We start from the raw sequence: 243,793 nt of genomic DNA on the forward strand, positions 1-243,793 counted from the left end.
GGAGGCTATCCTTGTCCCGCAGGACTTTTTTATTAAGGCTATAGAGAGCTTGACTATATGACTTATATAAAAGATTAGTTCCAAAGATCAACAGATTACTCAAAGAAATACATGATGTTGTAGCTATCCAAGGAGCAATCCTATTTGCTCCAAACTGTGAATGTCATAAATATGACAGGATGCACAAGCAAAAATCACTAAAAGCATCTTACGATGGTTTAAAAAAAACAAAATCACCTTATTGGGAAGTTGCAAAGGACAGTTCTTTTGACAGATGTTGATTAAATGCACAAATGTAAATCGGAGAACTCTGTGGAGGATTCTTGGATGGTAGAAGCTCAACGCTTTCTTCAAATCAGGCCCTGCCAATGTGTCAAGTTGAGCATCCAAAAATTTAGGCAGCGAAATCACTAGCCTCTTTTGAAAATCCTGGTTTCAGTCTAGACACTTCTTCCCTTCATTCGTTTGTCATGAGTGAACTCAACTACACAGAATAATCAAAACCCCAGGCGTTGAACCCTCTTGTTCTCTGGATTCAACATAGAGCTGCATATCACTGTGCGGCTAAGTTGAATTTCTAGTTTAATCCTTTGGTTAAGAGTTACTGAATTTAATACAAAGCCTGTAATCTGGGATGGGAGGGAAACTATAAATCTGTTCAAACCAGCCCTCTTCAAACAAGTTCATAGAATGAAATCTGAACATTGCAACATCATGTTGGGATGTCACCTCAGAAAATCTGATCTTTGACAGAGATGGGTAAGAGAATCCACCCCCAGATTGAAAGGAACAAGTGATCAGTCATTGTCCTTGACACCAGCCCTCTCATCATTTATACAACATCTCAAAAAAAGGAAGATTTCATTAATATTCATCCTTCATTTTCCTTTATTAAAATTCATCCCCCTAGTCGTCTTTATAACCCCTCAGGCCACCCTAAATCAAATCTTCTCTCTCTCTCCTTAGTGTTTAAATCCTTCAAATACTTTACTTAATTTGCTTTGTATGCATCTGAAAGTGAGAATTTACTGGTATTAGCACTAATTCGGAAGAAGAAAATGTATGAGTAGCAACCCTAGTAGCATATTTGACAACCAAGCATTTATCTAATTATTCAGTCACCTTCATTTTGGTATAAACTGGCAAATTCTCTTTCTGGGTTAGTAACTTCATTTAATCATCATGCTATGACAATTCATAGTTCAACCCTTCTTCTAACCCATGAATAAATGTGCTGTTGCAAAGTCAAGTTTGCAAATTGGTGACTAAGCTTCTGAGGTCTCTTTATAGCATGTACTAGATCAGTATAGCAAGCAAGTATACTACAACAAAATATATTTTTCTGAAAACATTTAGTATAGATGCTACCACATTGATTTTACATTTCACATCATTTGATCTTAACAGTTTTCAAGCGCAAAATTTTGACAGATATAAGAGGTCATTCTTTACTGGTACATAATTTTTAATTCTAATTGAAGAGAATTAGAAAGCATCATGTTTATTGCTTTTTTAATTTTATGGGCCATATAAAGATGAACAGTAAAAGCCTTTGAATATATATATATAAAATCCTTAAATGCACAACTTCCAGTGTGGTCCCTGAGGTCCCTCAATCCATATTCCTGATATGTTTGGGAGCCTGATTCTGCACTGAATTGCAACTCCATTTACTTCAGAGTGGTTGCAGGGTTGTAAATTAGGGCATAAGGCCCTCAAGCTGTATTTAACTCAGCACAGCCCCTACAACACAAATAGTTGATAATAGGACTCTTCACATGAGTGTAAAAAGCTGCAATGTTGTACCCACTGTCAGGAATGAGCTACTTCAGCTGAGCCTGAGGACTAGCCAGCCCAGCCTCCAGGCACATTAATGAGCTCAGCTGGGTTGCAATATGCAGGCAATTATAGCAGGTTCATCACCATAATAAGCGAGTGCTTTATGAGGTCTATATGTAAGTATATTAATAGGATCTCTGCTTTTTTTTAATCTATTTTAATAGTGCGGGAAAGTGCACATTGCATTTTGTTCTGAAGATTCATGGGCATTCTGAGCTCTTGAAGTGAGTTTCGTAGTCATGAGACAGCTGCTGGCAAAACTCTGTTGCACACACTCATGAGTCTCACTCTTGTGGTTGGTAGATAGCTCCATTGCTCAAGTTGTTGTGGGAGGTTGCTGATGATTTCTCAAGTAGTATAGTTGAAGCCACTGGATGGCTTTGAAGAGTAGGACTGAGAACTTTGAAGATTAGACTCAAAACCTTAAAGCTGACACCAGAGAGACAGTTCAGTGAGCAGAACACTGGGGTAAATATGTCCTCTTTGAACTATGTTGCTAATGAGGCAAACATCTGTTTTCTGAATCAATTGAAGCTCTTTCAAGTTGGCATATACTTTCTTTCCTGGGTTTGAAGAGCTGCCCTATAGTTTCAGGAAAATAGTCCACTTCCAAAACTGGCTTTTTATGAGAGTATTCAATCAATAGTGTGGCATGCTTATTTAGTTCAATACACATACTGGTAGCACCAACCCCCAAAAGTATCTTCTCCCTTTTTAATTCAGTGGATCTAGAAAAAACACTTTGCAAGTAATCTGAAATTTGGAGCATCTCACGGCTTTTAATTTTGGCTGAGATTTTGTTTCCTATGTTTCTCTTCTGCACTGAGATCCAGAATATGTGTAATTACCAATACCACACACTCAGTCATTCCACTAAGCAGAAGGATGCAACAGTGCTGGGGGTTATTGTGAATCACAAATTGAATAAGTCAGAACTGCACCACATTGTTAAAAAAGGCGAATATAATTTGGGGATGTATTAACAGGAGTGTTGTATGTAAGACAGGGGAGGTAATTGTTCCACTCTACTTGGCACCCGATAAGCTGCAGCTGGAGTGCTTTGTCCATTTCTGGGTGCCCCACACTCAGAAAGATGTGGACAAATTGGAGAAAGTGCAGAGGAGAGGAAAAAAATAATAGTTATTTAGAAAAATCTGACCTATGAGGAAAGGTTACAAAAACTGGGTATGTTTCTTCTTGAGAAAAGACAACTGAGGGGGGACCTGAAAGTCTTCAGATATGTTTAATGCTGTTGTAAAGAGGATGGTGGTCAATTCTTTTCCCTGTCCACTGAAGGTAAAACAAAGTATTCTGCTTGATCTGCAGCAAGTGAGATTTTGGTTAGCTGTTAGGAAAAACTTTCTAACTAATAAAGATAGTTAAGTACTAGAATAGTCTTCCAAGGGAGGTTGTGGAATCCCCATCACTGGAGGTCTTTACAAAAAGGTTGGACAAACAACTGTCAGGGATGGTCTGGGTTTACTTGGTCCTGACTCAGAGCAGGGGCTTGGACTAGATATCTAGGTCTCTTCCAGCCCATTTCTATGATTAACTTCAAAGTTAAGGCTGGCTTACACTAGGAACTTACATCAGTATAGCTATGTCTCTTGGATGTGAAAAATCCACACTGCTGAGAGACACAGCTATACCGACCTAACCCCTGGTGTAGACATCACTAGGTCACTAGAAGACTTCTTCCATAGACCTAGCTACTGCCTCTCAGGGAGGTGGATTACTTACAATGACAGGAAAACCTCTCCCAATGGTGTAGGTAACATCTACACTGAAGTGTTCCAGCAGCACAGCTGCAGTACTGCACCTGTGATGCTGTAGCATTTCAAATGTAGAAAAGCCCTAAGTAATTCCATTCTCTCCAGCAGTCAACTAACATTAACCCTATCATACTACGTTATGGGTTTATTCTGTTTTTGAAAAAGGTGAGGGGGAGATTGAATACAATGATGCACCTAAACTTTGTTATAATAATGGCCATGATTATTCTTACACTGTACACTACAGTGTTTATGCAAATCTGTAAAAATGGAAATATTGTAGTAATTCTGTCTTCAAGACAATTGCTATAATAAAGTAGGATTTTTTTCATTGTTTTGAAGAAGCCCTGGCACTGCTGTAGACTTTGTTATGCATATCCTGTTTATAAGATAATCTCTTTTGGGGATGTCATAGAATTCTTTTGGGAAATGTTGGGTGGATGTAGATCCTTGTTTGCTAAATTAAATTATTAATTGACAATGGCTAAAGATTCTCTTGATGCAGGCACTTTGACACTTCTGTCATTTTCTAGTTCTAGCTTTGGGAAAGTGAGTGCACTCACTTATACAGATGTGTTGCTTTGGCCTATGCTAAATTCCAGTTTTGTGTTTTTGTTGTTTTGCATTGCTTTTAATTTACTTATATGAGACCAATGTTTTTGTGTGTGTGTGTCAGGCTCATTGTTCTTAATGCTATTGAGGCAGGATGGTCCAATGGGTAGGGTGCTAACCTAGCACATGGGAGGCTTTGGTCCTATTCCCTCCTTTACCACAGTTTCCTCTGTGACCTTGGGCATGTCACTTAGGCTATTAACTCCAATTGATTACATGGTGGATCTGGGCCTTAGTGTCTCTGGCCTGGCTTTTTAAATTCGGAGGGATAGCTCAGTGGTTTGAGCATTGGCCTGCTAAACCCAGGGTTAGTGAGTTCAATCCTTAAGGGGGGCAATTTGGAGATTTAGTTGGGGATTGGTCCTGCTATGAGGTGGGGGTTGGACTAGATGACCTCCTGGTCCCTTCCAACCCTGATATTCTATTCTACAATTCAACAAAACTGAATCTTATCAGGCATGGAAAAAAAACAAACTATGGAGTCTACTGTGTCATAATCTGTCCATGGTCATGTTTATTTAAAAATTCTCAGACCACCTCTAACTCAGACCAGTGGATCACATGTGATTGGTATCCTATCTCCTTTTGTCTTTTTATGAAAAAGACTATAAGCATCTGAGCTGGATCTTTGTCTAATTTGTTTATAAAGCACCAACAGTACTGTTGATGCTCAAATTATTAAGGGCACTGTAGCAATGCAGCACTGTTGGACTTTCCATTATAAACTGGAGTTCTCAGACAAGGAGGGAATTTTATTTGTAAAGTTCAGTCATATTTAATAAAAATATAATAGCGAAATACTCATATAAATGTCAGCAAGTTAGCACGCTTATGCTCCAACTCAAAAGCCTTTAAAGAAAAAATAAAGTATGCAGAGACAAATGTTCAGTCTAGTTGGGTTTGAATTTACAGCCAGGATTTTTATAGATGAAATACCATTTGAACAGAACAGTACAAAAAAGTTATTTTAAGGATTTTTCTATTTGAACTAAATAAAATATGTATGCAGGCAAGTTTCTGTGGAACAGAGGCAAGCATTCATTGAGGGCTGCTGCCTGTTTCCCTAAGCTCAGTAATACAGTAAGTAAAACTGCATGACTCACAGACCAAGATCTCTATTCATCAACATACTTAGTTACGTGGGTGTATCTTCACATTTATGGTGGCTCACCAAGGCCAACTGTCTGTATAATCCATACAGCAATCATCAGCAAGGAGTCAAGAAAACTGTATCCTTTACATAAATACCTGGTTAGAGATTTCACATTATCTTGTCAAATACAGCAGAGGGAATTCCCTTATTAATGCCGTAGAAGGTAACTGCATACTAGAAATTTCCATCAGTGCAAAAGAACTAGAAACAAATAGGATTTAAGGCATAGCATGAAAGAACAGACCAATCACAGTCATGTTCATTCACACACTGCTGTTCCCTAAAGACTAGTGCCTGTATATCCAATGATAGCTGTGCATGCCACTGAAGACTTTCTGGTGGTGGGTTAACATTCACCCCTCCCCACCCAAGTTCGTCATAGGCTTATAAGATTTAAATCTACTATTTCTAAAACCTAATTATGCTGGTTCAGGAAGTCACGTAGCATTACCAGTTGCTATCTAACATACTGTAGGACATTGATGAAGTACAGATGGGTTTATGGGACGATTCTGTAGTTCATCACAGTTCGGGTAGACTTCAAGAGAACCATAAGAATAAAGATATAAATAAAAAGCAAGATTTTGTTTGCTTATATACAGTACTTAGAAAAACAGAAATGAAAAAATGGACTCTGCCTGGTTGCTGTTGCCTGAATGCAAGTTGATGCTTAATCTAATAGAGAAATTGCTAATAACATTTCAACTTTGTGACAATGTTATCCCAATAGTGTGAAGCCTTCTTTACTAGCCAAGAAGTGGCATCTACATAAATTAGGCTTGGCCTTTTAAGGACTTATGCCCACCTGCCCAACTTTAATTATTTTATTTTTATTACAGTAGCAACTGGAGGCCACAACCATATTGGGGCTCCATTGCACCAGGCACTGTACAAACAATAAGCCAAGGGGTTTACAATCATAGTGTAAGACAAGACATAACAGGTGGGTGGAGCAAATGGAAGTGTGGGGGACAGGAAGGAGAACAGGGAAACTTTTCCACAGATAACTGTGCAAAATTTAGAGGTAAAGAAGAGGTTTGTTAATGGAGGGAAATAAACAGTGGGCTGTCACTTCTCATTAAGGCCTCAATCCTGTGAAGTGCTTTGAGTCTTCAACTCTCATTGAAGTCACTGGGGCAGTTAAGGGCAATAAGCACAGTGCAGGAGTGTTCAACACTTAACGTAGTTGTCCTAAACTGCTAGTGCGCATATTCAAAGTACTGCTGCAACAGATTGTCCAGTGAAAGCAAATTCTCAAGCCTGTCGGAGAGCAAGTCATATGAATAGCATGTTATGTCTTATGATCCATGTGTAAAAGTCTGTACTGTATCCATCATCCTGGTATCTGAATGCCATGTAACCATGGACAGTAGGGACCAAGTTCAAACTTGGAAGTGATTGTAGCTGCATTGCTTTCAGTAGAAATGTAACACCTTACATAAGCTTTGAATTTGATCCCAAGTTTCTAGCTAGTATTAATGTTTCAGATACATTTATTTCCTATTATCAGAACTTGGTAGGTGACATCTCTTGCCCAATAAAACCAAAAACATTTAGCTCAGCCTGCTGACCAGGTTCCTATGATATATCAATGAATGAATTCCAGATCATACTTAACTCAGCCCCCCATCAGCTCAGCTTCACAGTAGCACATGTAGTGATGTAGAGGTGGCCCAAGGTTTTGCAGGAATCTCTGCCAACTAAGATATTTGGAACCTTGTGAACTCATCCATCCATGGACACACCATCCAGGAGCAAGAAGTGGAGCATACTGCAGATTTTTCTTTCTCTTTTTTATTTCCTAACATCTTATTTTCTCTTTTTCTGTTTGGTTCACCTTTTCCCAGCCTTCATTGTCTGGGTTTTCTCTCAGACAAACATTTTAATTAAATTTTAAAAATTATTATTAAACACTCTCCTCTTTTCAACAAACTATTTCTCTTCCTCCCATCTGCTTTGCCTTCAGTTCTCCTTTCACTTGATTGCCTCCTCTTCCTCCACCAGTTTTGTCCATCTCCCTCAATTTTCTCCTACCCACCACTCCTACATCTCTCCTCCATTTCCCTTCTTTCTCCCTTTTCCCCTCCCCCACTCTTGTTTTAGCCTTTCATTTTTCCACTCTTTGTTTCTCTTTGCAGCATTTTTCTCTCTCCAGATCTCTTTGCCCAATATTTTCCCACATCCCATTCATACCCACTCTAACCTTTGTGTAGTATGGGCGGCTGTCACTCACTCTGCAGAGCACAGGAATAGAGGAGCTGGAAGATGGCTGTAGGGATGGAAACAGAAAGCTATTGTCACTTTTGACACCTTACTAAACATGTGGTCATGGTTAAGAGTAACTCCCGTAAAGGCACATGTTTAAAAAAAAGTAGGTGACGAATAGCTGAATTCCTGGAGGGTCTGCTCCTGAGCTGCTGCAAATTGGCGTAGCTCCATTTAAGTTAATGGATCCAGGTTAACATTGGCTTGGTATCTGGCCCTTGGTCTGTTTTGTTGAGATTTTGCTTACTGGCGGACCATAAACAGTGGTTTCACAGATGGGTGCTGCCTGTGTTGTGTCTGTCCAAAACATGGTGCCTTGCTTTGACTCACATTCTTCTCTTTTACACTGGTGAAAATTCAGAGCAACTCCAGAGAATACAGTAGCCTGTACTTCAGATTTATACTGGTGTAAGAGCAGAATCTGGCCCTTGGTGTGCAGATAGCACAAGCAAAGGGGCCTAATGTCCCTGCAATTAGTGACAACTTCCATTAACTCCAGTGTGACTTGAAGTCAGTTCAGAGGGTCCAGCATCACCAGTTTTCAGCACTAACATTAGCTCTCACTGCTAATGATCAGTGTCTTGATATTGTGCGCATATCAACTTTTAAATTAGTATACCTTCCTTTAACTACCTTCAGAGCCAAAAAAGAAACATTTTAAAGAGACACTGTCAAGATTTTTGACCCATTCAAATAATTAATTAAAACATTTTTGAGTTGCATGTTTAGCTGTGCTATTCTTTTGACAACCAATCCTTGCAACAGCAGGACAAAATCATAACTGTGACTTCTAGGGCACTCCAGAAATAAACCAAGCTGTGTGTGCATATTCTCTCTAGCACAAGCATGCACGCACAGCTTTGTTTACTATAGGGCATAAGTCATGTTGTTTTTTAAATTCTTTTGACAACTGATCATTGCAAGGTATTTAAACCAGAAAAAAAAAACATCTCTTCCTGTGTCCTAGGGTAAACAAAGTTCTGCATGCAGAAAAAACTATTGTTAAAGCAGCTCCATTTTGTAAGCAAAAACCTTGCAAGCATTCCCTTTAAAGTGGTTATTAAAAGGAGTGGTGAGAGAGCCACATATGTAATGCATTCAAGATCCATGTATTTGACCTCCAGGCTTGATTATTGAAACACATTTTGCCTAGCAATGAAGCCATGTACATTGAGAGAGCTCCATCAGGTACACTATGCAGCATCCTTTCTCTTTAGCAATACAGGTTGCAATGAACTAGGGCTCTCATGATTAAAAAAATTAATCGCGCTGTTAATAATAGAATACCATTTATTTAAATATTTTTGATGTTTTCTACATGTTCAAATATATTGATTTTAATTACAACACAATGCAAAGTGTACAGTGCTCACTTTATATCTATATTTGATTACAAATATTTGCACTGTAAAAAAACAGTATTTTTAAATTCACCTAATACAAGTCCTGTAGTGCAATCTCTTTATCATGAAAGTTGATCTTACAAATGTAGAATTATGTATAAAAAAAACTGTGTTCAAAAATGTAAAACTTTAGAGCCTACAAGTCCACACTCAGTCCTACTTCCTGTTCAGCCAATTGCTCAGACAAACAAGTTTGCTTACATTTGCAGACAATAATGCTGCCTGCTTCTTGTTCACTATGCCACCTGAAAGTGAGAACAGGCATTCTCACGGCACTGCTGTAGCTGGCATCACAAGATATTTACATGCCAAATGCTCTAAAGATCCATATGTCCCTTCATGCTTCAACCACCATTCCAGAGGGGACACATCCATGCTGATGACAGGTTCTGCTTGACAACAATCCAAAGCAGTGCGGACCAACACATGTTCATTTTCATCATTTAAGTCAGATGCCACCAGTAAATGGTTGATTTTCTTTTTTGGTGGTTCAGGTTCTGTAGTTTCTGCATTTGAGAGTTGCTCTTTTAAGACTTCTGACAGCATGCTCCTCACCCCGTTCCTCTCAGATTTTGGAAGGCACTTCAGATTCTTAAACCTTGGGTCAAGTTCTGTAACTATCTTTAGAAATTTCACATTGGTATCTTCTTTGCATTTTGTCAAATTTGCAGTGAAAGTGTTCTTAAAACAAACATGGTTATCTTAAAGTGTTTTTAAAATGGTCGTCATCTGAGACTGCTATAACATGAAATATATGGCAGAATGCAGGTAATACAGAGTAAAAACTCCCCCCAAGGAGTTCAGTCACAAATTTAATTAATGCATTTTTAATTAACATCATCCGCATGGAAGCACGTCCTCATCTCAGTTTCAGGTGAACAGCATTATCTCCTATAAACTTAAATAAACTTGTTTCTATTAGCGATTGGCTGAACAAGTAGTAGCGGACTTGTAGGCTCTAAAGTTTACATTGTTTTGTGTTTTTGAGTGTTGTTATGTAACTAACTGCATTTGTAAGTTGCACTATGATAAAGAGATTGCACTACAGTACTTGTATGAGGTGAATTGAAAAATACTTCTTTTACAGTGCAAATATAAAGTGAGCACTGTACACTTTGTATTCTGTGCTGTAATTGAAATCAATATATTTGAAAATGTAGAAAAACATCCAAAAATATTTAATAAATTGCATTGTTAAACAATAGAATAACAATTGAAATTAATCGTGATTAATTTTTTTAATCACGATTATTTTGTGTTAATCCTGCGAGTTAACTGCAATTAATTGACAGCCCTACAATGAACACATCACCGGAGTACTCTGCTCCTGTCTGTACTGACTTCCATTTGCTACAGAGTTCAGATGAAGATTGCTGTCCTGATAGTCAAAGCCCTATCTATCTCCTCTCCTTCAGTGACCACAGCCTTCCACAACAACTGTGGTCCACTAGAATCGCACAATTTTTGACTAATGGGGGACTTTTTTTAAATTTAGCTTTTTCCTCAGTACATTTTCCACACACCGAAACATAGCATGCAGGCTAACCTACACTAACAAACAGCTATAAAGTAACCAAGCTATTTCTTTTTCTGGCTGGGCAGGAAGAAAGAGAGGTAATTGTTTCTATTATTGAATACTGGATAGCTATTTAGATACTATTGCTATAGGGGCCATAAGTACTTAGCTAGAGAGAGTGCGAGTGTATGTGTCTCTGGGAAAAAGTGGTTTAGATATCAAAATGAAGCCAGTTGCCCTTTGTTTTTCATCTTAAGGGCAAAAAACTCTCAAAACTGCTTGGCAGGTCTCGATTCTGCTACCCTGTCCTCCCAACATGCACTTTAGCAGATGCTAAACAAGTGCAAAAAGGACAAATTATTAATAAAACTTATCTGTATATCAAAAATGCACACAATCCTGCAGCCAGTGAAGTTAATGCACAGGAGGGTTTGGGGGCGAAGGAAGTTGTTTTCAGCCCTGACTGCTGTTGAAGAAGGCTTTGAACCTGTAAACTCACATCTCGCCGGCAGAGTTCCAAACATATCAGAAGAGCTGAGTAGCAGAGTTGAGATGAACAAAGTAACTCAGAGTACATCTATACTGCAGCTGGGAGCACAAGTAGACAGACATGCACTAGTTCTACTCGAGCTAGCATGCTAAAATAGAAGTGTGGACATTGGTGGCATGGGTTGCAGCACGGGCAAGCTGCCTGAGGACAAGCCCTCCCAACCCCCTGGGTCTGTATGTGTTGGCTAGCCAATGCTGCAATGTCCACACTACTCTTTTTAGCATACTACCCAGGCTGGGAGGCATGCTCCAAGCTGCAGAGTGGACCCATAGAGGAGAATTTTGCTATTAAAGTTGCATGAGTTTACTGTAAGCAACATCTGTGTGTCAGTCTTATGTAAAGTAGTGCTGCTTTATTGGTTTTAGTATACTTAAATATTAGTGTTGCAGACTGTCAATTTAGTGTAAGCAGAAATGTTTCATTTTTCATAAACTACTAATATGCTCTGTTAGCTACTGTATATTAAAGTGTGAGAGACACGTCATCTTAAGGATCAAGGCCAAAAACACAATTATTTTTTGTCTCCCACTATCCAGCTTTCACAGGCAATTATTGCTCATGCATATTTTAAAACAAGAATTTGGAGCTATTGCACTGCCCCATAATATAGTCCAAGAATACTTATGGCAGTACATAAGGTTGTAGAGTATTACAATACAAACTGTTCTTTTAAATTTTAATCACTTATTTAAATTTCCATTTTCTGTACAATGACTAGATTATAGTAGTATAATTTAAATCTGTATGTTTTGTCTATTTCAAATTAGCAGAAATGCAAAATATTTTCACCGATCTCTCACTTGGTGAGTTAGCACTTCAACAGAATGTAAAAGTAATAATAATAAAAAATAAACACAGAAATATGCAAATAGACTAATGATCCATCTAGTGCCCAACAGTGCTAATATGTGCCAAGGGCTTGCCAGAGTTTAGCCCTGGCACCTCTAGGCTTAGCAGTTCATAGCCCCGCACCTCTGGGCTTGACACGTCAGTTATGAAAGTAAAAAAATTGCTTGAGCTCCACCACCTAATTGCTTGAGTCCTGCTTCATGTTTTATTACAAATTAAGGACTGCTGCCCAAACATGTTTGCACAAACAATATTGTATGCAAATGAATAAAAATGTATACAAGTGTAGATGCAGCCACTCGCACATACACCTGTGCATATGAAAATGCTACTCCGTTTTTTTAAATTTGACCCTGAGTTTCAGCTACTTCAGGAGAAATTTGCAGTAATATATATCTGCTCATGTGTGTTCTGTAGAAGTTTTCCTATGGAGCATTTCAGGGCTGTTATGCCCATAACTTTCCTATGAGAGTGATTGTTCTAATAACACTGAAATTAACTTCCCTGTCAGCCTAAGCAAAGAACTTCAGCAGCAAAATCCCCTTTATTCCCTTTTAACTCCAGACTCTGGAGAAATCTTCCCATGCATGAGCAACAGCTTAAAAATGTAAGAAGCAGAACATTTGGAAATTGGCTGTCTCCAAGATGGCGCAGCAATTTGCCATCTCTGGCTTTCAGGCAGACATCTCAAAGCATCTACCTAATAAATATCAAATTGTTACTTTGTTTTTAAACCTAGAACTTTTTATTCCTTTCACACTAACTATTGAATCAATATTTGAGAGAGCTGCTGTCCTAGTAGAATTTTTTTGGCACAGATAAGATTCCACAGAACAGAGTTTCTACATCCCCATTATGCTGATATTTTCGTGAAACATCTGATTAATTTCACAATAAGATGATAAATTTGGATTTTAAAAAACTGTATTTGGCATATAGTTACACATTATGATTTATTCAATTTCCCTAAGAAAACAAGCCTTTGGAATCTTGGCATGATTGTAGCACTGTGTGAGTGTAATAGCAGGATTGGCAATTCTGTTTTATGACAACACACAATCAGAAATTCCTTGCGTCTCATTTTTCCAATATGCTTCAGAAACAAGAGTTCTTATGTGAAGTCCACATTATGGTAAACTAAAAAAAAATTCTGTCCAAGGCTCATGCTTGGGAGTGATCTAAATTAAAGCATAGTTTACAGTCTCTTGTGAATAACTAAATAACTTGGTTCAATGTCAGGTCACTGTGAAACAGACTGTAACAGGAATACATAAAAGCTCTGAAGGGAGCAAAGAAACTTTATTCTGGAATGGTGAACAGCACTGCCAGAGTAACATAAACCTTGGTTGTTTTCACAAGGAAATGAGTCACTTGCTTCTGTTGGCCAAAACTTTGTTTTCTTTTAATTTCATATTTTAGCTGTCTAATATATTCTGAAAAAAACCAAGTTTTCCAGTCTTTGGACTAAAATAACTTTTTAATTAAAGCTGAGCTGAAGGGTTGTGTAGTAATTACACAGTACCAAATAAAACTAATAGTAAATAAGACATCGTATATTGCATGAAGGAAAGTAGAACAAATGAACCCTAATTCCTGTTTAGTACAATCCTATGAGGTTTTTTATAAAGTTACAAAGAAAAAATGAGGCTTTGTAGCATCTGTTTCTTCTCATTTATTTAAAAAAAAAGTCATGGTTTTGTGCCCTCCTCCTTTAAAATGACTTGTAAGTTCTCTGATTTCAGTTTTTGTGTTCCCTGGTGTGAGCTGAAGGATAGAGGGCCCAATTCAATCCTGCTGCAGTCAATGGACAGATGCCATTAACTTCAAAGCATGTTGGATTGGGCCCTTGTGTATTAAAGTAACTTGTATTTTTCCTCTTTGGACCAGACTCTCAGACCCACTAAGCTCACTTTCCGCTGCTTAGATAATGCAAAGGGAGCAAAGACAATTCAGAAGGGAATCCTGCCTCTCCAGTGTGGATGTGTCCCCAGCTGGAGTAGAGCCCTATTTCTCCCCTTATTTCCTATTCCCTCCCATATCTCTTGGCAATGATGGTGAGGGGCTGGCAGGACATGTGGCCAGAGTGCAAAGGACTTGAGCAGTTGGGGTACATAGCCAGCTGGTGCAGTTTAGGCTGCTCTAAACTATCCAGGGCTGGGCAGAGAGTCCCTAATAGCCCCCTGCACCTTCTGTGGTTTTTTGTTTTTTTTTAAATGGTGTGACACTAAGCACCCTGTATTCTCACCCTACACACTATTGTAGTAATCTTTGTACAAAATATGCCTTGTGAGGTATCATTTGAAAACTAATGACTCCCGGATCATTAATATTCTTGTGTGATGTATGTACTTGGTATGTATTAAGAGTTCTGGATATATGCTAGAATTATGACTAAAGTGTGTTCAAGCCAGGCATGCAATGGGAGTTGGTAAATATGTCTGCCTTAGACAAAGGAACGTGTATTTGATTCTCTCTGACCAGCCCAGTCTTCAGGCAAAGACAATGAAGGTCCATTTTTAGGTAAACAAAGCTATTAACAGGGGCGGCTCTAGCAATTTCACCGCCCCAAGCATGGCGGCATGCCGCGGGGGGCGCTCTGCTGGTCGCCGGTCCCGCGGCTCCAGTGGACCTCTCGCAGGCGTGCCTGCGGAGGGTCCGCTGGTCCCGCGGCTCCGGTGGACCTCCCGCAGGCACGCCTGCGGATGCTCCACCAAAGCCGCGGGACCAGCGGACCCTCTGCAGGCACGCCTACGAGAGGTCCACCGGAGCTGCCTGCCGCCCTCCCGGCGACCGGCAGAGCGCCCCCCGCGGCATGCCGCCCCAAGCACGTGCTATGCTACCAAGTGGGGAAGAGAGCATGGAGTTTCCATCCCCACCAGACTCCATGTCACCTCCCTCACAGCTTGAATAAACTTTATGTTGAGGGGTAACCCTCAGAAGAATCCATTTCAAAGGCTTACTGGCCTACAAAGTCTGGGAGGGGGGCTCAAGTGACAAGCAATTGAATCGACTATATCCATTATTACAAGAGTGTATGGAGTGATGTCCTTTCTGAAAGCTAATGACACAGTGGTGGTTAATAACCTTATAAAATGTATGTATTCTACATGAGGAAATATGGGTTATTAATGCATTTATGCTTCCAGTCTGTGACCAAAGGAAAAAACCGGCTTTCCCCCAGACAGGAGAGAAGGCAGCTATCTACTTGTTTGCAATGAAATTAAGCACAGTGACCAAAAACAATGGAAGCTCTATTTACATAGAACTCAGTTACCCAGAAATTCATAGAACTTTAGAAGATATCAGCAAGCAGGGGCAGCTCCAGGCACCAGCACGCCAAGTGCGTGCCTGGGGCAGCAAGCCTCAGGGGGGCGCTCTGCCAGTCGCTGCGAGGGCGGCAGGCAGGTTCGGCGACACACCTGCGGAGGGTCCACTGGTCCCGCGGCTTCGGTGGACCTCCCGCAGGCTGCCGCCGAATCCGCGGGACCAGGGACCTCCCGCAGGCAAGACACCAAAGGCAGCCTGCCTGCCGTGCTTGGGGCGGCAAAATACCTAGAGCCGCCCCTGTCAGCGAGGATGGAAGCCATCTTTGGCATCCGTCAGTAGACAGACACATGAGAACAGAGTTCTTACAAGCTAAGAATTATGGTCCTTCAGCCAAGTGAAGGGCTGAAGTGTCTGGGAACTGAATAAGGTGGGATAAGCATCCTGCACAAAGCCTGTACCTTGCTTAAGTTTTAGACTTTTAGATTTGATTTTATTTGCTAGTAACCCTTTCTAAATTTATTCCTTTTACTTTATACAACTTAACCTATGTCCTATTTTTAATACATTTTATTTTTACTATAAACCAACTCAATGCTGTGTTTAAATGAAAGTGTGTATTTACTTAAGTTAATAAACTGTGATGTGCTTTTTGTGCCTTCAGAGGAACTAATGAACCTTATTTCTCTGAACTTGCCAGGAGAGGGCTGGACATTACAGAGCACATGGTTTTGGATAAATTCAGGACTGGGAGTGTGTTGGGGTCACCTTGCTGGTGACCAAGGCTGGTGAAAACCAGAGTGGGGTTGTGGTGATGTAGACAAGCTGTTGGAGACAGAGCTGCTGAACTAGGGCTTTCTAGCAAACTGACACTGCAGGGTGTGACCTGCATGCTTGTAGGCTGGTTCTGAGCATCCTAGGCTGGGAACTGCAGCAGCACAGCACTGTAAGAAACCCAGGATTGCAGGGCAAATGGTGTCACAACCCCACATTGGTCTGAATTGCATCCCAGAAATCACAGGTTGCAGCAGAGAATATGGCCAGTTGTATTTAGCTGAGGACTAAGCTACTAGAATGTCTGTGTGGTACATCATCACCAGAAACAAAAGATTTGGGGGGTTTAGTGACGTTAGAGTAGGTTCATGTCTATCAAGATATCATTGATATGATTTATTTTTATAATTTTGTATTTGTGTATGTGTGTGTGTATATTAGGGTTGTCAACATTTATCACAATTAAAAACATTTATTGCAATTAATCACACTGTTAAAGCACTGTAAAAAACAAAAGAAATAGTATTTTTCAATTCACCTAATACAAGTACTGTAGTGCAATCTCTTTACTGTGAAAGTTGAACTTACAAATGTAGAATTATGTACAAAAATAACTGTTTTCAAAAACAAAACAATGTAAAACCGTAGAGCCTACAAGTCCACTCAGTCCTACTTGTTCAGCCAATCGCTCAGACAAATGAGTGTGTTCAAATTTGTGGGAGATAATGCTACCCACTTCTTGTTTACAGTGTCACCTGAAAGTCAAAAGAGGTGTCCATGTGGCACTGTTGTAGCTGGCATCGCAAGATATTTACATGCCAGGTGTGCTAAAGATTCATATGTCCCTTCATGCTTCAACTCCCATTCCAGAGGATGTGTCCATGCTGATGGCGGGTTCTGTTTGATTATCCAAAGCAGTACCAATGCATTTTCATCTTCAGCATTTGAGTCAGATGCCACCAGCAGACAGTTGGTTTTCTTTTTTGATGGTTCAGGTTCTGTAGTTTCTGCATCAGTGTTGCTCTTTAAGACTTCTGAAACCATGCTCCCCACTTCCCCCCTCAGATTTTGGAAGGCACTTCAGATTCTTAAACCTTGGGTCAAGTGCTGTATCTTTGGAAATTTCACATTAGTAACTTATTTGTGTTTTGTCAAATCTGCAGTGAAAGTGTTCTTAAAACAAACAGCATAGGTGCCTACTTCTCCTGGAGCCAGTAGGTGCTCGTGCCTTCATGCCCCCGCCCTGACTACACCCCTGCCATGCCCCTTCTGCCTGTGCCCCACCCCCATTCCGATCCCTTCACCAAAGTCCCTGCCCCAACTTCACTTCCTCCCTGCCCCATTGGACTTCTTCCCCATATCCCCGCCTCTTCCCCACCTCCTTCCCTGAGTGCACTGCATTCTGCTCCTCCCCCCTCCCTCCCACAGCTTGTTACACTGCGAAACAGCTCTTTCATGGTGGCAAGCCTGGGAATCAGGGACATGGCATGCTCACGGAAGGAGGCGGAGGTGAGTTGGCGAGAGGGGGGCAGAGGGGAGTAGGGAGCTTGGCTTCTGGTGGTTGCAGAGCACCCAGCAATTTTTCCCCTGTGAGTGCTCTGGGGCTGGAGCACCCATGGAGTCAGCGTCTATGACGAACAGCATGTGCTGGGTCATCATCCAAGACTGCTATAACATGAAATATATGGCAGAATGTGGTAAAACAGAGCAGTAGACATACAATTCTCCCTCAAGGAGTTCAGTCACAAATGTAATTAATGCATTCTTTTTTTAAACAAGCGTCATCAGCATGGAAGCATGTCCTCTGGAATGGTGGCCAAAGCATGAAGGGGCCTACGAATATTTAGCATATCTGGCACATAAATACCTTGCAATGCTGGCTACAAAAGTGCCATCTGAACACCCATTCTCACTTTCATGTGATGTAAATAAGAAGTGGGCAGCATTATCTCCCGTAAATGTAAACAAACTTGTTTGTCTTAACGATTGGCTGAACAAGAAGTAGGACTGAGGGGACTTGTAGGCTCTAAAGTTTTGTTTCTGAGTGCAGTTATGTCAACAATTCTACATTGGTAAGTTGCATTTTCATGATAAAGAGAATGCACTATGGTACTTGTAAGAGGTAAATTGAAATACTATTTCTTTTACCATTTTTACAATGCAAACATTTGTAATAAAAAAAGTGAGCACTGTACACTTTGTATTCTGTGTTTTAATTGAAATCAATATATTTGAAAATGTAGAAAAAATCTACAAATATGTAATAAATTTCAATTGGTATTCTATTTAACAGCGTGATTAAAGCTGTGATTAATTGTGATGCAATTAAAAAATTCAATCAATCTTTTTGAGTTAATCACGAGTTAACTGACCGACAGCCCTAATTATATGTATACCTAACTCTGTGTGTGTACATGTCTGTATACACAAATATATATGTACACACACATACAGAGAGAGAGAGAGAGAAAAGTATTTGGCACAGTATGAGAGTCAAATCTTACAAAGTCTGTTCCTCTGAGTAAAGTTTCCTCACAAGAGCAAGGCTCTGTGATCATGCTTTAATAATGTAAAACATTATACAGGCATTTATATATTTACTAATAACAACACTTGCCTGTCTAGTGTACCTTTCATCTAAGACTCTCAAAATGTTTTATGATAATTAAAGCTCTCAACACCCTTGTGGAGTGCAAGAGAACCCAGGAGTTCTGGCTCCACAAGGTACCTTGCACGAACCATTAGAACATGGGTAAGCAGTTAATGCTTTCAGAATCTGATTGCACTCCATTTTCTGAGCGTACTAATGTGATATTCATTTTTGTATGTAAGCATGATTTTAAAGTAAACTACTTCAGAAATAAGTCTAATTCATTTTTAAATGTACTGTACAACTGAGTTTTTAGGGATTGGGTTTAAGAGAGCATGCAGAAAATATCTTCTTGAAAAACAGTCTTAAGAGTACGTTAAACATCTCCCATTCTTTTTTACATTCTCAGTAAGTGATTTATCAATAAAGGGCAATGTTAGCATGGAAATTAAAGAAACACTCCTTGTTCACAAGCATTGTAGTTTGGTAGTTACTAATGAAATGGTATTCACAAATGTACAAGGCTGTTCAAGAGTAACATTAACAAGTCATGTGATTTTTATGTGATTGTTCATTTCATTATACTTCCCATTCCATTACACTAACCTATAGTATCTCTCATCTATTTAACTAGATATTTATCTCTATTATGCACCGTGGTATCGTAATGCCTTATAGAACCATATGGGTGCATCATGAAGTCTTAAAGGAATTGATCCTTTCGGTTCTCCTCTTGGAGGAGAAGGAGGGAAGGGTGTATAGCAAATATTATTGCTTGTTTGTGCATTCTTATAAATGTTGTTGTGAGAGAGCTATGAGATAAGCCTTGCATATTTTACCCTGAAGAAGAGAACTGTCTCCTAATCTTACCAGTCTCAACTATGTAGTCAAATTAACTCCATTGTTTCTGGGGAGCATGGCCATTGTGGGAATATGATGGTCATACAGAGAAAGAAAGAAGGTCTCTGAGATAGCCAGAGCCCAGGCCATTAAAGGTCCATTCCCGAAGATGCTGAGCATCCCAATCTCAGGCAGACCCTGTGGGCTTTGGAGATCAGAATTAGAACCTTGGATTCAATGGAGAACCAGTGCAGTACATGGAACACTGAGCAGATTCATTCATATTGTTTGTTAGTAGATGGGCTGCCAGATTTTTTGTTTTGCAAACACTTTCAGACCCCATTCCCTATATTTGTAGTTAGTAGCAAATGATGTTTGAAATTTGATGTTTCACTGACAAATCCAAAAAGAGGTGGTAGCAGTAGGGATGTAATAAGTCTCCAATGAAGCTTTCTGGCTTCAGTTTGCTATTGTCCCACCCACTATCTGCCATGCTAAATATATATTTCTGCAAGTGATGACTCATGACAAGAGAAATCTGCAGTTTTGGCTGTACTTGTGCAGGCTTTCCCTCCAACCTCTGCTAATTTGTGAGGAGGAAAGAGGACCAGATCTGAGGAATTTCTTCAAGGATGTTTGTTTATAATCTATTATGCAGATTTCTAATCTTATTTTAACACTAAGTGTCATTCTAAGACAGAAGGAGGGTCATTCAAATATATTTATTGCACCGTTTGCATTATTGCACTTTCAGTTTGGTTTGCACTAATCTTTTATTTAAAGATTTGTCTTTTGTTAGTAAGCAAGGAGATTGTGTTGGTAAATGTAGTTTCAAATAAAAAGATATTGTTTATGTATCAGTTCAATAAAAATTTTGGCTTTTTTACTGTTTCATAAAAACCCTTTAAAATCAATTTTGGTTCATTATGACTCATCATTGCATGTAACTCAAAATCCTTTAAATAAAGCTAAAATAATCCACATTGCTTTACAGAAGTATATAGGCAGTGTCCCATTTCCACCACCCATACACAATACAGAGCTGCTCATGGTCTACCCTAACCCTTTCTTCCCCCTCTTCCCCCCCCCCCACAGATTAGCAGTTGGCTGTGTAGCTACACAAGTAGAAGCTTGAAACTCAAAATATGAACAATAGGCATCCCTCAAAATATACTCCTGCTATTAGCATTCTCTATGGAACACCTTGCTGGCTGCTTGAACCGCCCAGCAAGTTGCTGTATCTCAGCCTCCCACCCATCATTAAGGTTTTCCTCCTTGTCTCTCAAATATTGTGCAGAACACAGCTATAATGGTCAGGACATTTTTTTTCCTGCTGCTTCCAAATGATTCTATAAGTAGGTCAATCTACATTTGAAATGGCACACTCAATCACTATTCTGCAGCTTCTCGGCCGCTAGTCAAAATGTTCCTTCCTTTTGTCCAAGTGGTCTGTGAATGGTTTCATTTGCCAGGGCGGCAGAAGATAAGCCAGGTATCCCAGAATAACTAGACCATCCTCCACACAGTGGTTCTGGGGACACACAAACCTTTCTCCATTAATCTAAATGTAGCTGAGTTCCGAAAGTGTGTTTGTGTTCTTTGGTTACCTGGAACTTGCTTGTAAAACTTCAAGCTCAGACTTGGTTTTGCAAGCTGATCCCTGAAAAGTGTTGGCACTTGTGAAATTTTACACAGAATACAATTCTGAGGACTGAATCACTATTACAACTAAACTGACAAACAAAGGTACCAGATATCTAGGAAATATTTTATCCATTTCTATCAGCCCTATTAGGTTACCAAACTTCGTGTTATTTTAAAATGATTAGATTAGGCCTTGTCTGCATTTGGGATTTGCCCAGATTGCAATCAGCAGTGTATCTGCATCAATTCAGAACTCTAGTGCACACAGGCAAAGCCATGATTTGCATTCATTCAATTTACCCTTGCCTGAAACCAGACTAACCGGCCCAGGTGCAAATCATGACTTCATTTGTCCACAGTAGGCATTTGCACCAATGCAGCACAGCGGGCTAGAATCAGGGCATGTCCCCAGTGTAGGCAAGGTCTCAGATTCTGGAGAATTCAAACAACACCCTCCCCCGAGAGTGTCAATCCCCAGAGTAGGGGTTTTCTGCTTTCAGATTTATGCTTTTCCAGCACATGAGTAACCAATGGCATATGCTGTTTCCAGAAGTGACAAGAAGCGGACCCGCTGCCAGAAGCAGTAAGAAAAAGCTTTATTAGAATTTTCATTTTGATTTTATATTTGATAATATTTGACACCAGAGGCATCTACCCCCTATTTTGGTCTTTTGAACGAAAATGTATTATAGGTTTCAGAGTAAGGAAATAGATTTTCCAGTTTGCCTAAATTGGGGGGAAAAAAACTGGTTCTGGGTATGTGAAATGGTAATTACAAAAATGTTATGAAGATCCACATTGCATTCCATGTAATCAGTTCTCTGCCTATGTGTCACTCAAGTGTATAGCAAACCAATTACTGTAAATCATCCTACATGTCGGTATGTGTCTGCAGAATATTTTTTTATGTTGATTGGTCTTTTATGAGAATGAATGATAACTTTGAAGAAATCAAAGTTGTATTAAATTAGCTTGACTTTCCTTTCTGGTTTGAGTCATGGGGATTTATTTTAGTGTCTACAACTGTGTAGTTTGGCACACATCGTATTTGTATGTACGGAGTCTGCAGTTTGATGGTCAAATGGCAATGCCTGTAAATAATCACATCATTTTTTTTTAAATGAGAACTAAATCTAAGTCTGTCACATGTAACTAAGAATCAGCTATTGACTAGTATTTTAATATTAAACCAATGTAAAATATTTGATTTAAATTTCCATCCAATGTAAGCTTTATTGGCTAAATCTCTGAGCTGGTGTGAGTTCAACTCTTAACACAGGTCTGAATTTGGTCCATTTGGGGCATTATACTTCATTTACACACAGTGCTTTTTACTACCATGCCACTTGACAAACAATCCTCTCAAAACCTTTAAGAGAGAGGAAATGTTAATATCTACAAATGGAGGGATTAGGCATGGAGGATGAAAGGCTGCAGAGGCAATGGCAGAATTTGGATCACAATGGAATTAAATTAGCTTCTGGCTTCTCTTTCTGTGCTCATAACTCTAGATCATACTCAGAGGCTGCAGGAGGACTCACCAAAAGCTAGAGGAAAGGTAAGAAATCTTTACATGCTTGTATCAAGTTGTCTTTCATACCCAGTCTACGTCTGTGTAGCAATAACATTCTAAGCAAAGCCATCAAAAGTATTCTTTTAACTGTATATTGTAAATTCATTTTTTCAACTGTTTTTACAAAAACAAGGTCTCGTATAATGTCTTAAAATGGACCGAAATGGCCAAATTTGGATCCATAGCCAAACCTCCTATAGTGAGGGGTATTCAGATCCAGGGTTTTGGCTCAGCCTGGCATCTACCAAATATATGTTGCATAGCAACTCTGTGCATATCTCTGAACTTGTGTGTAGATTTGGCTTCCACTTCATGATTGAATATGGAAATGTGTTTTTCTTTAGCATCTTTAAAGATGGAAACAAGGGTGCCAGGCATGACAGACGGGCATAAGCCTTGAGCTGGTCTCAGGAATGCAATGCATAGAGGAAGGCTATGTACTCTTCCCCACCCCACCTGTGCTGGGTGTGGCTCAGGATCTGACCCCAAGATTCCAAACTGAGTATCTTAAGGTAGAAGAAAGAAGGAAACAGAACACAAGGAAAAATCACATTCAGCTAAAGGGGCACTATTCTTATCAGCCCATTCGCCTTCTCCCTGGGGAAAACTTCCTGGTGTGGGCTAATCTCTAGGAGGATCTCCTCTTCACATGAAATTTGTCCTTTGTCATTTTGTTGGTGGGAGACAAGTTCTTGTTCTATCCCACATCTCTCATGGAACAGACAGAAGGGCTGGTCCCAAGCCTCACAGATCTGATAGAATCATGTCACCAGAATTTCTGTAACTTGCAATTGCTCCTGGGATCCCCCTAAAAGGGGAATCTGCAGCATCGGAGTCATGGGAGATGCTTAGAGTTGTATTTTTTCCATCCTGATCTCTGCTTGTCTCTTGGAGCAGCCACTGCATGTCCCTTTCCCTGTGAGGATCCTCAGAACCGGAGCACACTCCAAGTAGAAAGTAGAGACTGGCATGGAGGCAGACCTAGATTAAAGACCTTTAGGGAGTGTGCACAATTGGCTTCTCACCCCCCATATTGATGGAGGAGCAGTTGGGCCAACCATGAGCAATGCTGCAACCCTGTGCACTGGGTTGTAATGCCACCCACCCAAATCCTGAGATGGGGACCCTGTGCAAATGCACCAAGTGCCCGTTAGTTAATCTGGACAGTGTGGAGGTAGCTGAGTACAGCTTCTGTGGAGGAGGGGTGGGATCTGTGCATCCTTTCTACATGTAGATCAGGTCCTCAGATTTTAGACTTCCTATGTAGCATTAAGGGTTGGATTTACAAGGGGGGTGTTCTGGGCTGGGTTTCTTTCAATCTCTCCTGTTCTGCTTCATGTAATTATTTAAATACTCATTTGGCCAGAGCCACAGTGAGAGTGACTCCATAGCCGATGGCTAGGGCACTGACTCGGGAGATGGATGACCCAGGTTTCATTCCCTTCTCCAACTAATATTGAATTAAGGATTTTGGAAGTCTGTGTGCATGCCCAGGTGCCAAAATGGAGGCACCTCAGGGACTTTAACAGTGGAAACTCAGATATCTGGGGACTTTAGGTGCCAATAGGGTTAGGCGGCAGCTGAATAACGGTTTTGTGAATGCCAATGGTGACTAATGTTCAACTTAGACACCTACGCCCTCCTTTTAAATCCCACCCTAAATTGTCCTTTTCCCAAGCTCAGCATTCTCTAAAGAATGATGCATTGTAAAGATCTGCAGATATGCTCTAAGTTATATCCTCAGCCCCTTTTTTCAATTGCAACATTAACAGTTAACCCAACACATATTGCTCCCCAGGCAAAATTACGGAAACATTTACTTTTTGGTTTATAAATGCCAAGTCCCAGTAAGATCCAAGAACATCAGCTGTGAGTGCTTGCAATACAATACTTCCTAGAAAAAGTGCTGGTGATGTTTTTCCTGTTCTCAGAACAATCCTGCATAATCTAGTTGTTGGTGTTTCTGGTTTTTCTCTAGATCTTAAATTATCTGGCAGTAAAATTTAAAGTCAGGGAGCTTCTTTAGCCTTTGCAGGTTACTGATAGCTGCTAATTAGAGCTTGAACTTTCCCATGGCTGGTAGTAGATAGACCCTCTGCCCTGTGGTGTGGGAATCTGCATCTTCCAGCACATCGGTGCTGTGGTCCTACACTTTCTCCCAGTGTAGTTCCTCTTTTTCTCCTAATATTGTCATTCAGTTTTTCCACCTGCCAAGGACTGACTGACAGTTTTATGTTACCCCAATGCTTACTGAGATGTCTAGGTATGTTTCTCAGAGTTCCTGAGAGACATTGTACCATCCCTTTATTTTTTGATTACGGTTTTGCTGTGTCCTAGGGAGACAAGATGGGTGAGGTAATATCTTTTATTGGACCAACTTCTGTTGTGAGAGAGACAAGCTTTCAAGACTACACAGAGCTCTTCTTCAGGTCTGAGAAATGTACTACGCCTCTCGTGGAGATGGGTTTTTTAGAGCGCTGGGAGACCTCTCTCCCAGCATTCTGCTGCAACTATACAAGCCACATTGCCAGTGTAGCCTAGCCCTCAGTGTCACAGCTAAATACACTGTGGAACAGACTGTTTGTTTAGCATAAGTAGTTAACACATATTTCAAAGGACCATTCAAGGTCAAATGGCCCATTAGTACCCTGTCAGTCATGGGGGAGAAAGAAAGGGAAAGGGTTGTTAGCGGTTATAGATTGTGGTAATAGGCATAAATCCAATGTCTATTTTCAGTCCAGGTGTTTTAGGCTGCCAGCACAAGCTGCACAGCGCAGTTGCCCAGCTCAGCCAGGCCACACTTCGCACAAGTTTAACTGGTCCACAGCGCTGATTAAAACCGCTCCTGCGCTTGCAGCGTGTTGCTGGCAGCTGCTCTGCCCGTGGTTGGACAGCGCTGCAGCGCTGCGGTTGGACCACCACCAGCGCCCAAGGTGTGACACACATCAGCCACCACAGCTCCTCAGCACTCTAGGACATCTCCCAGAATTCCAGCGCTCCTCCTGCCTTCCAGTTTGCACTCTCGCTTCCCCTGGCCATTTAAAAAACTCTCCTGTTGCGCTGAAATTTAAAAAAAAATGCCACACAATCAGTAAATGGTTCCCAGTGCAGTCAATTGCCCAGTCGTCAGTGCAGAGCCCCACCATGGAGGCAACCAGGTGCCACAGCACAGCCACAGGGAGTGCAGGTCTGTTGCAGTGCAGCATCAGTGTTTTGGGGCAGCAGCGTTTTCAGGCACAGCTGCATGGTCAGAAGGAAGATTGTCATATCAGGCAACAGGATAGGGGAGCAGGGGGGAGGGGGTTAATCAGAGGCAGAGTGCAGGCCACAAAGCCGAGAAGGGGCATCCGGGAGATTAATGAAAAATGCGGAGGGGGAATGGAAGAGCCCCCGACCCCCCACGAGATGGGGACGAGAAGGAGATGGATGGGATGGGCATGGACAGGGGGACGAAGGAGGAGGCTGAGGAGAGGCTGGGGGGGGGGAGGAGGGGAGAGGGGGGGGGGAGGGGGGAGGAGGGAGGAGGAGGAGGGGGGGGGAGAAGGAGCAGAGGGGAGAGGGAGGGGGCAGGAGGAGAGCCGCAGCCCAGAGCAGCACAAGCAGAGGCTGAAGCAGCAGCAGGCAGGCAAGGACAAGCAGAGGAGAGCAGCAGGCAGCAGCAGCAGGTTTTCTGGATGGAAGGGGAGCGTTGATGGAGGAATAAGTTGTTGGATGCAGGATGGTGGGGGGTCTGTATGGATGCATGCATGGCATGATATCTCTCGCATCTAATATGAAAATGCTATCAGTCAAGCCGCGCGCGTAATGAGCGAGTCATTGGCGCAAGCGCTGGTGCCGTGGCGGCCCCACCCAGCGGCTAGGCGCCACGGCCAGGGCCAGGTCCAGACGGGGGGCCGCCAGCCACACCTGGTTGTGGGGAGGCGCCCATCAAGGAACAGGGGCCCCTGTTAGAGGCCCCGCCGGACGTAGGAAACATCTAAGAGCCCCAGCTCCTCCAGATTAAGTCGCTGGTGAAAATGTTGGGAAGGAAGGATTGAAAAGAAATAGAAATGAGATCATCCTCTGTATCAGAGATCTCACTCCAGATCACCCCCTACCCTCTCTCACCTCAGCCCCCTCCCTCCTCTCAACCCCCCTCACCTCTGGCTTCCCCTCTGTTTGCCCACCTTTTCCTCATTTGCAAGTTTGAACTTGATTTTGCAAGTGATAAAGTGCAAGTGACAAGTGTGAGTTTGCAAAGTGAGAACTGTGAAGTCATGTGTTTGTTGTGTGTGTAGTCATGTGTGTTGTGACTGTGTGTGTGATTGTGTGTGTGTCTGTGTGTCATTGATGTTGGTCCAGAAAAAAGAAGAAAGAGCAAAGAAGACAAAGAAAAAGAGAAAAACAAGAAAAACAGAAAGAGAAAGAAAAAGTTGGAAGAGAGAGAAGAGAAAGAAAGGAGGAAAGCAGAGAAAGGAGAGAAGAAAAAAAGAAAGAAGAGGAAAGAGAGGCGGCTGAAAGCCAGAAAGGAGAAGAGAAGTGGCCAGAGGAGCGAGGAGCCAGAGCTGAGCTGCACACACCCCACCCCACAGCAGCACTACCCCCCCCGTTGTGCTCCGCACCCCCCTGTCAGCAGTGCCCCCCTCCCCAATGTCCACCCCCCTCCCACCCTCCAGCCCCACCACCACCCCCCCCTGCCCCCAACACCCACCCACCACCCCCCCCTCACCCTCACCCCATACCACCCATGCCCCTGCACCCTACACTATATGCCATCAACAAACATTACCATGCAGCATATGCAAACTAAAAGCTGTACAGTAGACCAACCATCACCCAACTTGCCCTGTTACAGTAATGTTGTGTTGTGTGTCTGTCTGTGTGTGAAATGAAATGTTCTGTGTTCTGTGTCTTGTTTTTTTTTTTTTCTTTTCTTTAAAACAATCTATAGTCTAAAAACACCTTTTAAAGAAAGAGAAAGAAGAAAGCAAATGAATATTATTATTATATATGCAAGAATAACATTATTATATATGATAAATATAATACAACAGCAACATGCATGTTGGCTTTCAAGCAGGCAGCAAATTCTTCCATTGCTTTTCTCCCCAAGCCCCAAATCCTTCCCTCCCCTAATCCCTGCCTGCCCTGGGCCTCTCTCTCTGCCTCTATTCAGCCTCCAGGACTTGAACCTCGGTGGTCCATGCCTCACTGAATTCACCCTTCCTTCCTTCACAAATATTATGGAGGGTCAAATATTATGGATAAATGCTGGGCCCTTCTTCTAGCTTCCCATACAAACATCTCCCCACAGCCCAGCCCACCCAAACATCTCCCAAGCACCCCACCAAAGTCAAAAGCACACTCATCCCTGCCAGTTGCACCGTCTGTGCTCCCTGGTCTGCTTCCCTCCTTGGGCCTGAGCTAAGGCGGGGTATAGCCATGAGCCAAGGCAGGGAGGGTCTGGGGATCGCAATCTTCCACATCTGGTCCTCATCCCCTCTCTTCCTGTCTTCTCTCCTGCCTGCTCCTGCCTCCTGCACTGTCCTTCCGAGCTGTGCATTCCTTCCCTTTCCAGCCCAGCCTGTGAAAAATGGCATGTGGTAAATGAGACCAAATGCGCGCCCTGGAGAACCATAGAGACGCCCAGAGAACCATACCCGATGAGGTCGGATTAACGGAATCCAGGTAGGGGCCATCCGGAGAGATATGTCCCCCTCCATCTATCGCCCCCACAGTTGCAAAGCCATCCAGCCATCACTCCACAATCCCCTGCACCCTCTCTCAGGATGCGACAATTTTTCTGCAAAAACTTGCATCAAACGATTTTCCCGCAAAAACTTTCCCACACCAAACTGGTTTCCTTCCCGACCGGCCGGCTGTCTGGATTTCTTGCTTCCCAGCCTTCCCACCCCCCTTCCCACCCCACCTCAGGCAGCTCTCAATCTTGTGTCTCTCTTGCGCAGTGAGTGAGAGAGCTCAGCACACAGTCCCAGTCAGTTTCTTTCTTTCTCTGCAAGTTGCCACTGCCTGCTCTTCAGTCCACCCTTCGATGTGATCCCACTCCCCCCACTCAGTGTGCTTCCCCCGAGCCCAAAGCGCGCGTCAGCTGGTGCTGAGCATTTCCAGCAATGCGCAAGCACACTCAGCAGCGGCAGCGCAATCCATATTGATATCATATATCATCTATGGACTCCTCACACTTTGGAGCTGAGAGGAAGAAGGGAAGCGTGCGTGTGCTGTGTGCTGTGGTCACCATCACTCATCAGCTCAGCAGCAGTCCATTGCCACAGAAATCAAAGAGAGAGTAACAGAAAGAGACAGACAGACACGCACAATGGCGCCCGGCGCTGCTGGAATGAATGATGGGATGTGAGCGATGCGGCGCTGGCAAACAGGAAGCGGAATGACCGCTTCCTTTCTTCTTCCTTCTTCCAATACGCCAAAGCGCGCCAAACGTGGGAAAGGTGCGGACGAGGGATAGCTGCCCACAATGCACCAACAGCCTCAAGCAACAGCGCGTGCTGTGTGTGTGGCCACACTGCAGCGCTGGTAGCTGTCAGTGTGGCCACCACCCAGCGCTGGCCCTTACACAGCTGCATGAGCAGCGCTGTAACTCCCAGCGCTGCAACTTGTAAGTGTAGCCAAGCCCTTAGTGTCTAGCAAAGGTATGGATTTAAGCTCCCAGGCTTAAATGGGGTTCTGTGAAAAGTGTTCACTTACAGGTGATAAGGAGTCTGTGTCTTTTATCATTTTCCTGTGTGAGTTCATTCGAAAGCCAGGGCCACCTGGGGGGGGGGGGCAAAGGGGGCAATTTGCCCCGGGCTGCGCAGGGGCCCCCAAGAGAACAGCTGAGGCTCCCGCCTTCGCCCCTCTCCTGGAGCCTTAGCGCATCAAGCGGCATCCTCAGACAGCGCCGCAGCATGTCTCCGGCGGGACCCCTGAGCCCCGCCCCGCTCAGAGCCACGTGGTGAGGGGGCGGGGCTGGGAGCTCCGGGCTGAGCTCAGCTGCCGCCGCTCGGCATAGAGCTCCCAGCCCCACCCCCTCACCACGTGGCTCTGAGCGGGGCGGAGCTCAGACCCGGCGGAGACATGCTGCAGCTGTTCAGCGAGGCGCTGAGACTCCGGGTGAGGAGGGAGCCGGGGGTAAAAGGCTGGGGCCAGGGGGTTGGATAAGGGGCGGGGTGTCCCAGGGACAGTCAGGGCACAGGGCGGTCAGGGGGCAGGGAATGGGGGGGTTGGATTGTGGGCGTTCGGGGGGGGTGGATAGGGGTTGGGGCAGACAGGGAGCAGGGGTGGGGTCCCAGGGTGGTGGTGGTGGAGGTCTCTGGGGGACGGTGAGGGGACAAGGAGCAGAATGGGTCAGGGATTCTGAGGGGGGCAGTCGGGGGGCAGGACGTGGGTGAGGTCGGATAGGGGGCAGGGCCAGGCTGTCTGGGAGGCACAGCCTTCCCTACCCTAAAGCTCATTCAGCAGTTTGAGGCTTGCAGAAGAGCCAAGCTGTTAGCTTTTCCATTAGGTCTACCATCCCTTTCACTTCTCAAATGCCAAATTATAGTCTACATGTAATTTCAGTGTCATAGGGAGATTCATGTCAGGGGAGGGTAGCTTCATTTAAAATTAGCCACTGGGGGGAAGGATCACATGAGAAGAGCAATATCCTTTCCAACCCTACCAAGGGAGACCCCCCCGCCCCTGCATTCCCTGAGGCTTCAGAGGGGTTAATTCAGTGGTTCTCAAACTTTTGTCCTGGTGACCCTTTCACATAGCAAACCTCTGATGCGACCCCCCCCTTTATAAATTTAAAACTCTTTTTTTTATATATTTAACACTATTATAAATGCTGGAGGCAAAGCGGGGTTTGAGGTGGAGGCTGACAGCTCACTACCCCCAGTAATAACCTCGTGACCCCCTGAGGGGTCCTGACCTCCAGTTTGAGAACCCCTGGATTAATTTAATTTTAGCATCCTGTGTCCATTCACATGCATGTGCTATTTCGAGCATTTCAGTTTTGACAACATAGACTCATCCCAGATTCTGGAACAAGCTCAAATGCTCACTTCGTGGAGTATGTACATAAGCTATAGTAAAGAAAAACCCACAGTAACCGTCTCCAGTTTGTGAGGGACCACATGGAGCCAGTCTCTAGGAAACAGATAAATGCATGGAGATTAAGTCCATTAATGGCTATTAGCCAGGATGGGTAAGGAATGGTGTCCCTAGCCTCTGTTTCTCAGAGAGTGGAGATGGATGGCAGGAGCAAGGTCACTTGATCATTACCTGATAGGTTCACTCCCTCTGGGTCACTTGGCATTGGCCATTGTCAGTAGACAGGATACTGGGCAGGATGGCCTTTGGTTTGACCCAGTATGGCTGTTCTTATGTTCTAACCTAAATGAACCCAAAGTTATGGAGACAGATATGAGTCAAGGAAGCCAGCAGAGTATCAGAAACCTGGAAAAATCTCTGCCTGGATGGGCTCAGGTGTTTGGTTACAAGCTGAGGATTTTTTTTTTTAAGCAGAATTTTTTTATTGTTTAAAAAAACAATCAAATGCAGCAAATATTTGGCCACACACTTCTGAAATCTCAAACCATATTCAGGTTTTGGCAGACTAATTTCAGCTTTTCAATTAAAAAAACCACAACAAATCTTGAAGGAAAGCAGACATTGTCCGTGATTTTTTTTCTGCTTTTAAAAAAGCCCTAGTTTTCGATCCAGAAAAAGTTTTGATGGAAAATATTTATCCAACCCTTTTAATGAGCTTTAGTGCCTTTTAGCACTAGCTGATGCTGAGAACCAGTGATACCTTGTAAAGAAGTTTTCTCAAAACTGGGTTTGTGCCGAAATGCGGAAGGTTTATTTTTCCCAGGGGCGCCTGTGGAGGGGACCAAGTGGAGCAATTTGCCGTGGGCCCCGCAAGGGCCCCCAGGAGAATATAGTATTGCAATATTTTATAGAAGGGGCCCCCAAAATTTCTTTGCCCCAGGCCCCCTGAATTCTCTGGGTGTCCCTGTCGAGAGCTTAGTGATTGTCTGGTTTCACCCACATAGTTGTTACTGGGGCATTTAGGGCACTGGGTGAGTACATCACATATTGTGCAGAACCTCTGGATCTTGACAGCTGTGTTGTGGGGGGTATAGTTCATTATAGTGGTGGAAATATGGCTGCAGGTTTTGTATCTGTTTGTTATGGCAGGGTCTGGGGCCACTTTGAGTTGCCGTGTCCTGGTCCGTTTCCTACTCAGATACGGTTTGCCTAAACAGTGTCTATCATTCTTTTCCACATTTCATCTTTTACTCTCTGCTTCATTGTGGTTTTCCAAGTGGGCCAGATGCTTGCATTATAAGCCATAGGCGCTGACTCCATAGGTGCTCGAGGGCCAAAGCACCGATGGAAAAAATTAGTGGGTACTTAGCACCCACTGGCAGCCAGCTCCGCCCTCCCCCACGAGTGTCTCCTGCCCGCCAGTGGCCCTGCTGATCAACTCTTCCCCCTCCCTCCCAGTGCCTCCTGCCCACCGCAGTCAGCTGTTCTGCAGCATGCAGGAGGGAGGGGGAGGAGTGGGAACAGAGCGCTCGAGGGAGGGGCTGAAACTGGGCTGGAAGAGGAAGGAGCTTTGGGGGAGTGGTGGTGTGGGGGTGGGGTCTGGGGCAGAGCAAGGATTGAGCACCCCTGGGGCAGGGAAGAAGCCAGTGCCTGTGTTACAAGCCACTTTTCAGTCTTTCACTGGCCCTTTGTGCTGTGGAACTATCATCTCTCTGTTCACCTATCTTTTTCTCCTCCATGTTCTCTGCTTCTCATTAGTTTCTCACTGGGTGTATTTTTTTTTAATATCAACTGATAATCATAAGGAATATCAGAATTATATGGTTGTTTTGTGGCTTTGCTTTTTCTTTCAGGTGTTTATATGCTTTCCTTCCTCCACCTCAAGCTTCAGAGAATCACAAAAACAATCATTCTGCGGATGGTAATCAAGCAACTGAACTGCCACACCATCTTGTGAATAGTTGTTCCAGTATGTCAAACCATACTCTGAGAACTTCATTAACTAGGAAATTTGTGAAGAGTTTGTTTTGGGCTTGCATCTAAAGCAAGTTATTTCTTAATCTTGCATGTTTCGGAGATAACAAAAGCGCATAATTTGGCTTCCAGTATGATAGGTATCTTCAGGGTGATATGGGTGTGGTGTTATCTGAATGTTTCATTTTATTTTCTGAGAGGAAGGTCTTAATATCATGAAAAACTATGATAGATTCTTGATGACTTCAGCAAACTCAGGAACAATGCTGTCCACTGTCGAATTTTAAAACAATGTGTTTTACTGAGGCTGTAACAAACCATAAGCTGTTTCTTTGCAGTGCTATCAGCAGCCACATCATTACAGTAAAGAAAACTATAACTCAGTGGATCAAATTTTGATTTAGATTTACAACAATATAATTCCATTGACTTTGATGGAGCTAATCTGGATCCACCTCAGTATAAGAGAGCAGAATTTAGGATATTATGTTCCATGAAGAACAAGCATATTTCAGTTTTTATTTGTAGATTACACTGGCTTTTAATGGCTTTTAGCTTTCAGAGTACTCTACCCTTCTTCCTCTTGTAATATAACATCTGACTGATGGCATTAGGAACTCTCCTTGAAAAATCAAATCACAAAAATCTGAGGAGCCATTTAATAACATTTCTCATCAGCTCTCAGATACCAGAACAATTATTTGTTTGCTAAATGAGGCAGATTTCTTTATTGGGCTGTCAGTGTTCCAAAAACTGCATTTATACAAGAGATTGTCATAAAAAATGTATGTGCTTATTTCAGGCTATAGCTACAGCCCTGTTCTAGAAATTTGAATCCTCGGTAGTGAAGTGCAGAGGATACAGTGCAGGAAAACATCTACAAAACAGAGGATATTTTGTTCAGTTCATACAAGAAGCTTTCCTCAACTACTGAGAAATGAGAGCAGCTTCCAGTCTCTCCCCCTTCCCCTCCTTTTGAAGCAGCTCTGCAAGAATAAATGAACATGTTAAACATTGTCGAGTTCATGCACTTGAAGAGCCCCCTAGGGCTGTATTCTAAAGCCTTTTCATGGCCTTTATATTCATAAATAAGGGATTTACTGCATTTAGACACATATCAGGATCACAGTGAATGTTTGAATTAACATTCACTCTAAGGAGAATAAATTCCCTAGCCCTCATTAACGTCCACCTCCTAGGTACACCTAAAGATTGAAATAAGAGGATTTTGAAACATTCCTGTTCTCTGTCCTCTTTTTAAAAAGAGAGGAGAAAATACTCCGTCAAAACTGCCAAGCAGCAAGATAGATGTAGGTGTCTGCAGTATCTTTGAAAGCCCAGTTCATACTGCATGGGTATACGTTATCGATTTTCTGTAATAAAAACTACATGGCAACCACTCAAAAAGCATTCAGACATATATCTGCCAATTAACAACTGTAACAATACTCCATCCTAATAATTATTATCAGGTACTGTGATGGGATATATCTCTAAAATCTGAGATCATGAAGTCATATTTGCCTGGATCTTATAGCTTAGGAAAACACACAGGGTCATTCTCATTGACTTACATTTATATTGTGTTGGTTTTATTACTATGTAATTAAACCCTGCTATATATATTATTCTGTCTGGTGGAAGTGTTTTCAATGCTGCAAGGCATGCAACTTGGATCTGCTGCAGCTGGGAATGTACCAACCAGTCTGGATACACAAACATGCCTGAGCTCTACTTGAGCTAGTGCATTAAAAATCGTAGTGTTGACACTGTGGCATGGGCTAGTCATCAGAGCATCGACCCAGCGAGTCAGGCGGGCTTGTATTTGGATGGCTGTCCCATGCCGCCATCTGTGCTGCAACATCCACTCTGCTACTTTTAGTGCATTAGGTCGAGCACAGCTAGTTCATATCTGTCTAAACTTATAAGTAAAAATTCTCTAACAGGGTTTTAAAGTTTTCTTTTTTAAAAAAAAAAACTTCTAGAAAAAAGTGAAGAAAACGATTTGGTAATAAAAGAAGCAGAAAGAAGCTACATTGCAGCTGGGAGGCACGCTCCCAGCTGCAATGTAGACATACCTTTACAGACTTAGGCATGCAAAAGCAGCATTATTTTCAGATGTATAATTGAAATGTCTTGTGCAACTGAAAATAATTCCAAGTTTTTGCACGTGCAGCTGCATATTTTGCACATGTAGCTCAGATGCATTGTTTTGAATATGTTTGAATTTGTGTCTAAAACAATAACAGCAAGTTAGAAGGGCCTTTGCACTACTCAGCAGCCTGTGCTCCTACAAGTGAGTGGAAGTTAATCCAGAGTGTACTTGGCATATGTTACGCAGGCAACTGGAACTGGGCTGTGTTGCTTGGGCTGGGGAGGATAAGCTGCTGCTTTCTCTTAGTTTGTGATTGGTTCTCTGGGCTCTCTGATTGGATGTTTCTGACTGGAGAAGGGGAGCACTCACCTTTTTTTAGTACTATTACCCCTTTAAACCTGATTTCTAGCCAAAAATGCAGGGTCTAGTAGGTGGTTCCAGTTGGATGGAGAAACTGGTGATAGTCAGGTATTGCTTTGATGTAGTTTTGTTTACTTACAAAGAATATACAGAAGGAGTCAAATAGCAGGAAACAGTTTATTTTGCTCATGGGCACAAGCTTCTTTTCCACCAGCACCCTGATCCAAAATTTCTCCTCAGGTTTCTTCCAGGGTCACACTTTGTGCTTTCAGCTGCTTCTTCAGACTCTGCGTGGTTTTCTTGCACTATTCCTGGATCTCTGTTTCTGTGTGTTCTCTCTTTACCCCCGCTCCCCCAAATAATACTCAACAAAACTCCTCTGCCCACTCAGTCTAAAATGCTTGAGTGGGTTCACAAACTCTTTTGTCTTAGGTGGGGGGCTTGTGATTAACTTATCCTGACAATTGCATTAATAGAGGGATGAATTCACACACAGTCTCAATGAGGCTTTAACTCAGCCCATAACAAGGTTTCACACAGCTCATGAAGTTACCTTCTAACTATTCTTCTGGGTTAGTGTTCTTTGGAAAAAGGATTTTAGCTAACCTGAATCTCTAAACACACACAATTGCTCATTCACACAAACATAAGCAAGGATACAAAGGAAAACCCTGTCGGACTATTTCACCTACAGACTATGAAGGAAAGAAGAGAGAGAAGTTGTTGTAAATAACTGGGAGGAGCTGAAATGCAGTTACAGGGGGCCATATAAGCACCTGTATAGACACTTTTTTTTTTTTGGACTGGTGGACTTGTTTTGACCCCTGAACATTGTCCAGTGCCTCTGTGCCTAAAAATCAGCTGAAACAAACTTGGGTCTTGAAATGGAAATCCATATACATCTCAAAAGGTCTTCCAATGCCTTAACCTAGTCCTACGTGATCTCAAAAGGCCAGGCTTCCTCTTTTAGAATATGATGATTTTATCATCTCTGTGATTCACACTTCCTCTTTGGAGGAGAAAATTGACTCCCCCTCCCTCCCCCCATTGCAAAGTCTAGAGAATTAAATAGAAGGGTTAGAAAATATTTTATCCAGATCCTACTGTTAAAATGATCTGCTGCTGCTGCTCTAACCAGGTCTCTCCATCTTTGAAACTGAGTCTGTCACAGAAAAGTCCTTTTACTGGTTTGCTTTCTCTAGGGATGGATTAAGACTAAATTAGGTGTGGATCTAATCCAGTGGTTCTCAAGCCCAATCAGCACACAGTTGCAGCCCATGTGACATTCTTGGGGCCATACAGATAGCATATATATTGTGTGGTTGCAGCCCACATAACACATTGAGCTGCATATGCGGCCCACAATGGAAAATAGGTTGAGAATCACTGATCTAATCCAACCCAAGGGCCCTCCACAACAAATCAAAGTCCTGCAGGCACTCCTTGCAAGACAATGGAAAAGCTCCTGCTCTCAAATAGATATAGCTATCCGAGTTCTTCAGCTCTACCGTGGAGAGGAACTTAAACTGATTATGTGACAAGGAGAAGAAAAATGCTTGTACTACAGTGCTAACAATAAAATGAAAATAGCAGATATTCATTCTCTCTCAAACTTTACATTAAAAAAAATTTAATAGGAAAATATTTAATAGGAAACTGGAAAATATAGAGAACGTTGCTTAAAAATAACAGTGAGTACTGGGCAGTATTGAACGGGCTATTATAAGAGATGTAAATGGGAAGCTTAAATATTACCTAAGGCTTAAGAGTCTGCGTCTATATTTGGAATATTATGTAAAATGATAAAAGTATATGGCATTCCTATTAAACAGTCACTTACACTGGAACAAATGCATCCCTGTTGTAACTCAGTTGAAGGCAGTGGAGACATACCACTGACAAATTTGGCTCTCTGAATTCACTTATGAATTAGAAGATGATATTGTACCAGTTATCAACTTCAAGGACTCACAGAAATCATGGCTGTACAGTAATATTTTCTTTCAAATGTTGAAATGGATTGAGTCATGGATGCAGATAGGAGGAAGAAAACTTATTTCCAGGGATACAGGATCTCTTCCCCCCACCCCACCCCCCACCCCCGCAGCTTACACAAAACCACTGAGAATCATACCAAGAGATTTGTTTGTTCTGAGAGAAGAACTGCAAAATATTGGGCCAGAGGTGTCCGTTCTTCATCCTGCATACTGAGGGTAATTTCTAAAAGAATAAAATATGCTTTTATTATTTTGATTCTGTAGTTCATTTTAAGGCTACATAAAGTAACTATAAAAATGATTCTCTGATATTGATCAGCTTTGCATTGAGGTTGAGACATTTATATAGAAATCAGGGCCTTATAATTAACAGCAAAATCAACTCTCTTGCTTTTTAATTTTTTCTTACAATTTCTGCATAATAAGGGCAAAGAAGCCAAAGTGTGGAATGGGGCATAACTAGAATAATTACTGGTAGAAAATAATCTCTGGGTGAAATTCACATGCCCCTGCACAAAATTGTAATTGGGCTTTGTGTAGGGAACTCCATGTGAATGGGGGAAGAGACTCCATCCTCCAACCAATTTACAGGCAGGGAGCAAAGCTACAGTCTATGGACTGGAATATTGGGCACAGCCCCATTCAGAGGTTTATGCCCCTTGCCATGTGACAGTGTGTATTCAGTGGCACACTCCCAAGGTTAGTATAGTGTACAATGGGTTAATCTAATAGACTTCATTCAGATCAATTTTCAAACCTGGACAGCTCATTTAGAGATCCTCATTTTGTGTTTTCCCTTACATCACTACATATTGTATAGTAGGTGCCTATATCCATTTACCCAAGTAAAGATCTGGGTGCCTACATCGCCATCTCTGAAGCAAACATATAAGAAAGCATTTCATAGTGGGTCACTGATACCCAAGCGATAAACTAGTTACAGCTATTCTTTTAACAGGCAAGTCTCCTCCTCTGTTTCTCAGTTGCTTTACCTTCTTGATCATTCAAAACTACAAGATTCCTGAAAAAATTATGGGCCTATAACTGGAGGATAGTTGGATTACTGAGGCCTGGTCTACACTAAGGGGGGGGGGCGAACTAGGGTACGCAAGTTCAGCTACGCGAATAGCGTAGCTGAACTCGAAGTACCCTAGTTCGACTGACTTACCCGTCCAGACGTGGCGGGGTCGAACTCCGCGGCTCCAAGGTCGACTCCGCCACTGCCGTTCGCGGTGGTGGAGTTCCGGAGTCGACCGGAGCACGCGGGGAGTTCGAACTATCGCGTCTTGATTAGACGCGATAGTTCGAACTCCGAGAAGTCGAACTCACCGCGTCGACCCGGACGGTGAGTATAGACCTACCCTGAGTTAAGATAACTCATTCAACATGAGCAATCAAGATTTGTGAAAACAAACTATCATCAGGCAGTATGATTAGGCTGTTTAATATCTTCCATGTTGCTAGAGACTTCCTTTTTGCAGCTCTCATGCTGCCTGCATCCAGAGAGAGGAGAAAGGGGGAAAACTTGTGATAGGATGTCATAGAATTACCTTTCTAAAATAATGCTTGGGCACTAGCTCTTTACTAACCTCACTGCATGATTCATAATTAGACACCTTCCAGACACCTTTCCATTCGATTAAGCTCCAGTATAACATGTGAGTTTATAAACCCTATGTATAATTTGACCTTTTAGGCCCCAAATGAGCAACATATGTCCATCCCTCTTCAGCAGAGCACCTTCAAGTATGTGCTTGAAGGTAAGCATGTACTATAGTGCTTTGCTGAATTGGGGCCTACTTGCAGGGCGGGTGCAAGGATGTTTTGCGTCCTATACGAAACTTCCACCTTGTGTGTCCCCACCCCCCGAGCCCTGTGGCAGCTCTCCGTCCCACCCCTCCACCCTAAGGGCCCCCCCCACGGCAGCTCCCTGTCCCAGCTCACCTCTGCTCCGCCTCCTCCTCTAGCACGCTGTCACCGCTCCACTTCTCCCGCTTCCCAGGCTTGCAGCGCCAATTAGCTGTTTGGTGCCACAAGCCTGGGAGAGAGAGAAGCAGAGCAGGGCGGCGTGCTCAGGGGAGGAGGCGGAGCAGAAGTGAGCTGGAGTGGGGAGTGGTTCCCCTGCATGCCGCGCCCCCCCCCTTACTTGCTGCAGGCGGCCTTCCCCGCACCCTACTGCCCCAGGTACCGCCACCTAAATGCCGACAATGACTGGGGTGGCTGAAGATCCAGCCGCCACAGTCGCCGCCGAAGGACCCAAAACGCTGCCCCCAAAATGCTAGCCCCCTAGGCGACCGCCTAGGTTGCCTAATGGGTTGCACCGGCCCTGCCTACGTGGATTAAAAACATTTCTAAAGTGGTTGTTATGTAGATATTATGGGCCCAACTCAGTGCTGGGTTAAACAGATGCAAATTTCAATAGGAGTTACTATTGCGTAAGTCAGTTGTTCTATTTTTCTTACTTGGCATTTCTCTACATGCAAAACATTTTGGTTTGTATTGTTTTTTGCTCTTTACAAAGGGATCCCTATAACAATATGAAATTGCCATGTATTTGTGTGTGTGTGTGTGTGTGTGCAGACTCTGAGCATGTTGCATCCAGATTTTCATCAACCATGGGCAGAATGCCATGCAAATATAAAAGCAGGGTGAATGAGGATATGCACCGTCGTTGGCAAATTGCCAAGGTCTCAGAGGGTCAGGGTTTATAGTTCACATGCTTTGCCAAACCTTTTGGGTCTGCAAAAATGAACTGAATAGCATTTCTTCACTTGCACATCAGGTCCCAGGCTCAACATGGAAATGCAGGTGGTCATGGAAAAAATAATATGGTTTAAAAAAGAATGTATGAAAAACAAAAGGGTTTGATGCAGATTCAATTTGTGCTTTGGGTGGAGGTTCTGGGCTGCTCCCATTGTATTTCAAACAATTTTCCCAACCACAGAATGTACAAAGACTCAGGCTAGGACTTTTCATCTGCAAAGATGGGGAGACACATCACATGGAAAAACAATAACAAGACTCCCTCCTATTCTTAGTAATTAGCATGTATAGAGCTGGACCTCCTCTCACACAGCTGTGCACTCCAGTACTCTAATTTAAAAGGCCTTTGTCCTTCCCTCCCTGCCCCTTAGTGAGACATCGGGACAAGTTTCGTTCTGCAGGGAAGTCTTGACATTCATTTAAACTTAATTAAGACTTACTGTATTTATGAGTAATTATGGTAGGTTTGCTGACTCTTTACAAAAAATTGTGCTAGGAGTCAGATTTTTGCAGGCATGGAGCTTTATTGCTGGCATAAGATGCACTGAAGTTCACCACTGTCTCCTGTACTCCTGTAGACCAACGTGCCTGGAGAGTTGCTAGGAAATGCATTGTATGCTTCTTCCATGAATACGCAGAAAAACATTTTGGGACACCTACAGCTGTAACATTAAGTTACTAAGAGTCTGGTGTTTTTTTTCCCTCACCCTTTCATATTCCTCATCAGCTTTATCACCACCTCCATCTAATGTTTAACTCTAGCAGGTACGTTATGCAGTACTGCCAACTCAAGGCATTCAAAAATCATGACTCAGATTCTTTTAATCACATTCTGGTTTCTGAGCCAGTAGGCTTGACATTTTTAAGCTTTCCAACCCGCAAGGTTGTGGAGAAAACTTTTTTTTAAATTAAACTAAAGCTGACATTTCCACGTAATCACGTAAACTCCTGATGATGAGCTTTTAGGAATAAATGAAGAAATATAGAATATGATCATGTAGTTAAAGACTGAATCATAATGCATATGCACAAGGGGAAGCAACTTAAGATTCTAGAGGTAAACTTTTTATTCTAGCAATTCCTGACTTTTGAGGGCTTGACTCAGCAATCTTAATGTTCTGTTAACATAGTTTTTATATTAGTTTTTTATACTGTATATTCATAATATTCATATACAAGTTCTTAGGCTTTTAAAAAATCAAACTGAAAAAACAGAAATTCCATCATGTGGCATCACATTGAAGCCCACATCGTTCATCAGCAGGGTTGGAACCTGTAGATCGACCACACAGCCCTTACCACTTGGGCTAATGGAATAACTGATAGCAGTCAGGGCCGGCTTTAGGCCCATTTCCCCCGAATCAGGCCCCGTGCCTAAGAGGGCCCTGCGCCCTAAAGAAGAGTGCCTAACTTGGGCACCTTTTTAATTTTTACTCACCCTGCGGTGCTCCGGGTCTTCAGCGGCACTTTGGCAGCGGGTCCTTCACTCTTTCTGGGTCTTCGACGGCACATCGGCAGCAGGTCCTTCAGTGCCACGGAAGTCCCGGAGATCTGCTGGGTGAGTCATCCCTGCCGGAGCCCCATCAAAACTATTCAAATTGGGCCCCGCACTTCCTAAAGCCGGCCCTGATAGCAGTGGTAGGTTGTCATTATCTGTATGGACCAGCCCTAGAGAGGAGTAAGACACTTTGCCAGTGGGTTTCATAAATAAGTGCTGATGGCTGAGGAAATCTCTACAACCCCTGGATCTTGAGTTCCATTCCAGGCTCTGGAGGGGAGTGAGCACAGACTCTTCTGTCTGTTTACCACAGACTTGATCCTCTCTGCCCTGCCCCTCCAATCTCTCCCAGTCCTGTCTCTTCCACCATCACAGGCTCCTTATCCTTGCCTACCAAGTCCCAGCTCCCATTCCTCAGGTTTCTTGTCCCAATTCCAGTCTCCTTGCCTATACAGCTTTGGTCTTCCCCATGAGAGCTTGCTGCCGGAGTCCCAGTCTCCTTAGCCAGCTCCTCATCCAATCTGTCTCTCCCTGTCCCTGCAACTAGGCTCCTAGCCTGATAAGACATCTTGTCCAATCTCCATCTCTCTCCTCCACCATACCCTCCCTGGCTCGCTATGCAAATCTTTTTGCCCGGCCAGTCCCAGTCCTTGCTACATCCTGGCAGCTTGTTAGATCTGTCCCTCTTCTTCATCCACTCCCCTGTTCCCTACCCACACTGGTTCCTACACCCAGTCTCCTTGTCCATCCTGTCCCAATCATCACTCTCATCCCAGGACCTCAGCCAATCTGAGTGTTACTCCCACCCAGCTAAGGCTCCTAGTCGCGGTTTCTTTCCACCATGGCTCTCAGTCCTGTTCTCCTTGCCCAACTATTTCCAGCCTGCCCTACCCCTAGTTTCCAGTCTTCTTGCCAAACCAATCCCAGTCTCTCCCCTTCTAACTCCTAGTCACAATCCCTGCCCTTGCCTCCAGTTCCAACCTCATCAGACTTTGTCCTAATCTACACCTTTCCTTCTCCCTAGACCAGCTTTTGTCCCCTCTGTATTCAAAAGCCTCCTCCTTCACACTGCCTGGGCACCAGCAACCGTGTCATTGAAAGCACAGGAGAAACATGCTCCCTGCTCTGTGCGCAGACTGGAGCAGCTGGAAGGACCAGTTACAAGGAAAGTCCTTCTTAGCCTCCATTGTCATGAGTTAGAGCACGCTCAGTTGCTCTGTGGGACTGGCCCATGACCAGTGTGGTGACACATAGGAGCTGAAAGGCTTAAGCATGCTCAGTGAGGATGGAAACTTTGGAGATTCTGCCTGTTCAAATCAAAGACTACTGAGCATGGCCAAACTGTGATTTTCCCAACCCCACCCAGCAAAGGCTTGGCCAAATGTGGGCAGATTTTTATGGTGATTGCAAAAGGCACCTCCCTGACACAAAGGCCACCTCATAGACAAATTTCAAGTCCCTGCTCCAAAGCATGGGGGCTCTAGAACACTTCAAAGAAAAAAATCTCAAATTTTTTTTAACATGGGCAAAACAATGTATTTTCCCCCTAGTCTTGTTCTCAGTAGCGGCTGAACTGTTTTGGCGGCGGCTTCTTCTTCTTCTTCTTCTTAAATATCAGACTGGGGCAGATACTTAACATGGGAAACTTCAGCCCAAATGGTTAAAGTTTCACAAAGTTATAAGCAACTGAAAATAGGGACTTATAATAGGAAGTATTGGGCAACCTTAATAATAGGCAGAGCTCCCAGCCCCACCTGTAATTTATGTATGTATTGCCTTTGGCAATGCTTCTGAAATATTCTTCCAACCAGACATTTTTCTTTTTACTACAACAAAAAATGTATTCACATATTTTCATTTCAAGTACAAATCCTGAGTTCCTTTTACATACTATCACTCTCTCTGGTTCATCTGATGAAATCTGATTTTTAAATCCTCTCCTACATCTCCCTTTTGATTATACACCTCTACCTCGATATAACGCTGTCCTCGGGAGCCAAAAAATCTTATTGCGTTATAGGTGAAACCATGTTCTATCGAACTTGCTTTGATCCACCGGAGTGTGCAGCACCCCCCTCCCCCCCTCGGAGCACTGTTTACTGTGTTCTATCCAAATTCATGTTACATCGGGTCGTGTTATATTGGGGTAGAGGTGTATTATATTATATTTTATATTTTAATTTAGTAATTTTTACCAGCTGAGGTCTTCATAGGACAAGGAAGGCAAAGAAGAAAATGCAGTTACTAGGAAAAGTTTTCTATGACTACTAAGGAAAGATTTGTGGCCCCCTCTAACGATATCAATCCATTTGTGAATTGAGTACCATGAGGTACTCCTTCCCCTATCCAATGATCTGACCATATATTTCCCTCTATAATATATCTTATCTCCATTGGCCCTATAAGTGAGCATTACTGAACTGAGCCTAAATATGAGTCCTCTGTATGTGACACATGCAAGCATTACAGGATGCCTAAACATTTCATTTTTTGATAGTGCTCTTTTAATGAGCTGCAGGTGCCACAAACTTCATGTTCCCTATAGCTCTTTATTGCTTACTAGATGCAGTAAAACAGTTGGCACCCTATAAATTATCAAGTGATAATTATATTCATGCCCTCAAAACAAGAAGAAAATACTCTGTTAACAGCATATTTCTTCCAAAATGTGGTAATGAGATGTGTTACACCTCCTAGGAAGAACTTGCAGGGTGACTCTCTATTTAGATTGCTGCAGTTTGCATGTCTATTTTTGGCCCAGATCTCCACAGTAAGAACTGATAGTGGCTCTGTAATCAAAAAAGTAAATGCATATTTCCCATAACATTTAGCTGCTTGGTAAAAACAAGAGTACGATAAAGTGACGTAGTTAAAAAAGGAAAAGTCAAATACATATTTATTAATAAGATGCTGCTGTTAATCTTTAACAACAATTTTCAGATTAAAACTGAGCTACAATAAACCAGAATGGCTTAGCCAGGCTATTCTGGTATTTTTCCACTGTACCAAATGTCCCTTATATGTGAACACTCCATGACAGGCACATCTCAAATGGTAATAGAATCTCTGAATAGCATAGGATGCGTCCTATCTCTAATAAGCTTCTTTAATACACTATTCATATAGTGCCACTCATCAGTACAAATTACCGCTGCAAGGTCAATGAATGTTAATGTTTCCTGCAACAGAACCTTAAGGAAATAATATAGCCCCTCTCCTCCTAAAATAATTTCAGGCTAAGTACTATCCCTACAGAAAAATAAATGAAGAAATACTAGAATGTGTAGTTTATACTGACCATGTTTTTGTAATACCCAACCCCACCCTAGATTTCTCCTTGAGTGTAATAATTATTAATTTAAGTATTAAAACAAACCTGTCAGAATTCTGTCATCACTGTAAACAACCAGGATGTTTTGCCTGTGTTATTCACACAAGATTAATTTACGCCTTTAGAATCTTCCCACGGGCTGCACTATTTCTGTGCAAGCAGAGCAAAAGACAGGGTATGTGAAGTTAAGCTGTATGAGATAAAGCTGTAATAAATTCTGCTTGCACATCATTAAAATGTTTCATTTTAATTACAAATTCATTTTATGCAGGTGTGTTGAAAAAATATAATGTTTTGTGTGTGTGGTGTGTGGTTTTTTTGTTTGTTTGTTTTTTAAACAAATCTTCTAGTTCCCTGTTACCCATTTTAATGCTCTTTATCGCAGTTGGGGGGGAAACAAAGTTAAGAATGTAGGTGAATATCACAGCTGAAGGCCAACTTTTCCATATTCAGGCCCCACTTCAAGAAAGCATGTAAGCATATGCTTAAGTCCATCTCTTATTCAGGACACCGAGTGGGACTTAATCACCATGCTTAAAGTTAAACATGTGCCCTGAATAGGGGTCACAAAGCAGACTGGTTTTAATAAATTAGGCGTTGGGTGTCAGCAAATAAATTCTTGTGTTTAGCAAGAAACTACATTGTCTTCTGGAGATTCTGCTGCTCTTTCTTTCACAGCTAACTTCAACCACCTGTCATGTTTGTAGCAGACTATTAATTTCAAGGCATACAATTAGTATAACTAAGAATAATCTCTTAAACCATATCACCTTATTACTCTTTTATCATGCGTCCCAGCCCATTGACTCATTTGTGCTCAGCAATTGCATTTACATTTTACTCTCAGGCGAATCCACAAAATATTACAATGATAAGATAACAAACTGACACTGCTCATTATGCTTTGTAATAATCATAATAAGAGGGATAATCATATGCTTATATTTTACGCATACTTCATTGGCTTTAAACTCTGGTCATTGATAGCCTTGTTTTATGCTTGTATCTGTGCTATTATGGAGCTTGAATAACATATTAAAAGACATACAATAAAACTTGAGGGGTATTTTATTCAAAATAAAATTTAAGTGAGGGTAGAAATGGGATAAATTTCTGCCTGAAGCTTTGGCTAAACAATATCTCTGAAAAGATGCTCCAAGTTTGGTTTTTATTATTATTTTATTTATTGCTATTAAGATGCTAGGCACCAATTATTTAAAATCAGTTTCACTTGGTAACATATATATTAGTTGAAGAATGGGATTGCCTTGTGAGAACAGCAATGTATATCCTGTGGTGTGCTGTTCCTCACCCGATACATAATTTATACATACAAATGCTCTGCAGATATTTCAGCATAACTATAATTAATTGCTGCAGATCCACAGATGAGGCTGTGTGCCTGGGTGCATACACTGCCCAGACAGCTTCATTTGTGTTTATTTCAGGCTAGAATTTTTTCTGTGAAAAGCATAATAGGTAAAGGGAAAACATACCTTCTTTAGTGTTTAAAGACACACATTGTCATGCAGAATCTGTGTGAGCAGAACCTTGCAGAAATGTGTGCAGTCCACCAGGAAACTGATTAAAGTGACATGAGGTGAGGAGAAACAATTCTCCCATACTAATAGACATGTCCTAGCGTGGTACAGAAATATTAGCATAGTGCAACTCAGTTGGTATTTATTTCATGTCACTCATGCAATGGTTATGCCATTGTGCGCCATTGATTAGTATAACTATCGAGTTATAAATGTTGAACGTCATGAATGTCCTAATGGTAAGACTCGTTAATAGCTTTCCAAGGTGGAGTCTCCATTGCTTTCATAATTTTAGATAGATAAATCCCAAGCAACTATTAGAAGTGGGCTCAAATTGACCATTTTGAACATGTCAGAGAAGGGAGTATTCAGATCTGGGATTTTGGTATTATAAACATAGGGGACATTTGGAAAATTCTGATCCAAATTCCAATCAATATTGTAGGGTTCAGAGCCCGGGCTTTAGTTCAAGATAGTCAGTAAAGAAATAATCCCATATTAGCAGAAAGACGACTAGATGATCGAATAGGCCTTTTTCTTTTCTAGCTTCAGTGATTCAACACTGATGATACAAAGCAGATGATGGCACAAAGGAAAAAATAAATGATGTTTGAAACATCTCTGAAATGTTACATTAGCAAGTGCTTAATGATGTTCAGTAGTAATCAGATTTTACCATTGATGTTAAATTCATTGATCATATTCTGAATGCTTAATCAGACATTTTTGCACAAGAGTCCAGCAAGTTCTTCCACTGTTGTTCAGTTTTTTGTTTCTATATTTTTTCCTACAAATTCTTATCTAACTCTTTTTTGTAAAACTATTTGTAAGAGCCGCTCCTATTCTACACTTAGTGATGTTTCCATATTAACTATTTCACATGACTTCACTGGGAGCTGGGTTGTTCAATGCCTGTGAACATCCAACACTCTGGGTATGTCTGCACTGCAGTTTAAGCCCATGCTTGAGCTGGGCTCAAGGCAAATCCCCTTGTGTCTACACTGAAATTGTGCTAACCCAGGGCTTGGACCAAGGGTCCCACAACCCTGCCGAGCTGGAGAATCTGAGCACAAGTCAAGCTGGGACCCAGGGTCCTAGCCCTATTGATTTGTAGTGTAGCCACAGCCCTGCTTGCTCAGGTCCCAGAAGTAACCTGGAAGTACCCAACAATTCTATAGGACAACTTCCTTTGTCCTCTCTATCCCAACAATCTGCAATCTACTCTTTTGAAAATGGAAGCCCGTCACCTTGGTAAAGCAGAGCCGCTCAGGGCAGCATTAAGCATTTTGTTCTGATCACTGATCTGCAAGCACTCCATCAGACAGCATCTTGGCTTTGTAATGTTGAGTGAACTGATTAAGTCTTTTGCAAAGTGAGCTACTTCCTGTGCAGGGTGGGCAGTAAAGTTTTCTCACAGTGCAGCACGTTCCTAGGGTGGCTACATTTTGTGGGGAGGGGCACTAGAGACTCTGGGATATGGTTAGTTTGACCTGGGTCTATGCACTGCAGAGTAGACACGAGAGTCCTAGGTTTGAGCACAGATCAGAAAATTCTTAACCTTGGGTTAAAATACAATGTAGATTCTCAAGCCCTAGGTTCCCTAACATGGGTCAGCTGACTTGAGTCCCACTAACCCTGGGCTTACATTGGAGTGTAGACATACCCTCTATGCACAATTAGAGGTCCTACTGTGCCAATCATTTCAGAGTGGAGCTCCCAAATGAGGCGTTGGAGAGCTCTGGGTAGAAATGGATGACAATCTGGTTCTAAGAAAAGATTTTGGGGATCTCTGTATCACTGATTGTTTTGAGTTGCATCTTGTTTGTTTCTGTAATATAAGGTAACAAGAACTGGTCTCAATATTATGGTTTCATGGAACCCTTATGCAGTGTTAAAATAGTTCCTTCAGGCTGGTATTCCATGCATCTTTTTATGCTTTCCCAGAATTTTGATGGCTTGATTTGATTGATTTTGCTGATCACTATTTCAAGGTTTAGGTTTGTATCCATCTTGTTTAGTTGGTGCCTAGCTTCTCTGGATACTGTACGGAGATAGGAGAGAAGAGGACCATGCTTCATCTATCCACCACCACTGGTACCACTAAGAACGAGAGTTGCAAGTGCTGACGCTCCTCCTTCATGTTGTGAATCTGTGCTGGGCTCATGTGGCCCATTGATTAGCATGTCCCATGTTAGGAGATGCATATTAAGAGCAGCACATTGGAAGCTATTTGCAGTACATTTATTTATTTAAATGTACTTTATTTAACCTGCTAATATATAGATAATAATACAAATTCTTATGTGCCAGTAGATTGTGCTCCGTCTATTTACTACATGCACACAAATACAGAGCAGTGGGATAGTTCAGATCATATCTCATAAAGCATAACACAATAGCATACTAAACTGAGACATAAGAGACAACATAGGGAAGCCAAGACCAGTCCCTGACCCCAGTGAAATCTGTACATGCTGAGCATCCTGGTCCTGGGCTTCTCCATTAGTGAAGCTGTACGTTTTGTTGAGCTCTGGGTCCCTGACAGCTAGGTCTTGGGTCCACAGATTAATGGATCTGTTCTTAATCTGCTATTGCTTGCAGGATTGTTGGGGGTTCTCCATGTGTTGTGTCCTCCTGGAAAACATTCACTTACTACTGTAGATCAGTCTGAACTTGCTCACTTTGACCACCAGCTTGATCAGCCCTGAACTGGAGAGACTCCCTGTGGAAGTGAGTAGTAGTTCTGTCTCCATGTCCATTCTAGTCCTCAGCCTTTCTGTTGAGACTGCCAGCCTTGGTGACATTGGGATGGAAGATTGTGCAATATGGACTACTGTCTTCTAGAAACTGGACTGAAATCTCCAACAAAATGGATTTTGGGTGCATAGACAGAACAATAATCAGGATAGGATAAGGAGGCACCTAGAAAATTATGATTAAGAATCCCTAGCATAGATTCATAAGAGAGAGCATGTCTAACTTACACAGTAGATTTTTGACCCAATTAAAAAGCTGACATAGTAGATAAAGATTACTATAATTAAGCAGGTTCTTAAGAAGCCTTTTGAGACAATGCATAAAATACTAGTCTACATGTTTTGTCAGCATGGTGCATGGAGCAGAGCAAGTATTACAGCTTTTCTGAGGACATGCAAGAATTGCCTGGATGGTGTCCATTTGTCAGAAAAGAAGATAGTAAGCAATTTGTTTATGGCGAGGGCTGAGGTGTAGCTAGATAAAATGTTCCCGTACTTAAGTGAGCTCTAAAGGCATTATAGAAAAATAGCCAGGATTTGGTCCCTACAGGAAACTTTGTAGAGGATTTTTCTCTCTGGGGGAAACATGTTGGGGGGGAGGGGGAGAAAGAAGAAGAAAATCTGAAAAGTTTTTCATTCAAAATATTGTAAGATTCTGAGATTAATTTTGAACTGTTCTGGACAAGCAGGCAGTTATTTTCTCTAGGATAGTTTTGGCGCTAACTCTGACTGATGGTCCATGGGGAAAATTATTGCAAATCCTTGTGAGACAGAGTTTTCTGTCTTTCATCTTTCATCGACTAACTGCTAGAAATAATTTTGCGGAGGCAAAACAAAAGACACCAGGCCATAATTTATCCAACTGGTAGAAATCAATGTAGCTTCACTGAAGTCAGTGGAGCCACACTTTCATGCCAACTAAATATCTGGCCCATCAGATACTTTATCACAGTTTCCAGAGATGCTAACAATGAAGACCACACCAATTATTTAATAATTACACTATCCAGAGAAACCAGCAACCAAGACCCAACAGATTATTTCAATGCAGCATCCAAACTAATCAACAACTAAGGCAACTCCAGCTATTAAACTACAACAGGGGTAGTCAAATATTTTTTTGTCAAGGTCCAAATTTCTTGGTCAAGGTCCAGACTTCACAGAAAATAATATAAAAATTGATAATAAGCAAATAAAAATATTTCAGGGTCCCTTTAAAAGCATCTGGTGGTCCGGATTTGGCCCACAGTCCACCTATTGACTACCCCATTCTAGCATGTTCTCCTGTGCCTCTCTGCAGAGCAACTAACAATAATAGGTTTGTGGTTTGGTTTGGTTTAAATTATTTCAAATGCCAGAGGAATCAAAGAAATTTCTTTGAGTACAGAACCAGATGGACTATGGCCTAATTGACTGTGGCCCAATTGACCTATTGAATATACTGTGTAGGAGTCAGGAACTCCGCAAACTAGAACTTATAATTTCCACCCTGATCACTCCCTAGGAAGATTGGGTTTTTATCTTGTAGAAATGGCAGAAGAAATTCATGCATGAAGATCTTCCAAGGTTTGCCAGAGGCTCTGTGACCTCTGTACTGCTTCCCAGCCTCATCCCACCCCTACTCTCTAAGGCAATACAGCTCCTTTAGGAGCCATGTTCACGTGGTTCCTTTGGCTGGTACTGCCCTGCTCAGAAGTGTTCCCGTTGTGGGGCACTGGGAGGAATAAAATAAATTAGATCAGCAGTGATGTATCCTGGGATGATGGTGTTGAGAATGCTGTCCCCTCATTCCATCCCTTCTTTACACACCCAGCCTGATCCCCTGGCGTACCCAGGAGGGGATTTCCCAGGATCAATGAGAGTACACTGCAGAGCCAGCACTTTCCCTATCCCACATGCTTTCCTCACCTGGATCTGCTGCTGTCTGCTCCCCTCTGCTCACAATAGCAGAAGGAAATATTTTCCATTTATTGTAGGAAGAGGAAGTGAAATAAAGTGTATTTAGCTTTGTTTTCTTTCTCGTTCCTTCCTCTGGGCTTCCCAGTGTATCCTGTCTATTTTGTGTCTGCCTTGTTTAGATTGTCAGCTATTTGGGGGAGGGAATGTAAGTTGTATGTGTCTTGTACAGCACAAAACATTGTCAGCACATAACAATAATAATGGCTTAGCTCAGAGATCAATTAGCATCTTACTCATATCATTCCCTGCTTAATGTGTACATTATAATGTGTGTCATTTTATTTGTGCACTAAGGTCATAAATGTGTTCAGTGTTCTCTGCTGGTTCCAGAATATTTGCTGGTAAGTATTTCTCTGCTGGCTTCCTGCCTAGTATGCATCACTATGGAAATCAGTGAGAGAGACTGTTATGCTGCTAAACGAGGATAGGTTTTTGGATCCTTGTTTGGAAAAAACAAAAACCAGCATGAACTGAAAGCTTTTCTGAGGTTCAAAGACTTAAACTTTTTCTTTTCTGTATTCATTTCTAAATGTGACTTTGTGTGATTTCCTGATTTCTGCCTGCACTGGAGTGGGAAGCCCCAAAATACCATGAGAAGGGTTGTTTATGCAACATTTCTGGCCTTGCCAAAAGCAGGAAATACTAAACATGTCATAAGAACTTCACAAGATTCTCAGCTCAAAGCTATTCAACAGATGTTATGTTGCTGCTGTTATTATTATTTATTTTATTGAGGCATTTTACTTGGTTGAACACATTTCAGTCCCATCTTAAGGCAGGCATTACAGCTTCATATTATAAACCACATATATTAGGGATGACACAGTTTATTACAATCATTGTAAAGGCCCCATATTTCTGCAAGATCCTGCAGTGGTGTAGGGGAGAGCTCCATGTATATGATAGTGATCTTGGATTAGGTACTCCCCTCCATGTATATTAGAATAGCTGGCAGAAACTGGATTGGGGTCATAAAAGGGAAAGCAGTAGTTTCATCATAATCTTCCCCCGTCTTAAGTAAGCCACTCCACAACCATGGGGCATGTTGGGGTGAGGAGAGGTTAAACAACAGGAGGATCCCCTATGCATAAAGAACAAACCTTCAGAGCAAAACAAAAAAAAAGCAGTTTAATTATGCTTTAATCAGCATTAACTCCCCAACCACAGCATTGATTCCCCATGGAGGAGGTAGCAATGTGCAGCCGCAGTGGGAAAGCCAATGACAAAACAACATGGAAGCTGCCACGGGGAAGAGGGATTGTTTTTTTTCCGTTGTGTTTGGGGATGTACAGGGCTGGGGGCAGAACAACCCACACGTCTCTGATCTATGCCAGGCTTGTTGGAATGCCATTCCCCATCTACATGGCCAGCAACCCCAGCCCCTGGATAGATCTAATAGATTTGGAACTCTTACACTTTATGGATATTTGACAGGGAAGGTGTCCCTACAGTGGGTTTGGGTGTTTGTTTGTTTTTTGGTGGTTTTTATGACAATGGTCCTTGGAATTAATGAAAAACAAGCCATAAAATGAGATATCTTATGAAAAATAAATCGATCACTCGTGTGTGTGGTTAATAGATTTTTATATCCTACGTACAAGAGACCATGGATCTCTAATAGCTTAAGGAATTAAACACGTACCTAGAGAGGTTACCAAAAGAAGAAGAAAATGAAATTATCTTAGGTCCATCTGGGAGCTAAGGGGAAAACTGCAAAATACAGAAATTTGTAAGGCTGACCTAACTAATCACTTGTGAGAGAAAAGTAACTCAGCAACGAGCTATGGAAGAGGTCCCAGGGGAACCCTAACACTAGCATGGCCTCTGAACATGACTATTTAAAATAAATGAATCATTACCATTAAAAGCTAAGCCAAAATCCTCTACTGATATCAGAGACAGTTTCTTAAAGTAGTTGCTGATGGTGAAATAAGCATTTATCGTGAGGAGATATGCTCTTTACAAAGTAATTCACCCACCTTACTGAATGTGCAAAATAAGCTTGAGCCACAATATTTTGATCCAGACTTAGATCTGAAGCACACCAAACACTGATGATGTTCATACTGGGGTTTTGATTTGGCCCACTGTGGTAGGGAATTTTTGTTAAATTGGGATCTGGATCAAGATTTAGATTTTAACTCCACTCTCCTTCCAAAATTTGGGGGTGTTTAAATCTGGATTTGGATCACATGCTAGCTTTGGAGAAAAGTTCTGTGTGTGTTTATATATGCTTCCAGTAGAATTGGTGCATTGTGTATATACTCCTAGTATGACTCAAGGTAATTTCATCATCTTTCTCTTTTAGTAGCCTGTCCAGGTACCTCTTTCAATCTTTATCTCCTTATACTCTGATGATGATGTACTGTATGTGAAGGGAAATCATAAAAGGCACTTCGGAATCAAAGTAGCAAAAAACTAAAGACCCTTGCAGCTTATCTGCTGATTTTTTTTACAAGAGATTTAGCTTTAAACTTACTCTGTCTTTTTTGCAGAAAACTTGACTGACAACAGCAATATGTGAATGGTGTCGGAGACTTATGTCTCTCTTTCAAATTCTCATATAAATATATTGTGAAAAACATGGGAAGAAAATACAGAGGCTGGTGCATTTAAATTTGTTTAATATTTCTTCCCTCTTTCGGTTGTCTCAGCTTAATTTAACTTTCCTTTGCAATATTCTGGATGGCTTATTACTCTATACCGATTTTTAAAAGAGAAAATGTTCACAGCATGTCAGCAAATACATAATAAACAGTAAAATGATCTCAAAAAAAGTATAATAATCAGTAAAACTGAAGCATACAAAGAATATGAATAAAAAATTACAAAAGGAAGAATTGAAAAGAAAAGATTGGAAGTGCAGAAGGATGGGAGAATGGGGAGGGAAGCTGGTCCTGTATTGGGGAACAGGACCTTTTGAAATATGAGGGGAAAGATGAGATGACGAGAGGGGTCAAAGAGGATGGCTACGATGCCACTCTTGTGTTGGGTCAGAATGGGAAAGGGGATTGGATAAAATATAAAAAATTCTGAAAACCAAATATTGTTTTGCATCCCTTGACACTCCTTTGTCTGCCTGTGGTCTAGGCAGATTTATGAGCACCTCCTTGAAGGAGGCAAGTGCCCACAGTGAGAGAGAAATACCTTCAAAGTGCGAACTCAAGGCATTCAGCATTTCATAGGATCAGCTCCTTAAACTGTAAACTCTTGGGTCAAGAACACTTACATACTAGCACGTTTTCCTAGTATAATAACAATGACTTCATCTGGGGGAGAGGTATCTTTATTTCATTTCTTAAAACAAAATTATATGCTTGCTGAAATGGGTGCATGTGTCCAGGGATAATCAGCTGCACATTTTTCAAACTATAGTGGTTAATTGTTGCAGACAAAATAAAAAATATACTATTATGGCAAGCAGCACCAGATTGCACTGTTACACATGGTTGCCCAAGATTTTTTCTTTGCATATGAGCAAATATTCAGTCTTGGGAAGCCACGTTGTGGTGTTAGTTTTGGGCTGTGCATGGTTCTGTGTAGCGGCAGCTTTGGGAGAGAGGGAACTGTAAGCACGTCAGAGTTCACTCTCTGACTGGGTCTCTGATTAGAGTCGCTTCTTGAAGCCGACTTGCCCCTGGGTACCAAGCAGTGGTGTTGGGTTGAGAGTCCTAAAGAAAGAGGGTGCCTGCACGGTGTTTGACCACCTCTGCTCCAAGACTTAGACTAGTATGTGTATAAATAAAACGAGTATATTCAGACATCACCAGATTTCTCCTGCACTGGGAAGCTTACCCATAAGGCCTAGGACATTTACTACCTCTCTTCAGAAGTGTGACACTGGTGTCAGAACTTGGGAGAGTGGAACAGCAATATAATAAAAACAAAACTGTCAGATCTGAGCTGCTACTCTAGGCTTCTTTCAGTCATTGGAAGGGTTTCTCTATCCTATGCTTAAGTTTCTGCACCTCTGTGGCTTTTGCCACAGGGCTCCTGTCATGCTAACAGTCATCTCTTAAGTGCCCTGCAAATCTGATTAGCTGGCTTTGACAGCCCTACAGACTCCCAGAAGCACCTAATTTTCCACTGCCTTGTACGTGTGTAGTCTAATCCAAATCAGAATGGTATCACTTTCCACAGATGTAAACCCAAGGGCTGAGTTCCTGGAGCACCTCCAAGCCTGGGCCAGTGGTTTTTTGGTGTGTCTAGTAGGAGGCAGGAATTAAGGCTAAAACCAGATAAAAGCCTGGGTTAACTGTGCCCTGCAGTATGGGCAAATGATATAATGGGGTTGAAGGTATTTATTTTGTTAAAAAGACATGGGAATTAACAATTAGCATTTCATGCTTAGCCCAGACCCTTCTTTTTACTGGTTCCTCAATGCTTCTAGGTTGGTCATTTTTAATCTAAAAGCAAGCATATTGGGAATAGATGACCATTAATGCAGTAGAGCCAGAATAGCAACCATAATGATCAGAAATAAAATATTTTACTTTAGCTATCAACAGAATAGTCTCTCTTGCATATTGTCTCATGGGATGTTTAATATTTTGGGAACAAAAACAACATACCCCCAGTGGAACTAGAGGAGGGAATAAACTATATGTAATATGGGATGGATATTATTATTAAAAAAACCACCAAATGAACAAACCCCCTCACCACACCTCTAATGTTTTCACGGCCAATACACTGGTTTCTTTTATAGCCACATGAAATAATCATTTCATGCATCAAATATAAGTCGCACATACTTTTTATAATCTCTAAATTTAACTTTTGCAGTTTTTAAAGGTAAAGCATTTTTAAAGAACTCCATGAAATTAACAAACCTTTGGGCGCAGGCCTCACCTGAACCAATCAGTCACAGAGGTCCCACTCCAGCATCTATTTTAGAAAATGGAAGTTATTTCACTGAGTTCAGCAGACGGTGGGTCAAGCCCCGAGACAGCAACTTACCACATGTATTTCCAATATTGACCAATATGTGTATTGATCAACACACACACAACTTCTAACATGCAGTCGAGGTCATTTTTAAGACACTATAAGGTGTTTTCATGGAACATAGATTTGTCTTGCGATATGAGTGAACCTTGAACAGTTTAAGTATCTTATACATTCTTAGCACTCATCCCAGAGTTTTAAATGCACCAGTATATACATGCAACCATCCAGAACTATAAAATTCAAAATTATTTCTATATTAACATTTGAAAATGTTATAACATGTTTGCTGTGCTCTATGTTTCCTAGGAAAAGATTATTAGCATTCTCCTTGTCATCCTGCAGATGTTTTAATTTTTTGCTAGAGAGGTGTTGCTTATAGCTCAGATTTTAGCTGATTGGATTAACATTTTAGTATGTCCCTTGAGAAAAAACTCTTAGTGTTTTGCCTTTGTGCCATCCCTAGTGAAAACTGAATCTGTCACATCCATTTTGGAAGTATAAAGACCCATGTTTATTTAAATAAACACCAAATTATACAAAATGGATAAAAACTTATAAAATGATACCACAGATCCTGCCAGCATGTAGTCTCTTTGGCGTAACATCCCACTGCAACTGAGAGAACCAAACATCCTATGTTCTTCTCACAATCTATAATCCCTCAACTATCTGGCTAGGAAGGTAAATAGAGATTGGAAGTGTGGGCAGCTAACTGGAGTGGAACAATGGGACATGCTAAAAGCTAGGTATATTATTTTAAGCGTCTTGCTGGATCAGGACTTAAGACAATTGTTGTATCCTCAGGAATCAAAATTGTAATTGCAATCTTGTATCTGAGTAACTTTTCAGCAAAAAAAATTAAATAAAATGGAAATTAGTGGAGATTTGTTGTGCAATACAAGATTTGCAAGGAATTTTAAGTGCTAAAAATCTTTCCACTTTGGATCTGAAGCAGCAAAGTATTCCAGCTAGGTTTCTCAATGCTTCTGACAAGCAGAGGAAAGAGTGAAGGTGTGATCCCAAAGCTTTTATTGGATTTATTCCGTCACAGAGCCACATGTTTATGTCAAGATTAAAACCCTTTTGCTAACATTAGGTTGGTTCAACATTAGGGGTCTTGGGGTCAGGACACCCAGGTTCAATTTCCTCCTCCGCCAAAGATGCTCTGTGTGACCTTGGGCAAGTCACTTAGTCTCTTTGTGCCTCTGTTCCCCATCTGTAAATGAGAGATATTTCCCTTACTCACAGGGATTCTGTAAGGATAAGCACAACAAAATATTGTGAGGCACTCAGATTCTTCAGTAAGGGGTGCAGAGGATGGGCCAATAGGTACCATAAACAGCTCCTAGAAAATGTTCAGGTTAAAAACCAAAAGTCAGGTTTTGTTCTCCCAAACTAGCCAAGATGCAGGTTGAGATAGTGCGGTGTTGTATCAACAGAACCTGACGCTGGAGGATGCCATTTTATTAAACTGGTATTTCACTGGTTACCAATTTCAAAGAAAGAAAAAAGGGCTTTTCAGGCCATCAGTGAAATGCATCAGGAAGGGATAACTGAGCCATCATCTAATTGCCTGGGCCTCACCCTTAGTTCTACAAGATAGCTGCTTAACAACACGTGCTGTGATGATTATAGAAAACTAAAGAAAGTCACTCTACAGGTTATTTACTCTTCTTTTGCCACAATAGATCATTCATGGGATATTACAGCTGGATGAATTTGGTTTTCCACCCTAGGAGTCTCGGCTGGTGTAAATCAGTGTAACTCGTTGATGAGGACCTGGCCCTTGATCTCAAAAAGGGGATATTTTGAAGCATGGGCGGTGGGTATCACAGGCCAAGGGAGGCTGAGCCTCCCCAAACAGCCAGGCATGGCCCACCTCATGCTCCATCCAAGGCCCTCTCCTGCTTCCCACTCTTCCCCTGTGGCCCAGGCTGGGGCTAGGGTGGCCGACTTGTGGCCCAGGACTCAGCGTGGCTGGGGCCAGTGCTCAGACTGTCCAATGCTCCAGGGTTAGAGGCACTGGGGCTGCACCGCCCGGCACTCTGGAGCTGAGTACGCGCGGGTGGGTGGGGAGCTCTGGAGGGGGAAGGGATGAGGTCTTGGGCAGAAGGGGTTAGGCCTACCTCCCTGAACGGGTGGCTCATGCGCCACCCAAGTGAACTGGATTCAAAGGAGAGGGGGAAGCTTCCCCTTCTACAGCAGATCCAGGAGTATGGCAATGTAAAGAAATGCCTTTTGAATTACTCAGTGGTCCTGCAACCTCAGTTTCTCAGTTTTGGAGAAGTTTTGTGTGGCTAGCCTCTTTTATTTGCATGTACCTAGATGATATCCTAGTACATTTTAAATCATTGCAACGTGCATTTGCAAATAGTTTGTGATAGCTAGAGAATGGCAAATTAGAAAGGAACCCCCGGTGTTTTGATCAGTAAGAAAGCAATTTCCACTGACGAAACTAAAATTGAGTCACTACACATACCCATTGTTCTTATTGTAGAAGGTGGTTTGTTTGTTTTTTCAGTTTGTTAAAATTGTAAAATTACGGAATGAATTAAATTGCAGTTTGACCTTTAAGAGGTCATCAAAGATGGATTACAGGGTTAAAAGAGGATCTTGTGATTGCTCCACTGTTGGCTTACTCTTTTTAACATCAGAGGGGTAGCTGTGTTAGTCTGGATCTGTAAAAGCGACAAAGAGTCCTATGGCACCTTATAGACTAACAGATGTTTGGGAGCATGAGCTTTCGTGGGTGAATACCCACTTCGTCAGATGCATGTATTCACCCACAAAAGCTTATGCTCCAATACGTCTGTTAGTCTATAAGGTGCCACAGGACTCTTTGTCTCTTTTTATGCTTCCCATGCCAAACACACCTGGAAGTACCTATATATTGGGAATAGTTTTGGCCCAGCAATAGGAAGAAAAGGAAAAATTGTGGAATTTTATAGCAGAAGTGTTAGGGACACATGTGGCATCAAATTTAATCACAATTTGTCTTGAAATCTGCTTAAAATCAGTGATACAATATGGCCCTAAATTCTGCAGAAATAAGTTAAATATATTTAGTCATTTGCAGCTTTATTTATATGGGAGAAAATTTGTGCACAGAATAGTCCATCTTTTAAATTACTGCTTGGATTCAAGAATATCAAAGGATGGTTGGTCAGATGGCTATGAAAACAAGAATGTGATTTCCAGTCACACACAGACCTGGGCAGGAGACAGAAAACCTAATGTTTTCTTCACTAGTCCCTGTTGAGTGGTAGGGGATGGGAAAGAATTGCAAGTATTGTCCCAAACAGGTCACAGAATTGACAGGTTATGTGCCAATGAAGGACTCGCACCCACACAGGTGCCCAACACTTGCATAAGTGCAAATATTCTGTTCCTTGTTTCTTTGCTGGAACAATACAGCCAATATTGCTAGTGACTCCAGGAACTGCACAGATGGAAAAGCCTAATCAATAATGTATAACTAGATACTAAATTCCCATCTATGGCCATATTCCCTTAGAATACCACTAGTTTGTGCTGTCAGCAAGGGGAGTATATAATGTAAACACAAAATAAAGTATATCAAATGGATAAGTGGAGAGAAACCAACCAGTGATGGGTGCAAGTGTCAACTGGTTATATGAGAAATATTTGAAAAAAAGAGGTATTAAGATCATGACATCACCTTAGAATCACTGGATACCTTAGGGCAAGATAGACCAGAATATCATGGTTATGTGGTAAAAAAGGATTTTATTCCTCAGGCTTGTATTACCCTAGAAATATTGCTGTTAGTGGCCACTAGTGCAGCTGAACTGGTGCTGAAAACAGTTTAATTGCAATTATAGATGGGACCAAATTTGTTTCAGCACCAGTACAACTGCATCCCTTGCTGATACCCATTGTCAATAATGGATATGTTGCGTAGTGTAGATGAATCTTAGGAGAGGGAGAGCCCCATTGCAGAAGCATTGTGTAGATACACCAGTGGAATACGTTGGTATGGTTAAGCTTGGCAGACTGTATGACCTTGTGTACCTTCCAAAACTGAATTGTTACTGAATACAGCTGTCAGTAGCAGGTGAAGCTGAACCAGTGGAGAAGGTGGTCAAGTGGCAAGTGTAGACAAGAACAAACCATATTCAGGTGGGTGTCAGCTAAGTGTTGTTAAACCTTGGTCAGTGTTAAGGTAAAGATAGTTTCATCTCTTCACTTAATTGAAATAAATATCTGAGTCTGGAACCTGCTGAAGAGGTTAATAGCTGCTGCAGCTACTGTGCTGATTTAAATGACAAAGACAATTAAATGCTTTTCATCTTGGTGGCCCATTAACAGGACCATTTATTTAGCCTTTGTGCTTAAGAGGGTTGCCAATTGCCACCTAAACTGAAGGGTCTTTCATCTGCATTGCAATGCAGTCAAGGTCATAAGCTAGGGCTAAGGGTGGCATTACAACTGGAAGGTTTTGCAACTAGAGAGTAATTAGAACAGTGTGTGAAAGCAGAGCAAAAAACAGACTGGCTGAGGATTTGAAGCTGCAGTATACTAGTCCTGTGAGTTATAAACTGCAGTTTGATTTTTTGTTATCCCACTTGTGAGAAGATTAGGACACAGTGAGTATCCTGTATCACCTCAGCACTCTCCCAGTAAAAACAATACCCTGCTACTGCTGCTGTTACTATGTATATCAGGGGTCAGCAACCTTTCAGAAGTAGTGTGCCGAGTCTTCATTTATTCACTCTTATTTAAGGTTTTGCATGCCAGGAATACATTTTAATGTTTTTAGACTGTCTCTTTCTATAAGTCTATAATATATAACTAAACTAATATTGTATGTAAAATAAATAAGGTTTTTAAAATGTTTAAGAAGCTTCATTTAAAATTAAATTAAAATGCAGAGCCCTCCCGGACCGGTGGCCAGGATCTGGGTAGTGTGAATAACACTGAAAATCAGCTCGTGTGCTGACTTTGGCACATGTGCCATAGGTTGCCTACCCCTGATGTATATTATGGTCACACCTAGAGGCCACATTATGCTATGCACTGTATAAACACATAGCAAGATACAGTCCATGCCCTGAAGAGCCTACAAGCTAAATATACAAGACAGACAAGGAGTGGGAGAAAAGGACTATTATCCTCATTCTACATATGGGGAAACAGGCACAGAGAGATGGAGTGACTTGCAAAAGATCATACAAAGTCTGGGACAGAGCTGGGAACTGAACCCAGCTCATTTAACTTTTAGGCTGAGATTTTAACCACAAGTCCATTCTTGTTCACTTTTTCCTGACCATTCAGAAGCTATGACAATTTTGGTATCAACACTTCGGTCATTTTCAGGTCAGTACAGTCAGCTGATGAACAGTGTCATGCACACAATTAATGGAATGAGTTTGGCTGAATATATTTCAACTGCACACTCTGCATTGCATTTGATTCCCATCTACTTCTTGGTAAATTTCAAGGTATTGGATTTAATCGATAAAGCCCTATGTGATTTTTGGACCTTGATAAGATAAAATGCTTCTCTCTAAACATCATTGCTATTGATGGGAGCATGTGATGTGCTTTTACTCACAGGCCTTGTTTACACTACAATTACTGTGTTAATAACAATAATAATAGCAATACCTAGATCTTATGTAGCTTTTTATTAGTAGATCTTTACGAAGGGACTCAGTATTCCCATTTTACAGGCATAGAGGAATGAAGTGACTTGCCTCACATCACTCAGTAGGGCAACAGCAGAGCTGGGAACCGAGGCCAGGTTTCCAGAGTCCGCCATTTGGCCACACAATTAAAATATTGCTCTCTCTTAATCATATTTTAGCACAGTTTAGTCTCTTCTGTCTAGACCAGACCAAGTCACATTGTTATCATGTTGAGGGAACAATGTTAAAACAACAGAGTTTGGCATTATTCCCTCAACATGATTATAACACAATTTGATCTGGTCTGGATAGGCACAACCAAGCCACATTATAACATAGATAGGACACAACCATGTTGTAGCTGCACTCCCTAACATGGTTAACATTGGTGCACAGACACTCGTGATTTACAGTCATGAGCTCTGGAGGCAGGGAATTCTTAAAGGAAGGTTCCCAGCTATAGAATTTATTCAATCTCTGGAGGCCTGCAGAGCCCAAACCTGTTAGCCATCAGAGCAGGGTTTTCTTTTTAGCCAATCTATCACCTGATGAGGCCTAAACTAGGGAAAGGAAGCATTTTCTTTAATTTTTATGGTTTTTTTCCTAGTGAGTTAGTACATGGTAAGCAGTCTTAATTTGATTGTTTTGTTTGATGCACCCAAATGCCATGGTTATGGGCACAGTATAAGCTATTAAATGCAAACATTACCATCAGGGCAACATTAAATTTGACAATTCAGTCATTATTACTCAATATTATCTACATTGTGCAACCTGTAACATTTATGTTTTAGTGTGATGCACTCACGCCCCATAATTATGGACACATGATAGGCTATTAAATCGAAATATTAATGATCACAGTAATAAAATACTCTCTTAGCCAGATTTGTTCTTTCAGCAGTCATAGTAACAGTATGCATTACTACTCATCTCATTGGCAGCTATCATGTATTCCCAGTAACTTGACACAACTAAGTTAGAGATTGCTGCAGTCATAACTGCTAGAACTACGTATACCAGAAGTTCTCAAACTTTTTAATTGTGTGGATCACAGTTAAGAGATTTTGGCTTCTGGATACTTCCCATTCATAAGCCTCCACATGATAGACTCCTAGCATTCTTGTGGCAACTACAACAGTTGCTTAGGTAGAAAGGAATACACGACTGTTTCCCTGGTATTTCTAATTGTCTTTAGTGCAGTAAGAGTGTTATCCCTTCCTTAAAAAAAAAGTTATTCACATGGTCTATTGTTGCTTTTCTTTTCCCTCTCTTCTCCCTCATCCTAATCTGCCTCTCTCAATAGGAAACCAGGAAAATCAACACTCTGTGATCTTTGAGCTCTCTCTGCTGACTACCAGAGATCCTTGAACCACAGTTTGGAAGCCTCTGATGTATAATTGCCAAGTTGGTGAGTAGCATCAAGTATTTTGGCCATGGCCACACACTTATCATCAGTTTCTGAAACCCCACCTGAACCAACAGGTGACCACACATTCTTGTGTGACCCTTATTCATTACAGCCTCCTTACATCATCCACTGCACAGTCCAGATTCCACAGCATAAACTCAGAGTCCTTGAACTGCATCTTTTCCAGAAGGCAGCTGCTTCTGTCCTGTGCTGACTTGGCTTTTTCAACTGTCTGTCCTACTACTTGTGCAATCCCAGAGCATGGAATTATTATGGCATTGGCCCTTCTCAGCCACCTGATAGTTCCCTTTTGCCAGACTTCTCTCTGTCCATGACCTTCGTTTCTCCCACCAGGAACATCACCAGTTCAGGTACAAACTTAATATTAATTACCTTTCCTGAGTTCAGCCCCGTTCCCTTTGGGGTTCCAGTCATGTGCTAGCCTAAAAACCAAGGCACTCCTGTTCCATCCCCCTGGATGCAGAACCTCCTTACTATAGACTCTACTAGTCTTTGAATCAGTGTGGTCCATAAAGTATAGTAAGAATTTCCTCCCACAACCAAACTTGCAAATAGACCTGTCTTTTAGTGACAGATTAGCTAATTTGCAGCATTATTACCTCAGAGCAGAAACCTAAATCTCTTCTCTAGGATTTGGTGAATATCTGCAGTCACCTATCCACACCTGGGGCTAGTAACCAGATTTGATGGTTGCAGGATGCAGGACTGCTCAAAAGCTGCCTTTACACTTTATGCAGGGATACTTGTGGTATAAAAGCTTAGTAGTATTCACATCTTTCCCTTTCCTCCACATTTTTAGCTAGGTTAACCCTAATAAGCACAGCAGCTTTCATGGAGCTTGCATATATATATTTAATTAATAAACCAGTGCTCCTGGGACACAAACCATAATTTTCACAGCCTGACAAGAAGTGACATCTGTTTAGACTCTCTGAGAATTCATTAAGTGCATGTTGGAAAATGCAGCATTGGGTAGGAGGAGGATATATGCTGATCAGGAGCAAAAACAATCTGAAGAAAATGTTTTTTATTACATTGTAACCTGTTTTCCTTTCCTTTCTTTCTCCAAACTAAACTTGTGAAATTCTTTTTTAAAGAAAACAACCAACCAACCATGCTTATATTCCAAAGGAAAATATACAGAACTGTAGCCACCATTTGTTAGACTGGATGTCATTCTCCCCCCCCCCCCATTTGATTACACTTGAGGATGAGGCACACCAGTTAATCTACACTTTAGGCAAATCTGGTAAGTGATATACTGGGGTCCTGAGAAATTTCTCGCCGGGAACATGTCCCCCCTGCAGGTAAATTTTAACGCTCTGCTAGTTTTTTTTTTTCTGAACTAGATCCACTTCTGCAGTGAGGCTTGTGCCCTGCATCACTGCATTCGTGCCAGCTATCACAAGGCTCAAAGGAGATGATAAAGCAGAATCCAGCCAGCAAGGTCATGCCCAGTGTGTGTGTGTTGCAGTCCCGCTTCGGCAGAGTAGGAATATGGAGTCCTTCCTACCCGGGAGCGTTAACGCCGAATGAGTTTTCCAGGGTTAGAACCGCTCTTGCCCTGATCCTAGATCACTTGTCGCGTCGGCTGCAACGATGCTGCAGCCTGCGCCTGGGAGCGAGCATCCTTGCCCAGCTTCTGCGGCTCCCTAATGCCAACAAGTCCTGAGTGGTTAAACTCCAGCCCACACCTCGAGCCCAGCTGGGCCTAAGCACCGCCCCTGGCCCCCCTTCCCTTCCCTGGCCCCCTCCCCCAGCTGCCTGGCACCGAGCGCTGCCGCGGCTGCAGTTCACACTTGTATTGCTCGCTTCCAGTGCGCGGGGCCGGCGGAACCGGGCTGTGGCTGGGCAGGGACTTGAGGAAACTTGTGGGGGGAGGAGAGAGCGAGCGAGCGAGCCTGTGCTGGGGGGGCGCTGCGGTCTCTCCCTGCTGCTGCTGCTGGGAGGAGGAGGAGGAAGGCTCGGGCTCCGCTCAGGAGGAGAAGCAGCAGCAGCAGCCGGAAAGGAAGAGGCAGGAGAGAGGCATTTGGAGCCCCCTAAAGTGCCCCCCGCCCCTGCACTGCAGGCGACATTTCCAGCTTCATGGGCAAAGTGTGGAAACAGCAGATGTACCCCCAGTACACCACCTACTACTACCCCCAGTATCTGCAGGCGAAGGTACGGTACCGCGGGGCGGCCGGGCCGGGCCGGGCCGGACCGGGGGGGGACTGGCTGAATGGGGCTAACTCTAGCCCGGGGCCGGGAGGGGGCTGCGGCGGGGGACGGGATCGGGTGACACACGCAGACTCAGACAGGAAAGAGCCGGCAGCCCCTTCCTGCCTCTGCCGCCGCTGCCCCTGTCCCTCCAGCCGGGGTGAGGGGGAGCGGGGCGGGCGCTGGGCTCGCTGCAGGCTGCACAGCGGCTGTTCCCTCCTCTCCCCACCCACACTGTGCTGTCCCTCTCCGCCGCTCCCTGCCCGTCTCGTCCATCCCTCCCTCTCCTGGTGTTTCCCCCGCCCCATCCTCCTCCCAGGGATCAGTGGCGCGTCTCCTCCTTCTGAGCCGTGTCCTCAATACCCCTCCTTCCCCCCGGTTAAATAGAGATCAGGGCTGCGAAGGGCATTTCTGTGCCCTTGTGGGGCTTTACTGGGCCGCTCCTAGGATTTAGTGTCGCCTCCGTCCGCTGTTACACCTTCATTTTAAGCAAAAAGCTGAGCCGAAGTTTAACGCCAACCGCCCAGCCTGCTGCTCTCCATTGTAGCTGCTTTGTAACTTTCAACTGGGGGGGAGGGTGCTTTCAGCTCAGCTCCTGGATCTCAGCTGGCGATGCTTATTTCCATTTGTTAAAAAAGTGTGTTTAAATGTAAAATACTCGCTAGGCTGGTTTCACCCACACATTGGTTCTCGTTGTCTGTTGGTTACACCTTCACAATTTTTTTTTCACAATTGCTGAACTCCTGAATTTAAAGAAAGCGTCAAAATCAAACTTCTGCCTTTAATGTTGTGCCCAGTTAGCTGCCGATTGCAGATAGACGGTTGTTTAGTTGGTTTTTGTTAATTTGGGTGGATTTGAAGTCTCTCGCGGCCCTTCTTTGGAGCCTGTAAGGGCCGACAGTCCCACTGCTCTAGAAGCATCATGCTGCAAATTGGTAAATGCAGAGGTGGTTGCATCAGCTGTCTGAAACATTTAGCATAAGCCTCTTCAACCACCAATGTCACTCCTCACAAATCACAACAGGTCATGTGTGGGTACAGTGTGTGAACTTTCTTGTGCAGGTTATAATCAGGCTTTGCTTGCTAGTGAAAATATATCTGGCTTTGTGGCACTTGCAGAACAATCTCCTCTTAAATTGTGAACTTGATGAAATGTCTTGTTTATTATACCCCCTGTTTTAAAGTAAAATATGAATTAGAGTATTTGGCTGAAAAATAAAGTTTGACAATCATGAGACAGTTTAAAAGTCAACAATGATAAGGCATTGAAATGCATTTAATTGTAGACCAAAACTGATAGGAATATTATGGTGAAAGACATTTAAATTATGTTGAATTACTCCTAAATGTGTAATCCACATTTTCAAAGATATGAAAGTGAAGACTACTTTGTGTAAATAGTACAGTAGTTTAAAGAAATACTGTGGAATAATCAATGAACTACTTTTTAGATGCCATGTATGCTTAATGTATCTTTTAAAAATAATGCAGCATAGCATGCCTAAAGAGCAGCCTGCTGTATCATTCAACACTGAGCTGGATGAATAATAAATAAATACACTCAGGTGAAAAAAACACTTTTATACTGGAACATTCACCTTAGTGATTTTTATGTGCTATTAGTAAGTTAGAAACAAAGTACATAACATTTAATATAGATAATGCAATGCCACTTTGTTTTTTTTGGTTTTGGCCTGTAAATAATTGAAGAGGGAAACTGAAGAAGATATCCTAATTACAAGTACAAGTTATTGTCATTTATGATTCTAGAAATCTGTGAGCCTATGAAATAGCTTTAAGGACCATCTTCTAAAAATGTGCTTCCTGTATAAAGTTTTTAATATTGATTTGTGTTGCAGTCAATGACATCTTCAAAACATATATTGCAGTCTTTGCTATAAAATTACTCAGACTGAAATCACATTACTCCTCATCTTTTTTTCAGCTGAGTGGAACCCACATCCATTTGACCTACATACATGAAATCACAGATTTGGTGATTAAATCCACATTTCCTGTGTCTGAGATGTCCTGGGTTAAAAAAAAAAAGAAAATTATACTTCCTTACAATAAATAAAAAGGCGGATAACTGTATGTCTCAGTATGCATAAAAGTATGCATAATTCAGCTGATGTAAGCCAGTTACTCTTCATAAATCTGGTCTGAAAGTGTAGAAAAATTACTTTGTCACAAAATCCAATTGCACTATTGTTTAGATCAGAAACAGACTGTCACCTAATATGTTTACATTTTCTAGTAATTGAAGTAAAATGTCTGTGGTCTTCGTTAAACAACAATTGCAACTGTGCTGAACAGCATTTGCTAAAGATGTAGCATGAGGGTGAGATATTACTCTGGTTAAAGGAATATACTCTCCTAAACCAGAGCTTTTTTGCTTCACATTTTGTCCAGTTCTGAATAATAATGGAATTGACACCGATTAACAGATGAGCTGCAAATTTATAGTAGGAGATGGCTGGGACTGTTCTGAAGATGAATCTTTCCACAGAAGTATTAATTAGAAATTGCAAAAATTTTTAGTGGACCTGTAAGGTCAAATTTTCATATTGTAAAGGACTTTGCCTCAAAAATACATTATGCAATTAAAATGATTCAGTCTTTATATTTTTATTAACATCTCCATGGCCCTATTAATGAAATATTCAAATTATTTCAGCGGAATATACTGCTGAAATAGGGAGAAGGGAAATAGTTTGCTGTGATTCAATGACCCTGCCAGATCTAGATGCTGAACACAGTAAAATAGATTATTGAGCCCATGGACTCCAAAAAATGCATAGAATAAACAATGAAAGAGAGAGTCCTGGCTTTAGCATGTAAAATAAATATTTGTGGCTATTAAAAAGTTTGAAATTGTTCAAATTAGAAATTGAACAACATTTGGAGTCCTCTGAGGAGCAGCAGTATACATACAATCCAATGAGTTATATGATTTGACACGTCTACTTAGTCTTTTGTACTGTGTAATAAATGTGTGTTTGTTTTGACAATTTCTGTATCACAGTATGTGTGGTACCTCAGAGATACAATTTTTGACGTATCATTGTAGAGAGTATCAACTTTATGAAGTTTCTATATATCCCTGCATGTGTTGCAATAAATGAAACTATTTGTTTTTCACATTTCAGTTAATTTTTTAATAAACTTTATTATTTAACTCTTAGGTTTCTAAGAGAAAGTTTCTGAACTTTCAAATAAAAAAAATTCAGCAAGTGTCTGTATTGTGGTAGTGCCCAGAGGCTTCAGTCAGGATCAAAGCACTATTGTGATAGGTGCTGTACAGAGACAATCAATTTTATTATGTCAATTCATATGACAGCCATGGGCCAAATCCTGCTTACCTTACTCAAGTGAGAATTTTCATGAATAGTGGTTTTACAATAAATATATCTACAGTACATAGTTTTAAAAAATATATTCATGCTTTGTTTTCCCTTTGTTGAATATGAAGTAGGATTCAGGAAAATCTCAAAGAATTGTCTATCAACTAAATATCATAAGCAGATAGACAGCTTTCCTTATACTTTGCCATATTACGTTCCAGTTCTAATGACTGGTTTCCATTTTATAGTCCTGATTTGTTTATACAAAATGTATTGTCTGTGTATGAAGATATTCATTTCTTTGTGCTGTTTGACAATATTTCTTTAAAGATTAATAAAATCTTTATTTTTAATTTAGACAATGATTTTGTGGTGGTCTGTTTAGTTGCCAAACACTTTACAGTAATTAATGAATACTATTTATATGATTATAGAATCATATTTCCTAAACGGTACAGTAATAAGATACAACCTTTCAGAAATGAAAGCTTGTATCTCAGAATTAAGTTTTGTTGTAATATTTTGTAGCATGCTTCAGCTGGGTAATTTAATATCAGCAAAATTAACGTTGTAGCAACTATGAAAGGAACTAATATTTATAGAACTTGATGGTGCAGGTTTTATCCCTATGAAGTATTACTCTAACTGTAGAGGTAGTAGCAAAGATTGTAAATTGATGCAGAAAGCAGATACATTTCATTAGGTAAAATAATGTATTTTACAGGCTGATAGCCAAACTTAAAAGGGGAAATTTAAATTTTATACAAGCCTCAATGGTGATGAAAGAGCGAACAGAGAATTTATTGAAATGAATGTTTACATCGCTGTTAAAGCAGATACGAAATTGCCTTATGAAGTGACAAAGGACAGTCCTCAACTTTGTGAGTCAAACTAAGCAACATATTGCTGTAGAAGTGTCTAATGCAGTATGGTATCTTGCTAGTACAAACATCTTTGCTACTTTATTCAGAGAGCTCTATACTCCACATAAATCGGTCTTCCTTTTAAATGTACCATACGACATGGGTGAAAGTAAGATAAAAGACTTACCAGTACGGGGGCCTGGCGGGGTTGGGGGTCAGCTTCCCCCAGCCAGCCCTTCCACACTACCTGGGGCTCCGGCAGTGATTTAAAGGGCCTGAGGCTCCAGCAGTGTCTGGGAGGCCCAGACCCTTTTAAATCACTGGGCTCTGGGGCAGCTGCCCCTTTTTTCCTCTCCCCCCCCCCCACACCCTCCACCCCAGTTGGTGGCCACTTCTTACCAGTATGCTGTACTGGCCCACTTTCAGCTTTGCCATAAGAACTGCTAAAAAGTTTGTAATGGTTTGCAATCTTATTCCTGAGCTATGCAATGGAGACATTTAAAGATAAATTAAGAGGTTTTTCAAAATTGTGATGATATGTGACCATAGTCCAGGTTTAATCAAAACCGAATCCCATTATTCTCTAAAAAGTTTAAGTTCTGATAATTTTAACTTTTGTTTTGTGCCCATTAATATATTCGCCACATTTCACTACAATAAATTATTCCTAATTCTAAGTAATTAGTCAGACTTATTCTACATGTATTATGATTCTGTGTAGTATCTCTACATGCTAAATTTGTTCTGGCAAGTTAAATGTTACAATAATATATAGAACTGTCTGTAGCCAGAGTAGTTTGTAAGATTTAATAGTCCTCTATCACACTGTGTGTATCAGCATTTTAAAACTTATTTTCATTTTTAATACTCTACACAGGAATAATCAACACAGAGGAGTAGAAATACCAGAAGTTTTAACTTGTGAAATTTCATGCTATTCTTCCACCGAAGATAAAACTTCCTCCCACCATTTCTCAATGGGAGAAGCTTGGACGTTCCTTTCTTTAACCTCTGGATTTCTCTTAAACTCAGAATCCACTGGAAGCCAGGGACATCTCAGGCAGGCACATTGCTTCTGCACTCTGCCTGGTCCTGTTGGCTGCATTGGCTTTTGGACAGCATGCTCTGGCAAGGGCTGTGCTTTTGTCATCGCCCACAAATGTAGCTACCCAAAGAATCCCTTCAAGGAGGTTCCAAATTATGGAAGAGAAGAAGTCTAAGTTACTACAGACTCCATCTGTGTTTGGAGGGGGAAGAATCCAGCAGCAGGGGCGGTTCCAGGCCCCAGCACGCCAAGCGCGTGCTTGGGGCGGCATGCCGCGGGGGGCGCTCTGCTGGTCGCCGGGAGGGCGGCAGACGGCTCCGGTGGACCTCCCACAGGCGTGCCCTGCGGAGGGTCCGCTGGTCCCGCGGCTTCGGTGGAGCATCCGCAGGCACGCCTGCGGGAGGTCCACCAGAGCCGCGGGACTAGCGACCAGCAGAGCGCCCCCCGCTGCGTGCCACCGTGCTTGGGGCAGCAAAATGGCTAGAGCCGCCCCTGTCCAGCAGAGCCATGACAGCTTACCTACCTCCTCCAACTCTGTGAAGTCCTCACAGAGACTTATGCAGGGGGCAGAAGAAAGATTCTGCAGAGGTGGCACTCTTTTTCCTGACTTCCCAGGCCTATGTCTGCAGGTTCAGGCTTCCCTCCACTTGAAAAATGACCAAGTTATTGCACACACACACAGCCCCCTTTTCTCTCCCCCCCCCCATATATCAGTTTGTTAAAGAAAGTGTAAGGATATATTTGTGTTTGGTTTTTCAAACCAAAACATTTAGAGAGGACAAAACATTTAGAGAGGACAAAACATTTAGCTTTATGGCTTGTTTTGGTAGCTGACTATTAACAAGGAGTTGGAATAAAGCTGTGAGGCTAGTGCAGAAGTGTAACGATAAAGTGAGCGACTTCTTTCCAGTATGTATGAAAATGAAGGCCTGAGTCATCCCAGGCATAAGATGGATTTGACACTGTGATAGGACTAATTTAACAACTACAGACCAAACCCTGGTCCCTCTCTGTGAATCAGCTTTGCAATATACTTAAATGGGACCACGATTTGGTGCTACCAGTCTTATGGGAAGGATGCACCATTAAGCAGCAATGAGAAGCAAAGATACTCTTTTGCAAAGCTTTGAAAAATTTACCCAATGCCTTCTCCCCAAGGCTCAGCCTATTCACCAAGCTCAAAGACTCTTCTGCCCCTAACCGCAACCCCTTCTGGGCCAGGCTTCTGTCTCCAGTCATGCCCCTTCTGCCCCATCTCACAGTGGTTGTGTAGTCGTTGCTGGTTGGTTCCAAAGACCTTAATCTCCTGCTGGCTGAATTCTGTGCCACTAATTAATGCCAGCCCCACCACATTTACATCAAGTAAATCAATTAAGGATGCCCCTCCACTAAATCATTTAATCCTTAGCTACTCTCTACCACCAAACCTTCACAAAATAAATGAATTCTTAGCAGCCCCTTTTACATAATAAATCAGTCTGTGTCCTCTCCCTCCACACAAGTCTGCAGATTCCTTTGCTGAGGTTGTAGGAGCCCCACATGTACAGAGCCTGCTGGTAGGGTGAATGGGGCTCATCACACACAGAATCATAGAAATGTAGGATTGGGATGGACTGCAATAGGTCATCTAGTCCAGTCCTCTGCACTGAGGAAGGACTAAGTATTATTTAGACCAGTGATGGGCAATCTGTGGCCAGTCAGGGAAATCTGCTGGCAGGCCGTGAGACAGTTTGTTTACATTGACCCTCCTCAGGCACGGCCGCCCGCAGCTCCCAGTGGCTGCAGTTTGCTGTTCCCAGACAATGGAGCTGTGTGAAGCAGTGGTGGGCAAGCTGACCTAGACCATCCCTGACAGGTGTTTGTCTAACCTGTTCTTAAAAACCTCCAGTGACTGAGATCCCACAACCTCCCTAGGTAATTGGTTCCACTGCTTAACTACCCTCACAGTTAGGAAGTTTTTCCTCATGTCTAACCTAAATCTCCCTTGCTGTACAATACTTGCATAGGTGGGTCCCTGCTGGTTCTCCTGTTTCAGAGGTGGCACCATCTAAGTATGGGTGTGGCAGCTCACCCAGGGTATCCTACTCCTAATGGTGGGTGACCCTGTCAGCCACCCTAATTGCAGCAGGAGCTGAGACATCCTAACTTCTCTAGCAGTGACGGCAGCCAGACTTGTCTCTGCAGATTCAGGAAGACAGCACTGCATTGGTTGTCATAACACCCACAAGGCCTAGAAGCTCTTTTTTTTAAAATTATTATCATTATTTATTTATTTATTTATTTATTTTATTTATTTTTAATGAAAGCTTAAATTCAGCAGAAGTTGATGGCTCTCACTCAGGAAAGATCCCTACTTACCCAAAGTGGAATTTCATGCCCTGCTCTTTGCCTTCTCCAATAGGAGAGGTCAATAACCTTTCAAATGTAATTTATATTTTTGGTGCTGATCCAGCAGGTGGTCAGCACATCTCAGGATCAGGCCCTTAAGTTGTTTCTCAAAACTACTGAGAACTTAAGCATACTTAAATAAAGAGAGAAAAGGAAATAAAAATTTTGGAAGGGTTCATATTGCCATAATAAACAGATTTTTCATAGCTTTCAAGCTTGCCATGGCAGAGAGCATAAAAATTACTACAATATTGACTTGACTTTATAATAGTATTATGTTAAATCATTTTTCCATAAGAACTGTAAAAAATGGATTAGTGGCAGTCTTAGACTCCATATCTAACTAATCAAATAGTGTCAAATCCATATCTGCTCCTCTCTCTTCTGGTTTTTAGCTGAAACAACATTCTTTGCTGCTTACAGTCATGAAGATAAAGATTGTCTACCTCCACAAATGTGGATGGGATAGAAAGCTATGATTTGATGCACATTTTCCTGAATACCCTCTTAGTAGAAACAAAGTGTGTCTTTCCTTTTAATAACCAGGGGTATATCTATGGTAGAATTTTGGAATAATTTACTAATTGTTGTAGCAGGTTTGCAAATCATATTACAGAATAACATATGATCAACAGGAATCCTCATTCTATCAGCACAACATATGGTATGGTTATAATTTAGGGCTCTGTCTGCCTCCACCTAACTTTGAGAGTCTCCTGGGTGAAATCAGTGGAGCAGAGGTCTCCAATTCAGGCAGTTGTAACAACAGAATTAACCATTTTCCCTCCAAAATAGGAAGATTGGAGAATAAATTCCCCTTGGAACACTGGTAATTTTTTAAAACCTAATCTAGGATTTCTGTTTCATTTCACCAATGTATAGGAAACAATCTCTTATTAGACCAATAATGTGTGGAGTGAAACTATAGATTTTAGAATGGTAGTTCTCTGCTCTATTCCAGGAAAACGTTCAGAAAATCTCTCAACTGTAATCTTGACAGTTCCATTGATTCTTTTAAATTACCCAGTCATTTGTGAATAGTGTCTGGTCTTTTAGATATCCACAAATCCAGATTCTGTGGTGAAGCCACTGACTTTGCTTATGGTAGGAGACCACCATCTTTGCTGCCCCTCTTCTTCAATTAAAAACTCCTTTTCCTGGGCCAGTGGGTTTTTATTCTTTCATAAGTCTGACATGATAGCAACTACAGTACATGTCACTAAGTTCAGTAAGAGGAGCAATACCCCCTCTGCTAAAATTGCTTTGAAAATGTTTTAAAGCACAAGAATTGGGGGAAAAAATGATTTTTAAGCAATATTTATATACAGAGCCTGACTGTAGAATCTTTATTCACACTGCTAGGCACTTACCTTTGACTTCAGTGTGACTGTGTGTGTAAGCAGAGAATGCACAATTTGGCCCTGTGTGTTGCATGCTATCATGTATTATTTTAGCCAGGTAAGTACCGTGGAATTATATTGAATCATGTTATACAATCCATGGCTACACAATCTAACTTTACAAGATTAGGGTACATTCTACCTGGAATTGGAGTAGAAGGGATTATTCTCTGAAAGTCATTGGGGGATAGAGGATTTTATACCTGGTAAGGCACTGTCAGTGTAAGACCCGGTATTCTTATAAGTTCAGTCATGGGAACATGAGAGAATGAGCTCCATGGTTCAATAGGCTATGATTTAAGATTGATGTCTGTACAGTACCATTTTCTACTGAAAGATGTGTGTCCCCAGTTCAGTGTTTTCAGAATAATCTCATAAACATCTTTTGATGATGAATTTATTGAGTATAATTAAAGTGCCCTGTATGTGATAAAAAATGAAAGAACAAACATGACTGTTTGTTTAAGGGGTTGGCCTCTATTTCCCTGGTTATTGAGGAGTTGGAGCCAGCCTCTTTCTCCCCATCCAGTGAAGGATGCTTCCATATGAGAAATATATGAAATGGATGTGCCAGTCTAGTTAGGTTTCATGGTACCCTTTTCTCTACTGAAGGTTTGAAATGAAAATAGAGAAAATTAATTATCTATATGGTCAAATAGACCGTACAGAAGCATGTTTCCTGAACATGGAGAACAGACACAACCATGAAGTAAGATGGCCTTCTTAATCCTGAAGATGAAAATCATTATAAACAACTGTTAGAGGCCCAGGAAACCTGGTGAGCAGCGTAGGAATGGGCTGAGGGTAACATGGGTCCCCTGGAGAGAATCAATATCGAGGCCTTTGTACTTTTTGCAAGATTGTGAAAATGACACCAACTTTAAGTCATGTTTTCTCTGATGGGGAAGTGGAGTTTGGGGTTGCTTTAGGAAGTGGGGTTAGGGGCTAGTGTCTAGGGCCAGGATAGGAATAGTCATCAGTTGGAGGTGTCCCCTGATCTGAGAAGCTTTGTGGTAGACAATCCCAGCTCAATTAAGTTTCGATACAACAGAAATCTGCCTGACTGAGATGCAGTGACAGGCCTGTGTTCAGAGGAGATTGAAATCAATATGGCAGCGAGAACACTGTGGCTTCTGTTTTAATAGAGGCTAAACAAAATCACAAGCAGGTAACAGAAAGAAATATAATTTTAGGTTAGTTGGATATAAACTGGTGAAATACTCTCTTCTATATTTCTTCCTATGGACTTGTCTGGCCATGATACCCATATTAATAGTGGCGTGACATGATTAGTTACCAAAGGTTACTGTTCAGTTTTAACAGGGCCCTTTAATCTATTTTTAGTGAAATTATTATATTATATTGCATGCATAGTAGTCTTTTGAAAATAATTTTTGGCCAGGCCTGAGCATATGACAAAAATAAAAATCTATTCAAATTCATCCACCACCCTACATTCTGCTACAGCATAGTCTGTCTGTTAGACTACATGCAAAAGGCTACATGTTTATCTACATGCAAAGTTGCAGCAGTTTAACTAAAAGTGTGGTTGACTTTAATTAATGGAGTTAATTAAAGTGGTCAACAAGCTGTGTGGACACTCTTAAACTGATATACACTTGGCTAATATCACTTTATGCTGATTAGGAACAGGTTTAAGCTAAATTGAAATAAACCGCTCTTAAAGTGTCCATACAGGATTTTGCATTGGTATAAAGAAATTTGGTTTAAAAACTGGTTTAAGTTAAATCAGTGCAACTTCAAGGCCTATGACAGAAAGAAAGGGAGAAATACAGAATCACTTACAAACATATCAAAAGCTTTATACCTATGGTAGGAACTTACAGCCATATTTTGCCCTTTTTCATCAAACCCTATTGATGTTAATGGGACTTGAGTGAACTGAAGGCAAAATCCTGATCCTCTGAAAAAGATTTGGAGGTTGCGGTGAATAATCAACTGAATATGAGTTCCCAGTGCGACGCTGTGGCTAAAAGGGCTAATGCGAATCTTGGATGCCTAAACAGGGAAATCTTGAGTAGGAGTAAAGTGGTTATTTTATTTCTGTATTTGGCTCTGGTGTGACCACTGCTAGAATATTGTGTGTCCACAATTCCAGAAGGATATTGATAAATTGGAGAGTGTTCAGAGAAGAGCCTAGACAAGAATGATTAAAATATCAGAAAAGATGTCTTAAAGTGTTAGATTTAAGGAGCTCAATTTGTTTAGCTTAACAAAGAGAAAGGGGTGGTGATTACAGTCTGTAAGTACCTACATGGGGAACAGATATTTGATAATGGACTCTTCAGTCTAGCAGACAAAGGTATAACATGATCCAATGACTGGAAATTTAAGCTAGACACATTTGGACTGGAAATAAGGTGTATATTTTAAAAAGTGAGCATAATTAACCATTAGAACAATTTACCCAGTGTCTTGGTGGAGTCTCCATCACTTTCAGTTTTTAAGTCGAGATTGGATGTTTTTCTAAAAGCTATGCTCTAGGAATTATTTTGGGGGAGCTCTATGGCCTGTGTTATAAGGCAGGTCAGACTAGATGATCACAATGGTGTGGAATCTGTGCCAAGCCAGAGTAAATGGCCTTTGCTGTTGGAATTTCCATGGCAGCTGAGAACAGAATTCCCCTGTACCTCAGGCTGTGCAGCACCAGCACAATCTCTATAACAACCTGTAATAGCTGTAATAGCATCCTTAGCTCCTTCTTTCCCTCAGTGTAAAATATTTTGTTGAGTTGCATGTGAGGTGTTTTGGATTCTCACAGTTATGGCCCCACTGGCCACTTTCCCTCTATACTCCTGGCCTGTTCCACACTGCTGCCTCTCTGGTGAGAGTCTCCTGTCTCACAGAACCATGGGGTTTATCTGGCTGGGTTTATGTCTTCCCACATCCATAGGAGTGAGGAGGCATAAGCCGACCCTGAAAGAGGGCAGAATATAGCTCTTAGGTTGCTAGCATCTATTGAGTGAAGTTGTGTGTATGTAACTGAGAGCAGTATTTAGCCCACTGCATGCTATTAAACATTTTAAGTTCTTTGTTTAGGTATCTGAGCATCAAATGGTACAAACTATTCCAGCCATAGTAGAGTTATTGTTTCAATATTTGTGACTGAAGGGTGTTGAGGGAAATGAAACAAGCTGTCTTAATACATGCTGTGAGATTTTAAGAAATAGATACAATATTTCAGCTCTAAAGCCATCAAAAATGACCTACAAAGAAATAAATCAAATGACTGAGAATGGGAGTTTTGGAGGCCTTGCAGCAAAATGTCACATCTAATTTTCCATTTTCAGCGTACTGTAATATTGATATTTTATTTCAATCAGGGTGGTGGTGGTGGAGGTTAGTACTTCAAATTATCATCAGCTGCAGAATTAAAACAAGGGTATTAGTGACTCATTTGGAAAAGCAGTGGCTAAAACATTCTGTCTCTAAGAAAAAGCATTTAAGAGGGGGCATATGACATAAACTGTGAATTTCATGAATAATGTCTGTGACCTTCTGGTTTCCACTTGGTAGCAGTACTGATTAATGACAAAAAGGCTTTTGATAAATGCAGAAGATTAGAGAAAAAAATTGATTGCATGGGAGCATTTGTTGAGGGACATCTCTGTTAACAGGATCAGAGACTCTAATGTGCCTCCTCCAAGGTAGGTCTAATATCAGTATTATTGTTTTAAAAAGAGAGGATCTGAAGGTTTATTGCCTTTCCTCCTTCTGTGTTTCATCACTGTGAACTCTTGGCATGGCATGTGCAGAATAAAGACATAAAAGGGATTTCCTTTTCTAGTGTATACAGTCTACAAATATGCAGATGGCATTTTGCTAATGGTTTCAGACTCCATTCCTCATCCTCTTTGGGCCAGTATCTGGGGTAAACTGTTTAAAATATGAGTTTCTTCTGCTGGCACAACACTATTGTGTTACAGTAAATAAATTATGTTTGAGACAGCAATTTCATTATGAGTTTGTTTTCAGGCACTTATAAACTAGAAAAAACCACCCCTTTAGGCAGACATTTCCCATTCTTGTTCTTTCACCAACGGTGAATTTGTTAGGAAAGTTTGGTAAAATTGTACAAAATTCTATACATACAACAGCAAGACAGCTGACGGGGGCTAGAGCCATAACTTTGGATTTCCTAATTTTGACTTTAAATAATCAATGATGATGTTACATTTACACAGTGTTTTACGCTCAATACTATGTTTGCTCAAAAGAACTAATGACCACAGTGTGAGTTCTTTGTGTGCTATAATCCTGAATTATGGCCAGCTCATTTAAATGAATGATCTGATATGGTATGCTTTTGAAATTATTATTTATAAAAGATGCTGGATTGTTATCTGTGAAGTCCGTCATGGGTAACATGGACAGACACATGGTAACTTTTTCTACTCTGCTTTACCCATGTGTTCAATCTCTGATCTAGAGGGAATACCTCTTGGATTGAAAAAATAGGTCATTTTCCAAGTTCATTCAAATCTTGGGCTTTCTGCTGAGACTGGTATCCAGTATCCCATTTATTTTGTAATTCCTTAGCCACAGAATCCACCCCCTGCTGTAGAATACTGTGCCAGAATCTAAGCTGTCAGTTTTTCAAAATAAATTGAATTTAGTATCAAAATAAATTTCAGATGCATTTTATTAAAACTTCCATTTTTAATTTACATGAGGTTGTTGCAGAATTTCCAGGCTGCACCAGATTACTGTTTATGCCAATCCAGGGATTTTAAATCAGAATTTAGATGCAACTTGCAGTGGAACACATGGGGCCTTGCTGATATCAAGGGTGCTAAATAGTGCACGTAGCTGCCAGTGTCTGTGCAGCTCCATATGTAACATTTCTTGTGACATGGCAGAGGTAGGACATGAAGCTGTGCAAAACTGGGCAGCTGTGGCTGGAGTATGTGCTGGAGGGTGTCTGGGAGTGAGAAGCTGCAGATGATGCTCTTGTCAACTCTTGTGGTTTTAATGTGAGGCTTGTGATCAGTATTTATAAGAGTAGCATGGGCAAGAAAGAAGAGGAAAGGAATGGGGGCAGGCTCCAGAAAGGTGCATGACAGGATTAGCCCTCCATTACATGTGTTCTCCTTTGGTGGCAGGTAAAACCATAGGCAGCTTCTTGAAAGCCACATTCCATCCCTCGTTGCTCTGGCAGTGGCTTCTTGCATCTAGCCACAGAAGTAGCTTGCATTTACAGGGCTGGAGGCTCAGGGATCAGCCTGCTAGCTCACATTTCTCTGCTCCCTTGGTATTCAGTTCATCGGGGGAGGTGCATTAAGTGGCCCATAAAGCTAAGAGTGGACCAGTCCTCAGTCTTATGTTGCCTTTTGAGATGGGAAAGAGGTGAGGGGAGAAAGGGAGAGAGCACAAAGCAGGAGAAAGGAAATGAATAAAAAGAAAATAAATATAAAAGAGGAAAATTGCTGGGGAAAAAAAGACAAGGGATAAGAAGAATAGGGCAGGCAAGGGAAGGAGTGAGAAAATGTACAGAATAAAGGAGAGAGTATGGCATCTGTCTGGAGATCCCTCTAGCTGCCAGCTAGCCAAGGGGAGTTCCTGTTTCAATACAGAGAGGTTGGAAGCAGTGTTCTGTAGGAGCTTATGTTCTAGTCTCTAATAAAGTTCAGTCAGAGTGAAAGGTGTGATTTTTCCAAAAGAGCTTAGTTTTGCCTGGGCTGTTTAGCTGGTGGGCAGGACTGCTGATGTGTGGGTTGTTCTGATAGGATTGTCAGAGTGGATAAGGTGCTTTGGAGGGAGGATGTGGGGGTTTATATTGCAGTTTCTTCAGTCCTGAGCTGCTCCAGCCATGCTGTGAGAAATTATCCATGCCACGGAGTTGTGTGACTTGGGTAATTCCTTGCTTGGAATTGAAGGTTACTATTTCTATTCATTTCCTGTAGTTTATTGCCAGGATTTTTCCATTTGAGTCTAGTGCCTGAGAATGGGGTGAATGTCAGGGATTTCCTGACGGAAGGAAGAGGAGAGGCTATAAAAAAAGATTCTGAACAAATGAAGCGTCTAAAAACTCTTAAAGTCACCCCCTTCCTCCATTTTAAATACATATTTAGTTTTAGATTTTCAAAAATTCACCCATCATAATGTCCCTGGGCATATGTACAAATCTAAATAAAAGAAAAAATTAATATAGCAAAAACTAAACAAAATACACACCCACCTACCAGTCAGACTGTTAACATACCTCATCAGGCACAAATGAGTAGACAGGTGAGCAGTAAAACAAGCATCTATCACAGCACGTATATTTCTAGAACAATATGTATATTAAATGTTGTATTGCAATTCAAAATGTGCAGCACATCAGCCAAAATATCAGTGACCTAAGCTTTATATTTTCATGTCCTCAGATTGTGAGCACATAGATATGTGCTTTCTTACATCAAAGTTTATATTATTTATAGTTACACACCTCTCCTATTTGTACCATGCCAAAATACTTACCTGTCTTTCTTAAATCAATGTGAATTCAACAGCCAGAGCATGTTATGCTGGTTATGTGTCGATAGCCAAGGAAATTCACAAGGAGTTGGCTTGAAGGGAAAAAAAGCCATCAGTTGGATGGGTGGATCTGTTATCTGGAATAGAAGCAATATCCCAGCTTCCTCCAGTGAGTGGATAGAAGAGCTGAATGAACATAGAACATAGAATCATAGAACTGGAAGGGACCTTGAGAGGTCATCTAGTCCAGTCCCCTGCACTCAAGGCAGGACTAAGTATTAGACCATCCCTGATGGGTGTTTGTCCAACATGCTCTTAAAAATCCCTTAAAGGCTCAGTTATCCCTCCTATGTAGTGAATAGTAGGTCCAGCTGAAGATTTGGACTGCTGAGTGCACTACAGGATAGCATCTTAGCATCTCATGACAAATACTGGATATAAAGGAATGCTATTTTATTATTTTAATGCCTGATTTTTTTGAATTGTTGAGTGCTCTCAGCTCCCATTGTAGCCCATCGTGGGGGAGGCTGTCACCAAGAGGTCACACACAACTTGCCTTTTTCTGGTGGTGGTCTGCCACAGGGGACCATCATGACCCAAAAAGTGGATGCTGCTGTTTGGAAAAAAGGATAGATGTGGGATGCAGTGATTCAGTGCATCTCTTCAGTAGCCTCTGACAGCAAGTGTCTTATGAATCCTGGCACATAACGTAAAGTATCCTTCCCTCTTACTTGTCAAAAAACCCTGAGGGTAAGTGTTGATGATAACATCACCTGTTCTCCTGCTAATTTCCCCCAGGTCTAGTATCTATTTCTAGTACAGATTGCAGAGTTTCTGTTTTGTTTTTAAATCTCTCACAGTACTGTTGATGCTGCTGATTGAAAATATGACAATGAATTAAAAAAAAATCGTGACAGGCAGCCCTCCCTTCCTCCATCCTCAATAGCAATAATCCTTTGTGGTTAGAATTTGGTATCTAGTTCCTTTACTTTGACACCACCACCGTTAGGTGATAGCCATACTACTGGTGTTTTGATGCCCCACTTCAGTAGCAGAAAGCATTGGTGAAAGGCCAGAGATAGGAACTTTGTGCCTGCTACTTCTCTCATTCATTTCAATGGGAGCAGCATTGGGCCCTAAAATGAATTATTGACACTGAAGCAAACTAAGTCACAGCACTGGAGAGTAACTAAGGACCGCAAGGTGCAGTATATTGCTGCTAATAACCCTTAGGGCTTGTCTACTCTTGGAAATTTACTGAAATAGCTATTCTGGAATAATTCTGGAATAGCTGTTTTGGTAAATTCTCAAGAGTAGACAAGCCCTTTAGTTAATCAGATAGAATGGGCCAAATTCATCCTTCCTGTAACCTCCATTGACTACATTATTTGGTAGTTAATATTTTTTTTTTCAATTTGTTTTTGTTGTGTTGCTAAATCTGCTAATACAATGGAAAGGTAAATAAATAACTATACAATCTGTAAATATTCATTCACTCAAGTCACTGGGAACTTTGCCTGAGTAAGAAACACATCATTGGCCCCCAAATTTTATTGGGAATACAAATGAGATTCTTCATGCCCTTGTATTGTGCTTTTTTTTGGTAAGTTATATTCAAAAGCTATATAACTACTTTTATTTGTAATTTCAATTTTAAAAGTTATAGTTTTATCATAAGAAACTCAGGCCTTATAATGAGAGAGCAAACCAGGAATAGGTTCCTTCATGTTACATACAAGTACAAATTTAAAGTTGTTAAATATATAATATACCACATACACAATGATCTTTTATGAGCTGTAATTAAAGTAATTACTGGAGCAGGAGACACATTCTGCTGTTACATCCATGCAAACCCACAGAGTATAATGAGGTTGCATGAGAGTTCCAGAGAGTAGAATTTGACCCCAATATGAAGAAAGGACTGCATTTTGCTATATGTCAAATTCTGTTTCAGATATACAAATGCAACTCCCATTGACTTCAAATGGAATTGTTTTGCATCCAAAGGCAGAATTTGGCCTTCTGTTTGGAAACATAAGTTCTCTCCAATTACTACTTCATAAGGATGGAATGTATCCCATGACTGATATGTAGCTAAGAATTCATAATCAAATTATGCATTAGAAATAGTTGAAACAGATAATTATTTTGCAAAGAAACAGATCATTATGTAACTAATTAATGTTTTTATGTTCTTTCAAGACGAGCCAAAAGTTTAAATCAGTTAACTGTAAACACAGGTTAGCAGCGGGGAAGGGGATATGTACCGGTATTTGCGGTTTTTAAATGTATATGTATTCATTTCCTGCTTATTCTACTTCTAATTAATTCGTTTGATGAGAAATTAGCAAGTTTTTTTCACATAGCTGGTTTAGCCTTATTTGTTTTTTAGTTGGACTCTCCCGAGCATACAAGTTTTTATTTTGCTGTTGATCAGGGAAGGTCTAAATTTGTGATGTTAAGTAACGCATTTCCAAACATAGAGAGAACTGTTCCTACAAGGAAGGAGAATTTGCCCCTAAATCCTCATTGGCATCTGCACAGAAGCATCTGCAGCCTTATCAAGTGAAATTTTCATATAAGAATAATCTACAACAGAAAAAAGTATGGCGTTATTGAACTTGGCTATCCACGTTCAGTGCCACTAAGATCAACAAGAATTGTATGAATTCATCTTCTCAATGGGTTAGGAAGTGTATCAGAGCAGTAGTTGGTGCACATGGAGAAAGTGGAGCCATAGATATCTCTGTGCCCCCTTTACTTGCCTTCAGTTCATGCAGGCTGCTACTAGTATAAACTGGAGCTCTGGATTGCAAGAACACGTTGTTCACCAGCCCCTCTTTCTCTTGCCTTGACTCCTTCCAACCTCAGCCTATTCCAGAACTCTTCCTATTCCATGAGGGGAGGCAGAAGGGGAATTCTCAGCTGCTGCCACTGGATCAGCACAAAGAATTGCTGAGGATTTGGCCCAGTAACTTTATTTGAAGAGAGACAAAATGTTTTGGGATTTTTTTTCTCAAATGGTAAAGCGTATATTTGGAACTGGCATCAACAGCAAGGAAAATACAGTTGTTGTTCCTATATCTCCTCCTCCATATATTTCAGATTAATAATTTTGTAACTGTCAAAGACTAAGCATGTGAAGAACTTTTTTCTGCAAAGTAAACTCCAAACTAAAATAAAGATATTTTTTCTGTAATTTCTTTGGTATCTAAATACGTTACTTTAAGCTATGGCAAATTGACAAGTTAAGTCCCTGTGCTGTCATCTGTCCAGTGTGAACAGACCCCCTGTGACCATGCAGAACCTCCTGGGCTTCATTGGGTCATTGAAGGTATAATGGTTGTTCATGCTGAGTGCTGCTAAAATCAGGGGGATTCTGTTCAGGGATGCACCTTTGTGGAATAGCTTGCAGGGCTGGGGCCTAAGTGATTAGCTTGGCTGTTATATACATTTTCACAATATTCAGCTCTTCTGTGCATGATCTCCCAAACACCTAATCATGTGAACAGTGCTTGGAACTATTTCTGTGAGTAAAAACTACTCACATGATTAAAGTTTTGCAGGCTTAGACCCTAAGTGCAACCTCTGTTTTACCTGTAACTCTATGGTGGCAGATTATGCCAGGAAAGTTTATCTGTTATGTGAGACTGAACATTGTGTTGGTTGTTAGATGTACATGTAGGGGGGTTGAGGGCAAGCTGGAGAAATGGAGAAATCCATTATTTTATTTTGTTGTAACACAGTAAGACAGCTAGTTATGAAGAGCACATCTTGCAGTATTTAGCACAGAAAAGGGCTTTTGCAGCTCAGAAGACTGGCATTTTATACCAGTTCTAAACAGTTATTTCTTTGGAGACATTTCACTGCCCTGCTGGGATTTTCTTTCCTTTATGCACTAAATACAGAAGCAATTATATAATGGAAACTTGGAATGTGTAAGTGAGGTCCTTTGGACAATAAGTGAACTTTCTTCTTATATAGAATTAAAGTTCAGGAATGTATTGTTCTTTGTCCTACAATTCTCTGTCTACACACCCAATCTGCAGTTTCTAAGAACTCACCACTCAGGGACTGCACATATTCTTGTATTTCTTGCTGCAGATGTATATTTTTGTAGTCAGAAGATTCCTTTACATTGAGAAAAATAACGTCAATAGTGATTATAGATTATGATTAATGGTGCCAATTTCATATGGCTTATGTGGGAGAATACCTGTTAGAACTTGGCAGAGATATTTTCAGACTAACTATAAATTGTGAAAGCACTGAAGTATTTCTGATTGCACTCAGAATGTACATGCTGCATTTGCAGAATATGTGCATTCATTTTTCATTTATTGAAGCCATCATTTGTTAGCTTGTAATGAATATCTTCTCCAGTGCAAAAGAGACAAGCAAGCCAAAGACAACAGAGCATGTCTCTGTTCAGAAAAATGGCACCACATGAACAGAATATTAGGCTACGGCTATAAATGGCAGCTTATCATGCTGAACAAGGAAACAGCCAACCCACTATGACGTCCCTAGCTGTGATCTAGCACAAGATAAACATAAAATCCTAAGGAAAAGGTAACTGTCACTTAAAAAGCAGCAAAAAGTCCTGTGGCACCTTATAGACTAACAGATGTATTGGAGCATGAGCTTTCGTGGGTGAATACCCACTTCATCAGACATGCATCTGACAAAGTGGGTATTCACCTGCGAAAGCTTATGCTCCAATACATCTTTTAGTCTATAAGGTGCCACAGGACTCTTTGTTGCTTTTTACAGATCCAGACTAACATGGCTACCCCTCTGATACCTGTCACTTAAAGTTAAGTGTAAAAAGCACAAGCTTCATTATTGTGCTGTTCCTGACAAACCTTATACAATGTTTACAATAAGCATTGAAGTGTTGCCTAGCACTGGAGTGTACACAATTAAACAGCAGTTGAAGTGAGCTTTCATCTCTGCATACAACTAAAAGACCTTCATTGTACTCATATGATTGTCATTCTTGGAACTTTTAACATAAACAAGAACAGAACACATTAATTTGTAATTTTACCCCTTGATATCTGAGTGCATGGGGAACATAATTTTACATTTTGAACCTATGGAAACTAGAGGTATATAATAATAAGGGCATAGAAAAACACAAACTTTCTTCTGACTTGTGAGTATTTGCATTTGTTTGCAACCATGGCTCAGTATTCAGCTAATCAGTTTATTGCAAAGTTAATTTTGATTCTTATTGTGCACCTTCACATCTGCAATAAATTAAGATCAACACATTGGTCCCTCCCTTAATACAGTTACTCAGAGATAGCAAATGCAAATAGACTATAGATGAAAAAAACTAAAGGTATTTTTAAAGTGACGGGCAGATCAGTGTTTTTTAAAATTGGATTAAATTGAATTGAAATTTCAATTTGGTATGCCAATAATACAATAAATGTTTCAGAGTGGTTCATAATAACAACAGAAATATAGTGACATAGGTAATTCTGTTTTTTCTATTAAGTATTTCTTAATACTTTGTGAAGGAGAATACGTTTATAAATCTGTGAATCATTAAAGTTCTAAATGTGTTTCTAATTCTAAACTAATCTACTTTTTTAAAAACTAAGTGTCTGTTAAGAAATATAAGGGCCATATTCTGCTACTTTTTAATGAAAAATTCCTGTTGATATTAGTGGAAGTTCATGCATGGAGTTATGGCAGTATATGGGTTTAAATTTGCAATATTTGAACTATCTAAATCTAGGGAAATTAATTAGATTGGGTGACATTTATGGTGGACTGTAAAAAGATTAACACCAATCATACTATCCTTCAAAGCATTCTGCTCCAAGTTTTCATTAGTATCTACAACTGATGGAGCACAGTTGAAAGCATGTGAGTAACAGAAGGAATCCATATGCCCAAAATACTCCTACATACAGTTCGAGGTCAAATTCTGTCCTTAACTGAGCAGAATAACCATTTGGCCTGTGCTATTTTCTAGGAGTAGAAAAGGTAATTTCAGATAATCATTCAGCTGTGTTAGAATTAATTACTGTAGAAATAAAATATCAATTGAAATTGGCATGTTTGAACTATCTTTTCTCTTTAGGTTAAGAGAGTGGTATAAGTAGAATGATAAATTGTAAATGCAAATCAATATAGTTATGTCATAATATCTGTAGAATATTTTCTACACTGTAGTGGAGATGGTAGTAAGGGGAATAATAATCCAGTTTAGGCTAATAAGGATGCAGAGTTGAGTTGTGTAAGTGTTCTTTGAAGGTTCGTTCATTCGTTCTTCCTAGTTTTGAGAAAGTGCCATCTTGTAATTCAAAAATAAAACACTATTCATATGGAGAGCACAGGCTTGATAGGATTGTTGCTTAACACAGAGAACTGAGCTATAGTGCAGTTGGTGGAGGTGCTTTTCTGAAAATAGGAAAGTAAACAGAAATTCATTTGCAGTCTTGCAGCATATTTGCTAACGATGTTAAATGGAGCTCTTCCAAGCAGAACCATCAGGTGATCTTTATTATATGCATACACAATGACTTTAAGGCTGTTTAAAATGTATTTTCTCAACCTGTATTTGCTATTCTTTGACTTGCTTCTTTTTTCCCCTGGATGGAGAGCAAGGTATCATCACTGTGCACCAACTGCTGCCATGTTGTATCCTGCATAGTCTTTTTTAATAAGAGAATGCTCATTCAGTAACTAGCAAATTCTTCCTTTCCAAAACAAGTAGGTCTTTCTACAGAGTGGGAGGTTCCAATAGAGCTAGCATTTAAAGTAAGACTGACATGCATTCGTACACTAACTGTGTAAATTAAGCACCAGTAACAGTGTAAGATTTGAGTGGGATTCATATGTGTTATGAGTGTAAAATAAGCTAAGTTCATACTGGGTGGGTGGGGACTGCTTTGCATGATATGCCTACACAGCTGAGGCCATCCATGGTTTGAGGCAAGGATTGTTATCCAGCTGTACAAAACCAGTCACCTGCTGGGCTGATGAGGAGGTCAAAAAAGAATGTATAAAGTTAAAGGATAGGCTATGATCTGCTGCTGGTCATTACAGTGGAGGGCTGGCACTATAATGGAGTAGTAATAGCTGTGTCCACTGTGGATCATCAAGCTTTGCTAGCTCATTTAGAGAATTCTTTTTTTTATTCTATATTGTGTATCAGTAATGGCTGCTGGGAGGCCAGTGTTCTACAAAATTATAAAAATCTGCATCCTGGGTAAATCCTGTTTCTTCCTCCATGGCCACAGAGGGCCCCCTGGCAGCTGCACCAATGATTTCCCTTGGCAATTCCATGGTGACTCCATACCCAGCAAAGTGTGGGGAGGAATGGAGCCACAGGTATAGCTGTATGAGGGGTGGAAGCTTACTGCAGCCATTCCTGCAGCCTCTGGGCAAGGAGGATTTCTATCCCCACCTCTGTGCACATCTCCCCGATGCTGAATGCTTAGGCTGGGCACTGGTGTGATGATTTGGCCTGTCATGTAAGCTCCCTCAATGGAGCTTCTTGCCCCACTAGCTAAGGAGGAACTGAAGCAGCAACTCAAGCCTGAATTGGGACCTTGTAAACTACCAAACAGCAGCCAGTACCCATCAACTTCACCACTGCAGAGAGTCCCTGTTTCTATTGCCCTGGTTCAGATTAGTGCATTTTAAAAGTCTTAGCAAACCTGAGGGCTTGTCTACATGCAGAGTTGTAGCTGTGTAATAAAAAGTGTGATTTAAAATTGACTTAGTTAAACTGGTGCAACAAGCTGTGTGGCCACTCTTAAATCAATATAAATATGACTTATAAAGATGTAGTTTTAAGTAATTTAGGACAGGTTTAAGCTAAACTGAAATAAGCCACTCTTGAACTGAATTAAGTGTCCACACAGGGCTTCAAACCAGTGTAAGTAAATTGGATTAAAAACGGATTTAATTTACCCCAGAGCCCCTTCTCTTCCCAGCGTACCGGGAAAGGAGAGAGATCACAGCATCTCAGATCTTAAACATTCAGAACTTCCTTTCTCTTAAATGAAGAAAGTACTCAGCACTGGGAAGGAGGATATCTGTATTTTCTTGGTACTGGCCCCAGAATTAGGTTGGTATAGGAGTCTTGGGCTACATTCTGCTCTTTTGCACTAACATAAATCCAAAGCAACACCACTGATTTTAACAGAATTTTGACTTGTGTGTGAAATTCCTCACTTTGAAACATTTGGTTTTGATAACTTTAATATTCTAAAAATGTCGTACTAAATTAACATATAATTGCTTGCAAACTTAACTGTGTCTTGAGTTTTCTTGACCAGGTATATACTTTTACTTTCTGCTCATTGCCAGCACATTTTTCTTTAAAAATACTTGATGGTATTCAGTGGTAGTTATATACTATCTTCTCTTTGTACTGGTGCCATTCATTCTACTTTAGATAACGGGCTATCAGTGTTTCTGTAATAAATCCCTATTAGCAAGGATTAGAGCTAGACTGCAAAGTTTCTTTCTGGGTTAAAACTGAAAAAATCCCAAACAAACAGGGACTCCACTCCAATAATACTTTTTAAAAACTGGAAACAATGTTTTGTGATCATTTTAATTGCAGGAGGACAACAGAGTTTTTATTTTTCCATGCTTTACTATCACATCTGTAATATAAAAACAGCTTTTAAAGAAATGAAAATGAAGTGATGTGCTACTCCAGAATTTTGGAGTAGTGCCTTTAGACAATAATAATAATAAAATTAAAAGTCAAAAATTCACATTAACACAAATCATTAGTAAAAATGACGTGCACATGCAGAATAAACCACAAATAACGTAACCTACATCTTAATGTAGACTTTCTCTTTGTGGATCTGATTGATTCCTGTACAGAGGGTTAACACAAAACATATGTATCACCTGAATGCTATTATGCCCTATTAAGTGGTGCACAGGCATTGCTCTGCTCTACACCAGAGGTGAATTTCACCCTACTTGCAGATCCATACATTAGTTTCACTGATATTGTTTAGGAAGATGATCTCAGTAGATCTGAACTGCTCCCATACTGAGTCAAATCCTGCTCGCCTCAGTCCCACAAATAATCTTATGATCTCAGTGGGACTAAGAGTCCAGCATTGCTCGGAAAGAAGTCATGGTACTGACTTCATTCACTCCTCCCTTCACTTCATGGGGAAAATACCATGTGAGCAGGGTTTGGTTCTTTGTTTTGTCTGGAGAACTTTGGGCCCAGTAGTTTAAGTCATGCAGAGTGGTCCCATCAACATCAGTGGAATTGCTCAGATGAGTAAGGGTTGTAGACATGGACCATAAAATGAAGTTCCCTTGAGATTATAACATTGTCTCCATAAAGTTGCATTGATATAGTTTTAAAATAATTAAAATTGTGCTAAATTCCATGCAAGCAAATGCTATGAGTTCCCAGAAAGTTGCTATCACATAGCCTCATTAAGTATTTCTCAAATTTAAATATCTTTACTGATTCAAAGAAATAAAGGCTTAGTTTGCCTTAAATACTAACTCCCTTTGAGATTTGATAGATTTAATAAATAAATAAATAAGTTTAGGAGATAAAAAAGCAGCAAGAACCAGGCCAGCTTCTAGAACTAGAAAAATATAAACCCCCATAACTTATTAAACTAATTGTGGTATTTAAATAAAGCATCTTCAGATGCTCGTCTTCCTTTCATTTGTGCAGAAATTAGACAAAAATTGACAGAGAGTCCATGTGACACTACATGAATTTGCAGTTAGAAAAAAGAGAGCTATCAATACACTTTAGTTTTCAATAAAACCTCTAAGGATGTGATCCTAAAACACTTACTGCCAAGCATGTCATTCTGCTGAAGGCAATAGGATTACTCACAGCTGAAGCACTATGTTTAATAGTAAGCATTTGTCCTAGGATTGTTGCAGGGTTTCTAAACAACCATTTTACGGCTCCAAGGGTACGCATATCTTCTAGAAAGTTAGTAGTTTTAACATACAGAAAACAAAGAACAAATGTAACTTTTCTTATACACAGTCACGCTACTGAGTGTGTCTTTTTTTTTTTTCCCAGTGAAAAGTGTGTTCTTAACTCGGGTTAGCTAGCCTGGGTTAGCTAACTTGGGTTAAAATAGTAAATAGACTTTTAACTCAAACTGTTAACCTAAGTTAAAAGCTGAGTTGCTGTGCCTTCATTGCTATTTTAACTAGAGTTAGCTAACTCAGGCTAAGAACACACTTTTTTTATTTTGCAGTGAATACCTACCTGGAGGCACCAAGAACTCTGAGCCATCAGTTTTTAAGCAAAACTCCCCACTGCTTTCAGTGGCATGTTCTGCATAAAAATTGATGAAAAAAATATGACCTTCTATGTTCTGTGCTGCTAGCTGAATGGTGGTGGGAGGCCAGCTGTGGAATGCAGGAAAGTGGTTGAATTACTGTAGTCATGCAGGGAATGTTGAATGTGTCTCCAGGTGGCAGTGAGCTATACTAAACACTAGGGGCCTGATTCTGTACAGCTTTTTATGTGCTTATATGGAGCCCACAGACTGATTTTTGTTTTCCTTCCAGCCTTCTCTTGGAGATACCCAGCACACAGTTTAGATTTGGGACTGTGTTCTGGATGGAAGGATCTGAATGTTTCCTGAGTTAATGCAATTAATTATGATGATAGTGACTAAAGTGTTAACTGCAAACTTTGCCATTGGGGAGACAAATTACATGTTGTATTTTAGTCAATAAAACCTGAAAATTGGACTTTGTGGTGGAAATTCCACTATAGTGGCTCTGATAGAATGATTAGCATGTTTGCTACCTACTCTGTGTCTTCTTTGGAATACTGTAGCTCTAAACAAAGAATAACTTATTTAACGTTTTTTTCTCATTGTTTGTTTTACGATTTCTCATATTGGATGATTTTCAGATGACTTTATTTTAAAACCCCTGGCAGAAACATAGTTTGAGATTAATATTGACAGAAATATCCTTTGGTTAAAGATTTTTTGTTGTTGTTTTGGTGATATTTTCATTAGGTATAAAGAGACTTGTAACTGTTTTCAAAACTGAATCACATAGAAGCATATGGTAAATATGATGTAATGAACACCAACAAATTTATTATTAAGTGGTCACATCTGTCAAGCTACAGAGCACTTTCTGCAACAACCTTTAACTGGAAACACCCTAATGAGAGCTTTTGACAATAGGACTAAAACTTCAATTTATCGAGTGACAATTTTTGATCAACTGGTTTGTAGTTTTTATTTAGCTTGGTCATAAACTATTCTGTTGTTTGAATCATAATTCATATTGTTTTAAAAATGCCAATAGCATAGAAATGGCAATGGACTCTCACTCCTACTTTCTAATCCCCACCACATGTAGGAGCTAAACTTTTAGGATGGGGAGTGGAGAAGTGAAAAGAAGACACATTTTTAAGACTTTGTCTACATGAGATAATTCTACTGTTTTAACTTAAGGTGTGATTTTAAACCAATTTAGTTCAACTGGTACATAAGGCTGTGTGAACAATCTTATTTCAGTAGAAGAATGGCTTGTTTGGGTTTACCTTAAATTGAGTCCTAATTGACTTAAGCTAAACTAAAGTAAGGCTCTGTCTACACTGGCCAGTTTCTGCACAGTAAAGTGGGTTTCTGCGCTGTAACTCCTGAGATGTGCACACTGCCAAGCCACTTAGTGCAGAGAAACTGTGCAGTTGCAGCGCTGTAAAAAAACCACTCCGATGAGAGGTATAGAGCTTTCTGTGCCGGGGCTACAGCACTGCAGTGCCAGTGTAGACACCATGGCAATTACAGCGCTGTGATTGGCCTCTGGGAGGTGTCCCACAATGCCTGTTCTCTCCTCTCTGGTCATCGGTTTGAACTCTACTGCTCTGCCCTCAGCTGACCAACTGTCATCCTCACCCCATACATTCGTTTGGAAATTTGAAAGTCCCCTTCCTGTTTGCTTGGTGATGCCTGCAGTGGTCTCAGCGCATCTTTCCAGGTGGCCATGCCTGCTCCCCTGCTTGGAGCAATGCCGAGCTGCTGGACCTCATCAGCATTTGGGGAGAGGAGGCTGTGCAGTCCCAGCTGCGCTCCAGCCATAGGAATTATGATACCTACGGACAGATTTCACGATGCATGACAGAAAGGGGCCATGACTAGGACACACTGCAGTGCAGGGTCATAGTGAAGGACCTGCGGAACGCTTACCGCAAGGCACGGGAGGCAAACCGCCACTCCGGTGCTATGCCCTCAAGCTGCCGGTTCTACAAAGAGCTGAACGCAATACTCAGCGACGACCCCACCTCCACTGTGACGATCACTGTGGATACTTCAGTGGCTCGCGTGCCAGTCGAGAGTGGACTGAGCCATGAAGAGGAAATCTAGGATGAGGATGTGGAGGGGGACCCAGAGGCAGAGGATGACTTGGAGGCCAGAGATGCATGCAGCCAGGAGCTCTTTTCTACCCTGGAGGGGTAGCTGTTGGCAAAGCACAAACAGGAGAGGAGGCCTCTGGTAAGTGGAACTGATTTTGGGAATCTCTGAAGCTAGTTGTTGGGGGCAGAAGGATTGCAAAAAGCAGGCATGTCTCCCACCGCATGCCTAGTCTGAGTGGCAGAACAGGCTGTTGATTGACTCCCTCACTTCACTGGAATCTCCCTCAGAGATCTCCAGGAAACTCCCATGGAGATACTGGGCAATCCGCTGCCGCAGGTTCTTTGGCAGAGCTGCTTTGTTTCTTGTCCAATTAACGATAACTTTCCTGCGCCACTGTGCCATCATGGGGGTGGTGGTGGACACTATTGCTGCACACAGGTGGCCGCATAGGGGCCAGGGCAGAAGCCGCAGGCTTAGAGAAGACCCTCCCTTAATTCCCTGCTCAATCTCAGCAGCAAAATATCTTCTATAATGATCACATCCTGTGAAAAGTGTGGGGACAGGAATGATTATCAGGTCCCCCCTCCAGTGCTGGCTCTCCTCAAGAGCCTAGTGCCCAGTGTACAGCAGGGTCCAGGAAGTGATTTACCCTGCCCCTGCGGCCACTCACCATTTTGGGGGTCATGTGGCTCACGTGTGCTTGCCTGGTGTCAGCCAGTTAGTAACAGGCGTGTGAGTACTGGCTGTGTTTTAAAGCACTGAATCAGTGTTTGGTTGCGAATAGTACTGCTTTGTTAAATACGGTTGTGTTTAAACTTCACAGATATGACCTTGGGAGCCAGCCTCCCTCTTTGTGATTGGCAGCTGAACGGCTGCGCAGAATTAGAAAGTGGCCAAGAAGAACGAAGGAGGACTTTCTATGTGATGTTATAATGCACTCTGCAGCCTAGAAACAGGAACTGAAGGAGTGGCAAGATAGCGAGAAGGACCGAAAGGAGAATGTGGCACGCCAGAATGAAGCCACGGAGTGGCTCTTAAAGGTTATGGAGCGCCAAGTAGACATGCTCCAGGCGATACAAGCTCTTCAAACCAAGCAGCTCCGCGGCTGCCCTCCCCTGCAGCCACTGTCATAAAACTCTTTCCCATGCTCCCCCTAGACACCGCCAACACACTCTTATCAACCTCCTGGCTCCAGTCCTCCTCCCTCACAGTTCAGCTCTGTGGACACCCAGTACCCACTGCACTAGCACCCATCCCTCTGCAGTTTGGCTCTGCTGAAGTACAGTACCTGCTGCATTGTACTCCAAAGGAGACAGTTGGATATGATCCCTGGACATACACAAATCTTTAGCCATCCTGGGACCCCTTCACCTCCTGGGATTTTCCCTTCCCTCATCCCCCTCCCTGCTGATTTTTTTTGGTTGACCCCTTCAGTTGTTGTCTTTTAATAAAAGAATTATGTTGGTTTGAAAGCAATCTTTATTCTATTAATTGAAAGCAAAAAGAGCACCGCAAAGCAACATACAATTATGTTGCATCATGTGTACCAATCACCTCCCAGCATTACAAGCACTGCAATCCCGAGCATAGCAACAAATATTAGTGACTTTCAGCTTCAAATTGCTGCCTCAAGGCATCCCTGATCCTTATGTCCCCCCACTGTGCCCCTCTAATAGCCCTGGTCTCTGACTGTTCACACTCAGCCTCCAGGCGCTGAGCCTCTGCGGTCCAGCCCTGAGTGAAGCTTTCACCCTTCCCTTCACAAATATGGAGCATATAGCATGCAGCTATAAGCATAGGAATATTGTTATCAGCCATGTCCAGCTTCCTACAGAGGCAGTGCCAGCTGGCTTTTAAATGGACAGAAGCACATTCAACAGTCATTCTGCACTTGCTCAGCCTGTTGTTGAACCGGTCCTTGCTGCTGTCAAGTTGCCCCGGGTATGGCTTCATAGGCCACGGCATTAAGGGGTAGGCAGGGTCTTCCAGGATCACAATGGGCATTTTGACTTCCCCTACGGTGATCTTCTGGTCTGGGAAGAAAGTCCTTGCTTGCAGCTTCCTGAACAGCCCAGTGTTCTGAAAGATGCGTGTGTCATGCACCTTTCCAGACCAGCCTGCTTAAATGTATGTGAAACGCCCACAGTGATCCACAAGTGCCTGGAGAACCACTGAGAAAAAACCCTTTTGATTAATGTACTTGGTGGGTAGGTAGTCTAGGACCAGAATTGGAATATGTGTGCCATCTATCGCCCCTCCACAGTTAGGGAAGCCCATTTGTGCAAAGCCCATCCACAATATCAGAGTCACGGTCTTTCGGAGCAGGATGCAATTAATGGCCCTGCATCAACACAAGTCCAACAATCGACTTTCCCACTCCAAACTGGTTAGTGACCAATTAGTAGCCAGCTTCCACAGTGCATCGCCACATGCTTCTCCAGCGACAGGTCAGCTCTCATTCTCATGTCCTTGCGTCGCAGGGCTGGGGTGAGCTCATCACATAGTCCCATGAATGTGGCTTTCCTCATCCGAAAGTTCTGCAGCCACTGGTTATCATCCCCGATGTCTATGACAATGTGATCCCACCACTCAGTGCTGGTTTCCCGAGCCCAAAAGTGGTGTTCCACTGTGGTCAGCACCTGCGTGAATGCCAAAAGCAATCTTGTGTCATAGCTACTATGTGTGGCGAGATCAATGTCACACTCCTCTTGCCTTTGTTTTTTAAGGAATAACTCCACTGCCACTCGTGACGTATTAGTCAGAGTGAGCAGCATACTGGTCAACAGTTCGGGATCCATTCCTGCAGCCCAAAGAGGCAGAGCGCACAGTACACAAATCATTGAAAGATGGCACCAAATGTGGACGGAAGCACAGGGATTGCTGGGATGCGAAGCAATGCATCATGGGTCATTGGGACAGGACCCAGGATGCCCACAAACCCCTCCACCTTCCCACAAGACTTAGCGGCAGAAGAGAAAGAGGTGCTCTGTGGGTTAGCTGCCCAGAGTGCACCGCTCTGAATACTGCTGCAAGTTCCACAAGTGTGAACATGCTATTGTACAGGCAGCTGACAGTGAGAACACACAACAGCAGTTTCCCAGCACTCTCTGAACAGCACTGTAACTGGCAGCACTGTAACTTTGCCAGTGTAGACCTGCCCCTAAGAGCGTCCAGCCGTTTGCACCAGTTTAATTATATTGGTTAAAAATAACACCTTAAACTGGTGTATCTTTCTTATGTAGACACTCCCTGAAAGTTAGGCTTAGTCTTGGTACAACAGCTAAAGAGGAGTCCCAATTTCAGGAGTGACCTCAGGATTATAAATCTATTGGTTGGTAAAAATTGGAAGTACAACAACAAAGTAAAGATGCACTTGAGTCCACTGTGTCTTGTAACCACTAAAAGCTAATGGCTGGGGAATCATTGCCTCTCTCTTTTAGCTTTCTGTAACAGGTTAGGATATCAAACCGTTAGTGGAAATGGAAGATTTGAAGGAGAAGATGAACATAAGTGGCATTCTGTGATGGATAAGCATTTGTGCTCGCTGTCTAGGACCAAATGCCTCCAAAAACAAACCAAACAAAAAAAAACCCAACCCCCCGCACCAAACCCAACAGTTAGAAAACTGGTATGTTTAATTTAATGGTGTGAATTTTAATTGCATTTTAGCATCATGTAGAGTGGAAGATGCATTGTAACCTAACATTGAAAATATCAGGTGATTCATACAACAAAATCTCAGATCTATGCACTGATAAACTAATAAGAACAATCATGATGATCACTTATCTAGAACTTTATTTTTTAAAAAAAGGTTGTACAAACATGAACTATAACTAATCCTCACAACACTTTAGTGAATAGTATACCTGTAGAGGGGCCCCTCTCTTGAATTGGGGCCTGTAGGCATTAATGTATTACAAATAATAAGTAGTACAAATTACTCAATTTTACAGTGGGGAACGGGGACACAAGGTAGTGGTGGAGCCAGGATTAGAATCTGGGAGTTCCTGGCTCCCAGGCTTGTGCAATAAGCATTAGATCGGATTGCTTCTCAAAAACTTTGTGTAGTATTCCCTAAGCAGCAGCGCACAGTCTTGGTAAAAGATGAATTAAAATATACAAATGAGTAGCTCTGTATTTTCATGATTACAAATGAACCAAGAACTCAGCATTGAGAAATGAATAGCTTAGCTAGTATCCGTTGCAATGGAAATGGGGTGAGACTTGTCTTCAGTAAAGATTAACAAATATGGTACCATAGGTGTTTTTGTTTTTGTAAAAAGGACCAACCATTCTGCTCTCATTGATTAAATTGTTTTGTCACCACTGGACATGAAACAAACTCATCAAGTGAAAATGAATGAAGGTAGTCTGCTATAGTTGGAAAAAAATAATCATATCTATAAAGGCTGAGATACCACAGCTGAAGTATTTGTAAATAGCAATCTTGGTTAATATAAATAAGGCATGGCATACTATGTTTCATTTCTGTGGTTAGTTAAAAAAGAAACGTGACAGGGTGTGCGGATGTTGAGATGTTGGCACACTTTGGGTACATAGTGAGGCACCATGCCAAAGGCAGAGTTCCTTCCACACCCAAGGAACTGTTTGCCAACCTCTCATAACATCATAGTGCCCTAGAGTAGAATGTTCTGCTTATAAAGGAGAGCATTTTAAAAATAGTTTTAAGAAATAGTAAGATGGGAAACTATTTATTAGTTTGGAGTGTAATTACGCAGTTTAAAACATAGTCAGTATTTTAACCTGTGTGTTTTAATGATTCATAAATAGCACAAAGGAACTCGATAGCTCAGTGGATTGGTAATGGCTTCAAAGATTTACCTGACACTTACTAGACAGGAAACTAAAGCTGCTGCCCCTGACCTACATATGAAGAAGATGGTGGTAGGGATGGGAGGGGTGGGAACTACCAATGAAGATCAAAGCAGTGTCTAGGAAGAGGGAATTTCCTGAATTTTCTATCAATATGCTGTCCCTGTTTCAGGGCTCCATCTTTCTTATCTTGTGTCTAGCCAGTGGGTGTCCTCTAAATGTGAAGCTCCACTCCACTCCACTCCTCCTTCCATGCTAGAATGCAGAGGAGCTTTCTGTGTCCTCTACCTGGCTGATGCAAAGGGTGGGGCTGAGCATAATGATGGAAGAGAAATCACTGCTAATCTACTCCTCCTCCTCCAGAGTGAACTACTCCAGCACGCAGCAACAACATGCAGCAATTCCAGCACGCAGCAAAAATGGCGTGAGTTCCATAAGGTTCTGAATGGGTCTTGTTAATTTCAATCTGAGCTGCCTGGCATAGCTATGAGAAGTAGCAGAGACATGGGAGCTAAGTGGCAGTTTATTGGTGTCTGTGACATGAGATGCTGGTCTCATTTTGCAGTAATTCATGTTAGGAAGGCCACTCATTATCACTCTTTGTGGTAGTCTCAGCAGAAAGGTTAAAGATTTAATGAATCACTCATTTAGATCTAAAGGCAGTCCTCCTGGAACAAGTTTGAGGCACATTGGCAGGGCTATATGGGGAATGGCCATACTGGACCTCCTTTGTGGCTAAATGGAGTACTGTTCTCTCCACAACTGTCAGATTAGCCCTAAATTTACTTTAAAAATATGGAGGGGGGAAAAGGATTTGAAAGTTAAAACTCAAGATCTTAGTCCAAAGCTCAAGCAAATGGTTGACTGAGAAGATGAACCTTATGAAAGCTAGCAAACTCTAGCTCCTGTGTAGTGTCAGAGGGCATGAGTTCCACAGCTAGAAAACCCCTTTACTCAGAATGGCCCGCCTCCTCCACTCCCTGAATTCAAGGGAGGATGGTCAACAGGAACACCTTGTAGGTTAGTCTAGAACAGTTGGGTCATCAGTTAGATTTTAAGATGTGAGAGGGCATCAGTGAGGTGGAGAAAGAACAGCATATTGTTCCATGCAGCTGGTATGGAAATAAACAGTTTTAGCTAACATTGGCAGTTGTTAATGTCTATCTGTTTTAGTTGGGGTGGTTAAAATTGGGATGGTAGTTATTGCTAGCCATAATCAATGTATGTACTGTGTAGGTCAGGGAAAAAAATTCTTTCTGGGGATTTAAAAATTCTCAAAGCTTTTTATGCTTAGTATTGCAACGGAACAATTTTGTGCTCCGTTATTGAAGAATTTTAATAAGCAATTAACAAGTGTGTGGGGGGGACTTAGATTTACCGCCTGCAGTTTATTCTTGGGTAGTCAGCTAAAGACATTTTCTTTGGGTATTTCACCATCTATGAAATGGAGGCAATAATACCTAACAACATGAGTGTTGGGGGAATTCATTATTTGTGCAATGCTTCAAAAGTGGAAAGTGTTGTATAAATCTTAAGTGTATGTGTGGGCGTGGATTGGAAAGTTGTTAGCCAATATGATCATTCCCTATTTTGGTCTATTTTTGTTAATTTAAAAAGGTGTGTTATTTTACATGTAGAATATAATGTTCATCAACACAAATAACTCCAGAAGTGCTAAAGTACTATTTGGGACTGCAAACAAATGTCTGCTTTTCTAGACAGCCAACATGGCTTTAGAATGTGGCACTTGAAAATAAGAACACATTTAGGAAACACCACCTATTGGGCTCTAGTGACAATCTCTATCCTCCCAAGAGTGAGCCCTATCCAGCCCTCCTTCGCTAGCATAAGATCAATGTCATCAGGCCTTTATGAGGATTAAAAAAGGGGAATCCTGAATCTGCTGAGGATGCTACTGTCCCCTCATTGACACACAATACACTTCTTAGTTACATTGGACCAAATCCTACCCTCAATGGAGAAAAGCTAATGGGGATGCAAGGACTTTCCTGCAAGTCATCCTAGCGAGGCATCGTTTGCTTCCCAAAGAGTAGACTGAGAGAGAACCTTCCAAACCTGTGAAAGTTTTATTATATGGGGCAAATCTCACAGATTATGGGGTATCAGCATTTAAACCAAGTCCTTATGTGATGTTTGTGCAGCACCTTTGAACCTCCGTACATAATTGCCCCCTTGAATTCCCTTCCCACGTAGGGCTCAACTCTGCTCTCCATGACCCCAAGGGAGTCTGAGAATGTGGAAGGATCCTTCATGTAATGTAATAAGAGTCAGTATTATCTTACTCTGGGGAATTCCCCTGAGCTTGGAAGGGAATGGTGATGCTCAGTGGTTCTACCTCCAAACTTGGCCATATCTTTTCACACAACAGAAACCAAATTCCTGAAGATCATGCAGAAGGGCTTCATGCAGTATGGGTGGGAGAAAGAGGGGAGGAGTACTGCTGCCTTGTTTGAACAAAGTACTGGTTCATTTTAACTGCTATTGGAAGGAGAAAAGCAAGTCTGAAATACAATGGTAGGCAACTCTCAACACTAGTAATATAGAGAACCATATGTACAACTGCACACATGCCTTTTTACACAGGAATTGTTTGAATGATTTTTAAACTCTCAGTAGTAGTAATAATAATAATTCTTATTAAGTGCATTGTTGTCGATATACGAGAGCATATCTGACCTATGCCTGATTCTGTTCACCTGCATTTAAATGCTTTGTAAGAGCTGCAATTATCATTTACTCCCTTCCTCTTATTTTTAATTAAATGAGGACACTAAGTTTATATTAGTCAATAACAGTTTGCCTCTTTCTGCAGGATCCAAAATTGGCACGTGCACTTATGTATCTTTATCAGAGGCTTTGTTTTTGTAAATCTTCCGCCCTTTGTCAGTATGTTTTAATAAAAACTATATGGCCACTAGCTATGTAACCCAGAAATAAAGCAGATAGTTCTCCTTTGTTCATTCAAATATATCAGTTACTAACAACCTGCTTGAAACTATTCCTCAATATAGAGAACTGAGTAATGTTCATATGCAGCCCCCCTTTGAAAATATTTTGTAACTGAAATATTTACTGTGCAGCAGATCTCCTTGTCACAGGGCAGGCTCTCCCTCTCCAGAGGAAGGAGCAGCCTAACCCCAAAGAAAACGAAGAGCAAAGCCAAAGTCTGCACTTGTATAGGGTCCAACCAAGAGTCCAACAAACAAATAATGCACTAGTCCATTGAATCATAGTCCAAATGAAACGCCCTTCCCTCCACAGGGTTTATCTAAAGTCTTTGTAAAACAAAAATTCTCCCCCTCTAGATTTCAAGTGGGAATGTGCCCTTCTTCAACTGAGGAGCCTGATCCTGCATTGCCCTGCACCCTGTGCAGTCATTTAGATCAATGCCAAGAGGGTACCATGATGTTCTGGCAGGGTTTTGTAGGCATCAGTTAGTCACTAGGCTAGGAAACTCTGCATTTTCAGGCTTTGAAAAGCCTTCTCTATAATAGGGATTAGCCCTGATATCAGCAGTTGGTGATTAGAAACTGATGTAGTTGCTCCAGTGCAGACGTCTAGTGTAGATAAAGTTGGAATTTGTATTGGTGGGGCAAATCCTGGGTTCAAACAGGGTTAAGCTCTCAGTGCAAGTTGTGGCTGTCATTGACTATAGTAGGGATTTACACTGGTGCAGCTTTGCTGACCATCAATTGCTGAAATCAGGACTAATTTCCAGTATATACAAGGCCTTTAACTAAAGGTGATCTGGTGCATACAAAACCCTGCTAGATCATCGTGGCTAGGCAGTGGCAAGGGATGATTTCACTCTTCCCCTTCCTTTCTTCATTTATACTAAGTCCCTTATTCCTGTCACTGGCCCATAACCTACCTTTACTCCGAGTTAAAAACATCAGTAATGCAAAACTGTGTGAGTCATCACCATGTTCAATTACTTGTATGTACTATCATCAACCCCAGCCATTCATCTATTCTTGTGTCTTTTAGACTGTAAGGTTTCTGGGTCAGGGACTGTCTTTTGATCTGTATTTGCACCACTCCAAGCACAATGAGGCCACTCCCCCCAGAGTAAGGCCTTTTGGCATTACCATTATATTAATAATCAATAATGTAGTAGGAGTAAGATAGGATCAGTGAATATTATGTTCCTAGTCCCAAATATTGCCTCTTTTTTGCCTGTTCTGGAAGGGGCATAAAATATAAGGATAAAGACCCTTAGGTCAATGGAAGAATTAAAAAAAATCAGTCCATCTAGTTGTTTTCCAGTTCCTATTTGCCCTGGTGCTAACACAACCTGTCGAATACGCCTCAATTAAATACTTCAGTAACTCTCATTTTCTGTCACAATATTCAGAGAATTTTAAAGCATATGTCATCTACTGCTTTCTCTATCTCTGCTTTATTGTCAAGGGGCCCAAGTCTGGCCCTGATTGAGCCAGAACTCAAGCACTTCCTTAACTTAAAGCATATGAATAGTTCCACTAAAGTGTTTTACTGAATTAGCATCTTTAAATTCTGTACAACAATCCACTATCTAAAAGGAGTTTAGAATAAACATCAAGATGTCTGAACGACTCAAATGATACCCTGCACATTGCATTGTGTAACATGCATCACACTCTTGTATTGTGCAAGAAGAATGCAGCTTATTTTAAGGACTATTACTGGTGTGTATTAAAATTAAAACAAATCTTTGATAAGTAGATTGTGTTTAAACATACAGAATATAATTAAAAGTTGTCTGTAGAGTGATGCATGATAACTTTTCCCAACAGTTCAAAAAGAGTTATGTAGTTTGAACAGAAAAATAACAGAAAAATCAGCTGTGATGAATAACCATAGCTTCCCATCCCATAATAACAACATGTAGCTCTTATATAGTGCTTTTTGTTAGTAGATCCCAAAGCATCTTACAAAGGAGAGTCAACAGCCTTCTCTCTCTTTTATATGGGGAAACTGAGGCACGGAGCACTCAGGTGACTTGCCCCAGTCACTCAGCAGGCTAGTGGCAGAGCCAAGACTAGAACCCTGGTCTCGCATGTTCCAATGTAGTACTCTGTGCACTAGGGCACACCTACTACTGAATGCATGATTCGCTAAGGGCCATCACAAGGCTATGGATCTTGTAAGTCCCACTTGTGCTGGTCCTCTGAACATGGTGAATTTTACCCTAAATGTTTATGTGAAATAAATGAATTCAAAGTTGGTATAAAGGCTGTAGGCCTTTAGAAACTGAGAACTAGCAAACTCCAAACATCAGTTCATAAATGTAGGTCAAAATGGTAAAAGGATTTTCCAAATACATCACTCATTCTTACTAAAAGCCTTTGTGTTCCCATAGATTTGCCAGTCATGTAGTACATTAACACTCCCATGTAGCACAGTGGTCAGTGGGTTTGCACCTGGGTGCAGTACAAGAGAGCAGAATTTGGCCCTCTGTAAGTCAAGCACTGATGCAAACTCAGGGAATTAACTTACACAAAAGAATTATTTTTTGATCTTATGTGGCATGAACAAACTGATAAATCTGTAGCTTTATTCAAAACTTTAATAAAATACAGTTTATAAAGAATAGATTGACCTTTAGGTAGGCAAAAAATATAGTTTTAATACACTTTGGTTATTTGTATGACTTACACATTTTAAGTATTCATAAATTCCCATGATGCATCTGTTGTCCTATGATTTTAGTTGATTTGTACTGGGCTAATATGTTTTAGAGAAAATAATTCTTCATGATTTATTCAGGTTTCATTCTTGTGCATGTGGGTTGAGGGAGGTGGAAGCATAACTACCATACAATCTGTACCCAGTCCTGCAAAGATTTAGGCATGTGCTTAGCTTTAAGCAAATGGATAGTTCCATTGACTGCAGTGGGACTTCTCCTGGGCTTAAATGTAAGCATGTGCGTAAGTGCTTTGCAGGATCAGGGCCAGAGTGCTTAACACCTTCAAGGTCAAGCTCTATGTGAACAGGACTAAATTCTGTTATGAGCAATTCTTTAACGGCTGAAATGCAAATCTCAAGTTTTTGTACAAACTTGCTCACCCTCTTCGCACATGGAGGAAATAATTATAATAGGTATATTACCAGAGGAGGATTTTTTAATGGGAAAAGCAGACAATTCTGGCTTTGCTCTTAGTTCACTTGATAAAGGTGAAATTCACCTCTCCTACACAAAGCCTGCTTTGTGTGAGGCATTGAGTGGGTGCTTGGGCAGATGGGACTGGCATTTATTCTCCCTACCTGCAGGTAGGTCACAGGTCTGTGTGCATCTATGACTGCTACTGCAATCCATGGGCTGGAATAATGGCCCTTCCAATCTTCACCCAATATATGGGGTATTAGGGACACTGGATCCGTTTAGTTGGTAGAGAGGCCCCATCTGTTCTTGTAGAGACAAATCCTGATCCCATTTAACTCAATGGCAAAATTCCTATTGACTTCAGTAAGGCCAGGATTTCATCCCTATTCCACCCACATACCCCAATGCAGCCCCACTGTGGGACTTAAGCAATTATTGGGTGTTTATAATTTGTAGGACTTTTATTTATAGTCAGTTTTCTAGTGATGTCCATTTCACATCCTGGTTCTCCTATACTAACACTGCAAACTGCAAACTCTGAAGGGGAATTTGTACATACGTATATATATGTGCGTGTGTGTGTGAGAGAGAGAGAGTGTGTATGTCTCTGTGTGTGTTTATATATACACACATACATACATATATACATAAAAGCTTCTTTGATGCAGGGACCTTGCCTTCCATTATATCTGTAAAGTTGTTACATGCCTACTACGCTGTTGTTAACACTAAATATAACCCGCATCCTGCAAAGACTTAGGCTAGGTCTACACCTCAAACTTGCTTACACTGAAAAATCCACTCCCCTGAGTGATGCGGTTCTACCGACCTAACCGCCGGTGATGTCTGAGAAGCTCTCCTGTTGACATAGTTACCGCCTCTTATGGAGGTGGATTAACTATGCTGACGGGAGAAGCTCCCTTGTTGGCATGGTAGCATCTTTGCTAAAGTGCTACTGTGGCACAGCTGCGCCGCTGTTGCGTTTCAAGTGTGGACAAGCGCTTAGTCATGTGCTTAACATTATGCCTTGTGAAGAATCCCATCAAGGTGTAAGGTTAAGCATGTTCATCAGTCTTTGCAGGATCGGGGTTAGTGCATGTATGTTGAAGAGGGTATGTAGTGCACATAAACACAAATGTACAAAGGCTTTGACCAATTAAAAATTGCATTTCCTTAGTCAAGTTAAGTATAATTTTATTCCTACTAGCCTAAGAATTTCTGAGCTCCCTCTAGTGGCTAACTGACCAACTGAAAAGTCGTGTGTGTGTGTGTGTGTGTGTGTGTGTTTTTCCCCCTTCTTCAGATTTTGTAGCTGATAAATAAGATGGCTGACATAAGCTACAAAAGACTCTAGATTCAAAAAATCCTGTTCAAAGTCTGTTGCTGATATTTTCTTTGTTTTCAATTAAAAAAAATTAAGGAAAAAAGTTACACAGCAAGTACAATGCGCTCATTCTAATTGAACTTGTCTGAAAGCAGAGGCTATGATGTAGAATGAATTTAATAGAACCTCATAAAAAAAAATTTCCTTAATGTGTATTGTAAAATGGCATCAGGTTAAAAATCATGATCCTCATTGTACCCTGCAAGGGCTACTCCTGCAGAGGGAACAGGAAATGCAGTCAGTTTCAACTCTCTGGAATTTACTATAAATTCTTCTGGGAGGAAGGTTGGATTTGTCCCTTTCCCTGCAGAAACCCCCCTAACAGCAGATCCCCAAGACACAGGGCTATCTGCATGAACACTGTGTGCCCTGCACTGACTCCTGGCACTTTTCTGCTCCTGTTGTCCTGTGTCTGCACAAATGTGCTGCTGAAGAGTCTCCCACCAGCCACTGACCCAAACACAGCCCCTCCTAAGGAATGCTTTCACATTGCAGTAAGGAAAATGGGTAAGTTAATGCCAACGGTGTCAGTATTGACTTATCCTCTAAATCCCCCTGGGTTGGTACAGTGCCACAGAGTGCATCTGGGTCCCTGACCCCATTCTCTGGCCCATCCCTGCAGGGGATGGAATAGCCCTATATATATTAATAAAAAACAAAACAAATGTACTTACCTATGTTATGATAAACACTGTAGATGATTAACACTGAAAGAACTTTAGACATCTCATTTACTCTTGACCGTTTATTATAGAGAAGACTGTGATAGAAAAGAGGCTAATCAGTTAAAACTTTTATTTATAGTCAATTTTCTAGTGATGTCCATTTCACATTCTGGTTCTCCTATACTAACACAGTGTTTGAACTGCAAACACTGAAGGGGAATTTGTTTGTGTTTGTCACAAAAAAAAACTCCATTTGTTTTAGTTTTTTTAAAGGCTTAATTTTTTAAAAACCTACATTTTGGGCTAATTTGACCTGTCAGTGTCCCTTTAAAGACTATAATACATAAAGAATGTAGTTTGTTGTTGTCTGAGATATATGTGATATGAAAAAAAGCAGCAAATTGTAAATGATCCCAAAGAAAAATAACTACATTGATTTTGAAAGGTAGACACAGAAGTTATATAGCTTTAAATGTAATCATTTATATTTTATGCTTCTTATTTTGGAGGTATTAGAGGGTGGAAGAATTTCACTGAAACGATTAAAACAGCCAGTGAAAAATTAGTCGTCATTTCTTTCCCATACCTCCAGCATAGTTCAACATTTATAACTGAGTATGTCTCTCTTGTGGTCTCGATTACATCCTGTGTTTTTAGCTGGCAGCATTTCCTCTGTAGAGGCCTCACTCTATATGCCATGGTGCATTTCTGTGTATGTTAAACCAGATCAGAACCAAAATGAAATAGTGAGTGGAACAAAAGAGCTATCAATGAGATTTTAATATTGGTGCCTGAAACAAAGCAAAGGGTGTTTTTCCTGCACTAGAAAATAATATAAATAACAAGACTGTTAACATTCTGTTGTTTAAAGTTGTTTAAATAATCACAACTTTTGCATAGACAACTTTTTCTTATAGTTAGAATCTTTTCATATTTAAATAATATTTTTTCAATAATGCTTTCTAAAAATACAGCCTGGCTTCCATGAAGTTTGCCACTCGACCAGAATCATACTTGTGGGACCAGTGAAAAGTGAATCAACACCTCTAGAACCATTTTTTTCAGTTTGCATAAAAACATTTTTTGGAACAGTGGACTGTGCTAACAGCTGTATTCAATCTTGAGTAAAGTCATTTCCTGAAAAAAGTTAAATTCAGCTTAATATGCACGCTTGCTTGGAATTCAATACCATGGAGTCAGGGCGCTTTGTGATTATGAAACTGAACACACGCACCCTGCTGAGGTAATTTCTTGTAAGTGGTTCACTATGCAAATCTTTAATCAAAGTCAGTGTTTTTAAAACTAACATTCATATGTTTTAAATATACTTTTTATTTCTCATCAGTTCAGAGCTACGTGTTGTTTGCTGGATTTTTCATTAGTTAATTAGACATTTTCTGATACAGTTATTTGGGGGTCCTGGAGGCACTGAAGAATTACAGTATCATCTACACCCTGAATATTATCTACAAGCATGAGACAAATTGCTAAAAATCATGAGATTGACTTAAAAATAATGAAATTTTAAAAATAAAACATTTTGGGTTCTTTCGTGTGTGTGTGTGTGATTAATTTTTTTTATATTTATAAAGGAACAGACAATAAAAAGTACAAAAAAGTAAATGACTTACAACTTGTGTATGTTTCCAAATACTGCATGCTTCACAGAATCTCCAATAGCATTATGCACTTACACAATTCTACATCTTGTTAAAGCTGCAAGACCAGACAGTACAAAACTATATAGACAACTTGGGTGAAGGTAACTGTAATAAAATAGGCGAAGCGAAGACATACATGAATAGGGAGAGGAGGGAAAGAGAGAACTGGGTAGGTGGAATGGAGGTCTGGCATTATTTGAGCCATCTGAACATTTTTATCCAAATGTACCTAGAAACAGGCTCCACGTTTCTTCAAATTCATAATAATTGCTCCCTCTGGCGATAAGCTATTATTTGTTTAGCTGCTAACTCAGGTCCAAATACCACAGCTCTGTTTTGGGCATAAGCCTTTCCTTCCATTTTTTGTAAAATCATGCTCTTGGTGATCATTGAAGTGCTCAAGAACCAAAGACTTTGTGGTGAAGATTAACCCAGTTTAGCAGGGAAATAACCTGGGATATAATTTTTGACTGAGGTTTGGCTTCTGAAGTCGAGCACTATTTTAACTCATGTTTACCTCTTTCCACAGCTGCCTGACTGTTGGACAGTCTTATAGTATATGCATCAGGGTTTCTTTTCCTTTGTTACAGCGCCAACAAACATCAAAGGACAAGGCCTTTATCTTGAGGAACTTCTGTGGCGGCCAGTACATTTTTAATAAGATCTTTTGTTGTAGCGAGTGTAGTCTGAGACCCTCAGAAGCATTTCTAACATTACATAATATGCTCTGCCATTGGGGTTCTGTTAAGGGCTGTGACACATTCACAAAGAACTCTGGACTAATGGAGTTCCTCTTCATTAACAAAGTATAACTAGATGACATGGCCCTGAGGAGTTTATGAAGCATTTCTAAGGTTCCCAGTAGTTCTGGAGTGTCTGGCAGTTCTAGGGCAAAATTGATATGTAAGCAAATATCTTAGTTGTAAATGCTGCCACTCTGTGGAGGGTGCCAGGTCATAATATTGCTTTAGTATTAGAAAAGTGACAGAGTCCTCATCACAGACAAATTGGGAAATTGAATCCATACAATGTCCCGGTTCAACCAGTTCTTCCAAATTATGGGTTTGTTCCTAATTTGCATGGCTGGGTTGCCCAAATAGGTGCGTTTGGATGACATAGAGGATGAACTTGGTACCTCTCAGCTAAGATAGCCTATACCCTTTACTCAACCACCACTGTAGGCACCTTATTTTCTCTGTTTGACAAAAAGAGGAACTGAGGAGACCTGCAGGGTGAATTGGGTGTATGAATATACATTTAGTTTCCATTCCAGTATAATAGTATTAGCATCATTTTGGATTCTTTTTATTTGCTTTCTGGTGTTTGAGCCTTTAGAGTTCCTGATTTTAAGCTATTTTCCATAACCCTGAGGGCTAGCAACTTAACTTTTATTTTGTTTTGTTCAAATTAATGGTGAGATTCTGATGTAATCACCTGACTCCAGAAGTTGGGGCTTGAAGAAAAATACCATATATTATGAGGCTGATGATAAAATCTCAAGGGTTGGCACCATTGGTATAACTATATTTAAATTTTAAGTAGAGTAACAGAATACTTAGCTTCATATCATGCCACCAACTTTAAACATATACTCTACATTGCTTTGAATGAGGAGTTCTGCTTAAAGAACAGTAGCATGATATGGTATGTAAAGTTTAGTAACTCAAACAAACAGGAAAAGACAGAGAGGAATGTATTTGAAATATTGTAAGAGCACCAGAGAATGCTCTGAATGCATTGATTTAAGAAGAATGTACATTTCCCAACCCTTGAAAATAATTGAGTGCTGAACCCTGGGCTACATTTAGCTATCAAGATGTATGCAGAATTTCTTTCTTGTGTCATCTTGTGAATTCAGAACCATTTTTCCTTAAAGAATGTAAAACAGGCCTTGTAACAGTTAAATATTTAACTCATACACCAGCCCCCATCCCATTTAATAGGGACAGCCCCTAATTTTAGTGATATTTGCCATTTTTCTGATTTGTCCCTCTAAAAGCCTCTTTGGGCCAAATTCTCTGCTGGTGTAAATTGGTGTAGTTCTTATAACCTTATTTTATATCCTGTCATATCCTTATTTTCTCCTCAGATATCCCTATTAATAGATTTCTAGTGTTGGCAAACATGGAAAATGCACATGTAAATTATTCAGCCATAATATGTCAATTATTTAGGCCTTGCGGCAGAAATACTTTTCCGTATAAAGTATTGAGCATTAGAAGTTGTAGTGAAAAAAAAATAATTATTTTCACCCACCTAACTCAATTGTACTTAAGAAAGAAAGAAGCACCCACAGAGTGTACCTCAGTCTTTCAACAGCTTTATGGGTAAAACAGATATTTTAGTTGGCCTTCTTGTAAAATACAGATTATATACTCATCTGATGGGAGATAAATCCTTCTGGGAACAGAATGTGTTCCTATTTCAACATGACTTCCCTCTATTTTGTCCAAATTGATATAGCTAATATTAAAAGTATATCCAACCTCAACCATCTTCTATTTTTTTAACTTTACCTCCAACAAAGTACTGAGCATTTTTTCCATTGCTTGCCCAAATCATTAAGTTGCCCCTGAGGACCTTTGTTTACTGTGTCTTCTCATTCTTTTTTCCTTGACATGCTCCCCTCCCTCCAGCAGTGAGATACTAATTAAAGAGAGGACACTGTGACCCTGGGTTGTTTAGAAGTCACAGGGAGGGGTGGCAGCACAATGACAAAAACATGCCTGCAGGAAGTAATCATGCCTGAGTCCTAGCACAATGCTTACTTCCATTACCTTCAAAACCCTTTCAATTTGGGGATCCAGCCAAGAAGGGACTTTACCCCCACCCTTATTAAAGCATCTTAATTATGCACAAAAAATGAACTATCTGTCTGCATTAGTCCATTTGTGTAACAAGCTTGTTATCCAATATTTTATAACAATAAGTGGAATTCATTTGCTCTTGTAGAGCTTTTCAAATGAAAACACTTTTAATACCCAGATGTTGAATTTCATTTATATTTCTCTTTAATTTCAGAAAAGAAGCCAGTGGTCACAGTGCACGTTACATGGCAGGATCAGGGCTTATACATAGTACAAATGAGTTACATAAAGTAGATGCAAATCTGATATTTCATGCTGTCCTCCACATTATCATCCCTCAGTATTACATCAAGGGGATGTTTTGTTTTTGTATTTTTAAACAAATAGCCTTCACAACAGATAAGGTCTTTAAGCATAAAAAGGGGAAAGCTACTGTCTAAAATTTATCCCCAGGGGTCACCATCAATCCTGACCACAAACTGACACCATAGGTTTGAGTAGTCAGGAGTTTCATTAAAACCCTCTGCAGAATTCCTGCATTAGGTGCTCAGATGTACTTGTTCTCCTTTGATTTTCCTTAACATTTTCACTGTGCCAAAGAGCACTGTCTTCGGGACGTCACTTGTGATGTCTTGTACTCCTAAAGTGTCCTTGAACTGCTCATTCATATCCTTAGGGATTGCTGCAAGTGCTTGACCGATCGCTGGGATTGTCTTTGTACTAGTTTTTCATAATCATTCCACTCCGTGGCAGAGTTCTTTGTACTTCACTATTTTCTCTTCTTGTTTCTTTTTTATGTTTTTGTCTGCTGCTATGACAATATCAATTAACAATATTATTATTATTATTATGCCATTGATGTAGATGGCTCTTTAAATTTGTGTGTGAAGAAGGAAGTGCAAATTCTGCTCCCAATTACACCCATGAACATTTGGACTAAGGAATAACTTTGGATGTACACCAGGTATAGAGGAGACCTCAGTTTGTCCCTAAATCCCTTCTTTGATACATTTGCAATCTCGGACTAGGTCCTACAAATTGATCTGTTTGGGCACAAGCCTGACCTTGTGCACGGGCCCATGGGGAGAGCCCCCTGACACCAGGGGTGCACGCACATAGATCCATTTGCAGGATCTATCCTTCATACCCAATCTTGTGCAGCATGCAGAGACCAATTGACTTTAACGGATCTCCACATAAGTTTGCCTGCACATATCAGACTGTAGGATCAAGGACTTAACACCGCTCCTATTGAAATCAGTGGAAAAAATCCCATTAACTGGCAGAAAGAACCGCAAAATTAGACACATAAAACTACATACCTGAAAATTAACATGAGAGGTTTTTTCCATTTTATCTTTTTTAAAATTTTAATTCAATGCAATTAAAAAAAAACAAATGAGCTGGGAGAAGTAATTGAAAGAAATACTATCTTTGGGGCAAAATGAAGGAAAAAAATCATGTCTCACCTTAGAGCTTGCATAAATCATTATCCTCCTGGATATAAATCTGAAAATCTCAGTTTTCACTTTGTTTTAGAAATTCTTGAGGGTATATCGGTAGCTGAAAAAATAATCAGTATGACATAAAAAGCGACAAAGAGTCCTGTGGCACCTTATAGACTAAAGGTGCCACAGGACTCTGTTGCTTTTTACAGATCCAGACTAACACTGCTACCCCTCTGATACAGTAAGACATAGTGCACCCATTTCTCTGAATATTTGTCTGTGATATCACATGGATTTTTTGTTTGTTTTTTTGCAACCAGATTTTCAAGCTGAACAATCAAGCATTGTATAGTTAGCTAATAATTAAAGTTAAAGTGTAACCCAAACCAGGGTAGGCATGGAGATTACTTTAGGATCTGTTAGATTAATGAGTTCTAGGTACCTACCATCCCTGTAAGCCTTTTAGTGAGAAATTGTCTTTCACTTGAAGTGCTAAAGAATGTAATATGTGTTATACTAAACTTATCAAATGTAATATTTGTGCAGCTATTTTTCAAACCTTTTGATTATTCCAATCAGAAATGGCATCTTTCTGGCTAAATATGATAATCCTTTGTAGGAACTGCAGGCAGCAGGAATCCAGAGTTCTGATATTATTCAGGCTATGAACTGGCCTCCTCACTATTTTTTTATCATGATATATAGTAACTCCTCCCTAAACTAAGGCCTGTGCTGTCAGTCATGATCTCTTAGGGCTACTATACATTGGAAGCACTACAGTGGCTCAGCTGCACTGCTGTAGTGTGTCTGGTGCAGATGGTCTATGTCGACGGGAGAGCTCTCCCATTGGCATAATAAAGCCACCTCCATGAGAGGTGGTAGGTATGTCGGCGGGAGAGTGTCTTCCGCTGACATAGCACTGTCCACACGGGTGCTTCTGTCAGTAAAATGTATGTCGCTCGGGGGGGGTCGTTTATTCACACCCCTGACTGACTAAAGTTTGACTGACAAAAGTGCTAAGTAGACATAGACTATGTCATCTTAGTGTCTGTAGAGCATTTAGTTGTGAGTTCCTCTCCAGCCCACTCTAAAGATGCTGAAGAGCCAATCATCTTGGAGAAGGCTGGCTTTCTGTGCAACAAATATTGCACATGTGTCTTGCCTATACAACTACAGAGCTGTAAAGAGGCTATTATCTATGCAGCAGATAAGTTTTGACTCTTGCTATCTTCTGATTCAATCAGACCAGATGGTAACAGCAATTGTTATTTACATCACTTATGATTATTATATTGTCCATGTGCCTAAGTCTGTTACTATTCAGATTCCTTTCTGGTTTTGTAATGATTGTATTTCACATTAAAGTTCAATGGTTTTAATTAAGGAAATGACTGAATAGGAAGTAAGTGTAACTATGAGTTTAGCCTTTAAAGGAAGATTTGTATAGAGTGAAATTTTGAAGTTAAGTTTTCTCATTATACACATATACACACACACACCCCTTTTATATGTATAAGACACTAATATTCAGACATTAGATTCAGATTAGTAAATCACATGATTTTTACACTCTTATGTTAACAGTTACACAACTTTATTAATCAGATTTCAAACATACGGTAGTACATGGTACTCTGTTTAGTACTGCAGTATTGTTTTTAAACAAAGATGGCCTCATTTTCAAATCCCAACTGAGGGTATATCTTCCACAGGACAGCTACAGTGGCTCAGCGGCAGTGCTGAAACTGTGCCACTGTAGCGCTGTAGTGTAGATGCTTCCCGGATTGACGGAAGGGATTTTTCCATAGATGTTGGTAATCCACCTCTCCAAGAGGCAGTAGTTAATTGACGGAAGAATTCTTCCATTGCCCTAGCTGTGTTTACAGTGCGGGGAGGTTAGGTTGACCTAACTAAGTCATGCAGGGTGCACAGTTTTTCACAGCCCTGAGTGATGTAGGTTGATCTCATTTTTAGGTGTAGACCAGGTCTCAGATCTGAGGCATGGACATAAGCTAATGTATTTTTGAGATTTTCAAAAGGACACTGGATAGCCATCTGTCTCGGATGGTTTAGACACAACAAATCCTGCATCTTGGCAAGGGGTTAGACTAGATGATCGCTGTGATCCCTTCTAGTATTATGATTCCATGATTTATAGATCTTATATTCCAGTACTTAAAACTGTAAGTAGGTATTTACTTTCTGTTTTCACTGTGGTCAGAGCTGAAAGTTCAGTGAAAAGAGAGTATGCATTCACCACGTTTCTACCAACTCTTCCAAATTACATTTTGATTAGTTTGATTAACTACCAAATAAGCTTAATAGTGCAGTAAATAGCATTAAATCCTGTACTTCACTTGAAACCTGGAGTTTCTCAGCATGAAGACATTTTTTTGCTTATTCGGTGCTTTTATTTTATGGTTCACAACTCTTGAAAGAAATTTTAAAAAGTAACAATTTAGTAGTATACCACAAAATAACATCTGGAGCAATGTATCATAAAATAATTCCCATTATTAAGTGAGCTGCTAATTTCATGTAATCAGCACTGAGAATCAGGTAGTAGCTGGTAGTTAATGAGTTGTTGATTATTTAACAGTTTTATATTTTAACAAACCAATTGTAGTGCAATTGATTCAGTGCTTGAATTTTGACAGATTGATGTAATGGAAAATCATTAATTAACTAATTTTCTTCAATTAAGCCAACAGAATTATTGTACTGTGGAAGATAGAATAAAGTATATTGATAGTAAGGTGATATAATTGTCTTAAATTGAAATGTTTGAGTAATACATGTTTCCATTAACCTTTTGGTAAATTGACAAATGGTGTAATTTGTTTTATTAAAGTCTTCAAAAGTAGTCTAAATTATTGACGTATATATTCTGAGGAATAGAGGCATCGTTTCTGGGGAAATGAATACTCTCTTCGCTGTCTGCTACATTGGTATAATGTCAAAATATTTCATCTGAAAATTGTTACAAAAATGCGTTTTTTCTTTTGAGTGAATCTGCTCAAAGGGATTTCTGATAGGGCCTTAGCTTTCAGACAAAACTTTACCTTTTTTTGTTTAAAAAATATTTTCCCATAGACATCTAGCTGTGTTTGCATTTTAAGTAGTTATCCCTATTTCAGGTAATAGCCTCACAAGCTTCCTGTTTTCTTTACATGAATTAAGAGCATTTGACCAAATTCATCTGTGGTCTAATATGTGTTTGAAGATAATCAGTAAGTGTGAATTACACCAGAAATTAATTTTGCCTCCTTTTTTTATTCCTGCTGGTCCAAATCCTGCAAAACCATGCACATAGAAATTGGGCTCACATGAGAAGTCTTAGGGTGCACCTTCACTTGAAAAAAGGGTGGGTTCTTACCTGGAGTTAGCTAGCACAAGGTAACACGAGGTAACACAAGTCAGTTTGTAGTTTTCACACATACTAGCAGGTTGAGTTAAAGACTATGGGGGAACCTAGGGTTTACCTTGAACCTAATATCACATGTGAAAACTACAAATTGATTTGTCACTTGGATTTAGCTAACTTGAGTTAAGAATACACCTTTTTTTCCTAGTGTAGACAAAGGCTATACTATCTTCAAGAAGACCACTTATATGAACATATGCTTAAATTGTGTGCATGCTTAATTGCTTTGTGTGGTATATTGAGGACTGTGCTGGAATTGCAAGTTATCACTTCGAGGGTGAGGGGTGATGGTAAGGGGTTTTCCTGGTCTTGCTTGCAGACTAAAGAGCTCTGTAGTGAAGTGCCTGGGAGCAGCAGTCAGTCTGTAAACAGCTAGCTTATAGTAAGATGGGGTGAATTGTGTCTCGGTGTTTTAGGGAGCAACTTGCTTTGTCTCTCTCTGTTTTATGGTTCTTGTGTGTTAGCAATTTGATTTCTAAGAAATAAAGTAGTGTTACTTTGCAGCCTTCCAGCAAGAGTAGTTGGGTTTTTATCTAATTTTTCTGTGTGTATGCAGTGAACATAATGCCTTGCAGGATTAGGACCTCTCAGGAACTGGTCTGTCTATGGAATGGAATAACAGCCTTGGTGAAAGTACAGTGAGTAGGAGGAATAATATACAAAGATCCAGCCTTTTTTAGGTTTTTAAGTTCCTTTTCATATTGTCTGATTTATTGGGGCCCACAGTCCTGCTAAGATTCATCACAAAGTTCTAAAACAGTGGGCTCTATTCATAAACCAATCTGAAAGTTCTTGGATGTGAAATATATTTTTCACTTTGTAGAAAAATGTGATTTATATAACCTTGTAGTTGACATGATCTGACATGATTTTTATGAATTCCTCTGTGAGTCAAAAATGCCTCCAGTGCAATTTATAGTAATGAGTCTTCCTGCTGTAAAGTAGCTGATTACAATGAAAATATAAGAAGCAGGTATGTTTGCTTTTCAAAGTTGTTAACCTCTCATAGTTTATAAAGTACATATGAATATTACAGCACACAAGCTACCTGTGGGTGTACAAAATTCACCTGTTTTTCACAGCATACGTCACCAAACGTAATTGGATGTTGTTTTGGACCAGACTGTGGCACACTAGATTACATTAATGACCTGAAAGACATAACATAGTCCAAAGCAGTGTGTGATTATGTAAACAGATTTTACAAACTCCCAAGCCATATCTTTTCAGTGATATTTACGATTTGGAGGGGTAAAATACTTATCTTTTAATAGGATGGAAGGTGGTATTTATTGACTTTCACCTCTTGTTGGCACATCACCAGAAAAGATATCACATAAACATAATGGACCAAGTTTTAACCCTAATGTTACTCCACTGGCTTTATTGGAGTTGTGTCCAGTTACACCAGAGATGAACTTGATAAAGAAACATAGAAACCAGTGTGTGCAAATGCAGATGTCTGGGTAGTTGCACAATTAAATACCATGGAGAAAATAGTCCATTCTACCTGCCAGATCCATTCCCTAGTTCTTCCCAGTAACAAACCCTGGAGTGACCCTATTGCCAGCTGCTGAAATCCTTAGTGTTCTAGAGCAGCGTTTCTGAAACGTCATTGCACCACGACCCCTTTCTGACAACAAAAATTACTGCACAACCCTGGAGGGATGAGAGGGGAGAATGAAGCCTGAGCCCCACCATCCTAGGTGGGAGGCCAAAGCCTGAGAGTTTCAGCCTGGGGGAGGGGACCTATAACCTGAGTCCCGCCACCCAGCACTGAAGCCAAAGCCCATTACCCCACCACCCAGGGGTGAAGCCTCAGGCTTTGGCTTCAGCCCCAGGCGGTGGGGCTCAGGCTTTGACCCCGGGTGGCAGGGCTTGGACTTGGGTTTGGGCTTTGGACCTTCATTCAGTCCCAGGCACCAGCAAGTCTAACGCCAGTTCTGGTGACCCCATTAAAATAGGGTCATGACCCACTTTGGTGTCCTGATCCACAGTTTGAGAACCGCTGTTCTAGAGTTCCATAAACTCTGAACAGTGTTTGCACTGAACTCTATGGACCTCCATTTGGTAGTAAGCACTATGCTCAGAAATAACTGTAAATCACGTGGACTGCTGGCAGTGGGACAGTGTGAAGATCCTGTCACTGGCTCTGATGGAAGTCTCCCTTTGAGATCTTGGAATTGGGAGACCCCTTGCTGTGTGGAGCCCCAGAATGGAGCTGTAACTGGCTAAGATAAAGAAGAGTTACTGAAGCAGTGGAGAATGTCAAAGAACATTCAGGTAATGGGCAAAAGTTCAGGCTTGTTCTTCCTTTGCCCAGACTAGTTCACCTAAACCTATTGTAGTACAACTTCACAATGGGGATGAGATCAGATCATTGTAGCAACCTTAACTAGAAACTTCCTGACTTTTCTGGGGCCCAATTATATGTGCATTTGTAAAACTTAACTGTCTCCCGTATCCTAGGATGAAAAATAAGAGCCCTGTATGAAATCCTGGCTCCTCTGGAGGCAAGGGCAAGATTCCCATTGGCTGCTGCAGCACCAGGATTTCACCCTATGTTCTACTTTAAATTTTTGACCAAACATTTTGCTGATTTCAGTAGGAATTTCATGCACAGACCATTAAGTGATTTCAGTGGAAATTGATCAATAGAACTTTCAGAATCTGTTTAATAAAATAAATATAAAGCTTTATTGTGAATGCAAGTCAATTACTTCTCCAAACTTTTTTCTGAAATACTTTCCCACAGTGATTTGCACTGTTGCCAGCTTGAGACACTTAATACAGAACAGCTAGTAAATAGCTTAGTGAAAACTAAGGCTCCTTAAATTGGTCCCTGAAATAAAGTGCTCCTAGTCATCTGTGATGAATTTAATGATTATTGAAGATAAATATTCACCTCGGAGTTTAGAGTGATAGGAATTGAAATGATGGCTCTAATGAGGAGCACAGTAAATAATTTTGCACATAAATGGAAATTTGTTTTCTTATGTCTACTGCACAACATACACCTCCGAATAATAAGTGGAAAAATGCAGTCTTTGAAAGTGGCAATTGGTGCTGGAACTATTGGTTGGACTGATATTTAGTTCTTGTCATGGGAGTTAAGGTAGTGAATGGGTATGTGGGGGGGATGGCAAAGAAATTCACTGCTAGTTATAGCTTTGAATGGTGGTAGCCAAAAATTTGTTTTTAGTTGATCAGTGGATTATGATATGAGTTTGATGGCCTTCCTCCTTTTCACACAGCAGCAGACACTCACAGATACCTTTTTGGCAGCTTGGAGGCCAAGAGCTGAATCAGCATGTCAAACAAATACAACAGTACTTGATTCAGGGAACATTTTCTGAAATCATGGTTTTAAAAATTAGCAAGAGTCAGTGTTGGGACAAAGGCATAGTTGGGAAAGAGTCTTGATTTTTGTTTTTGATCTAAGCTATCAATGTGAATACTATCATCTGTGGAGGAGGAAATTCTTCTCTCCAGTCTGCCATGTGGATCTTTTGCAAGTTCAGAACAGGGGATAGTTATCCAGAGTGGACGTTACAGAGGAAACTTTTGTCCTTTATTTTCTTCAAGGTCTCTGCAAGCATACAGCTTGGGACTGGTGGCCTAGTGTTGCCATTAATGGCAATAATGTCCCATGTTCCAGTTTGTCACATGCTTGCTATTCTTTTGTATGCTATGCCATATTTTAAGTTACTCCTTTTTCTGCCTCTATTTCCTTTTTTTTTTATAATGACTATTTTGGCAACCAATGATGATAGGATGTATGTAGTTATGCCAGTCTTCTTCATTGTTTTATGAGATAATTTGTTTTAGTTAATAGTATTTAATTTTCATTCAAGGGTTCAAAGTTCTTTACAAACATCTTCACAACATCTCCGTGAATCAGTTAAGCACTCTCCCAATTTTATAGATATGAAAACTGAGCCACAGAGAGATTTAGGGTTGGATTTTCAGACGTTCTGAGCACTGAAATATCCCACTGATGTCAGTCCACAGTCCCAGATATGAAAACAGTGATGCAGAAGGGAATAAAATGCATAAGTTTTACTGACTCTCAGTTCCGTACTCTAACCACTAAACAACATTCCCTTTCTTTAGTATTTCTGACTATTTACTTCATCTTCAGACACATTTGGATTGTAGGTTTCTCTGCATTTATTTCTGTCTCTTCCTTATTTCTGATCTTGCCAGTTTGTAGTAGAAGAAAAATATTGGTTCACATGGTCCATCCTCTGCTGGAGCATCAGCATATGCTTTATGGAACACCTTTATTTTGATGCTTTACAAAGTATGTTTGGGTATTTCCAGATTTTCTCTCTCTTTTATTATCATCCTTAGTTTCAACATACTCATAATTATGCATACAGTCAAATATTTCCAAGAGATCATTTATCATTTCATTAAAAATGTTAAGTGGTAGGTAACTTTTCCCTGTCTCCACCTACTCCTCCCCCCTCCCTAAATGTACAGAATAGTGACTCAAATAATTATATCAGAGCAGCCGGATATTTTAAGTCTTACTTAAAGTGTATGTAACTCTTGTTGAAGTAATGAACTTGCACTGTTTTCACTGCTTTACTGGTTAATATTACCTATATATTTTGTCCTCTCACTCCATCTTTATTACTTTGTTTTACAGTAATTCTGGCAACTGTTTATAGAATCTGGATTGTTTTATAGGTTCCAACAAGTGTCTGGCATCATTATCATACCAGTGGCATAGTTCAGCTCTTTTGAGTCACTTTGGTTATTTTCACAAACCACAGTTGGTTTTTGTCCTGTGTTGTTACCTAATTTGTCAAATATAAGCAACTTCCTTAGATTCCTGTTGTATTATAATGCATTACAGTAATATCTGTCGGACTTAAACTTCCCAGAATGTACAGCATATGATAAGCAAAGGGGCATTTGTTTTGACAGTGGAAATGCTCTTATGAAGTAATGTCTTGACCATGGCTTTCAAGAAATAAATAATACATTCCATAATATTACAAAGTGCTGGTATGGTATTAACAATAGATTGTATCATTCACTATAGTCACATTCTTTGCACTAATAATCAATGAAGAAAATCAGAAAAATTACCTATTATGGTGTGATTTGCTTTTATAATATGTCCTTCATACAACATTTCACAAAACACAGAAGTCAGTCATAAATTAAAATGGAAAGGTAGATTTTTTTAAAGGGGAAATTTCAAAAGAAGAACCAACTCAGTGGCCAGAGCATTTCGCATACACTAAATTTGGCAGCATTCATAAGAGTGAATTTTACTCAGACAGAGTTACAGGGAAAAGACAGAATAGAGCTGTGGAACAGATGGGAAAAAGGGGAGAGGGAATCAGAGATTTACGCTAGAGGAAGAACTTGTTTTGAAAAAGGAGATGAAATGCTAGGGTGGGATTAGAACTGGATTTCTGGATAGGTGAAGGTAACAAAAATGGGGGTGATATCAGTCGTGATACAGGATTTTTAAAAACCAAATTCCAAAATTTAAATCTGGATATCTTGCTGCAGCTGTTTTGAGTCAGCTGGTGAAAATGGTTTCCCTGAAGAGTCTGATCTGTCTTTACTTTTTGCTCTTGAACGTAGGCAAGAGGTAGCATTCTTACTTTTGACTATTTGACTTCTGTATATATTCCTGTGACTATTTTTGTAATGTTAGGAATATGTTCTTAAACAACTGTTTCTCATTCTCTTAGTTTTTTCTGTTTGTGTATCTTTCTTCTGCCTCTTAGTAACTTGTACGGTTTTTTTTCAGAAATCATTGTTTCTTCAGTACGTCCTTCCTTTTCCCAAGAAAAATGTCATATTGTAGTTTATGAATTGAAGACGCTTTGCATGTTCATGACTTTAATTTCTTCCATGTTCTGCTGACCTCTCCCTCACTTTCTCATTTAGCAAAATATGATTTATTTTTTACTTTTGGTCATCTGGATACTTAACTTATGATACATAAAGCTTAAACAAAAGCAATTAATTCTGAGATTATTTAACAGTCTCTAAGGCAGCTTTCCTTGTAATTTAGTTTGCTTTATTCCATGGACCATTATCTTAAATGCTTTTCTTGCTCCAGCTCTTAATAGTTTAGTGCTAAAGTTAAAGTCTGATTTTGTGTGATGCAGTCAGCTCCCTTGACAGCATTTTCCCCCCAGGAAATGCTCAGCACCCCTAACATGCAGTTTGTTTTCATATCCCATCTAGCATATTTTAAAGTGTTTCTTATGCATTGTTCTGTTTCTCAGTATCCCACTGCATGACCTGTTTTGTGTCACACACTGGAAGATCTTTACCCAGTGCGGTAAATTGACTCTGAGCATTCCTTTGTGTCAGTATGGCACACTCACTTTTAGATTTAGATGTCACTGTTCATTATATGTGGAATAAAGTCAATTAAATTACAAAGGAGAAACATCTTTGGAGCAGCGCTGACTGCAGAACTGATTACAGATTTTATCCTTTTGCTCAGTGGGCTGGGCTTCATAAATTGATACATACTGTGACAAAGGACTACGATGGTAGAAAGACCCAACTGGAAGGGGAGAGTAGTAAGTGCTCATAACTTTTCCTGCAGCAGGGGTGTGTGTAGGCAGCCCCCCCCCCCCACCATATAGGTGGCACTGGCTCACAAGGGGACATGGCCAGGGCAGCTGGCGGAATGCATGAATTCAGCACATCCAGACTAGGTTTCTAGAAGCCCCGAGTGGAAACTAAAGTTATCCTACTAAAACAGAATCCTGTAGGGAGGTAGAAACACTACCTGTCCCACCACAGCAGTGACTGACCCTTGATGGAGGGTTTCCACAGAGTTTATTTAGCTTTGTGTACAGTAAGAAACCATGGATTTGATTTGAATCATGAAGCTGTGATTTATGTATGTGGAACTGTTTACAGAATAAGAGTTTAGTTTCACCAATCTGCTGTTTGCTGAGATTGATGGTAATTACTTGGAAGCTTCCAAGTTTTCCAGATATTCTCTAGCTCCTTTGAAGGCTTCCTGTTGCTGTCTAGGTGTTCAGATACCCCTTGGTGGTATGCTCAACTCAGATCTGGCCTTAATTTATCTACAAATACACATCTTTTAACTATCTCTGAACAATAAACATGCAATGCATGAAGATTTTAACTACAAAATGTAACTAGCTCTGCTCTGCAAGCCGCTGCCTTTTTTGACTGAGCAACTCCTGCTAGTTAAAGAAACTGTAAAAATATTAATCCAGGTACCTTTAGAACCTCCATGTTCCTCTCAGGAACAAACTGAATTGCATATTTATAACTTTAACCAGGAAGGTGCCTGCATACTAGCACATATGTTCACATCTGTTATAACACAATTAATATTAATTTCCTTGACAAATGTGATTTACATTTCCACTTCTGTATACATTTCAAAGAGCCTGTTTCAATATTTTTACTCTTAGCAGGGTAAGACTGAGGGTCTTATTTGCAAACAAGTGATGATCCTTTTATCCTAGAAAAGATGTGGGGAAAGCACGTAGTAAAATCTTAAACATATATAACACCTTTCCTCCCAGAAGATACTGTCGAGCCTTATTAGTCTTCTCTCTCTCTCTCTCATGCACACTCAGTCTCAGATACAGAAATCACTTAACCCACCATTACATCACTAAAATGCCACTGCCAGCTCTGGGGTAGAACATAGCTATTGTTTAACAGCACACAAGGCAAGGCTACTTCATAATTTAGGGCAAGAGTTGAGGAAGATTACTGTATCCATTTGGATATATGCAGGGAGAATTTTGGTAGGCTGAATGCTACTTTGGCCAGGACACCAAGGCTAATACACTTTCTCCTCTGAAAATGCCATTGCAAATCTCCTTTAAACAAAAGCATAAATAAAACAAATACCCCTTGAGGGTGATGTTTTCTATTCAAATTTTCACAGAATGGTTTAATGTTACATGTTTTATACCACAAACATTAGAAAAACAAAGTATGTAGTGTCCATGAAAAAATATGTGCCGCATGCTGAATCCACGAGAGGGAAATCCACATGCTCTCTAAAGAATGGCAACCTGGGGATGAAAGTGCAGAATTCCTGCTTTTAGAGTTCCCTTTTGAAATGTTCTTAAAATTTTTAATTCCTGTAATGGTATCTAAGTACCACAATGATTGGTGCCTTAAAGAATACCTGTGATGGAATACGGAATGTCTACATCCCGCCGTTTTTAAGTGTATTGGGAAAGGGTGGGAAACAAGGGAAAACTGAAGTTCCTCAGAAGTTTTTGTTATCTGGGGGAAGGAAGGAGATATCAATTCCAGGTGTCTCCTACTTCCAAAGTCATTTTGTAAGAGTAGAGGATTCATGAAGATCTTTCTCACTTTTGTCGACTACTAGAAGACTGTGCTGCCAGCATTGTGCAGTTCTTCTTTTCCCTTGGAAATAATTCAAAGCATGCAGAAGTAAGATAGCATGTGCACATACCACACATCAGGAGTGGTTTTTGACTAGTTCTGAACAATTATTCAGAGGTCAGGTTTAACATGGAATGTAACTGTGGATGAGTTCAGTTTTTAGGTGGTGTGTGGGGTTTTTTGTGCATTTTGGTGGTGTTTACTGTTACACAGAAAACAGTTCTGCCAAGCGGCACTGCTTTTTCAGTGTTGGCTATACTAGCCTAGGCTGTTGTCTAGAGCAGCAAAATGCTATGGCACCAAAATGTTTAGTGACTGCTTATTGCAAAAAGTACTGAAGGTTGAGAGGGGTGGACATTTTCCAAGTTGCTATCAGCACCAAACACTATAGAGCTGGCACAGATGTTTTGGTATGCAGCTCAACATTTCAGTGGTGAACCAAGTGGCAAATCTATGTTTCTTCCTAGCAATCCATGTTCCCAATCCATTTTTGGAGTGAGTGCTTACTATCAAAGAGAATAAAAAATACCGAAGGAAACCTTGGAACTAGGTGTCCTCATTGGAAGGTCTTCTTACAGAGTCACGGCTATGAAACTACAGAGTTGAACAAAGTCTAATTTTATTTTATAGATGAAACCAGTCGTAACCAATGATAGGGGCACAACAAAAAGGGTTCACAGTTCTGAGTAACACATCTAAAATTTGGAAGGCATTTGCCTCCCTTTCTCTCAACAAATGCTAGGAATCTAATTTTCCAGTAACTACAAAACTCCCCATGGCCCTACATTTTTGGTGGGGGGTGGTGGAGGGGAATTGGATTTCCCTCAAACTTCAACAAAAATTATTTGGAGGGATTGGTAGGATGGATGAATTCCCCAAAACTGTGCTAGCTATCTCAGACCATAAGGCTAGGTTGTGGACTTAATGACTTTTGTTCTTTCAAGCCATGAGGGACAATCCAGTAGATTTCACACAGGCGAAATCAATCACTGGCAAAACTCATATTGACGACATACGGAACAGGGGTCCTTTGGAAAAGTAAACTTGCAATTCCTCTCTGAGCCTGTGTATGTGTAGGAAAGGAAGTCACATATCTGAAGAGATGTGCACAAACTGCAAAGTTTTGAACTAGATTTCTGACTATGTAAGTTTTTAGATAGGCTCACCGGTGGCTTCTAGCCCCAAAGTTTGGGGGTGTTTGGATCCAAGGTTTTGGTTTGAGCCACTCCAAAATTCCAGCTCCAGGTGCTAGTGTTCAGACCCCTGGCCACATGAGAAGTCGCCCCCTTCTGAGCCATTTAACGAGTTTCGATCCATTGTGGATTTGCACCTGGTTTCCACCTGGGGCTAGAGGTGGAGCGTGCAGACCCTTAGGGTGGCCGGTTCTGGCCCTGTCTCTCCCTGCATTTGTGCGCCTGAACTGTGCGTCCGGGCCAGGCTGCAGAGCTTTATTGAAGGCGCAGCTCTACCCAGTCAGGGGAAGGAGGGCTGCGGGGGAGGGGGTGCTTTGCTGCTGGCCCTGCAGATCAAAGAGCTAGACTAGCCCTCATCTGGCTGCATATGCGGGCCCTTCCCCAGGTGCAGCGGAGGCGACGCCCCTCCTGCCCCCGGTGCGCTCGCTCGCTCGCCTGGCCGCGGAGCGCCTAGCCCAGGGGCGCAGTGCTGCCGCCGCTGGTGCGCAGGGAGCTGCTGGCTGCACCGTGGAATGTGCGGTATGCGGGGGCCAGAAGCAACCATTCGGCGGGACAGGGGCGGCCGCCGCCTGCTCCTCCGGGGCCCCGCGCGCTGGGCGGCAGCCGAGCGCCCCTGCGCAGAGCAGAGCGGCCAGGGCAGGAGGCGGCGGCGTGCTGGGCAGGCCGGGCGCAGGGGCCGGGCGCAGAGCCTGCTGTGGGCTGTCTCCGGCGGCGCTGCTCTCTCTCTGGGCGGTGGTTGAGGCCGCTGGTAGGTGGGATCGGCTCTGCCGCTGCTGGGGAAGCGCCCGCCGCCGCCGCCAGATCAATGAACTCTCTTGGGTCGCGGCTGCTGCTGCTCGTACGGTAGGCGCTGCGCGGCTGCTCCCCGGAGCGGAAGGGGGCGAGAGGCGTCGTCGTGCGCGGAACTCCGGCTCGGAGGCAGCCGCCGCCGCCGGGGAGGGAGGAGGCACCTCGCCCCGCACCGCAGCCGCCCCTGCGCGCAAGTTGGCACAAAACTTGCTGCCCATCCCGAGGGGAAGCTGGGGCTTAGGCGGGGCGATGATTTTCCCCAATAGCAGCAGTAACCCGGCGGGCGGCAGCAGGACTCCCTATAGGAAACAGGTAAGAGAGCAGCGCCCCCCCCCGGGAGGGGGAGGAGTGGGTACGTCGCGGGGGCGGGGGGGGGGTGAGTGGCAGGGGCTGTAACTTTCAGTCTCTTGGCGCTCAGCTGCGCCCGTCCCGCTGGCTTGTGCCGAGCGAGAGTCCCCTCTCCGAGGCTGCGTGGTGGGGACCTTGCTGAGTGCCCGAAAGAGGCGATCTGGTGTCGGTCAGGCGACTTCAGCCGGGAGGGGCGTGTTGTGTACCGCCCAGGGAGCCCTGGCTTTGCTGAGCTCTGCAACACGTTTTGGTTTTTTTAAGGAGTGAAGTTGCAACATGCATTGAAAATCGAAACTTCAGGCTGAATGTTTGTTTTCCTTTCTGATAAAATGACAAAAAGGACGAACGTGCTTTCAAAACAAACAAAAAACCCCATACCCTCCAAAAAACCTCTGCTTCACCTCTCCCCACCCCCCTCTCGGTCCCCCTAGCAGTACAAGGGAAATCCTGTGACATTTTATGAGCAGACAGATAGTTTTGATAAACTTGAACCATTCACATCTATGGAACTGTTTTGAAACGAACATTTTAGCGTCTTAAGTTTTGAAAACAGCTGGAATGGTTAGACCAACATCCTCTGCTGCGGTGGGGGTGGGAGAGACTTGGAAAACTGTTTCCTGATTGTGATTTTTAGAATTGGCTTTGTCACACTAGTATTTCTTACAAAACAGACCAGTTTTCATTAAATTTTGACCAAACAAACAAAAATCATGTACTTCAGGTTTGTCAGAAAAAGTGAGGACCCTGTGCTTGTATAGAAAAGGTTAAATGGATTAGAAGTCCGTGGCAAGATGCTTGGTTGTCTTTTTTTTTTCGGTCAATCAACTCACCACCACCACACACTGTCATTTATTTTCTTGTGGGCTGGGGAGGGAGAAACACAAATCACCTTTTGAGTCTGCCCCCGCACCCCTTAGCAGTGGAAATAAATTAATTTATCATCATAATGGTGCAGGAGGCATTGTCATTCTGTCTGAAGTTGGGATGCATTAAAGATAGAAATATCAGATCACATTACGTTGTAACGGAGCGTCACTTTGCTACAGGGTTTCATGGAATTATTGATTTTAATTTAAAAAAATTAAATTCAAATTCATGCATGTTTCTCTGATAAATAAGCATGTGAATGATTAGGATTATGATAATTAACCAGTGCAACAGTGTACATGCATGCATCTGACGAAGTGGGTATTCACCCACGAAAGCTTATGCTCCAATACATCTGTTAATTTATAAGGTGCCACAGGACACTTTGTTGCTTTTTACAGATCTAGACTAACACGGCTACCCCTCTGATAGTGTTAGGTTTATCTTGGAGTTTAAGTGAGCTTTCATAATTTGCTGCTCTCTTCTCCCATTTTAAAGAAACATCCTTACAATACAAACCATTTATGATGATATCTCAACAACATTCTGCAGATGACACCCAACAATGTGTCATTATCATTGCATCTTGCATTTGAAGTGTGTGTCTATATGTAATAAAATATGATTATTGGGTGGGTTTTTTCTTTTTAATAAATCCCTCAGATACAACCATAATGCAGCTCTTGTATCGTGTGTCTGCATACTTTGTAAGGGAAGCCAATGTATTAGACGCTATTTTCTTACATTACCTGAAAGGATAGTTAAGTAAGGCACCTTAGGGTCTGGTGTGTTCATTTGTTTGTTAGCATGCAACAGGGTGTTAGCAAGGAAATAGGGAGGAAAACTCTAAGGGCGAGGCCTTTTTACTGAAGGGGTTGTATGTTTTGTGCAAGGATCTGAGTTAGCCTGCTGGTCTGGAGCATGCTGATAAGATGCTCTTCTTTTCACAGTGCACTCCTTAGATTCAAAGAGCTAAAAGGCCTGACTGAATTAGAAAAACAAACAGACTTTTTTTTTTCTTTTTCAGTAGCAGAGGAGGAAATGAATGCATGGGTATTATGTAGTCCTAAGATCCCGGGTACCAGAGCTTTCTTTTGTTAGTGTTTAGCCATTCTCTGTTCAAACATTTCCTACATAGGGAGCTGGAGTTTGAGCCTTTTCCCATTGAAGTCTGTGCAAAACTCCTATTGACTTCATTGGGAATAAGAGTGACTTGGTGATTTCATTTTCACTGAGACTTCAACTGCATGGATGAATTAGTGTCACAGGATACGAGTCTAACCCTCCATTTGATATAAAGTGGATTTATTGATGTACAATTAAATCTAATCCATTTTCAAAAAAATTGTATTTGTATTTTATTCGAAGAGGCTGGTTTTCTTTTATGCTAAAAGGGAGTATCCAGTATATGAGCCAGAGAAGACGTTAAAAGAATTTAAAAAATGAAAAGTAAATACTCTTGGATAGCCCATGCTGGCTTTTTAATTATAATGTGTTTATAAGTGGTAGCAGAATGGTGTAAGATGTTAATAGAATCCTGAATCTTTGATAAAATCTGGGTTTTTTGGTCAAAATTTCTGGTTGGTGCTGGATTGTAACTGAAAGTTGACTGCAATCTATCAGCAAAAGGCAAGAAGTATGCTGTCAGCTTCAGTGGGAAGGAATTATAATATAATTTTGCCTCATTGTAATCCATGGCAAAAATCCCAATGGTTTCAATGGGGCCAGGATTTCACTGACATAATCTATTTGTTGCCTAAAAGTAATGTTCATTTTACAAAGGAATCTGTGATTATAGTACTATGCATGCTATCTGTTTCTAGCTCTCTGTGTACTCAGGCTCCTAGGAGCCAGTCAGCTACTTCATTTTCAGGTCAGACAGAGGTGGGTGATGCCTAATCTTTTCCTCTTCTATAGTGGTAGGGTGAGCAGTAAGCTCTGGTCTCTGAAGTCATCTGTGTTAAATAGGATTTGCCTGCATTGCGGACAGACGAGCACATTAAAAATGCTCCTACTGAGCTCATGTCAAAGTTGGATGCTGCAGAAGTGAGTAGTAACTTGGCAGGTAATGCCCTGACAAAAACAGAATGCAACTTCAAGTCTGGCTGAAGAATGTGGACAATGCATTGCCTATCCCAGTTGGTTTTATCCTTCAGTAGTTTCTGTCAAAACAGTTGTGATCATACATGCTATGTGAAAGTGGCTAAATATAGTCTAATATTTTTACTCTTCTTTTTAAAGGAGGATATTCTGTTTACTGTGAAGAGTCTATAATAAGTGGTATACCTTTTCACCCTCTGCTGTAGACTCTTTTAGATCTCTCTTCATTACAACCTACGTATATAGGGAGCCTGAATTTTCCCCTTTCAGTTATGCCTGTGTAAATCCAAGGTAGCAACAATGAAGTAAACAGATTTACGCCCGCGTAATGCCAATGTGATGGAAAATTGGGCCTCCTCCCTTCCATCTGCTCTTCGTATCTGTAGAGCTGCTGTAGACATTTGATTTGGGATTTTAAATCACTGTGTTCAGCCCAGCCCACTTTTCCTCATCTCCCGAGTTTTGGGGGCCAAAGCAAGTAGCTATTTAGGTTTAGGATGAAGTAACCATTGAGTCTCACCAGTAGATGCTGGATCAGTATCTGAGCTGCTGTAAGAAAGCCCAGTGATTTTTTTTAAATTTATTTTTAACAGTTTTGCCTGGTAACAATAGTTCTTGTTACATTTTGATGAGTGTAATGTTTTATCTCATCAGTATAAGTAGATTTACATAGTTTGCTGCTTTCAAGCAGATTAACTGGGTGTAACTGCTCATGAGGAATCTAACTCTGATTCAGTGTTTGGCCTTGTTTAGAGACTGACATACAATGCTGTTGATTAATCCTTTCATGTAGCTCTGTTCACAGCAATTTCTATGTCATAGACAGGGTTTTCTTGGAGTTTGAAGATAAAACTGGCATTTAGAAAACGTTAAAATGAAGCAAACCATTGCTAGTCTCAGGGTATGTCTACACTACCCGCCGGATCGGCAGGATCGATCTATCGGGGATCGATGTATCGCGTCTCATCTAGATCGATCCCCGAACATGCTCCCCATCAACTCCGGAACTCCACCAGGGTGAGAGGCGGAAGCGGAGTCGATGGGGGAGCAGCGGTCATCGATCCCGCGCCCCAAGGACGCGAAGTAAGTCGATCTAAGATGTGTCGACTTCAGCTACGCTATTCTCGTAGATCGATTCTCTCTCTTTCTCTCCCCCCCCCCCCCCACGTGTAGACCAGGCCTCAGGTAACAAATGTTTCACTTTCAGGATGATGGGTTTAAAGTATCAAGATGCTATACCTGTAATCCTATATACCATTTGACAGCTCCGTGGGGTTTTTTTCTCCTCTTGCTTCAGTTTTCTTTTTTATAAACATGTATGTCAAGTGATCTCATTAATTTATGGGATAAGGAGTATAACTGGCATGGTCAGAATTTAAAGCATGAAACTCTTTAGAAAAATCTAAGAAATAGTTCTTACACAGTACTGTTCTATGAATGTGCATGTATGGGGGAGGGATTGGAGAAAGAGACCAAATACACTTTTAGTTTATAACTGTTAGTTTGCTGTATTATGATTAAATAGTTTTTTCAAATTGGTAAGGCTTGTATTATTTTATTCCTTGCATTGACCTGATCAGTTGCATATGAAATATGTTTGACATTAATGACCTTACATGGACTTAACCAGACTCTCAGCTTTTCTAATAAACATCAGTGTAGAGAAATCTCACATTTATTATTTTTTTGTAATGTCTTATAAAGATGTTTGTATAGCACTGAGCAAATCTGATCTCTCAAGCATAAACAATCAGTGAGTTTCTATAGGTATAGTACAAACTTGAATGAAAGAAAATAAAAGGAAGCACCCTAACCAGTCAGAAACGACATTATAGATTAGAAAAAGTGATTGTTTTCTGTATTTTGAAATATTTGAAATTGCTGTTTAAGATTTCTTACAGGTTGCTGGATTATCCTTTTGTCTATTTGTTTGAATGCTTAATTGTTTTAAAGTGTGTGTATATGTATAGTGTGTGTGTGTAAAATAATTTCTTTAATGGGAGAAGACAGAAGTGTATGTTTTTGTCTTGAACGTCTGCTGTTTCTTTTTTGAAACTTTCAACTCTGAAGAATGCTTGACTTACTACATTTCAGAAAATGTAGTAAACTTTAAACCAGGATTACTCAGTGGGTGGGGGGAACCTTTTCCAGAGGCTTGACAGGGTTTATAATACATCACCACAGAACTAAAGTCAAGTAAATAAAATCCTCGGAAGGTGATTAAAATATGTTCTCACAGGAGTTGGTGAAAATGGTAGCTATTGCTAATACATCTCTTTTGTACTGATGAGTGCATTTTTCACAGCTCTAAAGATTCTATTATTGGTCTAGATTTGTTTTGAGAAACAGGATAAAACAAAAGTTATAAAAGGTCAGGGGAATAGGAGCTCTGTACTAGCATTCCTTCAGAGCTCACTGTGTTCAACTTCTTATGAAAGTTTTTAGTGGTCTGTAAAGCCGATGCTTTTATTTTATAATGAGAGCTGCTTAGGGGAAAATGTTATGTCTTAAAATTTTTATGCCAAATTAAATATTTTCCAAAAAATGTAACATTTTCATTCTTGGTGAACTGTTAGTCAGGATTTCTAGAAAGCCAAAATAACCACATTAAATTCTGCCTGTTCTAGCTTGTTGAAGTAGTTGTTACATACTTTGCATAAGTTTCACAGTTGCAGTACACTGTGGTAATTATAACAGCGCCCTGCAGAAGCCACTGTATTTAGAGTTTCCTGATGCAACAGGAAAGGGAACGGATGAGTTACAAATAGAGAGAGGAGAAGAGTGGGGGGAGAGCCATGTGTTAGCTAGGCAGAGAACTTAAACTAGCACTGTTTTTAACTCAAATCTTAGGGCATATCTACACACAACTTGCACATGTTTCACTACATTGTTTCTAGTAGATTTTACTTTAAACCAGTGTAAACTCCTGTGTGGTTGCTCTTAGAAGCCAATTTTTAAATTAGTTTATTGATTTAGCTTGTGCCACTAACTTAAGCTAAAATAACATAAACCAGGTTTCAATCAGTTTGTGTGTCTGTACAGGAGTTTTCACTGGTTAACGCCATGGATTTAACATTACTTTACACAGAGTTGCACTGGTTTAATTAAAGTATAGGCCTGGCCATAGTCTTGGCATAAAGTTAATTGGTCTCGAAATGTGTTCCAAATTTAGGCAAAACTTTAGAAGGAATCAAAACTACAGTTTTAACTTGTTTGGGTGTTTAAAAAGTTGGGAAGCTTTCATGGAAAGGAATGCAGAATCATAATTCACTGTATAATATTTTCATTGATTTGGATTTATTAAAAGTGCTAGTACACAAGAGAGTACAGTATGACACTAATTAAAAAAAAAAGCAGTATTTTTTCATTTGTTTTATGTAGTGACCTGGGGAGCAGCTTCAAATATTCCACAGTTTGATGTTCTTCTTACTATGGGATTATGGATGTTTAATACTAGGTAAAAAGCTTAGGGGGAAATAAAGTCAGGCATTACTTCGATGCAAAGTCTGAAATGTTAATAGAACAAATGCCAAAAGTATGGTCTCCCCAGCGCTCGCGCTCTCTCTCTCTTTATTGCCCTCAATACGGATAGAAAGCTCAATTTTGCAAGGTGCTCTTGCTGCAGTCAGTGAGAGCTGAGGGTGGTTGATCCAATTGCAGGAGGCTTTCAGATTCTTTATGAATTCATATAGAAAGTGTGCAGTAGGGTAGATTTATTATTTTTTTTTTTTAGTTCTTCTTCCAGTTAAGTCCCTATGGACTCTCCATTTCAGGTGCACAGGCATCTCTCTAGCCCTTGATTGATAGTGGAAAAAATCTCCAATGCCTCTTTGGCCTATACCCAGGGCCGGCTTTAGGACGTGCAGAGCCCAATTCGAAAGAGCTGCTGCCGAAATGCCGCCAAAGAAAGCAGCAGCGATTGAGCTGCCACCGAAGATAGCAGCGGCAATTTGGTGGCAGCTCAATCGGTTGTTGCTGTTTCCGGTGGCACTTCGGTGGAGGGTGCGGGGCCTTCTTAGGCAGGGCCCAATTCCTGGGAATTGGGGGAATCGCCCTAAAGCCGTCCCTACTCATGCTGGATGCTGAGTCTGTATAGGGATGCGCAGGTGAACCGCATTCAGTTCCTTCTCTGCTGCCTCAGCCTGAGATGAATCTCTAGCGTGCCCACCTTAAGTGTGCCGCCTCTCTTTCATGTTCTTTTTATAGTTGTTTGTTTTGTTAGTATCATTAGTTGTTTTTAGTACAGACTGACTATAGTGGTGGTTTAGGTTCTGTAGTTTCTCTTTTAAGACTTCTCTTTTAAGAATTCTGAAAAACCTCATCCCGATCAGATTTTGGAAGGCACTTCAGATTCTTAAATCTTGGGTTGAGTGTAGTAGCTATCTTCAGAAATCTCACATTGGTACCTTCTTTGCATTTTCTCAGATCTGCAGTGAAAGGGTTCTTAAAATGAATGTGTGGTGGGTCATCATCCTAGACTGCTGTAACATGAAATATATGGCAGAATGCGAGTAAAACAGAGATGGGGACATATGATTCTGTAAAATGAGTTGGAATGGTTTGAAGATATTCCATTCAGCTAACTATGCCCCAGCCCTCCCTCCTTCCTCCCCCCCTCCCAAAAATTTGGGGGTGAGGGGATGACACCTCCCATCTAGAATAACCCGGAATTATTAGCTCTACAAAGACTCTCCCCACCCCCCGAAAGTTTTAAATCACTGAAATTAATGGTTCAGCATCCAAGTGTAATTGCAGCCATAAATATATATGTATGCATTGTTGCAAGAATAAATTAGTCATAAAGCTTCATGTGCACAGTTCAGAATCCAAGTGACTAAAATCAGTGTTCAAATACTGCCTGCCGTACATACAGGAGTAGTCTCATTGACGTCCAGGGGAATACTCGTGTTAGTAAAGTAATTGGGATTTGCCCCCAAATTAGGATAATGGTTGTTTATAATAAATCTGTTCCAGTAAGAAACTGGACTGGTGACACCAGTGCCCAAGTCTGTAGTTTGCTTATTCAGTTAAAGGAAAAAGTATGTTTCTTTCAGCAGGAGTCCTATTTCTGTCTAGTAAGCAAAAGTTTTGTGTATGAAATATACTTAATTCAGTCACAAATTATTGGTCTTAATGCAGGAGTTACAGGCTCTAGGATTTCACCTACTATTATGCAAGAGGTCTAACTATGTGATCACAAAGGCATTAAAACTTATGAACCTATATGTTTCATTAACTCCTTTTTCCCCCTTGATGTCACCTTTCCAAATACTGAATGAGCCCAACATTACATAGCTTATGAAACCAACGAAATCAGAGATACTCAAACTCACAGTTTATCCTCTTATGGATCCGTCCCCTAATCTTTCAATTTCAAGGTAATATGTCTCCATAATCATTTACTTATTTGGGATGCACTTCTAAATCATTATTAGAGTTGGTTATAAACATTAAGCATTCAACAGTTACACAGGTTGACATATTGAAAAGATAGGATTATTGCTATAGGAAAATGAAGTTGAGCAGTTCTTATCTGGTATTCCAGGACCAAGTTTAGAGTTTACATACATTGGAAGTGACTATAATAATGTGACTACAGCTGAGTTAATAATTGTCATTTAGCATCTATCCACTCATGGAATATCTGCAAGCAGATCTCCTTTACTGTATTTGACAAATACATGCTTGAATTTTCCTCTACAGTCCAGGGTCCCATCAATGATTTCCTGCCCTGTTTAGGGACAGGATTTCTAAGCAGTGCTGATGTATCAAGGAACAGAGCACCACAGGTAAAAATACAGCTGAGGCAGGCTCAGTGGCCACTTCGAGCAGTTTTAGTTTTTTTTGCATGTGTTTGACAGGAGACTGGTGCCAAGGCAGGGAGGGAAAAGTAGAGATGGAGTGAAGTGTACTCCCACCCCACAACAGAACACTGTTTTAGGCAGGTGGTGGGCTCATGTGCACCAGCTGTGATGCCAGCAATAGTGCTAGTATCCTGGCCAACTGCCTGCACATGTGTTAGTACAGTGGTTGCTGTTGTGGCACTCTGTGATTATAGAGGAGCTGTATAATAACTGTATTCTAGTATCAGTATTTAGCACTAATAGGACCAGACCCACATCTAGCGTAAATCAGTATAGCTCCATTAACTTAAGTAGAGCTACATCAGTTTACACCAACTGAGCATCTTGACCCTCTAGTGCTTTACGTACATTAAATAATACTTAGAAAGGTTTTCAGATCTAACTTTGTTGTTTTTCCCCTTTTGACATAGACATTGCTCAGCAATGGCTATGAAAATGATTGATTGTACTATCACACATCCATCCCTGCAGCATTTTGGGTGCTACTTAAGCATGCACTGAAGAGCAGTGTCCTGCTCTTGTTGAACGTTCATAATTTTATTTCAAATCCATGTGAAGGATATGTTAATAATTCTGGATTAAGTGTATGCCAACACTTTAGTTTTAAGACAAGGCAGTTTCAGTTATTTTGAGCTCCAAACATCTGAACAATGTTCCTAATAACTTTAAACCATTTTTATACTCCGATAACTAAAAAAGTCTCTGTTTCATCATCACTGCTTTTAAATAAATAAATAAATATATATATCTATATATCTATATCATCTCTGGGCTCAGGCAAAAAAATGAAGTTTCAGCCCCAAGGCAAATTGTTGGGAATAAGTTAAGGCAGTGGTTCTCAACCTTTCTGGACGACTGTGCCCCTTTCAGGAGTCTGACTTGTGCTGACTACCCCCAGTTTCACCTCACTTAAAAACTACCTGCTTATAGAATCAGACATAAAAATACAAAAGTGTCACAGCACACACTATTACTGAAAAATTGCTTACTTTCTAATTTTAGCATATAATTATAAAATCTATCCCTTGGAATATAGGTATTGTACTTGCATTTCAATGTGAGACTGAGCCTGTTTTGCACTTGTGACCCTTGTCTGAAGCCTGAGCTCTGCCTCCTGGGGCTGAAACATGTAACTTAGCTTCAGCTATGGCATGGGGCAGTTACCCTGCTTACCACCTCCTAATGCCAGCCCTCCATTTGAAAACCCCATAAACCCGTCCCATGACCATCCTTGAGGCTGCAAACACCGCCGGTGGTCGAGAAACACTGATCTAGATGAATTGGGTACCCTCTGGAAGACCTCTGAGTATATGTACCACTGGATGAGACATACTGCGTTAGGGGTTTAGAATGGATGTGTCACCTCTACTATCACTGTATAACTGCCGTAACTTCTGATTTCGAGGATAAAAGGAAGTGTAGAGTAAAACACAATTGTAATATGACCATGAGAACTTCAGAATGGAAGATGTCACTTATAAAGGAAATTATTCTGATGTTAGTTGATTCTGATAAGGGTCAAGCTCTTGCTAAAAATACCTCCACATATAATCATTTTTTGATGTGGATTTACAAGTACTATTTTTAAACAAATGTTTTTTAAATTCAAATTTAATCTTTTCCCTGTGTTGCAGCTTTATTTTTATGCTATTTTTTTTTCAAACAAGTCAATGTTGCCACATGTGGTACTTTCATGGGTTCGTGTATGTTGATATGTTCATGCCCTGTGTGCATTTTTCCCTTCCACTCATGATCAGCCACAGGAAAAACATTTGGTACAATTCAACTGTGGGTCTGTTTGGGAGACATGAATATCAAATGTATTTGATACCTTTAAATTAGTGTATACATGTCAGTTTAAAGTCTGTTTCCTATAATGAGCTTGATTTTTAAGGTCACTAAGAATATTTTGCACTGTTATGTCCCTAAAATGGGTCTGATTCTAAGATTGCCAAGAATCCTTTGTGCCACTCTAGCTGCATAAAGAGGACATAAAGCTGGCTTAACAGGCCAGGTTGGGGTTCCCTCAGCATGCCTATGCTGGCTCTGTGCCACCCCACTTTGAAGCTGCTGGGATAAGGTGCTCAGCTGGAGAAAGGGTGCCAAGTGATTTTCTGCTACTAGAATGGCCATTGGCAGTAGGGTGAAAATTGCACTGGAGGCTTAATCAGATCTCTGCTGGCCCTAGGATCGAGGGGCCTAATGGTGATATAAAGTCATCTTCGTTTCCCGCCTTGGGGCATGCACTAAGCACAGTTTGGCCAGACCTCAGAATGTGGCCAACTGTATTAACACTTCTTGACATTACAGCAGCTCTCGTACCAGACCCAGGAACTGTTCACTCCTGATGTTCGAAGCCTAAAGCTCCTGTCTGATCCCTCTTCCCCTACAAGTCCACTTTCCATCCCACAACCTTGTCAGGATCTGATTTTTTTTTCTCTCAATATCTTTTGCCCAGGACATTGCAACAACTCCAGCTCCATCTTCAAAACCTCTTTGGACCTAGACTTAAGTCCATTCCTATTGCACTAGTTTAAAACTATTGAGGAGCCTCACCAGCAGTTACAGGAGGGGTGTCATCTTTGGGGCATTAGTAGAGTCCTCTGAACAACCACACTGTGACAACCAGTGCTTTTTAACTTGTTCTAGGTGTAGAGCTTGGCAAGTGTAAAACTAGACTGGGAATGTTCTTTTGCTTTGGTTCTGTTTGTAAAATATTGTTGGTTTTTTATGTCCATTTTAGGTGAGTGTATCCCCCTGTGTTTTGCATTGAGTAAAAGCTGGTATATTACATTTTATATTGGTGACTTTAGAAAGTTTGTCATTGTGCTTAATACATTCTGCAGTCTTCACTGGTGACTTGAAGATGTGAAAATTACCAAAAGGTTTTACAAGGTTGTGCACGTGCAGATTGGTTGCATTTCACAGTATCCTTACCACTTCTATAATGATTTCAGTAAATTATCTTGATGAATGGAAATGCTGCTTCAAAACTGTGGACCCCGACCATCGATTGTATTCTTACTGATGTAGAGCAAGGGAGAGTAAGCCCCCCGACTATGCTTTGTCATAACATATCTCATCTTTTCAGCTGGTGGTCACTAATGACTTGATTTTTCAAAAGTGTTGAGACCCCACAAATTCTGTTGAAGTCAGTTGGAGCTGTAGATGCTTAGCAGCTTTGAATATCAGACCATAAGGATTTTTGCTGATATCAGGAGCCTAACTGCTCTGGTGGGCCACTGTAGGTAGTCATATACCAGTGTCCTTGAGCTAACTAACATTAAATAAAAATAAAGCCACCTTCTGATCCAACAGCTATTGGATTTAACAGGAATTTGGGTAGGTTACCATTCTACCAGGACATGAATCAGGCTGTGAATTCAAGACTGTCATGTAGATGTGGAAATAAAGAACGCTGGTCACCTGACCTGCACATAAAAATGGTGGTACCAGCCACAAATGTGGGATCTGTTTATTGGAAGTAGGACTTGCTGATACTTAAAGGGAAACTCTCAACATAAAGTATACACTTTTTTTAAAAAAAAAAAAAAATACTGTTTAAAGTCGTTTCAGGTATTACACCTGCCCCTATCTCCCCCTGCCAGTTTTGTTTTACAGTCACATTTTCCTGTTTTTAAAAATGTTTTGTCTCTCCCCTGTTATTCTTACGAAGAGAAATTGACTGGCTACACAGAGCATTTCAGTGATTAGGTACACAAAATGCTGCCAAATGCACAAAGCAAACAAAGTGGAAAAATTAAAAGAATATGTTCTCTTATAACCTCTTTCAGTTCCAGAAATCTTGGGAGTTACAAATACCAGTGGGTATTAGACCTTTTCAGACAAAAATATGTGGGATTTTTAATTCCTATTTTTAAAATTGACTATCCCTTTCATAGAAATCTTTGTAAGACCATTTAATTTATCATTTTCTTCACCCTTTTATAATAACTGTTTTCAGGAAAATGTGTTATTGTTCAGTGTAACCTAAAGGATCCCCTTCCCCCATCCTGAATCCAGGAGTTTCAATGCAGAAGGGGTTATTGTAACAACTCCAAGTGAACACCGTAACTTCAGTAGAGGATTGAGCAGCTATGATAGATAGATCTCAAAAAACCAAAGATGTTGTTCTCATGCACATATTCCTTATTAAAAAGGGAAAGCAACCCAGAGAAGCACACTCTTCCTATTCCTCATTGCTATCTAGCCAGATTTCCCAGCCTAGACATTAGGGAATTGCACTTCTAAATCATGTTTTCTCCTTTGAAACTATGGAGATAAGTTCTCTTGTCTCTCCCACCTCTAGGCTTAAACAGAATTCACTTTGGCTGTCCTTCTGAGGTGTACTAAACAATGTATTGTGTTCAGTGAGAGCACTTTTGTAAGACCTTGTCTGCACTAGAGCAAATTCCTTGTATAGACTGCTAGCTTGATTTGCACCTGTGCAACTTATATCTGCATAAGCTGCAAGTCATTGTTTACTCTGATGCCATACATCTATACCAAGGGTTTGCATTGGTACAGCTACCCCAGTGCCAAAAGCCCCCCTATAGACCAGCACGCAGCCTGTCGGGGTAATTCACTGGCAGGCCGCAAGACAGTTTGTTTACACTGACCATCCACAGGCATGGCCACCTGCAGCTCCCAGTGGCCGCAGTTTGCCGTTCTCAGCCAATAGGAGCTGTGGGAATTGGTGCGGGCTGCAGGGACGTGCTGGGAGCTGCGAACAGCCATCCCTGCGGACGGTCAGTGTAAACAAACTGTCTCTCAGCCCACCAGCGGATTACGCTGATGGGCTGCAGGTTGCCCACCACTGTTATAGACAATGAGTACATTTTTTTTTCAAGAGCACCGAAGTCCAATTTTTAAAAGTAACTTAGATGCTTATGCTCCTAAGTCCCATTGTCTTGCAATAAGACTTAGGTTCCAAGTGCCTGAGTCCGTTTTGAAAAATGGGACTTAGGTTTCTAAGGCACTTAGGAACTTTTGAAAATTTTACCCGTGGCCTTATTTACACTGCATACAGTCACAATGAAATCGAGAAATTAGTAGGTAAGTCAAAGCGGGACTTATTCCTCAGTCTTTTGTATAGAAGCTAACTCACATGTTGTTGCTGTCTTGCAAATTTGTATTCATTTTAATACACTTCTGAAGCTTAACTAGCCTTTTCCAAGCCATAGGTATTGTACATTACTGATATTTGCCAAAAGCACCAGGATCATGTTTTCAACTACTATAAATCAGCACCAGTGAAGTAAATGGCGCTAGGCTGATTTGCACCAAATGAGAATCTAGTCCTTAAGTAGGAAGCTTCAGGGCATTCTGCGAGGTCAGTTCCACATCCCTAACTCTCTCTCTTTCCCCCCCCCCCTCCAAAATGGAAACCAGCAAATGTTACATGGTGTTATAATAATATTCAGAGGCTTATATTCTATTTGTCTCTCTTCAGTTTGTGTCTCTTCCTGTGGAGGAAATTTGCTTTCCTGGATGCTATGTTCTCCTTCACATGGAGAACTGCAAACTCGGTATCACTAAAGTTCAGCCTGACCTACAGCAAAAATGACCCTTTTTCGATGGGAGCAAGCTGTGTACCTTATCTTCCTTGCATTTTAAAATATTTACTAGGAGAGTACATTTACTGTACTCTTACTGCCATACCTGGGGTTTATTCTCTATTGTCTGTCACCCTGTGTAGTCATTTACACGTGTGAAAAACAGATGTAAAACTGATTTGACAGTATTGTATACCTATTTTGTGCTCACTGTGTATGGATGTAAATGACTACACAAGATGGAAGATAATGGAGAATCAGATCTATGAATTGTATTTAAACTACACCACTAGTGGTGGTGGTTGTTTGTTTGTTTGTTTTTTTTTAAATCTTAACCTTAAACAAATGTGGTTTGGTATTTAAATTGTTAGAGAAAAGTCTAGCAATTTGAGTTCTTTAATCCATCCATAAAGAGCTGCTGATTGTTTAAGGAAAACATTCTTGAAACAGCCCCATTTAGTTCTGTATACTTATAACAATTTGGAAAGGAGATGCATAGAAGGATCAGGGATATGCAGTACCAGCATATAGTTTTCAAATATGGCTGGCTGGTCTCTTCTGATGATATCAGACATGCACCTGCTCCCAATGATGCACAGCTGGGGCCTGGTCTCTCAAATGTCTGCACCCATTATATGAGATGGATGATTGGGGGAGTATATGGTATGGAAAAGGGTGGTAAGTGTGAAGGGGCCGAAGGAGAAAATAGTGACACATTTGAAGTTTCATCCCTTTCTATTGAAGGCCCAAACTACCATTTCAACAGCAGTTTGTTGCCCTTTCATCCACTTTTATCTCTTTTTCAAGTGTAAAGGCTAAGCTGGAAGCTATTTGCTATTACAAAATAGTTTTCATAGAAGAAAGTGAATTGAATTTACTCCTGGGACACAAACTACAGTTGCTTGGCCAGCTGAGCTTCTGGGAAAAGGGAGTTAGGAGAAGGGGTCTGACTAAATAAATAGTTTAGGTCCTTACAAAGAGAAGAGTATTGGTAAAATTAATATCTGTCTGTCTACCTACTCACTCAAAACTGTAGCGAAATTCCATGTATAGCCTTTTCCCTACTACTTTCTCTTAGTGAGGAGCCACTTTTCATGGTGGAAGCATAGGTATACGTAAACATTAATCAAAACAGTTCTAAAAAAAAAATAAAAAATGAACAAGCCAAACTTTGCTAGCAATTATGCACTCCTGGGTATGCATTAGTAGGCTACTGGTGCACTTCTCAGGTAGATGAATTTGAGCCATGCACCAGTAGCCTCCTAATAAAATAATGCACATCCTGTAGTGACTTATTCCTATAATAAATGGTAGCAGTTGTATTTTTATCATGTTGCATAATACAGAGGCAAATGAGTGCTTGTTGAAATTAAAAAGCAAGCAATTCAAAACTGATCACAGATCCTTTTGCTCAACATAATCTGCGCAATTTACTGCCACAGCAAAAGTATAACAAGGAAATATTTGTACTTGCGTAGCTTCACAGTGAGAACCCCAGCGCATGACTCTCTATTGTCCGCATCTTGTGCGGTCATTCACTATAGTGCAAGGTCATGTAAGATACTGCCATTCTGATTTGGTAGCATTGTGCACCCAGTTAGCTCCCCTTGCATGGGTGTAAATGACAGCATAAAGTGCAGAGCAACAGAGATTCAGGCTCTACGGTAGAGGGCCCCACACCAACCAGAGTAAGCCATACTGCTGCAAGCCTTGTGTTATGTTGGTGCACCATGTCTACAGAAGAGGAGTGGGCCTACAGCGATATGAATATTCCCAGGATAGACAGGCTCTGAGATTTCAAAATAGACTAGATGCTTCAACGAGGAATAGTATTTGTTATTATGCTAAATAGGATAAATTACAAAGCTGATCTGTACTTCAGTGTATAATCTAGCCTAGTGCTAAATAATATATATTCAGGTGGGGGCAAAAAGAACATCCCCTTCCTAACTTCCAACCTCTGTGATACAAACTCGCATAGCTAGGTTCTTTGTGTGATTTTCATGCTTTCCTCTGAAACACCCAACAGTTGGTTCCTCCTCCTCTTCCACAGAGGAATCGGTGCAGCTCTGTTAGGTGAAGATCAAGATTTGGGAGCCCAGTCACAGCCCAGTTGCACATAGGCTCCCACCGTGTTTCCATACAGGGGGAAGGGGCAGGCCAGGCAAAAGCAGGAGTAGGGATGGTATATCTGCTGCTATACAATATATGGAGAGTTGATGCACCCATTGAACACACTGAGGATGGAGGTTGTAGCATCTGCAGAGGTTGCAGCAGTGACTTTAGAACAGCTCCATTGCCACTCAGTGGCTTGGGGTGAGGAAATGTTTCCCCTGCATGTCCCCCCGCAGATGAGACCAGACTACTCACTCTTGATATGGGGTGTTTCTGGCACCAGAACAGGGTGGAATATTAGGTGTCCCATTGACCTCTTACAAATGGTAATAACTTTAAATACTCTGCTCACAAACATAGTAGTCAGCCAATATTTGACATTGCCTGTTAGCAGCTGTGCAGTAATTAGTCTCTAAGTCTTATTCAGCCTCTGAGGCTTGATCTACACTAAAACCTTATATTGGCCTAGCTATGTTGGTCAAGGATCTGAAAAAAAACAACCCCATACTCCTGACAGACACAGCTATGCCAACAAAATCCCCAGTGTAGACACAGCTAAGCTGCTGGAAGAGTGCTTCTGTCAGTGTAGCTAGGGAGGTGGTATTCCTATACAGATAAGAAAAACTCCTACAGTAGGTATACACTGCATTTATGTGAAGGGGCCATGCCAACATAGCTATTCTTGTAAATGCTGGAAATAGCTAGAACCATGTGCTGTTGGGAAATATATCCAAAATTACACATAATGTAAAATAAGTGAATGGCGTAAGTACTGATTTTAGAGTGACTGTGACTTGCCATGTGTAAGGTTGTATTTATGAAGCTTAAATACAAAGCTGCATGTTCAAGCAACAGAAAGCATATGGAATTAATGCTTAATTTGTAGACAGTATCCAAATGAGTTGTGTAGACAGACATTCATAGCAATGTGCCACCTCCTTTTAAACCATCATGTAATAATTACTTGTAGTGCCTAAAGGCTTTGCTCAGGAAGGGGCGGGGGAGCTATGTGTTAGGTACAGGACACATACATAACAAAAAGTTGGTCCTTACTCAAAGAGATTACATTCTAATTTTAAGATTGGAGTGGTGTGTGCACATAGTAACAGTGAGACAGTTATGCTAAGTGTAACAAGCAGCAGACTTACAGTCACGTACAATGTGTTCTTAATAGGACTTGATTCCCGTATACACAGACATGCACAAGTTCTTCAGTGTTTAAAAAAAAAAATATATATATATATATTTTAATAAATAGAAAATGACATGCCGGCTCTCATGTCAGCCAGAAAACGCATCTGTGGTCTAACCCTGTGACAAACAATCTAGCAACAGTTTCAGTGCTACCAACGCTATGGAGTTTGCCAAAAAAGCAGATGCTTCTTCCGACAGATATCTTTCATGGCTTAACATTTGTGTCCTGTAATTACTGTCTAAAGGGAAGAGGGGAATGGCAGGATATTGCAAAAAGAACAGAAACACAACATTTTAGTTTAAATAAAAAAAATCCCAGTTGAAAAAATACTTAATCTTGCATTTCATCTAATGATTAACATTTTTATAATTTGATTTTTAAAATACAAACTAAAAATATTTAACAGGATATAGAATTTGAAACAGAAATATAGCATTAATTGGTAAAATGTGTTTATTAGCAGCACCATGCAAGGGTATTTCATAGCCCATTACACATGATATTCAGTGCAAGTATCAAACAAGCTGAAATCAACATTTCTAGTGTTCATCAGTGTTCCCTATGGAACCCCAGACTCTGGAGTTGGGGTAGGAAAGAGAGACTATTTACTAGAGCTATTCGGGAAGCATTTTTGATCTCTTGAAAACTTTAGATGAAAATGGAGAAAGGTTTCATTTTTTGTCAGAATTCATCTTTAAAAGTGTTCAGGTTTTCAACAGCTGAAAACCAAAGGGTTTTTTTTTGGGGGGGGGGGGAGGGAAAGGGGGAAGGAAGAGGTTTATTAAAAGGACTTTTGCTGCAGAAATTTTTGTTTTGACAAAAAAGCCATTTTTTCTTCTAAAAATAGTTTTTTTGGGGGAAAATTTACTAGTCTACTATTTTATACTAGTACCATCATTCAAAATAAAAAGGCATTGGGCAGGTCTCTGAATAAATTTAAGTGAGTTTATGGTGTCTAAATCTCAGTACAGTGCTCTTGTAACAAAAAGGTTCCCATAATCCTAAATGCTGTTTATTGGGATATGGGTCTTTTTGGCCTGTTGAGACATACATAGATGTGTAGCTGGGGCAAACAGCAGACTTCAAAGCAAAATGATGCCTAGCACCCTGAGAAGGTAAGAGCAGAGTGTGGATTCATGCTGTACCTACTCAAGTGATACCATAGGTTAACTCATAGAAGCCTAATGCTGAAGCTTGCCGGTCAGTTGAATACTGGGGGGTGCCTGTGTTTTTGCAGCCTCCAAATGAGATAGTTAATGCCCCCAATGAAAGCTGAGCTGCACTGTTTTCTTAAGATAACTTTGGTTGGTGTCTGTGTGGTTAGGGAGATCTGAAGTTTTGAAAACAGTATTTAATGGACATCTTAATGTCTGTCAGGAGAGCACGAGTTTCATAAAGGGTATTTCACAACAATAAGATACTTGCTGACTTGCAGAGAAGTGAAACTATAAGAAAATTCTGAATATGCCAGCTCTGATCTAGCTGGATGTTGTTTTTATGCATTGGAGTTTTGGATAATTTTCCATGAGGTAGAATAAATGCCTGAAACTGTATTTTATATAGGCTGATTTTTGTCATCTACATTCTGGGCTGATGCGTCAGAAGCACATACAAGGGAGTTGTGGAGGACAATCTCAGAGGATAAGCCAGAAGGGACCATTGTATCATTTTAGTCTGACCTCTTGCATATTGCAGGCCATGGGACTTCCCTGAAGTTCCTGTTAGAAGTAGAGCGTATCTTTCAGAAAAACACCCAATCTTTTATTTTAAAACTTCCAGTGATGGAGAACATTGTAATATTGCATTTCCTGATTCTAATTTACACCAACAAATGGAATACATTCCCCAGCTGTTGTATAAAGTAAAGCTCATGCTTTATTATTTGCATTCAATATTGTGCTCCTAGCTTATAGCTCCTGTATAAACTTATTAATATTTAATTAAATAAAATTGTTCCAAAGAGCTTCTGTTTGGTTTTTGCTGTAATCACAGCTTGATTCCTTTTTGCCTGGGCTAAAACTTAGCAACTAGTGCTCCATATCTTCCTACTCAATGAAGGGTTGACCACAAAAGCATGCAGATATCATCTGTCCCAGCAGCTCACAGTTCCCAGCAGAAAGCTCTCATCTTCCTTCAGGCACTTGAGCTCCTTGACCTTCCCTGATTTTCCCCCTGATTAACTCCCCTAGATTACCTGTGGTAATGCTGCATTCACTGATCTCACCAAGAAGCCCACTGAGGCTCTAGAGAGTAAAATTTGAATTACACTCAAAGTTAAATTTAGTTTAGTTTTAGATTTAAATTGCCCTGTCATGCCTCAGTTGCCTGGCTTGTGCAAGTTGCTGTTCTGATATAGACAGCAGAAATTTCAGAGCCTCCTCCAGGAAGTTGAGAGGCAGAGCTGAGAGGAAGAAAGGCTGGGTGAGGAAAAGGCTGTCACCAGCCATGAGCAGGAGAGGAGTTGTGGGAAGTCACTGATAACTTGTGAAAAGGAGCAGGGGAATTAGCTCAGCTGTTTTTTTCCTCTGCCTGCTGTCTTCTAGCGATAGCTTATATGCTTTAGTGTTGGTAGTCCTGGGTCCCAGAGACAAGAGGCAGGAGTGTGCGCCTCCACTGGCACTGGTGGAAGAGCCAGTCAGTGAAGCTTTCAGAAACACTGCTTGGAGAGAACAAGCAGATCCAAGAGTAAGGTCCTCAAGGGAAGAAAGGCTCATTCTTCTGCTTCCATTGAAACTTTAGAGATGCTTTCAAAGCAGCCCAACTGTGAATGGCTCCCTTTGCCTCTTGCTGCTTGCACTGCTCCCCACGCCTGGTTTAATAGTATTTAATAATGCAGAGCTTTTGTGTGATGTTGTCCCCTGCATGGAAGGGACTTGCCTGCTCTCAGAATGCACTTGTTTCTGTTTCCAGCCTCTGGAGCATCAGTACCTTGCCGGATGAGGAGAAAGGTCTGAACAAAGGAAATAATAGAGTAGGCTTTGAATATGCATGGAGATTTCCAGACATACTGGTTTGCAGTGATCTCTTTGGCACTGTGAGTCGCCCAGATGTCAGGCCCATAGCCCTATGTGAAAGGGGAGAATGGAGTAAGTCAGAGAGACCTAGGAAGATGTGTAGGCCTCACATATAGAGCAGGTACCACTCTCCCCTCCACGGCAGGGTCCTTCCACTCCCCACAAGAGCTTAGGAGGTTGATAGGTTGTGGGTATGGAAGGGGCCAAGTAAGCCTGAGGACTTCCTCAACTGTGAGAGGATCCAGAGGACCCAGCTTCCTAAAACTCCTTCTATTGAGTTGGGTACTGGAAGCGCTTAGAAAGCAGCTGGTTTTCTGACTCTGTGTCGAGAGAGCTGACAGACTGCAGGGAGGACCAGAGAGCCTGCCTGAGGACAGAAGATGCAAACTGCAACAGCAGGTCCTTCTGTGTCATCCATTGGGTATTCTTTTCCTCAGTGGAAGTTGGACTCCAAAGACTTCCAGAAATCACCACCTTTGCTCAATCTGTCATACTGCATCAGAGAGGGTGGTTGAAAGATGGAAATTAATTAAAGGGAAGCCTGTGGGACTCTCCCAGAGAAATCCTCACTACAGACATGAGTTTGTTGGAATAAAGAGCACGTTGGAATGCAATGGCCCGGGTTTAGTGTTTGCTGATAAAAACGTGGAACAGTCAACTGTCTTCATCAGAGAGCAGTCAGACTAATTTCTCTTTGGCATTTATTTTTAGCACAGAACATGCATCCTATTTCCAACCTCCTCCTGTTAGCTCATTGATTGCTTTTGAGTAAAGGATAATAATTTAGTACTTCACTGGATAGGACATGTTCCATTTCCCTCAGTCCAAGGCATCTTTGTGCGTGTGAAGCTTTACCTAAACTGTGGACCAAGGATTTCATCCTCCAGTTTAATAACATTACTCCTGAAAGGTTCTGGATAGGTATCATTTAATTAGATTCACCCCACCCATCTGCATGCGCTCACACACACAGTTCAGTAATTTTGCATCAATACCAATTTGTATATTATCTCAACCTACCTACCTTTCATCAGCCCGATATTTTAAGTGGTAGATACTTCATACGTAATTCCTTGACTATAACTAGCTGAATGCCAACGACAAGATTCTCTAGAACCATCCAAGTGGCATTTTAGACTAAAACAGGCACCTTGTGTGTGCTGTAAGTAACTTACAATGTGTACTTCTATTAAACAACATAAAAAAGACTTTTATTTAAAATGTGATCTTCTCCCCCCTCCACCCCACATGGAGCATATCAATTAAACAGTAAAATATAATTAAATACGAGATATTCAACTCCATAAACATGCTTTTATAGTCTGAATTAAATTAGAGAGCTATAGATGGCTGGGACAGGAGTAGCATTCTGTGTCAGCATGCGGGATATTCAGGTTCAAGTCCCCTTGTTTGAATTTCCCAGGGCAGTTAGAGACAGGGAGTACTAAAGGGCAGTCTGCTGGACTCCGGGGTCAAAGGAATATCTTGAAGCACCAAACAGCAACCTTTCCCTTTGATTGTGAAAGGAGTCCACTTCTCCTTTTCTGAAATGATTATGGCTGTGACCCAAGTCCTCAAATACAGATGAGTTTATTTATAAATTTCTAATGAACCCGTCACTGTAGTATCTAGTATATGAAATTAAAGAAATAATGGTTCAGTCCTAAAGACCATACACTTCCATCACTTTGTGCTGCTTTCTTATTCGGGATTACATATGGTTATAAGGTTGCTTAAAAGGAGGAGGGAGAAAAATTCTTCTTGTTAACCTCTGAGAATGGGACAAGAAGCAATGGGCTTAACTTGCAGCAAGGGAGGTTTAGGTTGGACATTAGGAAAAACTTCTTAACTGTCTGGGTGGTTAAGCACTGCAGTACATTGCCTAGGGTGGTTGTGGAATCTCCCATCATTGGAGGTTTTTAAGAGCAGGTTAGACAAACACCAGTCACGAATGGTCTAGATAATACTTAGTCTTGTCTTGAGTGCAGGGAATTGGACTAGAAGATCTCGAGGTCCCTTATGGTCCTACACTTTTATGATTCTCTGATTATTCCTGTTTGTTTTTTTTATATCCAGAGGAAAAGCTGACAGGCAATTCTGCTGTTACAGAGGGACTGCCTGTGTCAAAAAGGATGACATTTCACAATCACATAAGAGGAGCAAAGGCTTTGCCTTCCTCAGATGAGGGCCTTCCACTGGGAATGCTCAGCCTTGGAAAATTTCACCTTAGTGACCATTACCTGTAACTTTTCCATTGACCACTGCTCTCAGGGTGAGGTTGTGAAGGATTAGCAGTAGGGCCTCTGAGTGAGGCTCTGAGGGCTTTGAAGATTCTCACCAATGAAACGGAGGCACAGTATAGCAATAGAGTGACCTATTTTACGTAGAAGGTGAGTCAGTGTGTGCTGAAGGGGATATAGAGGAAACTCCTGGGGGAAAGTCTAATAGCTGATTAGTTCTGGGAATGAGTAGTAGGAAGGAAATGGTAAACCAATGTGGACTGGGGATGACATTTATAATGAAAAGAGGTATTGTCGCTACACAGCAAAGACCATCTATTCTTCAGCTTTATTAATCATTTACACTGATTTAGCTTTAATTTTAAGATCCTGTAATTCATTTTAATAGGAAAAATGTTCCTATAGGAACATTAGGAATTAATGTGTTGCCTTGTAGATTCCAGTTTAAAAATCACATTGCAAAATGTTTAAGTTCATATCACTAGATCAGCTGCTGCTCTTAAAGAGACTCCATTTTAATTTGGAGCAGAATTTGTTTTGTAAAATAAGCTTTTATAAAACCTAAAACCAATTGAAACATTTGCAGTTATTGTTAATAAAATCTGCTATTAAGCAAACACATTTCCCAACAGTGTGTCAAACCTAAGCTACGCAACAATAAGAATTTGAAAGTAAAACTAGCAAGAAACAAAAATGAAACTAGCATAATTGATTTCTCATTGTACATGCTAAGAGTAGTATAAGAAGTAAATAAAGAATGTAAATAGTAGCAAATGAATTTTACTTTTTCAGTTAATTTAACAGCGTTACTAATAAAATAGGTAAAGAAATTTGCTTACAGTATATGGTTTTAAGATGTCACTGGCCCTTTAATTCAGTGATTGTGTGTTTCTAAGTCACTCTTTTGAACATCTGTAATTGTAAAGCATTTTGAGGTGGGTAAAGTTAGAAGAAACTGGCAGCCCCTGAAAGCTGTCTGTAGCTTTAGGAACACAACACTGCATAGACTTACATTCACTTTCTATTTGAATATAACCACTAGGACCAGAAGCTATTTCATATTTAAGAAAAAGCTTAAATTCTTCATAAATGTGTGTCTTGGGACTTTCCCCCTGCACTCACGAGGAAAAACTCACTCTCCACTTGCCACAAACTGGTAAGTGAGGTGTCGTTCTCCCCCACTCCCAAACCAGTTTATAGTGCTGGGGTGGCCAAACTTACTGACCCTCTGAGCTGCATGCGACAATCTTCTGAATTTTGAGAGCTGGGACACACCTGATGAGGCTTCAGCCCCACAGGAGGTACCTGCCTGGACTCGGGGTTTCAGCCCTGCTCCTGCTGAAGCCCCAAGCCCCGAGAGGCATGCCCTGCGGGGCTGAAGCCCTGAGACCTCCCTCCCTGCTGGGCAGAAGCCCCTACTCCATCACCCTGTTGCAAGGCAGCGGTCCCAAGCTCCCCCCACACTTCCCCTGGTCTGGTAGGTGGATGAGGAGATGTAGGGGGCTCCACGAGCTGCACTTTAACTGTAAAAGAGCCCGGTTTGGCCCCCCCGTTATAGTGTTTACATTCTTCATAATATAACAAGATTTTATTATCTAAATTATATACAAAGCTCACACACAAAAAAAGCATTGAAAATAGTTTCTGTTTGCTATATGTGTATATTATAATTGCCATCTAAGAGCCAAATTTTGGCCTCATGCGTATATGCATGGGTGTGACTGATTTCAGTGGAAGTTGTGTGTGTATAATATAGTATGAGGAAAGCAGTTGACTATGAAACTTTAAACAGAACAATTGTATCTTTCGTCAACTTACAAATTAGTGTACCTTTCAAAAGAGACCGATTTAGGGAAGGGAATAGTATTATGCAAGCCTAGCTTTTAGTGCAGTATGAAAATTTTCTAATGTTAATTAGTTTGTGCATAGCTTACAACCCTAAAAAATTGCTTTGCGTTAGTGGAAGCAGTATGCTCTAACTGCATGTATAGTGATGCTACAGTTAGAATCCCTCAGGGTTTCCATTACAGATTTAAAGGGAGGGTGTAATTTCTTTCCAATTTTGAATCATGCCTGGACAAAACTTTGGGTCAAGACTTGAACTCAAAATGTAAATCTTTCAAAAGAAATTTGATATTTTATAAAGAGAAATACAATTATTATTAGCTACAAAGGTATGCTTATAGCTGATATTTTTCTCTGCTTACAACAGCATGCCTCGCTTCTCCCACCCCCCTTGACTCCTGAATAGTTTCACTCTTCTCGTGTCGTAAGTGTCCACCTCCAAATCTATATTAGAATTCACTTTTGTTCACTTTTCTTCCATCCTAATCTATTGTGACTCTTTACTGCTACCTTCTCAAGCTGTGGTACTCTGAAGTTTTGCAGGAAAGGGGCTCTGCCTTGTGGACACACTCTACCAGGGTAAACCTTGCAATTTATGGAATTTACATATGTAACCTTAGCTCTGCCCCATGTCTATGCATATGCATTAAAATGTTCTTTAATTACAATATCGCATACTTTTTTGTAAGGGAATTCCTTTCTGGTTATATTGTGTCATATTGTGCTGTGATTTAGGCACAGGATTAGGATTCGGGAGTTCTGAAATCAGTTCCCAGCTCAGCCACTTGCTTTTTGTAGGACTATAGGCAGGTCACTTAGGGCTAGATTATTAAAAAGTATTTAGATGCCTAAAGATGCTGAGAGGTGCCTAGTGGTATTTCACAATGCCTTGGTTCCTAACTCCCACTGAAACTTTAATATTTTGGATTTATATGAGCTCTTTATCTGAGATTCTCGAAGTATTTCAAAAACACTGAAATCAGTAGGAATTAGTCACATAGGCACGCCTGGTGCTTAGATACATTTAAAAATCTGGCCTGTAACCTTTGTTCTCTGTCTGTAAAATAGTGACATCATAAAAATACTTCCCTACTATGCAGGGGACTTAAGAGGATAAATCAATCTGTGTAAGGTACGCAGAGGCAAGAGTGATAAAGAAGGATTTTTTGCTATGAAATTTAATATTTCTATAGTTCTGTTGTCATTAGAAGTACAAATTTACTCTAGTTGTGAGCTCACTGTAAATAAGTGTGTGACAGTTTGTAAGATGTCACAATACCCTATAATAAATGTCGATGGGAAAAGATATGAAAAAGAGAAAGAAAAACTGGTATAACCCAACAAAAAGGCCCACTGATATGATCAAGCACAATGTTAAAATCATGCTTCAGAATAACGGAAAATGTGAAACCAGGAATTAATGGACCAAAATTGATATATCACATATTAGGCTTAACTGGTGGACAAAATAATGAGAGGGAAGGGTTTTTTCACTCGCCGCTCTCTTTTTGGCATATTTAAAAAAAGAGACTTTAGGGGGAAAATAAGAGATCATATGGAGTCTACCGGCATGAGACTCACTATCATGGCTGCCACCCCTCCTCTCCCCCATCTCCTGGGAGCCCAGGCCATTTTCATCCTAATCCTGAGAGGTGTCCTGATCAGAACAGCCCAGAAAGAGAGATCCAGAAGACGTGCAGAGGGTATATGTATTATGAATCAGTGTCCTGCACTTAGATTGTTGGAGATTTATTATTCTGTGTATTAGAGTAAGCCTAATGATCCCATGCCAAATATGGTGAAAATGAGTGTATTTAGAATACGAGTAACTGCACAGAGTTAACATGTTCAGAGTGGCAAATGTTCTGTTCGTTCTGCAATTAGTCTGTATTTCATTCTGACAATTCGCTCTGTCTTTATTTTGCAGCCGTCCATTGTACCATCCCACCCAATGGCTCCTCCTAGTCCCAGCACCACCAGCAGTAATAACAACAGCAGTAGCAGCAGCAACTCAGGTTGGGATCAATTAAGTAAAACAAACCTTTACATAAGAGGACTGCCTCCAAACACCACTGACCAGGACCTGGTAAAACTATGCCAACCGTAAGTACTACTCTTAAAATTCAGTCTTTTAAAACTTACAGGACTCTTGTGATGTGCGTGCTAATGTTACGAGGTGAGAAGAAATCTAGACCCATGTTTCATATTCTTGATTCTGCAATGTGATGCAAAATGTCAGCTTTTGAAATCAGTAGGAGCTGAGCGTGTGTGGCACCTTCAGAAGCAGAGAACAGACTAAATATATAGTAAAGACATGTATCCCAGGTTCCTGATTTAAAAACCATGGACACCCATACTCCTGACTGCTTGTTTATCTGCTGTAATCACAAAAGATTAAAAACATTTGAAAATTATCGAACAATTGTGTAGTTTGTTTTTAAAAGCATGTGATTAAGATCTTTTCCGTTAGCAACGAATGTAGCTGCACCAAGACAAACCTCTAGTGTAATAAAGCAGCACCAGTGTAAACTTGCACTGGGGCAGCTTTCACCAATTTCAAACTAGGATTTATACTAGTGCTGTATGATTGTACTAGGGGTTTGCTATAGTGCAGTTACATCAGAGCTAAAAACCGCTGTGTAGACATAACCTAAAGATTCTTTTTTCAGACAACACTGTTGAGCAAAGTTTGTATCAATGGGTTATTGTATAAATCCATGCATTTTGGGCATTTCTGAATATGGTGTGGGTGTGTAATTGTTATTTACACTATTTTTTTTTTTTAAATCACATTTCTTCTCTGGAACGTATAATTCTTGACTGCTACATTGACTTTCTAAAAAATGAAAAAAGGTAAAGATTCACAACACACTTGCTAGACTATTATTGAAACAAAATATTATGCCTGTAAAATTCACTGATGGAAAGTGGAAACTGAAACTTACAGGCTATCTGGTAAACAAGGAAAGCCCCTAATTTTTCATTCCTGCAAGAGTGCACTTCAATAGTTTAGGTGTATAAGGAACCTCTTTGAGAATCTCAAACACTGATTGAACCTCAAATAACCATATTAATTACACAAGCTTTTGTCCCCCATTTAACAGATTAGTAAATGAGGATATGTCAAAAGACTTGTTCCTGGTCACACCTCTAGTCAGCAACACAGCCAGGAAAAGAACCCTAAGTCCTGGCTCCCAGTTTATTTGAACCATTAGATGACACTCTGGAAAAATAGGTGCTGGGCTGTTGATTTGTACTTTAGCACAACTTTTTTGCCATTCTGCCTGTAATTTCATAAATTCATGTACATTAAATCTCGAGCGGTCATATTTAGGTTTGATAGAATTTGATTTATAATATCAATGGATAATATCTATGTTTTTAAGCATTTTTTCTATTTTTATCTATTTTAAATTTTCACAGTTGCTGTGAAATTATGGGCGGAGATATCAGCCAATAATTAATGCCAGTAGGCATTCAGATTCAAAAGGTAGAAGCTTTATAAACATTAAAACACAAATTGTCAATATCATGTTACAATATGAAAAGTAAATATCCTTAAATCAGACTAAGTTCTCAAGCAACATTTTTCTGACTTTGTCTATAAATTTCAGTTGTTATCGATGTGAAAAAATTGTGTGCGTATGTGGTGGAATCAACCTTTACTGACACTTACAGATAAAAATAAATCTTTCCAGCCTAATCACTCATATTAGTTGATCTTGCCAATTTGTCTGGGAAGGCAGGATTGTTCTCTGTATTATGTCTTTGAATGTTCTCTTCTGTATTTCATTATCCCAGTGATGGAGCTTTCACCACATTCTCTAAGCTGTATTCCAAAGTCTAAATGACCTCACAGTTTCCAGATTTTCAAATTATGTTCAGAAGGTACAATTTAAATACATACATGACATTTGTTCACTTCTTTATTTTTTTGAGTCCTTGTTCTCCCATATGCAAGTAGAGACTCTATTTTAAGAAGGGCTGGGTTTCCCCCCTTCTTGCTCCCTCTTATAAAAACAGGGTTCTTTGATCAATTTTGGTGCCCATATAACTGTCAATCTTACTGAAGTTTATTTTACTTTTTTTTCCTTAAGTAGTGTGGGTAGTGCAGGTCAGTTGATTGAAGCTTTGTTTTATACTAATTAGATCAACATATGTTATGCCAGTATTCTTGTCATTTTCACTGATGGAAGTGAGTCCAGAATTAGTTATTCCAGAGACTGTACCAATCCATAGCTGCCTTTATGGCTGCTCGCTCTCAGAAGTTCTTCACACCTCCCTGATGGCATGCCTGTTTCAAGGACACCACTTGTCCTCTTCCCAAATAGTGGCTGCACAATGCTGGTGTATTTCCGTGATCTCCTCCCTCCTCAAATAGCTCACCAGCTTCCTGTTACAGGAAGGTATATTCAGCTGGATAGATCTAAATACTTACAACTCCTGTCAAAGTGCTCAGCACTTCTAAAAATCAGGCCCAAAGATATTGAGTACCCAAAAATTGCAGCATCTAAAATAAATGGCTGTTTTCGAAAATTTTGGCATCACTGTTAACATGAGGCTCACAGGTCCTCTCTTCTTACTGTTCTTTCTCTTTCTCTTCTGCCACATCCATATCCCTCCTAACATTGTTTACCTGCTCAGCAATAGTTCCTGCCAGCCACTACCAAATATTACTACCAGTTGTCTACCTCCTTCCAGCAGTGTTTTGTTGTGGCATTTTTGTCCCATTTCTCATAATTTTGTTCTTCTCATTTTCTTAAACAGGCAGTGTCCATTATTCCTGTAGTCTTTATATTCACTTCAGATCAAATTATATGCAAAGATAGCATAATTAAAAATCCTGGGCTACCACGGCAAAAAGTGGAAGGGATGTGGGGTTATGGGTGGGTAAAGGGGAGAAAACAAGAATATAAAAATCTAGTAACTATATAATAGCTCTTTCTTTCTTTCTTTCTTTCTTGACATCATATGGTCAGAAGAACTTTAGACTTTTAGATTTTCAAAATATTTTTTTATTAAGGACTGGTTTGTTCGAAAGACATTACTATAACAGTTCCAAATCTTCATGGCTGAATATTGTATCTGTGGAGCGAAAAAAAAATTACACTTCATTTAGAAAAACGAAATTTTTATTGAGAGAAAATTACATACTTCTGGTTTGAGAAATTTTACATTTATTGCAAAAAATAACATTTCATGCTTTCAGGATAATACTCACTGTTTCTTGTGATTATAATGAAAGAACTGGGCCACCTAACAGAAGAAAATTAGACTTATTATAGTGTATGTCCTGAAAGAATAAAATGGCTCCATTTGGACATATTCCAAACAGAAAAAGATTCTCATAAATCTTACTAAAAATGGAGCAGATAATTTTGTGAAAGGAGCCATTCATAAATTATGAAATACTACAGCCTTGCACATGAAGATGACTTCTCTGAGATTTAACTCATTCTAGATACAGGTATGGTAGAAGAGGGGTTTTTCCCCCTTTTTAAAAAAAAAATGTTTTTTAAAAATAATACAGAAGCACATTCAGGATCCTCCAAGTTGAGATTGAAGGGATTGTTGCTTCTCTTCAGTAGCTGACTGGAATCAGGAAGCACTTAATAACTTTAAACATTTTGTCATCTTGAGCAGACTTCTCTCATCTCTCTCAGAGCTTCCCCAGTTTGTGTGTATGTGTGTATTTCTGGCAATCACAGAAAAAATATGATCTTTTTCTGATTTTGTTCTTTGCCTCTTGAATTGGGCAAAGGTTCTGAATTATTTGCTCAATCTGTAGTTCATTATAGAATGATCTTTGGATATGTCTTCGCTACAGAACCTATTCTGGGATAACTATTCTGTACCTAGCTGCAGTTCATGAGCTGCTGGCTCTTGCCTTTTTTGTTTGCAAGACAAATGTGAGCTTGAGGCCCCTGAGGATAGACGAAGCTTCTGTGAGTTTGGTTTCTATGAGGAATTTCTCTGGTAAGAGATTCCAGTGTTAGAAGAGGAGAATGTCCTATCTCAAGTCTCCATTTCTGCTGAGGAACCAAGTGAGATTTCCAGAAGATTTCAAAATCCAAGATTTGGAACATTTGACCAAAAATCTGCATGGTTTTATTAAAGCCCGTAGGCTTCTCTGCCAACATAGCCCTTTAACAACTGGAGTTGATGTTGGTTTTATCATCTGGAAACAAGACTCTCCTGATTCAGAGGCTTAGTATTAGAGGCTCACTTTTATGAATTATGGAAAGTTCCACATGCCAAATTCTCACTTTCTACAATTCTGTCTAAACTGTAGAGCCTTCCAGGAAGTAGTTGGGAGACATGGTATTTAGTTTCCAAACTGGATTTTGCAATATCCAGCTGCTCCACTGGGGCTTCCTTGCCACTTACCGATCTTATAACTGTTAAAAACTTATTAAACAACCTTTAACATGCACTTGGTAAATGAGAAATCAAGAGAAATTCTGTTTTTGTCTTGTCTAACTCAGTTTATGTTAATCCAACATAAATTACTCACACTTTATTTAAATTTTTTTATTAAACAGATATTGCCAGGCTGCTTTCAGGAAAAACAGTGTTTTATTTATTTGTTATAGACCATAAAATTAGTAAAAATGTGGTGTGTTTGATTTGATTAACTGAAAACAGATTTTTATGTGTATTCAGACCTTTCCTTGAAGTGTTTACAACAAAACACTGCATCATTGTGCTGTCACATAAAAGCCACAAAGTGAAACTGATTGTCTGTTTTCTTTGTTCAGACTGAGTCAAATACAAAATAAACCAGGAGTGAAACCCTTGACCATTAAAGTCAGGGGCAAAGCTGCCATTGATGCTAAAGGAATCAAGATCTTACCTTAGATCCTTAAATGTTGGTTGTTCTTATAATTCAAGATGTTATTAGAAACACCTGTAATAATTTTAACTGGACAATTTCCCTTTATAGGATGGAGTTCACTCTCTTACAAGAAGGCCCACGCAAAGTCCCCTGAGCTGTCAAACTCCAGGGATAGTCTTAAGCAAGGTGTGTGAGTGCAGAGTCCACAGTATACCTGCATGTTGCAGAAGTGGTTTCCTCTCTGGCTCACAGCTGTTAATAGATGTGTGGTGAGTAGGTTAGGAAGTGGCCTAATAGATGCACTCTTCGGCAGATCCAGGATCTAGAAACCTGGTGTGGAAGGATTAATCTGTAGTCTCATAGCCTGCCTTGATTCTACGAGCTGAATTCCATCCACAAACTCCTACTTAATTCTTTGTGCTATGCCCATTTCTTCAGGCCTCGTGGAGAGAGGAGTTAGTTTTGTCCATAAAATAAACAGTTACACATTTATTATGCTATATATAGATGTTTTAAGCATCCAAATAAACTACAGTTAGAGCACTAGCTACATGTCATGCATACCGATTTTTATTTTGCTTTCCAAAACAGCTTTGCACATTATACTGTAATATTGAAAAGTTATATTCAATTGGGATTATTTTATAGGAAAATAACCAATCTTTAAATATAATTAATCAGATTATTTAAATCACTATACAGATTCTTCTATAAAATTGCATATGTGGTCTGGTGGTACAAAGACTTTGTTTTTCTTCTCATGGCTTCATTCAGTAAGTTCAGTTCTGGCATTGAGGAACTGGCAATGATGAACATGAAGGGTGGTTTTTATTTTGATTACATTCTTTTGGGAAGTTGCTATAGAAAGCTCTTCTCTAACTACAGAACGGTAGAGCTTGTTGTTCTATTTGCAGTGAGGCACTATAGTATATATGTAAATTGTATTCATTTATGCACCACTTTAAATAATGCCTTGATGATTTTTTGAGAAGTATGGTACTTTTCTGGAGAAATAGAACTTTTTTATTTATTTTTTTTTTTTTTGCCAATATTTTCCCCACTATAGAAATCTGCTACTCCCTACCTCCTTTCCTCTGGCCCTTTTAACAACATACCAGTAGGAGCAGCTTGTCCTCTTCCTGCCAGATTGAAACAGCGTGTTGTACTTTTTGTGAAGGTGGATCGCCTGGGAATGCAGATATTTTCAGATGGTATTAGTGGCATTTCCATTGAAAATGAAAAACCTACATTTCTGAATAGGTCATTTAAACACAAGCCTACTATTCCAATCATGCAATGTAAAAGCAAAAACATCTGGTCTGCTAGGGGAAGAAATACTGAAAAAGTAAAATGTTTATCATGTTTATTAGGGTAGTGCCTAGGGGTCATCTGGGAACAGGGTCCCATTGTGCTAGGCACCTGTGAAAATCTGCAATAGACTGCTCCTGCCCCCAAGAGCTTACAATATAAATAGACAATACAGATGGAGGGCAGAGGAAATGAATGTAACATACAAACAGCGTGATCAGTGTGATGGCTGGCAAATGTCGTCATGTTTTCAGTATATAGGGTGGTGGGGGTGATGTTACGTTAGGAGGATATTAGTTAAGTGGAAAGACAAAGGAAGGGGGGAAACAGGGGTAGGAGCAAACAGCCAATCAGCCCAGGCGAGAGAATGCTCACAGTGAAAACTGCAGAAAACAGTGATGATATCATGAGTCTCTATGTCTGTCCCTACATGAACTGTTTTTGCAGCTGTTCTGCTGTCTTCAGTCCTTCCTGCAGTTTCTTTCCCCAATCCCATATGGCTGGGAGTGCCACATAGGTTCTCATGCCCGGGAATGGATCTCCACTGCACAGTTCTGGGATTACAGGGGTGGTACCATCTGGATCTCATTTTATTCCCTCTCCTTCAGTGCAGAAGTAGCTGGTGGAAGTGCGCTGTGCTGGTTTTTGCACTACAGAATACATTATATGGGACTTGTATAGATTTTATTTGGGCGCTGTTATGCAAGCTCACTACTTACAGTTTACAGTTAATGTATGAGGATCTGAAATTGCAAACTCTTACTCATACCAGCAGTCACACTGACTTGAATGAGACTACTGATGGGATTAAGGTCCACTCATGTGAGCCAGAGCTTGCAGGATTCAGCCCGTAATTGGTAACTTGCTCTGACATATACTCTAGGTGCTTTCAGGCATCTCAGTGTGAACCGTGCCTTACCACTTGTGACCTTTATGCCCAATCCACATGGTTGCTCAGCCCTTCATTCTCCTCTTTCTTTTTGCCTACAGTTTACCTGCCACTCTCCTCTGCGGTGTTGCATCATCTTCAGCAGGAAGATCTGAAAGGTCCCAGGTCCTCTTCTGCTGCCATTATATCAGAGGTCCCCAAACTCTGGAGGGTGCAGAGGAGTGTTCAAGGGTGTGTGGCAGGCCCAGGCTGCAGCTCTGCGCCCAGCCACTTGCTAGGGTGCAGGGGGGGGCTGACCCTGAAAAGTCTGCGGACCACTGCATTACATCACTAATTCAGGATGGGGGTACAGAGAGTAATGCAGCAGACCACCTTCCTCCTCATTGATGCTCCATAATCCCAGGAAGAGCATTTAACTATTGCTGCTGAACTTAAATTTCTTCTATTCCAGTGCAGCCTAAATCACCAGGCCAGACCAGTTTAGGTATGTTCAGTTCCAAGCCTGGTTGGTAGCACTGCATCGCTTACATCAAATTGTTCACAAACTAGTTTAATATATTTTTAAACCATTTTTGCTCTGGATAGCTTCACTTAGGACTTCCTCCTTATTATGTTGTTGTTGTAGTGAATATTATGTAGATGTTTAATTGGATTACAACTAGGAAAGCAGCTGGTTTAAGATAATAAAATTAGTGATATAATTACCACTGCAGACCATTGTTCTGTTCCAGGATGGTCAGAACATTGAAACACAATCTTGTAATGGTTGACCTTGTTTTACATGTACATGGGAAATCATAAATCTTGTAGAGTTTTTATTTTAAGCATTTGTTTCAGCAAAAAAGTAGCTGCACAACTTTAAAAATTGAGCATTGTGGCAGAGAGGTAACTACAACTGTTTTCCTGGAAGGAGCCTGTTCATATTGAAATGATAGAATCAGATTTGGTAGACAGCTTTGTTTTCACAATCTAAGATTTTTGTTGACTAGTTTTAATATTTTTTTGTTTTGGTCAAGAGCATCCAAAAATGTGCAAAAAGAAATATTAATATAATTTTATAACTGAAACTTGTCATGTGACCAGCCATTTGACGTGCTTGTGCTTCACTGTTCTTTGCTGCTACGTGATTATGACCTCTGATTGGGTTGTCATTTGTCTGCTCTGGTCGTTTACGTTCAGTATTGATGTGATGTGAATTAGAGTTTTAAGATTTACTGTAGGAGGGAGCTGCTGCCACTCCAGTCAGTTAAGATCAGCACAGACACCTTTTTTTTTTTTTTTTTTTTTTTTTTACACAGTGAAGTTCATTAGGAGATAGATGTGGTTGGGATATAGTGAACAGCTTTACCAATTCTGTTTTTGTTTTTAACTCATTCAGAAAGGGGTTCTCTCTGATCACAATCTTTAAAGAACCTTGTATATCTCATTCAGATTTTTAATGGTTATACAATTCAAGGAAATGGGGGAATTAAAAGCTAAATTCACAAAAGTATTTTCTCTGAGTATCTTCCCGTCCTGTAAATTCTCCTGTATTCCTTTTTCTCCACTTAGTTATTCACTCCTTTCCTTTTGGTCTAGAGACTATAATGACAGAGTTTCTTGAGCCAATCTTCTTTTTGTTAAGTTAAATAGATAAAGGAGTGACTTGATTAGTCTGAGTATCTACATGGGAAACAAATATTTAATAAAGGGATTTTCAGTCTAGCCGAGAAAGTTGTAACACCATTCAGTGGTTGGAAGTTAAAGCTTGATGAATTCAGACTGGAAATAAGGGGTACATTTTTAACATTAATTTACCAAGGATTGTGGTGGATTCTCCATTACTGACAACTTTTAAGTCCAGATTGTATTTTTTTCTAAAAGATACTCTTTAGGAATTATTTTGGGGAAGTTCTGTGGTCTGTGTCATACAGGAAGTCAGACTAGATGATCACAGTGGTCCCTTCTGGTCTTGTAATATATGAATCTAGGTGTGTCTGTATCTCATAGTTGCAGTGAAACTTTCAATTCGTTTTGCATTATAATTAAACAGAATAGTGAAATATGTTCTGTGTGGGGGAGAGGTTTTTAAAACATTCTTAAGAGATTTTTATTTATTTTATTTGATTGATTGCAAACATCTCTGGACAACAAATGAGTAACATCCTGTTTATAGAAGAGTTTTATTCTACTTTTTACTTGGGGGGGGGGGGGAATAGAACTCCACAGTACATGACTGTGATGTTCAGTTATACTGTCTGGTACCAGCAGCTACTCTGTGTTCCTTCTTCAAGGACTGCTGCTGTTGGCCTTATATAACACAGAGTCTGCAACACATAGCTCTCTTAATTGTGCCTTCTCCACTTGCTCTGGCACTTCACCCGTCTATTTTCTAAAACTAGTATTTCATTCATTCTGCCTGTTGGTGGTTGCCACTGATTCTCAGCTGAGTTTAGTTGAAAAAAGAAGGGACCTCATTTCTATAGGAGCCTTGTTGTCATTTTTAATAAACAGGCCCAAGACTGATGGGAGACGGAGACTGAAATACCTTTATCCCTGACGGGTTATCTTTTCAGGTCAGCATAGAGACATTTGTGAATAATGGCGTTTGGGTGGCATATCATGGGAATTGTGCTTGGCATAAGGTGTTAATGTTGTCTTCAGTGGTAATTTCCGTGACGTGGTGATTTGCTAGTACACTTGAGCAAATTTAACTGTAACAAACAAAGCTTCTTGTGTGGGTTCTAATGAGTGGCTGTACTGACATTGCACAGACGAAGGAAGACGCGGTCCCCTCTCCTAAGTGTTTACATATTAACTGGACAGAAAGTAAAGTTGAAAGATGTTTATAGTGCATGATCAAATAAGGGCCCATTCTCAAAGTAATCTTGATGGGTGCATGGTTTTTTTTTTTTATTCTAGATTCATATCTTCTAGTGGATTATTATTGAAAGGCTTTGTGTGTTTTTAGGGGGAGCTTGAAGGAGGACCCGGAAGGGAAGAGAGAGTTGTCATTTCACGCCTGATCCTTTGAGGTGCTGTGCACCTCCTGAGAGGCTTTTGTGTTTAAAGCAAAAGCAGGTAAAATCTTAACTTAATAGAGCGACCATTGTAAACTCCATCTTCACTGTGATGATTAAATTTCTTCTAGATGTAAGAATAAGTCAAATAATAATTTTGACAGCCTGAGTCAGAATTTCCTTTGATGGCAACAGCACATTGGCAACCCTGGGTCCAGTTGTTCCCACCCTTCAGCGATATCCACACGTGGATGAGTCATCATGCACAGCTTGTTCTTTGCTCACAGAAGTGGGAGTCAGCCACTTCCTCAGCACTCCACTCCAGGCCGCATCCCATGGAAAGTCATCTGTGGGGTCAGGGTTCTGATGCAGGGTGAGGCATGGACTATGGGAGAGGAATTCACTCTTTATGTTTCAAAGTCAGCTGCTGGTGAAGGAAGCACTGGCTACAGTGGTCTGCAGCCATTCAGCTGAGGATCTCAAGTAGGAGAGAATTGATATTGAGAACTGCACATGCTATGGGATCCACAGGCTTTAATTCTGTGGAGGGGCAATCCTTCTCCCCTACAGAAGAGCTTAGGGAAAAATCTGCGAGGAGCAGCTTATGGTATATTTTTCCCCAGGGACCCTTCTTGGAGGTTTTTCCGTGGCAGGGTGTGGTCTGGCCTCATGTGGGATATGGGAACATGATCCTAAGTAAGTAGCAGCAATGTAGGCTACTATAAATGTTAACAAGTATTAAAACAATCAGTTTAGCTGGCTCTGGACAGCTGATTCCAAAAACTGTCACTTCTCCATAAGCTATCCAGCATGATCCGAAGATTCAGACACAGTCATTTTCAGCTACAGACACTCTCTTCAAAAGTGCTTCACAGCTTGGACTCTGAGTTGGATTCTCCCCACATGAACTTTCAGACTGCTATCTTGACAACAATAGGGGCAGTTTTCTGTAAAGAAAAGGAGGTCACATATGAGAACAAGATTTTTAAATCAAATACAGCTTAGGCTCCAATGCAGTTTCACTTAAGTCTTTTTGAAACAATAGTTGTCTTGTTACCCACATTGTAAAAGGCTCATTCTACTAAAGTCTGAACGATGTAATGTTAAAATTATCCAGCCCTGTGAAGGAGAAAAGTGAACAGTTTTCTCTTGTCACATTCTAAGACCAATTATTTGTATTGGTAACATTTTATTAGGGGGATTTTAATGCAGCATTGCTAATGTTCAGCACGCTCGGTAGGTTTGATAAAATAACCCTATGCCCAAATCATAAGCAAAATGAAAAATAAATCATTGGAATGGTTTTTGCATTTAAAAAGAACAGCAAATGTAAATAAACGAGCAAATTCAGGCCCTGCCAGCTCTGACTGTCCTTTGTTACTGAGGAAGTGGAGAGAAAACTGTAAATTATCTTCAAAGTATGGTATAAAATGTTAACCCAGGGCTTTAAATCTTTCCCACAAACCCTACCATTCTATCTTGTAATGACATTCAAAACAGTGCCTCTTGCATTGGTGTAATTTAAACAACTCTTGACGCAAATCAAAGCTATAGAATTTCCCCCCCTCTGGAATGTAGCTAACACCCTGCCATTTAAAATATTAATGCTTGCAAACAGATATACAGTACAGAGAAAAAAATTAATTGGAATGCCAAATGTTACAGAACAGGAAATGTAAAAGAATCATTTGTGATGATGATAAAATGAAACAGCTGATTTTGGAGACTGTTCTTGTAACCTTTACTCACACAAACAGTTTCACTGAAGTAAGTGGGGCAGTTCATGTGAGTAAGGGGTACTTGTGCAATGGGTTGCAGGATCATTACTTTAGTAACAAAAATAAATTGCCATGTGTGTTCTGCACTTTTATCCTGTTGTTTCCATGTCCTCTCTTTCATCTAGTTTAGAATCCAACTCCATTTTTCCCAGAGAAAAAGCTTTGAAATACACTGATTTGCTGAGATCAGATCCTCTGCAAAATATTTATCTTGTTCTTTTGCTTGTTTTTAATTTAAGTTGGTACCAAAAGTTCCCTCTTAACCTCTCATATTAGAACGACACTGGCATATATTTTGGGCAAAGAATTGTGACCTTTTTTTTCTGAAGAATGTTAATTTTTTGTATCTTATGTGTATAGAAAGACATGCTGCTTTAAAATACATTGTAGTTAATGATGTTTTATTTTTAAAAAGACAACATTTAGGATTTGGATATAAATAATATTTCATATCATCGTGCTTTCTTTTCCACCCCCCCCCCTTTTTTTCCCCATCCTTTTGAACTGGCATCTTAGCTTGTTTCACTCCATGTTAACAAATGGGGTGTGTGGGTGTGGGTGTGTGTGTGTGTGTGCAAAAATAATATTCCCACAAGAGAACAGCAGCCTTAATTTTTGCTTGTTATATATTTGCAGTATGATCCCAAGGGCCTAATCCTGGAAAGCACTTATCACCACCTGCAAGAGCCTACCATTCCCTTTGGTTGTAATGGGAGCAAGAAGACTCCTCAGTTTGCTATCAAACTAATGTTGGGTCTCTGTTGCAAAAGGCTTGGCATTTAAGCAGTATAAAAGCTCAATGCCAGTTGAACTGCATGCTCACTGTCTCCCCCCGCACCTCCTTGTTGCACATACACTAAGGCAAAAATCTTCTCCATAGCATTCAGCCTGAATAATTTGGCTGGGTGCTTGGAAACTGTCCGAGGTAAAGTGAGAGAGCACTCCTCCTCTCAAGGTCAGAGTGGTAGCAGAGTTTCTGCATGTCACTTCTGTACTATAAGCATTCTTTCCCCTCCAGCGTGGTGGGGGGTGGGAAGAGCCATGTAGTATCTGATCCTCCTGCCCCCCATCACATCTCTCTGTATAATACTGTACAGAGCTCCTTTATGGATCAATGGCTTGTGTATGGGGTGTGTGTAACCCATGTGTGATTATTTCAGTTACTTACCACCCTATACCTCTCACTCCCGCCAGCATAGTAGAACCATGCTAGTTCTTCTGCAAAATAGACTTCTGCACCTGTAAAGTAGATGGCAGGTTTTGTGTCTATGAGGTTTATGAACCTTTGTATGCTTGCATATAGAATTAAAGTATTTTAAATGTTTATTGATGTCAGACTGCTGGGCCTGATTCTGCTGTTTCTTACACTGATATTAATCATGAGTAACTCGTTGAAAATCATGCCACTTGACTATACAATGCTATGCCAATATAAAAATGATGCAAAGAGACTCAAGATCAGTTTTCTGCTTCTTCCCAGATGAGCTGTGTGTTATTTTGTTCCATGGGGAATTTTAGGATTATTTCCATCAATTTCTTTAATTGCTTATGCAGACAAACTTCACTAATTCCCCTTAAAATCAGGGACAGCCTCTGCACATTACAGAATTTTTGCAGATGAGCAAGTATGTGAACAAATAGGATGATACAATCAAGGATGCAGGATCACAAAATGCTCTCTGTCAAATTATTTTGAAAAGTGTAACTGTTGCAGGGTGACTAGCCCTTTTAAGGGGAGACGGGCCCAGCCCTACCTGTGGCTTATCAGCTGAGGCTGTGGAGTTAGGGGTCAGGTGATGGCTTGAAGAGCACCTAGTCCTTATAAAGAGGTCAGTTGAACTGGAGAATGGCAGGAGTCCCTGGGTTAGGAGAAAGAACCCAGCCATAGGTCCCAGGAGGCTTGAGGAGTGAGAACTTCAGGGTGTAGAAAGACTACCATGGGAGTTGCTGGGTCTGGGCTCTGGCTGAGCGGCGAGCAGGGGGGAAGCTTCAGGCAATTATAGCCCATGTTGGGCAAAGAAAATGCTTTATTTTGGTACTTTGCCTAAGTTCTTCTAACTAATAAATTGTGTCCTGAGGCAAGGCCCTAAAATATACTGGTGTGGCATGGATTTATGCTGGCTGGAGAAGTAGCCCATTGGTGTACAGTCATTTAGTGCAGAGCATACATTCTGGTTCACTTAAACAGCGCAGCTGTAGAGAATCCAGACACTTGTTTAAATCTCTGCTGCAAAGGGAGGAGAGGCCCACCAGGTTTTTAAGGCAAAAAGCTATGGGTTAGTGATTCTGTGAATGGAGAAATAATGTGCTTCTAGGGTAGCAGACATCTTAGTGTCTTGAGGACAGTGTCATAGTAAGTGCTTGAGTCAGTGATTCCTATCTCTGCAGAATCCAAGAGAGTTCTCTTCTGCTCATCCTTGTTTGTCTCATTTTGACAACCCTAAGTTTGATCACCTTTAGTATGGAAGACACATACTCAGGATTTTTCCCTCAAGTTGCTTTGCTGTAGTGGCAGAGGTCAGAACTTGGCAATAACTGCTCTCCTTTATTTTTCTGGCAGGCAATTCCCTGGCATTCTCCTTGCTGAGGTCATCCCAACTAGGGGTTTCAGAAGAACATCTGACTGTCAATTTCTTCACCCTCTGATGTTCTGGCAATATAGCGTGGTAGAGAAGACAGCCCCAGTCCTTTCTCACTAAGCTTTAATTTGCTTGCAGATCTCTCTTATTGACCCAGTAATCTGTGAATTTGTGGTTTCTTCCCTACACTGTAATTGCGTTTCATATTATACTTTGAAAGGTATGGGTTATTTTAATCCCTGGAACAGCTTTTGAAAAAAATCACTGAATTAATAGAATCGTAGGATCAGAAGGGACCTTGAGAGGTCATCTAGACCAGTCCCCTGCACTCAAGGCAGGACTAAGTATTATCTAGACCATTCCTGACAGGTGTTTGGCTAACCTGCTCTTAAAAATCTCCAATGATGGAGATTCCACAACCTTTTCAGGCAATTTATTTCAGTGCTTAACCACCCTGCCAGGAATTTTTTTCCAAATGTCTAACTTAAATTGCCCTTGCTGCAGTTTAAGCCCATTGCTTCTTGTCCTGTCCTCAAAGGTTAAAGAGAACAATTTTTCACCCTCCTTCTTGTAACAACCTTTTATATACTTGAAAACTGTTATGATGTCCTGCCTCAATCTTCTCTTCTCCAGACTAAACAAATCTAATATTTTCAATCTTCCCTCATGGATCATGTTTTCTAGACCTTTAATCATTTTTGTTGCTCTTCTTTGGACTTTCTCCAATTTATCCACATCTTGCCTGAAAGGAGGCACCCAGACACAGTACTTCAGTTGAGGCCTAATTAGTATGGAACAGAGCAGAAGAATTACTTCTCATGTCTTCCTTATGACACTCCTGGAATGATGTTTGGCTTTTTTGCAACAGTTTTACACTGTTGCCTCATATTTAGCTTTTGATCCTAGACAGTCATTTCCCATTTTGTATGTGTGCAACTGATTGTTCCTTCCTAAGTGGAGTATTGCATCTGTCCATATTGAATTTCATCCTATTTATTTCAGACCATTTCTCCAGTTTGTCCAGGTCATTTTGAATTTTAATCCTATCCCCCAAAGCACTCGCAACCCCTCCCAGCTTGGTATCGTCCACCAACTTTATAAGTGATGAAGATACTGAACAGAACCGGACCCGGAACTGATCCCTGCAGGACCCCACTCAATATGTCCTTCCAGCTTGACTTTCTGAGAACGGTTTTCCAACCAGTTGTGCACCCACCCTATGTAGCTCCATCTAGGTTGTATTTCTCTAGTTTGTTTTATGAGAAGATCATGCAAGCCAGTATCAAAAGCCTTAACTAAAGTCAATATATACCACATCTGTCTCTTTCCCCCTCCAACCGCGGCATCCACAAGGCTTGTTACCCTATCAAAGAAAACTATTAGGTTGCTTAAACATGGTTTGTTCTTGACAAATCCATGCTGACTGTTACTTAGCACCTTGTTATCTTTTAGGTGTTTGCAAATTGACTGCCTGATTAGTTGCTCCATTATCTTTCCAGCTACTGAAGTTAAGCTGACTGGTTTGTAATTCCCCAGGTTGTCCTTATTCTCTTTTTTTATAGATTGGCACTATATTTGCCCTTTTCCAGTCCTCTGGAATCTCACCCGCCTTCCATGACTTTGCAAAGATAATTGCCAATGGCTCAGTTATCTTCTGAGTCAGCGCCTTGAGTATTCTAGGATGCATTTAATAGGCCCTGGTGACTTGAAAACATCTAACTTGTCTTAGTAATTTTTAACTTCTCTCTTTTAGCTTCTGATCCTACCTCATTTTCACTGGCGTTCATTGTTAGATGTTTAATTGCTACTAAACTTTTTGAGATATTGTGGTCTGAGTCATTTGATCTGCAAGGTTCATTCCCTGGCCTTCCCACACAGCATTTCCCCTCTGTAGTGATCCTATGGGTGTCCAGGAAGAACTGCAGTCTGACCTAGATACAGCCTAAGGAGTTGGTTTCTGACACTGGATGCAGACATTACAGGGTTGTTGAAGAATTAGTTCCTCCTCACATGTCCACATAGTTTCTCTGGATTCTATCTATCTATCTATCTATCTATCATAAAATACAATAAAATTGTGTTTGTCCATTATGTTTCCCCGCTTCTGAGTAGCTTTCATCCAAGCATTTTCAAAGTTTTCCAGTTTGACAATGCCCTCTTCAGAGTCTGACAACCACTTCAGTAGCAAAGATTCATACACTGTAATTCATCCTCATGTTCAGCTTTTGGTTTCTTTCAGATAGTAATTTAGTATCCTAAAGGGGGACGGTTCACACTGCTGATCCTTTCACAAGCAATGGAGTGGTCATCTGAGAATAAAATTAGGTTGAGAATGTAGTAGATCCAAAAGACTTCAGTAATGATTTGCTAAGATTACTTGACTAATGGGACCAGAGCTGCATAATGGTGATTTGAACTGAAACAGTATATATCTAGGTTACAGAAAACAAATTTCCAGTTAAGTAACTACCATTTCTTCTTGCTGCAAAACTGTAGAAAGCAAGCTCTGCCTCCTGCTTGTTTTAATCAGTATTCACAAGTTTGTGTTTCTTCAGCAGAGTAAAACTAAGGAAGTGGTACTGAATATGACCCTGATGCATCAACAACCCAGGTTGCATGTTTGATTTTGTGTTGCTCTTGTGACTCTAAAATTGGGCAGCAGATGGATTGCATTTTTTCTAAAAGCACATTCCTCTGCCCCAGTCTCTCAGCACTTAAGACTACTGCAGACATCTTCGCAACAGAGCCACCCAATTATGATCAATAATATGAGAGCTGATGTTTCCGCTCAATAACATAAAGGCACTTAAATGCCCTGCTGCAGTATTTTGACCCCTGGGGTGAACTACTTGAGAGCCAACCTTTTCCCTATTGAAACTGAGATATTTGCTATTCAGCACAGCTGTGATTTGAGACCAGGGAAGCAGTACCAAGTCAGAATCAAGTCTACGTGCCAGCTTATTAAGGTGACAAGAAATGGTGCCTGTGGAGGTTCAAGCAGTGATTTAGAATAACTTGTCCTTTTAATGCAGTTTCAGTAAGATTGACATTAAGTTATTAGACGTTAAAGAAAATAATCAGAGTGCTAATGGATACAACAGAAACCCCATAATGTTAGTCTGAAGTTAATTCACAGACCCTTTAATCAGGAGTTAAGTACCATCATACCACGGCTAGTTTAAAGCAGAGCATATATTGTTCTGCATGTTTTACTAATAGATTTATGGCATTAGTCTAGTTATCTACTACAGTTCACATAAAGTTGAAATGGATCAAAAATTATTTAAACAAGTAAGGATTCCCACCTGCCTACCAACAGAGCTGAAGTCACTTAGCTCCTCATGAGAGCTTGATTTAAGAACAAATGAGTACCTTTGCCTAAAAATGGTTTGAACACCACTGCACCAGATCTAAGGCCCATTAAGTCTGCTTTGTGTCATCTTAGTCACGCAAACTGGCAGTAGGTCTTTCTTTTGACTTGTGTGGCATGCTTTCAGAGGCCTTCCACTGACAACGTACCATAACCAGCCTTTAGATATACAAATCTAGAAATCGTCAACTCACGCTTTCCAGCTGATCTTGACTGGTTAGAGCATGAAGGGAAAGGAGAGAGTTACATATGGTGGTGCATGTTCTTTAACTGCCTTCTGTGTCTGTTCAGTTATTCCTGGTGAGCTTTTAGTCTGGGCTTTACGAAATGGACCATTTCCCTTTAACTCCATTTCCCAACTAGCTTTCAGATCACTTGGTTGCTAGAATTTATGACTGAATATACAAATGTTTCCTTGCCTTCAGATTAGGGCAGCGTGCATTGGTAAATCCACATGTGTAGGTCTACATAGTTATCATATGCTTGTCTGTAAACATATATTAGCATTCCACCTTGTTTAATTCTCAGCTTCCGCATTCCTTATGTAGATTTGGGATCGCATGTGGACGGGAAACCAAGAGCTAAAAGAAGTTGTCAGACTGTAGTAAAAACGCTCCAGGGTTGAGTTGCTTAAACCTGAGGAGGACTTCTTCATTTTGCCTCCAAATGAGTTGCGTTTTTCTATAGTTTATGCGGAACTCTATTTTCTTTCTCCCTTTTTATACTTCTGGTATGAGCCACATGAACGATGTTATAGTTGGTTTATTGTATTTGTTAATAAATGGCTTTCATTTTTGGTGGGGGGTATTTTGAAATGCAGCTTTTATTCAACATTTTAGTCCTAATTCACAAATACTTCCTGTGAATTCTGTAGTCTTAAAGTAAGATAACAGGGTGAGACGGTTTGCTTTTTTTAAAATAAATACCACTTTGCTTTTACACTTCTTTCCACAATGCACTGACACGCCTCTCTCCCACACACACACATATTCCCCCCAAAACTGGGATTCTTTTCAGATCATTTTTTTTACGTTAAAGTGTATTTTGTGCTTAGAACACTTATTCTGCATAGCTGTATGAAACAGCAAGCCCCTTCCATCTACTGAAATGCCTTTAAACTAGTTAGGACACAGGCATATGTTGTGAATATTCTGTAGCAAAATATAGATTCTAATTTATGATTTTGTTATTGATAATGAAATAAGGAATTTTCGTACCTTTTTTGTAAAGGTAAGCAGGTAAGAATTCCAGGTCTTTTTAAAATCATTTTTCTATATCTGTGTTGTTTGAGTTTTCCAAAGAGTTTATTAAACTAGATATTGATTAGTTTGGAAGAAAGAATAGGGACTGGTTGATGTTAACTTGGTTTTTCTAATAATAATTACTGATGATATTTTGTGTGATAACAATATATATTCTTACATTTGATTAAATAGCATTTGTAGATTTGGTTTGACCATCTGTAAGTGCTGCTGAGTAGCTGTAAACATATTTTCATAAGATAACAGAAATGACCCTCACCAAGTGACTTTGTTTTGGAAGTTTACAATCTTTTGATTGTAGAACTACCTTATGTTAGTTGCCAACTGCATTGTGCCACACTGAAAATATAATGGTAGTATGTAGGTTTCTAAATAGATCTGTCTAATAATAATCCACATACAACTGCATATTTAATCTGCTTTAAAAATAGTGTTCCTAAATAGAACAAAATGCTGCCTAATCAACATAAAATGCATATTTGCGATATTAGAAGTAGCTTTTGATGTTCGTACTGACCTGAATTATTCAGCTTTGGATAATGCTTGCATGCAATAAAATAACAAGAGTACTAGATTTCAATATCGGCCAGCATTTGTGATTAGACTATTTATTGGCCAGTAAATGTAAACTCATGCCCCCCTCAGAATATTTAATAGATTCATAGAATAAATAGAAAAGCTCCTATCATATATAAACAAAAATATACTTTGAACTTTTTAGTAAACTCTGCTAAGCTGTCAATTTCGCATAATGTAAAAAGGAAAATGTTACTACCAAATATCTTATGGTAGAATGTAAGTTTGGCAGGATTAGAGTTTTATCTGTAAGTGTTGATTTCACCATATACACACAAACTGACCATTGATGATGATTGACATTTATAGCAAAGTAGGGAAAATGCTGCTTGATAACTTACTAGAGTGTTGATGTTTTGTTTTGGTTTTTTTTGGGGGGGGGGTGCAGTTAGGACATTTATTGTGTGTATATATTTTTTGACATGTGATGTTGATAATGTGTTTTCATGGTTATAAAGCTTTAACATCTTGAATCTCAAAGTCTACTGTCATTAAATAATTCTGACCCCTCAACCCCATAATTTCCTGCAACTGTGAACAATGAAATAGGTAAAAATAGAAAAAATGTTTATTTTTAAACATCTGTATTATAAAAAATATAATATCAAATTCTACCTAGTCATAACATATTTACTTCTGTTGTATTAAGATAAAAATGTTTTGATCGACACATACGTTAGTATTTGAAAAAATCTAAGTATGGCACAATTACTTAGACTACATGTGTATTTCTGAAGTCAAAGATCAAATCACTTTGTATTTCTGTTCCATAAACTGTAAGGAAACCAGACTACTAAATTGGCAGAAAATAGGTTGGGTTCCTGGAGTGGAAGGGTCTGTTTAAAAAAAAAAAAAAAACAGAAATTTTTTTTTTCTCAGTTTACAGTTTGCTGCTTAAACTCCAACTCTCCTTATGTTCCCTCAGCACATGGACACTTTTTTTTTTTTTTTTGGTAGGAAGTGGGAACTGGTATAAATAACGTATGACCTCAGGACCACCCTGTCAGTAGTTTCATGTTTATGAGAAATTAAAGAACGGTGTCCCTAGCCTCTGTTTGTCAGAGGGTGGAGATGAATGGCAGGAGAGAGATCACTTGATTATTACCTGTTAGGTTCACTCCCTCTGGGTCACCTGGCATTGACCACTGTCGGTAGACAGGATACTGGGCTGGTTGGACCTTTGGTCTGACCCAGTATGACTGTTCTTATGTTCTTATGAGAGGGATCTTCGCATGTTTACTGAGTTACATACATATAAAATGACCTCTTTGGGAGAGGTGAAGTTAAAGGGGGAGAGTTGCTGGTTGATTTTTTTTTTTCACTTTTCCAATTTCTTTGGTCTTAATTTCTATCTGTTCATACTGGTAGTATGGCAAGTCAAGCAAGCATTATGTAACTTGATTATGAATAGGTGCACACCAAACTAAGTTTAGTAATTTCACTGCTGTGTTAATGTTGAGCATCCTGGCTGTGTGGCTTTCTGTTTACAGTTAGATTTGGGATGTAATTTTCAGAAGTGCTCAGTTTTGACCTACCTCTGATCTCCTTTGAAATCAGTGGGTGATTACCTTGACTTCAATGGGAATAGAATTGGTCACATGGTAAAACTCCTTTTGGAGTGGGAGCAGAGTTAGACCTATGCTGAGCACCTTTGAAAATCCTGCCCTAAATGACAGGTGACTGAATAGTGGGGCCATAATTCCATGGCGTGTTTTTAGTGATGCCATCGCTGAAAAGACTAGGTTGTAGTAACGTGTGAAATCACCAGAGCCCAAAGAAAGAATTACAGATCCATCATTCAAAATTTGCTTTATTGTTTTAAAAAAAATAATAAAATCCATAGATTTCATTACTAGATTAAAGCCTCATACAAACCCTGCTTTTCCTGCTCCCCCTAGGACTGATCCTGCTGCCAAGCCCTTCCTTTGCTGCTGTTTTGCTCCCACAGATGGCTTCTGTTGATTCTTTCCGCCCCGAGGGTCATCTTTAATTGCTGCCAGAGAGGGATACTGGCAGTTTCCTCTCTAATTCTGATGGCTGTTTTGGGGTGAGGGAATGACAAGCTATTGGCTAAATCATTTCATGACTGCGTGGATGAGTGTGGTGTAATATCAGTACATTGAATCATTGGGTTTTTTCCATGGATGATAATTTTAACATATTAAACTAGGTTTTGACATGGTTTGTGTTGCTGCATTTCATTATTTAACTTGACAACGGAAGCATTTCTGCAGTAGAAACATTGGAACTACCTCTCTAAAGTTACAACAGAACACAAAGCCACAATCTGAGTAGTGAGACTAATCAATTTTAAATGTTGGTTTAAAATATGACAAGAATAATTTTTCTAATGCGCTAACCTAAATTTCCACCTGATTTACCAAAAACTAGCACACTAAATTCTGATTAAAGGTTATTCAAAGATCCAGTTTTCTCTTGCAAAAATTGTTATTGGAAGCTAACAGAATATATTGATTCCTACTCTTCCAGTCAGATTGTGAGGAATGGACAAAAATTATCCACTTTTCCATAACGTGAGAGGAAGCAAACTTTTTCTGATTCTAAATGCACTTCTTCCCCCTACACCTCCCGTCTCCCTCTGCTAAACCAGAATAGAGCAGCTCTTGGGGGAAGGAGGGGGAGTCAATCATTCTTCATTAGACTTTCCAGAATTTGGACACCTCTTGTGTGTTAGAGGCAGACTTGTATAGTGGTCTAGCTCTTTATACACTAATAACAAAATACCTATTCTTAAAGTACATAGTGACCTTTTTATCTATTGTATTCAACATTGACCAAAAATTTGGAAGCTGTTTCCCAGTTCTCTATTGATAAGTTTTATATAATTTTATCCTGCAGTATGTCTGCTCTTCTACAGATTACACCTCAAAAAATTAACCTCAGTGATTAGATCCAAAGAGATTACTAAACTGCAAGGGTTAATAGAAAAGCTGTTTCTGCTTTTCATAGACGCATAGAAATGTAGGGCTGGAAGGGACCTCAGGCGGTCATCTAATCCATCCTTCTTGCACTGAGGCAGGACTTAGACCAGGCGTCCCCAACGCGGTGCCCACGTACTGGCCGGCAGACGAGCGTTTCGGCGGCGACGCCTCTGGATGACACTGCTTGCTGAAATTTCAGCGGATGCTCGTCCGCCACCACAGTCCTCCGTGGCTCGTCGTCCGGCACCCGCCAGATGAGAAAGGTTGGGGACCACTGGCTTAGACCATTTCTGAGGCAGAAATACTTAGACCGTTCTTGACAGGTATTTGTCTAACTTGTTCTTAAAAACCTCCACTGACTGAGATTCCTTTTTGCTCCTCCTACAGCAGTTCCTAAAGTATCATATACACAACCAAAACTTCCAATTATTTGTTTTGAACCTGAAGAGCTGCTCACCTGTTTGCACCAAATTATTATTGGTAATTGCTAACATCAGGGGTCGGCAACTTTTCAGGAGTGGTGTGCCGAGTCTTCATTTATTCACTCTGATTTAAGGTTTCGTGTGCCAGTAATACATTTTAACGTTTTTAAAGGTCTCTTTCTATAAGTCTGTAACAGGGGTAGGCAACCTATGGCACGAGTGCCGAAGGCGGCACGCAAGCTGATTTTCAGTGGCACTCACGCTGCCCGGGTCCTCGCCACCGGTCTGGGGGGCTCTGCATTTTAATTTAATTTTAAATGAAGCTTCTTAAACATTTTTAAAAACCTTATTTACTTTATATACAACAATAGTTTAGTTATATATTATAGACTTATAGAAAGAGACCCCTGAAGTAGCACATCTCTTGCCAAACCTACAACACATCATAAAGTGGGAACTCAAACAGGTATTAAAGAAGATCTCGGGGACTCCCTTGTTCTCTGTGGTGTCATCAAAAAGTGAATAATTTAATATGAACATTTCCAGCTCTTCATGCAGTGAGATGATGCGTCTACAGAACAGTGCTTCTAGATCTCTTATACTGATTACGGATAAGTGGGATGGGTTAATTGTCTTTGCGTTCTGGTGAGCGAGTCTTATTAGTTTTATGATGTCCGAGAAGCAACTGACTTGTCTTTCTAAAGAGGTTTGTTTTTCAGGGCATTGCTTGCCTCCCAGTAACAAAAGGCAACATACAATAACAAGTTGTACCCAACGGTATATCCTCTCCATTCTTACTTGACTGCTGGAAGGAAGGAAAACCTAGAGATGGAAAATGTATGGCTGTATCCTACAGTCATGGTCCCCAAACCCACTACTATGCCAAATGGAAATGATTCTTTATCAGAATTTTTATAAGAGGATGCTTATGCATCATTACATAACAGGAATGGAACAGGTTACAAAGATTGGCATCTGTTCATTTTGGTGACGACCACTTGCTGACCTTCCTACCCAGAAGCAAACCAAAGGTTTTACAACTAGAGAAATAAGTGACTGGAAAATATAATATAAAATATTGTATATATAAAAATACGGAAGAAAAGGGTTTCTGAAGACAGCACAGTAATTGGAGAATTCTGCTTGTCTGTACTTGGGAACGGGACAAAAATGAGGGTGAGTTTTTCTGTGTGCGCTCAGCTTCTCTAGGGAGCAACAGAGAGGAGCCTCTGTCTGGGAGCCATTTGATTTTTCTCTTCAACCTCAGCTTAAGGCCTGCTCTAAACTGAACCAGCTGGCTATTTCATCCACGGGGCCATATGCCAACCTGAGATTACGGGAGTTACTTGCGCTTCAGCTAAACTCCCTACATGCCCTTTGACAACATGCTCCTGCCTTGGCAATTTCCTGCACTGCGGGTGTGAGCAGGGGAGATGCAGGAGCCAGCTCTACTGACTCTGTGCTTGCTGGAAACTCCCTCATGCTGCTGTCATCCCCAGTAGTTGCTTATAGGCAGTCTCCATTCTCTTTGTACCTCCTGGGCAGTGCAAAGAGAGCAGAGCAGGGATGAGAATCTCTCTGAGATTTCTCGCTTCACACTTAGTTTTACTTGAATGTAGCTGGTCTGTCTGGCATTTCATCTCAGTGTGTGATAAGGTTTGTGACATAGAACTTGCTTACTATATTTCATGTGAAATATTTTAAGCCACGTTGCTCCAAAATAGGATGTTTTGTTTTTTATATATATATTATGTATGTATATGTGTGTGTATGTATATACATAAAGTATTTTGTCTTCTGGAAACTGCAAAGTACTGATTAACACCCTCCCCCCGGAAAAATTGCATGCACTCTTGTGCTATCCATGTTCACTTGGGGAGGTACTTAAATGTAGTCTTTCCTCCCCCGTTTTAAACAGAAAGGGATCTAGCAACACGTAGAATGTGTGTAAGTTGCATAGAGAGCACATAAGGTACACAATAAGGCCTTGTCTACATGGCAAACCTTCTTTTTGTTTTGTTCTTAGGACTAACTTATTTTTTTCCAGATAAACTGTCTTGCGTCCACACACAAGTTATTTTTTTGAATTATCTGGCATCTTATTTTGCATAATTGCACTTCCAAAGTGGATTAATTAACTCTAGGCTGGAATGAGGGTGGGTTTTGTTTGTTGTTTGAATAGGGTATATGTGGATGTGTGCAATAGCTGTAGCATTTTGGATTAACTATTCTGCTTCTGGCGGTCCTCCCACTGTTATCCCACACTGCATGGTTTCTTGCCTGGATTGGCTTGTCTGTATTTCTGTGCCCTGTACTGCGTCAGGGTCACTTTTACTGCATGTCATCTCCCCAATTAAATGCTAGCACTCAGCCAAGAGCTCCCCTTTGCGATTCCAATTTGTGGCGAGTTCACACACGTGGAGCCACATACCATTTAAATCAGCCATGCCCTGTGTGTCTGTGTGATCCTGTATGGAGATCCTGGACTTCCTTGCCCTACAGACAGAGGCGCATATTCAGGCCCATCTGAACAGCTGTCACTGGAATGCCAGGATCTACTAATGTCTGTCAGAGCAAATGTAGGAAAAGGGGTATTCCCAGGATATGGAACAGTGCTGCCACAAAGCGAAGGGGCTCTGCCAGGGCTACAGTAACACAAGGGAGAGCAACAGGACCTCCAGTAAGCCTCAGGCTACCTGCCCGTTCTGTGAGGAACCGACTCAGATTTTTGGCAAGGGAAGCCATCATCAGAAGCCTATCCCAGGGTTTGTGCAATCTGGGGAGGAGGGCTACAGAAGGCACCCAAGCAATCTTCAAAGGCACCGACCAGGAGGAGACTCTCCTGAACAGCCAAGGTCCCTTCAGGATGCCAAATTCAAGCCAGAGACTCAGGTGCCAGAGATGCCCTCCAAAACCCTGGCTGAGAGCCAGCCTGAAATTACTGCATAGGGGAGACTACTAGTAAGTATTATGTGCTGAATTACAATGCAACAGTAAAGGGGGATTTAAACAATTTTGCTTCATGTACTAGCTGACAGCTACCATTTTGAATAGAGCCTCTCACCACATGCGCAGCTACCCGTCTCCCTCTCATACCTTCCCCTCCCTCCCCCCCCAAAAAAACCAGCCCTGCTCAAAGTGGCATCTTTAGCAGAGACTTTAAGCGCTAAAACATTTAGTTCTGTGAAGTATCATGTCCCAAAACCAATGGCCAAACATGCCACCCCCTTGCGCCATGTAATTCGTCCTTCCTTCTGGTTGACTGCCATGCCCCTGCTCAAGATGATGGCCCGCAGGGGTTAAAAATAAAATACATTGCGGTTACAATAAACACGCCAGCATTGCAAATACAGAAACGGAAAAAGCAATAGAAAAAGAATTTGGGCTCACAACTTAATCACTGCCTTCAGCTTTTAGCTGCCTTTACATTCTATGAAGTAAACTGCTAAAACTAGGCTACTGACACATTTCAAAATGCATAGGAATTGTACAGCATTCATGACTATTTTTAATGAGACTCTCAGAATTAACCCTGTAGGTTCAAACCAATTATTGCTGAAGTCTATTTTGTAGTGCTCTTTGTACTGATATGTAGGAGTTACGAAAGAGAATTTAAAGCAAAGGCGATGCTCTATTTTTGCATGGATGTTGCAAGGCACTTGCAGCTTTCTCAGGGCAGCCAAGGGAGATGGTGTATCCCTTTCACTTCTGTTCAAACTGGAAGCAAATACTGGCATTGTACATCTTCCCAGTTTGCTTATTTCCTCGGTGAACAAGACTCTTCTCTGCCTCTTGGGGACATGCCTCAAGAAAACATCCTCCAGCATAAGGGCAGCCTGTGGAGATGCACACGCAGTTACTAACCTATCCCTTCTTCACCCACCCACAGCTCACCACTAATACCCAAGCCCGCATTGTACATGAGCCCTATAGAAAAGGAAAATGAGGCAGGAAAACCACTTACCATCTCCCCAGCCTGGGAAGAGATGATGACAGTAGGATTCCAAATGTGGGGGGGGACAAATAACTTTTGATCACTGTTGGTGTGGAGATCACTATTGGGCCAACAGCATCTTGTATGTTCCTATAGCACCTGAAGTGCCTCAGCCCTTGTGAACAGGAGGCTTATTAGCTGCTGAGCACCTGAAAAACCTTTCAAGTGAAGCAAAAGAAGACAAGGCAGGAGATGTTTGCTGACTTTGTCAGTGCATCTTGGCAGAGGGCCCAGAGGCTTTCAAGGGAGTACTGAGACACAGAAAGGGACGTGCAGGAAAGGCTGCTGGCAATGATTCACGAGCAAGCAGCTCTTCTAGAGCATATTGTGGTTCTGGTTGTGAACAATGCCCCCCACACACACACTTAGCTATATCCTGCACCATGTGGGGAACACAGGACACTGTCAGCTGACTTTCAGCCCTCCAGATTACAGGGGATCCCATTCTTAGTCACCAGATCTGATCCCTTCCCACACCATTCTGTCCCCAGAAAAAGGAGAGCAGTTTGGAGCCCTCCTTCCCTGCCAACACACCTATGTGAGCTCATCAGTCGAGCTATGGAAGCATGTCAATACTTTATGCATGCTCTGCCACGGTTCCACTGGTTTTAAGTTTGTAATGTTATGTTGAATCAATACAAGTTTTTATTATGAAAAATTAGGCTGAGAAGTTTCATTGGAATTCCCCCAATACATCAATTCCTAATAAAATGTTAAATGATAAAAGATGAAAACATCACATCACCTGTGTGTGAACACGTTTTACAAAGTGATCACTCTGTATCTAACCTCTCAGTGACTCAGCAAGAGCACCCACACTCAGCTTCCAGCTCCCCAGCCATTGCCTTTCTTCATAGGGACCCACATCTCTCTCCCTTCTGACCAGGGTATTCCCTTGCTGCACAGCTCCTGGCCTTCACTTTGTATATCCCAGCAGACAGCTTGCCAAGGATACCTGCCTGTTTTCTCTTCAGAGACTGATAATAGTGATTGTTAAGAGCTGTAAGTTACCAAACAGAACTTCCTATGCAAGCCTACTTTATTCTTGAGGTAAAAAGCATTGCAGAAAAAAGTATTCAAAATAATAGAAGAATCTACACGTATGCCAATAAGCTGATCAGAATTAATCTCAACCCTAACAGTGAGCAGTGTTTTCTCCATGCTACCTGTCAGTAGCTCAAAAATGGCATGGCCTGCAGAAAAGAGATGATTTATAGGATGCCAGGAGGGGAATGATGGGAGTTTCATTTGACATCAAATCCCAGAATTCCAGTAGATTCCAGTAGGCATCCCACAATGGAGCAAAAAACAGGGACAACAGTGCTTTGTGACTATTTCAAAAAAAATGCAGAGCTGTGTGGATGCAGTGATTCCCAAGAGAAGTGGCTTAAGCTAGAATCAACAAAGTGTGTGGATGTACTTTTTTGCTATACTATTTCAAAAAAGCATATTCTAAAACAAGGTCTTGTGTAAAGAAGGCTTAATAACATTAAGCAAGTGAGGCCGAATCAGTTAGAAGGAGAAGATAACACAGATGATCAGTCCTGGTAGGGAGAGAGAACAATTCATCTGGGGAAAAAATATTATGCACCAATTTATGATGATCATCTTAGCAGTCATTCAGTATTTTGAGATTCCCAGTATTTTTAAAGCACTGTTTTTCATAAAGTGTGATTCTACTCTGAAAATGGTTCTACTCTCTAAAAATGGCAGAATGGGTTTACTATCTGTCATCTATCTGGTAAGTTTCACATTCAGTTCACAAATAAAAGGATGGTGGGGATTTCCAGCTGTGAGCCATGAAAACTAAGCTTGGGATCTGAGAATCAAACTGGGTTATTTCCTCCTTGTACCTCTTTTAAAACACAAGTTATCTCCCCAATATTAATTCCCTAGAGAAACAAGGATCGGGCATCATAAAAGTTTTCATGAGTCCCTCTGTGCCACACACAAAACCCTAATAACTGTGAGATGTACAGTCTGACAAAAAGTTTCTATATGTGCTACTCTGATGTAGAAGGGCAGTGTCTCCTTTCTCATGTACTTACCAGAACCTCTCAGCTTCCTTCAGTCACTTGTGTATTTAGGAAACAACTCCTGTGATTTACATTACTATATGTACATACCCAGCTAAATAAAGGACCAGAATGTTTCCGTGAGTGCAGGAAAGCCTACAACCTCATAATCTAGCTTGGAGATGGGGAATTAAAAAGGGAAAGTGCCACCTCTGCTGTATGACTATCACAGAAATACTGTGATGGCTCAAGAGTTCTGACCCCGTGGCTTGACAGGTGGCAAGGTCTCCAGCAACTAGCCCAGCTTCATGCTATTGAAACCCCTTTATGGGTTTCCAGGGCAGCTGGTTATTTGTAGGAGCTATGCTGTCTAGGATGCAAGGAGGCAGGGTACACATAGTACTAGTGAAGGCACTGGGCCTCTATGCAAATAGCACTGGCTTCTGTTAGATCCCAGGGCTTTGACCACCTGGTTTCTTGACTCGTAAGTACATTCCTGCCTCTTTCAGAAACATTTCAGTGAAACTTCATGAATACAAGTGCAGTTGCCCTGAATTGTGACAACTTGCTATTGCTACAACTTTTTACATAATATGCTAAATATTCAAAGATCTGCACACATTCCTATATTATACCAGGAAATGAAATAACTTTTAGACTATGTGGCTGCTGTGGTCTAACATGTTGCCTTATCACCATCCCTAGTGGTATCTGACTGCTTACTGAGCTCCATAAGAACCCAGCAATTCAAAGTTGCCTCCCCCTCTTTATTGTGGTTATGTATCAGCTGACGAGCTGCCTATGCTGCACTCTCTCCTGCATTCCATAATATGTTGGCTTATGCATATTTGTGATGAGTTTTAGCATTTTCCAACTTGCGTAATTCAGTAAGCATTTTCAGTTCTTGTACATTGAAAACAAAGTATCCTGTTAGGTATTAAAGTAATACAGTATATTATTTTTCTGTGTAAAGAACTAGCTGTGTTCCATACTTCTCCTTCTCATGTACTGCTTGTGTTTGGATTAAATGTAGTTTGAACGCAAATAGAGGAAGTTGTGGTTTAGTGGGAGTCAAGAGACCCACGTTCTGTTCCTAATTCTGCCACTAACTCTCTCAATGACTTCTGGTCCTGAGCTTGTGAAGTGCTGAATGCCAGCAGCAAAGTGGAGTTGAGTACTTTAGTACTAGAGCTGAACTGGCAAACAAAATCTCCATACTATGACAAATTTAATTTTTGGGGGGAAATATTTACATCCCAAATCTGGGCAAACCACCCTCCCCTCCACTACCACTAGAAATTCTTCATGGAATTGAAATCCCACAGTATTTTGTTTCAGAAGCACAGGACATCCCCACAACGGGACAATTTGATGTTTCCGAAACAAACAAAATAAATGCCCTCGGATTCCTGGCTGCCCGCCTGGCAGGTTGCAGTGGAAACAAAATGCCTGGGAAGCCTAGACTGGCTGCCAAGGAGTGGGAAAGCCATGGAACTGTAAATGATTTCAGATGAAAAATCAAAAATTTTTGGTGGAAAATTTTGATTCTGGAAAATTCCTGACCAGTTCTACTCAGCACTTTGCAGGTTTGAGACTTTCATTTCTTTTTGGGCTTGTCAGTTCTAGGAAAAAGAGAGTGTGGTTATTTTTAATTGGAAAGTGTCAGCAAATATGTTTTAGAATCCTAGTGAAGTCAGGGCAGCTTCTAGTTTTAACACATTGTTACTGGTCAATCTATTATCTGGGGGAGTTCATCTCAATCAGCTAACACTTGTTAAAACCACTTCTTATCCTGTCTAGGGTTTTAACATGTTAGCTATCACATGTTTTTGTTTGTTGTTTAAAATCACACATATACTTCTCCCCGAGTTTGGGTAAGCAGTATGTGTTGCACATAAGGTAACATAGGAATAATAATGTATGCCCACCTTTATAAAGTGGTTTCAGACTTGTAGATGAAAATAAGATCTAAGCATTATTTAAATTAAACATTTTCAAAAGTAAGAATAAGCTCCTTCTTTAACATAGTACATTTGTCATCTTTATATAGTTATGGAAAATTAGAGAGGAAACCTTACTGCATACATCTAATAAATTAAGGATTAACGTTTTACATTTTTTTCTTCTTTAGATGATTTTTTTTCTGTTTCTATCAATATATTCTTATTTTGTTACATTATAAATTAAAAGTGAACAGAAGATTTAATAATAAAATTACACAATCTTGGTCTCTGTTGTAACAGGATGTCACAAGTATAATATTTTATTTCCTTTTTAAAAACTTTTTAGATATGGGAAAATTGTATCCACAAAGGCTATTTTGGATAAGACGACAAACAAATGCAAAGGTATGTTTGTCTTTAAATTATATTTGCTTATTTTCAAATGATTTTAAAATATTCTTAATGTGTATGTGTGAGAGAGAGAGAGACTGAATGTATGAAATACATTCTTATTCCAAACCAAAGTTTAGTCTTGCCCAATGTCTGTATATTTGTCCCCAGTACACTTGGCAAATAGTCCATGCCCAAGCAGTGTGCCAAAACTTCAGATGACTCCAGTTAACTTTACAGGCACAGCACTGCTGGTATTTAAGCCCCTGCTTCAAAAAGGACAATGGAGTTAGAAAACAGCCCCCCCCCCCCCTTGCCTGGGGAGATTAGAGTGCCTTACAAAAGACTATTAGACTGTACTAAGTATCTGGAAACATTTCACATTGTGTAAATTGGCTCTATTAATTAGAACAGAGTAGTTTTAAGCAGTACTTAATTACATGTTCCAATACCCTAATTGTGTTTTTGTTCTATGCCTGTTGAATATATTGGTGGGAGAGAAAGGGTTTGTTTTCATTAACATAATTATAGCTGGAAAAAAATAATAAACTTCTTTCAGATACACTGGATATGTTAATTTAGTGCACTGTCCTTCAGATTTTCATATAATTATTATGAGAGCATACCCCAGCAACACAAGTGATGTGTGGAGGTGTAGCAACAGACACTGACATATCAGGTTTCAGACATTCTTTCTGAGAATAATGAGGATAATTTCTAAGCCAAGGGAAGAATGGAGTCAGCTGACTTAGCAATGTTAACTACTGACCCCATGAATGAGTACAAAGCTGACAAGCAGGGGCAGGAAAGGAAAGCTCATCATTAATAGAGTTCCATCTTTTTGTGGGGAACTTAGAGGCAATGGTGCAGAATGGCTTCTAAACACAGGATCGATCAATCAAAGGAACACTGAATTCAAAATCTGAACTTATCTGAAAACTTTTTACCTCCAACTTTTATATGTACACCTGCTATACTGTAACTGGGGAAAACATAGAGAACTATTTTTCTACACTTTCAATTTATTAATGCGTTTGACAGTACTTAGTTTGTCACACACCCAAACCAATCCAGAAAAGACTTATGGAAGTCAACTGATGAGTACTGTTTATGGCTCGAATTCTGCAAAGACTTTTGCATTAAATTACTTATAATAATTTTTAAGTGACCAGATTTAAAGCTGATGGGTGTCCTTTTAATGGTAATATTCCTTCCGAGAAGTTATGTTTTGGCACATAGTTTTCTCTATACAGAATCCATAAGGTACATTTAATTGTATTGTAAGCCTTATATGTTTAGTATTTGAAGCTAATTTTTCATTCTGATAACACCCTAACTCTTTCCAAAAGTGATGTGGGATTTTTAATGATTACAAGCAGCCAGTGGATTAGTTTTACATCTCATCTAAAATGTGGCATTTCCAGCAGCACAGTGTGCTGTAATTACCTACATTGTGATTTGCTTCAATACTCAAGAGCGAATAGTGCCACTTGCTGAGACACAGGGCCATTTTCTGTTGCTCTGGGATTTTATTTATTGTTATTAAAGTAGACTTAGGTTAAAGATTGCTCTTGTTTTTACAGGGCTGTTTATTTTGAGTGGGATTTTGAAAAGCACCAAGGGGATTAAGTCACCTAACTCCTAGTGATTTTCAGTGGGACCTGAAGACAGACAGTGGCTAGTTTCATTAGGTAATGGCACCTAACACCTAGATACCTTTGAAAACCCTCGCCTGTAAGGTTACTGCCTGATAAAAGGCTGCATTTGTTTGCCATCCAATTCCACTGGAGTCTATTGGTAGATTCCCTCTTAATAACCAACTTGTAACATGTACAAAATTCTTGTACTTCCCAAAATTATCAGGGACAATTTTTAGAATTAAAAATGACTGTTATTTATTTAGTTTATTGTACTTAAAAATTAAAAAAAATCTGGTGTTGTCTATAGGATCTCTGTGTGTTGCTGCAATATAAAGCATTTTAGAAACACTTGGTGAAATCTTGGCCCCAATGAGGTCAATGCAAAGCTCCCATTGACTTCACTGGCGGCCAAGATTTCACGTATCGTATAATTAAACTAACCACTGTTTCTTGTGTACACATGATGGAATAACTATAGCTTGCCAATTTTATCAGCACACCATGGCTTAGGTGATTGGTAATAGGGTACAGAGGCTTTCACTTCTAGGTTGCTTGTTAAAATCTGAGCAAAGATTTTAGTGACCAAAAATTAACATGAGATTGCTATTCAGTGGCCTCTATGACCTCGTTAGTTCCTAATAGGCTAATAACCAGATCACACAAAGCATTATAATAATTGTTGGAAGCTTTGGCATAAGCCACAAATGAATGGACATGAAAACTGTCTTGTTGTCTTACTGCGAGAAGTAGCTCCTCCAACTCATGGTTGAAGTACATTGGTGGGACAGTGCTGGGCAATTTACTTGCCTGCTGTTCTGTTCTGTGACTAAATGAAGATCTTCAGCTTCCAAGGCTGTCAAATTGTCCCCTTAAACCAGCACAGATTTTGCATTTAAAAAAAAGTTTTTGCACTGTTTCATTATAAAATGGTTGTTTGCTTCTCAGTAAAAGATGTTTTAAATTTCAGGTTATGGTTTTGTAGATTTTGACAGCCCAGCAGCTGCTCAGAAGGCTGTTTCCGCTCTGAAGGCTAGCGGAGTCCAAGCACAGATGGCAAAGGTAAGTTTAAAAGTACTCTGCAAATTCTTGCAGTGTAACCTGAAAGTGAATAAACTTGTGCTTTTTCAGATCATTGGTAACACACATTCTAAAGCTGAAGGCCTCCTATTGAGAATGCAGTGTCTCCAATCCCCACCATACTTCAGAGTTAAAAAATGGGGATAGTTAGCTGGAACTCCGCCTCAGGAAGGTGGGCTTCACCCCTCCCACCCTCCTTGCTGAACTGAATGGGATTTTTGCCACTGATTGCAGTAGGAGAAAGAGTAGGCCCTAAAATAACCACTATAAGACTTCACAGATTAAAGTCAACATCTCAAATTGTAGCTGGAAACAAATTAGTAGTTTCTGTAGTTTGTAGAACACAGCTATTATGTGCTCTGTCTGTGGAGCACCACAGAGTAAGCGGTCTGCCGTATTCTTTACTAGCTGAAACTTTCAAGTGGTCATTATGGGGATCTTCAAATAGAGCACATTGGAGAAATCCACTCTGTCTAACTGTAGCTAAATCCACAGCTAACGTGATAGATTACAAGTTTCTGGTTGGTACAGAAGGAGAAAAATAGCAGTTCTAGTTACCAAAGAATCCAGGAGTAGAGACGGTTCCTAATGTATCTACAGATGGTGAGCCGAAGAAGTGAGCTGTAGCTCACGAAAGCTCATGCTAAAATAAATGTGTTAGTCTTTAAGGTGCCACAAGTACTTCTGTTCTTTTTACGGATACAGACTAACATGGCTGCTACTCTGAAAGTAATGATAGGGAAGCATACTCTAAATTTTAGGGGTGGGTGTGAATTTTCAACAGCATATACTGGAATTGTTTCTGTAGGGCTTGTTAACTGAATTAAAACTTAAATGTGGGATTTTCAGAAGCCTTTAGATGCACATAGATAATTGAAAGTCCCAAAATATTTGTCAAGGTATTCTTGTATTAGGGTGTCTGCTCAAGGTAATTGGAAAAATTCCGGCAGAACAGTGTTTTTTCAGATTTATCAAAATCAAAACGTTCCTTGAAGACAGACTGGTTTCACCAAAATTCTGATAGGAGTGGGGCTCAGGCAGGTTTCAAAGCCTGCCTGGTTTCCTGCTAGACCACCTGGCTCTTCAATAGCTTGGCTAATGGGCTTTGTGGGAACCCAGAGGCTTACATGGTTTGTGGCTCAGGAGCATCCCACCAAGTGGATGCACCGGGGCTAGGGACTCCAGAACTTCCAGGGTCTGTGGCCCTGGGGCAGCCCACCAGCTGAGAGCCAGGGACCCAAGGCTTCCAGAGTGTGCTGTCCCAGAGCCACATGACATTCAGACTGCCTCAGGACTAGGCATTCCATTTTTTGGAGAATTTCAAAATATTTGGTTCTCATTCCAAAATATCAAAATCTTCCACGAAGCTGAATTATCTTTCTCTGAACAGCTCTAATGTCTGCCTTTCATGGTACCGGCCTGTGCATCAGATTTGCAGTTAACAGTTACTCTTGTTTTTTTAATAGAGGGTGAGTTTTGTAAATCCAGAAAGTCCTAAATTTGGGGAGGTAATACATGAATAATCATTTTGTTAAATGCCCTGTTTCCAGTAGAATGCCGTAAAAAGCGATGCAAATTTATAAATAAAGACAATATTACTGCATATTTTGTGTATATAAATAGTTTTTAGTAGTTCTTAAAACCAATAATTCTGAGGTGGAATTCTAGCTAGACAAAATATTCAAGTGATTAAATAATCTGAGCTTTTAAAAATATTACCATATACAACAGATCTAGAAAGCCTTAGGAGCTATTAATGGGGTTCTATGTCCAGACTTGTTTTTTTCGGTTGAGATTTTTTTGCCACAGCTTCTCATATGAGGAGAACAGTTAAGCTAACAACACAAGATATGTTTGGACAGGTTCCATGTCAACAAAATAGAAACCATATGTTTAGTACTTAATGCATATTTGACCACAGGTGAGCACACATGAACATGCATACATACAGGGAGGTGTGAAATTTCTTTGTGTTTTCATTGGTGGTCATTTAATGTTTTAAATATTTTTTTAAGATAGGGTATGTTAAAATGATGATGAATGTTTTTGTCTAAATAAATAATATAATTTTTGATGACCAATAATGCCTTCAGAGCAAGACCAACATTTTAGTTTGAGACAATCATTTTGTATATAATGGGTATACCCTACCTGGTAGCAAACAGGAGCAGGTTTTGAATAGCAATGAAATATGTTAATATTGCTTTATGTGAGCACTAATGTTAAAACTGAGTCCTGAATATGTAAAAAATTTGTTGAATTTCTGAACCAATCAAGAACACATAGGCCAAATTTTTCAAACTTGAGTGCCTAAAATAAGTCATCTGCATCCGTACAAGTTTGTTTTGGACTAGAACTGGATGTGCCAGCTTTTGATATGAGAGAAATTTTTGTTTCTTTTCAAAATGTGAGCCAAGCCCAAGATTTTTTCCAAGGTGACTAGTGATTTTAAGTGCCTCAATATTGATCATCTAATCTGTAATACCTTAAGGGAGCCTTCTTTTTCAGAATGTGCTGAATGTCAGCTCTCTGCAAATCAGGCCTATTTAAGATGTCTCATCTTGGATACCTAAAAATTGAGGCATTCAGAGTCACTAGTCATTTTAAAATAATTTTGGCCAATATTTGCAAAATCAATCTTTTTATATACAGGGAACTGTATAAAATAGGATATATATTTTTACCCATTTTGCACGCTGCCTTCTGCTTTAAATTTTGTTACAATTAAATTGTGTGGTCCAATTTGCTCACAGTGTAGTTTACATCCCTGTCATTTGAAAAGGTTGGGGTGTACCTTTTCCATAACAACCTCTTGCTCATGGTCTGCCTTGGAGACTGATGCAACCAGTTTCAAGTGAGCTTGGGGAGGAATACTGGTCAACTGATTGACTTGACCTGTCATTGATATAAGACCGTATTCGCCAAATGATCATTAATGTGGCTTCTAGACACCCTCATCTTGCTCACAGTCAGTATGGTATTCTGAGGGCCTTCAGCAGATAAAGCAGTAGGAAAGAAATCTAGCTGATGGATGTCTTGTTCTGAGTCTGACTGTGGCAGCGCTTTTGCAATCTCATGCTGTAGCTGTGCAGGATGTGAATTAAAAATGATTTGCTTCCACTACAGCATCTGCAAGTCCCAGTTGGTAGAACTGCTTCAAGTTGTGAACAGTATAATTAAGCCAAGTTGTTTATTCCCAGTGATTATGTTAAATATTTGACTTGGTGCGCTATCAAGCTATTTCGTGGATAAGATCATTCAGAATCTGACTGAACTTTGTGCTTTGGAAGTGGATCTGGTGGCAAGGGAACATAATCTTCTCTACTTGTGTTTCAGCTATTGTTGGTCACTGAGGTGATTTGGGGGCCTGAGGCATAGGATTCAAGCCACATCCTGCATATTAGATCCGCGTCCCCCCCGGTTGCTGAAGACTACTATGGATATGGGTCATTGTAGATAATTGGCATTATCTTCCTTAGGAATGTTGAAATGCCAGCGTCTGTTTAAGACGCAATCGTTAGCTCTTGCACAAGAAACTATCTCTTTTTTCTGATGTTTTCAATTCTATCCCTCTTTCTAAACTTAGGGAACTGTATTGGGAAGTTTGTGGTGAGGCAACTTCAGCAGTGTCTGGTTGTTGGTTGATGATGGCTCTCAGTGATGGCGATCAGGTGTCCATCTTGATTCTTCTAAATCTGTCAGAGGTCTTTCATACCATTTACCATAAGATTTTGTTGACTCACCTGTGGATTCAAGTGGTTTCATTCCTTTTTATTCTGGAAGATTCCTGAGGGTGGTATTGAGTAATTGTCCCAAGTGTTGTTTCATGTAGGATCCCATCATGTTACCCCTCTTTTTCAGTGTGTATATGGGGCTGTTGTGATGTAAGCTGTGAGTTGAATTAGGAGTTGGTGGTCTCCAGTTGGTTTCTGGGTGCAACTTAAGATGTTGGCTTTGTGTAATGTTCTAAATGGTTTGGCCCTGAATAGCTGAGAGATACCCTCATTGATCAGCTGTAGCACTCAAACTCGCACCCTCCAGGAGGGTAGTTTTTCTGTTAGGGGCATTCTCACCTTCTTCACTTGGTCTGACAGAACCAGAGTCTGATGACCTTCAGGGCATAATGCAAGGCCTGGATCTCATCACAGGTTCTTGAGGCAGGAAGACAAGGTGTGTACCAGGCATGAATACTAATACTATAGATGGTGGTGTTAGTCTTGGTGACTTAATTGACTATCCAAAAGGGAGAGTCCAATTTCTAATTATTTTATATTCTTTTTGAAACACAGGTAATTGCCTAATTGTACATGCACTTGGAGTATCTAGACAAGCACTTATAAAATAAAAATAAAAATCTCTCATTTACTATTTCAAATTTAGTGATTGTGCTCTGCTGTGGCTCCCTAAATCAGATTAATAGAAGAGACCTTAATAGCTCTGAAGAACCTACTATTTTGTATTCTTTGAAAGCTCTGCACAGCATCTTCATAGTAAGGATTGTCATTTTGTCAAAGATGCACTTTGGAATGTTTCCATCCTCATGAATTGACAATGAATTGCATGTAAGACTTGTTCAGCAATGTTCCATTACTATAGATTGACAAGGAATAAAGATCCCTTTTAAGCATGCCTCTTGTCTTGTTTGAATGCTGTAATGTTCAGGGATCTATTGAGGTAAGCCAGGTTTTGGCATACATAGACTCTCCTCAGAGCATTAAAATGTTGTTGAAAAAGGCCTTTTGTAGAAGTTATGTTTAAAATGCCATCTTGAAATTAACAAATCATGCCAGTGGGAAAAAGTTTAGAGGTTTTAAGGATTAGGATTAAACTACTTATTCCCTGAAATCATATGATTGAATCCTGGTAGAGTGGATTTAGCCCTCCATAATAACCTGAAAGATACATGAACTGGGATATAACTGAAGAATTGCTTCTGCAGTCACCAGTTAACTTAAATCCTGTAATACTGTATATGATGTTAACTGCAATAAAATATAACTGTGCAAAAATGTGTGTTAGGGCATTCTTAGATGATAAATAATGGAGTTTACTGTGTGATGGCATGGTATTTTGTATACTACTTGTTGAAGTGGATAGTAAACAATTAGTGCCAATCCTGCTCCTGTTGAATTGAATAAGAGAGAATGGGACCCTTAAGGAACAGAGAGATAACCTTCTGTTTTTCAGGGTCAGTAATTAGATGACTGTTTTTCTAATCCAGAGTTTTCTACTTATTTTATATGGCATTTTAGTTTCTCCTTTGTTGAGCTCACCTAGGTTGCTAGTATAACAATATGACATATTTTATTTGGTTCAGGTTTCCTAGGTAATATGGTGAAAGGTGTATGGTTTGTTTTTAATAATTATTCTGTATGTTGAGGTTTTTATTAGATAATATTTGAAATTTTTCTTCCTCATCAAGAGCTTTTAATATATTCAGTAAGAATTTCACAGGATGGATTGAGAATGTTTATGTAGCTTAAACCAATAGCAGAGATGGGTGTTCCATGTGTTAATGTTTACATTTGATTTTTGTGAAGGAAGGAGCTACTGGTAATCCATTTAGAGATTTGCCCAATCCCACACAACTGCTGTTGGCTTTATACTGTCCCCATAGCAGCACCTTCCTAGGAACCAGGACTTCAAGTGTCATATTGTCATATTTTCCTCCCTTTTAAACCTTCCCTTACTTTCTGACTCCATAACAACTGGGGAATGCCTCTGCCTTACAGGACATAACATCAGATCTCCAGCTAAAACAATTCCAGCCATCCCAACATCCTCCAGGGGTGAGCAGGTACCAGGGCCCCAATAGAACACTGTTTCCCACCCAGATTGTCTAGTAGGGATGCCTGTGATAGCAATGCAAAGCACATTTTCCACCCCACCCATTCCCTGATTCTCCCTCTATCCTTGAGAGCATCATCTCTCTGTTCTGCCAAGTTCTGCTGGCTCAGAAAGCAAAAGACCAAATATCTCCCACATGACAATGTAATGAGCTAATATTAGGCCATTGTCTCGTCCCAGAATGATCTGTGTGCAAACGTCGGCCAGTAATCTTTATATTCTTTTCCTAACAATTAAGAAGACAGAGCCGTGAAGCACTCACCACATGCTGGCATCCCAGCCAGAAGTGTTACACAACCATTTTGTAATGCACTAACTCACTTTTAGTTGACATTTTATTTTTTAAATGTATTTGGGAGATATGCTTTGTCACCATTACATAAAATCTGACTTGCACATCGTTGTCCCTGATTGTATCTAAAAAAGACCTTATGTGCCACCTGGAACCATCTCTGAAAGAGAAGTTAAAGGTTAACCATTTTTTATCGCTGTTTAATGTTGTAGGGCAGACATCCTCTTAGGTCACTGCCAAAGAACATGGTTTTGAGTGAACAGCTATGGCAAATGGCTAACTCATATGACTTTTGAGAATGTACTGGGTTTTTGTACTGGTCTTCACCATGTCAGCCTGCTGGAGAATTAAGTCAGTTTACATTCCTGCAGAGAAAGGGAAGTAAATAATTGTGGGTTACCATGGTAACTAGTGCACTAAATCTGATTAGTTAGGGTAGTAAAAATATGGTGAGGAGTATTACACTGTTTTATTTTGCAAGTGGACTCTGCTATATAATGACTCCTGAATGTCTAAAACAGGTTAAATGCAAACGGGCAAGTTCTAGCAAACTTTTCTTACAGCCATTTATGGACACTGAATACTTTGCATAAAAATATTTTATCTACTCATTTTGCAGGCATTTCTATAGACAGTACAATAAAAACCCATATTAGAATGATGATGGATTAGTTTAAGAAAATTAAGCAGTTTTCCTTAACTTTCCCACTTGCAAACTCTAATTAGCTGTATAGAAAACACAGGGAACTTGTAGGGAATATTACTTTACAAGAAAGTTGATTAAAATTGTTTATACGGTAGATTAAAGGAGGACCAAACTTTTCCCACCTGAGGACCGAATGACCATCATTTCAGGAGCCCAAGGGCTAAAACATTATTTGCATAAAATGGAACAGTTAGCAATTACTTGTCTTCAGTTCAGAGCTGCAGCCAACAGAAATTACACATCTCAGCCTGTGGTGCTGCATCTTGTTCCCATGCTGGGACCTCTTGGTAAGCTGTAGGTCTGTGTTGAAGATGAGGATCACAATGGGCCATGTTACAGAATTGCTGTGTGTTCCCCTGCAGTAGATTTAAGGAGAAAGCAAGAGTGCCAAGGAAGACAAGAAGCATATGATTAAATAGATGGTTGCAAACTTGACTGTAGTGTTGTACTGTAGCTAATCATTGTTCTTGTTCTAATCATTTATACTATAGCTGTGCTTTGTGAAAACAAATAAAGATATTTAGGTAGCTAATTAAATATACCGTTTGTTTGGAATGCTAGATAGCAAGTGAAAATTAAGCTAATACTGTTTCAAGTCTCTTACTTACAGTCATTGGACAAACTGTCTTAAAGCTGGAGCTACAACTGATATTTAAATTAGATATGGGCCAGTTGTAAAGTTGAAGAGTTTCTGTAAAAAGGCAGACAAGCATTTAATCCCTGCTGTATCAGCCAGAGGATCTTCCATGCTGCGAGCACTGCCGAGTCACATGTTTCTGAATAGCTATCTGTTAGCTGTGACCCTATCCAGAGCAAGAGAAAACAGATGTCTTATCATTTTGCCAAGTTTCTTTCTTGTGTTTTAGGATCTGTTCCACATGCACAGGGAGGTTTTTGTTAATTTCTTTCAGATGATGGCTGAGCATTTTACACCATGTAGGACCCCTCATCACCACTTTTCTACTTAAATTAACATTAGTGGCTGTTTGCTCCTGTCCCTTTTACAACAAACGTTGAACCTAGCTTTCAGCTTATTAAGGTAGGCATTTAACCCTTCAGTGCCTTGAGGAATATGGCGTGCATTAATCTAAAGGAGCACTCTTTGTATGTTTGTCTCGTCACGTCCAATCAGATATGTCTTTGGGACAAACTTGGAAGTGTATGGTGAGAAAAGAATAAGGGAAACTTTCTGATTCCTGTTGCTAAAAGTAAACCTTCCTATTTTTTTTTCAGTAGAGCAATCATTTATTATGCTCCCCATGCCCCCAACTTTAGGCCATTTCCTGAAGGGGGCTGAGTGCCCTCAGAGAGCGCCCACTGAAGTTGATGGGAGTTGAGGGTGCTGGGCATGTGATTGCATTGTGCCAGTTAACAGGTAAAACGCTCTATATAAATTACTAGGGCTGTCAAGCAATTAAAAATAATCACAATTAATTGCACTGTTAAACAATAATAGAACACCATTTATTTAAATATTTTTGGATGTTTTCTATATTTTCAAATATATTGATTTCATTTACAACACAGAATACAAAGTGTACAGTGCTCACTTTATATTTTTTTATTACAAGTACTTGCACTGTAAAAAAAAACAGTATTTTTCAATTCACCTAATACACATACTCTAGTGCATTCTCTTCATCATGAAAGTTGAACTTACGAATGTAGAATTACGTATAAAAATAACTGCATTCAAAAATAAAACAATCTAAAATTTTAGAGCCTGCAAGTCTGCTCAGTCCTACTTCTTGGTCAGCCAATCACTCAGACCAACAAGTTTGTTTACATTTGCAGGCGATAATACTGCCCGCTTCTTGTTTACAGTGTCACCTGACAGTGAGAACAGGCATTCTCATGATACTGTTGTAGCTAGCATCACAGTATTTACGTGCCAGATGCACTGAAGATTCACATGTCCCTTCATGCTTCAACAGCCACTCCAGGGGCCATGCATCCAGGCTGATGGCGGGTTCTGCTCAAAAAGAATCCAAACCAGTGCGGACAGACGCATGTTAATTTTCATTATCTGAGTTGGATGCCACCAGCAGAAGGTTGATTTTCTATTTTGGTGGTTTGGGTTCTGTAGTTTCCACATTGGAGTGTTGCTCTTTTAAGACTTCTGAAAGCATGCTCCACACCTCGTCCCTCTCAGATTTTGAAAGGCACTTCAGATTCTTAAACCTTGGGTCGAGTGCTGTAACTGTCTTTAGAAATCTCACATTGGTACCTTCTTTGTGTTTTGTGAAATCTGCAGTGAAAGTGTTCTTAAAATGAATAACATGTGCTGGGTCATCATCCAAGACTGCTATAACATGAAATATATAGCAGAATGCAGGTAAACCAGAGCAGGGGACATACAGGTCTCCCCCAAGGAGTTCATTCACAAATTTAATTAACACATTATTTTTGTAACTAGTGTCATCAGCATGGAAGCATGTCCTCTGGAATGATGGCCAAAGCATGAAGGGGCATACGAATGTTCAGCATATCTGGCATGTAAATACCTTGCAGTGCTGTCTACGAAAGTGCCATGCAAATACCTGTTCTCATTTTCTGGTGACATTGTAAATAAGAAGAGGGCAGCATTATCTCCTGTAAATGTAAACAAACTTGTTTGTCTTGGTGATTGGCAAAACAAGAAGTAGGTCTGAGTGGACTGGTAGGCTCTGAAGTTTTACATTGTTTTGCTTTTAAGTGCAGTTATGCAACAAAAAATATATACATTTGAAAGTTCCACTTTCACAACAGAGATTGCACTAATGTACTTCTGTGAAATACTATTTATCATTTTTACAGTGCAAATATTTGTAAACAAAAATAATATACACTTTGATTTCCATTATAACACAGAATACAATATGAAAATGTAGAAAAACATCCAAAATATTTAATAAATTTCAATTGGTATTCTATTGTTTAACAGTGCAATTAAAACTGATTAAATCATGATTAATTTTTTTGAGTTAATCACATGCGTTAACTGCGATTAATCAACAGCCCTATAAATTACTGAATCAAAATTTATGAAATCTGGATGGCTCAGTGGCTTAGAATTTAATGCTGTGTGTACTATCAGATAAGAAACACGTGTGAATGTCATGATTGATTTTCTTTGGTGCTTGATCCAAAGCCCAATGAAGTCAGTGAGAGTCATTCCATTGATTTTAGTGAACTTTCGGATCAGGTCCTTAGAGCTATGCAAACCCTGCTTGGTTCATCAGGTGTTCATGAAAGATTTAGATTTGAATAAACTCAGGTTTTTCACAGTCAAATCTCATTGCTAATACATAGGCAAACTGTGAGTCTGTGGGTTTGTGCTTGCTTGCATGTGTTTGCCACAGTTTACTGATTTGCCAGACATGGAAGTGAGGATAGACCTCAACTGTGATGAAACAACATAACTATGAACTCAAACAAACCAATTTGCCCTTGTAAAATTGGTCTGTAATTTTGATGTGAAACCAAGTACAATGAGACAGTTCTCAGTAAGGTGGGGAATTACAGAAGTTAATAATGTACCAGGCCATTGCCTGCCAGAGTCAGAGGGGCAAGTTAACTAGTTTGTTTGTTTTTTCTCTTGACTTCCTGAATTTTAAACTGTTTAACCAAGTTTGGTGCCAAAATATTACATAAAAGCAAACATCTGGTTTGTATGGTACTGTTTTGTGTAGAACAAAGAAGCACTGGAAGCCCTGGTTATGGTTGTAGTTTGGAAGTGGGCATGGAAATCCAGTGTCCTAGGGAGAAGGATATAATTTGCTTTACATAAACATTCAAAACTTATCCTGATGGATTTTTTTAAAAGGTTTACTAGGCTTGTGAGGGTGACAGAAGCTGGATGATCACATCTGGGTTTCTGGTGCACATTTTGTAGTATAATTTTTCCACCATCAAGTTATTCTGAAATCCCAGATAGGATTCCTTTTATTGTTTTTTGTTTAGTTTATTTGTTTTTTGCATAAAACATTTTAGTCTAAGATGCAGGAAATTTTACGTAGTATTCCCAGCTTTTCACAAGGAGATCCCCAGCCCTCCCTTTCTGTCCTGTGTCAGCGCGTTCTGTCTCACACTCTTATTTTATTTTATTTTTTGCCGTCCCTACCATCCTTGTTTCCAGCTTAGCAACTTTAGTGACTTTTTGGTTTCCCTAGCAAGAAAATAAGTGTCAAAGTGACCAGTGACAAAATCTAGTGATTTTCACTGGCAAATACAGAGACATTCAGAGAAAGGAGTCACCAATATGTAGTTACAAAATCATTCACAAGCAGCTCAATAATGTTAATAAAATCCATTCCATGCTCTTCGTACTACATTGTTGTACACCAAGTCAATGTCATTATGTCTCAATTGAGCATGTCCTCGAAAGGAATCACATTCTAGGGCTGATTTCAGGCAGCAGTAGTAGTGTTAGTCTGTAAAAAAAAAAAAAAACTTGTGGCACCTTAAAGACTAACAAATTTATTTATGCATGATGAGCTGTGAGCTAAAGCTCACTTCTTTGGATGCATAGAATGGAACACACACACACATATTATACATATAGAGAACATGAAGAATGAAAAGTATGCATACCACCAGGCAGCAGAGTCTAAAAAAAAAATGAGAGATCGAGCAGGAGAGAGGAAAAAAAACTTTTGAAGTGATAATAAGATGGGCCCATAGAGTGAGGAGAACTTAGAACTTAGGATATAGAAAAGAATCAAAAAAAATTTGTAAAAAATGTAATGAAAGCTCATGCTACAATAAATTTGTTAGTCTTTAAGGTGCCACAAGTACTCCTGTTTTTTTTCTAGGGCTGAGATCACTATAATCTGCAGGCGAGGAAAAAAAGTTTGTGGAGGCTAATTAAATACTTTGCTAAAGCCAGGTGCACTTTGGAGAGAGCAGCACATTAGCCAGGGCTTGTTTTTACCCAAATGTGTTCTTTCTCACTGCTCCATAGTAGGTAGCACCCCCTGTGATGCAGGGAAAGATGGCTAATGAAGCGGGCTGGGCAGAGGAGGCAGGTTAGCCAGCGAGGAGAGCCACACGGATGGAAGGTGGAGTAGAATGAGACAGGACCATGTGCCACAGTGGGGTAGGGGGCACCGTGCCTCCCAGAATGAAACTCTTACTCCAGGATCAAAGGTGGAGTGAGCTTGATTTCAGTTCCCCTTTGCTCCTTCCCCTGGATTGGCCTGGGGTTAGCTGCCCAACTGTTTTCAGAAATGAAACCCTGGAAACGGGGGGAAGGGGTCCGGCTAGCAGACTTTTTTGTTTTTAAATCTACTTTCTTAGCGCCCTGCAATGTCGCACTCAGGTCAGGCGAATGCCCTCTTCCCCCTGGGTTTGGGCTCTCCCTTTCACTAACCTGTCGGCTTACATCCAGACTGGCAAGAAAGGCGAGGCTCAGCCTGGGCTGCAGTGTACAGACCACCCTTCCCAATGAGCAGAGGGTGGCAGTTTCCTTCCCAATGAGGAGAGGGTGCCTCCTGATGTTGACAGTGTACTGTTTGAGTTGCTGCTGGTGTGCAGCAGAATGGAATTTTGGATTTTATCAACACTGTTGAGCTGCTTGTGAATGATTTTGTGACTGTACTCGCCTGTGCGTGTGTGTGTGTGTGTGTGTGTATATATATATATATATATTTCTCTGTTGAATTCTCTGGAAATTTTGTTTGGTGACATTTTTTACTCCTTTTGAGTCCTTAAACAACTACATCTAGCAACTTTTAAGGGCTTGTCTGATGACTTCCTGCTATGTGGAGCAGGCAAAACTGCTACCACTTCCATGCTTTTATTTGCCTAGTTGTGGGGAGAGGAGAGAGCACCTCAGAGTCCTGTCTTCTTGCTGTGACATCCACTCTGGCACTGTGGTTGGGATGTCCTGTTGGAGTATCAGGAATGGAGTTAACTGAGCTTTGAAGGAAGCCCTTCTAGGTGATGCAGGTGGCTGTAATTCTCTCTTTTACACTTACACACACACACCCCAAGAAGATAGAATTTTTATTTACATCATCTCCAATTGCCCACTTAGGCCTTCAGAGCTCCGAGAACCCCAATCTAATGTGCTCATCTGGAATACAGGTTATAACACAGGAAGAAGATGGAGCAAATTTGGGGGGGCTGGGAAACCTAATATTAACAGTATGCGTTTGTTTGTATGTGCAAAAAATAGAAGAAAAATAAACAGACTCATTATATATTTGGAGTTTTCCATAGATATCTGGGTTCTTGTCTTGGAGCACGGACCTTTTCCTTAATGCAGCCCTCCCAATGAGCTAAATTTTCCACTGAAGTAAGGGAGTACAATTCCATTGCAATTAAAGATGCAGTGCACTCAGTAAGGTCAGTGCATAGTCTTTATAGATATGTCCTATATAATTAAATAGAAAATAATAACCTTTTCATTGTTTTTCATACCATCCTATAGAATTTAATAGGAAGTGTATTTTACTGCTCTTCAGGGTGATTCAGAAAAGTTTCAATTAAATCCCACAGGTTTTAAGACCATAAGGATGGTCCAGTGCATTTCAGTGTCAGGCATCAAATCTTTACGCTGTTTACTATAAGTGTCATGTTGCTGTAATGTTCTACATATTATAAATAAAAAGACTTTGCTTTGTTTTACATCGTACACTCCCTCATATGTAAAGCGAGATGATTTGATGCTGATAATATGTAGCTTGACTTACAAACTTGGCCATAATTCACCTCCAGGCATCTTAAGAAAATTTTGCTTATTTTTAAAACTACCCATTTTTGGATGCAAAACAAGCAATTTGAGTACAGAAATTTTTAAAGCAAAGGAGCTCTTACATTTCCTTCAAGAAATGTCGCCTGTTTTAGAGGGAATAGTTTCTAAAAATATCTTTGCATTTCAAGCTTGAAAGGGATTTACATTTAGAGCTGGTGATATTCTTGCTAACCCTGAAAATGTATTCAATAATCTAGACTCTTCCTCTGACAAACTATTGATATGCTTTTGTAGAACACTTGTGCTCTTCTAGAATGAAATTCACTTTGGAGAGAAAGATGGGCAGAAGGGTTAAGGCTCTGTGTTGAAGCTGTGTGGGGAGAGCCAGCTATGGCATAGTGAACGTGGAGAGGGCTTATTTCCCCCTACTTGCCAAGGATGATTGTTATCTACCAGCCTTAACACACCTTACATGCAGCACGAAGGAGCAGTAGCAGCAACTCCAACCCCAGGATTGGAGTAGCAGCTCCAGACAGGGGGACCCTCCCATTCACCTATATAAAGCCTAATTATTCTGATTTTTATGCGAGTAAAGTGAATATCCCCCTTTATTCCTTGTTTCTGAATACAGCATGTATTTTTGCATACAAATATATAACTTGTAATATTTATTTTTCAGTCTTCCCAAATGTTGGCAAGCTTTTGTGATGAGACAGTCTCAGATTTTAATGCAAGCCTGTTTATTATATAGTAGTAATGTTAGTAAAACACTCTAAGGAGCTAATTTCAGACTTGTACGGTATACATTTTAAAGTGATAAGTTTTAGGACACTTGAGTGCAAACATATTTTACTTCCAGTACTAAAATGAGAAAAATCCAAGTGAAGTATTCTTGCAAAGAACAGCCTGAGTTTCAGAAAATTAAAATATGACTGGGAATAAAATGTTGTGTTGCCTAAGGCAGAAACTTCAATTAAATCCTTTACTAATAGCGTTCATTAAAGAAGAAACTGAAAACCCACAGCTCACGCAGCTCAATGTATAAAAATATAATTGTCTAATAGAATCTCAATAAGCTAATTCTAAAATCATTAAAGCTATCCTCATCTCAAATTTGTAGCAGAAACCTGAACTTTATGTCAAAAATATTGCTATCGTAATGTAGGCTTTTTCCCTCGTGGTTTGAACAGTGCACAGTAATGAATATTAATGTGAGCTGTAGACTCTCAGTGGATCCATTTTCTTGTCTTCTTTTTCTGCTGACTCGTCTAATGCAAAGGAGAAATGAGATGATCTAAGATAACTGAAGCCACAGGCCCTCACTGTATACTATATGGAGTCAGTATTATTTTCAGTAAGTGCCTGAAGCCATCAGATTGCTGCATGACCTGCTCGTACTAGGTAAATTATTTTTTCAATACAAAATAATAATAATAATAATAAACCCATCATATTTGTCACTCACTGACCATTTGAAATGCAGTGAAGGAGACATCATTAAGACAACATAAATTTTGCCTTGAACCCAGAAAATTATCAGTTGTGATGTGGCGATATGATTTGATTGAGAATTAAAATCATATTGACAAGAGTGAACAGACAAGGGAAGAGTCTCTGGGATGGGAATACATTTCTCTTTGGAGGATTCTTTGAACTTGAGAGTTATTCAACCCCATTAGAGGAGATTTGAAAACAAAGCACTCACTTTTTTGGAAAGTAAGAGTCAAGGTGAATAAATGAACAATGAAGATCTTTTATATATGTGTGTGTGTGTGTGTGTATATATATATATTCCTTGTTTCTGAATATAGCATGTTTTCTTTGGCAAACAAATATATAACTTGTAATATTCATTTTTCAATCTTTTATATATATATATAAAAATCACACGTGTATAATATATGTAGATGCACACACTTTACATATTTAAGAGGTTTTTAGAGCACCACAGATCCTGACCAAATGTTTTCCTTGGAAGCACCCCACCCCTTCCCACCCCACTGAGAACTGCTATCTGTGACCTTGATGCATGACAGATGTTTTGTCATCAAAGACAAGGTTGGTGAGGTAATATCTTTTAATATCTGTTGGTGTTAATGAGCTCCTGGAAGGCACTCGGATATTACGATGATACAGATGATAAAAGAACCTGTATCAATCTTATCTACACAGGAAAATTTCTTACAAGTTACACTGGTATACTTATACTGGTATAGTTGTACTTTGTTTGCACACTCTTATTCCGGTATGAGTGTTTGGGGTCCCATCCCCCCTGTTTGGCTTAAACTCCTTTCCCAGTGAGATAAGCTAACCCAAAAAATGCCCTCTTACCAAAAGGCATTTGCCCATGTAGACAAGGGAATAGAATAGTTCTAGCACCGGGGTTCACTAAGGTGGACCCTTGTATCCACTTAGAGTCCCATTGACTTAATTAGAACTTCACATGAGCATAAGGGTCTGCCCTTGTACATCTTTTCACAGGTAAAGGATTAATATTATCTTGATACATGGCCAGCATTAGTAGCATCAGAGGGCAGCAGAGGCACAACATAGCTTGAGACCCCAAGAAAACATTCTTACTAGCCTTTTCTAAACACCAAATACTCTCAGCTGAGACTGGTAGAACCTCTTCTGCTCCATCTCAAATATTCCCCACCCAACTTTCACCTAGGGCTAGACTGGAAGATGAAAGCCACCTGCTCAGAAGAATATCATCTGGCTCATAAAATTCTGCCTCAGTTGTTGTTTTCCCAGAATGGTTTGTGTACAGAGTATGTGTATAAAAACAAATGGTACTGTATGTTGATGCAAACTTTCATTGGGTCTGTCTTGTATGCTACATAATTTTGTGTAAACACACATTTTTAATATAATGCAACAATTTAATCTTAAAGATATCTTTAAAGCAAAGCTCATGATCCCAATATTTGTGGCTTTCTTTGGAGCCCCCTCTCAAGCCATGTTGCCTAGACGCTCTGTTAGAAGTGACTTTTCTGAATTCTGCAGCTGTGGAGAGGATGGTTACTTGTGTAGGGGAACATCAAAGTGCGTAGAAAGATGCATGGGGCATGGCTGATATGTACTGTGTGAAGCGAAGATCAGGGGTTCAGATATGTTCTGTTTACAGGCAGAGCTGGGAGCACCCTTATTATAATGGAAGTGTAGGGCAAGGTTAATAAGACTTTTTTTTTTCAATTGCTTATAACTTTGCCAAACTTGAACCATTTGGAGTGAAATTTTCAATTCCAAGTATATGCCTCAGGCTGAATATTGTTGGAAAATTTCTTCCAAATGGCTCTATCATTTCTGAGAACAAGGCTAGGAAAAAAATACATTATGTGGCCTATTTAAAACATTCTGTCAACCTTTTACTTGAAAAGTTTTAGCACCCCTATACTTTGGAGCAGGGATTTGGCAGCCATTTTGTCAAGAATGTGCCATTTATTGTCCCCATGAATCTCTGCACAAATTTGGCCAAGTTGTAAGTCATTGGAAAATCACGGTTCAGTTCACATATGCTCAGAAAAAGGTTCTTAAATTCTAGTAGCTAAATTCCCCAAAAATTCAGTCTGCACTGAGTATGCAGCTGTTCAAGGCTACAGTGGATCTATAATGCTAAGTACTCTGAAAAATGAGGTTCTAGGAGTCTCAAATTGGGAACCCAAAATTACCACATATTTTGACCTTAATTTCTTATTTGAAAAATGAGGATAATACCCCTTCATCTCATAGAAGTGTTTTGAAAATAAATGCATTAATATTTGAGTAAATTATACAGAGGGGATGAGTGTCATCGACAGACTCATGAGGAAATTAATAATTCCAACATCAGAGTGGGGTTTGAAGAGTGGGCAGTAACTAAGACGTAGGGCCCCACATTGAACAAGGTGGATAAAACAAAATATTGAATAACTCTTTGAGTGAGCACCATCCATTCTGCTCACTCAGTGAGGCAGGGAAAATCGTACGGTTTCATGTAAAGAAAGGCTGTATTTTGATTTAAAGGCACAAAGAGGTTGAAATAAGGTTGCCCAGTAAGCCTTAATTCTGGCATTTCCTAACTTTTCGGTGCTTGACTTTGTGACCTTATTAATGTTCTTTTAACACAGAGGAGGGCTTGTGTGTAATTCTGTATAGGTTCTTATATCATCCTCATCATCATAGTATCTGAGCACCTTCCAGTAGTACATTAAGTGAAGCAACTAACAGCTTGTCACATGGGATTCATTCTACACTACACTAGCACTGATTCAATGGTATAGGAATACTGGTATACTATATTGGCAAAGAGTTCCTAGTGTGGACACAGCTACATTGGCAAAGTTGTGCTTTCTACTGGTATAATAAAACCATCCCCACACAAGCATAATGAGTAATACTAGTAAAAGCGCAGTTTTGCCGATATAGCTTGTCTACACTAGGGACTTCTGGTGCGATCCCTGACCGATACAACTGTGCTGCCTCTTCACACCCTGGACTGACATAGCTTTGCTGGCACCAGTCTGTAGTGTAGACCTAGACCAGACCTTGTAGCCGGGGGAGAACTCTGTGTATTTTGCAGGGGGTTCTTTTGGTAGGGTTTTGGGTTTCTTTTCTGGTTTTGTTTTTTATTTTTTAAATCTACATGCTGCTGTGAGTTTATATTGGGGAAGGAAGGGTTAAGAAATGTGCTTTGCACATGGAGCAGAAGATGGTGAGGTTTGTAATGGTCCTTAGTTCCTTTGTGAATTGTTCCTGACTCCTAGACCAGCCCCGAGAAGGTTCTGTTTCCTGCAGAGATGAGCTTTACCCTATGGTAGAAAGCTCCCTAAGGGTTGTTAGATTCATGCTCACGTATGCTTCATTGCTGTATTTCAGATGGGCGATGACAAAGGCATGCTTTGCAGAAGCATTATCCTGTAGTTAGATTGTGAGGGATCATGGGCCAGGATTTAAGTGGGTTTTTAAGAACAAAAAAATCAAAGTAATCACAAGTTTATAGAGAAGGATTTGGTCAGTAATAAAGCTTAGAGCAATGGCTGACGGTGGGGCAAGGATTTTTTTCTCCCTCTTGTGTCCTTTCTCAGAGAGGAATGGGACAATTTAAAATTCTGTATAAAATTAAGTATAATGGAGGGAAAACCTGTTAGACTACCAAATGTGCACAATCAACTTGAGTAACTGTGTGACCTCGTCACTCTGTCCTTCGTCCTCCCTTTCTCCCCATTCGTTTTTTGTTCTGACTTGTTCTTTTATATTATATTTAGACTGCAAGCTCTTTGGGGCAGAGACTGTGTTCCTCTTCTTTGTGAAGCACATTTTGGGGTATTGTACGATAATAATTAGTAATATTAAAAAGCCTCTTTAGCAGCTTCCATCACAAGCTCTCTCACACAATAGCAGTCACACTCCACTCATCCCTCCCTATGTCTTCTGTAAAAGCCTAAGAATATAGATGTACCTTGCAATATGTCCTAAAGCTCATCCAGCCCAGGTTCTGGTGAATCCAGGGAGGAAGCAGTATTTAATTTACTATATTTAGTATTACAGGTAATATAAAACTGGACATACATTATTTGAATAAATTCATAGATTTGTATAGCTCACTCAAATAATTTTGTTTGTATAAATCTGGAGCTGGTCAGGAATTTTTGGACAAAAACTAATACTTTTTTGCTGGAATGTATTCATTTTGACAGAAAGGTTTATCAGGTCCAGGATGGAATTTCTGGAGAGGGAGACAGAGACAGACCGAACAGCTAATAGCCTGGTGGTCAAGGTTCTTCATCTGGGATGTGGGAGACCCAAGTTCAAATCTCTGGTGTAAATCAGGTCTCCCAGATCCCAGGTGCATGTCTTAACAGCTGGGTTATTGATTGTTCTGCTCATGCTCCATCTTACTGCGTGCTTCGGTGTCTGTCTGTCATCCCAATGCACAATGAGAGAATTTTCACAGGTTAGGAAAACCATTTCCTGCCCAGCTTTATCTGCATCGGACAGCTGCCCATTTTTATTGTAACATTTTGCCAATATACTTAAAAAAATGCACTGTATCATTTCGTTTCCATCCCTTTTTTTCCCCCTTCCTTTCCTATTACACCTCTACCCCGACATAACCCTGCCCTCGGGAGCCAAAAAATCTTACCGCGTTATATCGAACTTGCTTTGATCCCCTGGAGCACTGCTTTACCGCGTTATATTCGAATTTGTGTTATATCCGGTCACGTTATATTGGGGTAGAGGTGTATTTGTCTTATCTCTTTTCCCTCTCCATTTTCGGGGTGCCATTCCTTCAGTCTAATTTTTCCTTTTCTCCCAGCTTCAATCCTGATTTTCCCTGAGTTGCTCCTCTCTAATATTTTCCTTCTTTCCAAAAACCTTAAAACAAAGATATGATATATATGTTAAGACTGGTCATTTGTTCATACTAATCTCCACTTTTTTTCTGAATGGTTAAAGTTAATAAAAAGTCACTCTAGACATGCTTTAAGCGGGTTTTTTCTTACTTGAATAATTATACTGAGACAGTTGTTTAAAGTGGGTGATGCAGGGAGAGAGAGGCTTGTTTATGGGACCTGAGAATCATAAACAGAGAAAAACAGATGTAATGATAGACATAGTTTATGCTTAAGATTTCTTTCAACACTTTTGGTTTTGAAAATTAAACGTCAGTTTTTAATTCTGTTTCAGCAACAAGAACAAGATCCAACTAACTTATATATTTCCAATTTGCCGCTGTCAATGGACGAGCAGGAGCTTGAGAATATGCTTAAGCCATTTGGGCAAGTTATCTCTACAAGGATACTTCGTGATTCCAGTGGCACAAGTCGTGGTGTTGGCTTTGCAAGGTACTGTAGTTTGCTTATTCACTTTTTTTCATTCTGTACTATGTAAACCATGTGTCCATCAATAGTGTTCATCATAAGAAATGTCTTTTTCTAGCTATTGTCACTCAGGGTTCACCCAGACAGGAGGAGGAAGAGGTAATTACAGAAAGCATACCATACTTTTAATTTGAATCTCTTTTTAATTAAGAGATGCAGCGGGACTTTGGTAATTTGTGCTTTGCTTAGCCAAATATGTCAGACTCTCAACTAAGATTTGGGGCTAATTTTGGCTTGCTCTGTGCACCAGTGCAGGGGTTCAAGTGGGAACAAGACTCCACTTTTCACTCCTTGCACAGCTATTGCTCCCACCTCCCCAACACCTGAGTAAGTGGGCAGGAAGTATGTGGAGCCTTCTCATCACCACCCCTAATGATAGCCAACATCTGTGGAAGAATTTGGGCTGAAATCCTCTCATCACAGACCCTCCTTTCCACAGCCCCCTAAGCCCTTCCATTAGGAAAACTTATAACAGTGCCTCAGGCTGATAGTCAGACCTCTATTTCTGCTAAATAGGGCCTCTTCAAGTGCAAAGGGAAATTCTCCTGGTTAAAAGCAACAAAGAGTCCTGTGGCACCTTAAAGACTAACAGATATACTGGACCATAAGCTTTTGTGGGTGAATACCCACTTCGTCAGACGCAGTGGGTATTCACCCACGAAAGCTTATGCTCCAATACATCTATTAGTCTTTAAGGTGCCACAGGACTCTTTGTTGCTTTTTACAGATCCAGACTAACACGGCTACCCCTCTGATACTTGTCTCCCTGTTAAGTACTGTATGAGCAGAACCCCACCCTGGCCTCTATAATAGTTTTTGAGGCTAGGTTTCCAGAAGGAGGAGTTGTGGGAGGGCTCCTGCACTACTGAAATACCTTTCTTTGCATCAATTTTTCTGAAGAAAGAGACCCATCACTCTGTATTGTGAGTGCTTGGCATATTCTGGCTCATGAGCCTGTTTCCATTTTGGAGAAAAATATATTTTTGATCCTCCATAATAAATCTGACACCAAAAGCATTTGACATCTAGATGGGAATGGTTCTTCCTGAGAGTCAATAAGATCAAACACTATTTCCATGGTCCACTCAGCTCTCAAATACCCTGCCCCTGAGGGTCTGCATTTCCTTTTGTTACTGGCTATTTGACTATAGCAGATTTCCATGCCAAGAGTTCTCATGTGGCCCTTTAGCATTTATTTTCTCTGTCTCTATGTCCAGCATTAAGCCTAGATCAACTCATGGTCACTCTTGAAAACAGTCAAGATCTCTTGTGTGTGCAAGCTGAATGACCAAATTTGAGAACTGGATTGGAGATTTCTGTTAACAGTGTCTGCAGTAAGGAGCACTCCTTGAATTAAGGAAGTAGATCCTAAAAGATGTATGATTAAGCATATAGATGTGCCACAAAAACACTGATGTAGAATTAGTCCTCTTGGATTTCGAAGACCAGATGACTGGATAAGCATTTCTGATATTTTGTCTATGTTGTGGTAGTTTTGTATTTGAAAAAGTAGGAGAATATAAAATTGTTGGCACTCTCATGGACTGTACAGAGAAGAATCTGAACATTGTATGCCACCTGACATATAGTCAGAAGTCTGTTGATTTGTTCAGTGAAATCCAAATATTTTAGAGAGTGGTTTCACTGTTTGCTTATGAGAAATTAACAAGACGATAGGGTCTCCCTGAAATGGTTCTCTTTGCAAGTTGCTTCTCATTCTGTTATGCAAGAGGGATTTGGGGCAAGATTTTACCCTAAACTCTTGTGGCATTAGATGCCAGAAGAGCATTAAAATTCAACCTGGAAAGTGCACAAGAGAGATGCAAATCCAAATCACCATTTGTGTTGTGGGTGTGTTGGAAAAAAGACCTTAGCTTCAAAATCTGTACTTTCTAAGTGGGTTCTCTACTATACTAAGACTGAAACAACTCCATGTGTTCATTTAGAAATATGGCTGGCTTTTACAATAACAGGAGAGGAAACCTATGTAGATGAGTTGTATAAGACCATATTTTGACATCTCTCCACATATACTCAAGTAGTGCAAGTTAGATGTCTGAACATTAATGGGTGAATGCCTTTTTGAGACTGAAGGTTTTTAAGGGACATACGAATGAATGTACAGTAAGCTTTCAGTTCTTGTGTCCATGATGTTTTAGGAGGTTAGTAGAAAGTAACCTCAGAATAGATTTTTGTCAAGTCTAGATTTGAATCTGAGACTAACACAGTGACTCAAATCCAGCAATCCAGAGCCTTCTCCAAGCTCTCTTGGTTCTCTGATTACATTTGTGAACAAACCCTTTTGTTCAGTCTGCCCATTTACTGATCCTGGTTCTTGGCTATGGAAGAATTTCCCAGGGTCTGAGTGGGAAGACTACCAGGAGTCCAAAAGCACCAATATTTACCTCTCATAAGTTACTGTAGATTGCTGATGAATGGAAGGTGACTTAGTCATATGGCCTAACTTGTGGATCTGAGTTTCACAAATGTAATGTGCAGATAACAATCACTTTAATGATTTTGTACATCTTACCTCAGCTTCATTTTACAAGCAGCTGTTAAACTTATGCTCTTGTTAAAATTGCTATCTCTTTGCTTTTCATCTCTGGGTGAACAGTTCCAATTCAGTCCAGATTGGTAATGACTAGAAGTCAGGACTGTCTGAAGGCAGTTCAGTGTGCTGTGTGAATGGAGTTTGCTTTCTTTCTCTGCCTAGTGGACATTGCAAAAACCACTGCCAACGGTGGTACTGCCCTTTGGTGTCTGTCTCAAAGAGGCTGTGGTTTGAAATTTGAATGAATGAATGTGAATTAACCCGTCTGTTCAGTACCATTGAATGGACTTTGCACTGCTACTGCCTATGCCATACTAGATGTGTTTGGCTAGAATCCCAAATCTGCCGATAATCACAAGCTGGGTTCAAACTCTGTCTCGGCTCATGAAGGTCTTCCTGGATCCACAAAATATGTCAATGTAATTTGCAGTTCTGGCCTTCTAAACTCACCCCACAGCATCTACTGTTAGATGCCTTGAGGTCTCTTGTTAGCCTTACCTTTTTGCTGTCCCAACACAGCCTATTCCCACTCCACCTGGTACAAGTTGCCCTTCCTGTAGGATTTTCTGAAGGAGCAATGGAGTAATTAGGTCAGAGCCACTGTGCTTTCCTCCCCCCCACCCCCCACCCCCAAAAACAGCAGGAATGGGGAAACACTACCGTGCCTGCTGTGTCTCCTGTACTAAGTAAAGTGATGGCCACACCCCTTGTGGCTTAGTTCTGTAGCTAGGGCAACTCTGGCTAGCAATTATGAGCTGTTCCATCTGTTATGTCATTGCCAGGGAAGCTGGTGGATTCCCTAACTGCCATTATAAGGTTTATTGGGCATCTCTGTTTTTGCATTGTCTATCATTTTGTGGGAGCGAGTGTTCCTGCTCCTTCTGCATCATTGAGATGCTAAGCTGCTTCCTGTTCCGCTTACTGCAGAACCTAATTGAATTTTGGGATAAGGCATTGGCCTTTGTAAAGTTGGAAGATGGTGAAAGAGAGACCGTCTTGAGGAGAATTCAGGGGTGAGGGTTTTCCTGTTACATGCCTCCTCTACCTTTAAGAAGGTGGGTGGGAGGGAGAAATTAAGGAGGGTTTCTTGAAGCATTGGGTTTAGGATCCAGATACCGAGAACCATGTAGTAATAGTCCCATTGCCAACCCTTGGAAATTGAGTATACATGGCCTAACTTGTATAAACCATATTATCTGAGCTCTGCAGGGCATGACCTAATACACAGAGAAATTAAATTTCCAGAGTGTCGAGTCTATCACTTTGCACAAAAAGTTAATTCTCTTTAATTTTACCCTTAATTTTACCCTGTCGCTCTCGCACACAAAAGTGAAAGGAGAGCAAGAAAACCTAGTAAATCTGTTTCTTTGTTTTTTTCAAACGCAGAAACTGGACAAAAGTTTAACTTCTGTTTTATCCTTTATTTACATAGGATGGAATCAACAGAAAAATGTGAAGCAGTGATTGCTCATTTTAATGGCAAATTCATTAAGACGCCACCGGGAGTTTCTGGTATGTTGATTATATTGCTATTCTGACAACATATATCAATCGATGACTGTCCTTACAGTTTAAGCGTATCCTGGGGATTGTTATACCTGGTTTCTCATTCATTAAAATGTAACACTACTTCCCTGGATAGTAGAATATTTGCTGGCCTGGAACACAGTAATGCCACTTTTGTAGAAAATAACACCATGATTGTTTTCATTTTCACAGTAGAGCTTCACTGGGAAGCAGTACCGTTGTGTTCCACTCAACAAAGTAGAAAAGCAGTTCAGATGTCTTGAGCCAAATTCTGCACTAACTTACATCCTGTGTAACCCAAGTTAATTGTATACTCATTAGAGCAGAGGTTGATTGGTGGCCCGTGGATCAATTAGCTGCTGTTTATTTTTTTTTAAAAAGTGACCTAAACTTAGTGTTTTGCCATCTACCCATGCTTTTGTTTGAAGTCATTCACTTGCTGGCAAACTGGATCCCATAAGCAACATCTTTGTGGCCAGCCTATGGAAAATCCTTTTGAAGTGCATTGAATTTTTCCACTCTGCATCTGAAACAGATTTTCAAGTTCTTGAGCAAGGGAAAAAAGATACCCACAGAAAATGCTAGAAAAATGCAAAAGAATTCTGAGTCAAAATACATAGGAGCTCAGTGGCAACAGACTATGCTCACACCACCTTCACTGATATCTTGCTTGTTAAAAATATAATTACAGGAAAACATGAATTAAATTTGAAGTCACTCTATATAACACGAAAAGAGAATTTTATCACACAGAGCAGCAGAGTAAATTAGGAAGCAAAACAGGACAATACATGAGGAAAGAATACATGGCTAAGATTCCAGGCTTCCTTTGGTAACTGTTTCACAGGGACACTCAAGAAAGGATTTTACAAGTTACAGAGTTATTAACACATTTACTGGTGTTCTACTCCCATTGATGACACATCCTTCATGCCCAGACCTTGGCGCAGAGAACACAGGAAAAGGAAAACAACAAACAGCAAAAACATAATTTAGCTTGTTTAATAAAACTACATACATGCCTCATCCTTGAAAGATGACTCCTGCATGAGTCAATCTGTGGTTTGATAGGCATGGAAGGCTGCTTCCCCTTACCCAGCTTGATCTATTGAAGGGTGACATTTTGACTTGAGTGCCTTTTGCAGACTCTCTGCACTGGGATGTGTTCCATAGCCTACCAAATAATAATTGCATGAAAACTATGGACTTTAGGGTTAGGGGCTGTAACTTCCATTTTCCTGTTGACTATCTTTGCAAATATCCCATGTAGATCATTATTTTGTGAGGTGGAAAATCCATGAGGCAGTAAGTAGATAATGGTACTGTTTTCATTGAATGTTAACTGCTCTCTTGTCTTCTTTCATTTTGCTTTGTTTTATAATACTGAAATTGCTCAGACACCATTAAAAGTCTCATGAGTAGGAGCAGACAAAGCTCTAATCAATATTTAGGTATTTCTAACCAAAAGGAAAGGACTGTATAGAATCTGTGCAAAACTGGCAACTGCAAAATTGTGGGAACTCCTGCTAGTGGTTATTAGGTTGCTCATTTGCAGCTCTGTGTCCTGCCCACGCATGGATGGGCAGCTGTCAGCTTATCATAGCTGATCACACCCTGCCTACAGTGGGCCCTTTTGAAGCCAGAGTTACACCTTTGTGCTATCAGGTTTTACCAGGTAGAAGCAGCAAGTTGTTGGGCAGGATTACATTATAGGAGTGATTTGTATAACAAGTGGGGTGGGGGCACTGTGTAAATGTGACTATCTGGGGACAGTAAGATACACTCATTGTTAATACTACAAATACTTAGTATTACACTGCTCATTATTCAAATAAGTAGGTGAGGAAGGGCGTCACTGAGAGAAGCTACATCATTAAAAGCTCAGTGATGCTACCATGTAGGCACAGCGTGGAGTTGTGGGTGGTGAGAAGCTGCCCTGTCCCTTGGGGAAAATTTCTGTGGAGGTAGAATTGCTCCTGATGCTCCCTGACACAGGCAGAGTTCTTGATATACAGTAACTCCTCGCTTAACGTTGTAGTTATGTTCCTGAAAAATGCTACTTTAAGTGAAACAATGTTAAGCTAATCCAATTTCCCTGTAAGAATTAATGTAAATGGAGGGTTAGGTTCCAGGGGAAAAATTTTCGACAGACAAAAGACTGTATGTATATGTATATGTATATGTGTATATATGTATACACACACAGTATAAGTTTTAAACAATTTAATACTGTACACAGCAATGAAGATTGTGAAGCTTGCTGAGGTGGTGGAGTCAGAGGGTGCAAGAGGGTAGGATATTTCCCAGGGAATGACTTACTGCTAAATGATGAACTAGCACTTGGCTGAACCCTCAAGAGTTACCACATGGTTGTTAATGTAGCCTCACATTCTCTACAAGACAGCACGAATGGAGGGAGGTGATAGCATGACAGAGAGAGACAGACACACACACACAGGGCAGCTTCCTGGCCCTTTAGCAGGCCATACAGAGACAATGGAGAAGGCTCACACCCTACTGAGTCAGGCACAGTCTGTTCCTAAATGGATAGTAAGAGGGTAAAGTTGTACAAAGTAGATGATTATCCTTTGGGGGAGTGAGGACGGAGCAAGTTTAGAGCCATACAAAATGAAACTTCAGAAGTAGAACTGCATGTTTAAACTGAAATATTGTGTACTAAAAACTTGTCTAAAATCAGCAAACAGAGCTGGATATTGAAACACTGTTACCAGGATGGAGAGGGTAGGAGAGGGGGATTGTAATGAAATAAGTGTAGGAGGAAGAACATCTCTTTTAGTTAAAATAACAAAGATTGGATTTAAGAAGGGTTTAAACACAGTTATAGGAGCTGGACCTCCTGGGCAGCATGAGAAGACAGATCAGGAAACCTTAATGCAAAGTGCCCTGTAAAGGCAAAAAATAATGAATGCGGCTCAAGTATGTATCCTGACAGTGGAACTTCTAAGGGAGGTGCAGGATAGAACTATTTCCTTACACAGACTATTAAACAATCAACAGTTACAGGTGCCCAACCCTGAGAGTTAACCAAGATTAATATAAAGCTGGTTCTTTACTCAAATACCTATATCCTATATTAAGTGCAAACTCCCTCCCTCACCCCAATATTGATGTGATGTCAAGGTTACAAAGGGTTTTTTTGGTTTGGGGTTTTTTAAAGTCATGCAAAAAGATAAGGCTCAAAGATCAATGTTCAATCAACCATGTTATAAATCCACAGTGGCACCTACTATCTCTTGAAGCATTTCTAATGTGCCGAACACTCAAGTATGATTTCTTTTAACAATTGTTTCTTTTCCTGGGATTTTGTTAACTATGTTAGATGAATATTTCTCTCTCTTTATGCCATAAAATGAGATGTGCCATGACTCATGTAACATTACTGGGAGAACCTTAACTTTTGCATATGCTGCCTTTTTAACTTTACCTGTGCAATCAGTTAGTTTTAATATTACCTTAACATAACTTGCATTTAATTTCCTTTTTCTTTTTTAAGAAAAGTAATTGTCTTTACTGAAGAATGGAGTGTTTAAAGGTTCTCAGGCTGTGAAATCTGAATGTCACTGAAGTGAATTTACATTTAGGAAATGACTTTCCCTGAAGTGGTGGTGTTTTTTCTCAGTTTTGGATTTTTCTTTCATATCACGTAAAATATTTGGGCTTTGGCAGATTGAGGTATGGACCCCTGTGTATCTCCATTGTGGTCAATTAACAGAATTTGGCCCCAAATATTGAAGATGGTCAGTAGTTAGAGCAGCTCCTTTATAGTTAAAGTTATAGTTATGTTCTGACTGGAAGAATTGGGTTGCATGAGTGTAACTGAAGGCAGATTTTGGACCATTGAGTTTAAAGTAACTTTTTAAGGTTTTAAAAAGGGTGCCTAAGTTTTATTTAAAAATATAAAGTCCATTTTAATTCATATTCTGATTAATTAGCAAAATGGGAGTTTACATGGATTAGTTTCTATAATTTGTGGTGTGTTCCAACTTCTGCCAACCAGTACTACCTATTTTTTAGATGGAATTGACCAACTGCAGATCTCCAATGAAGTGAGCATTGCAAGTACCTTGCACAACTACAACACACACAGCTGACTTTTACAAGTTTCACTATCTGCTATCATAGTCAATCTGACTAAAAAAACAAAAAAAGGGGGGCGGTATTTTAGTTGCCCTAATTTGGAGCCATACTCTTCCACCTTTACTCATACTATGTAATGCCTTCCTCCATGAGTAATCTCATGAAATTAGTGAGACTACTCATAGAGTAAGGTACTGCTCAATGTAAGAATCTGTCCCTTGGTAAATTGGTAAACAGAAGTAGCAAAAGAATTTTCAGAAGACACTAAATCGAGATTGTGGTCCTTATCTGCCATCTCCTTCTCAAAAGATTTAGGAGTCAGAGTTGGAAAATTCTTTTAACTGCCAGAAGAGATCAGCACTGTGTGTTTTTAATGTTGTAAATTAATTTTAATTTTCTTGTGTATCCACTAGGTTAAGCCTGTTGCTTTCATCATACTTCACACCGAGTGGCTCCTTCCTCCATGAATAGTTCCATTGAAGTCATTGGGACTATCCATGGTGTAAGGTACTACTCACTGTGAGTATGGGAATCAGAATCTGACCCTTAGTTTTTATTATTAGGTCATTATAGAACAATTTGTTTTCATAAAGTTGTTTGGTACTATCTGTAGCAGTGATCTCTCTAGACTATCAATATATAGTAGAACCTCACAGTTATGAATGGAGGTTGTTCTTAACTCTGAAATGTTTGTAACCGAACAAAACATGATGGTTGTTCTTTCAAAAGTTTTTACAGCTGGAAATTGACTTAATGCAGCTTTGAAACTTTATTATACAGAAGAAAAATGTTGCTTTTAACCATCTTAATTTAAATGAAACAAGCACAGAAACAGTTTCCTTACTTTGTGAAATCTTTTTTTAAACTTACCCATTATTTTTTTAGTAGTTTGTTTAACACAGTACTGTACTGTATTCTCTCCGTGCCCCCCCCCCTTTTTTTCCTTTTGGTCTGTGCTGCTGCCTGCTTGCATACTTCTGGTTCCAAATGAGGTTGTGTGGTTGACCTTTCAGTTCGTAACTTTGAGGTTCTGTTAGCTAGTTAGATACAGGCAAGTACCTGTGCACGCTCTTACAATCTTGATCTAAATTCTGAGATGACAAAGTGCAGCATTCTGGAAATGTCTTTGCCTGCCACTAATACATTTTAAATTGAGGGTTTTTTTCCTTGACTTAATAATGAAACTGAAAGTCAATCAATATAAAATTATAGTATCCTGTGTAGTAATTAATTTTAAACAGACCCATAGTCTTTAGTTTTCAAAGTACTACTGATTTTTAAAAACAAATATGTAGAAAACACGTAACTGAAATTGTCAGAGGGAGCCTGGACATTTTGGCAGCTCAGTGGTGGGGACAGATAAGGTTTGGCACCTAGGAAGGTGTGGAATGCAATTTGGAATTGATGGATGTGCACATTACCTGGATGTTCCTGCTAAAATGATAAGCTGAAATAGTTAAATGCTAAAACGTAAATTGTCATCATTAGGTTTCAAAAGTTAATACTCCATGGAGAATAATAGGCAGTTAACATCTCTGAGCTATCGGGCAGACACCACAACATCAGTTTGCAGTTGGTTAAGCTTCAAAGGCTTTCTTCACAACCATTTTATTATTTTAAATGAAAGCTTAGATCCTGAAGCATAATTATGTGGCAAGAGGTGAATTGCATGGCTGTGAAATAGTTTTTCTAGGGATTGTCCACGTGTATTCCACTTCCGGTGAGCGTGCGCACCATGAATGAGGGATCTGAATCTTTTTGAATAGTAGTATCCATTGGGACTGCACCTGCACTTTGCATGCCCCCTGGAACCCATAGCCGCATAAACTTCAGGGCACCTCCATTCGCCCTTCAATTCCTTCTTACCCCTGAGGCTTTGAGACAGAACCCTCTAATGTCCCCATCTCTGCACACTGTGCAGTTGTTTTTTCTTTAGGTAGTATATAGTTAGTATCAGAGGGGTAGCCGTGTTAGTCTGGATCTGTAAAAGCAACAAAGAATCCTGTGGCACTTTATAGACTAACAGACGTTCTGCAGCATGAGCTTTCGTGGGTGAATACCCACTTCTTCAGATGCAAGACTTGCATCTGAAGAAGTGGGTATTCACCCACGAAAGCTCATGCTGCAGAACGTCTGTTAGTCTATAAAGTGCCACAGGATTCTTTGTTGCTTTTATATAGTTAGTGCAATTAGATTTACACACTTTAAGCTCTTTGACAAAGAAAGAAGTCTTCAAGTCCGGGAGGTGCCCTGGCACTGAACAATCCTGGACATGAAGGCATTGAAGTCTCCAGCATTCAAATCCTGTCCCTTTTGCGAGGTAGTTATTTCCATTAATGATGACACTCTAAAAACATCATCTTCCTGTCCTTGGAAGTGGCTGACTCCAAAAGAAATCTAAACAGCAGGGACCACCTAAGGCAACATCTCGGGACAAGGACCCCAAAAAGCTGGAACTCTTTGGGCATAAGACATACTCCTCAGCCAGTTTACAGATACCCATATCAAATTACCAAGCACTCATGGCTAAATATACCTTCCTGAACTGGGATCAATTGTCGCTCCTTCTGGAACACAGAAAGGTGCTCAGGTCGCTGGTGTTAGAGGGGTAACTGCTTGCCTGGACCTCTTTACAGGCCATTAATGCCGTGGACACAGTAGCTCATGGTATGGCGACTGCAATCACAATGTACCAGGCCTCCTGGTAACAATCCTCTGGAATACTGAAGGAGGTCCAAATGACCATCAAGGACCAATGCTTTGAAGGCTGCGATCTCTTCTTCCTGACAGAGCCCTGGACATATTAAAGACTCATGGGTCACCATGTGCTCTCTGGGAGTGTACATCCTAGTCCCCAGGAGAAAACAATATAGGTCTCAGAACTATTGAACAGACAACCTCCTTCATACTACTGCAGCTAGCAAAGATTGTCCAAGCCTCTGAGGAAGAGGCTGACCCACTCTGTGCCCTCAGCTACAGGGTGCAGATGCAGCCCCAATGGACAATACTATTCAAAAAAATTCTGATCTTGTGCACATGGAGTGCGTATGTACCAGAAGTGGAATACTTGTGGATAGCACCTTTGAAAGATCCACAATTACTATAGGCCCTGGAGTTATTGTGTAAAACCTTGTCCCATCTGAAGTCAGTGGTGCCAGGATTTCACCTGTTAAGTCTAGAGTTAAATTTAGGATAGTTTTATTTTTTTCTTAATTCTCTCCTCTTGTGCCTGCTGTTTAATTAAGGAACAGTAATTGGAGAGAGAGAGAGAGAGAGAAGTTAATTGTGACAACTCAAAATGTGCTACTATGGCACTATTAGAAGGATCAGGGAGATGACCTTTGGCCCCTGAACTTTATATTCAACAAAACAAGGATTAATTTGATGAGAGTGGAGTCCATTCAGTTTCTCTCAAAAAAAAAAAAATATAAAGCTACTGATGATATGATTTTGGGCCTGCACTAGACAGACATGATTTAGGGTTTTTTGTTTGTGTTTTTTAATCCAGTTTTTGGCAAAAGTGTCTAGCAGTATGGTCTTGCTGCATCATTGTAGAGATATTTTAATGTCGGAATTCATTGGTACCATATGCTTTGTTACTCGGCAATATGCTGTGAAAAAATACTAAAATATGCAGCTTTTAAGCAAATTGTTTACAGAAGTAGAATTTTAAAACTACCTTGTTGAGTTTTCTGTATTTTAAATGCAAAAGTGAATGCAACTGTAATGTTGAGAAAATTAGCATTCAGAAGTAAAGGCATTCGAAAGTTTTATGTGCTACAGTAACACTAACTTTGCCACTGTATATTTTATGGTAAATATTGAACAGTTCAGCTCAGAGTATATGAAGGTATACATTTAACAAGCAACACAGACTGCTATTGTACATACATGTCCTGTATATGCAACAGAAGAATTTACATCCTTATAGGAAACATAGCATTTGAATTGCCTGAGTAACATTACAGTCGTCTTCTCCTTTTAAAGGAGGGAGGGGGAGAAGAAATTTGTGGTAAGATAAAAAGACTCCATGGGAGGTGCAGGTGTGTTGTACTTCCGGCCGTGAAGCACTAATCACTCTACCAGTTTAACTGAGGAAAAGTACATGCAACAGATAAAAAAACACCTCAGTCTAATAGCACAAAGGACATCACTATAGTAGTTTTTACAACTACCAGTAATTATACAGGATGGGATTTTCAAAAGCACCTTAGTGACTTAGGAGCACAAATTCAATTGGAAGTCATGAGACTTGTTTCTAACCCACTGAGATGTCTTTGAAAATTCCACTCTCTTTCAACAATATGATGACAGTTTCTATACTACAAATCTTTCTAATGTCTATCTAGGTAATTAAATGGTCCCCATCATGCTAGGTACCTGAGCACTTCCCAACTATTAAAAAATAGAAATAACTGTATGTCTTTCTTCCTTCCCAGCCTGATGGAAAAATAGCTTGACTAGCAGGTAGTTGGTTTTTATATGTCTGTAAGTTCAAGTGAAATGTGTATTTGTGGAATTTACTGAAGGAACGCTATGCTGCAGAAATTATATATTTTTTTCATTTTTATTATTATTATTATTTTATTTTAAATATCTGAATGCAGCGAGGCCTGTCATTCTTACATGTTTCAGGAGTGAGTTCCATAGTGTAGGATCAGATTCTCTGCAGGTTGTGTCCTGTACTCAGGAGCCTCCCATTGGTGGCTGACTGGTTCATGGTTCTGATGAACATAGCTGTTGTGGGAAGTCATGGTTGCAGAGAGGGAGCTAATAGTTAGGCTCAAACAGGTGATGCTTGTGGGGTCTGGACAGAGAACTTGAATTGGAATGTGTCAGTCCAATTAGACTGGGGAGTCGATGCAAAAAACAGAGCACTGTGCAGTGTGCTCACAGCAGTTTGTGGAGTTAACCATATGGGCGGCTGCACTTTATACCAGTTGGAACTTGCAAGGCATATGGCTTCATTTCTGGATATGAGTAGCAATAATCAAGCCTGGAAAGCAAAAACACATGGATCACCATGGCCAGGTCTGTGTCCAAAAGGTGGGGCACAATCTTCAGGCAAGCTGCAGGTGGATGTGGGTTGCTGGGTTTTTGTTTTTGTTGTTTTTTTGCCATGGCTATTTGGATATTTAGAGTCCAATGCATAAAAGTAATTTTTCAATCATTTATACATTGTTTGTCTGACTTTTTTTCTTAAATTTGCCAGGGGACTGTTTCCACTGAGCTACGCAGAAAGTTTTGTTCTTTCTTTTTTCAAATGTTTGATCAAATTTTGTTTTGACAATACAAAGTAAATCACTCTTTTGGTATAAGAACACAGGTGGAAAACAACTTCTAAAGGAATGCCTTTGTGAAGGTTTTGCACATCTCACTGTAGAGATTTATAAAGAAAGAATAATGCAGCTTTAAGTGTTCACTGCCTGTGAATGCTATAATAATATATACCCATGTGGTTGGAAGTATATAGAGGGAATTTTTTAATACCTTTATATGACTCAAGCCAATTTCTCTTCATCGCATCAAAATTTACAGTATATTTTTAGAAAATACATCTCCTTCCTGTATCATTAGACACAATTTAAAGTAACCTATAAAAAACCAGACACACATAGGATCACTGGCTCCTTCTGTGCCATAAATTTTTCCCTGTGTTAAATCATAAGCTTACACGCATTACAATGGATACATCAAAATGCTGAAATCAAGGAGTTAAAAATATTTAGGGCCAGAGTCCAATATCTTTACTCACTATGAGTAGTGCCTGATTCAGAGTAGTCCTATGGACTTCAATGGGACAATTTGTGGAGTAAGATGCTGTCCAACATGAGCAGGAGTATAGAAATCTGGCCTTTCTAGTACACGCCCTTCAGTACCTTCATAAGATACTTTTCCCCCAAAAGATATAGAAGGATAAGAAATAAAAAAGCCCCTTCTAACAACAGTAGACATCAAAGATGGAAATAACTCTTGGCTTTAGAGTCCATTTCCTTGCCAGTACAGCGTTGCTCCCTATAGTATGTTTTTCAGTATTTGTCCTTTCCATTTGGGGCTTCCACCACTTCCCTTGTGGGACTACTCTATGGTCCTATACATCTCAAAGGATTTTTTTTTCCATATTGTCAGCTTAAATTTTCCCGATCTTAATTTATCGCTATGCAATATCAAGTAATTTCCCCTTAAGATTTATTTTTAAGTGTTTTCATGGAAGGTGCCAGATTTCTAGACCCAGACACTGAATATTTATATTTGTCTACTGAATATATACAATGTAGGCAGTAGCAGTGCAAGCTTCCTCACTGACATGCCTCATATTCAACCTTGACCACAAGGGACCACCTGTGAGGGTGTTTCTGCCTCTAAGTCCATGCATCTTTCATGGAAAGACTGCCAAGAAGTATGCAGGTATGATGTGAGTATTTTCTCAGTAGAACCAGAAATAGTATCAATAATTGATTTCATATAGGCCAGCCCCAGATAATGACTTGACCACCCAGCCTGAGGCAGACTTAAACTGATGGCTTAGAGGTGAAAGTCTTTGCCTTGTTATTAATCCTCTGAGTTATCCAGTCCCCACTGTTCAAAGGTTCAGAAACAAGTCATACAAAAGATGAAAGAAGAAATCAGCTTTAGCACCTTTAGACAGTACGAATAGCATGTGGGCACTAATATCTATATTGAAAGATTTTTTGTTTATTTTTGTTACAGGTGTGCTACCATTTTGATTTCTTGTCTCCTAATCCTATATGTCTACTTCACATTTGGAAAGATCCAGCCTTCTCTCGCTGGGGTGTTACCTATTAGAGAAAGGATAAAGGAATGTCATGAAACAGCTTAGACAGCTCATGTAGTAGGAATTATTGGCAGTGATTTGTGAAGAGCCAAGTCACAATAATACTTCCACCCTGTGGGTGGAGTGGGATGGGAAAAGACTGCATCAGTGAAAGGTGCTCAGAAGGGTGATAATTTAGGGTAATAATGGGGAAAGAGTAAGATGCAAACTTTTCCACCTATATTTTCTCTTTATGGCTGCTTACATTTTGAGATAAGAAATAGAAGTGATCATGGTTAGTCTGCTATGTAAAAGACTAGAAAAGAGAAAACACCATCAAGCTGTAGGTGATCCCTTTTTCTGAGGCTGACCAAAGAGTGGGGTAAAAGGAAAATAGTCAAGAATTTCAGGTTTCAGTTCTGGGCTCTGTCCCCTCTATGCTGCAGAGGTGAAAAGGGGAAAGCAGCTGGGAATCTGCCAGTGCAAAGTGGCATAAGATTGGATTAACAGCCTACACTGCTTCCACATCAAACCTTGAGTGTTGTGGCATGACATGGTGGGCAGAAGCAGTGTTAAGAAAGGGAGATTTTGTGCCAGAGTGCCTGAGCTCTGGCTATTCTGGCCTAGCCGAGCAGAATGTATGCACCTGTGGGAAGCTACTGAAATGTCGAAGGGCTGCTATAACTGACAATGGGAACCTGACCCAGAATGCAGGAAGCCCAAAATGATGTAAAACCCTACGCCCCAACCCATGATCTTCCTGGACTACACCTTGTGAAAGGCACAGCTCAGAACTAGATCCACAGTCTTCATTAGTTTACAGAACAATGGAACACACATGGGATAGTTGGTAGAACACATCATGGTCATGTTACCATCTTGTTATATCTCTATCTTAAAGGGACAAGTCAATTTAAATTTTTCATTTTATATCTCACTTAACCTGTTAGAAATAACACATGATGACTGAAACTGAAAGAGATTAGAGAAAATGTTACTTATTTTTCCATTTAGTTTGCTTTAGGCATTTGACGGTATTTGTATGTGATCAGTTTAGCTATTTACCCTCCATAGATAGTTAAGCACCTACCCCCCAACTAATTCCATACTGCACGCCACAGTGCTGATGTAGACCCCATTGACTTTTAGAAACTGACTAGATTTTACATTGCGACTGCCCCTTTTACAACACGTTAAACTACTAAAAAAATAAAAAAACCCAGAAAAGTAGTTTAAACAATTTTGGGTGTATATGGTTAGAAGAAAATGGATTGGTCCCCGTATCCCTCAAGATTTGTATTCTTTAGTTGCATGTGACTTGATTGTCAACTATTGATGGTACAGTATATTGTAGAATAGGTATTCTCATGTTCAGTCCTGCCCACTAGTTGATGCTCTATCAAGGGTCTGTGTTAATGCTGTAATTTTAACATTAAATATTTTTAAAGTAAATAAAATGTCATGTGTTTTACTTATAAATGTATACAATATTTGGACTGCCTAATAAATTTTATACAAAAATGCCTAATTCAAAGTATTCCTTATTCCTTTAGCTCCTGCAGAACCTTTATTGTGCAAATTTGCAGATGGAGGACAGAAAAAGAGACAGAATCAGAACAAATATATACAGAACGGGAGAGCGTGGCATAGAGAAGGCGAGGTGAGACTTGTAAGTCCTCCCTTCAAGCTTTAGTGTGGGTGTGTGATAATGAATACTTACAAAAATGATAAGCATATAGACTTCTTGGCTTGGCCTTTTGGCATATTAAATGTGTGCCAGCACCTCTCTCATGACAGGTTGTAACTTTTTATAAAATATTTAAATTCATCTTTATTTTTCTTTTAAAAAACTCTTGATCATCAATGCAAAGGAGGATTGGAATATTTTACACGAGGAATTGGATGGCCTTGAGGACTAGAGTAATAGAAATGGATGAAATTTAATAGTACAGGGTCATTCATTTAGGGACTAATAAGAATTTCTAATAAATTTGGGGCTCATTTGGAAACAACGGAGGATGAAGAAGACCTGACGTACTGGCAATGACAAGAAGACTGTGAGCAACCAGTGTAATGTAACCATGAAAACAGCAAATGCAATTCTAGGATATATCAGGAAAGGTATTTCCAGTAAAGATTTGGAAGTATTAATGCCATTGTACTGGTAAGATCTCATCTGGAATACTTTGTACAGTTCTGGTAATCGATGTGTCCTTGCAAGAGGAGACTAAGAGAGCTTCGCTTGTTTAGCCTAATAAAGGGAAGGCTGAGAGGGGATATGACTGCTCTCTATAAATACGTTGAGGGAGTAAATACCAGGGAGGGAAAAGAACTATTTAAGCTAGAGGATAGTGTTGGCACAAGAACAGATGGATACAAGCCGGACATGAAAAATTTTTAGGCTGGAAATTAGAAGAAGATTTCTAACCCGCAGAGGAGGGAAGTTCTGGAACAGCCTCCCAATCGGACTAGTGGAGGCAAACGATCTAACCGGTTATATGATGGTGTTTGGTAAATTTATGAATGGGATTTATATCACAGGGTTGACTGTGATAGTAGGGGACTGAGCTTGGTGACCCAGGAGGCCCATTCCAGTCCTGTGTCCCTATGTAAATGCAAAAGATGAAATCCTGATCCTCTTGAACTCAATTGAAGTTTGCAGGGGAGCAGGATTTTACCCACAATATATACAACCAGTGTAAAACTGCCAAAAAACATAACTTCAGTCATATATAACTAAACAGTTTGTTCATACAGCATTGAAATGGGTTAAGTCATGTGAATGCTGTAAGTCAGTGAGGATTGAAATACGGTGCTGTACCTATTTTACAACATATGAGAGAAATACACAAGTGCAGGGCAACATGCTGTTTTTTCCCAATCACACTGATACCATAGTCTGTCTTAAATTTTAATATCCAAGGTAATTCTTCCATATGCTTTTACTGTCTTTAGTAAGACTAAACATTTGAGGCTATGAAAATGTACACATCTATCTTCTGAAGAACAGTTCTCCACATTCATTTTTACAGTTAATGCACCACAGGCAAAACACACACATACCTCAATTTTTCAGATATTGCATTTCTCTCTTCATACTGAAACTCTGTATTCTGAGCCAACATTATAGTTCAGTGACTGCTTTTACTATGTAATTACTTTCGCCTACTGTTAACCTTTCCCTCAGCACAGGAAAATAAAATATCACATCAATTTTTTACTAAAGAATAATATATTTAAAGAAGGATTTTTGTAAACAATTTCCAAAATAGAATTTTGTTAACTCTTCCATTTTTTTGTGTGTGTGTATATATATATATGTACATATTTTATTTTTTTCCTTAAAGGCTGGAATGACGCTTACTTACGATCCAACTACAGCTGCTTTACAAAATGGGTACGTCAAGTGGTGACACTAAACAAAATAATTTTCTGCATTATGAAAGATTCATAGAGTTATTACATTGGTAGGGTTTAATTTTTTTTTTTTATTTTGTAGATTTTATCCTTCACCATACAGTATTGCAACAAACAGGATGATCACTCAAACATCTATTACACCATATATTGCTTCTCCAGTTTCTACGTACCAGGTTTGTACTTAGAGCTCAATCACAGAATTGATTCATAGGGACTGATGCTTATTTACTGGTTGCCACATGTTTTTTTTTTATGGATCTCTACAAAGATGCTAAACTAAAATGGCTATTAAATTCCATACAGGATTAGCACAGATGCCACATGAGTGACTAACAGGGTGCTTGTTTTGAAGTGCTGCTTATTTTATGTAGCACAGCAATGTAATTAGATGTAAGGAATCTTGCAAAGTAAAGGCTGTTGCTTGTGGTTACAGCTAAGGTATTTGTTGGCCACTTGTAGATTTCATATATCGTTCTCTATTGTCCTCCGTGGCAGTTTGCTGAATCCTTTTTATGTCTGTGGTGTATTTGTAAGAGAATACCTTTATTTAAACCCTCTTTGCTTTGGTTGACCGGCTTTTGCTTGAAGATTTGCCCATGGTGCTGGGGCTTCCTTTAGGCATAAGGAGTCTTGAGAAGAGATTAGACACTCACTATACCCTAGGGGAGAAAGATTGAAGAAGAGTTCAGATGTCTGGGAGAAAATCATGGACGGCCATGAGGTCAAGTACAAATATTTCCACATATGTGCAAAGCATTCTGTGGCCTAACTGGGCCTTTTAAACCAGGAGTTATTTTGGTGGTATAAGGATTGTAGAGCAAAGAGTACTCAGTGCACACTTTGGAATCTCGCAGCCCAGTCCAAAGCACACTGAAGTCAATTGGAATCTGTCCTTTGACTCCAGTGGGCACTGAAACATAGGCAACTGGCATGAGTAATTCTGCTTCCCATTATAATAAGCTTACAAAAAAATTAATATGCTGATAAATGATGCATACAAAGCAGTATCACATTTGGTATAAAGCTTTCAGGAATGCTGATTTTTAAATACCACTCTGATCTTCTGTATTTCCATTTATTGAGAGTCCGGATTTACTGCTGCAGTTCAGTAGCATCAGTCAAAGGCTGACTTTCCACACCACAGCTTAAAGAGACATTTAGCTATTGCTGTTTGCAGTGCTATTGTAGCTGTGTTGGTCCCAGGATATTCGAGAGACACATTGGGTAAGGTATTATCTTTTATTGCACCAACTTCTGTTGGTGAAAGAGACAAGCTTTCCAGCTTACACAGAGCTTCACTTCTTCCTCAGGTCTGAAGAAGAGCTTTGCGTAAACTTAAAAGCTTCTCTCTTTCACCAGAAGTTGGTGCAATAAAAGATATGACCTCGCCCATCATGTCTCTCTAATTTAGCTATTGTAGGTATTTACTTCGTATAGGAGAGACATCCAAAAGCAAAGTAGAATAGATCAAAGATTAAACCAAAGGAGTAAAAAATCCTAACATCTGAAATGCTGAAGATTTTGCTTTTGTTAAATTTAGCAATTACCTCCCATTTCCTAGCATAAAACTGAGTTTAAGGGCCAAACTGTACCATTTGTGCAGAACAGGTGAAATACAGCCCCATACAGAGAGTCAGCACAAGAGCTGCATGTCCCTCTGGTCCCACTTAAGGCTTATATTGTCCCCTTGTAGAAACTTCCATATGGTTCAGCAGCCCCAGGTGAGGAAAGCAAAGGAGAATGGGCCTATTAATCTGTGCTTCCACTACCTATTGAAAATTGGTCATCCTGGGGAGGACATTATGGTACTGCCTTGATAGTCAGTAAACCTTGAGAATTATTATTAGCTTCCACCATTCCACCCCCCTACCCTGCAAAATTCCAGTGATTTTAGTTTTGTATTCCTTGTTAAAACAAAGCGAATCCTTGTTAGGGTCTCACTGTCCTTCAGGGAATCTCTCCGATTCTTTCCTTTGTTGCATGTGAAAACTGAAATTTGACATGGAAACACTAAGAAGTTACCTGTGAATAAAATGTAGGCTTTCTAGGCTATTTCCCATTCAAATCTGCAGCATATGGTATTGCATATTTCCAAATATCTGTTACTAGCAGTGTTTTTCAACATGTGGCACAAGGCTCAGATTCTAGAGAATGGAACAGTTTAAACACTGTTCACACTGTACTATCTGAAATGGTTGCATCCTTTTAATTAGAAGTGAAAATGAAAGAATAATTCTGTGTAGAAGGAAGTGATTTTTTTTTTCCTGGCCAAAAGAGTTTCATAATATGTGTATTAGTCACATCTTAATTACAGGTCCATGCTTGCTGAACATACAGCATCCTATCACTCACACAACCAGAATGCATCATGAAAATGAGACTTTTTTTCCTTGAGGTGCAGCAAAACCTGTTCTTAGAGTTAGTTTTACTGAAGGACATCAGATTTCATAACGTTTGGTTAGTGTTTGTTCATACTCTTTCTGCACCTCTGATTTACCCAGATGAAAGTCATGAGTCAGGTGAAGAGATCAGTCAAAGCACCAGTCAAATTGCACCAACAGTTTTGGCATTAAAGACTCTGGGTTCCTGAATTCCCTGGTCCTCAATCTGCCTTCTACAAAGTGAGCTGCAAAGGCAGGCTTCTGCTCTTTAATGATTGAAAAGGAAGAGAGTCATTCAATGTGACTCAAAAAATAATTGAGAAAGAAGGGCAGGAAATATTGATCTTTCAGAAAGTCACCTCAATTCACAACAAGGTCTAACTGCCTTTGCTCCTCACAGGACTCCATGTGAGGTGGTTTAGGCACCTTGTGGCCCTTAAGTCTCCAGCAGCACTAATTAGCCTATTTTAGGTGTACAGAAAAGATCGGAAACCTTCCTCATCCTCTGCATACTTTCTTGGTAGGAGATGGAGATGTGACAGCTCCATGTTTCTAGCCTGTCTTGACTTCCCTCACAAAAAAGTCTCTTTTGTAGAAGCAGAAATACTAGATAGTTGAAAGAGGCTGGTTTAAAGAACTAAGAGAAGCAGACTAGCTTATCAGTGTAGTTAGAAGAATCTTTTAAAGTTATCCTCCCTCAAGTCAGAAAGTCTCAGACAAAGTCAATCTCACTTCCCCTGAAAATCAAAGAGCTGCTTGCCATTGAGGAGAGAGTGCGTGTCAGAACCACACTCCCTCTTCCTGGTCTTTGAGAATACTGTACTCTTTTGGCCTATCAGGAGAAACCCAACTTTGGTAATCCTTATTCTTGTCCCTGTGACAGGTTGAAGCAGAATTACTGGTATTTTATCCATTGCAAACTGAGTAGAAACTACTATCAGACTAGCCAGTCCTTTCATTCCAATGTCACGTGAGCATAAACTCAGAGCAAACAATCTCGTGCTTTCTGAGACTTGCTGGTTACTTTTCCCATTGGGATTTCCAAGGACACATGGCATTTCACACTTCAACATGAGTGGAAACCAAACTTCTCTTTCCACTGGGACCTTTACAGAGTATTCCATAGAGTTTCTAAGGCCTGCACTACAAATAAATAAAACGTACTGCTTTGAGAGTTGCACATGATATGTTATGTCCATATCTTGCCTTCCCATTAGGCTGTAGTTTTACTCCTTCCAACAGAGCTGAGGATTGTAAATAGGAGTTTTAATAGGAATCCGTGTTTCCTAGTCTACATCAGACAGAGGCTGGGTTAGGTAAGCAGATGAACAAGTGGAGGCTTTTTATGTTATGATTGATAAAATAATCACGATATTTAAAATGGGTGCATCCAAGAAAAATGATGATGATGATGATGAAAATTAAATCTTATTTTTGTTCTAGGTTCAGAGTCCTTCTTGGATGCAACCTCAACCATATATAATGCAGCACCCTGTAAGTTCTAATTCTTCCTTCTCCCACTGTCGCTCTTTTTGTGTTTGTGTAGATATAAAATACTTTACAGCTTTCTGAAGATCTCAAACTGTAGGAAATAGATCCATTCTTCTTCAAGTAATTGTCCCTACCAGTGCTCCACTTCAGGATGTACACGCACCTGTACATTCTTGAGCGGATATTTAGCCAGCAGTGCCTGTGGGTCCATGCCTGCATCCTACAGATTCCTCATGATCTGGTGTGATGGTATATAGGGAAAACCAGGCCCATTACCATTTCAGTTCCTTCTCAGCCACCTGCAGCTCGAGATGGAGTGTTGCAGTGCCCACTTAGCTAGCTGCACAGCTTGCTAACTTTTTTCTCTTAGTTTTTCATTTGTTTAGTACAATTTGTGCTTTGCGGGATTCCCCCTCCCTTTTTTGCCTGGTGTGGGTCTATATTCCAACTTGGCTTTCTTCTGCAGACTTTCCTAGTGGGTTATGCCAAGATACTAGGCTTCAAACCTGTCTGACTTGCCACATATCTTTGCCCTGTAGCGACAGGCACTCTGGCTGCCTCTGCTGCCTTGGGGAGACTCCAAATCCCCTCCAGGTGTGAAATCTGCACTGGATTCAGAAAATCTAAAAAAAATAAACAGAGGGAGGATAAACTCAAACTTCCTCTTATGGAAAGTTCTCTGAGACTTGTGGGGTCTGAGTCAGTTTCCCACCCACTGTATATCAGCTTCAGATCCTCAGAGCTCCCTGGTGACTGTTTCTGCTCCAGTAGCAAAGACAGTGGAGGCCCTTCAGATTCTTCCAAAACACCAAAAAAGAAAGAGACCCCTTTCTCCAGAACAAGAAACCAAGAGGAGTGGAAAGTCACCCCCTCAAACTGGGATTAATGAGTCCTCACGTCCCAGTGTGGGTACTGCTGAGGCTTCTACTCCCTCTAGTACTGAGACCCCAGCACTGGCTCAGAAGACCTTGCTGAATACTGATAAGCATCCAGCAAGCAATTTCAAGGGGCATCAGAGATGGTACTGGACTCAGTGCCTCCAAAGTATAAGGACTCCTCAAACATCAAGGTGTTCGACTCCTTGGTACTGTCTTCCTCAGCTAATGGTAGAGAATGCATGGACCATTCCTTGATATTGTCTCTGGTACCTCCCAACATGCAGCCTCCCAAGGAACACTATCCAAACTTCCCAGTACCTGCAAGAAACTGATTTCTCTCCTTTCAGAGATACCGGCAGGGATTTCCCTCCAGCACCAGTTTACCTTCCAGGGTCTACTTACCCTTCCATGACAACTTGACCTCTGGTATCTGTGTGATCTCCGGGTATCCACAGAGGGACTTGACCTCTGGCATTGATGTGGTCTCTGGCTACCCACAGGAAGGGTACTGAGAGAGACTTCCCGCTGGTACCAATTCATAGCTCCAGTACTGATGGTTCCATCTGAATTCTTAACAGCCAGTACTGATGTAGTCACTGGTCCCTCACTGGCAACCTGTACAAACACCACTTTCCCCCAGGACGTCCTCTGACTTTGAGTTGTTGGTTTAAGGTTTCTCACCCTTTTCATTAAAGTCTCTCCCTTGGAGTGCATCCCAAGGAAGAGAGTCCCAGTAGCATATGCATCCGGCAGAAACAACCTTTGGGTCCTACCTCTTTTCTTTACATCCCACCACAGTGGACCCCCTACGGTGAGCACTTTTACAGGGTACCCTCATAAGAGGACTCCTCAAGAACAGCAACAACTGACACCAGGTCTTAGTTCACAGGAGGAGCCTCCAGAGGAGCAGCAGCCAGGTTCAGAAGAGGAGACACCTCCTTCCCACAAATCCTCCTCCTCACTAGAGGAGACTGTTATGCCCCCGCTTCCCATCCTACTCTCGCACAGATAATTTCAAGGCCTTCCAGGAACTTGTGAAAAGGACTACAGAGACCTTACAAATCCCACTAGAGGAGATGCAAAATCTCAGCATTCCTTGCTGGACATTCTCCAGGCCTCACTGCAGGGCAAAATTGCCTTGCTATCAACAACACTCTACTGTCACTAGCTGATGACTACCAATGGTTCTGGTCAAGGGGAGGACATTGTTGCAATTCACTGGGAGGTGCTCTCAGTATCTGTGGGCCTAGTGTATTCCTCTATGTTTATCCCTGATGCCATTACTCTTCAATCTCTTGAATAAGCTGAAATGGGAGAAATCAGTGGCTATCCTCTTCGCACAATCGTAGACAAGGTAAATATGGTTCCCAGAGCTCCTTTGACTGTTCCTGGAACCATCTCTCTGTCTTCCGCTGTCAGTGAATCACTACACTACATCCCAGCCTCTTGTTACGTCATTTCAAGGAATGGGTATTAGATGGCTCTCTGGAACATAAACCAGGACAGCTCTCCAGAGATCCAGACAGTACTACTCAGTAATAGGAAACCCAAATATAGAAACATTTTCTGATCTGGCACTGCCTCTCGAGTCTCGCCTTTCCAACATTCTTAATTTACCTGGTAAATTTGAAAACTACAGGATTATAGCTGAACTCAGGCTGTAATGGCAGCTAGAAGAATCTTCTCTCTCTCTCACTCACTCTCACACTCACACACACACACCCCTTTAAAGAGTTTTCAGTCTTTGTTCACCCAACCACTGCAAAGTTCATTAAAAGCCTGTTTAATCTTTTTCCTACTGTCAAGAAACCAGCTCCTCCAGGGGACCTCAATTTAGTTCTTAACATGCTAAGAAAAGCCCATTTGAACCTCTGGGGAGCTGTTGCCTCCTTCATCTATCTCTCAAGATCTCATTCCTTATAGCCATCTCCTCAGCCAGGATAGTAGAAGAGCTAGGAGCCCTTATGGCTGACCCACCAGACATGGTGTTTTATTGTGACAAAGGGACATCATTTCCCTCACCCCCATTTCCTGCCTAAGGTATCTTCAGAGTTCCACATGAATGTCCTGATTAATCTACCAATGGTTTACCCCAAGCCTTAGCCTTCAAGAGAAGGAGCTAGTCTCCGTACACTGGACATAAGAGCTTTTGCTTTTAACTTTGATAGGACTAAGCCCTTCAGGGCTTCTCCTAGATGTTTACTCTCCACCACGGAAAGAACGAAAGGGCACCGGATCTCCACCCAAAGACTGTCTAAATGGGTTTCAGGATTACTAAGTCTCAGGGTTGCATTCCACTCCTGGAGTGATAGCTCATTCCACCAGAGTGCAGTCTACTTCTGTAGCCTTACTGAAGAAAGGACATGTCTCAGACATTTGCAGAGCTGCCACTTGGTCATCAGTGCATGCCTTTTCCCAGCATGGTGCTCTTGTGCATGCTTCCAGAGCTGATGCATTACCTGCCCTCTTTCTCTATGTTCTGGAGTTATTCTTGAGCTTTGGGGTTCAGAAGGAACTGGAGCAGTGGCAGGTGTATTCTCAGCTATACATCCTTGCACTGGAGCACAAGGTTGCGTAGGAGGCAGGTGTGAACCCATGAGTACTGCTGACAAAATCTCCAATCAAGACTGCACAGTTGTGCACACATCCTGAAGTGGGAGCATCATAGGGACAAAACATCTAAAAGAATTACAATTTCTGTACAAGGTAAGTAACTCTCCTTTCCATATTTTTTCTTGGATTTTGGTGATTCCACCATGGGACATTGCAGGCTAAGAAGGAGGGAGGAGGAGGTGATCAGTTGGAATTGGGGCTCAGTCATGACTTCTGCTACTTCACATTTTAACTACTCCAGCCTTCCTGTGCCAGGTCTCAGCTCTCCCCTTTGCTGGTCCTCAATAATAGTGGCCCAGGTTCGCTAAGGTACTTAAGTGCCTAAATCCAATATTTATGCACCACTGCAATCCACAAATCCCTGCTCAGCTGCCTCCGAACACTAGGTACCTACGCTCATTCATCACCTAAATATTTGCTGTAGAATTCCCTTAGGTGCCTAAGTTTTCTGTCTCTGGGCATGTGCACTGCTTCCTCAGGCAGATGCCGAGATGCATTGTATGCCTAAGTCCCAACATGATCTTCAGTCCAGCTGGAGATAGTCATGTCCCTGCCTATTTTTGCCTGTGGGAGCTAATCCAGTAGATGTACTCGGAGCCTGTCTATCCCCATACAAAACAGCCAGGAGGAGGAGGTGGCAGTGGCCTTCCTTATACCCTTCTGCCTAGTGGTTAGGAAACTCACCTGAGATGTGGGAGAGTCTGGTTCAATTCCTCTCCACTCCCAAATGATGAGATGAGAGAACCTGAGAGGTTCAAGTGAGGGCCCTAACCACTGGGCTATAGAGTCATTCTCACATTTTTTTTTGTCACTTTGAAAGTGAAAGATAGGAAGGAAAAGGGACATGGTCTGTGTGTTCAGGAAGGCAGGTTGATGAGGACAACTACATTTATCCCTAGCACAATTTCCTAAGGGATAAGTCCATGCTGAGACTGAACACTTTGTGACATATCCCACGTGGTGGTAATAGCCATGTGATAAATTGCAGAACCCATTTTAATAATGCTCGAGAGCAGGTCTACAATAATTCAGGCCAGCTGTTTGACAGAAGCAAAATATATGGTATGATATACATAGATTTATGGGCACTCATTTAGTTGCCCATGACTTCCCCACTCATGAGTAATGCAGGTCACCCCCGCTCATGGCTCATTTTTATATCACACAGTCATGTATTTTTTTATATATATATACCATCATATTTCCCCCTTCATCAGTACCATTCCACATCAAAATGACTGAGTTTATTGGTACTGACATTATATACACTGACTTGTGCTTTAATATATGCAGTACCATGGCTGACAAACAAGCACATTTTGAAATCTAGGAAGGAAATTGCCTTGACTTTAATTAACCTCCTTATGCAGGCTGGAAAATATAAATCTTTTTGGCAAAGTGTTTTCTGTTTGTGCAAGCAAAAAAGATGGTGTTGAACACTTACATCCTTTCAACATGCCCAACTGATGCATATTTTTTCCAAGTTTGTCATTTATGGAGACAACTGATTTTATTTACACCTTTTATCAATGTAGAGTTTTGAAATGATAAGCAAGGATGAAAGCCTATAAATTATGCTGTGATAAATGCAAATTAATAGGTTATCATGCTATTAGGGCTATTCCATTTACAGGTGTGCAATTCTAGCTATTATCTCGGTGAAATGAAAGATCTAGATTCCTGACTTCTCAGTTTTGGTCTTCGGCCTGTGTGGAAACTTGTTCTCTCTCTCATTCATTTGCTTTGCAGAGACGCTTGCAGTCTGCAGAACAGGAAATTCTTGCAGTGTTTGTGCCTGTGACTCATTTCATCGACACTGGTCACATGGTTGTTTTTCTAGCTACACTCAGTACTTTATAAAAAATATAAGACCTGCTGTAAAAGGAATAAATTATTCATTCAAAAACTTTCAGTGTGCTATAATTATTTCTATTAATTTTCAGCCTAAACCACTTTTCAGTCACACACTTGCATATATAATACAATATATTTAGAAACCTAATTTTACAGGAACATCTTAGGGTGGAAATAAACTCCACCTGTATCCCTCCATCTAAATTAACTGCTATGCATTCTTATGAGTTTTCTGAGCACCTGTACAGCAACTGAATATTTGGCAACTTCAGGTGCTTAAAAAGTATGTCCACTGTACATGCGAAGATGGAGAGACATGACACGAATGGGCTAATCCCATCATGTTAGATAGACTTTCTACAGAAGAAATGGTATTTACAACATAGCCCTTTGGTACTCGTGCCCTAGTGAAACTGTTACTTCCCTGATCAGAAGTTACAATGCCTAACTCAAGGGTATGGAACTTGCACAGGCAGTCATGGAAGTGCATCATTAGTTGCTGTTGAGGAAAATATTCTCTCTATAAGACAGTGGCACATGAAATATTTGCAGGTCTATCCATTGTACATCAAATCTTGCACTTTTGGTTGGAAGTTAAGCAATTAGTTTACAAATTCAGATTGGTGCATGAATAAATCGGGTAGTTAGCTATAAAATGGAGTAAAATCCTTAGGATCTCCAAGACCAGCTAGTAACCAGACTCATTGTTGCGGGTTAGGGAAAACCCTACTGGTGTATGCTCTTGGAATTAAAGTTCATGTTTTACATGCCTGAGCCAAAAGAGAAGTGAAATTAAAATCTGGATGGTCTCATTCTTAAACTTGTTTTTTTTTCTCCTATAGGGTGCTGTATTGACTCCCTCCATGGACCACACCATGTCACTACAGCCTGCATCAATGATAAACCCTCTGACACAACAGATGAGTCACCTTTCATTAGGCAGTACTGGAACAGTATGTGGCAATTTAATATAAAGCTCAGCATCTACAAAGGGAAAATGTTGTGTATTGATTACAATATCTATGTAGTGTACATGAAAACCAGCCCACTAAGTGTTTTTCCTCCTCAGTTAAAATGTAAATGGCTGTTTCCACACTTCAGTACAGATTCTTTAGGGCAGAAGAGCAAGCAGACAAGCTAGTGTAGTAGTGTGAAATGCATTCCAAATACATGGAACAAAGCAAATGAAAGTAGCCCAGTTCAAGCAGTTTTAATTCTAGAACTGGACTTGAAGCAGAAACAATGGTGCTGAGTTCACTCTTCAGGGTTCAGTGTTGTAAATAAATCGTTTGATTCACATACATTTGTCTGATATGAAGACATTTGATCTGCTAAAAACCTCTTACATCTGAATATTCAATTCTGTGCAATGTTATATCTAGCATACCAGATGGTAGTTTGATGTAGAGAAGTACCTATACCAAATCATTTAATACAGATGATTGAAGAGACCCGTCTGATGGTAACTTTTGCTCATTATTGACTTAAGCTACATTTGAACCACTTACCTAAAGGAACACCATGAGCTTCCTAGTTTAAACTGCATTCCTCATGGAAACAAATACACTAAATTTATAAAAAATACATGGCACACTTTATTTATATAAAGTCTGGCCTCCATTAGTGTACTTTCTTGCCACTTCTCAAATATAAATGTAATTATCCTCAACACCTCTGTCAAGCAGAGAAATATTATCCTCTATGTTCACAGATTTGAAACTGAGGCACAGAGATAAGAGCCTTGCTCAAAGTCACATGGTGTATGGCAGAACAAGAATTTGACACAGCTCTTCTGTCACAAGCCAGTTCCTTAACCGTAAGATCATCCTTCCTCCTTGGCTACATACTGATAAGAAAAAGGCTCAGACTGGAATTTTTTTGGAAGGAAAATACTTAACCTCTTTGTTTCTGAAGGCCAAAGTTGAGTTTGTGTAATAACACTGCTCAGTGGAGTACACCTCACCTCTCTGCACTGGTTATTGATTTTAGATAAAGCTTGCTTTGAATTCTCTTCCCTACCAGAGCACTCAAATATTTAAAAATATGTTATGGGGTCTGTATCAGATTTTATTTTAGCTGAATGTATTCTCTGTCTTTTTAGTACATGCCAGCCACAACAGCTATGCAAGGAGCCTACATACCCCAGTATACACATGTTCAGACAGCAGCTGTTCCTGTTGAGGTTGGTAAATTTTGTAAGAGGCAGGCTATTATAGCCAAAATTGTTATTTATTATTTTGCCAGAAAAAAATACAGATGAAAACATTACATTATGCAGGACCTTTGAGTACAAATTCAGTTTTATTAAACTACCACGATGTCATTATTTTCATCTAATAAATGTACTGCACCAGCTTGAACTTCTAATAGTTAGTTCTTCCATCCAAGCAGCGACCCAGCCCCGCCCTGCTTAGCTTTGAGATGTGACTGAATGTTGCAGTTCCAGGGGGAGCTATATCATTGAGCATTCTCAGTCTCTCCTTGGGCACTCTTTCCCAGTTACAGGCTTGTAACTCTCAGGGTGTAATCACACTATTTACACCTGTCCATCAACCATGTCCTCAGCAGGTCCAGCTGGATTTTGGCCCCTGCTTAGACTTCTGACCCGTAACCACTAAAAAAAAATATAGTGACAGAGAATAACGTGTTCAAATCAAAGTATTATTTATTCATCCACAGGAAGGAAAAAGGTTAAGGAACAAAAAGCTTATATGTGTATTATCTTACTTAAAACTTAGCATTTCTTTGCAAGTTTACGTAGGCCCCACTTATCCCAAGAACCCCCAGCATTGGGGCTGGGCAAGGCAGATTTCACCACTGCCCCTGCTCTTTCCCTAGTCTGTCTTCTATCTCCCTCTGCGCATACCCTGAGGTTTAGAGGCCATCTTTTATCCATTTCAGAGTCTGTTTGTCCTGAGGCACTTGACCCTGGTCAGTATGATTTACAAATCTCCCCAGATGTGTCAGAGGCAAACTTCCAGTGGGGGAGTCACTGTATTGTCCTTTTAGGTACCAGACATTGAATTATGCTGTGGTATTGTAGGTGTGTAGGTACCATGATATTACCTCATCCATCTCATCTCATCTCTTCTCATCTGAGATCTTTTATCGGACCAACTTATGTTGGTGAAAGAGACAAGCTTTCATTGGCCTAAAGAAGAGCTCTGTATAAGCATGGAAACTGGTCTCTCTCACCAACAGAAGTTGGTCCAATAAAAAATACTAGCCCACTCACCTTGTGTCTCTAGCAGTTGAATTAGTCATCGCCTGGTTACTGGGATATGTGTTGAGAGCTCTGTAGCGGAACTAACCCTTAGTGTTCCATGGAGCCAGCCACGCTACAGTACTCAAGCAGATGCACACACAATTTATGGGAATACAGACGTCTATGTTCTTCACACTGACTCGCAGCACAAAGATGGTGACTTGTAGTGGTCTACAGAAAACTTCAGAATTTATTCACTCATTTTTTAATATGTTTGTGTGGTTCTATTCTGTTAATCTCATCACATTGTCTAGTTATTGCTATAGCAATTTAGGAAATAGAACATGTACTTGATCACTTTATATTTCATTAGATCTTCTATTATAAATAAAAATGAAGGCCAAGTTGGATGCATCAGATTTAGGGTGCCTAACTTGAGAAACCTTAGAGAGGGGCTTGGGTTTTTTTTTTTAGAAGGATGGAGAAGATGCTTAACAGTTTCTGAAAGCTAGGCCCAGTCAAGTGTCTTGTGTTAGACAACAGAATACAGAGGCATCCAAAATCTCTAGGCATTTTGGGAAATCTAGGCACTAGCTAGTATTGCTTGGCATCATGTCTCAACCCCTTTTCCTCTTTTACAGGAAGCTAGTGGTCAACAGCAGGTTACAGTAGAGACGTCCAGTGACCATTCTCCATATACGTATCAGCAAAACAAGTAACTGAGGTAGGGACTTGTCCTGTTACTCTGAAAAAGACATGAATTCAAAACTAAATGTACAATATACTGTAGCTTACAAAAGTGATGTAATCTAAATAAAACTGCTAATAATTTAGGGCCAGTGCCCAGCGTCAATTTGAGTTTTGCCAGAGTAAGAAATTAGAAAAAATAGAGTAAAGGCTTCAAGATTAGGCCCTTAATGAATTATCTGTAGTAATTTATTAGTAGTTTCTCTGGCGCACAATAGCATACCATTTTACCTTAACTTCTCACATTGAGATATCAGTGCTTCCATGCATGTCATCGGACTTGTGCAGAGAACAGTTTAATCCCAGCATTAACTTGGAAGTGGCTTTCCTACAGAGAAGCAATGCCACCCCCAGTGGGATGATACAGTGGAATCTCCTCAAGGAAATCCTTGTTGAGTTTCACTTGTAAAGACTCCCCTTCCGTGTCTTTACTACTGTAGGAAGGAGAGAGACTGGTCAACAAAGTGTTAGTCCTGGCTTAAATTTGTCTCAGAGTTAGTTAATTTCCTCCTTTTTCATAGAGAATGTTCCACATGCTTTCCTTAATAAGTCACTCATTTGTTTGGACTGTAACCCCTTCCACTGCTTTTTATAGCTTGCCACCTTTAAAGTGTTCTTTGCATTGACCATTTCCCTAGCATTCAATTTTCTTCATTCCATCCTTCCAAGACCTACGCTTCTGGAGTTTAGTTCTTCTCTGCTTTGTCTTTCCCCCAACCATTGTGAACCCCATACTTCAGTTGCATGCATTTTTATAAAGTTTTGCAAGACTTCATTCATGCACTTGAAAGTGACTCTCTTGCTGCATTGTTTATGTGCCACAAAAGGTTCAGAAAAGTTCATTTCTATAGCTCTCATGACACAGATTAGAAACACAGAACACAGAAAGCACCAGCAGTTTTATGATTGTGCACCTTCTGTACCCTCTTCTTCTGAACCAAATCCTGTTTTCGTAGTGCACGTTCACTGATACATACATATCTCAATTACCTTTGGTTTTGCAGGTCAATTATTTTCTGTGGTAACTGGTAACACTGCTCTCATCCCAAGTATTCAGATAAGAATTTCTTCTATACTCAAGAAGTCTAATAATTGTCATATAAACAAATTCAGTAGCTGAGCACATTTTATTTGATGCCATGTTCCATATAATAGTGAACGTGTCTGCGTGTTGGTTACTTCACATTGGCCAAATACTGGCCCCTACAGGAATCCCAAGTAAACAGGCCTTGCACATTCCCATTCTTCCTTTTGAGGTTGAGGGGCCTAAATCCTACACTTTGCGATTACCCTGTGGCCTGTTACTGCACCATGGCTCCTGCATGCTCCCATCTGTGGAGCATGCAGGAGCCATGGTGGGTCAGTATAGTTCAGATGCATGGTCTTGTCCTAAGCCTTTTCTGTGGGCCTGTGGAGATTGCTGCTGCTAAGCAGTGATCCAGGACACACAGGGAAGCAAAGTTCTGCTCTTCATATCCTGTCCCTAGCAACAGATCAGTATTATCTCCACTCATTTGGGGCTTTGCATGTTCACAGAGCAAAAGGGATAGCATTTGGCCTCTTGAAGAGATGGTAAAACTGCTAGTCAGTTTCTCTGAGGCATATTATAGTAGCCACCATTGGAAACACTGAGCACTCACCTTAAAAGTCAATATTGCATGAACGTAATGTCTTAAGAAGCATTGTTGTTAGTGTTTACATGCACTATGCATTGTTGTTAGTGTTTACATGCAGTATGGTCCCTATAAGTAATGAATAGCAGGGTGGAGAAGAGTATTACAATTACTAAACTTGATCTGCAAAATTAATGTTCCTCCCCATGAATGTGCCAACAGGAGTTACCATTTAAAAAAAAAAACAAAAAAAACCACTCAGTAGTTTGAGTGCAGGGTCACAGTCCCTAAGCTCTTAGCAAGCAGTGGGGAATCAGTGAGGTTGTGTGTGAGGGGGGAAAAAAACTATAGGATAAGGTTGTAATTAGGCAAAGGACCTATCCGGGCAGGTGCTGAGCACCCTCAACTACCAGGGCACTTGGCACCTCCCTGATCAGTTGTCAAGTATGTACATGGGCTCACTTGGTCCTCTCAAAACTACATCTGAGGTAAGAAACAATTTAGCTCACAGATGTCTACAATAGAGGACAATGCAAAAGTAACTCTGCCCTAGCTCTGACTTTTTTATGTTACAGATATCCAGTGTTGACCTTGCCTGGAGAAGGGTGCAAAGGCTGAAACAATCATGGATTTTACTGATCAATTGTGCTTTAGGAATTATTGACAGTTTTGCACAGGTTCTTGAAAACATTATTTATAATGAAATCAACTAAAACTATTTTTGCTATAAGTTCTATAAGGTGCATAAAAATCCTTAAATTCATCTAGTAGCTGTTCCTGTGAACAGGTTTATTTTAGTAAGAAAATTTTTATCAAGTGTTATGACGCAATTTTTTTTCAAATTTCTGGGTATGCACAGATGACCACGAAGACTTATTCACGTGCATGGCAGAATTTGTATTTTGTTTTTTTCTTTGTTTGGTTTTGTTTTGTTTTTGTTTCTTTTGTTTTGTTTTTTTATTGTATGAAATGGGTTTTCTGAAGTTTAAAATAGTAAAACATCTAAAATGATGATCTGTGCTTGCAGTGTGTGAGTGTTGCTACAGTGCAGTGTTGCAGTTAGTGTCTGTTCTCTTAGCTTTCTGTTTTTCTTTTAACGTAGTGTGAAGTGTCTTATCCTTTTCTATAAATTCCAATTTGCCTTAAATCTTTCATGCTGTAGCTGTTTCAGTAAGTAGTCCAAACTAATGGTGTAGAATGCTTTGACCAAATGAGCTGGTCTATTATGCCTTGTAAAACAGCAGCATAGGGCTTTTAAAAGGTAGTCAGTAAAAATTGCTGAAAATTTGGCTTTTTTTAATGTGTGGTAGGTGTTTTTAATGATTTTTTTCACATAATATGTAAGGTAGTGAAATGCAAGAGGGGAAAAATGTTTTGTGTGAAACACATTTTCTGACTGGGGAAATTTTAATAGGATAAATTGTTTGTAAGGCCATATGCCAATAGTTTCCTCTGATAGTTTGAATGATTTAGGAACTCTGCTGTATGATGCAATGTAAAATCTTTTTTTGCCTTTTTTCAGAAACTAACTTGATGTTCTAGTTTTAGTGTAGGTAGAGGGGGGAGTTTGGGGTGGGAATATCACAGAATGTTTTTGTCCTTCCTTTATACTAATGATAGTGCTTTAGAATGATGATTGTGCTGAGACCTAGCAAACAGAAAATTTGCTATTACAGCAAAATGGCAAAAGCTAAGGACTTGTTTGCAAACATAAGCTGAGATGTAAGTAGACGCATAATTGATTGGGTACTAGCTCTCTATAGTAGGTAAATAAAAATAAAAAGACTTGGCACTTTTAAAGGTAACTTTACCAAAGAACAAAGAGCCAGTAACCAATAATTCTGATTTGTCTCAGCATTACGTCTTCTGTACTCTTTATTTTTGCCGGACCAGTTTGCGGTTAGGAGAATGTGCCTTTTTTTGTACATTTGCATTTAGGTTTTATAATTTTAATTGATGTATGGACACAAAAAGCATGAAGGAAGATTTGGATCCAAGCAGTGCCACACTTTACATCATCACTACAAGTGTTAAGTGTAAAGAAAACCGATTTTGAAACTATGAAATTCCTGATTCATAAATACACAGTTATTTGTATTTTTACGTATTAGATAATTCACTGCTATTAAGCTCTTTTATTACAATGGCATATGTTTTAAATCAAATGATAAATTAAGTTGTCTTCCAAAACTGTGTACTTGTCTGGTCAGCTGTATATGATCAGTTATCTACCTCAAAGTTTATTTCTTTTTGTACTGGGACAGGTTGCTGGCCCTCCCTGTTTCCACAGACCAAATCATCCTAGCTCAGGAGCTAGGGCTAAGCAGTTACTTCATTCAAGTATTTTTTAGTTTTTAAATTGTGTGAGTATTGGAGTATAGATGTCAGTGACATTTCATAGTTTCAAAAGTAAATTGCTGCTCTGAGAAGTGTAGATTCTAGTGAATTACATAGTCATAAGAGATGTTTGTTTTTTCTTTTTTTTTAAAAAAAAAGTTGTGGTATTATTGGTTCTATGCTCCCTGGAATATTACTGCTTTGTAAAAGTCCAGACTTCCTGCAGCACCTTCCCTGTATCTGGTATATTGCCATTCTTGGATCTCTCACTACTTGATATTTTTTGCATTCGTTAAAATTGCAATATAATAGCTGTGTTAGAGGGAGGGAAGAGCTGCTGCTAGAAACGTCTGAACTAAGTGCCATACTCATTGTCTGGGTAAGATTTGGGAAATTTAACCTCTGTACATAAAGAAATAATCAGTTACTTAAACATCACATAGTAGACAGCCATTAAATTATAAAAAAAAATTAATTTATGAAGAAAGACCTTTTGTACAGATTGAAAAAAAAGATTTTCATAGAGATATCTATATGATCAAGAGAGTTAATTTTTTATTTTTGTTTTTCTAGTGCCACAAACTTGCCAGTGGTAACTTATTTGTCCGGTTCAAGATAACTCTGTAGTTTTGTTTCCTAGGACTTGTTGTTAAACGCCAAAAGACATTTTTGAACTGTACATTTGATTAGATTGTTAGCTTTTTTCTGTTTTATTTCTTTTGAAAACTTTTGAATAAAAAAGATTGAAAAAATGACAATGTCTTCTTTCTCTTCAATTCTAACTATATCTGGAGAACGGATGGACCCCAAACAGCTTATGGTGAAACTTTAGTGTTTCTTCATGTTGAACAGCTCAAATTTGGATTCCACTTCTCAGAGGTTCCCCTTCCCTCCCAAATGTTTAATTTAAAATGGAATTTTAACTTTCTCAAGCTACAAGTCATTTATTGTTCTTTAAGAGAAAACAGGAAATGATTTATTATAATAGTTTTA

The 243,793-nt window shown here is 40.3% G+C and overlaps 1 protein-coding gene and 3 long non-coding RNA genes across 14 annotated transcripts; 1 reads left to right on the top strand and 3 right to left on the bottom strand.

Annotated features, from left to right (window-relative positions):
- The first annotated feature begins 1,876 nt into the window (after positions 1–1,876).
- On the top strand, positions 1,877–243,555 carry RBMS1 (RNA binding motif single stranded interacting protein 1). 8 transcript variants are annotated; one of them, XM_039494102.1, is made up of 19 exons: positions 1,877–1,955; positions 22,583–22,629; positions 62,851–62,955; positions 63,068–63,326; positions 64,074–64,225; positions 64,326–65,136; positions 152,832–153,007; positions 184,163–184,221; positions 186,814–186,905; positions 207,114–207,271; positions 211,294–211,373; positions 223,815–223,930; positions 225,609–225,658; positions 225,761–225,854; positions 229,506–229,556; positions 235,741–235,851; positions 237,000–237,080; positions 238,745–238,827; positions 241,039–243,555. In XM_039494102.1, exons 6-18 carry the CDS (start codon positions 65,062–65,064, stop codon positions 238,820–238,822), a joined length of 1,221 nt encoding a protein of 406 aa, XP_039350036.1. In that variant the 5' UTR covers positions 1,877–1,955; positions 22,583–22,629; positions 62,851–62,955; positions 63,068–63,326; positions 64,074–64,225; positions 64,326–65,061; the 3' UTR covers positions 238,823–238,827; positions 241,039–243,555. The 8 variants fall into 8 exon arrangements, with proteins under 8 accessions (XP_039350036.1, XP_039350039.1, XP_039350038.1 ...); XM_039494105.1 differs by having other exon boundaries at positions 223,815–223,921; XM_039494104.1 differs by having other exon boundaries at positions 63,143–63,326.
- LOC120374431 lies at positions 51,762–63,450 on the bottom strand. The gene is made up of 3 exons (XR_005586094.1): positions 63,349–63,450; positions 55,798–55,833; positions 51,762–52,046 (listed from the first exon to the last, which is right to left on the bottom strand). It is a non-coding gene; the product is annotated as an uncharacterized LOC120374431 (long non-coding RNA).
- LOC120374430 lies at positions 110,737–154,716 on the bottom strand. Of its 2 annotated transcripts, none has more exons than XR_005586092.1 (5): positions 154,581–154,716; positions 149,899–149,971; positions 116,458–116,539; positions 111,986–112,079; positions 110,737–111,324 (listed from the first exon to the last, which is right to left on the bottom strand). It is a non-coding gene; the product is annotated as an uncharacterized LOC120374430 (long non-coding RNA). The 2 variants fall into 2 exon arrangements; XR_005586093.1 differs by having other exon boundaries at positions 110,737–111,327.
- Positions 193,175–210,558, bottom strand: LOC120374429. 3 transcript variants are annotated; one of them, XR_005586090.1, is made up of 5 exons: positions 210,522–210,558; positions 210,360–210,427; positions 206,569–206,801; positions 193,970–194,124; positions 193,175–193,427 (listed from the first exon to the last, which is right to left on the bottom strand). It is a non-coding gene; the product is annotated as an uncharacterized LOC120374429 (long non-coding RNA). The 3 variants fall into 3 exon arrangements; XR_005586089.1 differs by lacking the exon at positions 210,522–210,558 and having other exon boundaries at positions 210,360–210,491; XR_005586091.1 differs by lacking the exon at positions 210,522–210,558 and having other exon boundaries at positions 193,891–194,124; positions 210,360–210,491.
- Positions 243,556–243,793: the final 238 nt, after the last annotated feature.

This window comes from Mauremys reevesii, linkage group 11 (assembly GCF_016161935.1).
Source record: "Mauremys reevesii isolate NIE-2019 linkage group 11, ASM1616193v1, whole genome shotgun sequence".
Taxonomy (NCBI): domain Eukaryota; kingdom Metazoa; phylum Chordata; order Testudines; family Geoemydidae; genus Mauremys; species Mauremys reevesii.

Coding starts and splice junctions, on each gene's coding strand:
- RBMS1 (XM_039494102.1), top strand. CDS start 65,062: ATGGGCAAAGTGTGGAAACAGCAGATGTACCCCCAGTACACCACCTAC. Junction 223,931..225,608: donor GAGAAGGCGAGGTGAGACTT/GTAAGTCCTCCC, acceptor TTTTCCTTAAAG/GCTGGAATGACGCTTACTTA. Junction 225,659..225,760: donor ACAGCTGCTTTACAAAATGG/GTACGTCAAGTG, acceptor TTTATTTTGTAG/ATTTTATCCTTCACCATACA.